We start from the raw sequence: 288,358 nt of genomic DNA on the forward strand, positions 1-288,358 counted from the left end.
TACCCTCTGCTCTTCCCCAGTAGCATATTGGACACCTTCCGACCTGAGGGGCTCATCTTCCGGCGTCATCTCTTTTAGCCTTGTGATACGTTCCATGGGGTTTTCTTGGCAAGAATACTGGAGTGGGTTGCCATTTCCTTCTCCAGCGGACCACATTTTGTCAGAACTCTCTGCCGTGACCTGTCCGTCTTGGGTGGCCCTGTACGGCATAGCTTATGGCTTCACTGAGTTACGCAAGCCCCTTCGCCACAACAAGGCAGTGATCCATGAAGGGGTAATAGAATCTGCCCACCCGCTACTCGACAACCGGTGGACACGTCAGCCCGTCCTGTTCGCTTCCAAAACGCCCGCAGAAGGACACTGCATGCGTCCCTATGGCCATTCGGAAGGGGCGAACGCACTCCAATGGTGGTCCTCGGACACTAGATTTTGTACTTCAGTGCCAGTTTTTAGCCAACTTACCTGGGGAATTAAAACGGGCTGATTGACTGCCGTGCAATTTATTTGTAGTCCGAGCCTATGCATGCTTACTCGGAAGTAAGTCCTACTGAGTCCAATGGGACTTACTCTCAAGTACCTGCTCCTACCCATGTGAAGCCCCACCGAGTTCAATGGGTTTACTCCAAAGCAAATGTAAGATTTCAGCTTTAGGACTGCAACCTTATGCTTCCCTCCTGTACCACTTACCTACAATTAAGTCCTATTAAACTCAATGGGACTTACATCTGAATATAGCATCCCACCGTTAATGGCGCGTAAACACACTATCCATTACGTATCATGTTCATTCAGAAATTAGGTCCCACTGAGTACAATGTGTTTAGGAACGCTGCCTTAAAAAGGGGGAGAGGGAAGGGCATACTTTTAAAATAAACGCGTTATTTCTGTCAATACTATTTTAGTTTCAGTTGAAGGCTACACCGCACAAACCCACTATTTTCTCTTCACAAGCACCCGTTTCCTTCCTTCTGTCACACCGTGGATTAGTTTTCCTATATTAATCTGTGATGGAGCATTTTGGACTAAATCCCATTTTGTTCATTTCGCACAGATGTAGGATTCTAGCAGCCCAGTCCTAGCCATGTTTACTCAGAAGTAACATCTACTGATTTCATTGCACGTAGGTAGAATCGTAACGGAGCCACTACGGGTGCAATCCTATACATGTTTAGACAGAAGAAAGGTCCTACAACTCCCAGCATTCCCCAGCCAGCACTGCTGACTGAGGAAAGGTGGGAGTTGTTTAGACAGAAAAAAAAATCCTGCTTGCGTAGGACTGCGTCTTTGCTCTCTTCCCTCCGGAAGGGCTCCTGTGTCGTTAACTGCTGAGTGGAGGGCAGAATTTCAGCCCATGAAGGCTGTACTAATGCTAGCTGAATTTCTGCTTGTCATGCACTTATCTATTAAAGACACCGACAGATGAGGGGGAGGGACCTTCAACTGTAGCAATGTAGCATTATTAATTGCTCAGTATTTTATCCTAGAGATGCTATATAGCAATAACTGTATGCTAATTTTTTACTTTCATAAAAATAAGAAAACTACTGTATGTTGAAGAAATCCTGAAAGATGATGATCATTAAACGCACATTTATACATGCAGTCATCTTTAAAAAACAAAAAAAAAACATCAATGTATCTCAGTGCCAATTTCCCGCAATTGTACAGTTTGATCCAGTTTGATGCATTTTACTGGCAAGTAAGCCGCCCTTTGTTCCGCGAGCCGTTATTCCAGATAATTGCGCGAAAGATCCCTTAAAGATGCTCTGTGGAAAACCCGAGGAGGGAAAAGGGATGGGCGAGTACGGACGTTAATATGCATTACGAAGCCTCAGCAGTAGCAGTCCGTGATCTTGAGGGTTTTCCGAGCCACGTTGACTTAAGCAAAGAAGCCAGACTGCGTTCAACGCGCTTTACTGCCCCGGAAGGGCCCGCGCAGCGATTGCGATCTTGCGGCTCTTTCTGTCGGCACGGGAACGTCTTGCTCAGAGAGGGAAGGGTTAAAAAAGAGAGTCTCCCCTGACAGGGTTTGTCCGCTACAGGCCGCCGTAGCAGCTGCAGCAGCGCTGACAGCGTGTGATCATGGCTGCTGCTCGAGCAGGCGAACTGGAGGCGACCGGAGGCGACGTGGGGCAGGAGGAAGAAGAGGAGAACATTCTCTATGATTTGCTGATCAACACCGAGTGGCCGCCGGAGACCGAGGTTCAGGTGGGTCGCTTCCCCCCCGAGCCATCTGTGGAGCTCTGCGGGTCCTCGCTTGGGGAGCAGACCCGGCCGCGTCGAGAGCGATCAGGTCGTGGGAAACGAGAGCGTGTCATTCGCTCCCTTAGGGCCGCGCTTCGCACGCATGCCCAAACCCCTTAGCAAAGCCGTCCCATGAATGCTGGCTCATAAGGAACGCCCGTTGTGCTCAGTGGGGCTTAGTAAGCAAGTTTTAGGACTTATTTACAACACTCATATCTTGCTTTTCTTCCCTGGTGGGCTGCCCAGACGGTTTCCCATGCAGAAGCTGACTACACCCAAACTTGCTCAGTTTCAGCATTGTGTACCTTCAGACCATGCCCTGGGATTGCAGTCTAAAACAGGCAAGGGGCTTCCATTGTAGCAATCGTTGAGACTCCTGGGCGCTCTTGCAAACGGGTGTGGTGGCTGAGCCTCAAGTGGGCATGAGCATGACATACAAGACATGGGCTCCACCTTTTTTTCTCATGTCTTGGTCTTCAAGGGAGATAACGAGTTATAGTGTGTATTAGCTTTTCCTGGCTACCTGGGTGTACAGGTCATGTTAGATTTGGATCTTTGAGTGTAGACTTGTGCCCTAAGTTTGTGTACCAAACTTCATTCTGATGTTTTGACATACAGTGCCATTATGTTGAAAACAAACGTGGATTATTTAAACATATTCTGTCTTTCCATACAAAGGTGACCAAGGCTGCCAACAATGAATAAGATAAAACACAACATCAAACAATCCTGTAAAACTGAAAACACTATATAAAACAAGCAGACAAAAAACAGGTCTGTAAACAGCTAGTTAAAAACATATGAACACGTGGGTTACCGAATGGGTGAGTTAAATAAGAATTCTCACTCAGCAAAATAGCATTGTGTGGTTTTCCTCTAAACGGACAACTCAGGTAACCTCCTGTCCGTTGTGTATACCTGCTGGGAAACTGAGACTGGTCCATACATTCTGTGTCCTATGCACATAACCCCTTTATGAATGATCCATACATGGCGAGTATGAATTGTGCGTATACTCTTGCAAATGGGGGAATTGAAAGTGTGGATATTGTACCCACTGGCCCTGCCACCAATCTGATCTCACCTGTATGCAGTCAGTCGTACATGTAATTGATCGCCTGTACAGGATGTATGTCTGCATCACATATGCATGCATGTTTTTCTTACAGGAGCCCTATTCTCTATTGTATTTAGTCACTCTAGTTTGATTGAACACCGTGGGATTTACTTCTGACATCTTGTCTAAGAATGCATTGTTTGGTGGTTTCCTGGCTTTTGCGTGCAGTTTTTCCTCCATTCTTAAAGGTTGAAATGACTCTTGTAAGGCTTAATTACTGGCAGTTAAGAGCTTTAAGATAGAATGTACTGGTATTTTTTTCTATTTTTGGCTCTGCGCACCACTGGAGTGCAGACCCTGAGAGTTTCTCTAAAACTGAATTGAGCTCTAGAGCTGAAAGAGGTTCCCCACCCCTGATATAGGATTACAGCCTTGCAGCACAATTCTATGCATCTTTACAGAGAAGTAAGCCCAGGTGTGTTCATTGGAGTTTACTCCTAGGTAAGTGAGTATTGAACCTTAGGGTGCAATCCTATGAGTTGTGACCTGGGTACTTGTAAACCCCCAAACCCGGAGGCTTACCACTATCCTGTGCAAAGAGGGAGGCGCCCTGTGCCTCTTTTGCTGCATTTTAGCTAGATGGGCAATTTTGCCTGTCTAGTGGAAGCTTTGGGGAAGGGGAAGGAAGGAAGGAAGGCTGGAGTGGTGATAGGAAAAGGCGTAAGCTAATCATCCCAGTCTCCCCCATTCCCTGCCTCTAGGAACACCTCCCCACCCCCAGGTCTCCATGTTTTGTTTACCGAGCGTGGTAACTGGCATGATTCTCTCTGTGCTGGATAGAAGGGGTAGGGGGTAGGGGCAGGGAGTATGGTTTCCGGGCTCAGGGTTCAGAGCCCTGTCTTTGAGCCCAGGGGACATAGGATTGCTCCCTTAGTCACTTCCATACATCCCTCTGCTGTTCGATCAACAAATGCTAAATTACACTATATGTTGTTTTACATAAGCTTTCTAATGATTGAGCTCCATTTATATATATAGTATAATGTTAGTGTGATATACCAAACCGGGTGGGGTCAAGATTCAGCTCTAAAAGTTAAATAAACTTAGGATGCAATCCTATGCATGTTTAGACAAAACAACTCATAGTATTCCCTAGCCAGCCATGCTAGGAGTTGTAAGTCTTTTTTTTCTTTTCTTTTCTGTCTAAACCTGCATAGAACTGCACCCTTAGTGGGGAGTTGTAAGTTGTCTTGAGTCTTTAAGGCTGTAAATATGAATAGTAACCTTGTTATTAGATTCTCCATGGCTATTAGAAAAGGGATGTTTTTGCAAAAATGTCTAATTGCAAAAGTGTTTACTGTTAGCTTAGAAGTGTGTAAATACCATGTGTGGGAGGGAGGAGTGACTGTTTTGCCCAGTGGCAAGAGCAGTGGATCTTTAGGGCACAATCCTATGCATGTTTAGATGAAAAAAGCCCTACGGCTTCCAGCATTCCTCAGCCAGCATGTAGGATTCTAGCAACCCAGCCCTAGCCATGTTTACTCAAAGGTAATGGCCATTGCTTTCATTGCAGAGTCACTACCTGTGTAGTTCTATGCATGTTTAGACAGTAAAAAAAGTCCTTCAACTCCCAGCACTGCTGACTGGAGAATGCTGGGAGTTGTAGGACTTTTTTCCGTCTAAACGTGCATAGGATTGTGCCCTTAATCACCTTTGTAACCATGCTTTTTTAGTGTCTGTAACAGATTCCATTGGCTGCTTGGCTAGCATAATCAGTACACCAGTATGATGGCTCTTTGCTAAATTGAAGCCAAACCAAATCAATGTTCTTTTTCATGTACATTTTTCATCATGCTGGAGGTTTCATTTTTGGCTTCTGCCATTGGGGTTGCATTGAGATTCTACCTTCCACCGGTGACTGTAGCACTCAGTTGGGTTATTTGTGGGAGTATCCCAAGAAAGAGGTGCTAACTATGTGTGTGTGCATTATCTTATGTGTGGACTTCACCACATGTATTGAACTAGCTACTTGTTTTGGATCTGTAGCTGTTCTTGCAGGGATTGGTACAGTCCTCACATGGCTTGTGAGCATTGAGTGCACCCAATCACTCACTTTCTGAAAGGGCCCTTGGAGCTGAAATTGGAATAGAGTTTTTAAAATAGTTGCTTAGCCCAATGGGTAAATAAACTATATTCACTTGGAAGGCTGGTGAATAAAGAGTTCCGTGGCTGCAAACTAACTCACTTCTTGTAATTGCAGCCAAGAGGCAACCAGAAACAAGGGGCATCATTTATCATCACTAGAGCAATTACAGGTAAATATGCATGGCTTGCTCTGATGGATTGTTCAGTGGATTTTATTTGGCTGAAATGAATGGGGTGTGAATTCATTGAATATGTTATTATGGTTTGTTATCTGATATTGTCATATACTTATTGTATTGCGGGCACAAGTACAACAGGTATTGCATAGTAATTATTGGGAAACACATTCTTCCTTTTAATGTTCCTTGGAGAGCAATCCTCGGTGAGAGTCCCAGGGACCATAGGATGGTTTGGAAAACCCCTTCTGAGGTCAGAGACAGTGCTTCCGCCTTAGAAGGAGGAGTCAGAAATCAGACCCCTGCACCCTCGCAACCTCACAAAGAGAACCAGCGGCCTCTCTGAAGTCGGAAAATCAACCTCAGAGAGGTGGGGAAAGGGGATGTTCCTGCGTGTGGGGAGGGGATGAGACTTACAGTTATACAGTTTATCCTCCCGCCTCCTCCAGCCTCTTTCCCTCCCCCTCCGAAGCTGAAAAGCTTCGCTATTGAGAGCTTCAGCTATTGGGCGGTATAGAAATGAAATGAATGAATGAATGAATGAATGAATGAATAAATAAATAAATAAATAAAAGCTGACTTCAGTTTGGCAGGGCATAGGAATCTTGGAAGCCTCTGAGTCTGGGGCTTCTGAGCAGTGAGGGCTCGTTCCATCGGATTGCGCATTTCGTTTCCTTTCTGTCTCCCGGCATCTTCCCCTGGCCCCACCATAATCTCTGACAAGATTGTGTTCCATTGGCATTGATATATAAACAACATCCAGGTCTTTTGATATGTTCTTTACACGCTCGCCGGGTTCACGCGACACGACAACCCCAAGCGGGGATTGCATATTCAAAATGGTGGCTGCATGCACCACAGCCTCACTGTAGGTTAAATAACCCATGGTGGGCTGTTGTGTCATGCAAACAGCACCAGTGTCTAATGTGTGTTATACGTTTGTTCTGGGAAAAGGTTCATGAACAAGGAAGCCATGGCACCTAGCAGCAAAAGGGTCCTGATGGTAGTATGTTGGGCTGCCCACCTTTATAGCAATGGAAGTTCATGACCTGGATTCCTCTACCTTAACTGAGTTAAGAGGAGCTGCAGTATGGGAACTCCAGATACAACCCTCGCATAACCCATGGTCTGTTTTAGAGTTATGCAAGGGTTGTTTAGCTGTCACACAACCTATGCTCATTGGGTTCGGTTGACACAACAACCCCCCAAGTGGCAGTTGCATATGCAAAACGCAGGCACCATGGCTCATCATGGGTTAAATAACCCACAATGAACCGCGATCTGTTGTCCGCAACTGGTCAATGTGCAAGGCTGATTTACTGGAAGGTATTTATTTTTTAATTACAACGTTTATATACCACTCTGCATCTAAACAGATGAATGAATGATGCCAATAAAAACAGAAAATAGATGGCTGAACTTCTTAATAACTGAGCTAAGGAAAGTACTGTTAAGATGTAAGATTGGTGGGGTAAGAGAATTAAGAAGGTGAGTTTTGGCAAGGAGAGGAAGAAGGTAAATGGCCTTCCCTCTTCCAAAATTGAAGGAGATCGAAAATAGCAAGCTATTTTCCCATTGAATGTCTTGGTGCTAGGTGTGTGTATTTTCTCTGAAAAACAAATCCAGAGAAGATATGCAAACCATCTGCAGAAAAATAGCTTTTTCTACTAATTATGCTTTCTTTCAGAGATTTGAGCAGGCCTTTTTTGTTATCTAAATATTTTTCTTATTTCATAGGCCCTGCCTTATTTTTGCTCCACTATTTGTGGTACAGGTAAGTTATTTTATATACAAGCTATCCAAAGCCTTGTCTTAAGTTAATTTGTAAGAGCATGTGGGATTTGCAAGGTGTTGTGTTACCCAGTGTTTGGCTGCTATAGCAAACCTCTGTTCTGAAGCATTCATCTTTGAAAATAACTTTTGCTAAATAAAAAGGGTACCAATCTTTTTTGTGCATGTATCCCAGTACTGATACTGAATCAATGCCAGTCTATAATAATTTGCATGTATTTTTTAAATAACTCTTTGGGAGCATAGGTCTGATTCGAGAAGTTGTACAGGGCTGACAAAATTGCCATTGTACAGATATTTATTAATTTTATTATCGTCACCTGTATCCTGCCTTTCAGAATAAAAATCTTTCTAATAAAACAATAGTAAAACAGTATCTGATGGAATGCCTCTCCCAGCATGAACCTACCCATACACTTCGCTCATGATCTAAGGCTCCCTTCCAGGTGCCTCCTCACAGGGTGGCTTGGAAGGTGGCAACAGGGGAGAGGGCCTTCTCGGTGGCAGCCCCCCAATTATGGAATGAACTCCCCAGTGAGGCCTACCTGGTGCCAGTATCGTTATCTTTTTGGAACCAGATTAAGACCTTCCTGTAGTCCCAGGTATTCGGCAGCATATGATAGGTTTTTAATCAGGTTGTGGGATATTGTTTGGATATGTGTTCATGTATGTGTGTTTGTCTGTTTATATGTTTGTAGCTAAACTGTTTTTATATTATGCACAATATTGTATTTTTAACATTTTAAAATCTTTTAAAATTGCCCAGAGAGCTGTGGCTATTGGGCAGTACAGAAATGTATTAAATGAAATGAAATCAAGTTGAGAAATATTTTAAAAATGGCAGGATAAAACATGCCTATTCTAAAATTCAGATATATGAGCTTTTCACACTCCAACAGAAACTTGTTTGTACTTCCAGTCCTGCAAAATCTTCCCTCCCTATTGGACTCGTCCGCCTGGTCAGTAAGCAGATCAACTGGCATTTGGTGCTTGCACGGTAGGTCACTTTTCTGTTCCTTTGAAAGTCCGAGTCATTTGGTATTGGTGGTGGAAGATTGCTCCCAGACATCAGTGAGAGAGGAATTGCTTTCTACTAGTAGAATGTGTGTGTGTGTGTGTGTGTGTGTTTTGGTTAAGAGTTCAAACTAAAAGTTACTTTTAATACAGCACATGCTGCTATGTCTGTTTTTTCTTACTCAAAAGTAAGTGTGGTGGAGCTGATCTGGATTGGGACCTTAGCATGGGGGGTGGGGGGGATTTAACACTTAGTCCTCCCTGCCGTGGCCCCAGTTCAGATTGGGTCCCTTCAGGCCAGTAATTTGCAATGAAAATGCGTTCTAGGTCTTATTCCTAGTCAAATTAAGCCAAAAAAACAGAATTGGCCAGCTATGAGATTACTCCTCTTATCTGTGTGCTTAGGTCTTCACTCATCTGATCTGGTGCCTACATTTACAAAAGTTCTCTGTTTTATCATATAGTTGACACACACTGGGTTGGATCCCAACTTAGTCATATTTAAAGTAGAACTAAGTCTGGATTCAGACTGATTTTGATACTGTGTGTCTTGTATAGAATTATGTTTCTTCAGGCTCCTCTTTGCTTATGGTACTCTGTAAGGCACCGTATACACAGATGTCACTGTATACGTCAAATAAACAGCCCACAATTCTATATCCTTGGGTTTGTATTTAATAGTTTCAGAGTTGGTGTATGCATCTTGGCAAAGGAATAAGAGGTTTTCTCCTAAACAATAATCTTTTTTTTGTGGGGAGGGGAGCAAATTAAAAGTGCTTCACAGAAGCAGGAAGCAAGATCTGTCATTCAAGTCAAGTTACAATGAAATGACTTATGGTGGGAATGTCCTCTGAGGTAACTGGTTGGGGAGTATGAATTGGTTTAGAGGTTTCCTTCACTAAACCTCTGCGCCTGCGTGTATGTTGGAGGATTTTATTTCCCATAGGCTTTGAATTCAAAATGAGTAATGGCAGTTAGTGTTGACAGGGCTATAGGGAAGAACATTCTGGATAACTTGTCAAAAATTGTTTCATGAAAGATCTCAGACATATACAGGAGGCTGTTTCTCCTCATGTTTCCTTTCCTGTTGAGCAATAATCCACATCCAGAAGGGACTTAGTATGTTGCATTCATTTTCATTTTAAAGACAAATCCTGGGATGCAAAGGGCATTCTATGAAAGCACTGGGGCTTTTTCCAGAACACCCCTCCCCTTTCCCGCTTCACTCTAGTTTGGAGGAATGAAGGTGCAGCAGTGACTGTTATTAGGGTAGCAAGGATTTCATCCATACTATATAGGACCTTAACATAGTATGGCTAAAAGCTGGGGTTCAAATGAGATAGTGGGAAATATTGGGGTGGGGCAGCACCTACTGTCCCTCACTACCCTCTGGAGTCGACCCCTGTGGTTGTAGCTCCTTGTGTTCCTGGAAAGATTCTCCCAAGGGTTGGGAGACCTTCCAGAACTACGTACAATGCGAATTTTGGGAGGAATAAACAAAATATTAATGTGAAATAAAAACACACACAGATATACAACACTTTGCTTACAATGAATTAATATTCACTTTTATGTTTTCAAATGAAATAACTGGATGGACCTTTGCAGCTTTTAACAAAATGCTTATGACCCCAAAAAGCTGTAACATGAGCTCCAGGCACCTAATGGGCTCTTTGTATCACTATCTGTGACTTTGATCCCTGTTTGGATGATGTTTAGTACTCTCTCATGCACTCTGGCCTGTGAGTCATGGTGACTGTTGGTTCTAATATTGTATATGAAATAATTCATGTTCCAGTAGCTTACTTATGCTAACTCATGTTCACTTTAGATTTATGACCTTGAGTTTATAAAATTATCCCTGAGAATAATTTCTTTTGGAAGCAGTAATTATTATGTTGGGATTTTCATTCAAGCCTTTTCTCTTTTAGCAATGGAAAACTGTTAGCAGCTGTTCAAGACCAGTGTATAGAGATAAGGTATGATAAATAACAGTGCAATCCTGTGCATGTTTACTCAGAAATAAGCCCCATTGGGCTAAATGGGGTTTATTCCCAGCCAAACGTGTGTAGGATTTCAGTCAAAAATTGTAACTGAATGTGTGTCCCTCATTTATTTTTGTTTTAACAATTAGAATTTGCAAGGTCATATAATAGCTGTCAGAATTTGCAATGTCATTTGAGTTTTAGTAGCCAATTTTGCTCTAGGTATTGAGATAAATTCTGAATAAGTGGATGGTGAAAAATTTGGTACGACTCTTGTCTCTATTTTTCATATTTAATCTGAAGAACTTTAATATTTTATAAACACTTGCTGAATTGAAGGACTGTTTGATAATTGCTGTACAAGAAATAATCTATTAAAATCTAAGGACTTCATCATAGATGCAATTTATTCAAATCAGATTCACTGTATAGTTTCTCTTTAGAATTTATATGTTAAATCTGTAAAGTTCAAAGTCACCTGATAGGTTTGTTTGAGGCTATGCAGCCATTCAGGAGAGGGAATACTTTTTTGTAGTAGCATGTAGAACACAGTGCTTAAGTGGCTATATATCCAGTGTTGCTTAGTGGACATCAGCTTCTAAAAATTAGCCATTCTTTAAGCATATGAACCCCAGAGCTTCCTGCACAGATGGCTCTGTATTTCAGCAGTGTAGGAATTCATCTTCATAAGAAAAAAGGGCAGTGCTGTGTTACATGGTGTTTTGAACAATATTCTCTTTACTGACCTGGCGACTGCATTTTCCCCTAGGCTACTTGATAGATTAAAGGGCATTTGCACAGTTGCTGTATGGCATGCTAGAAGTGCTAGATCCGAACATGACTGCAGAAATCCCACTACGCAGATGTCCTCGCTACTCTTATTTCTCTGCTAAATGTTGTTCAAACATCTCTTCGTTCTCCTTACTCTTTCCACTGTGCTCTCCGTGCAGGGGTGGGCAACTTGTGGCCCTCCAGATGCTTTGGCCTACAACTCCCATGATCCCACACCATTGGCTATGCTGGCTGGGGCAGATGGGAGTTGTAGGCCAAAACATCTGGAGAGCCACAAGTTGCCCACCCCTGCATTGCTTAATTGTTATGTCACAGCATGTGAGGAACTGATAATGCATGTTCACTTGCATAAAAAAAAAATCTGCTTGAACAGTTTAGTATGCTGTTAATGTGCAAAAGCTGTGTGCGTTTCTTTCTTTTAAACAAACAACAAACAATATGGCCCTGAATTAGGACAAGCATGAATTGCATATGAGGTTTTATATGTGGAAATCAAATGTTGCAGGTCTGCAAAGGATGAGTTCGGGTCTGTCATTGGGAAATGTCAAGGTATGTAACTTCCATATCCAAGTATATTACAATTGAAGAACAAAAAATAGTAACTAACAAGCAGGGCCCACAACAAAATGTTGCAGTCAGGAATGTTCCCTGTTCAGGATTCCAGTTCCTCCAGGTTTCTATCCTTCCCTTGACAGTCTATTCTGTGCCCACTGAGCATGCCCCGTCCTTATTGGGCTGTTTTGAGGGTGTTTACATGTGACAAACAGCCTCCATATGAAGACCTTCATAATGTAAACTTCTTCTTCATCAGCTATCAAGTTGTCTTGTGGTGCTCAATTTCATCCCAGATTTGGAAGCATACTAAAAGAAATAAAAGGGAAGGGGATCATGTGAGCCCATGGAATACTTTAGCTCAGGTGGGGCAACACAGGGAAGCCAAATCCCTAACATTGATATTTGTCTCAATATTTCCAAGCAAGTTTACAAACGGCAGGGGGTGTATAAGGGTTAAACAGCCCTATAACAGACCATGGGTTATTTGAGGGTTGTTTAACCTGCAAACAACCTCTGCTGCCTGGGTTCAGATGACGCAACAAGCTGCGCCTTGAATAGGCAAGTTGGCGCTCATGGGCATTGCAGCTCTTTGTAGCTTAAATAAGCCATGATGGGCTGTGGTGATCATGCGAACCAGGTCACTACCTTCTATGAAATGTGTAAACATGGTGTCCCCCACCACCCCTGGCCCCATAAGTTTCCCTTTCCATAGCTTTCACCATTGTTGTTGTTTAAGAATTGGGCGTGTTGACACTATGGATGGCAATCACTCCCACTCACTTCAGCATTAGAGATTAGCAGCATGCAGAACAGCTGTATGTCAGACTAGAATTAAACAGGAATGCATAACTTTGGCATGGATATGCAAAAGGAAAAGCTGCACTGATTTAAATGAATATGTGTTATTCAAGAGATGGAGCCCTCTGTCTGGAAAACATGAAAATGCTAATCATGTATAACTTTAGCACTAGCTTTATTAACATACCTTCTCTCCCCCTCTTCCTTCCCACCCCCATGTAGTCCCAAAGGATCCCAACCCACAATGGAGACGTGTGGCATGGAGTCATGATTGCACTTTGCTTGCCTATGGTGAAAGCACAGGAACTGTGAGAGTATTCGATTTGGTCGGCAGTGAACTCTTGGTCATTTTACCGGTATTTACTTTTCTTTTCCAGATCTTACAAGTCCAATTTGTATGCAAATGGAAGCTTCTGAGCCATTACGCTTTTAATATTATGCACTTGCATTGAGAGCTTGCATTATGAACCCTTTATTGTTCATTTTGTTGAATAGTTGTTTTGCATGTTTATTGGTAAATTTGCATTCAGTGTTTGCATGATGGTTAAACAATCCACATTAATTTTATTTGTGCCAACAATGCCGCTGATATATTGACTGGAACAGCAGTTTTTGCAACCCTCCAAAAATAGCATTTCCAGACACAATGTGGTTTAGCACCTGAACTAGTAAAAATTGACTGCTTCCTATGGGTCAGAAATCTTGCTTAATGCAGCAGCTTAATCATTTTATTTTATTGCACCATAAATATACTAATCAGGCTGTCTGGTGTGCAGTTTATCACACAGTTGTAACTTCTTGGAAGCGCAAGATGAGGCAGCTTCTAAAAGAACCTCTATAATTATTGGAAAGAGCTTCATGCTGCTAACCTGCTGCTTAAGCATCATTAATACATCACTGAACAATATCTGTACAGTGATTGTTTGGTTTTATTGTCCAGATTGTAATGTATCAAAGCCTCTTTTTATATCAGCAGTACTCAAGAATATGCATTCTCTGTTGAATATTGGTATGACCAACCAAATCAGTCGCTGTTTGGAGCGAATATCCTATTTGAGCAATTTCCTAGTTCCTGAAGTAACTTTGCTGAATATATTTTTGATATATTTTTAATGTTTATTTTGTGATAGGGTGCTAGCTTCCCAGGAGACCTAACCTACGCTATTGCAGGATTGATCTTTCTGGAATACAAAGCAAGTGCCCAGTGGTCAGCTGAACTGCTAGTCATCAATTACCGTGGTGAACTAAAAAGTTACCTTGTGAGGTAAATATAACTTCCTGTACCCACCAATATTTAATTGGTAATCCAGTTTTAGTAAAATAAACTATGTACTTTTTCTTCGTCTAGTGTCGGAACTAATCAGCGCTTCCAAGAGAGCCACAGTTTCAGCTTCAGCAGCCATTACGTCCATGGAATAACAGCAGTAATTTATCATCCTGCACACCGGTAAGTTTGTTTAGTTGAAAGATTTTTTTAAAAATTAAGTAGTGATGTGCTTTATGCAGTTTGGCTGCATTTTGTAACAAGTCATCAGTCCCATTCTCTTCTGAATTGCAGTGAGATGATTGATGGAAGGTATCATTCAATGGCATTTACAGAAACTGGTGTGATTCTGTTTCCTTTTGAGTTTGGATGGCTGGAAAATTGTCACAAACACAGTTTTGGTTCTAGTACTCCGTCACTTGTAATGCTTAGCAGATTGATCCTCTGGAAATTGTGGTGCCCGCGCAAAAGTGCTAGGTGAAGGTTCTTATATGTTGCATGACTCCTGCTCATTGTACTGCTGCAGCCCTCAGGCTTCTTTTGATTGGTTTCCACTTCTAACAGCTATTCTAGAATCAAGAAGAAATGCAGCCTAGGCTGCACTCCTATGCATTTTACCTGGGAGATAGCCACATCAAACACAGTGGGGCTTGCTTCTCAGCAAAAATGCGTAGGTTTGTAGAACTCATCCTACAAGTCTGATTGTTGTTCTGAGCTTACAGAGTCTGAAATAGGTGCAGAACCTCAGGCCTGGGGGCCAAATCCAGCCTTCTGGGGGTCCCAATCTGGCCCTCTGTGTTTTCCCAGAATGCCATATCCCATTGCCTGGCCCCACCCCCTTTCCTCCAACCGCCAATTGTTTGGTGGTTTCCCAGGTTTTGTTCAGTTTTCCCCCAATCTAAAAGGCTGAATTGCCTCTCCTAAGGTTTAAATACTGGCAGCAAGAGCTTTAAACTAAAATAGGCTGGTAGTTTTGGTTTTTTGGGCCCACCCACCCCAGAAAGCATCTCCACACTTGAATTAGGCCGTTGGGATGAAAGAGGTTCTGCACCTATGGTCTAGAAGCTAGAGCACTTCAGAGAGGCCTAGTTCAAGGCTTTCCAAGAAGGAGGCTCCACAGTTTCTAAAGACAATTTGTTCCATTTGAGGATGGATATCTTCTCAGTTTTTAAACGCATTGTTTTGCACCCGATCTTCAGTAGATATGGTAAACAAAGCTTCTCAGGGCAGTTCAAATGAAAGAATAGATTAAACAGGCTTAAAACAACGAACGTAATAAAAAATTAAAACCTTGCGAAATAAGGACATAGTCTGAAGGCACACTTGGCAGCCACCTTGCTGAAGCTAAGCAGGTTTGGGTCTGGTCAGTGCTTGGAGGGGAGACCACCTGGGAACCACATGTAGCCACCTTGAGTTCCATGATGAAAGAAAGGTGGGATATAAATAAAATTGCAATAATAAAAATCTAAAATGCCTTGGAAAAGAGAAATGTCTTGTCTGGTGCTGAAAAGGTAACTCTGGGCACCAGGCGAGTCTCCTTCGGAAGGGTGGTATTCTATAAGCATGGCACTACAACTGAGAAGACCTCTCTCTCTTGTAGCTACCTACTTCACTTCATTTGGTGGGGCACCCAGAGCCTCAAAAGATGACCTAATGGCCCAGGCAGGTGCCTATGGGAGGAGATGTTCCCATAGATACTCTGGTCCAAAGCCATTCAGGGCTTCAAAGGTTGGCACAAACACCAATATTCTTAAGGGAGAACTTGTTGATGGCTTTAAATGTTGTTCGTTAAGCTAAACAAAAACTTGTAGCCAATTCTGTCATTTCATTTAAACTCCAATCACACACTTCCAATCAGTGATGACCCCCTCTGTCTCCCTGTTTATTTTTAAACTTAGGCCCTTTTCTCTGCCTGTAAGTGTCTGGAACAAACTTGCAACACGATAATGGAACAATAACATCAAACCATATTAAAAGTTGAACATCGGAATACAGTACTGATGTTTAAAAAACAGCGGAATGTTTCAAATGTAGTAGTCTCTGAGGCCACAGAAAAGCTGGCGAGAAAGAAGTGTTTTTACTGGATGTGTAAAAATGCCAATTTTTATAAGAACTGCTTCCAGTAATCTTCCTTGTTCTCCCTGCAGCCCCCTATGTCCCCTGAAAATCTGCTTTACAGGGTTGGAGGATCCTCCAGAACAGTGGGGGAGGTGGTGCTGGGTGTTGCAGAGGGAGGGGAGTGTGAGTGAAAATTGCCTCCCCTTCCTTTTCCGCCAGTGGAGTGTTTTGAGAGGGACTCTGTTTAGGGATGCTCCAACCAGTGGAATGAAAACCCTGTGTGACCTTGAAATAAGCATATGAACTGTGTTTCGTCTAGTTCACAGTATTCTCATATAGCCCTCTGTGTTGAATGAGTTGCGTCCCTTGTGTTAAACCGACTTGCTGGGTATAATCACTGAAGGTGGAATAGAAGGTTTGTAGCAATGGTGATAGCTCCCAAATGAATTTGTTCTTATGTGTTATGTTCCCCCTTTCTTTTCTTTTTAAATGATCATCCAGAAATGTTAGTATTTCTTTCTAGCAAGATAAAGTTGTGTTGCCAAAATGACCAAATATTTTGGAATGTCACAAGTATTGCTGGCAGAAATCCTCCCCTCACACTTCTGCAATTTTGTTCCAGCACAGAATAAACCAAATAGAGCATGGTGTGTGCGTTGGCCTTTAAAGCTTTTGCAAATACATTGATAATATTCAGATTCTTTAATGTGTTTCTGTCATATTTGAAATAGATTTATTTTTAAGCCAGCTTGGTTGTGGATTTTGGAGTTTTGCCCATTGCTCAAACAGAACCGCCAAACTTTAATAACTAAAGCTTTCTGTTCTCCTTTTATAATATGTTGGGCTAAGATAGTGAGTATGAAAGATATGCTAAGAAACCACTTTGTGACTATACCGCTTAGGGGTGGGACATGCGTTGTGTTTCTCGGTAGTCCATTGTTTCCCTTCTTGTTTTGAATATTTTGAACTCTGCTGAAAATATTCTATTCGTGTTCAATTCCTTCTTAACAAGGCTGTTATTCCCCATAGATTTCTTAGAGAGCTTAATCACTTTTCTGAGGGAGTAAGGACTATTTCTTGCTGTAGAATTGGTAGTGCTGATTATTGTGTGTGGTAGGGTGTGTTGCTATCATTTTTACAGCCTCCAGAGACAACACCAGCCCTCCCAGTGCAAATGTTAAAATACAACATAATCAACAAAACAACATTGCTCTAAAAAAAACCCCTAACCCAAATGCCTGCCTGAACAGCCAGGTTTCAAAGCCCGGCAGAAGCTCATCAAAGAGGGGGCATGGCGGAAGTCACTAGGGAGGGAATTCCACAAAGTGGGGGCCACCACAGAAAAGGCCCTCTAGTCCTCACCAGCCTAGCTGTCCTGGCTGATGGGATAGACAGAAGGCCTTCTAAGGCCAATCTTGTTGAGCGACGTCCCTGGTGTTGCTGGAGGCGCTCCTTAAGATAGACTGGACCAGAACCGTATAGGACTTTAAAGGTCAATACCAACACCTTGAATTGGGCCCAGAAAACAACTGTCACCCAGTACAACTCCTTCAGCACTGGAGTGATGTGATCTTGCTGATGGCTGCCTTTAATCAGGCGGGCTGCTGCGTTCTGCACCAGCTGCAACTTCTGAACCATCTTCAAGGGTAACCCCGCATAGAGCACATTACAGTAGTCTAGGCAAGAGGAGACCCGGGCATGAACTACTGATGGGAGCATATGGTTAGGGAGGTAGGGGTGCAGCTGCCGTATCAGATGGAGTTGGTACAGTGCTGCCCAGCTCATGGCCAACACCTGACCCTCATGGACAGCTGGGAGTCTAAAACGATCCCCAGGCTGCGAACCTGGTCCTTCAAGGGCAGACGCACCCCATTCCACACCAGGTCAACCTCCCTTTGCATTGAGTTCTGTGGGGAAAAGGTAATGGGCCGATGGGGCAAAGATATTTTGCAGGGGGCAAAACCTGCTCCTCATCCATGTCATGTAGTCACCTTGGGGAGGAGGCAGGTTTAGCCTCCGTCCCAATGATGTCTTATAATGAATCCCTTTCATATGTAACGACGGTTGTCTTTCACTCATATTGCATGAGTAAAGCATTGCATTTGGAGCAAATATTGCAGCATAGGCAAAACCTGCCCACTGCCTCTGATTATGGATGACTCGACCTTCACCGCTAGTTTGCACAACATGGCAGTGCATTTTCTAACCCATTGTTTAACCCATGGGTTTAAGTGCATGAGCGGGAGAGAGCGGGCATGTTGTGTGCAGCACATCCACTACTTCCACTGTTCCCTAGCAACCCATGATTGGCTGTGTCATAGGTTGCTTAGCATATCATCTGAACCCGGAGGGCTGGGTTGTTTAGGGGCTAACTAACCCAGTGCTTAACCCAACAACCTATGGGTCGTGTAAACCAAGTCACTGACTGGGATTTTGTGTGCAGCTGGTATCTTTGTGCTGAATTCACACAGATGCATTCCTGCCCCCCCACCCCCAGTGTTCCTTGCAATGTACAGGCCCTCCCACAATGTACCTGTCAAAATGAAGGACAATTCACTAGTTGTAAATAAGGAACTACCCCTAAGCTGAAGTTTCTGTGCTAGGCCATTTCTCATTGCTGCAGCTGCAGCATCTTGGTAAACTGTTGGTGTCATCTTTTCTTGACATTCTTGACATCACAGATCTGACAAAAGGGGTTGTGGCAGTATAGTTTTGGAAGGTGAGGGTTAAGATAAGGTTTTCCATGGAGACCTTGTGTGCTGTGGGGCAAAATGTAAGATAGGGGCTCTGGGCTGAGTTCCTGATCTAAGAAAGCAGTTGTTTGCTCTTCAGAGCAGGGGGCAAGTTGGGTTTGGAATACATCCAAATGCAGCACTTGCTTTAATCTGGAGCAGTTTGTTGTAACACCCCATTCCTGGTTCATTGCTTTAGGGTTCAGTTTCCAGTGACTGAAAGCATCCCAAAGAACTGACCTCATTCTTTCCTTCCTTTCTCCCTTTCCTACAGTGAATTCCTATAAAGATCCACAATAACATTTTTGGAAAGCCATCCTTTGCAAACCTGTTCCAGCGTATAATGGATTTTACAGTATCATATATTTACACTTTGGTGCATGCAACAGTGTCATCAAATGTTTAAAATGGAACACTATATAGGTGCGAAAGTAATGTGGTTGTCATCACCACATTATTTCTTAATAAAGCTATTAATTCCTCTAGAAGTTGTGGATCATACTCTACAGGTGGATAATAAAAAGTCAGGCTAATAGAAAAAGTCACTTGGACAAGAAAGGGTGAGGGCGGGAAATTACTGGAAATAAGTTGTTTCTTGACTAAAATAGATTGTTTTGTTTCTGCCTTTCTGCAATAGCTTTTCCTGTCTTTGGTAAATGGTTTTTATTTGATAGATGTTAGTAGATTACGTCAGCAGAGGCTTGGTTTAGATGTAATGTCAAACCGTGGTTTTGTACTGCAAGACTGAGCTAGGTTAGTCTAACACTAGATACAACCCTCTGACTGCAAATCAAGCTTTGATCTTGGCTTGTGATCTTGGCTTGCAGGGAAAGCTGGCAAAATTTGAGAATGTGTTTCCTCAATTTTTAAATTCCAATACAAAATAAGTGGTTGCTACCTTTCTTTAAGTGAGTTTACAGCCCTTCCACTTCCTCTCTGTAAATGTACTAGAGCAGCCATCTTGAATGCTAACATGATATTACCAGGTTTTTAAGTTATTTTCTTATAAGTGTCTTTCTATTATTTCTCTATTTTCACACAATAACCATTTTAGCTATTGCTAACGTAGCACTGGCTCTCTCTCTCTGTCTCTTATTTGCACATTTTTTGATATCGTTTAACAGAACAACATGGATTAAATAGTCTGTTTCCTATTATATTGCAAATAGTTTTGAATACTTCCCTCTCAGTGCCACTTTATCTGTACAAAATTTTTCATTAAACACTTCCAGCATTATCTTGTGGTATTGATACACATCTCTTTAAAATGAAAGGTTGTGTCTTTTTCCAGGCTTATAATTTGATAGGAATAAAAATGTAATAAAAAGAGAATTGTTTTTATTACAACATAGGGTGTCATCAGATGCAGTGACAAACCACGAAAATGAGCTGTGGTAAGCCCTGGATTCGTGTGTGCCCTCCTCCTTTCCTCTCCTCCTTTGCATCTGACTTGAAATGGCAGCTTCTAATTTCCTCCCCTCACATGTGAAAGAGAGAGGATAGGGAGAAGGGAGCAGAGCCCCTGGCTCCATGCAGTTGGTTCTCATAATGACAAACAATGGTTTATCGTTCCATCTGAATTGAGACGTGGAGATACCATTTGCCTTCTCCGACAAATAGCTTTCCATTTCAGTACTGATATAATTTTGCCATTTTCTTTGTCAACTTTCCTTGGATTTACTATATTGAGCTTTCATTTTTCATTCATTCATTCATTCATTCATATATATATATATATATATATATATATTTAAAAGGAAGGCCCTCTACAAGATTTCAAGGCTAAAAACATACAGGTGTTCTATATTCCTGCTTAAATTACTATCGCCTTTCTTCCACCACTGACACATCGCTACCCAAATTGCACTATTTTCTTAAATTCCAATTGCAAATCTACCTTCCAAAATGTGTTATTGACTGGGTTCACATGATCATGGAGGGGGGAAAAAGCCACCATGGCTTATTTTCCCTCCCTGCGCATGCTGGTAGCGAGCCGCCGAATTAGCATAATTATCCATGGGTTGTCATGACGTCCGAACCTGGTGAGAGTGGGTGGCTGGGGTGGTTTACAAACTACCCAGAAGCCCTAGGTCAAGGGTATTTATTTACAACATTTATATACCACAGCACATCTAAACAGATTCTGGAGTGGTGAACAAGAGATAAAATGAATAAAAGATTTCAGAGCAGTGAGCAAGAGATAAAATGAACAAAGGATAGGAATGAAACATGCTAATTAGATGGCTTGCAATTGGCACAGGAGGGAAAATAAGACACTGTGGCTTATGTTTCTTCCGTGATTGTGCAAACCACCGCTGTTGTGTTGTTGACACCTTGATTCTAGGTGTTTTGTTGTTCCACATAGGAATGGGGCAATAAAGACTGCATCAAATTTAAGGTCTTTCTGAAGATTTCTTATCACTAATGCCAAGAACGTGCCCCCCCCCCCCATTTTAGTAACATCTTTGTTCTTACTGTGACAATCTCCTGAAGGCTGAGCCCCAACACACTAAATGGCTCCTTTGAACCCTCCGTTTTCAGCACCAGCAGAAACCTCTTTCTCAGCAGTCCCAGCTGCCAATAAGAAAACATGTTGATTCATTACTGTTTTTAAAGTGGGAGGGGGTAGGGCACCTTGGTGGGTGCCAAGAATGGTATCTGGAGGCATATTGGTGTCCAACGGCACCATATTGCCCACCCCTGTGTTAAGTGAATATAGCCCAGTTAGGACAAACATGACTTCATAAGCTAAGATATGCACAAGCCTTGTGACAAAATCTTCTCTCCTGTGCCATTATTAACCCAGTTTCCCAGTACATCCAAACTGGGAAAAGATGGTTACCCAGGTTGGAACAAGCCAGGATCTTAAGCCACAATTAGGAGTTGGTTTAAGATCCTGGCTTGTGCCTGGACACAAAGCTCATGCCTCTCTTAGCTTATCCAACTGATATATTTATGTCTCAACTGGGCCTGTATCAGCATTAGGTCTAATACATAGAATGGGTTTTATTTATATTGTGCTTATCTCTTAGCACTTCAGTAGGGACAGTACAGTTTGAATAGCATTTCCAGTGAAAATCTTGATTCCTTGTTCTCTGCAAAAGAAATGGAGAAGAAATATATGTGTTGCACTGTATTATTCCTCCCCTCCTGCTTCCAACTGGCCAAACTATAGCTCACCCATGATATAGAAAACTAAGCATATCTAACTCAAAATATCTGGATTGTTGGTAGCCTCAGGTTATCTGTCAACTTCTGTTTTATTATTGAGTCTCTTGACCAGTCCTAAAAAAGTTAATAATATTTAAGTGAGTACAGACCTTTATCTGTGGCTTTCATAAGGTTCTTTCATCTCTTGTCATCTTAATATAGCTCCTTCTACTATGTGGTGCGTTCTACCAGCTCTGTGAAAGGCTGTTTTAAAATTTTAAGTATGTGCTGCAACCATACGTTTGCCGCCTTTAGTTCTGTAGACTGGTTTTTGTCTAACTTGATATGGCAGCTTTATTTTACCTGTCATTTGTTGTTGTTGTTGTTCAGTTGTTAAGTCGTGTCCGACTCTTTGTGACCCCATGGACCATAGCACACCAGGCCTTCCTGTCCTCCGCTCTCTCCCGGAGTGTGCTCAAGTTCATATTCATTGCATCGGTGATGCTATCTAGCCATTTCATCCTCTGCCATCCCCTTCTCCTTTTGCCTTCAATCTTTCCCAGCATCAGGGTCTTTTCCAGTGACTTTTCTCTTCGCATTAGGTGGCCAAAATATTTGAGCTTCAGCTTCAGTATCTGTCCTTCCAATGAGCAGTCAGGGTTGATTTCCTTTAGGATTGACTGATTTGACTTCTTTGCAGTCCAGGGGACTCATAAGAGTCTTCTCCAGCACCACAGTTCGAAAGCATCCATTCTTCGGCGCTTAGCCTTCCTTATAGTCCAGCTCTCACAGCCATACATTACTACTGGGAAAACCATAGCTTTGATTATACGAACCTTTGTCGGCAAGGTGATGTCTCTGCTTCTTACTATGGTGTCTAGGTGTGCCATAGCTTTTCTCTCAAGGAGCAAGCATCTTTTAATTTCATGGCTACAGTCACCGTCTGCGGTGATCTTGGAGCCCAAGAAAATAAAATCTGTCACTGCTTCCATTTCTTCCCCTTCCATATGCCAGGAAGTGATGGGGCCAGATGCCATGATCTTAGTTTTTTTAATGTTGAGTTTCAAACCACCTTTTGCACTCTCCTCTTTCACCCTCAACAAGAGGCTCTTGAGATCCTCTTCGCTTTCTGCCATTAGGGTGGTATCGTCTGCGTATCTGAGGTTGTTGATAATTCTCCCAGCAATCTTAATTCTGACCTGTGATTCATCCAACCCGGTGTTTCTCATGATGTACTCTGCATATAAGTTAAAAAAAGCAGGGCGACAATATGCAGCCTTGTCGTACTCCTTTCCCAATTTTGAACCAATCGGTTGTTCCATGTCCGGTTCTGACTGTTGCTTCTTGACCCTCGTACAGGTTTCTCAGGAGACAGGTAACGTGGTCTGGTACTCCCCGCTCTTTAAGAATTTGCCGGAGTTTGTTGTGATCCACACAATCAAAGGCTTTAGCGTAGTCAATGAAGCAGAAATAGATGTTTTTCTGGAATTCTCTTGCTTTCTCCATGATCTAGCGAATGCTGGCGATTTGATCTCTACTTCCTCTGCCTCTTCGAACCCAGCTTGTACTTCCAGTAGTTCTCGGTTCACATACTGCTGAAGCCTAGCTTGTAGGATTTTGAGCATCACCTTGCTGGCCTGTGAAATGAGCGCAATTGTGCAGTAGTTTGAACACTCTTTGGCGTTGCCCTTCTTTGGAATTGTAAAGTAAACTGACCTTTTCCAGTCTTGCGGCCACTGTTGAGTGCTCCAAATGTGTTGGCATATTGAGTGCAGCACTTTAACGGCATCATCTTTTAGGATCTTAAATAGCTCAGCTGGAAGACTGTCATCTCCGCTAGCTTTGTTGTTAGTTATGCTTCCTAAGGCCCCCTTGACTTCACTCTCTAGGATGTCTGGCTCAAGTTCAGTGACCGCACTATCATGGCTATCAGGGACATTCAGATCTTTCCTGTACAGTTCTTCTGTGTATTCTTTCCACCTCTTCTTAATCTCATCTGCTTCTGTTAGGTCCCTGCCTTCTTTGTCCTTTATCATGCCCATCTTTGCACAAAACGTTCCCTTGAGATCTCCGATTTTCTTGACAAGATCTCTAGTCTTTTTCATTCTATTGTTTTCTTTGATTTCTTTGCATTGTTCATTTAAGAAGGCCTTCTTGTCTCTCCTTGTTATTCTCTGGAACTCTGCATTCCGTTGCATATATCTTCCCCCTTCTCCCTTGCTTTTTGCTTCCCTTCTTTCCTCAGCTACTTGTAAAGCCTCCTCAGACAGCCACTTTGCTTTCTTTCATTTCTTTTTCTTTGGGATAGATTGAGTTGCTGCCTCCTGAACAATATTATCGATGTCCGTCCATAGTTCCTCAGGCACTCTATCAGGTCTAATCCCTGAAATCTATTCCTCACCTCCACTGTGTATTCATAAGGGATATGATTTAGGTCATACCTGAATGGTTTAGTGGTTTTCCCTACGTTCTTCAATTTAAGCTGAAATTTTGCATTAAGCAGCTCATGATCTGAGCCACAGTCAGCTCCAGGTCTTGTTTTTACTGACTGTATGGAGCTTCTCCATCTTTGGCTGCAAAGGACATAATCAATCTGATTTCGATATTGACCATCTGGTGATGTCCATGTGTAGAGTCACCTCTTGTGCTGTTGGAAAATAGTGTTTGCTATGATCAGCGTGTTCCCTTGGCAAACCTCTATTAGCCTTTGTCCTACTTCATTTTGTACACCAAGGCCATGCTTGCCTGTTATCCTGGTGATTTCTTGACTTCCTACTTTAGCATTCCAATCCCCTATGATGAAGTGGACATCTTTTTTTGGTGTTAGTTCTAGAAGGTGTTGTAGGTCTTCATAGAACTGATCAACCTCAGCTTCTTCGGCCTCAGTGGTTGGGGCATAGACTTGAATTACTGTGATGTTGAATGGTTTGCCTTGGATTCGTACTGCGATCATTCTGTCATTTTTGAGATTGTACCCCAGTACTGCTTTTCCCACCCTTTTGTTGACTATGAGTGCTACTCCATTTCTTCTAAGGGATTCTTGCCCACAATAGTAGATATAATGGTCACCTGAATTAAATTCACCCATGCCTGTCCATTTTAGTTCGCTGATTCCCAAGATGTCGATGTTCAATCTTGCCATCTCATGTTTGACCACCTCCAGCTTACCTTGATTCATTGATCTTACTTTCCAGGTTCCTAAACAATATTGTGCTTTACAGCATCGGACTTCCTTTTCACTACCAGACACATCCACAGCTGAGTGTCCTTTCAGCTTTGCCTCAGCCGCTTCACTCTTTCTGGCGCTACTTGGAAATACCCTCTGCTCTTCCCCAGTAGCATATTGGACACCTTCCGACCTGAGGGGCTCATCTTCCAGCGTCATCTCTTTTAGCCTTGTGATATGTTCCATGGGGTTTTCTTGGCAAGAATACTGGAGTGGGTTGCCATTTCCTTCTCCAGTGGACCACATTTTGTCAGAACTCTCCGCCATGACCTATCCGTCTTGGGTGGTCCTGCATGGCATAGCTTATGGCTTCACTGAGTTATGCAAGCCCCTTCGCCACAACAAGGCAGTGATCCATGAAGAGGTTAGCTGTCATTACATTTCACATATCCTGAGAAGATTTCTTTAAATTATGAATAATGTTGTGATATATGGCAGTGTTTTGAACTCAATTGTTTTGAATGTGGGCCTCTTTTTTTTTTAAACTTGCTCTACCCACCTGAGTTCCCAAACCCACTGGCTGGCATCTCTGTGGCAGGCAAATGCACAAAATCCTCTTGCATGGCTGCTGTGTGTGGACTGGGTAACTAGACCAGCACTGGGATTTGAAGAGATCAAAAAGTTAGCATCTCAGACTCCCTCCTGAAGCTAGACATCCTGGGAAAAAGGCAGAAGAAACTGCTAGAAAATTCCACATGTTACTTGCCCGAACAAATTTCTTCTTGGGCATTAAGGCTTATGCCATCTTTAAGTATGTTATATATCCGGGGCTGGGTGGTGGTGGTACTGTGTCTTAGTTATTGTTTTGAACCTTGGCAGCTCCTGTAGAGTTGGGAGTAGCAGCAGTGGGTGAAGCTTCTGCTAAGTTGTCACTTCTGTGTGTGATAAATAAAGAACAGTTGTGTTTGAGGCCTGCTGATTCCTGCAGTCTACCTATACAACAAAGTGGCTGCCATCAGATGTAATACTTGCTTAGCGGAATGAACTCTATGAATGAACTACAGCACAGGCCTCATTTTTCAGGTTAGAGAGAACAACAATATGGCAAGACACAAGGCCAAGCACTAAGAATTTGAACCAGCGCTACTGATTGGGTGGAGGTGCTGCTTATACTTCCCTGCCCTGATAGAGCTTCCTGACACTAAGGGCTTCTCTACACGAGGTATTTATGATGCACTTGTCATTCCCTATTCATGGTTGTTTACAGGGTTTTTAGACACCTATGGGACCCTCCAGTTTCGTTTCTATGTCTAACCAGCGCTTTTGGCAAGTTTTTTTTAGAGCAGGGAAAATGCGGCATTTGATTGTGAATACAAAAGAAAGCATGATTTCCTGTTGTGTATTTGTGCTATTCCGCTATACCGCAGTGCCACCTAGAGATTATGTAGTGGAAAAGCAGGAAAGGAAGCGCTCCTTGTGTAGTGCTCAGATCTCAATTCTATGACGAAACCAAAAGTAGATACAGTGGCTTAACAGCCTCATGTAGAAAAACTCTGTTACTGGATGGAGGGTGCCTCTTTCCACACCAGATTTCAAACGTTTATGTATACCACAATGAAATCCTTTTTTGGGGGAGGAAGGGACAGTCTATACAATCTTTAAATAAATAAATATTGCAGCACCTCGCCCGGAAAGTGTCTTGTGCTCCCTGCCTTCAGTGGGGCTGTCTCACAGTCTGAGAACCTCTGGCACAAAGGATGGAGCTTCCAAAATGTCTAGGAAAAGATCTGTGGTGATCGTGATTTTTCAGAGAGGCAGTACTTGTCAGAGATGGAGGGTCTGGCCCATTATTATTGCAGACCAGTATGTTCACCCTAGCTATCTATTGCTAGATATTCACCCACTTGCTGGTGTGTTCACTCTTGACCATTGACGGTTTGCTTAAGTTATTGTTTGAAAACACAGTAATTGACTGCAGTTGCTTTGAGGCAGAGCTTGTGTGGATAATTCTAGAGGAGATTAGAACTACTGTTGTAAGCAGAGGGAGTGCCTTTTCCCAAAGATTCACTCCGAAAAAGTTATTTAAATTTGTACTCCTTTTACTGAACCAATAGAAGATAAGCACAATGGCTTGGATCCTGAATTGTCTTCCGTGAACATAAGGGGTACCTCTAGTGGATACTCCTGTTGGATGAGAGATGATGCCATTTTCACCAGTTCCCCTGCAGCTCCCTCTTATCCTATCCCCACATTATTCCAGAGTGTCCCTCACCCTTCAGAGCAGACTTGGGGCATGGGTACAGTGGCTTGCAGGGAGAAGGGGGACTGGAGAAAACAGTCTCCTCAATCTGCCAGCAGGAGCATCCTGTGAGCAGAGTTCTACTCACAGGATCTCAGCATTCAAGTCAATATAAATAAATTAGAGATTGTTTCCCTGAACTGATACTGATATATTCAGTTACTGTACTTCGTAAGAAGAGTAAAACCATAAACCCGTATAAATGTAGAAAACGATGCTCAGATTACATTCACCTTTTCTCTTTATTGGTTTATCTACCAATTTTCATTTAGAGACCATATTCTTCTTACTATTCCCATTAAGTGAAATACTGTTTTTGTGAACCTGTTATGACTCTGCTATTCAATATCATAAGAGAAACATGAATGGGTCTAACAGTAGAATATAACCACCTGTATGCTGCTTGTCTGACTTCTTCCCAATAAGATATACATAATATTTAATCCTTCAGCAAAGGAGATCGTTACCTTGTCGTGGTGCTGGAGCTTGAGCACCTCAATGACATCATGAGCTAAACCGTGTGGGACACCCAGGATGGGAAGGTCATGGCAGAGAGGTCAGACTAAATACGATCCCTGGGGAAGGAAATGGCAACCCACCCCGGTATTCTTGCCATGAAAACTAAATGGATCGGTACAACCAGAGATATGTCAGTATACCATTGGAAGATGGGACTCCCAGGTCGGAAGATGGTCAAAATGCTACTGGGGAGGAACAGAGGATACGTTCAACTAGCCCCAGATGTGATGACGCAGCTAGCTCAAAGCTGAAAGGATGGCTAGCAGCCGATGGTGCTGGTGGTGAATGACGAATCCAATGTTTTAAAAATCAACACACCATAGGAACCTGGAATGTAAGATCTATGAGCCAGGGCAAATTGGATGTGGTTATTGGGGAGATGTCAAGATTAAATATAGACATTTTGGGTGTCAGTGAACTGAAATGGACTGGAATGGGCCACTTCACATCAAATGACCACCAGAAATACTACTGTGGACAAGAGGACCACAGAAGAAATGGAGTAGCCTTCATAATAATAAAGTGGCTAAAGCAGTGCTTGGATACAATCCAAAAAATGACAGAATGATCTCAATTCGAATTCAGGGTAAGCCATTTAACATCACAGTGATCTGAATATACGCCCCAACCACAGATGCTGAAGAAGCAGAAGTAGATCAATTCTATGAGGATCTGCAGCAGCTACTGGATAGTACGCCAAACAAAGATGTTATTTTCATTACAGGAGACTGGAATGCTAAGGTGGGTAGTCAAACAACACCTGGAATTACAGGCAAGCATGGTCTGGGAGAACAAAATGAAGCAGGACATAGGCTGATAGAATTTTGCCAAGACAACTCACTGCGCATAACAAACACTCTCTTCCAACAACCTAAGAGACGACTTTATACATGGACTTCACCAGACGGTCGACACCGAAATCAGATTGACTACATCCTTTGTAGCCAAAGGTGGCGGACATCTATGCAGTCGGTAAAAACAGGACATGGAGTTGTTTGTAGTTCAGATCACGAACTTCTTATTGCACAATTTAGAATCAGACTAAAGACAATAGGGAAGACCCACAGATCAGTTAGATATGAGCTCACTAATCTTCCTCATGAATATGCAGTGGAGGTGAAGAATAGATTTAAGGGACTAGATTTAGTAGATAGGGTCCCGAAAGAACTATGGACAGAAGTTTGCAACATTGTTCAGGAGGCGGCAACAAAAAACGTCCCAAAGAAAAAGAAAACCAAGAAGGCAAGATGGCTGTCTGCTGAGACACTGGAAGTAGCCCAAGAAAAGAAGGAAAGCAAAGGCAGCAGTGATAGGGGGAGATATGCACAATTAAATGCAAAATTCCAGAGGTTAGCCAGAAGAGATAAGGAATTATTTTTAAACAAGCAATGCGCGGAAGTGGAAGAAGATAATAGAATAGGAAGGACAAGAGACCTCTTCCAGAAAATTAGAAGCATGGGAGGTAAATTCCAGGCAAACATGGGTATGATCAAAAACAAAGATGGCAAAGACCTAACAGAAGCAGAAGAGATTAAGAAAAGGTGGCAAGAATATACGGAAGATCTGTATAGGAAGGATAATAATATCGAGGATAGATTTGGTGGTGTGGTCAGTGAGCTAGAGCCAGACATCCTGAAGAGTGAAGTTGAATGGGCCTTAAGAAGCACTGCTAATAACAAGGCAGCAGGAGATGATGGTATCCCAGCTGAACTGTTTAAAATCTTGCAAGATGATGCTGTCAAGGTGATGCATGCCATATGCCAGCAAATTTGGAAAACACAAGAATGGCCAACAGATTGGAAAAAATCAACCTACATCCCCATACCAAAAAAGGGAAGCACCAAAGAATGTTCAAGCTATCGAACAGTGGCACTTACTTCACATGCCAGTAAGGTAATGCTCAAGATCTTGCAAGGTAGACTCCAGCAATTCATGGAACGAGAATTGCCAGATGTACAAGCTGGGTTTAGAAAAGGCAGAAGAACTAGATTCCAAACTGCCAATATCCGCTGGATAATGGAGAAAGCCAGGGAGTTTCAGAAAAACATCTATTTCTGTTTTATTGACTATTCTAAAGCCTTTGACTGTGTGGATCATAACAAATTGTGGCAAGATCTTGGTGGTATGGGGATACCAAGTCATCTTGTCTGCCTCCTGAGGAATCTGTATAACGACCAAGTAGCAACAGTAAGAACAGACCACGGAACAACGGACTGGTTTAAGATTGGGAAAGGAGTACGGCAGGGTTGTATACTCTCACCCTACCTATTCAACCTGTACGCAGAACACATCATGCGAAGTGCTGGGCTTGATGAAGCCAAAGCTGGAGTTAAAATTGCTGGAAGAAACATTAACAATCTCCGATATTGTCAGTGTGGACACTGAGCCCATAGAATCCCAGAGTAGTTCTGATTCTGAGGAAGAGGAGTCGCTCCTGGGAGAGGAGCGCGCTCCTCTTTCCCAGGGCCAAAAGCTGACGGAGATTCCTCCCACCAGCATTCCTAGCTTAGATAGCAGTCCAGGGAGTGACAGAGCGCGGGAAGCAGACTGCGTGACGCCGACGCAGAGAGTGGCACCAAATGGAGGGCACAGAAAGGAGGCGTAGTGCCCGGTTGGCATGCAAACAACGGCTGCGCCCAGAGGATCCAAGGGAAAAGGGGAGGGACTCTCCCTAGTCTTTACGTTCAGGGGTCTGCCAATAATTCCCTTTCAAATGGGGACCAACTGTTCCAACGTAGGGCATAGGTACTCTGATGCTCATATCTAGTTGCTAACAGTAGAGTTGTTAAGTTGTAAAAGAGGAATAAAGCTTTGAAAAGAATCCATTTGTCTGTGTCTGGACTTGGCTACTGGATTAGACTGAGAGAGGCCCCCAAGGAGCCCTTGACAGATATGCAGATGATACCACTTTGATGGCTGAAAGTGAGGAGGAGCTGAGGAACCTCATGACGAAGGTGAAAGAAGAAAGTGCAAAAGCTGGGTTGCAGTTAAACCTAAAAAAAACCCAAGATTATGGCAACCAGCTTGATTGATCACTGGCAAATAGAGGGAGAAAACGTGGAGGCAGTGACAGACTTTGTCTTTCTAGGCGCAAAGATTACTGCAGACGCTGACTGCAGCCAGGAAATCAGAAGACGTTTACTTCTTGGGAGGACAGCAATGACAAATCTTGATAAAATAGTGAAGAGCAGAGACATCACACTGACAACAAGGTCCACATAGTTAAAGCAATGGTATTCCCGGTAGTAACCTATGACTGCGAGAGCTGGACCATAAGGAAGGCTGAGCGAAGGAAGATAGATGCTTTTGAACTGTGGTGCTGGAGGAAAATTCTGAGAGTGCCTTGGACTGCAAGAAGATCAAACCAGTCCATCCTCCAGGAAATAAAGCCAGACTGCTCACTTGAGGAAGGATATTAAGGCAAAACTGAAGTACTTTGGCCACACAATGAGAAGACAGGACACCTTGGAGAAGATGCTGATGCTAGGGAAAGTGGAAGGCAAAAGGAAGAGTGGTCGACCAAGGGCAAGATGGATAGATGATATTCTGGAGGTGACGGACTCGACCTTGGGGGAGCTGGGGGTGGCGACGGCTGACAGGAAGCTATGGCGTGGGCTGGTCCATGAAGTCACGAAGAGTCGGAAGCGACTGACTGAATAAACAACAACAACAACAACAACAAATATTTAATCTTGGGACATGTGTTTGTCCACACATAATATGGTTTTCCTTAAGACAGCGCAAACCAATTGCATACCTGATTCAATAGAAGGGCGAGTTTTGATGTGGTTTAGACCATAGTTTAGCTTTATGTATATGACTTGTGGTAATCCTTGGACTTATCTGCTCTCCTCTCCTCCTCCTCTTCTTCTGATGCACACCAGAAAAAGAGATTAGAAATTTTCTGATTTCAATTTTAAACTAACCAGAGTTCCCCATACAAACTCAGGGGATTCTGGTTACTTTAAAATATGGTTAGGCCAAAGAAGCCAGCATCAAACCATGGTTTATGACCATCGCTTGTTCACTAGCCAGAGTTCAAACTAACCAGAGTTCCCCATTATATCCAAAATTAAAGAGCTCCAGTTAGTTTAGAACTGGGCGTGGATGCTTCCAGTCTTCTCCTTCTGTCATCTGCCAAGAAAGCTGAGGAGACTGTGGAAGCCTGAGGTTCACTGTCACTTATGTGCATAATGCTAAACCAGGGTGAACTGGCTGAACTGGCTCCCTGTGTCCCTTGTAAAAGTTCATGCCCAACTAAATTGTTCTATCAGCCTTTTTTTTAAAAAGTATAACATGCCATATAATATGTCGTTATTCTTTGGTTACATTTAATCTACTGAAAGCAGTGGGTTTAAGCATGTGTTGGATTGTAGCTTGTTCTCTGACTTAATAACTTTTCAGTGTCTATTAACTAATTAATTCAGTTAGTTTGATTTGAAACCAAAGAGTTTATTACTTATTATTCAATTAATTTTGGAAAGATTTCTTCATAATTCCTTATTGTTTTTGATCTTTTCTGAAGTACAGTCCTACAAAAACAATTCCTTTCATGTGTGCGTGCGTGTGTGTGTGTGTGTGTGTGTGTGTGAGAGAGAGAGACTGATTTATTTATTTTTTAAATTCCAGTTACCTAAATGGTAGAAAGAGGATCTCAAGGCAAAGTGTGGCAAAAACTCTTGGCAGTTCCAAAATTTCTGCAGAGCTGGAACTGAAAGAAGGATTCTCTTCTAGGACCAAGATTTGGCCATGGGTCAGGCCCCATTCACACTTATTTCTGCATCACTTGATTTCTCTGCAGTTGATGACTGGAAGCTGAATGTGTGAACTGACTTGTTCAACAAGGCTTGCACTTGAGGGGATGTGTGGTGATACGAAAATTCTCTCTATAGTGTTAGATCTGTGGTAGCCTATTCTCACATGCAAGTCCATTACTTTATTTTACAGTTGATAAGTGATGAACGTGCATGTGTGAATAAGGCTTCAGTTTTACCTTCCATTCAAGGCACGGAATAGACGGTATGTTTACTCCATGATCATGTATCCTGGACTTGATTGTTGTTGTTTTTTTTAGAAATTACAGGCACAGGGGATGTGTGATATAGATTGGGACCATGGTGTGTAGGGAGTGGGGCAGGACATGTCTGACCCTGTTTATCTGCCATTTCCCCAAAACTACTATCTGGTTCCAAAGGGTGCCATTTCAGCAAACGTCCAGGGCAAATAGCAAGTTCAGGAGCTGATTTTCAGTAGAAAATGAGTGTGTGTGGGAAAGGAAACCCCACTTCCTATTTGCCATGGTCTCAGTCTCTTCCCCCCCCCCATGACTGAAATTTCCACACAACCCCCCCCCCCCACCGCAAAACAAGTCCGGTATGGATCATCACATTGTAAACATCTTGTCTGTTCTTGGCATTAGTTCTGTTTTTGCACACTGGAGTGTATATCACCAGTCTTTAAAAGAAGTGAGGGAGAAGAACTGCCTGATCCCACACTCTTGTCTTAGACTGAAAAATGTTATCTGTAGAAGGCCTAAGAGTTTGTGAGGCTTTAGAACAGCTTTCCCCAACCTTGTGCCCTCTATATGTGTTGGACTACAACTTCCATCATCCCCAAGCCAGCATGGCCAGTAGCTGTAGACCAACACCCATGGAGGAGGTCATCAGAGTGGTGAAGGCTGATTTAGATCTTACTTGCTCCTTTCCCCCCCATGATTTCACGGCTTCAGATGTTTCTGTAGTCATGATGGTCAGGAAACGGCAAAAACGAAACCCCAACTTCTAAAACTTTTTGAAGGTGCTGTTAGGTGACACACTAACAGCACAATCCTATACACGTTTTCTCAGAAATAAGTTCCACTGGGTTCAGTGGAACCTACTCCCAAAGAAGTGTTAATAGGACTGCAACCTTAATCCTTCAAGACCAGCTTTCTACCCTAAATAACTACTTTAACCTGAAGTTCTGTTGTTGTCGTTCAGTCGTTCAGTCGTGTCCGACTCTTCGTGACCCCATGGACCATAGCACGCCAGGCCTTCCTGTCCTGCGCTCTCTCCCGGAGCGTGCTCAAGTTCATATTCATTGCATCCGTGATGCTATCTAGCCATCTCATCCTCTGCCGTCCCCTTCTCCTTTTGCCTTCAGTCTTTCCCAGCATCAGGGTCTTTTCCAGGGAGTTTTCTCTTCACATTAGGTGGCCAAAATATTGGAGCTTCAGCTTCATTATCTGTCCTTCCAATGAGCACTCAGGGTTGATTTCCTTCACTGCCTTGTTGTGGCGAAGGGGCTTGCGTAACTCAGTGAAGCCATAAGCTATGCCGTGCAGGGCCACCCAAGACGGAAAGGTCATGGCAGAGAGTTCTGACAAAATGTGGTCCACTGGAGAAGGAAATGGCAACCCACTCCAGTATTCTTGCCAAGAAAACCCCATGGAACGTATCACAAGGCTAAAAGAGATGACGCCGGAAGATGAGCCCCTCAGGTCGGAAGGTGTCCAATATGCTACTGGGGAAGAGCAGAGGGTATTTCCAAGTAGCGCCAGAAAGAGTGAAGTGGCTGGGCCAAAGCCGAAAGGACACTCAGCTGTGGATGTGTCTGGTGGTGAAAAGAAAATCCGACGCTGTAAAGAACAATATTGTTTAGGAACCTGGAATGTCAGATCAATGAATCAAGGTAAGCTGGAGGTGGTCAAACATGAGATGGCAAGATTGAACATCGACATCTTGGGAATCAGCGAACTCAAATGGACAGGCATGGGCGAATTTAATTCAGGTGACCATCATATCTACTATTGTGGGCAAGAATCCCTTAGAAGAAATGGAGTAGCACTCATAGTCAACAAAAGGGTGGGAAAAGCAGTACTGGGGTACAATCTTAAAAATGATAGAATGATCTCAGTACGAATCCAAGGCAAACCATTCAACATCACAGTAATTCAAGTCTATGCCCCAACCACTGAGGCCGAAGAAGCTGAGGTTGATCGGTTCTATGAAGACCTACAACACCTTCTAGAACTAACACCAACAAAAGATGTCCTCTTCATCATAGGGGATTGGAATGCTAAAGTAGGAAGTCAAGAAATCACCGGGATAACAGGCAGGCATGGCCTTGGTGTACAAAATGAAGCAGGACAAAAGCTAATAGAGTTTTGCCAAGAGAACATGCTGATCATAGCAAACACTCTTTTCCAACAGCACAAGAGGCGACTCTACACATGGACATCACCAGATGGTCAATATCGAAATCAGATTGATTATGTCCTTTGCAGCCAAAGATGGAGAAGCTCCATACAGTCAGTAAAAACAAGACCTGGAGCTGACTGTGGCTCAGATCATGAGCTGCTTCTTGCAAAATTTCGGCTTAAATTGAAGAACGTTGGGAAAACCACTAAACCGTTCAGGTATGACCTAAATCATATCCCTGATGAATATACAGTGGAGGTGAGGAATAGATTTCAGGGATTAGACCTGATAGACAGAGTGCCTGAGGAACTATGGACGGAGGTCCGTAACATTGTTCAGGAGGCAGGAAGTCAATCCATCCCAAAGAAAAAGAAATGCAAGAAAGCCAAGTGGCTGTCTGATGAGGCTTTACAAGTAGCTCACGAAAGAAGGGAAGCGAAAAGCAAGGGAGAAAGGGGAAGATCTACCCAACTGAATGCAGAGTTCCAGAGAATAGCAAGGAGAGACAAGAAGGCCTTCTTAAATGAACAATGCAAAGAAATCGAGGAAAACAACAGAATGGGAAAGACTAGAGATCTCTTCAAGAAAATTGGAGATCTCAAGGGAACGTTTTGTGCAAAGACGGGCATGATAAAGGACAAAGAAGGCAGGGACCTAACAGAAGCAGATGAGATTAAGAAGAGGTGGCAAGAATCCACAGAAGAACTATACAGGAAAGATCTGAATGTCCCTGATAGCCATAATAGTGCGGTCACTGAACTTGAGCCGGACATCCTAGAGAGTGAAGTCAAGTGGGCCTTAGGAAGCATTAGTAACAACAAAGCTAGCGGAGATGACAGTATTCCAGCCGAGCTATTTAAAATCCTAAAAGATGATGCTGTTAAAGTGCTGCTTTCAATATGCCAACAAATCTGGAACACTCAACAGTGGCCACAAGACTGGAAAAGGTCAGTTTACATTCCAATTCCAAAGAAGGGCAACGCCAAAGAGTGTTCAAACTACCGCACAATTGCGCTCATTTCACATGCCAGCAAGGTGATGCTCAAAATCCTACAAGCTAGGCTTCAGCAGTATGCGAACCGAGAACTACCGGAAGTACAAGCTGGGTTTAGAAGAGGCAGAGGAACTAGAGATCAAATCGCCAACATTCGCTGCATCATGGAGAAAGCAGGAGAATTCCAGAAAAACGTCTATTTCTGCTTCATTGACTACGCTAAAGCCTTTGATTGTGTGGATCACAACAAACTGTGGCAAATTTTTAAAGTGATGGGAGTACCAGACCACCTTACCTGTCTCCTGAGAAACCTGTACGAGGGTCAAGAAGCAACAGTCAGAACCAGACATGGAACAACCGATTGGTTGAAAATTGGGAAAGGAGTACGACAAGGCTGCATATTGTCACCCTGCTTATTTAACTTATATGCAGAGTACATCATGAGAAATGCCGGGTTGGATGAATCAGAGGTCGGAATTAAGATTGCTGGGAGAATTATCAACAACCTCCGATATGCAGACGATACCACCCTAATGGCAGAAAGCGAAGAGGATCTCAAGAGCCTCTTGTTGAGGGTGAAAGAGGAGAGTGCAAAAGCTGGTTTGAAACTCAACATTAAAAAAACTAAGATCATGTCATCTGGCCCCATCACTTCCTGGCATATAGAAGGGGAAGAAATGGAAGCAGTGACAGATTTTACTTTCTTGGGCTCCAAGATCACCGCAGACGGTGACTGTAGCTATGAAATTAAAAGACGCTTGCTCCTTGGGAGGAAAGCTATGGCCAACCTAGACAGCATAGTAAGAAGCAGAGACATCACCTTGCCGACAAAGGTCCGTCTAATCAAAGCTATGGTTTTCCCAGTAGTAATGTATGGCTGTGAGAGCTGGACTATAAGGAAGGCTGAGCGCCGAAGAATTGATGCTTTTGAACTGTGGTGCTGGAGAAGACTCTTACGAGTCCCCTGGACTGCAAGGAGGTCAAATCAGTCCATCCTAAAGGAAATCAACCCTGAGTGCTCATTGGAAGGACAGTGATTTGTTCTTCAATTGAATGTAGTTCCTTTTATGATAGCTTCCAATATGGTAACTAGGGCTTTTAAGGAAAGGATGACATTCGGCATTTGTTGGACCCATTTTTTTTTGTTATTGTTATTGTTGCTTTTCTTTTTCTTTTTAGTAATTCTCGGGAAACATTTTATCATTTAAAGAACTATAAACTCTCTCTCTCTCTTATTTATTAACCACTAGATGGTGATATTTTTCCAACTGGAAACAACAATGAGAAATCTAGCCTTTTCTTTCATGCTTATATTCAGACAGAATAATGCCGTACTTCCTCCCTATATATTCCTTTTAATTGAGGATGAGTTCTGAAAAAAGAAATGCTGTAGTAGGTAATTACAACAGCAACATTACATATATTATGGTATTCATGGTTTTAAGCTTTGTCTTGTAAGCCACCTGGAGAGTGTCATCTAATGGGCGGTATAGAAATGCAATAAATAAATTACTTTGAAAAACAGCCTGCTAGGTGAAGTACAATCCTATACCTGTGTACTTAGAAGCAAGTCCCATTGAATTCAGTGGGGTTTACTCCTGGGAAAGTGGGTAGGAGATTCTAGCATATGAATATGCAATTCTGTGCATTTCTACTTGGCATTATGTCCCAGTGGGCCTGTTCACACAATTGTGGAGGGGGAAATATGCCATGGTGGCTTGTTTTCCCTGCTGTGTGTGCCAGAGGGATTGGGATGATCACCCTTGCTGGTGCAGCTTGTTGTGCTGTGTAAACCCAGTGAGAGTGGCTCATTGCTGCAGTTAAGTTGCCCCTAAACCCTACAACAGCCCATGGGTTCTTGGTGGCTTGTTAACCACAGCAACAAGCCACCCTTGCTGGGTTCCCATGACACAACAAGCTGCTCCAGGGAGGGTAAGTATGTAAATTATCCCAGCCTGTGTGTGTGTAGGGATGTAAGCCACTATGGTTTATTTCCCCCTCCATGAGTGAAATGGGTCTTATTCCCAGATAAGTGGATAAAGGACTGCAGCCATAGATGCTTACAAATAGTAATCATGATTTGTTCCCTCTGCTCTGAGTAAATATGAAATGTGAAATGGGATTTGTTATTTCCAAGTGACAGAGTTATTAAATATAATATAAACCATTCTGTCGTTGTCAAATTATCATGGATGGGAAGTGTTGCAATGTTTTTAAAAGGAGAATTTCTTACTGCCACAAAGCAGACTTTGAGAACTGGAGAATATCAAACTAAATTTTGTGTAATCTTCTTGCAATAGGCTTTTGATTATAGGTGGCTGTGAAATGGATGATGATGGAGCCAGAGTTTCTAAAGCAAGTAGTTGTGGCCTGTCAGCATGGAGAGTCCTTTCAGGAGTGCCCTATTACAAGCAGGTTACAAGTTATGAAGATGATACTGGGACAGTAAGTAACACTTGAGTGTACGTAGAGACATTATAGCATAATTAAGCATTATGCTATATTATGCTTAATTATTATATAGCGCTCTCTCTCTCTAATTATTTATATATATATATATATATACACACACACACACACACACACACACACGTACAGTGCTGTACAGTTGATGTTCATTCTCTTTGTATTCTCAAAAGTTCTACGCAGACCGTATTTCATTTATCCCATATGGCAGGGATGGGCAACTTGTGACCCTCCAGATGTTGTTGGACTGCATCAGCCATCAGCCTTCACCATTGGCTATGCTGGCTAGCGCTGATGGGAGTTGCAGTCTAGCAATATCTGGAGAGCCACAAGTTGCCCATCCCCTGCTCTACAGTCCTATTGTAAGGGCAGATCAAGTTATCTTTCTCCCCTGACCCAGCCCAATGCGTGGAATGGAGGGATTGCTCACCACTCCGACTCCCCCACCTGGCATACCTCCACATCGCTGTCACACCTGCTTGTGAACGTGGGGGTGGATCCTCCAAAAGCCACCTATGTGCTTACGGATTGTGTGGTTGTTCTTCCAATTTAATTAGGTGGTAGTTTTATGATCTGTGTAGGTGGCACTTGTACAATCCATTCCTGCATGGGCAGGCAGGGGTGGTACAGGGGAGAGTGGTATGCCAGGTGGGCAGAGAGGAGCTGCGTGCTCTTGTGCCCTTCCACATGCTGGATTGGATGATCCTTCTCCCCTAATTTGGCATATAAGAGGCATCTGGTGACTGCAAGAAGCAACCTGTAATACTTGTGTCAGGATTCCTTTAGCCCCCACTTTATTTCAATGCCAAAAACAAACACAGACGAGAGGCTTCAGTCTACAGCTTTTAATCCATTACTTCACAGGGTCATACAGATGCAAATTCTCAGTGACTCTTAGTCTACAAAGGAATGCTTTCAGGAGAATTCAAAAGGAAGTTACGAGAGTTGCCTGCTGTTTGAAGAGGAAGGTGGTCTCACTAGCCTAATGTAAGCGCGGGAGGTCCCTCTCTCTCGTGAGGCTTTTGAGCACAGCTTCTCATGCAAGGCCAATCGGGTAGACTTTCTAAGTTCCGCCCCTGCCTTCTCTCTCTTTGCTCTGTGCCTGAGTCTGGCATCTATTAGATCAGACTCCCCAAACCCCTGTCTCTCACAGGGGTGTGTGAAGAGGGACCCTCAGCCAGCTGGGCATTTGTAACCTGAGAAGCTGGCCCAGTCATGTCTGGACTAGCCTGGGAAAACACCTCCCCCATGTCTGGCGGTCCTCCTTCAGAATCTGAACTGCTATCCCACTCCCTGCACTCAGAAACCCCTGACAACTTCTAGTATTCTAGAAGTGTTTTATATTTCAAAACCAGCACAAGAGCCAGTGCAATGTAGGAGTTAGAGTGTTGACTGGGACTTGGGAGATCCAGGTTCTAGTCCCCACTCAGGCCATGAAGCTCACTTGGTGACTTTGGGCCAGTCACTGAGACCTGGTTTGCACGGCGTGGCAGGTTATCATGGGTTAAATAACTCATGATTAACTGCAGTGCGTGGGGGCATGTGCTGCCACCATTTTGAATATGCAGCCTCCAATTGTGGGGATTGGGATTGTGGCATATCGTGAGAACCTGGCCATCATGGATTAATTGAGGGTTAAACAACCCACACTTAACCCAACTACTAATTGGGGGTGCAGTAATTAAAATGCAGTATGGAACCTGCACAGTTGCTAAAGAATTAGCATTATGTGCTCTATTCCCTCTCCAATTTTGCCTGGTGCATATGCCCTCTTCCCTTAGCCCAGAGAAAGCAGAGAAGTCCATCCAGATACTAGGTTGGATCCAGACTTAAATTAATAAGATGTGATTTAATGAAGTTTAAGCATATCATGACTCACTCATTCTAATGGGTCTACTCTAAGTATGACTCAGTGTGACTCCAGCCCTTTGTCCTAGGTCCAAGGAGTCCAGAGTGATCTAGGAAGTTTCACAGAAACAATACTCAGAGCCACATACATTCTAGCATGTATGTCTTGAAGTCTTCACATTTATTTTAGAAAAAATGTTACTGTCTTATTTGTTACTTCCATGGTTTGTTTTAGCTTCTGATAAAGGGGAAAAATGTGATAAGTGAATTTGATATGGTTTTCTTTTTAACAGGTTAAGAGAAGGTCATTGTTCAAGATTCTGAATCGCAAATTTTACAGCAGGCAAGGAAGGGAACAGGTAATGGTTGCTGTGAACCATATGCTTCTTTGCAGCACATGTCAAGGGCAGCTCCTGTATAAAGCAGCCTTCCCCAACCTGGTGCCCTCCAGATGTTTTGGACTTCGACTCCCATCAGCCCTAGCCAGCATGGCCAATGGTCAGGAATGCCGAGAGTTGTAGTCCAAAACATCTGGAGGGCACCAGGTTGGGGAAGGCTGGTATAGAGCATTGTGTGATAGCCTGTGGTTGAGATTTCAAGAGTGTGGATGATTACTGAGCTCAGGCGCCTCTAGGAAAGCCACCTCACCAGGTAATGAGGCATTCTTGGTTATGGCTGTCACCTGGCAGTTCAACAACAAATGCATGTGCCAAAAGAGCCCCCTTAGGCTATATACCTCCTCAACTAAAGGATGGTGGATTTCATCCACGTTGGGCCCTTTGGAATTGAAGGGTCTCCAACCACCACCACTTCTACCTTGTCAAAATTCAGTTAAACCTGTTCAGCCCCAGCCAACCTATTTTCCACCTGTAAAGACACTGCTTCAGGGATGAAGGTGCTGCTCTTGGATCTGCTGAAAAATACAAGCAGAGCTGCGTATCATCAGCATAATGACACCTCACAGGTTTTCAATTATCTTTCCCAGCAGCTCCTTCGTATAGAGTAAAGTTGGCAGGGTGGAACCGTGTGGGATTCCACAAGTCGGCTCCAGTGCGGCAAATATTAAATGGCTCCTGTCCACCTTCTGTTAATGGTCCAACAGAAAAAGAGCAGCTGGGCCTTTGAATGAAAGCAAGAGCTGTGAAACACAATTGCTCTTTATTTTTGAAAGTCAAAATTACACCCAGGTTCATGACGCTTTCCAGCAACAATGATCCAGATTGTGTAATAATAACAAAATGAGGGTGAACTGACACAGACCTCCTGACTTTATACCCTCCCGCAGTCTTTCTGTTAGCGCAAGTCTATCCTATCCTAGCTGATTGACGATGGGATTTAGTGAATTCCAATAAATCTGATTTAGGAGTGAAGTGCCACTTTGTCATCCACTCACTCCAGAATGGTCTTAAAGAAGTTCACAGGGCCTCTCACAACTCTCCAGTAGCTGTGTTTTCAAAGTCCTTCCATAGAGTCCAGCAGCCATGGTGCCAACTTCTGAAGGAGAGCTGTCCCTGCTTTTCTCTCGTGTGGTGTGATCGTGTGTCTGGCTCCCTCTAATGAAGGGGTGTTGAACCTAAGGCCTGTGGGCCAAATCCAGCCTGCCTGATCCCAGTCTGGCTCTTCAGGGTTCCTCAGATGGCCACATTCCTTTCCCCTGGCCTCACTCCCTTTTCCCCAACCGTTTATCATTCAGTGGGTTCTTGGTTTTGCCTAGTTTTTTCCCCCATTCTAAGCAGTTGAAATACCTCTCCCAAGGCTTAGTTACTTTCAATAAGAGCTTCAAGCTAAAATATGCTGCTATTTTGGCTCCTCCCTCACTGGAATGTGGCCCCCGTGAGCTTCTCCAAAATTGGATTCGGCCCTTGGGCTGAAAGAAGTCCGACGCCCCAGCTTTAACGTTTGGTCTGGCATGTTTTCTCACTCTGATCCAAGTCCCCTAGTCAGAAGAAGGAGGAGCACATGATCAGATGTTGGAGCCAGCCGTAGGGGCAGGGCTGGTTTGCATTGATCTTACAGCTAATGCTCTAACATATGAGATGGCATGGATAGAGAAGGGAAGACACAGTAGAATTGCTGACCTAGCGCTTGGGATCTTGCCTGTGCAGGAATCGGGGTGGGGGCGCTGCTGCTGCTTGGAATGGGAGACAAAAGAGGTGTCATTTGCCTCCCAGGAGGTGCGACATGTTCTCTGCTCATGCCTGAGGACTTGGCAGGTGGGTCTTCTTTCATTTCCAGGCAAGGGGGCTTTTGCTGAAGGCAGAAGCAGTGCAAGTTATCTTTGCTACTTGTCTCTTAAGCAAAGCCAGTGCAAAGGGATATTTCCCACCCCCCATGTTTCTTGCTCAGGGCAGTGGTTGTTGAGTGGGCAAGAGGATTTGCAGACCCCTGATTGTCAGAAGCTGGACTAAGGTTGGAATGTTTGTGTCTTCTCAGCAATATGATTCTGTTGCATCTAGGGATGTATGGATTGTGTGAAATCCATTACATCTGTGTTTCACAGATTGTCAGGTGCCTTTTGTTCCATCATCCGCCCATTGATGGAATCAGATTTTTTTGTTTTTGAATTTGCGGAAATGTGTATTTGCGGAAATGTGCACTTGCACAGATTCCCCCCAAATGCACATTTCTGCTTTTTAGCCTATGGGGGGAAATGTGCATTTTTGGCCATTAAAAAAAAAAAAATCGCATATTCTTCTATGACGAAATTTGCGCAAAATTCAGGAAAGTGTGAATAACAGTCCGCAAGTCTGCGAAATCTGCCTGACAGAGGGAAAGCCAGTCAGATTCAAGAATATCCAAACTAATTTGGTTTAATTGCAGATTTTTCTGACATCCCTAGTTGCTTCTAAGTTGTACAGTTGTCTTCCATAACAAGTGGAGGTAAACAATAGTATGATGTTGGAGAGATTGCCTGCCTGCATTCAGAAAGGGTCGTTCGCGCCCCGCTAATGGCTATTGCCTGCCTTATGATGGCTATTTTCCTTCTCTGAACAACTGGGCCAGTTTCTCAAAGCTGGCCTTTGCCAGCATGGAGGAACATGGGGAATAGAAGGGCTAGGAACAATTCTGGAAGTTTGATGGAACTATAGAGTTGGGAGTGTTGATTGTGTTTCTAGGAGGTTCCAGCCATATGAAGATCACAGTCTTCATCTCTAAGGCTGCAGTCGTGTATACACTTATCTGGAAGTAAGGCCCATTTAACTCAGTGGGTCTTACTTCTGAGTAGACATGTTTAGGATTGCACGGTTAATCTTGGAAACTGTGGATATTACTGATGTGCGTATATATCTGCTTGTACAAATGTGAAGGATCATCTCAGATTTTATAATATGTGGAAGATCTGTAAAAGGAAATCACGCAGTGGATGCGTGTATTGACGGTGCAAGGAAATGTGGGTTATGACCGATGAGGTTAATACTACTTCTAAACTCCTTTGTTTTCATTTTCAAAAATATTGGGTAGGATGGTGTGTTCAAGATGAGCCTCTCTCCAGATGGCACTCGGCTAGCAGCTATTCACTTATCTGGAAAGTTGACAATCTGGGGAATTCCCTCTCTCAAACAACAAGGAGAATGGGAACAAAGTGACCAGGTATGCGGCTATTAATATTTTGTGAAGTTATAGAATGACATGGAACTTGCATAGGACTTCCTGGCAACACACACACATGTGTGTGTGTGCAATGACCACAAAAACTGTATGACTTCTATTTGTGCAATATGTTTGTGCATCATTGAGAAACAAGTGTGCTTTATATCCATCAAAACTTTTATCTATACACAAAAGTGGGCAGATTTAATCAATTAATTGATTGTGCAATCCTATGCTTGTCTGCTCAGAAGTAATTCAGTGGGACTTACTTGCAGTAAGTGTGTATTGGATTGCAGCACAAAACTCATGTGATTAATCAATTGCCTATACACACTTCCCTGGGAGTAAATCTCATTGAACTCAATGGGGCTTACTTCTGAGTAGGTATGCACAGGCTTGTAAAATTTCTTTTAGTTGGTTGACAGCCCTAAACACTGTTGTTTGGTATATGCAGTTGTCTACACTTAATAGCTGCAGTTAAAAGATTAGTATCTGAGCAGTGTGCTACAATTTGCATAGATTAAAAACCAGAGATTAATAGAGATTTAGCCAAGCTCAGCCAGCCATGTTACATCTTGACATAGCAACATTAATATTTAGATGACTGTATAAAATATATATATATTGTTGTATATTTAGAAAGACAATAGAGAGAGAGACACATATTCTCTCACCTTCCTGTTTTGTTTTGTTGTTTAGGGAAAGGAGATTAAAAAAAACATACACACACACACACACACACTTAGTATCTTTAATCCCTGTTATTTATTTAAATGGTTCAAATTTGAAGAAACACATCTTCTTTGTTTCATTTCTGGTAGACTTCCTACTCCTTGGAGGAAAGGTCAGGCATCTGGTTCAACCATAAAGAAATTGAGGGTATGGGCTGAATTAGCCCTAGCAGCCTGTAATCATTTTTAGTTAAGCCACAGCCTTTGCTGTTCATCTGCGCTGGCTTAAGGTTAAATAGCCTACAGCAGTCAAGTATTCTAATCGCAACTTGTAGATAGACCACAGACTCGAAGTTATATATGTAATCGCCACTTCCCAGAATGATAAAATAACCTTGTAGTACCAGAAGATGTGTGTGCGGTGTTCCTTTCTTTTCTTTCTCGTTGATAGCTCAGCTTCTGGGAAGCAATTCTCAGTGGTGTTCAATATGTTTTATGCAAAACTTTAAGATTAAATAATTCTAATCTGATATGTAATTCTAATATTAATTGATGTTCCCGCCTCCTGCTTGGGGGAAATAACTTCTGCCACGCTTCCCTCTTTGTTTTATGTGTAGTGAGGGTTTTTTATTTGTTTATTTTTTAAAAACCCTTTCTGTCCCTCAGTGTCTATCTTACCTTCTATAGTCTTTGTAGTGGGAGGCTTAGAAACCTGTTCCTAATAATACAAGAGCTCATTGACAGCTGAATGCATTTTGCTAATAAATGATAATTAGGTGGCATGTTCTCCTGAAATAACTGAAGGAGGAAAAAAAACCTAGCTGCAGGACAATGACAATGCTACTTAATGTCTAGGATGGTTGTAACACTGAGTTCAAAATCGAAATTTGAGGATTATATAGGCCTCCTCTTAATGTATTGGAGCAGTGTTTTGTTTGAAATGGGCATTCAAGAGTAGTTTGGGGCAATCCAGGACTGACTATTGAAAATAATTTTCAATGTTTGTGAACTGCCCAGAGAGCTTCAGGTATTGGGCGATATAGAAATTAAATGAAATAAATAAATAATAAATAATAGGAATCCAAGCTTTTAAGTTCCCTAAAATTGAATCCAATTCCTATGTTACATTTGGATCAATTTCCTGACACTTTAAATTGCTTAGGATTGGCTTAGTTTCCACTATTATGCTTGCAAACGGTTGTGGATTTTTAACAGTGCAGGAAGTGTAAAAGCAATCTTTGCTTATTGTAATGCTGGCTTGTGCCGTCCCCTTCTATGCTACCCAGTGGCTGCCTACCTGCCTTCCATAGCACCTTTTCATGTTGTTTCCAGTAGAAGGAAACCTTCCCAAAGGGAAGGCTCTACTACAGCCTTCCCCAATATGGTGCCCTCCAGCTGCTTTGGACTGCAATTCCCACCATCCCCAGCCAGCATGGCCAATGGTCAGGAATGCTGGGAGTTGTAGTCTTAAACATCTATTGGGTACCAGGATGGAGGAAGGCTGCTCTACTAGTTCAGAAGTCAGTCAGCACTGCTGGTGGTTTGTTGGGAGTTGTACTACTGCCGCTGTGGAATTCTAGAACACCTGTTGGCAGTTTCAGCAGCATAACTGGAGCACCAGTGTGGTGTAGTGGTTAGAGTATTGGACTGGGACTTGGGAGATCTGTGTTCTAATCTCCACTTGGCCATGAAGCTTACTGGGTGACATTGGGCCAATCACTGATTCTTGGCCTAACCTACCTCACAGGTTCACTGTGAGGATAAAATGGAGAGGAGGACAACTATGTAAGCTATCTTGGGTTCCTTGCAAGAGGGAAAAACAGGATATAAATTAATTAAATAGATAAACAAACAAACAAACAAACTCCAGAGCAGAGTGCTAGTTTTGGAGGGGTAACCTGGAGTACAGTCAATCCTGCATTGAGGCAGAATCTTCAGTTGTGCAAAGTCTAACTTGTGGACATTGCTACTGAAGACTAAACAACTGAGAATCAGCAGTAAGGAAGACATCAGAGGTGTCTGTAAGATAAGGTAAAGGTTTTAAGGGTGCAATCCTATGCATGTATAAACAGAAAAATATACTATAACTTCCAGGATTCCCCAGCCAGCCATGCTGGCTGGGGAATGCTGGGAGTTACAGGACTTTTTTTGTCTGAACATGCATAGGGTTGAGCCCTAAGTAAATCAAATTAAGGTACCTGTCTTAAGCTATCAGTATGCTACAGTATAAGATGTGGGAAAGTGAAGAAAGAACATGAAAGCTGTCGGCCAGTCTAATCTGTAGGGACTCAATTCTTCTATGTTCTTTCACAGGAATGAAGGACACTGTAGTCATTTTCTTTGTAGATGGAGATTTAAAGACCAAAGTTCTTGTTGTTACACTTAGAAGCATGAATGTACAGGGGGGAAGTGGTTAAATGGAAATAGGGTGGGAGTTGACAGCAAAGAGATAGTGTTGGTGCAAAGAAGTAAGTGTGAACTGAACACAGTACTTGTGTAAAAAACAACAACCAAGCAAAACATTCCCAGCTCCTTGTATTTTTATCATTCTTATCAGAGTTTAAGGCACAATCTTATGGATGTTTAGACAGAAAAAAGTCCTACAACACCCAGCATTCCCCAGCCAGCTGGGAGTTGTAGAACTTATTTCTTTTTGAACATGCATAGGATTGTGCCCTTAATGTCATAAACTAATAATTGTCGTGAGAAAGCATGCTTATATTCCCCCACTCCCCCGAATTTCTTAGAGAATAAAGTTGCCCCAGGGAATGAGTTACTCTATTGGAAATGTTTCTTTCACTTGAGGTAAAAGTTAGGGTTAAATGGTTTGTCTTGTACAGCTGATACATGGCTGAGTTTGGATGCAGCCAAAGAAGAGGAGGAGGTGCGGGAGCAAAAAGCCAACAAACCATCAGTCAGTGAAACAAACCATCAGTCAGTGAGATCCAGGCTTCTTCAACATACCATGGTTAAAGCAAACTGCAGCTTAAGCATTATGTTCGAATGAGGCCATAATAGAGGCTCTAACATCTCATTCTTTTGGTTTTTCCATTCGTTCACTTCATCACACAAGAGTGACATGGCAAATTTTTAAAAAAAACTTTCTTTTTTTCTCTTAAGAAATAAACTGGCATAAGAAGGAAAGACATGTATTATATTTGAAGGAATTTCTATGTCTTAGGTACTTGACGGGCATTGTTATTTTTATTTTAGTCAGGTTATGATGAAATCAAGCCAGAATGGAGACTCTCTCTTGAAAAGCGAAAGAAAATTAAAGGTTGGTGCCATAGCACAGTTAGAGTGTGAGTGTGTGTGTGTGTGTGTGTGTGTGAGAGAGAGAGAGAAGGACTTTTTTTAACCCAGCACCTTCAGTAGATGTATTAAGGTAATAGAAGGGCTAACATTTTATTTACTTACTTAAAGTATTTGTATCCCTCAGCTAAAAAGGCCCCCAAAGCAGCTTACAAATAATCAGTAAAAGAAGATAATCCCTGCCTGCAGGCTTACAGTCTAACATTAAAATTCTGCCCTCTCTAATTGCTAGAATAGAAAATTTGGGGGCTGCTTTGTACATGCTAGAGGAGATGTGAGTGATTCTCCCATCCTCTTTCCATCTCTGAGTATCAGTGGAAAATGGGAACACACTCTTCTTCATCCATTCTGGGTTAGGTGAGCAGTGTCCCATTTGTGAGTCAAATGCCTATCTTGGTGAACTTCAGTTTGCACTTCTTATGCATAGCAAAACTGAGTTGTGATAGCTATATATGACCTCCAGGTTCAGAGACGGTATGAGTACCTGTTTCTGCGGAGGGCCAATGTGAGAGGGCTATTATCTTCAAGCCCTACTTGTGGGCTTCCTGGAGGCATCTGGTTGGACGCACTGGAAGACAGGATGTTGGAGTAGATGGACCTTTGGTCTGATCCAGTGGGCTTCTTCTTACGTTCTTATCCATTCCCATGTTGCATTTCCAGACACACATGTCCAGATTTGTGTACACAGAAGAATGCATTTTTGTTACCTAGGAATGACTGTGCCAGTATTCCACCTCCTGGCACACGCGCGCGTATACATCCCCCCCCCCCCAACACAACATACCTACTGATATTTCCCATTTAAATAGTACTTTTGATTTATTCTTCCAAACTTGATTATCTCTATCTTTACAATCCCCCTGTGAGATAGGCTGCTTTTGTTGCTACTTTACAGCTAGAATAGGTGGGACCGGCAATAAAAAGTTGCACTGTTACCCCCACCCCCTAATGGAAGTATTCCTATGCATGGATCTAGTCAGGCTGGAACAGAAGGCTTTTGTTTCTTTAGTCCAGCCTTCCCCAATCTGGACTAGTCCAACACATCTGGAGGGCACCAGGAAGGGGAAGTCTGCTTTAGACCCTTTTTGGCTGCCCTCTCTTCATAGGCTCAACTGCCATCAACATTCTGTAAGCACTCATGTAGTTTTGGTGTGTGTGTTTAATTTTCTTTTAATTCACAAACATTCATACTTCTATCTGCATAGGGATATCCCAAGTTTGCAGAAGATACTACCTTATGCTTGGATGCCTGTACTGCTTTCTCAGTTTGCTTTTAGAGAGATTGTTATTGAATTTGAGACATGGTCAGTTGTCCAAGGCCACATAGAGTCCTGGTTCACACATAATGACAACCTGTGGGTTGCTGAGGCCTCATGGGAGTGAGGGCACAAGCGGCTGCCCGCTCGCTTGCTGCCTCTGCTTTGTTTAGAAAACAAACCAGGAATGCCCTGTTCCTGGGTTGTTCGGTGTGATGTGCAAGCCTGAAACTCTAGGTTGTTGAGGGGGAAACCACCTAGAGTTTTAGCCTATGGTTGTTGTTGGGTTAAAACTCTGGGTTATTTCCCCCCAGTAGCAAAGAGTTCCAAGTTTACGGGTGGGAGGCAGCACGGTTGCTCACTCCCGCATGGCCCCAGCCAACCATGGGTTAATTAATGCATGATTGGTTGTTATGTGCAAACCAGGTAAGTGAGTCTGTGGAAAAGGTGGTGCTTAAAAGGTCTCTAGGACCGAGTCTAACTCTGGACTATATTTGCTCCCAACATGTGTTTCTGAACAAAAATATACATTGGTTCCTACACAAAACACTAATCTGCACTAAATACTACGTTTAAGCAAGTCTTTATGACACAAAAGTAGGCAATTCTTCACTTCACCAAATATTTTCCAAGCAACATAATTCTACAAAATAACTAAGTAGCAAACAATATAATTAAGTAGAAATCACTTTTAACTCTACGCCTTTATGGACATTTTATTCCTCTTGGGAGAAGACATATAGCTCCTTCTCCCTCCTGATTGTGATACCTTTCTCAGCTGGTTGGCTCTGGTTATAGCTTCATCTGGATTCCATGAATAATGTTCTGAGCATTTGCCTAAGAGATTGTCTTACAGCTGGCTTGAGGAGCGATAAAACCGTATCGCCTATCAATTTTTAAAATTCCACCCCGTCTTGTGTGAATAGATCTACCCAATATGCTTATCTGCATTATTTTAAAAATATTGCGTATGAACTCTGTCAGAATCTTTAATTATTCAGTTTTGCTTTAGTTAACCCAGAGATGACTTTAATTAAAATACTACCATTAAAATGTAGTGAAGCAAGACTCCATGCAATGTTGATATATTGTCATTAAAGCTAGACTCTCAAATGATTTTTTATTAAATAATTGAAGCTGTTCTAGTTCTTGTTCTAATGCTCAAAATGCTTCCTCCTTCTCCAGACAAGGAATCTTATTACCCACTGATAGATGTAAACTGGTGGGCAGAGAATGCTGTCATTTTGGCTCGCTGTTCAGGTGCTTTGACAGTGTCCTCGGTGAAAACCTTGAAAAACCTGTTAGGGAAATCCTGTGAATGGTTTGAAAGTTCCCCGCAGGTCACTTCTGCTCATGATGGAGGATTTCTAAGTTTGGAGGTAGGAAGCACTTGCAAAACCTAAGAAATGTCTCATTCGTATGTTTGTGAAATGTTACATTCTTAATGTGTAAATGTTTAACCCTCCTACAATTTAAAAATGCATCTCAGACTCTAATTATCAGTATAAAACAGTAACATGCATTTGACAGTGGGCCAGTTCTGATGTCACAATAAACTATAGCTTATCATGATGGAAAAGCATTGCGGCGAGCCTTGGGATAGCATGCTGTGCTTTTCTGCCATGGCTGCAGCAGGAGATCAGAAATTTTCACTTCTGTTTCTGATTAACCACAGTTCACGGCTGCATCTGGACCCTAAACTGTGCTTACTGTTAACTATGGGTTGTTTACTATAAAGCATAGTTTACATTAACAACAGTTTCTTGGGTTTGGATGAAGTGACAAGATGCAGCTTGAGTTTGAACCCATGGTTTCTTATTAGGCTAAAACTCTGGGTGGTCTACCCCACAACAACCCAGAATTCTGGGTTTGCACATCACAACAAACAACCAAGGAATGGGGCATTCCTGGGTTGATTACAAAAGTGGGAATGAAGCAGAAGCAGCCAGCAGGCTGAAGTCAGCTTGCTCACTCCTGCATGTCCTTGACGAACTATGGGTTGTTTAACCTGTAGTTGGCAATACCATGCAAACCGGGTCTATAAGTCTCCCTCTGAACAACAGTTAAAAGCACAATTAAAATGATTGCAGTACCTTTAATTGTTGTTCAGTGGGAGATGATCCTGATGATGATGATGATGCAACAATATGCTGTTTAATGATAGATATTTTCCCCTCATAATCCTCTGTTTAGAACCAGTATTTAATTTTATAGCCATAGTCATGTGCTCATATATGGCAATGTAAGTTGAGACCATACTAATTCTTAAGAAATGTACTTATTAAGTATGTTTCGGTGGTTTATGAATGTACCAAGCACCTATAATGGGGTTGTGCTAATGGCCCATCTGCTGTAATAACCTGGCTGTTGGAAGCTTGAGAGGAAATTCATTTTCTGGTTCTGGTTTTTCGCTCTCAGCAGCTTTGAGAATTGTGGTGGCTTATTGCCTCTTTGTGTCCTGAAGCCTGACAGACTTAAGTGTGATACATTGTGCCATTTAGTAAGAATTGCTTTCCTTGTAGTGTGAGGTGAAGTTGGCTCCAAAGAGATTGCGTTTGGATAGCAGACCTGGTGATGAAGACGAAGGAGAAGATGACTCTGATTCGGATGATGAAACTTCTGCCAAGGCGCGGTATTTTGGCTATCTTAAGCAAGGCCTGTATTTTGTGACTGAAATGGAACGGTTTGCTCCTCCTAGGAAACGCCCGCGCACTATCATAAAGAATTATCGCCTTGTGAACCTGAGGTCCACAACACCTGAGGAGCTGTACCAAAGAAAGGTGAGAGTGAAACATGCTTCCCTTCCCCCACATGCTTTTCTAAGTCAGGTTTAATTACAAGGTATTAATTTCTTGCAGTAGCACCCCTAGGCCGACCCTTTCTTTGGATGTAAACTTATTTCCGTGTTTCAGATTGTTGGGTTTGGGTTGTGTTGATTTAAAGAGAACTGCCCTTCATATATGTGTAGGCTACGATTGTTGGAAGTAGATGTGAGTTTATTGGTGTGCCTTCACGCTCAATGATACACCCATATTTATAAGGGAATTGGAAATTCTAAATAATGTACCATGAATATCAGTAGGAAGTATCTTGAAGTCATCACGCTGAAAGAGCAAAGACACTCTTTCAATTGAAAAAGCCTGGTCAATCAATAATGTGCAGGTGTTTGTTGCAAATGCCTTTCCTCAAGATAAAACTTCTGCTGCTTTTTCCCTGAGTCCCCAGAACACATTATATTGTATGCGGGGCGAGGTGGGTGGGAAATCTGCCACTTAAGCACCCATTGCCATGTGATTGCTCTGTAAAATGCAGAGTCATGGGCACCTATTATTATATACTGTTTGCAATGTATCCCGTTGCCCGTTATATATGGACTGTCAATTGCGTTTTGACTTGGGGAGCTATCTCACAAAGGAATAGATGTGGTTGGAACATGCTTTTACTGATTCTTCAAATAAACCTAAATTTCTTGTCTCAAATTGAAAAAGTATAGATTTTTCTGATAGTATATTCACTCTCTTGTAATGGATCCACGTGGATTGCTTTAATTTTTATGTGCTTTGTTTTTAGATTGACAATGAAGAATATGGAGAAGCTTTGTCGCTAGCTCAAACATATGACCTTGATTCTGACCTTGTTTATCAGAGGCAGTGGAGGAAATCTGCTGTTAGCATTGCTTCTATTCAGGATTATCTGGTATGTTCTCGTATGGGAAGGTAGCATTTATAGGTTGGATTGAGAGATAGACAAGTGGAACTCTGCTTGGGCAGCGTGGCTTTCCTGGCTCCTCCCTCTACTGCTTCCCCCTGTGCCGCCCCACAAAGCTGTTCCCAAGGGTTCAGGGACCCTCTGGAATGGTGTATGATGGGCATGAGTGGATGTAGTGGGATGGGGAAATTGGGATAATTTAGAGGGACTTGTGTAACCCACTCATATATTTTTCTTTAAGAATTTTGAGTGGGAATATTCCTGCACATGCTCAGTAAAGGATAGAGATAGGGAGTGGCCACCATTTTAGGCAGTTACCAAAAATGCAGCTTGGAAGAACCTTGCTTTCTCTTCCCTGTAAGACCCTGAACCCTTGAGACAGGGCTGTTTGCAAAGTTTGCTCGTGTGTTATTGGACTCATCCACCTTGAGAAGATTGCTGCGGAGCTGGAGTGAATTGAGCAGAGACTTTTCCTTCTTTGGCCATCAGAAAAATCAAGCTTCAAAGAGAAGTTTTATTTATATTTTTGTTGTTGTGGACTCAAGCTAAAAGACAGAACTTTGGGAGGGTTGTGCTCTGCTTTATTGTTTTGGTGATAAGTGTATTGTTGTGCATGTAAAATTATTACATGTGCATTATTATTGTTTTTTAATTAAGAAATTAAAATGATATATGTTAATTGTCTTTGTACAAGGCCTTTGCTGTGAGTCCCTTTAGAGACCCTGAAGAAAATTGTTACACTTGCATAAACAGAAGTGCTTTTCTGTTTTTCTGAGTCAAGCCTGTGAAACCAGCTTTATTACGTGTCTTAATTGTTGCTTTAGAAAATGACCCTTTACCACCAGGGGTGCAGAATCCCTTCGAGCCTGAGGGCTGAATTCCATTTCTGAGAAGCCCTTGGGGGCCACAGTCAGTGGTGGGCAGAGCCCATGACAAAGTGAGTGTGGCCAAAGGCAAAAGGGGGCAGGGCCAAAATACCAGCATATTTTAGCTTAAAGCTCTTCCTTCAGGTAACTAAGCCTTAGGAGAGGCATTTCAAACTTCTTAGAAGGGGGCAGGGTGTGTGCAAAAGCCAGGAAACTGCCAAAATATCAATGGTTGGGGGAAAAGAGGGCATGGCTGTCTGGGGAACCCTGGAGGGCCAGATTTGTTCCCCTGCTTTTGCCACTTGAAGAACATAAGAACATAAGAACTGTGCTGGATCAGACCAAGGGTCCATCTAGTCCAGCATTCTGTTCACACAGTGGCCAACCAGCTGTCAACTGGGAACCACCATCCTGCCCATGTTCCCCAGCAACTGGTGTACATAGGCTCATTGCCTCTGCTGCTGGAGGTAGCATAGAGCCATCAGGACTAGTAGCCATTGATAGCCTTCTCCTCCAGGAATTTGTCCAACCCCCCTTTTTAAAGCCATCCAAACTGGTGGCCATCACTACATCCTGTGGTAGCCAGTTCCATAGTTTAACTATGCACTGTGTGAAGAAGTACTTCAATGCAGAATGATCTGTGTAAAATACTTTATTTAAAAGCCTGCTGATTCTATACAGTTCGGTAGATTTTGATCTCCAAGTCATAGCTAGAGATGGGTGGGAAAAGGATAATTCTAAATGCAATGTTTCTGGGAAGGGATGTAGCTTAGTGGGAAAGCAGAAGGTCCCAGGCTTAATCCCTGGTGTGTAGGGCTGAGTAAGGCTCCTGCCTGAAATCCTTGAGAGCCACTGCCAGTCAGTGTAGACAAGACAGAGCTAAATGGACAAGTGGCCTGACTCTGTGTAACGCAGTTTTGTATGTTTACTAGCCTGACCTCATGAATATAATTGCACTTCCTTGCTTGGTCACTGACAAGCTCCAATGAATTATATCCTTCTCCTGGTTTTTGTTTGGGACAGAGCAAAATTAATAAGCGTTCTTGGGTTCTTCATGAGTGCCTGGAAAGAGTTCCTGAGAATGTGGACGCTGCTAAAGAGTTGCTGCAATATGGCTTAAAAGGAACAGACCTAGAGGCTCTCGTGGCCATAGGGAAAGGAGAAGATGGCGGCAGGTTTGTAGGAGTGGATTGTCAGTTCTGCTCACTTACGTTGCGAACTATTGTTGTTGTTGCTCAGTCGTTAAGTCGTGTCCGACTCTTCGTGACCCCATGGACCATAGCACGCCAGGCCTTCCTGTCCTCCGCTGTCTCCCGGAGTGTGCTCAAGTTCATTTGCTAACTATAGTAAGCAAATATTGTAAAAAAAATCCGTGGTTAAATAATATATTGTGATGGATTAATATAAAGCAAGTATATGCGGATCTTTCCCATGTTGCGTATGCATGCCATGCTCCTATGTGAAAAGGAAGTTGATATGTAATGGGCTCTATTACAAACCTGTACACTATCAGAGCAAAGGGCTGGATGTGCCCGATCTTGTCTATCTTGGAAGCTAAGCAGGGTCAGCCCCAATTAGTACTTGGATGGGAGACCGCCTGGGAATCAGGCTTCCTGCACTGAGCAGGGGGTTGGACTCGATGGTCTTGTAGGCCCTTCCAACCCTATGATTCTATGAAAAGATTGAATTTATAGGTTGGTGGAAGAGGAGGACGCATGCAAAATCTCTTTCCAAAATGACCATTCCAAGTGTGAAAAATGGAGTGGGAGCAGTGTGTTTGAAACCTGAAGGAACATTGTAGGATTTAATGGAAATTTTAAACTAGTCGCGTCCGTGCTTAACAAATGTGTCACAAGTCAAATCCTAAATTGCTGAAGGAGTTGCACTGGTTACCAGTTGTTTTCCAGGCCAAATTCAAGGTGTTCGTTTTGACCTTTAAAACCCTATACGGTTCTAGCCCAGCCTATCTCAAGGAGTGCCTCCAGCAACACCAGACAGGGTGTTCAACAAGATCAGCCTCGGATGGCCTTCTCTCTGTCCCATCAGCCAGGACAGCTAGGCTGGTGAAGACGAGGGAGAGGGCCTTCTCTGTGGTAACCCCCACTCTGTGGAACTCCCTCCCTAGGGAATTCTGCCATGCCCTCTCTTTAATGAGCTTCCACCATGCATTGAAAACGTGGTTGTTCAGGCAGGCATTTGGGGTGGGTTAGGGTATTTTTAGAAATACGATGTTTTAATGTGGAATTTTATTGTTTTAAACTGTTGTATTATTGTACATCACCCAGAGTGGCCGGGTGACTGGCCAGATGGGTGATAAAGAAATTTAAGAAACAAACAAACAAATGTAGTGCAGCCTGCACTAGAGTCCCTCTGTCTCTCATTCATATATATTTATTTATTTATTTATTTATTTATGAGAGAAAGGGACTCGTGTGTGTGTGTGTGTGTGTGTGTATATATATATATATATATATATATGAGAGAGGGACTGTAGTGCAGGCTACACTACGTATGTAGCTCCCCACCCAGTGCTGTGATGTGGTTTGGACTCGAATCTACTAAGGGAGGGAGCGGCCAGGAAGCAGTGTAGGTATGATTCTGTCATGATTCTGCTCCTGCCCGAGAGGGCCACAACCCCCTGTGTCCTTTTCCACTTGTGGCAGCACCACAGCTTGGTGCTCATTTTGCTATAAATGATAGTCACATCACTTTTGTTCTATACTATCTGTTAGGCATCTGTTGACACCAAATCTGTCAAAAGGCAGGCTAGAAATAGGGGATTGTCAAACTGGAGGGGTCACTCCTTGTTTTTAGCAAAACAGTGGTAAAAAATCCTATCTGCTAAACCTGTTATTTATGACCGATTAACATTCAGTTTAAAATTCTACGTTCAGATTGGCAAATGGTTTCTTTGTACTTAACGCTGTGTGTGGGTGAAAAATGTAGAGTTGCAACCTGATTAAACAAAATTTAATCAGTTATTCATATGGATATTTTTAAAAAATACTCTAAGGAGGTAGATGCTTGTCTTGCCCCCCCCCCCCCCCGACACTTACTTTATCTTTACAACAATGTGAGGTAGGATTAGGCTGAGAAACAGTGACTGGCTCATGGACCTAGCTATGGCATGGGGGTTAGACCTATGCACCTACCTGCTCCTTACCTCAGTAGATCAGAGACTGGCCAACGGTTTTTACCAATTAATCTAGCAATTAAATTTGCATACATTTTGCATATGGGTGAAAGTACTTCTGAAGCAAGAAGCATAAGTTCTTTATTTTTAGATGATGCATGCATGTGTCATCGTAGGCACTGTCTTAAGAAAAGGCATTTCTACCCTCTGTGAGAGAAGGGTATCTCTTTTTTTAAGATGCCATTTTGCCATCTATAACTTCTATAAGGACTTGTATTAAAAATAATGGGTTGCATTCAGCTGTCTGTCCAGCAGAACTGACACTGCTGTCGGACCGGATTCCCTCTTTCCTCTTCTTCTATTGCCGCTACAGCCACTATCTGTTCTGGAGCGTTGGGAGACACCTCCCCCCCCCCCCCGAGCAGACTGGGGAGGGCATGGAAGGTTGCTAAGGAGAGACGAGGAAGGGGAAGTCCCGTTACTCTACTCACGCAATATTGGATGTCACCCAATTTTTATTTTTAAAAATCTGCTTTCTGATTAATTGAGGGCACCTAGTATTTAGTCAATTATAGTATTTATAGTATTTAGTCAATTTAGTCAGTTAAACTGATTAATAGAGTTTAATGTTACAGCCCTAGTAAAATATATTTGAAAGCTTGTTCTGTGAAATGCAAAATACAAGTGACAGTGCTTTGCTAAAAAGGTGTTCACAGATTGCTTCTTAGATTTTCTGTGTAAATCTGTCTGTAACGCTATTTGTGCAACCTATTTGTAAAAGATGTTTTATGTTGCTTTAGTAGTTGCTAAGTTTTAACTAATGAAAATTGTTGCATATATTTCAAGAGGGAAAAATGAAGAATAACGTTTACCTGCCGAAAATGGCGCAAAGACTTATGAAAGCCTAAGACCTTTGCTTTTGCTGGGTACTATTTCCCTTTCCTTTTTAAAAAAGAATCTGTTGTAATTTAAAATGTAGTTCTAAAACCCCCTGTTTTTGACCAAATAACCAGCTCTCCGTTCACTGATTGCATTCTTCTCCCAGATTTATCTTGCCAGGTGATGTGGACATTGATGAACTACTTTATGAAGAGTTTTTAACTCCTGAGGAAGAAGCAGAGAGTAGGAAGGAGTGGGAAGCCATGAAACGTCAAGAACTTCTTCAATCAGTAAACTTCTCCAAGTAAATGAAATGTCAGGCTCAATGTCATCTTGTTATATTACTAGGCTTATACACACAGTACCCAAAAGGAAGGATATTTTTAATACATTTTGCTTCTAATTGGATCAAGGTATACTTTTTTAACTGTCAGTGGACTTTGAAAGTGGTCTAGCTTATTGAATTTCCCATTGGGATTTTAAATGTGGAGACAGGCTCCCCAATCCAACTCTAATTGCGTTCAGAAAAGTTCCCTGATTCAGCCCTAATAGCAACTGGATGCTCTGAAAGAGGGGTAGGCAACCTGGCACCCTCCAGATGTTTTGGACTTCAACTCCCATCAGCCTCAGCCAACATTGCCAGTGGTCAGGAATCCTGAGAGTTGTGGTCCAAAACATCTGGTGGGCATCAGGTTGGGGAAAGCTGCTCTAGAATGTTCATTCAGATGAGCCTCTGAGTGCATTTCATTGAAAGTCATACAATGTAGGTGGATGACATCCACATAGAGATGCACATCTTGAGGTACATCCCAAAGCCAGGCACCAGGTGAACCTATGGGAGGGTATTCCATAACTTGGGGGGCTTCTGCTGAAAAGGCCTGCTCCTGAGTAGTTGTCATGGGCCCAATCCTTCAGGCACACACTATGGCATTCTGACACAGGACACCCCAAATCAGTGAGACTCTTTTCTTGTAGCAAATCCCACAGTAAATCTGAATGGTTTCATTCTTCAGAAATCATATTGTTGTTGTTCAGTCGTTCAGTCGTGTCCGACTCTTCGTGACCCCATGGACCATAGCACGCCAGGCCTTCCTGTCCTGCGCTCTCTCCTGGAGCGTGCTCAAGTTCATATTCATTGCATCAGTGATGCTATCTAGCCATCTCATCCTCTGCCGTCCCCTTCTCCTTTTGCCTTCAGTCTTTCCCAGCATCAGGGTCTTTTCCAGAGAGTTTTCTCTTTGCATTAGGTGGCCAAAATATTAGAGCTTCAGCTTCAGTATCTGTCCTTCCAATGAGCAGTCAGGGTTGATTTCCTTTAGGATTGAATGATTTGACCTCCTTGCAGTCCAGGGGACTCGTAAGAGTCTTCTCCAGCACCACAGTTCGAAGGCATCAGTTCTTCAGCACTCTGCCTTCCTTATAGTCCAGCTCTCACAGCCATACGTTACTACTGGGAAAACCATAGCTTTGATTAGACGGACCTTTGTCGGCAAGGTGATGTCTCTGCTTCTTACTATGCTGTCTAGGTTTGCCATAGCTTTCCTCCCAAGGAGCAAGCGTCTTTTAATTTCATGGCTACAGTCACTGTCTGTGGTGATCTTGGAGCCCAAGAAAATAAAATCTGTCACTGCTTCCATTTCTTCCCCTTCTATATGCCAGGAAGTGATGGGGCCAGATGCCATGATCTTAGTTTTTTTAATGTTGAGTTTCAAACCAGCTTTTGCACTCTCCTCTTTCACCCTCAACAAGAGGCTCTTTAGATCCTCTTCACTTTCTGCCATTAGGGTGGCATCGTCTGCGTATCTGAGGTTGTTGATAATTCTCCCAGCAATCTTAATTCCGACCTGTGATTCATCCAACCCGGCGTTTCTCATGATGTACTCTGCATATAAGTTAAAAAAGCAGGGCGACAATATGCAGCCTTGTCGTACTCTTTTCCCAATTTTGAACCACTCGGTTGTTCCATGTCTGGTTCTTACTGTTGCTTCTTGACCCTCATACAGGTTTCTCAGGAAACAGGTAAGGTGGTCTGGTACCCCCATCTCTTTCAGAATTTGCCACAGTTTGTTGTGATCCACACAATCAAAAGCTTTAGCGTAGTCAATGAAGCAGAAATAGACGTTTTTCTGGAATTCTCTTGCTTTCTCCATGATCCAGCGAATGTTGGCGAATTGACCTCTAGTTCCTCTGCCTCTTCGTAACCCAGCTTGTACTTCCGGTAGTTCTCGGTTCACATATTGCTGAAGCTGGTAACAATTAGCTATAGGCTCCATAAGGAATTCCAAAACAATCCAAGTGTAATAACTTGGTTTCCCTGTGGCACTCTCTACAGCTCAGAATACAGGGTAAAGGCCTTGAAAAATTCCTGGCGTAATTCATCCCAAGCAATCCATGACAAGGATTTCCAAGTACAGGGCAAAGAGCTTGAATAATTCCTGGTGTGAGCCATCCCAGGCAATCCAAGACAAGGGTTCTAGAAAAAGACCTAAACAAATCCACAAGAAGAGAGGTTTAGTCCAACCTTGAAATCTTTGTTAGAACCTCCGTGCTACATTGGCCAAGGCCTATCAAGTCCAAGAGAGGTTCAAGAGTATGGCCAGAGTCCACACAAGCACAGGTTTCAACAACCATAGCTTCCACTTTTGTATCTCCATGCTACATAGGTCCACATCCATAGCAAACAAGAATTCAAGGTCTATGAAAAGTGTAGCAGTACTTTCCATGGCAGGTTCTTAACAATACAAAGTTCAAAGAGACCAGAGTCCAAATTGGAAGGAGAGTCCATGTGAAGTGTGCCTCAAGAGGCTCAGACAATAGTAAGTCCAAACAGAGAAGATTTTGGGCAGTAAAGATGAGAACGTTCCTAGCCAAGGCTCCAAGCCTGGGCATCTGCTTAAAGGCGAAGGTGTGGCTGCGATAGCCCTCCTCTTGAAATAACTATCTGACCAGGGCTTTTAGCCCATCGATGAGGGCCCTGCTCAAACAGGGCATCTCTGTTCTGCCCTTCAGGGGTGATACTTCCACCTGTGACACCTCTGAACCCCCCCCCCCCCCGCCTTCTGCTAGGTTCTCACAGAGAGGCTGCCAGCATTCTTCTCTGTCAACACCAAAGCTAGCAGCTGGATGGGAATAACTTAACCTGCCTGCTTTCCTCTGAGATCACTGACAGAGATAAGCTCACACTGATTCTGACATTCTACAGGCTGAATAGGCCCAAACCCTTCCAGGCCACTTCTGATTCGAGTCTAGCTGCAAACTATAAGGCCCACTGCAGTGCTAGAGCTGGGCCACAACAATAGCCTCCCGCCATACCTCAGCATGAGAGAGCAGATGGAGCAGGGACTCCGCTGACTTCCTCAGGGTCAGGCAGGACTATATGGGAAGAGGCGCGTCTTCAGATACTGAGGCCCCAAACTGTGAAGAGCTTTATAGGGTAACACCAGCACTTTGAATTGGGCTTGGAGACTAATTGGGAGCCAGTGATAATTTTATGCTGGCATAAAATGATCATATTATGATCATAAAATGATCATAATACCCAGTTCCAGTCAGTACCATAGCTGCCAAATTTTGTACTGAAACTGAAGATTCTGGACCATCTTCAGTGGCAGCTGTACTTACAATAAGAACATAAGAAGAGCCCTGCTGGATCAAACCAAGGTCCATCTAGTTCAGCATTCTGTTCACACAGTGGCCAACCAGCTGTCGACTGGGAACCCACAAGCAGGGCACGAGCGCAACAGCATCCTCCACCCATGTTCCCCAGCAACTGGTGTACATAGGCATATGGCCTCTGATACTGGAGGTAACACATAACCATCAGGACTAGTAGCCATAATGTATTGCAGTCGTCTAAACGAGGAGTTACCCTAGCATGGATCACTGAAGTCAGGTTGTCTCTGTTCAGGTAGGGTTGTAGCTGGCATACCAGCCTCCGTGCTCCGAAGGTGCTCCGTGCCACAGAAGACACTTGTGGTTCTTTATGCACTGCATGACTTCCAGTTGGATGCACATCTCAATGTCCATCTAAATGGTGTGTTCTGTCACAATTGGTCTTGTGTTGCATAGATAGAGTTGAACTGGAATTATATATTTGCAATAAGTATAAAATTATTAAAATTGTTGCCCCAACTGCTGCGGGTTTCGCAGTAATTTATTTGTTTAGTCACCTTTAAAAACATGAACATTCCCTTTTTGCCTTGTTAAAAACAGGTTAACTTTGGAACAGAAAGAACTTTGCCGTAGCAGGTTGAAACTACTAACATATTTGGATCGGCTAGCGACATATGAGGTATGGAAGATGGTTCTTCAACCAAGTATTTCATTTGTTGGCTTATGGCTTACTATATAGTTACTTCAAGACCTTTTAGTCTGATAGTTTTGTTTTCATGTTTTCAGTGTTGTTAGCTCTTCAGTTATTATACACAATTATGCAGGCAACATCATGGTTGTGCACCAGAAAATTGCTGTTGTTTGTGCAGCTGTGTGTATTCTCTCTTTTTTTTCTCCCACCTGACCTTCCTCCTCCCAACAAATCATATGTTAAATCCTCTGGTACTTAAAACATGTTTATGCTCTGTGTGTGTGTGTGTGTGTGTGTGTGTTAGAGAGAGAGAGAGAGAGAGAGAGAGAGAGAGATGGAGTGAAAATATACAAAAACGTCTGCCTGTCTGTGAAGTGTCCACTTGCTTAGAGCACTGAGCCACATGGCTTAAGAGTACGATATGGTAGCCAACCGTTGGGCTGTTAAATTTGCAGATAGCCTCTGGAAGGCAGTGGCACGTGTATTGAGAGACTGGACTTTGCCACCAGTTCAGGCACAGTGTTGCTTTCCATTTACAGTTGATCTATCTCCCATTGCACAGGGCAAATGCCAGCAAAGTCATGGTTGCTTTGTGGTATTGCTTCAGGATGTTGTCCGTGTCATGTGTTGAGGACCTCTGAGAAACGGATAACCATTGTGAAATACTTTGTAATGGTTTTTCTTCAGGAGATCCTCGGAGGGCCACATGATGCTGAGCAGAGATACGATGCAGAGTTCTTCAAGAAGTTCCGAAATCAAAATATTGTTCTTTCTGCAAGGACATATGCACGGGTATAACTTCTTTTGAAACTTACTAGCAAAGGATTTCGCATTTTTTAGGGTTTTTTCAATCAATATTTACAATTGCCATCTTATGAATTACATTCAATTTATACAATTATAGCACAATCCTATATTTCTCTATTCAGAAGTAAGTCTTACTGTGTTTAATTGGGTTTACTCCCAGGTAAGTGGGTATAGTATTTTAGCTTTATTTTATTTCATTTTACATGTACAGTGACTTTCCACCAAGAAAATGACACTCAAGGTGGTTTAAGGAACAATTCTATGCATGTTTAGACAGAAAAGAGTCCTACAACTCCCAGCATTCCCCAGCCAGCATGGCTGGCTGGGAAATGCTGGAAGTTGTAGGACCTTTTTCTGTCTAAACATGCATAGGATTGTGCACTTGGTGTCTGGCAGAAAAATGGGTTTCATAGACAGTGTGGCCAGTTGCACAGGCCCCTCCAATCCAATCACAGTTTGTCCCCTAAGGAATCTTCTGGTGGGAGATTCAGGACAGATAACAGGAAGCACTTCTTCACACAGCATATAGTTAAACTGTGGAATTCTCTACCACAAGATGTACTGATGGCCACCAATTTGGATGGCTTTAAAACAGGATTAAACAAATTCATGGAGGATAAAGCTATCACTGGCTACTACTTATGATGGCTATGTAATACCTCCAGTGGCAGAGGCAGTATGTTTCTCACTATCAGTTGCTGGGGAACATGATCTGGAGGGGTCTATTGCACTCATGTCCTTCTTGTGGGCTTCCAGTTGGCATCTGGGTGACCACTGTATGAACAGAATGCTGGACTAGATAAGCCTTTGGTCTGATCCAGCATGGCTGTTCTTAGGTTCTGAACACACGAGGTTCCTTTTTTAGCTAATGCTAGGTTTCTTTCCCTCTTTTCTTTCAAAACATTCATGGAAGACCCCTAGCTTTTGAACAGAAGAAGAATGACATGAGTTTGCTGGATTGGTAGTCATAAATAAAGGGAGTGTATAGTATAAATAATGACTTGTATTTTTAAGGACAAAAAGGGATTATGCAACCTTCCATAATTTTGGGATACGGTTACTTATGAAATAGAAAGGTCCATAAGCTGTTTCCTGAATGTTAAAATTGAACTATTTGTGCAGGAAAGCAACGTAAGAGCCCTGGATATTTTGTTCACATACCATGGATCAGACTTGCTTCCACATCAGTTGGCAATTCTCTCAAATTTTCCAGAGACCACCTCTCCACACGAATATTCCTTTTTGCTCCCTGAAGCTTGGTAAGTGCATACTTGCAAAGCAGTGCAAAATGGCATTTTTTTCCTTTGAAAACATTAGTATTTTAGTTTTAAAAAACAATTAGTACTTCTGATTAAAATGTCAAGTTCAAATATACAGAGACAGAAAGAGATCAAGTTCGAATAAAATAATAAAATAAAAAGCTCTGGAGAGAGACATCCCATAAATACATTTCCAGCCAGACTTTGTTCTGTTAGTTGCTATTGTCTGGAATCCAACAGGGTTAGGCAGAAGGAAGATTGGAAGATGGTAGATCTGTGACTGATTTGCAATTGATTATGCAAGGCTTTCTCCCATGGCTGGCCTTGTGCTAATAGTTATCTCGCAGTGTTCCTCATCCATCAGTATGAGTATTAATTGATTGCCTTTGACCAGGTCTTTGTGGCACTCTGCTAGCCACTTTGAGAATTTTGTGTTAGGATCCCTGATTTATAGTATCTCAAATGTAGATCTGTATTTGCATATATGGTGTATGGTTCATGAGGTGCACTGGGTAAATATAACAAGCACAGCACAAAGGGTACAAGTACAGTAATGGGTCCAGGAGGTAGAAAAAAGTAGGATTATACTGGACTAGCAATGAAATGATGTGAGGATAGAACATCCAACCAGAACGATTCGTGAAATTTGGCAACAGGTCAGCAAGTTGCATATGTGTTGGCATAAGCTGTGAATGGATACCAGTTCTCAATTAAACTGTTTGTATTTGCTCAAAGGAGACATGCATTTGTTTTGTAAACTTGCCTGTTTGAACTAATTCGTGGAGTCTTTGATACCATCGGTTAATTTAGGGGTGCAGAACCAGATTTGGGTGGGGGGCCAGATGACTCTGCGGGCCATAAGATGACAGGTGGGCATGGCTACGCTCGCCTGACATTATTTGCTCCTTGGCCCAAGCTTGGCTGCGGGCAGGCTTTCCTAGTTAGGGAAACCACATGTGCAGTGAAGCCAAGCTGCTTCTCCTTTGGCTGCCCCACTTCCTTCCCTCATTGCAGGAAGGAGGTGGGGTGGTTGAAGGGGTAGCAGCTGACTTCCTTTTGCTTCTCCAACTGAGGAGCGAAGAGTACTCAGCCAACTTCAGCCTCCCTGCCTCCTTCCTGTAACGGGGGAGGGAGGTGAGACAGCTGAAGCAGAGAGAGGCCACCCCACACCCCCGTCCCCAATCTTGCCTCTCATCTCAGATCAGAAATTACAGCAGGAACGGGTGGATGCCAGGTGATGGGACCTGGCCCATGCTGAGGGTGCAGGCAGTTCTCGCTGCCCTGCTCTTATCTCTGATTTCAGACCAGAGTTAATAGCGGGGGTTCTACTGCTGGCACATACCAGCAGGGGAACTCCCACTGTTATCTCCAGGCTGAGACTGGAGCTAACAGTGGGGGATGTCCTCTGAGGGGGTTCCTCTCGGGGTGGGACTTTGAGATGAAGTTTTGTCCCCTGGAGGAACCCCCAAAGGTTCCATGGGCTGGATTGAGGTGCCTGGCAGGCCAAGTCCTGTCCATGGGCTGGAGGTTCTGCATCCCTGGGTTAATGTTTGGCATGTGGTGACTCTTCCAATGCGAGGGTATTTCCAGTCTTGTGGCTAGCATGGCCAAGCCCTAAGGTTTCCAGGTCAAATTTCCCCAACCTGGTGCCCTCCAGATGTTTTCAATTTCATCTAACAACCCAGCCAGCACAGCTAATAGTTAGGAATGCTCGGAGTTTTAGTATAAAATATCTGGAGGGCACCTGTTTGGGGAAGACTACTGTAGGGAATGCAATTTAGGTTGTCCTCAAGTTAAGTAAAGTGAGTTCTGGATTAGGTGAAACAGGACTATTTAAGATGGCACTAAGTTCTTCAAAGAAAATTGGAGAAAGAAATGGCAACCCACTCCAGTATTCTTGCCAAGAAAACCCCATGGAACGTATCACAAGGCTAAAAGATATGACGCCGGAAGATGAGCCCCTCAGGTCGGAAGGTGTCCAATATACTACTGGGGAAGAGCAGAGGGTATTTCCAAGTAGCTCCAGAAAGAGTGAAGCGGCTGGGCCAAAGCCGAAAGGACACTCAGCTGTGGATGTGTCTGGTGGTGAAAAGAAAATCCGATGCTGTAAAGAACAATATTGTTTAGGAACCTGGAATGTCAGATCAATGAATCAAGGTAAGCTGGAGGTGGTCAAACATGAGATGGCAAGATTGACCATCGACATCTTGGGAATCAGCGAACTAAAATGGACAGGCATGGGCAAATTTAATTCAGGTGACCATCATATCTACTACTGTGGGTAAGAATCCCTTAGAAGAAATGGAGTAGCACTCATAGTCAACAAAAGGGTGGGAAAAGCAGTACTGGGGTACAATCTCAAAAATGATAGAATGATCTCAGTACGAATCCAAGGCAAACCATTCAACATCACAGTAATTCAAGTCTATGCCCCAACCACTGATGCCGAAGAAGCTGAGGTTGATCAGTTCTATGAAGACCTACAACACCTTCTAGAACTAACACCAACAAAAGATGTCCTCTTCATCATAGGGGATTGGAATGCTAAAGTAGGAAGTCAAGAAATCACCAGGATAACAGGCAAGCATGGCCTTGGTGTACAAAATGAAGCAGGACAAAGGCTAATAGAGTTTTGCCAAGGGAACACGCTGATCATAGCAAACACTCTTTTCCAACAGCACAAGAGGCGACTCTACACATGGACATCACCAGATGGTCAATATCGAAATCAGATTGATTATGTCCTTTGCAGCCAAAGATGGAGAAGCTCTATACAGTCAGTAGAAACAAGACCTGGAGCTGACTGTGGCTCAGATCATGAGCTTCTTATTGCAAAATTTCGGCTTAAATTGAAGAACATAGGGAAAAACACTAAACCATTCAGGTATGACCTAAATCATGTCCCTTATGAATATACAGTGGAGGTGAGGAATAGATTTCAGGGATTAGACCTGATAGACAGAGTGCCTGAGGAACTATGGACAGAAGTCCGTAACATTGTTCAGGAGGCAGGAAGTCAATCCATCCCAAAGAAAAAGAAATGCAAGAAAGCAAAGTGGCTGTCTGATGAGGCTTTACAAGTAGCTGAGGAAAGAAGGGAAGCGAAAAGGAAGGGAGAAGGGGGAAGATATATCCAACTGAATGAGAGTTCCAGAGAATAGCAAGGAGAGACAAGAAGGCCTTCTTAAATGAACAATGCAAAGAAATCGAGGAAAACAATAGAATGGGAAAGACTAGAGATCTCTTCAAGAAAATTGGAGATCTCAAGGGAACATTTTGTGCAAAGACGGGCATGATAAAGGACCAAGAAGGCAGGAACCTAACAGAAGCAGATGAGATTAAGAAGAGGTGGAAAGAATACACAGAAGAACTGTACAGGAAAGATCTGAATGTCCCTGATAGCCATGATAGTGCGGTCACTGAACTTGAGCTGGAAATCCTCGAGAGTGAAGTCAAGTGGGCCTTAGGAAGCATTAGTAACAACAAAGGTAGCGGAGATGACAGTCTTCCAGCTGAGATATTTAAAATCCTAAAAGATGATGCTGTTAAAGTGCTGCACTCAATATGCCAACAAATTTGGAACACTCAACAGTGGCCACAAGACTGGAAAAGGTCAGTTTACATTCCAATTCCAAAGAAGGGCAATGCCAAAGATTGTTCAAACTACCGCACAATTGCGCTCATTTCACATGCCAGCAAGGTGATGCTCAAAATCCTACAAGCTAGGGTTCAGCAGTATGCGAACTGAGAACTACCAGAAGTACAAACTGGGTTTCGAAGAGGCAGAGGAACTAGAGATCAAATCGCCAACTTTCACTGGATCATGGAGAAAGCAAGAGAATTCCAGAAAAACATCTATTTCTGCTTCATTGACTATGCTAAAGCCTTTGATTGTGTGGATCACAACAAACTGTGGCAAATTCTTAAAGAGATGGGGGTACCAGACCACGTTACCTGTCTCCTGAGAAACCTGTACGAGGGTCAAGAAGCAACAGTAAGAACCGGACATGGAACAACCGATTGGTTCAAAATTGGGAAAGGAGTACGACAAGGCTGTATATTGTCGCCCTGCTTATTTAATTTATATGCAGCGTACATCATGAGAAACGCCGGGTTGGATGAATCACAGGTCGGAATTAAGATTGCCGGGAGAATTATCAACAACCTCAGATATGCAGACGATACCACCCTAATGGCAGAAAGCGAAGAGGATCTAAAGAGCCTCTTGTTGAGGGTGAAAGAGGAGAGTGCAAAAGCTGGTTTGAAACTCAACATTAAAAAAACTAAGATCATGGCATCTGGCCCCATCACTTCCTGGCATATAGAAGGGGAAGAAATAGAAGCAGTGACAGATTTTACTTTCTTGGGCTCCAAGATCACCGCAGATGGTGACTGTAGCCATGAAATTAAAAGATGCTTGCTCCTTGGGAGGAAAGCTATGGCACCCCTAGACAGCATAGTAAGAAGCAGAGACATCACCTTGCCGACAAAGGTCCACATAATCAAAGCTGTGGTTTTCCCCGTAGCAACGTATGGCTGTGAGAGGTGGACCGTAAGGAAGGCTGAGTGCCGAAGAATTGATGCTTTTGAACTGTGGTGCTGGAGAAGACTCTTACGAGTCCCCTGGACTGCAAGGAGGTCAAATCAGTCCATCCTAAAGGAAATCAACCCTGACTGCTCATTGGAAGGACAGATACTGAATTTGAAGCTCAAATACTTGGGCCATCTAATGCGAAGAGAAAACTCCCTGGAAAAGACCCTGATGCTGAGAAAGAGTGAAGGCAAAAGGAGAAGGGGACGGCAGAGGATGAGATGGCTAGATAGCATCACTGATGCAATGAACATGGACTTGAGCATGCTCCGGGAGAGAGCGGAGGACAGGAAGGCCTGGCGTGCTATGGTCTATGGGCTCACGAAGAGTCGGACATGACTTAAGACTGAACAACAACAACAAGTTCTTCAAAAACTATTTTCCAGTAGTTTTCAACCATCTTGCAAGTCCACCACATATATAGTAACGTACCAACCTCATTGCAACCTCTCCAGCACTTAGCTGTTAAAGAGTTTGTTAATCCTTTCTGGCTTTAATGGGTACAAATACCATTCTCACATGTATAGCCTGAAGTAGATTGAAATGGTACTTTGTTCCATCTCTCTCTTCCAACTTTCCTCAGAAATTGTACATTTTAGATCTGTGTGTATCTTTGAAGTACATAGGTTTAGATCTCACTTTGTCTCCAGGCACTTGCCACTATCATGTGCCAAAACTGGGTACCTTAAAATAAATAAAAAATGAAGCTTTTCGTAAATCTACCTTTTGAACTTCAGGCAGACTGAAATATTTTACTGCAAAAGGTAAATGTACAGCATAATCCTGTGCATATGTGCTTGAAACCCCCTGTAAGTTCAGTGGGACTTACTCCCAAGCAAATTGGTATGGATTGCAGCCTTACGCACTTGTGCAAAACATCCTTCCATGAAAGTAGTACACTAATTAAAAACTCTTTTATTTGAAGCTGTTTCATGTTCCCATATTAGTTACTGAAGTAGAATTGAAGCACCTTACTAGAAGCATATAAATCAAACTGGCTAAAGCTCTCTGCATTATCACAAAATGTTAAATTCTTATCTTTAAATGATGGTTTTGAGGGAAACATGGAGTCCTCTTGTATTTCATAACATTATCATTTCGCAGGAAGCTCCCCCACAACTTTGTCCAGTGGCTGATTTTGCCACTGAAGAAGATGACTGAATAAATGTTGCATTTGGATAATCATATCTCGCCTTAAGAAGCTGAGATATGAATGAGCCTTTTGCCCAAACATGCAGCCCTTTGTGGCACATGCCATAGGACAGTATCTAATGTTAGTCCTACTTAAAGTAAACCCACTGAAATGAATGGGACTTAAGTTAAATCTGAGCCAAGAAACTATGGTTACCATCTTTGGAACAAGCCAGGGTATTAAACCATGGCTTAAAGCTGGTTTAATATCTGCTGACTTATTCTGAAGGTAGTAAACATTGTTTCATAGATCGAACAAAATGGGAAGCTATGGCTAATTAGAGCTTCCTGGCTGAAGCGAAGGGAGGAGTGTGCAGGACAGAGGCTTGTTCATATCTTGTCTTACTAAGTTGAGAGATGATTGTCTGAATGGATTCTAATTTCTCCTTTATGACCTTTATTCCATCTGTGTAGTTCCTTTGCCAGGAATGGGCTGTAAGTAGGCAAATGCTCAGAAGTTGGTGTGAGTCCTGGCAGGATTGGGAATGGAATGGGATACTGGAGCAGATCCACGGCAGGGTCACTATAGAGGTTAAGTTGGTAATGAGCCAGAGAGTGAACCAAACAATCTGTCTGGAGGGGAATTGGATCAAGAAACAGGCAAATAACATGGCAAGCAAGTGGACAGGGAAGTTAATAGACTGGGGGAGGAATTGGTAGCAACCAGTGGAAGAACAAATAAGCTGGCCTGAGTATAACTCTGGAGCCACACAAGAGTAGAGGTTATGTGTTGCAGATACTCAGGCCTGACCTGTGGAAGTATTTATGGCCAGGCCATATTGAGAGGAACCAGTGGCCTGCTTAAGGGATGGAGTGCCATGCTGAAACCTTGAAGAACAATACTGCCCCTTTCTTTCTCACTCTGCATCCTCAAGAGGCTCACCTGTTAGGGCATCTGTTACTCTTGACATGCTTGTCTGATATGACAAGGGATGAACATAGTAAGATATTCATTTTAGGTTGAAATAGGTTTTTAGCTGGAAAGAATTTTTCTTTGGAATGCACCCAAAACGTATTCTGTTTTCCTGAAAAAACAAAACAGAATCAGATGCTTGTCAGCTGGGTGACGGAGGATGAAGTTGAATTAGGATTGCCAGCTGCACAGGAAAAAAAGCCCTCTCTTATATAGAAATGATTAGGTGAGAGTTTTCATAGCATTTAGCTAAATGTGACCACATGCTAGTTGCGACAGATCAAATTGATGTTAAGAGACCTAGATGTTAAAAGGGATAGCTACAGTGGCTGACTCATATATTGGCAACCCTCAGATGGATTAAAAGCACCTGCTCTCTGCCAGTCAAGGGATGACTGTGACGTTTTTGGAAATACTCCTCTTTCGGAGATCAGCTTATTTTCCGAAGAGTCTGCCTAGTTTGATGGAAGATTAAAAACAATTAGAACTCTTTGATGCTTCATGGGGTTACTGTAAAGGATTAAAACATCTGAACAGGTGAGGACCGTTTTGGCTGAAGGCCTAGAAATCCAAGCATGTGAGTAACCTAGATCTCTGAAGTTTCTGCTGCAGCCACTCTTGCAGCTGAACAGGAAAGCAGATTTTTAAATGGAGAAGTGCCTTCCCTGCTCAGCCATGTTGGGTTGCTGCAGCAGAACCCTCGAAGACCCTTCCAGCTGTGCATGTGGTTCTGACGAGAATCAGACCAAAGGCCTCCCTACTTTAGCAGCGTCTTTCCTGCAGGTCCTGCCTCTGGCAACCAAACGCCTCTGGGAAGCCCACAAGCAGGACATGAGTACAATCGCTGTCTCCTATTGTTGCTCCCCAGCAATGGATAATTGGAGGCATCCTGTCTCTGAACCTGAGTGTTCCATGAATGACCTGTGCAAGGTAGTGGCCATCACCACATTTTGTGGCAGCAAATTTGGTCAATTGCGTGTGCTGTGTGAAAGAGTTCTTGTCCTTTCCACATGTTCACACTGGCTTCCTTCAGACACTTCCCCGGGGAGTGGCAGTCTTTACATAGCAGGAGAGCAGGCATGTTGTCCTCCCTTCATTATGCAGACATGTGACACTGTCGCTTCATCTGTGGGCCTGATTTACTGTTCACCTGTCTCTTCCTTTCTTGAGGGGAGGAGGCATGCCCTATCCTTCACCATGTGAATTCTGCAGCTACCCAGTTAAGTGTCTGAATCAGGCAATAAGAAGGTAGGAAACTGCCTTATATCAGGTCAGACCATTGGTCCATCTAGATCAGCGTTGTCTATGTTGATCGGCAGCGGCTCTCCAGGGTTTCAGGCAGGGGTCTTTCTGAGCCTTAACTGGAGATGGCAGGGATTGAACCTGGGCCCTCCTGCTCGCAAAGCAGGTGCTCTCTTCCACTGAGTCACAGCTCTTCCGCTATAGATTTCTAAGGTTGCAGTTCTCTGTCTGATTTCAGTTTTCTTTTGGTGGAATAATGGACTGATCAGCCTTACTGTGCTAATGTTGCAATTTGGTCTTCATCACGATCAGGAGGTGCAATCCTAATGTGATTCTTGCAGCTTCCTTGAAATGACTCCTTTCCCTAAAAAGGATGGCTGCCCTAGCACAGTTTGGTTGAAAGAAAGCTGGCTCTTGTCCAGACCATTCCTAATGAGATTAGTGTTAAGAACTAATACACTTGCAGTGTCAGTCGTGAAAACCTATTGCAGTCTCAGACTACACAACTGTAGTTATAGGAGACAGCAGTAATGAGGGAGGTCACTTCTGAATACGACCTGGCTCAATGGTCTTACGTTTGACACCTGGTGGTTCTTAATTACTTTATTCATACAATGTGTTCCACTTGAAACTACTGATGCATTGGGTAGATACATTTCCTGAAACCTCAGCTAAAAGTCATGCGATGTGGCTCAAAGCTCCATACGGCTGTTATGTGTGCACAGGGTTTGGTGCAAGCAGGGGCCGTTCCATTCTCTTTGGTACTGGAGAGTGCTTTGCACATCCTGTGCATCTTCAGTTGTCTTATACCAGGTGTGCTGTCTCCATGCCTATGTGCCCTGCGTATAGACACTTTTCAGCCAGTTTAACTCAAGCCTCTCTTTAAATCCAACAAATACTTCTTTATTGATCAGTCTCTTTCAGTGGAACAACAAAGAAATAATAACTCACAGTCCACAGGAAATAAGGCTGTCACAAATGAGGGTTGGGTCCAGTGGGAAATTATTGGTGGATGCTGGATAAAATGGGGTGAGGCCTGGTAAAAACAGAGTCTTCTCTCCCAGGTCTTCTGTGCCTCATGCCTCTTTGCTGGCTGGGCCAAAAGTAAAGAAAGACTCCCGCCCAAAGGAAAGTCTCTGCTAGTCCATCTCAGACTGCTAGGATCCAGCTACAGCAGGCCTGGCTAGCAGATCCTTGATCTCTCCACCCACAGTATAAACATACACATTTCTTATACTTTAATACAATACAGAGCTGGGGGCAGCACACCGGGGTAGGTAACTTGATGCCCTCCAGATGTTTTGTACTGCAACTTCCATAATCCCTGACTATTGGGCATGCTGGCTGGAGCTGATGGGAGTTGTAATAATTAAAAAAACCCACATAATTATGATGGCACCAGGTTACCTACCCCTACCTTATACTGAGTCAGACTCTTGGTCCATCTACGTCGATTGTCTACACTGACTGGCAGTGGTTCTCCAGGTTTTCAAACAGGGGGCCGTCCCAGCTCTACTTGAAGATGCCAGGAGTTGAGTCTGAGAGCTTTTGCATGCAAAGCATGTGCTCTACCACCGAACCGTGTGCCGTCAATGTGCATGGGAGTTTACAAAGAACTGTAAAAGCAAAACATCCTACCACTGAAGAGGAAGGCAAAACTGTTGCACCTGATAGCTGCTCAGAATTGAAGTCCGATTTGTCTGGTACCTTTTGTACCAGACTACTGCTTTTTTCTTCCCTCTTTCCTCCCAAAGAATTAATGTTTGCAGCAGACCAGTGTTGGTAAAAGACCCCAGCTGAACCAAGGTGGGAGTTCCACTACAGTCTTCTTGCTGTAACGTGAACAACAGTTTTAGGAAAAAGTAAGGAAGGATTGGGGAAAGGAGGGCTGTCTGAGTGGTATTGCACAGGAAAAAGGCAACTGGTATGACAGTTATGCTAGGCAGTGATCTGGCTGCGAGAATGGGGTTGAGTAAATAGGTACGAGGAGGCTGGGATAGGTGGATTTCTCTCCTTTCCTTCCTGGTTCAGGGCTGATGGAAATGGGATCCTATTGGTAGGAAGTGAAAGTGGGCAGGCTGGAGAAGTGATAGTAAGGCATTATGCATAGTTGCTTGGATATTTATTTTATTTATTCTTTAATCCCTTTTTCTAGTAAAGTTCCATAAAAAGGTATAGGGACCAAAATCTGTTTAGTAACTGATTCTCTTATGCCATTTCAAGGGGCTGTTCACTGACAGTTTTTCTTTTACGTTCAGTACAGTGAACGTATAGAAAACATCCTATGTGTAACATGGACAGCTACTACAAGTCACGAGGCGAGGGGTGAAATGATATTCTGTAGACTGAATTGATACCTGCACTAGCGTAATTCAGTAGGCTTTGCCCCTGTGAGGTTTGCAATAACTTGACTGCAAGGCTGGCCAATGGCACTGCAGCAAAGGCCAGCTGTGGTGAGAGTGCCTGGGAGCAGCGCTATCGAAGGGCATTCTGTTGAGGAACTGCTGCTCCCTTAATAGTCCACAAAAGACCTGAGCCAAAATGACTTTCAAAGTTTAATTTGTGTTCTTTGCCAGGTGGGGTTTGCGGTTTGCTTTTGTTTGTTTGTTTTTTTGCAATTCCCCAGTCCACCCTCAGAAACTTTTGCTACTTTTTTTCCTGGAGCCACAGAGTCCCTGAATGCGCTGCTACAGACATGCATGAGATGCTCCACAATCTCAAACATTCATTGGTTACATTGGTTGCCTGCTTTTTCTTTTTTTAACTGAAAGGGCAACTTACGATATATAAAAATAAACAGAGAAATTGAAATGTTACCTTTAGTTCAGACATGGTCTTAAACAGCCTGTCTCCCATAAATCAGAACAATGCATTCATTCTACTACACCTGGTATAGGTGCAGTATGTGGTAATTTTTAGTCCATACAATGGCTCAGAATGAAATTCTTATTTCCAAACCCTTATTTCCTATTCAGTTCCCCCCAAAGAGTGCAAAGCCTTTAAAAGATAACATGCTTTAAAGGATTATTAACCTTCTGGAGAGTTGCAGTTGCTAGCCTAAATTATAGGATTTTTATTAGATTTTATATTACCTAATTCAGGCCACGATAGCTTTTGGCTCCTTATTGTGTTGGAGTCTTTTAAAGTAAGTTTATGGGACTTTTTAAAAAGAGCATATTTTTAGATCTTGGAAGTTAGTATTGTTATATATGAGAGCGCTTGTGTGCTATGTAGTGGATAGAGAAATAAGATTACAGCAGTACATCCAGCTTTGTCATTCTTGAGAAAAGCATAGGGTGATTTCCTTTTTCCTATAAAAGTGAAAAGCCGATTAGACGACCTAATCAAAATCTTAACTTATAGATGTGTGGTTCATTCCTTGGCAGGTTTTAAAGTGATATTGCATGTAAAATACGCTTGGCTTTGTATTTTTGAGACGGTGTTGTTATTTTTCTCTCCTTACCACCGTCTGCTACTAATGAAGGTAGCAATTTGAAAGTGCTCCTGCTGGCTGCGTAAAATATAATATAGGGTTGGATTCTAAGGTCCCATGAGTGGAGTTCCCCTCACAGAACAAGGCACTCTTGGCCTTAATGGAAAGAGGTCAGAGGCTGTTTTCACCAATTCCTTCTTTTCCTTGTAGTTCTGTACCCCCACCCCAAATATCTGTTTCAGAGTGTTGGGGGATCCTGCAGGTAGGAAGTGGTGTGGAAGTGGGTGGGAGGTGTGGGGGACTGCAGGAAGGGGAATAGGCAAAAATTGCCTCTTCTTCCTTCTGTTAGTGGGAGCCCGCACTGGATCAAAGGCTCTTCTGTGAAAAGGAATTCTCCTTCCATTCATGGAAGAGTACCTTGGGAACCAGCCTATACTCTTTTGTAAAAAGTTGCACCAAATATTCATAAAGATTGGTTTTTGGCTTGAAAATCAAGGTTTTGACAGTGTTTCAAACATCTGCCAAAACACAGATGGCTCCCCTCCCCTAATTATTTTCCATTTCAAAATTTGTGACTGGTGCTTGACACAGCAATTTCCTATCATGTTCTCTGTCGCACAAGGGAAACACAGAGGAAAAAAATGCAATCGTGGCTGTAGGCTCTGGCCTGCTGGTGTGTTGCCCCTTAGCATCAGAAAATGTGAGTGTACATCCCCACCGCTCTTCCTAGAATCCCCCACTGCATCGTGGGATGCTTTTTGCATCGCTTGAAAGCCTGTAAGCTGTGCAGTAAGGAACCTGATCCCACACATGTGTCAGTTACCACATGAATATATACAGGGGAGCTGTGACTGGCTGTGATGTACAAGTACATGTACACTGCATATCCACAGCAATTTACTCACATGTGGGAAAGAAGGAAGAAAGATTTGATACTGTGATCTACTTATGTATAAAATATAAGTGTTTTCCATATAGGAATACTAGAAAGTGTGGAGAATGCCCAGCACAGTTTTAAAAATAAGCAGTTCTTCCCTTTCATCTGTAGAACTCATTAGGTTGTGGAGGTATCTTCTATGTGTATATGTAGTTTTATTCTGTGTGGGTTTTTTTTGTTATTTATTACACACACACACACACACACACACACACTGCACTTTGCATCCCATTGTGACCTTCAGAGCACTAACAATTGAATATCAAAAACAATTAGAATAATGAACCATTCAAATGATCTAAATGGCCTCAAAACAGTACTAAAACAGCAGCATAATTTGGAGCCAGAGGACAAAGCAAAACAAAGAGACTCAAATGAAAAAGGCAATTAAACAAAAGTGCCTTAACCTGATATCTAAATGCACCCAAGGTGGACCTAACCAAATCTCATGAGGTAAGGAATTCCACAGCCTGGTTGCCCCTGAGGAGAAACGCCTGTCGCATGTCCCTATCCTACAAATGAGGGATGGAGCATATTAACCAGAGTGTTCCCTAATGGTTGCAGCATGCAGGCAGGGTCATGTGAGAGTAGATGGCCCTTCAGATATCACAGTCCTAAACCACTTAGGGTTTTAAAGATAAAAAACAGCACCTTGAGTCCAGAAACAAATGGAGAGGCAGTGACATGGTCAAATAATATATATGGGCCAATAAATGGGCTTCCATCAGTAGCCTAGCTGCTGCATTTTGCACCAACTGAGTTTTCTGGACACTCTCTTCAAGGGCATCCCTAGAGAACACTGTCCAGAGCCTATTCTTGCTATGGGATGTTTGCTTTACAGAATATACAGGAGGTGTCACTTGGGTTTCTCAAAGGTTCCTAGAATGAATCATGATAATCATGATGCATAACGTAAGGGGAGGAAGATGGCTTTATTTCTGGTTTCTTCTTTGATTATAGAGTTTGGCAAACTCAGTGTACCTGTGGCTTTTTATGTGAACCGGGAGGGAAGTGATTTTCGATGATTTCTAATGTACACTCCTAAGGTCATTGGAATGCAAGCTGTGAAAAGGAAGTTGGGTGTGAGTTTCAAGAAGACATAGTTGGAGCTTGGTAGGTAGTGGAGAAGAGCGAGGAAGATGGTTGAAGGAGTAGCGGAGAAGGCCAAGGAGGGAAGAGCAGCTGAGGAGAAAGACGAGAAGGCAGCGGAGTGAAGCAGAGTTGCTGAGGAGAAAGATAAGGGAAAGCAACAGACTGGTGAAGACAAAGGGCCTTTTTGCACACTCAAACAGCTCACCAAGGTGGGCTGCGGCACATGCTGATGGCCATTTTGAATATTCAGGCTGTGACCGTGGCTGCTTGCATCATCCGAACCTGGACTGTGTAATGGTTAAGCAACCCTCACAGAACCCACGGCCTGTTTTAGGTTTATGTGAGGGTTATTTAATCCTTGTGCAACCAACCCATGCTGGGTTTGGACAACGTGACAAGCCACAGTTGTGCCTTGAATTTTCAGGATGGTACCCCTGGGTACTGTGACTGTATATTTGCTTTTGTATAAATCTTTCTCTGAGAGTAGAGTTGCTTTCAAAGGGCCTGCTGTGAAAGTTTGCACAGCAGGAATCATGCGAACCCAGTCAAAGAGAAAGAGGCAGACAGAGCAGCCAGCAGCCGGTGAGGAATGGTGAAACTCAGCAGCAGAGGCCAGCAACAGCAGTTGAAGAAATTATGGAAACTGTCCTTATAACTGGACCACTGCATTTGTAATTAACAGTGGCTTATGGCAAATGTTATTTGCATTTGGTCTGTATAGTTGCTTTTGTTCAGTTAATAATACTACTCATTGAAAATCTAAGTAAAATTTTTAATATATATTTATTTGACTCCTGAGTGATTTCTGATCCTCCTCATTCTGATTATGGAACCCTGACGTATTACTGATTCTATCCTTCCCCCTGCAGATCCCCACCGCCATCTGCTTAGATGGTCAGGGGACCTTCGGAACAGCATGGGAGGTGGCATGGCGGGGGCGGGGCAGGGTTCGCAGGGAGAAATGGCTTCCCTCCCCATTCCACTTTCAGAAGCCTATGCTGGATCAAAGCACATTTTATCAGTGGATGGACACCAATTGGATAGAACCTATATATATGGATCAGCATTGCAGGATCCATAAAGGTGAGAGTGGGAGGACAGAAGAAAAGGACTGGCAGTAGAAGTGCTAATCCTTCGTGGGGGGAAATGTATTTGCCTCTTAATATGAGTTCAAGGTCAGTATATATTTCCAGCAAGCTCTTATCCAGCCACATCCTTTGGCTGTCAGCCTGTTGTCACCTTCTGTATTCTTCTCTCCCTCTTAGCGTTCATCTTGATAATAGTCATATTTCTGAGCTACTTGGCATCACCAGAAGGCAGCATTTGTTATCTAGATAAATTGTGATATTCCCCCTCTCCTTAGAATCTCTTCCTATTTTAAGGAGGGGAGGCACTGGCAAAAGGGTGTATAATGTTTAGATCCATGAAAAAGAGGGACATTCTTTTTTATTTTCCTTTATAATGGAGACAATTGGAACTCTTGGTTTATTGTGAGAGTTACTGTCACTTGAATTTAAGAGGTAATATCTGTGGAAAATAATGTCCTTCACCAGCATTAGAAATGCACATAGCCCAAGCCTTGTAATTTCCTGCTTTTGTTTTTAATTCATTAAACTACAATATTGCTGTCTTATAGCCAACATATTAGTCTCACAAAAGTCAGGAAATCTAAGTGAATGACTCCCTAAACAGCTGTAACTTTGCTGAAGAGCACATTATGGCTGCAGTAAAAGTGGGGGAGGAATCGCATTTTAAGGCAACAATTCATGCATAAGTTCCCTTGTCTTCACTAAAAGATTCTCAAATTTTCCTCTTAGGCTGTATCTTTTCATGCTTGGCCTCATCCTGATAGTGAGTCCCTTATTGTGAAGTCTGTATTAAATCCATTCCGCTAATTAACGAATGAAGACAGAAAACTAGCAGTGACCACACAGCTGGTGCATCGGGCATGCATTTGAGGTTGCTGAAGCCTGTTCGAAATGGGAGTCACGCTCTCCTGACGTTTTCTTCCCCTCAGCTTTGTGCTCGGTCGACTTCGGGTCTCTGGATAGAGGAGTGATCTTACAGAGTGTGGGCGGAGCCACCAGCAGCAATTCCTTGCACAGCTGTTGTGGCATTGCTTGTCCCTTTCTCTTCTCAAGTTGTGCTGCTCATTGAAATGAACTGGCTGTTTGTGCCCCTCTGTGTACATTCTTCCCAGCTGCCAGGCTTCTAGAGAGACAAGAAAAAAGGCTCTTGTCATTCCATATACGGTTAGAGGAAAGGTTCAGAGTTTTTGGTTGCTAGGATTTCAATGTCTATTCATTGTTTGCACTGCCAATGTTAGCACACTTAGGTAATCAGGCTACCGGCTGGCTGCCTTTGTTAATTGTAAGGCACTTTTAAACAAAACTCTAAAGCTCAAGATTCTAAAACTCAGTTCATTTCCAATGAAAATGGATATGATAAGCCACATCTTTCAAAATTTCATATAACCTAATCTATACAATATAGAATTCTTCTGTTTAATTTTGCATGCAAACGAAACAAAATTCTGAAGCTTGTGGCCAAGATCTCATCCTATTCAATTGATTGCAACTTGTATGGGTTTTTTGTTTTTTTTAATCCATCAGGTACATTCCTGTTTGCATAGAAAGACCTCCTTTTTCATTCTTCTCCTCTTTGAAATGTTGGTGATGTTCTAAAGTATTCAGTCCCTAAGCCCTATAAATAAAGATGCCTTTCTTCTTAAATGCCATATTTGACTGTATATTTGCTTTTGTATACATCTTTCCCAGAGAGCAGTGTTGCTTTCAAAGGGCCTGTCGTGAAAGTTTGCACAGCAGGGATTTTTGGAAGCAGCAGCCAAGGCTGACAGCTGTTGAGTGTCTGAGCTTCTGCTTAAAATAAAACTAAAAATGGATAATTTTATGTTTACTTGAGTCAAAATAATGTGTTTGTCTTAAGAAAGGGTGGTTTTAAGAAAAGGGCAGAAACCACACTTTATGGAATGGCAGGCTACTTGATCTCTTTCTCTCAGAAAATGACCCAAGCATTTTGGAATGCTTTCCCAGAAACTTCCCATTCCCTAACAAATTTCCTGAATAAGGAAATTCAGTAGGATGGATGTCTCTCAACCTGAGTTTGCTAAATCTTTGGTTGGGTTTCTTTTAACAGAAACTTGAGGGAGGAAGGAAGTCTTTTAAAGATAGGTGAAGTCCTGTTTGTACAAAACTAGGCAGTGTATCTAGAAGAAATGAGGATAAACTACTCAAGATTGAAGTAGCCACTCAATGCTATGTTGAAGCATCTTTCTTTTAGTGCACTTACATAGCTGCTAGCATCTTCCAGTTCTAATTTTGGAGCTGATCAATAGTCACAGCTATCGAAAGCACACTTACTTGGAAGTAAACCTCCTTGAAATCAGCTGGGTTTACGTCTGAGTAAATATGGTTGGGATTGAGTGGGAAGTCCAGGTAGCTCATCAGCGTTATTTCTTAACCATGATTTGTTATTTGTAATATTACCAGTATACTGGGCATCGGACAAAAACCAAACAAACATGCGGGCTTATAAACTCATAATATACAAAGATAGGGACTTGGGAATGAATGGACATAATGTACCAGAAGCTGATCAAGGAGACAGAACTGGAATATTCATGAAGGAAAAGCAAGATGAGGACATTACTGATTTTCAACAAATTTGTTTGACAGTAAAGAGGAGATGTTGATGCTGCTGATGATAATAGAGTGTTCCAGGGATGCAGCACAGCAAAGTAAAAATGATGAAGCCTAGAGAGAAGAGATAGGATTTGGAAGAAAGAGACCAAGAATTAGAATAGAGCAAAAGTAACTGTTACAGAGTATATACCACAATTACTGTTCGGGTTCTGTCAAAGACTCAACCCTGTCTGTCCTGTATGATCAGAAGAAAACTGAGTAGCAAAATAAACATTAACCTTAAAAAGTGACTTAGGGCCCAATCCTATGCATGTTTAGTCAGAAAAAAGTTCTACAACTCCCAGCATTCCTCAGCCAGTAAGGCTTTTGCCTTTGGGAAAATGCATTCCTGGTTTAAGCCTAGCGTTTGAGGCCTGTAGAAAATAGCTAATTCCTATTTATTGTAGAAGATATTTATTATCAAAGCTAAGATGTGGGAGACCCCGTGATCTGTGGGAAGAGAGTGTTGCTGAAAATAGTTCTACACCTTTTGGAAAAAGATCCAACTGGTGAGAGTCTTTTCAGCCAACTCATTTCAGTTTCAGCTAACTAAAATTGGACTCAGTTCAAAGGAACAGCTAGTTCCTTGAACAGCAAACTATAAATCAGAAAGAATGAGCATGAAAATAGATAGTTGGAGCAGGTTTGTCAGCAGTAAGTATATAGAGCTGAATCAAGCTTTAGACACGTGCAGCAGGGCTGGTGGGAGTAGACTTCCCATTACCTCCTTCAGCCCCTTCCGCAAATGCTACCCTGGTGAATGATGTAGGTTGTGATGTGGAAGACTGAGGCGGAAGTTTTATGATCAGGCCTAGTTGGAGGTGAGTTTCTTTGAAGACAAGGAAGTCCAGGTCCGTTTTGATTTAAAGTGTTTAAGGGCGCAATCCTATCTAGATAGGCAGCTGCCTCCGAACTCGGAGGCGACTGCCTGTGCAAAGCAAGGCAGGAAAGCATGAGGGGTGCGTGTGTTTTCTCCGCTCCTCTCCTGCCCTGCTTTTTCCTCAAAAGCAGCCGATTTCGGCTATCTAGCCGGGGGGGGGGGGTCGAGCGGGAGAGGAGGCTGCTGTACAACAAATAGGATGTGTTGTACATGCAGATCCGCTCTCCCTGCCCTGGAACGCCCACAGCCACGCCCCTTTTTGGCCACTCCGTGCTCCTCTTGTGAGCGCAGAGCATGGGGCTTCTCTGCACTGTCTCCGAGGCAGCATGGAAGTTGGGGGAGGTCGGTTTTCTGGGAACCGACCTCTGAGCACGGGCTCTGAGGTTGGTTCTCGGGAAACAGCATACCCTATGGCCATCTAGCCACTTTCTAGAGGCCCTAGGATTGCTCCCTAAGTGTTGCAGTACCACCGCTTGAATTCCTGTGATTATTTCTGTCTGTACCTTAAGGCCACTCTCTACATTATACGGAAGAAATGTACATGTGGTGGGGAATTGTCAATTCCAGCTCTCTGGCACATTATAATACCATATGTGTATGTTAGGGGTGTGTGTGTATGTGTACATCATTTTAGATATAGATGTAAAATATTGCATTTAAAAATTCTGATTTTGGTGTGGGGTTTTAAATATATATGCAGAACCTTTTTTTACCATAATAAGATTGCCTTGCATAGTGTGCTAATAGCTGAAAAACGATTGCACATTCCTGCTTCTAGCATTTCATTTTAAAGCCTGGACAGGGGTGAAACAACTTCCAAGTTTTCGAGCCCGGTGATGAAATTTTTTTTTTTTAAAACTTGCAAAGGATCTAGAGGAAACAATAAATAAATAGTCACGATGAAGGATGTTTGGTGTTTGAGATACTTTTCTAGCTTGGAAGGGCCCAAGGTGCATTTAATCTACTCTTTGATGGGCTCCTTTGTTGGCACTTGGGAATATTGTGCTTAATTTTAGGCAGCATAATTTTCTGTCTTTCTGCTACTGATGTGAATTCCTTGGCTATTTGAAGCTTCAAACCCCTCAAAGGCAGGCTATAAAATTACCTTTTTACAGGGATGAGGAAAAATGGTTCATTTTAAAGAACTCGAGTTACTTATGGGGAGGCAAGAGCCTGGCCTCTGTTGGCTTATAAACGTGATATGCAGTAATGTTGTGGGTTTAGTTTTGTCTTGGTGGCTCCTTGCTTTCATTAAAAGATAAGAGAAATCTCTTAATGGCTTCATTCCAGATACTATAGAAAGGGCAACTAACAGCATTAGCACTCAGTGGGATAATGCACACTTCAAGTGGACTAAAAAAAAAAGCTCTTTTACTTCCTGGTTTCCTACTTTCCTTAGACAAAATATTCAGAAGTTTTGAGATTATATGTTGGCAATAGATCAGCCACCCCTTTGCAATCAACACCAAAGAGAGTCAAATCTTCAGGCTATTACGATTTTATTTTGCTAAAGACTAACCTTTCTACAAATGTGGTTTCAAGGAAGCTCTCAGACTGCCCCAGGCCCTATTTATTTTATTTATTTTTATTTATTAAATTTATTAATCGCCCATCTGGCTGGTCACCCAGCCACTCTGGGCGATGTACAAGCATATAATAAAAAAGTTTAAAACAATAAAGTTCTACAATAAAAACATTTTCTAAAATACCCTAACCCACCCCAAATGCCTGCCTGAACAACCACGTTCTTAATGCATGGTGGAAGCTCATTAAAGAGGGGGCATGGCGGAGTTCCCCCGGGAGGGAGTTCCACAGAGTGGGGGCCACCACAGAAAAGGCCCTCTCCCTTGTCCCTACCAGTCTAGCTGTCCTGGCTGATGGGACAGAGAGAAGGCCATCCGAGGTTGATTTTGTTAAGCGGCCTGTCTGGTGTCGCTGGAGGCACTCCTTGAGATAGACTGGGCCGGAACCATATAGGGTTTTAAAGGTCAAAACCAACACCTTGAATTTGGCTCGGAAAACAACTGGTAACCAGTGCAACTCCTTCAGCACTGGAGTGATGTGATCTTGCCGGCGGCTGCCTTTAATCAGGTGAGATGCCGCATTCTGTACCAGCTGCAGCTTCTGAACCATCTTCAAGGGTAACCCCACGTAGAGCGCATTACAGTAGTCTAAACGAGAGGAGACCAGGGCATGTACTACCGATGGAAGGAAGGGACGCAGCCACCGTATCAGATGGAGTTGATACAGCGCTGTCTGGCTCACAGCTGACACCTGAGCCTCCATGGACAGCTGGCAATCCAAAATGACCCCCAGGCTGCGGACCTGGTCTTTCAAGGGTAGCTGTACCCCATTCAACATCAGGTCAGCATCCTCCAGCCTCCTCTTGTCTCCCACCAAAAGTACCTCAGTCTTGTCAGGGTTCAGCTTCAGCTTATTCCTCCCCATCCAACCACTCACCGTCTGCAGATATTTGGACAGGGATTCTACGGCCAACCTTGGTTAAGATTTGAACGAGAGGTATAGCTGTGTGTCATCCACATATTGATGACACTGCACCCCAAACCTCCTGATGATAGCCCCCAGCAACTTCACATAGATGTTAAATAGCATCGGGGAGAGGATGGAACCCTGTGGCACCCCACAAGTGAGTGGCCACGGGTCCGACACCTCCTCTCTCAGTGCTACCCTCTGGTACCAGCCGGAAAGGAAGGACCAGAACCTCTGCAATACAGTGTCTCCAATGCCCAACCCCTCCAGGCGGTCCAGGAGGATACCGTGGTCAATGGTTTCAAAAGCCGCTGAGAGGTCAAGAAGAACAAGGGAGGAGCATTCACCCCTGTCCAGAGCCCTCCTCATATCATCCACCAAGGCAACCAAGGCCGTTTCTGTCCCATGCCCAAGCCTGAAGCCCGACTGAAATGGGTCTAGATAATCAGTTTCTTCCAAGTGTGCCTTCAACTGCATCGCCACCACCCGCTCAATCACCTTGCCCCAAAATGACAGATTCGAGACTGGGCGAAAGTTGTTCAGAACTTGGGGATCCAAGGAGGGCTTCTTTAAGAGCAGTCTTATCACTGCCTCCTTGAGGGCTGATGGTATCACTCCCTCCTCAAGGGAGGTGTTCACCACCGCCCTGATCCCCTCACCCAGTCTCTCTCTGCAGCCCATAATGAGCCAAGATGGGCAAGGATCAAGTAAGCAGGTGTTGGCCTTACAGATGAAAGCACCTTGTCCACTTCATCAGAAGGAAGAAGCTGGAACCGATCCCACAAAACCGGTTTGCCACAGGCCGCCTCTTGCTCACTAACCGTATCCACAGCGCACGGAGTAACACTCCTAATCTGATCAATTTTATCTGCAAAGTGCCTTGCCAAAGCCTCACAGGAGGCCTTAGAATGCTCCAGAGGTTCCAGAGCCCTAAACAACTAATTAGCCCTAAACAACTAATCTGCGATCTCTAATCAGAAAAGATGAACTGGAGGGTAATGAAGTTGCCAACAGTTTGCCCGTGAACCTCATGGCCAAACTTGCTTCACTGTGATGCCCCTCCCTTAGGGCGGCTCCCTCCTATGTTGGTTTCTAAGAACGGCTATCCTGGCAGAGTGTCTGAACCCTGTCCCTAACTTTTCCCACTTTGCTTTGCGATGCGCCCTAATGTCTCTCAAGTCATGCCTCTCTTTTTCCTCCTCGGAAACTTGAGTTCTCAAGTGGAGGGAGGAGGCAACCACTCAGCCTGGGCCATCTGTTTGTCACGGCCTTTGGAGGAATCTCTCCCAGTGTCTTGGGGCTCTAGGGAAAGTTCCTCCCCCGAGCTGTGATCTAGCTGTTCCAACTCTGATTCATAATTGGAGCTGTCAGACATCTCAAGGGCCTTGGACTCATCCCTGATATCATAATTGTAAAAGCTACTGACTTATGCAACATGAGATCAGGTGTTCAAAAATCAGGAAAGCATGTAAGCTACCTATTTCTCATTACTGCTTTAATTTATCCTTGAATTTTGGTTTTTGCTCAGGTTTATTTTCCAAAAATACAGATTTTGTTAGGACAGGTGTGGCATTAGTACAGACATGTGAGACCTGGACAGTCTTGCGTCCTGCCCCCTCGCCCCGATGATCAGACAGAATTTTGTTCCCACTGACCCTGCTCAGTCAACATTGGGCTGTTTTGGATTCCCGCCCCCCCGCCCCCGGTGTGTTTATTTTCTTAAAGGTTTTTTTTACTTCTGCAAACCTGCGGGTTTCCCTGAGCCGATTGATACCTCCTCTTTGTGCATGGATGGTGCCATTTTGGCTACATAAGGACCAGCACTTGGAGATTTTGTGTTTGCCATAATACATGCTTTAGTGAGATGATTCCTATCCCTTAATCACCTTTTGAGCATGGGAAAATTAACAGTCTGGATACCAAGTTGCTCCTCTGTTCACTCAGAGTTGTTGAGCCTCTTGCAGCCCCAGGGCTAAATTCCTTTAAGGAGACGCTCTTGGGGGCCACATTCCAAAGACAGCTGGAAAAGTACTGGTGTAATGTGATCTCGTTGGCCAGTCCCTATTAACAATCTTGCTGCCTTATTTTACAAGACCTTAAAGCAATAGGAGAGGCATTCCAACGCTTTAGAATGGGGGGAAAACGCGCAAATGCCAAGGAACCAATGCATGTTCAGCGGTCATTCAGAACAGCCAGAGGAAAGGGAGCTCCGCTATCTGGCTCCCACCAGAGGGCTGGATTTGGCTGGTAGACCTGATTTAACTTACAGGCCTGAAGTTCTGAACTTCTAACCTAGGGAGTGGGATGATTTCTGCCAAGCCTTCCTACATCTGCAGCAGTTTACATCATACCCCATACCGTTCACAAGGTCCCCCCAACCCCCAGGAGCAGAATTTCAGGCACGCAGGTGACCGCAAGCGGGAAGCGAGAAGATGCGTTCTGTGGAAGTGAGCTCTGTTCCATTCACAGAAGGAAAATTAGGATCCCAGCTAATGTCTCCGTGAGAAAATGTCACACCTTTCTCCTAAAACACTCAAGGCGGCTTGACAACAAAACTGTAAAAATACAACAAATAAAACTAACAATGAGAGCAAAATTAATCTAAAGGGGAGCATAATGATCACTCTGAAAGCATCTCAAGGGCCTCACATTTTCAGCATAAGAAGCAACAAAAGCTTGCCAGCATAGAAAATACATTTGCAGCCTGTTGAAAGGCTAACAGTGACAGAGATGTTAATGAGTGATGGAGGCAGCAATGCAATATCAACAAGGACTCATTTTGCTAAATCTTGGAGGATCCCAGCCTATGATGCAGAAAAAGGAGACATGGTATTCCACGTAACTTCCAGGGTGGCATCTACAACGGGTCTCAGTGCTGAAACCATAATTTCTAGCTTGCTTTTCCCTACAATGGCCCCGTTTGCATGTAACGACAACCCATGGGTTGTCAGGGCCAAGTGCAAGCGTGTGAGCCCGCTGCCTTCTGCGCCCTCACTGGTTCCACTTTCCATCAGCTTTACTAAACAACCTAGGAATGCCCCATTCCTGGATTGTTAGTAGTGATGTCCACCCCAGCTGCCTGGGTTGTTAAGAGTTAAACAACCCAGAGTTTGAACCCATTGTGTGTTATTAGGTTAAAATTCTGGGTTGCTTCCCCCTCAACAACTGAGAGTTCTGGGTTTGCATGTTATGAGGAACAACCCAGGAATGTGGTGTTCCTGGGTTGCTTACCAAAGCAGAAATGAAGTGGAAGCATCTGGCAGGCTGGAGCCAGCTTGCTCGCTCCTGCACGGCCCAAACTAATTATGGGTTGTTTAACCCATACTTGGTCATGGCGTGCGAACCAAGTCTGTAAGTGTTCCTCTGAACAGTAACAGTTAAAAGCACAGTTAAAATGTTTGTAGTACTTGTCGTCGTTGTTCAGTGGGAGATATGAGGTTGAGGAAGATGCAACATTATGCTGTTTAACGATAGATATTTTCCCCTCCTAATCCCCTTTTTAGAACCAGTATTCAATTTTATAGCAAAAGTTACATATGGCCATGTAAGTTAAGACCATACCAATTCTCTAGCAACGCAGTAAGGCTCAGACGCTCCATAAGGCAATACAAGGCCAGGACAATTTGGGGCATCTTTGCTGGTCCCAGGCACTCCATGCTCCCCATCTGGATTTGGGCCTGAAAGACCAAGGAGAAGTGTGGGTCAGTTGTCAGCAAGCACCATTTGTGACATTTCACAACATCATCACTGATCATAGGGCGCGTCTGTTAAGGCATCAACCTTAGCTTCTCATTTCCTGGCATTTTGGAGTTTGAGCTAACATGAGATAGCCTTAACTCTGTTTTTTTAAACCAGCAGGTTTTTCTTATCATTGAATATATGTTTCCTGCGGAAAAATGGGCAGGCATTCTAATCACAGTTATGAGATAACATTAACCAAACAATCTTCTTGCATCTGCCTCCTCCCCCTTGCCTAGTCAGTTTGGACTCAGGAATAGGACCATGTTTTGTTGCCAGTGGTGATGCTTTTGGGGTTGCTAAGCAGGCTCTGTCAGTTAACTCCAGTGCTGCTTTACTTCCTCCCTTGAGATCATGTCACTGTCATATTATTTTTCCCTGGTACACCTTTTGGGAATCACTCTTGCAAAGTATAAAATGATCCATTACACACATGCACACACACATGGACTTGGATCTTGAGGTTCATTATGCAAGCAGAAAGGCACTTCTCCTTGCACAAGGAGTGCATGGGCAATTTCTGCCAATCCCCCTCCATCAACAGCCCACTGTGCCATGAAGCACATTACCCCCAAATACCTCCTTGGCATTTGTCCACGATGTGTTTACAACCATGCATTAGCCAGTTTTATTTTCAGCTTTTAATTGCAGCATATGTTGTGTTCCTTGGATATGTGCCCTGTCAACCATTTGCCATCTTTTAACTTTTAAGATGATAGCAGTACACACACAAGAGGGCAGTATCCAATGCTCCTGCTTCACTTACTCTGTTGACGTAGCACTAGCGTAAATGACCTCTAGTGCAACAGCAATAGTGTATGCTGAAATAGCTACTGCCTTTGTGTTAGGGGTTGCTTACGCTAGCGTTACATCAATGCCATGAGCAGAATGGCAGTATTGGGTACTGCTCCAAAAGTTTTTTTACTTTAGTTTTTCTTGTTTAAAAATAAAGGCAGAAAACATTCTGATGTGGTATCCAATGCAAGGTGATACTATTAACTTCTTTCATGTTTTACTGTATTAAAGTAGCATACAGGATTGTGTCTTTCCATATGTTTGCATTGTCTTCCATAGCCTTATCAAACTTCCCACAGATTTATTCATTTAATATTTGTACAATATTTATATACCACTCCACATCAGAAGATTTCGGAGCGGTGAACAACAAAGGTAAAAGAATAAAACACCAGGTTAAAATGGTTAAAACATTTTTTAAAAGACAAATTCCAATAAGGTCGAATTTAATAAATCATGGATGGTCACGCAAGGAAGGCTTCTCGAAATAACAATGTCTTCAGGAGGCACCAGAAAGAACACAACATTGGCGCTTGCCTGACCTCCAAAGGCAGGGAGTTCCACAGGAAAGGGGCCACTACACTGAAGCTCTTTTCCTGGTGGACTCCAACCAGGCCATGAGTCCATGTGGAACCACCAGGAACATGCACTCCGACGACCTCAGTAACTGGGCGGGTTGGTAAGGGAGAAGGTGCTCTCTCAGGTATCCTGGTCCCAAGTTGTTTAGGGCTTATTACACTAGTACTAGAACCTTAAACCTGGCCCGGTAGTGAATAGGTAGCCATTGCAGATTCCTCAGCAAAGGAGTTGCATGCTGAAAAGGGGCAGCTCCCGACAACAGCCGAGCTGCTGCATTCTGTACCAGCTCCAGCTTCTGGACCAGCCTTAAGGGCAGCCCCACGTAGAGTGCATTGCAGTAATCCAGTCTTGAGGTTACTAGTTTTAGAAGAAAGAAACTTTGCCAATAAGTATATATTGACATTTAAAATGGTAATGCAACATACTTCTACAAGATTTATTTCTGTTATTCCATACTGTGAAGTCTTGATGTGTTGAGAAACAGCCTCGGGTCTGTTCAGTTGTTTGTATATAAAGAGTAAGAGAAGATATGCCAACTTAAATTTATAAACCCAAAGTGGATTTGTTAAGCTTCACCAATTCTATAATAATGTCGGACAAGCACTTAACAGTATTTTTTCAGCTGGTACATGTTAAGAGTTCTGCCAGCTGCTATCTCTTATATTCAGGCAGTACTGTGTAAAGCACAAGTTGTCCAAACCTAAGTGCAAAACAACATATTTGCAGAATGGATTAAACTGTTCCTAGAACTGTATGGGTAGGATTAACTTGGCAGACAATATTACATATTTATGTTGGGATGCATCAGTTGCAGAAATGAGTCCAGTTGGCAACATGAAATGTATATAGTGTGCTAAAATTGCTATGCCATTAAGCAAAAGTCATTGATGTATCATTGGATCTACATGACTTAGAAGTTTGTCCCTCTCTTCCCCCAAATAGGATAATATTTGTGCTATTTTCACGGTTCTTGAATTATTATATTCATATTTCAAATATACAAATGAGACTTATACAAAAACACACATATTATAAACACGTAAGCCCAGGGGTAGGCAATATGGTGCCTACTCCAGTGCACCCCCAGACACCTTCTTGGAACCCACCAAGATGCCCAACCCCTTCCACTAAAAAAAAAAAGAAAAAGATCGGGGATGAGCCCGTGTGTCCCAAATTCTCCATCATGTCTTGGTCATCGGCTTCATCATCTTCCACATCTTGGAAAGTGGGGTGCGTTCTCTAGACATGGAGGGTTTTCATGCAGTTTAGAATTCTGAAAGATCAAGATCACGCTGGAAGCCTCCTCAAGTAAAAAAGGCTCTGCACTAGAAAGGTACACCTTCGCGACACAGGGAGGGCGGCAAGGGCACACACGATAATGTGACAGAGGGACAGAGCTAGTGTCTTCATCCTGGCTCTCACCTCATTGTGTGAGGGGCATAATGCCTGAATATTAGATATTGGAGAAGAAATGCTTACAAACATTAATTTAACACCTATCCTTAGTCTAAGAATTACATTAAATACCAAGCAGCATCCTCCATTAAATCATCGATACAACAGCATGAATATTTGTGTTTTTAATAGTTTTGTTTTCAAGTACTGTCAACTGTGGCTTTGGCAAGAGTAGTTTAAAGGGGCCACTATAAATAATTCAGAGCAGACTAAAACTCTGCAAGCATCTTGTCCATAATAAGTGCAGAAGGATTCCAAAGCCCCAACAATAAAGTGTATAAACTTTATTGAGTAGATTTAGCTCCCTTTTGATTGTAATGTGTCTAGACATGGGTAACTAAGTATTAAACTGCAGAAAAAGTTAGATGCATTTAAATGTAAGATGTATGCATTGAGTTAAAATGTGGAATAAATGTGGTGGATTCTGCATGAGGTAGTGCCAAAGAGCTGGTCTCTCTGGAAACTGTGCTGCTCACTAGTCTGAAAGCCCTTCTTCTTGGGGCCAAACTACATGTGGCATTAAATGGATCTTTGTATCTAACTATGGGGATTTTAAAATCCAAATTGCATCTGCTGGAGGGGCGGGGCTGATAATTATAATCGGCTTAAAGCAGGCGTGGATTGGGTGGCCACTGATGAATTGCCAAAAAAGATGAAATGCATCACTAAAAAAGAGGACACTGATTTGCATACCATTTGCTTATGGTAAGGGGTATGTAGAGATGCAAATTTAGAAATTATTATAATTTAAATAGAGATACAACACATCTCACCATATACCGCGACCAGGTGACCTGTGTGCCGGCCTATTCAATCTGCTGTTCAGGTGTTGACAGGCAATGCTTCGTATGGTTATTTGGGCAGGACAGCTCTTCAAGTAAAGGACCTTCAAATAGAGGAGTGTCTCTGTAAAGGGGGACACCTGGGTAACCTAGGCTGCATGGAGGGATAATTTGCCAATGTGGGATTTTCCCTCAAAACAAATAAGCCCCTGAGGGATTTTCCTCAGTACCATGGTAGGAAAGAAAGGGTTAAATTACCCCTCCACACTTGCTCCAATTCCATTTATTATCACACAACTGATGCAGTTTGCATTTCTGAATTCCCTTAAGTTAGATGCAAAGATCTATGTAATGCCATGTGTAGGTGTGGCCTTTATTCGCAGATGGCATTGGACATAGTTATTCACTGCTGAGATAAAAGCATCCTGCATGTTCAGAGACCTTCTCTTCACTATTCATCTGTTCCAGGACTGAGCTCTGGATTGGAAATACGATTTTAGCGTAAGCTCTGATGTCTGATGGACTTGGCTTAGGCCAGGATATATCATGCAGTTATTGTGACTAAACTAGACTGGCATTAATTTCTCCCTTGGTTTTTGCCTTCCAGAATATGTGTTAGAATCAGTGCTGTCACACTGTTATTAAGCTGATAAGAAAGAGAATGGCATTGCTCAAATGTTGAAATGGCACGCTTTTGTCTGTTTTGCTTCTAGTAAATCTTGGCTGTCAACGAGCTTTTATGGCTTTTGAAAATCCTACAGATGGCATGGCAAAGATGCTTTAAAAACCATAACTAATCAGTCTTGTAATAACTCTTGTTACGATTAATCTGTATGTTAGTTGGAAAGCACACATTCCTGTTATAGAAGATTTTTATTTCCACAGGAAATACTTCATCCTGGATGCCTTGTAACTAGAAAGGCACATCTAACTTAATTTAGAAAATCAATACAGGCGGGATATCTTGACACAGTAGAATTTGTTCAGAAGTTCATACAAAATCCTATTACTTCAAAGAAACTGCAGCTGTTTTCCCTTTTGCCATAAATTTCAAGGATTGGCTGTGGTGCTGTTTGAAATCTTGCTCTGGAAGCAAGAGAATACGATAGGGGAATATCGAATTGTGCCCCAGTGCTAAGGATGGTGCGCTAGTGTAAACCAAAGCTTGCGCAACACAACTAGTGCTTGCTAGGGCAGTGGGAAAAAGTGGTGACTTGCCGCCAAAATGTGGTGGTGATACTAACATTTGGCAGCAAATCACCTAGCAAATGCTAGTCATGCTACACAAGTGTTGCTTTATGCTAGTGTAATGTCATTAGTGCTAGCTCTAGGGCACATTTGGATACTGCCCATACATTCTTAAGTGAAGAGGTTATATATATGTACAAAATAACTGACGTAACTGACGTTAAAATAGGTCTGGTACGGCCATGCAATTTGTTGTTCACTTGTGGCAAGCAGCAGTTACTGGCCACCTGCCACTGCCTCCTTGCCTGTGCACCCTCCCCCCCATCTGCCTGCAGTGGTAAAATCTGAAGCACGGCAGCTTGTCATGACAAGGTGTAAACTCCCTGCCACCATTAACATAATACCCAATTTCTGAGGATCAACATGACTGAAATCCCGCACATAGCTCCCTGGGCATGAGCTCCATTGAACTCGGCGGTGTTTTCTTTTGACTGCATGGGTTCAACTTGAAAAACACATTGAGCTTTGACAAAAAGCTGAAAGATAGCTGAAATGTAACCTTCTGCTTCGTTTGTTTATTTAAAATTGTTTTAATCGTATACAATAATTAGAAATATCAACGATCTTGTCAAGAAATGTTACCGTTTAAACTGCTGATTTGAAGAAGGAACCTGTGAAAGAAAAGGAAAGAAAACAATCTACTTGATTGTTTTCCTCATTTTCTGACTTCTTCTGGGACAGCCAAACTAGGATGGGTAACTCTAGGAGCCCAAATTGGCAGCAAGTATCATTATATAAATTAGTGAGAAATATAACTCCTCAGTCGGCTAACAACCCTGTGCAGCAGGTTGTATTGCATTGCTCGCATCTTAGGCACTGCCCTACACCTATAGGTGCTGGTGAAATTAAGGTCTACATCACAGAGGAAGAAGCAGACCTGGTGAAGCACTTCCAGGGTTTGACTACCCCTGAACAAGGGGAGCTACTGTTTCACTTGTGCTCTCTTCAGGAATTACTGAATTACCATCAGACTAGAGGGGATAAATCACAGGATGAAGTGAATGCTAGTTCAAGTTGCATTTGCATGAAGGATTAGCTACCTTGGAAAAACTACCACCCCCAGATGAAGCTGCTTTGTTAGCATGGTTTAAGCTTCTGCCACCCAAGGCACAGGAATTATCCATTAGGGGTCTACTTTTTCTGCAAGATTCTTTGTCCTCCCTCATGAGAGATGAGAGGGGTGTTCTCACTTCACCACTGGCGCACTCGTATTCAGGGATAACTCCTCCTTTGGACATTTGCTCTACCTCTTGATCCCCCCCCCCCCAGTCTCTTTAAACTGTTGACTAAGCAGCAGACAGGTTGAAAAAACATATTTAGATTTAAAGATTCTGTCTTGGAATATTTCCGGATGGCATGGCCAGATAGTGGATAAAGAGGACATTACATACCTACAACAGATTCAGATAATTTTCTTACAAGAAACTTGGGTGGAGGACGTTTCCTGTCTACAACTGCAGGGTTACAGGACATTCTCTAAAGCCACTGTCAGACGTCATAAAAGGGGCCGCTGCTGTGGTGGGCTGGCAGTGTTTGTTTCGGTAGAACTAGATGGTAGCTGCCAAATGATAGAACCCCAGTTGCATAATAACATCCTGATGTTACAGGTTATCACTAATGGTACCTCCCTTTTCTGTATTAATGCTTATGTTCCACCAGAAAACTCATCACCGTCACCCCAAGATACGTGGTTATCTTTGGAATCTGGTCTGGGAAATTACGAGTGCCAGTCTGACAATTCCCACGTTATTTTGGGAGGTGACCTAAATGCTCGGATAGGACTGTCAAGGGCTCCTTGGCGGCCTCTTTCAGTCTAATCCAGTAGCCAAGTCCAGACACAGACAAAGGGATTTTTTTCAAAGCTTTATTCCTTTTTTACAACCTAACAACTCTACTATTAGCAACTAGCTATGAGCAGCAGAGTACCTATGCCCTCAGTTGGAACAGTTGGTCCCCGTTTGAAGGAGAATCACTGGCAGACCCTGAATTTATGGGCTAGGGAGAGTCCCTTCCCTTTTTCCTTGGATCCTCTGGGCGCAACCGTTGCTTGCGCGCCAACCAGGCACTACGCCTCCTTTCTGTGCCCTCCCTTTGGCGCCGCTCCCTGCGTCGGCGTTGCGCATCCAGCAAGCCCTCTTCCCGCGCTCTCTCACTCCTGGGACCGCTGTCTATGTCAGGAATGCCAGTGGGAGGAATCTCTGCCAGCTGTTGGCCCTGGGAAGGATGAGTGCGCTCCTCTCCCAGGAGCAGCTGCTCCACCTCAGAATCAGAACTACTCTGGGATTCTATGGGTTCAGTGTCCACCCTGACAAGGACAGACTAATTCAGAGCTGTTTAAACATTTTGGTCTTTGCCTGAATGACCTATTCTGTCTGGACAGGCATTCTCAAGGCAGGAAGTTTAACAGGAATGGTCATAGCCTTATTATGCTGTGTTACAAGTGTTTCCTATTAATTTTGAATGGTAGTTCGAAAGATATATCTTCCGGGCATTACACATTGCTTTCTTCTAGGGACCAGTGTAGTACATTATTTTTTGATTTCTCCAAATCTAATCCCGGATGTAAAAAGTTTCTCAGTTGAAGATCGGCCAGAGAGCGACTATGTTCCTGTTAAGCTTGTAATTCAATTGCCAGTTAAGCCAACTCAGGAACAAAGCACATATTCTTTTGAAATGGTCACTGCTGGCCATAGATGGCTCAAATGGTCTGAGTCCACAAGTTCAGTGATAACTGACTTGTTATATAGCCCGACTTTACTGGGACTGAGAAATCAAATTCTAGTGGGTCATTTGGAGGTCTTGGAGGGTTATCAGCAAATTGCCAAGTACTTAAAACCTTTTCTGGTGCAATCTGGTCCCATGCCTGCCCCCCCACCCAGGTAGAACCAGCTGGTATGATAAGGAATGCAGGAACATGAAAAAAGAATTAGTAAGGATTACCCATAGCTTTAAGCGCTTCAGATCAGAGGAGTGTTATAAGACTTTAATTACAACCCGTTCATCTTATAGTTTCTAATGAAAAAGAAGAAGGCGGAGTCTATTAGACAAAGATGGATGGAGTTGGGATTGGCAGCAAGACAAAAAGATGTCAAATTTTGGAATTTGATAAATTCAGAGCTATACTTTTTCATGCTCAGATTAGAATCCCAAATCCCTGGTTCATTATCAACATTTTGAAAACATTTTCCAGGGACCCGCCCCTATAGAGGTTAATCCTGCTTGTATGGATCTCCCTGACTGACCACTGGTCTCAGTCTCGGAGATCAAACATTTACTCCATAACCTGGTATCTGGCAAAGCACTGGTGAAGATATGCTCCCCCCAGAATTATTTAAATGCAATCTTGCCTGGTGGGCCCCAGTGCTGGTGAAGTTGTTTTTTCACATATTAAACTAACTGGAATCCTCTCTGCCGGGTGGGGGTCCAGCATTATAGTTCCGCTGTATAAAAAGGGCGAAAGATCAGACCCTAAGAATTACAGGCCAATGAGCCTTTTGGAAGTAGTTTCTAAAGTGTACGGAAGATTCCTGTTGAATAAATTGGAAGCGTGGGCAGAAGAAAACAACATTTTTGTAGATGAACAAGCAGGTTTTTGGTAGGGGAGGAGCACAATTGACCAATGTTTTGTGCTGTTCCATCTGATTTGTAAAAGTCTGAATAGGCCTGGAGGCAGATTGTATGTAGCCTTTGTGGACTTTACTTCTGCATTTGATCTAATAGATAGAAATGGTTTATGGGAAAAATTGTCATATACAAACATTAATAAGCGGTTGCTGGTTTTGGTGCAGAAAATCCACTCTCATACAGATCTGAAAGTTCGTAATGGTCTGTCAGGAGCACTCTCCAGAAAAGTCAACACCAGAAGAGGTGTCAGTCAGGGCTGTATACTGGCCCCCTTTTTGTTCAATTTTTATGTGAACAGTTTAGTGGCAGATTTAAATTCCCTGGATCACTTCCCCCCATCTTTGGGACCCCGAAAGCACAAGTGTTACTTTTTGCAGATGATATGGCCCTTCTCTCAACCACTCTAGTTGGTCTAAGGAGACTTTTAAATAAACTTAGTTTGGTCTGGAGAAGTTGGTTATAAATTATTCCAAAACCAAGGTTATGGTTTTTTCTAAAAGGAAACGACTACATAAATGGTGCCTGGATGAGTGCATAATCAAACAATGTCCTAGCTTCAAATATTTGGGGGTACAATTCTCCTCAAATGGCAATTGGAAACCCCATATAGAGGCAGTAAAGCTTGCCACCTGGATGACTGCTAAAGCAACCCTATCTTTCGGGTGGTGCAATGGTAGTTCTCTGGTTGGCCCAACCTTGGAAATATAGCTAAAGTGCTTCCCCAGCTTCTGTATGGTGTAGAGATATGGCGTCAGGGTCATGCCCCAGCAGTTGAGACCATTCAAAATAAATTTTTGAGAGAGCTGCTGGCACTTCCACCGGGAGTCCCTTCTTCCCTGCTAAGATTGGAAGCTGGAATTATGTCTATCAAAGCAAGAACAGACAAAGCTCTCATCCTTTATGGGAAAAGACTACTGAGCACCACTGATGGAAACCTGGCAAAACAAAGCTTTCTTGAGCAAACTGATAAGGGTGGTTGGGCCCAGCATTGGCTAGTGCTGTCTCAGGCCTATTTTGAGGATCCCCGCGATTCCCTAACTCTCTTGGATAAGTGGAGTATCAGAGACAGAATCTCCAAAGCAGATTGCCATGAAAGTATTCTGGCTAGCCAATGCCAGGCCTTCTCACCATGGTTTTATCTTTTCAAAAGAGGACAATATTTACAACAGTGTTTCCAGGATTTAACTTTTGTGGCTCCCAGGAAGGCTTTTACAGCTCTTCGTTTTCAAACCATGCCAACTGCTTACTTGGATGGGAAGTACAATGGGATCCCTCTGGCTCAGCGGACCTGTATTTGTGGAAGTTGAGGATATAGTACATTATCTTCTGCATTTCCCCTTGTATGAGGAACCTAGGACCCACCTTTTGGGGGGTCTCCTGAAAAGTAGAGCTGGCAGATCTCCTGTGGAAATGATCTGTGATCTATTGGAAGACTATAACAAATGTATTACAATGAGGGTAGCATCTTTTGCAGTAGCAGCTCAAAAAATCCGCCGTTACTTTTTAATGACATCTGCTGTGAATTGCCAAGGAGATAATTTATCGTAACATAAACCAGTATGAGCTTGGCCAGTTTGTTCGTTTGGTATATTTTCGTTATATAAACTGTTTTTATTCTTAGCATCAGTTTTTAATGAACTTTTTTTAATGCTTGTATGTTTATTTTGTTTTACTGTGGCCTGTTCTTAGCATTTTTTTAAAAAAAATATTTCTTATTTTCTATTTCTATTTTTTGTATAGCCCCCTGGATTCTGTTTTTAGGTATTCATTATCTGATGTTTTGGCTTTGGGCTTATATTATATATAACTGTATTGTAACATATTTGTAAAGGCCTTTGTGCTATGGACAAATAATAATAAACAACTTCTTATATGCGCCTTCTTCTAGGCAACTTCCTCTATAGCGTGGCTGGTACTCCAGATGTTTTGGCCTATAATTCACATCTGCCCTAGTCAGCATAGCCAATAGTGATGGATGATGGGAGTTGTAGTCCAAGACATCTGGAGGCCCACAAGATGTCCACCTCTGTTCTATGCTTATCTGTCAGAAGCAACAGTAAAACCAGAATGCCTCATTTTCACACCATTCACTTGCCAGAGTAGTTAATCTGGTACCCTGGCAGATAATATCATCCCTTCTGCTCTGAGTAATGTCTCCTGCATTCCCCCTCTCCTCCACAACACCCCTGCCTGCCTGTTTGCACAGTCAGAGCTATCGCCATTGCCCCTCCTGGCCATTTAAAGCTAGGATTGGTGGTATAAATTGCCCATACTTGAGTTTCAAACTGAAAGTACAGATAAGCGCTGATTTTGTGTATTATGAGCGTTTTCATTTGTACAGTATGTATTTTAATTGTTTTTGTATTTTCCTTTTATTTATACTGGAAAGTTATGTTGAAGGGCAGTATAGAAACTTGCATAATAAATAATAAATCCTGGCTGTTGGTATGGTCCAGCCTCTTTGGCCAAACACTCATTATGGCAAGAATATAGAAGAAACTGCATGTGTAGCTTCTGTTTCTATGTGCTTCATTTATGCATTACCAGCTCAGTTAAGGGTGCAATCCTATGCATGTTTAGACAGAAAAAGGTCCTACAGCTCCCATCATTCCTCAGCTAGCTTAGCTGGCTGGGGAATGTTGGGAGGTGTAGTACTCTTTGCTGTCTAAACATGATAGGATTGTGCTCTTCATATGTGAACAGTGTCCTTGCTTTCTTTCTTTTCTCCCCTCCCTCTGCCTTTAAGAGTCAGGGAGATAAGAGAGACATAGCTACCATGGGATGCATTTGACTTGAGGGCTCATACATTGTGCAGGTCTGTACTAGGTGATACCTTTATGCCCCAAGTACTGCATGAAAAGATAATAGAATGCACAATAGTATATATCACTTATGTAGGTGGCCTGGGACAAGTTCAAGATATAAAGAAAAGTTCAGATAGATAGGAACGATGTCCAATAGATAGGAGTCCTCTTAAAGCTCTGAATTTCTGGTAACAGAATTGTAGGCAGGTTACCTCAGAAGTAAATCCCTCTTAACTTAATGAGACTTACTCTCTAGATAGTATTTTAGGATTGCAGTGTCTGTTACTTTTGATTCATAAAAAATGTTGGCTATCAGAAGGACTATAGTGGAAACTGCTATTGCTGCCTAACACTGTATTTATTCCAAAGAGCTGCACTGTGCGTTTAATTAATAGACTGGTTTTCAATATGTTGGGGTTTCTATTTGCAACAGCTGCAGAGAAGGTGCACTGAAGATTCTTCCATGGAATGAGCAGAAGCATAGGGAAGAAGACTGGTGTGAAAGACCAGCATGCAGGTAGGTATATGTGATTTGCATATGTGCACATACAGATGAATCTATATGGATATTTGCATTGGTGAATTGTGATTCACCATCTGTGTTCTGACCCTGTAGGCCCAAGGTATCTATTGGGATCCCTGCATATGCAGGAGTTTCCCCATTCTCTTGTGGGAGGGGAAACCCATAGAATGTATGGAGCATTTTTCTTTTTTCTGGAGAATGCACAGAGCTCTGGGTTGTAGCCATGAGGCTACAGAGCTCTGGGTTGTAGCCATGAGCCATTTCCAAAGCTTTGAGCATATACAGAAGAAGAAACATGTATGAATGCCAAAGGAATCATTACATATGAGCTGTTGCAGAGTAATGCAGACTACCCAATGTGGGCTTTGCAATAATTTTGAAGTATTCTTTACTTAGTAAGTCTTTTCACTTGGGCCACAGGATTTTAAGCTGTGATCCATGGTGAGATTAGAAGCAAGCTTCCAGTACATGGGATCTTTCTGCTACTCTCATCACTGTGAGTGGAAATTCACAGTGAGTGCTGAACTGCACTGCTCCTGTTCTTGGGTTGTATCCAGTGTTAACCTTAACTAGAGTAGACCCATTGAAATGAATGAGACTAAAGTTAGGCTACAATTGGATACAACTCCTTGCTTGGGTAAATCCTGGCAGCCAAGTAATAACTGTGTGTTGGCGGAGCCTTTTCTGCATGTGGAAGCAGGTGTTTATGCCCACAGAGTTTTTTCTACCTATGGGACTTTTCTCCTTATATAGATAGAGTTCTTTGTTCACTTAAAGCACTGGTTAAAAACATGTATATATGTAAACTGGAGTTGATGCAGGGATACGGTTAATTACTCAGGAATAGATGGAAATTCAGTAGGTATAATTAACTTCTCTGTGTGTGCAATTTTAAATCATGTTAAAATGCCTTGTTGTGCTAGAAATACCCTGTGAACTTCAAATTGTGCTCTCCCTGCAGATTTTTTAAAGGTACCAGATCCTCAGAATAGAACTATTTAACATTTAATGTGATTTTTAAAAGATGATGAACCTGAATGAGTCTGGCTAGGATATTGGTCTGCTTTGGATCTACACAACCTATTATCAGAAAGTCCCTTTTTCTTTTTGAAAAATAGTTTTTGAACCCACCTACTTGACTTATATCCATTTGCACTTTTTCACTGATACTAAGTGTACTAAAGCCTATATATACCTTTTTATCATAAACGTTGGCATTTCTTAATGTCGTTTCAAAGTAACGAGTTCTGCATGTAGCAACTGTTTATTTGTGATACTCAGGCTGATGGTTGAACCAGCTCTTCAAGACGAAGGTGAATTTCTATATGACTCCCAACCAGAATTGTTGGAGTACAGGACCAATGAGCTTTCAATAAGCATGGTCACGGACTGGTACTGGAAAAGAGCAGAGGAGATAGAAAACTACTCTATGCAGGTAAATGTAAGATTATAGATATACTTTTTTGCCATGGCTTCAAATGTCAGTTTTCCTATGTTTAAAGCATGCATTCTGGGAGTCTGAATGCATATAATCTTTTCTGCTATAGCTCTCTCTTGTATATTATATATAACAGGCATGTAATATGTAAAGGGAATGCATTTATATGTAATGCTTTGTCTGAGTTAATGTGTTCTATGACTGAAGCCCTTGCTGCCAACTTTATTAGGTGTCTGGATTGTTCAGTGGGTGTTGGAATGAGATTAGTTTGGCCAGCAAAATACCTGACTACTGTCCAGAGGCATACAAAATAAATTGTAAGTTTAAATTAAGGTTTCTCTTAAAAAAATACTCAAAGCGTACAGACAGTAGAGAGAAATTGTTGCTGATGACTACCTTTTCCTAGAGATTCACTTCCAAAGAATGTATAAGAGCTGAATGCCTTTAAAGTAAGGGAGATTTTAGAAAAGCTAACATGGCTTCAGTCCACTGTCTTCTAAAGAGAGGATTATTGTGTTGAGGAATGTGTACATGTAATATAGAAATGTACTCAAACATATCCATATGGATGAGAAAAGGGAATGCTATTGTAAACTGAAACCTCCGGAAGGAGCAAAACCTATGAACGCTGATCCATATCCATCCCTCTCTCTCCTCTCTCCTTTCCTCCCCCCTCTTTTTGTTCTACTTTAGTTTTCCTTTTTATCATGGCTGTGTTTGTTGTGTTGATACAAGCTAAAAAGCGGTCCTCTGTTAAAATATTAATAAAAGAAAGAAAGGAAAGGGAATGCCAGAGATGGCATACAAAACAAAAAAAGGAAAGCAAAATTGTTTATGAATGAAGTATGAATTAAAATATAGGGAGATGGAAAAAAAGAGCAAAGGGTGATGGTATCTTATTATGGGAGGGAAAATGGGAAGGCTGAAGGGAGAAGTGAATTGCTTAATTGTTTATAGGAGGAACATAAGGGTATATCATGGGATGTGAGTGGTGAATGGAAGAACAAACTCTTCAACAGTGACTTCACAGCAAATTGAAACATATATGTAAAGTTTTCCCAGCTATCAGCACACAAAGGTCAGAATATGTAGTTGGGAAATTACTGGATCTCTGTTGTTTCCCATTCGGCCAGAAATTTAACAACCATGTTTCATAAAGCTACCTGGGACTTACTTTATAGGTGCTGAACATGGAAGTTGAATTCAGCTGCTGTGGTTAGTACTGTCTTCTATGAATTTGTCTAATCTCCTTCTAAAGCTGTTTAAGCTGGTGACTTAGCACCGACCTTGTGGCATGCATTCTACATTACCTATGTGCTGCACAAAGAATTTACTGTATGGAATTCATGGCCATAGTTTAGATGGCTTTGAAATTAGATCTGACCAAACTTATGCAGTGCCTATTAGCCATAATACCTATGTGGAACACACAAGTCCAGATGGACTTTACCTCTGAATACCAGCTTTGAGGGGACAAACTCGAAAAGGCTAGGGCCTTTATGCCAGCGGTGTTGAATTTCTTTCAGTCTGAGGGCTGAATTCCATGTTGGAGAAACTCTTGGGGGCTGGATTCCATTCATGGGTGGGTCCAAAGACAGAAGGGGGCAGGACCAAGAATACCAGCTTATTTAAGTTTGGGCATAGTCTGAAGGCACATGAGGTAGCCACCTTGCTGAAGCTAAGCAGGTTTGGGTCTGGCCAATGGCTGGAGGGGAGACTACCTGGGAACCACATGTAGCCACCTTGAATTCCATGATGAAAAAAATGGTGGGATATAAATGTAATAATAATAATAAAAAGTTTGAAGCTATTACTTCCAGTAGCTAAGAGTTAGGAGAAGCATCTCAACCTTTTAGAATAAGGGCAGGGGAACACCACATAAAAGCTGGGAAACTACCAAAAGGTTAGAGGGGGAAGGAAGCATGTCCATCTGGTGAACCCCAGAGGGCCAAATTGGGGATTCAAAATGGGCTGGATTTGGTCTGAACCCCAGATGTTCAATAATGGTGCTTTATGCCCAGTAATGGTGCTTTATGCCCTCTTTGTGGGCTATGCTAATGGGCCCTCTGTTTGATCTGAATGGTCTCTTGTTACGTTCTTATAAGCCAATTGATTTATTGGGCCTTTGTTAGGCTTCTATATTGTTCGGGGTATCATCTTAGGGAAGTGGGGGGATGTTTTTACAAAGAACATCTGGAGATAGGCAGGTCTAAACCTCTTACAAATTAGCAGTGCAAATTCTTTTTTTATATATTGGGACTGGCATTTGGTATTCTTAAGTGTGTAGAGGAGATATTTTTAATAATATATTTTCATGTTTTCCCCACCGAAGGTTCTTTGGGCCAGGATGTGATCTACATTAAAATAAATTAAAAATACAATACAAAATATGTATGACAACATTTAAAACACCCAGTAAGATCAAAAGCAAATTGAAGAAAATGGAGAGCAAAGAATAAAAATTAACAGAACTAAAATGACATTAAAAGCTACAATGGGATTTAAAAGACATGGGGAAATAAAACATCTAAACATAAAACAAATTGGGACTGGGCTTTTCAAAGATATTATGCTACTACTCTTTCATCACTGGCTCCTGGTCTGTTTCTCAGCTCAATTCAGATTGCTGTTTTTGACCTTTAAGGCCTTTCATAGTTTCAGACTTCAGCACCTGAAGGATCACCACTTTCCACTTCTACCTTCCTGGACCCTGTGATCTTCCTGTTTTTGGCTCTTCTTTGATTGCCCTTGCCAAGTAAGATACGGCAGTTGGCTGTAAGGGCCTTTTTCAGTGGTATGCTCCCCTAGAGAGGTCTGCCTGGCACCTACTTTAATGTCATCTTGGTGCCAGGCAAAGACCTTTTTCTTTTCCCAATCACGTTGTAGCTTCGAATGTTTTAGTTCTGTTGATTTTTATTCTTTGCTCCCTATTTTATTTGATCTGTTTTTTGTTCTTATTGGGTGTTTATAATGCTGCGTTCTGTTTTATTACATGTGTTGTAGTATGTCTGACGAATTGGTTACAGTGGGCCACCAAGCAGTCCTCCTTTCTTCCCCAAGGGCTCAGATGTAGAAATCCTCTGACTATTTGGAAAGCTCTGCCAGATGACTCTGAGCAGATGCAATGATGATGGAAAAGTAGCCTTTTTAAAAAAAATGTTTTTGCTGTCATCACAAAGTAGGTTCTAAAATGGGCTCACAGAGTAGGCTCTAAAATGGGACCACAGAGTAGGCTCACAGAGTAGGCTCTAAAATGGGACCACAGAGTAGACTTTAATATGGGCTCCAGCCACTGTTTGATCGGATTCATCAGGAGTCTTCTTCCACCATCATCCTAGTCATTGTCCTTGCTGCTTCATTGCTCCCGACTTCTGAGACCACCATGTAGCTAGCTTTGCTCTCCATGCAGGGGGACATTCAGAAGCAATCTTATAAACTCTCTGGGTCATTTTACCATCCCAGAGGTCAACCAGGGCTTTAACAGCATTGCTAACAGGAGAAATTATTCATTGATCCCTAAATGTTTCTGAGCCTGGTAAAACCAAGAGGCTAGTTTTGAAATGTGTCCATCTGGTTTTCCTATAGTATTCTTGTATATTAACTAGTTTATTGAAAGAAATCAAATTTCCTTTTAAGTAGACCAACAAAAAGGGGAGGACCCATATCATGGTGGTACTGTGCATGAGTTGTATGAATGAGATACCAGATTCAATCGCCAACATCTGCCTTTAAATATGGACCTTGGATCAGGGCAACTAAAGGCCTCTACTGGAGGTCTTGAATAACTGATGTTGCAGTGGCACAGGAGCTGATACAATCCTTCTGAAGGATTCATTGATGGGAAAGCCCATGCAGGAAGACCTGGGTTTGGTCCCTAGAGTCTCCAGTTAGAAAGATGTCTGCCTGAGATTTTGCCATCAGTCACAGCAGGCATTTGTGAGCTAGATGGACCAGATCTAACTCTGTATAAACCCACTTTGTGTACTCATATGGGTATCTTTACTGGTATTAAGAGAGCTCAGTTTTTGTTAAAATAAAACAAAAATCTTTCAATATATAAGTTTCATTGTAAACTTATACCAAAATTTCATCTTATTCTTTTGCTGTTTCTACATTGTGTTTTAGTCTGAATGTAATTAAAGGACCAAATTATTATTATTATTTTACTAGTGGCATGTCACCTTCATTTCTACTGCCATTAAGAGACATACCACTAAATTCTTCAAATACAGTTGGGAGCAAATCCTGTCAGTTAATAGAATGATAGAGATTTTCCAAATAATTGTTTACTAGGACTTGCCTAGTCCAACTACTTAACTACTTCTTTCCAACTACTACATTTTCCCACATTCTACTTTCCAACTAGAGCCAGTGTGGTGTAGTGGTGAGAGTGTTGGACTAGGAGCCGGGAGATCCAGGTTCTAGTCCTCACTCGGCCAAGGAAGCTCACTGGGTGACTCTCAGCTCACCCCATCTCACAGGGTTGATGTTGTGAGAATAAAATGGAGAAGAGGAGGATAATGTAAGCCGCCTTGGGTTCCTTGCAAGGGGAAAAAAGATAGGGTATAAATGCAATAAATAAATAAATATAACATGTAAAACATTTTTAATTACTGGGCAAGTTGATCATAAATAAAAAAAATAGTTGTCCTGCTTACTGAAGTGTTTCCATCATTGTAAACTTAATTTACAGGCTATTTTTATTGCGTAGTTAATTTGTAGAGGTACATTAACTGGAAGTAAGCTTCTTTGAAGTGTACACAAGCAGAGTGCATGTTGGATTGTGATTGGATTCCACTTTTGTTGCTTAATAATCCCATTAATTCAGACAGGAAAGCCTGGCATCATATAGCAATATATTCAAATCCTGTGAAATCCAGTGGTTGGTTTTTAAATAAAAGTTCTAATCCTCATAATTGTGAGTGTAGTGGTTAGAGTGTTGGACTGGAACTCAGGAGATCCTGGTTCTAGTCTTCACTTGGCCATGAAGATCACTGGGTGACTTTAGGTCAGTCACTGACTCTCAGCCTAACCTACTTCTCAGGGTTGTTGCGAGGATAAAATGGAGACAAGGAGGATCATGTAGGGATGGGCAAAGGAGTGATGTTTGAGATCACTAGGATTCTCCGAACATTGTCTCACCTCTCATTCCCAGTTCCTGCTTGCGTTGGCTGTCGCAGCTCGCTTTGTCCAAATGGGAACGTTGCACAAATCGAGCAGCGATCGCACAGGAGATTTTCGCAAATTCCCCAAATTTCCTCCACTAAAGCAGGGCTGATTCAGTCTACTGAGGAAAGGTGTGCAAATTAGGAAAGTTGTGCAAATCAAACTTGGAAACAGGAACAAGAGGAATGCAAAAACATATTAGATAATTTGCAAATATTTGGGGTGCTCACATGCTCAGATCTTCGAATCTGCATGCTTGCATGTTTTACGACCAAAACTGAAGTTCTTATACATGCCTAGGATCATGTATGCCACCTTGGGTTCCTTGGAAGAAAGGCAGGATATAAATGTAACAAATAAATCCATATTTGTAGAGAACATCTAAGGGATTGGGAACAAGGTGGCAATGAATAGCCCAAATAATTACTGTCCAACTCGTAAACGTTTGAAGCCTTATTACCATGTTTTTTAGGTATGAATTGAAATGTAAAAGCAATGTACAGTGTGTAACTGTCTTTCACTTGGTTTACTGTGTCATATGTCTGTACATATGTGTTTTCATATTATCACTGAAAACTGCCAGTGGATAAATGGTATTAGAGGTGTCCTGTGTTAACATCTAAATCAAATAGCCTGAAAAGATTTAAACACTTGAGGCTAGCCTTCCCAATGTGATGCCCTCCATATGGGTCAGACTGTATCTCCCATTATGCACCACCAGCATGATGGCTGTGGATGGGAGGAGTTGTAATCCAGCATATATGGAGGGCACCAGGTTGGGGAAATGGCTTTAGATTTCCTTATAGGAAGGCGCTCTAACCTTTTACTTATTTTAGGCTGCATACTTTGAAGTTAGACCCATTGAACAAATGGGCCTTCTGTCTGAGCAAACATGCCTAGGATCTGTCTGCAAGCTGCCATTCTTGTCTGAGCTCTGTTCTTTGGGATGGGGGTACCAGGACTGCAAAGAGTATTCTAAATGGGGTTGTACTAGAGAGTTAGATTATGTAACGCATTTATGCCTCCTGTTCTTCACTGTGTTGATGAAAACAATGTAGAAATACCTCAAATGAACTAAAATTATGTTCCTGCCATGCTAGCTCATGAAGGAAGGGTATTTGAGTATTAAAGTTAATTCTGTCCACTCAGTTGTCAAATATAACTGACAGGAGTTCTGGAGGCTGTGACATTAGTTCATGCAAGTAGCATGTTAAAAACATATAACTTCCCCCCTCAAATTTACAATCATATTCATTTTATTGGAGTTATGTTGCAATTATAAAAATTGATATTAATGGTTCTATATAAAATATATTGGAACCAATTTAAAGTTGAGAATCAGTTGTGAAACCATTCCCACCCCTGCCCCCATATTTAGTACCTGAACTATAAAGAGTTAACCTGGAGATTAAAAAAATACTACTAAATCTTGATCAGAACCCCAGATTGTTAATGGCATGACACCATGGTTTCAGTGGTTCTTTCCCTTCTAAAAAATAGGTGGATTGTGCTCTGTCTCTGGTTCGCCTTGGCATGGAGAGGAACATTCCTGGTCTTCATTCGCTCTGTGATGATCTGGTTACACTGGAGACACTAGTTTATGAGACTGGATGTGACATAACTCTGAACCTGAAAGAGCTACAGCAGATGAAAGACATCGAGAAACTAAGACTGTTAATGTTAAACGTAGGTGTCTGTGTTGGGTTGGGAAGGAGATATTTCTGTTATGAAATGAAATGTTGCCCTGTGTAGCATGAAATCCCATGATCATCCATTAGCTCAATCTTGTCTGGATTTGTATTCATCTACTCTAAAAAGGCCCCCAGGTGCTGGATCAAGACTCTACAATCCAACACTGAGTTAAGTGGCCTTAAGCTCTTAAGTGTTGTTAACTCATGTGTGGAATTGCGGCCTGACTGCTCTTTCTGGATGAGATCAAAGTGATACAGCTCAATGTTGGCAATGTTGTGATGAGTCTGCATTCCAATGGGATAGGTGATGGGATGGAGGTTTATAGAGGCCCAGAGGAAAGGTGCTGGGCAGGAGAATTCCATCATCACCATCTTCAGTCAATGTGCTGATTTGTATGTTCACTGGGCAGTGTGCGGGGCCTGTTTTCTGTACTGCTCTAGCAACATCGGTAGGGAAAATATTCCTATGGGTCAGGTGACTGATGTGAATACTGCTCACACCAGTGTTGCCTTGCCATGTCTCTGTTATAAAGCAAACAGACCATATTGTGCATATGACCCTGCTTGGAGTTCTTCTCTGGAATGGAAATAATCACCTAAGGCTTAATACTAATTTTTTTATAGAGAAATTTGCATTGGCACAGTTTGCAGCCTCTTGCGCACTCCCACGGTAGCAACTTCTTAAAAAGTAATTGGGGATCAAGGGAAAAGGTTGCCATTTTAGTCATTTTCTAACTTTAGTTTAATTTGGCCCTGCTCTTAATGTGTGTTCATCTTTCTTTAATTTAAAACTATTGACATTCCAGTCATCAGAAGACAGATACGTGAAAAATGCCTACCAATGGATGGTCCCATTTCTACACCGCTGTGAAAACGAGTCTCCTGGCATTGCAAATGAGCTTTTAAAAGAGTATCTGGTCACACTGGCTAAAGAAGACTTAACATTTCCTCTGAAAATCTTTGAACATTCAAAGCCAGCAGTAAGTACAGATTATTCGTTATAAATGTGTGTACCTGAAAGCTTGTCTACCCCAACCCACTCCTCTTCCTCCTGAATTGCATTTGCAATTACATTTATTTAATAGTGTAATTTATTTTACTGAACAGTTTTGAAGATGGCTGTCATTGTACAGCTTTCTTGAAACTAAACATTTGTCTTGTCAATACGAACATTTGTTCTCTAAACAAGGTTCTAATACATGGTTAATCTGTATCAGTATGTCAGAATGTACCTTTCATGATTAATCACTTCTACAGTTACCCAGCAGACTGCATATGTTTAATATGAGGGGCTCTCTGCTAAATGTCAGTTCGATACTTTTCTTCTGTGCTGTGAATTTGTTTTTATTTTTCCAGAAAAGCTCTTGCTCAGACCGTAGCCATGCCAAACAACAGCACAGTTCTTGTGTTTTCGTCTACACTGTATCCTGTGATATGTCACTGCTAAGCTTCTGCATATGCTTCTCCCTCCCTTGGGGTGAAAAAACCGCATGAAATTTATCGGGGTGTATATGGGTTCGGTGGTACAGATTTATGAAAAATCCAAGCCTAGGAGGAACAGTGTTTATATGGGGCATGTGCCAAAAATTGGTACCAGGGCAATAAGACAAAACTGAACTGAAATGTAGCAAAGTGTGTTGGTGTGGACACAGCAGTTTTACTGCACCTCCTCGGGATACTAAGATTGCCTTGTAACAGCCAGCAAGTTGCCTTGTTTCCCTTTGCACATTTGAAGTAGCCTTAGGCTTGGTGTACATATCCAGGAGAATGAGGCAGCAGAATCCTGGAATGGTGGAGTGGAGTATACTACACTGCAGGTGAGGGATGCTATGATCTCTTGCATGTAAAAACAAACAAAAAATCCTAACACCTGAGGGGGAGAGTTTCAGGGCCTAGCTTGTTCTCTGCTGGGTTAGTTTTCTACCTGCATTGATGTTTTGGTTCTTTTATGCAAGGGAACATTCAGAAATTTTATTTGTTACATGTAGCCTGAAGTAGTATAATTCATTCCGTCACTTTATTCCCACTTTGTTCTGCTACATATGTAGACGAGGCCTCAGAAGGGAGGTTTTCAGTAGCAGCCAGGAGTGTAGAATTGTTGCAAGCTACACAAATGTGGGATTTCTCCAGTCTGAGAGCTTTCACTATGTGTGAAGGTGAGAAGGAGCATCAAATACTGTCAGCCATCAAAAGATTGCTCAAATACAAGAGACTTAAATATTTTCAAAATATTCTCAGGCATTAGGCTTTGGTGGGTATCCAAGAGGTCAAAGTTCCATTGTGTAGTGTCTGATTGGTGTCCCTGCAAGGGGAGAAGGGGAATAATCAAAAATTACCCCCCTCCCTGATCTGCAAACATATGTCTGCAGGGGGAAACCAGTTGGATACCACCCAAATGTCTGGAGTAGCACCAAGAATTCAGTTCTTTATACTTATGCATGCCCTTGAAATGTAGGGCACAGCATTTGGTATTAACTTGGTATTTGGTTGACCTTAAAGAGCACAATGGAACCCAGAGAGAGAGTCAGGCTTGCAATCCGGTAGCCACTTCCCTGGGAATAAGCCATGTTGCACTCAATGGGACTTCTGGGTATAGGAGTATGTATAGGATTGCGTTGTCAGTGTTGGTTATTTTACACAAGCCCCTTGCTCAGGATGTACTCACTGAAATGTGAAATGCAGAAATGGATGAGAGTAAGGAGCTTTCTAAGAGATTAATGTGGTCTTTACATAAATTTGTTGTAACTTTCATCTTCTTGCGGCATTGGTTTATGGCTACAGATCCAGACTAAAGTCACATGCCTGCATCTTAAGTGGCATCTTGCTAGGATGTTCATTAATTTTTTACTATTTTTTGCCGTACTGCATACAGAAGTAGATTGACTGTAAACAACAAGTCAAGGGAAACTAGCATTCCAGTGCATACTGAAGCTATTTATGTGCAAATGAAGGATATAACATAATGTAGCTAAGCTAAAAGCTTCAAAATTCCACATATTTTCATTTTAATAATTTATCTGATAAAAATATTGTTGTTGGTTTGTTTTTGGATGAAACTGGAAATACCTTGCTGTTCCAAACAGCTGCTGTGCTCACCGGTTACAAATGAGCTTCCACTGCAGGTTCCGTAATTATAAAAGATATTCAATTGAGAGTTATTAAAGATCTAGGAAAGCCTCTGTAATTAACAAAAATCACTAAATTGGCTTTATGGTTGTACTTGTGTTATTTGAGTCAGTTGACAGTCGTACAGAGATACTGGAGAAATGAACTGCAAATTGAGAAAATGTTCTGGTACGAAGCAATGAATACAGCCTTTTCTTTCTCTCCTAGTGTCAGCAAAAAATAATTTCAGATCAAGACCTGTTGATGATGATTGCATTAGAATGTATCTATAGCTGCAAACGTGATGACCAATTGTCTCTGTGCTATGATATCTTGGAATGTCTCCCCCAGAGAGGTTATGGGTAAATATTGCCATGTACCAAGATTTGGGACATTCTGGAATGATTTTTTTAAAAGCAGAACTAATTTTTAAAAAAATCCTTTACAAAAAGGATCCTTTATAAAAAAATCCTTTATGAAATCCTTTACATTAAAAAAATCCCTTTTTAAAATGATTGATGACTAAGGCTTCATTTATACAGTCATCAGAATCTAGTGGTAAAACCTTTTCCTAGACTGCAACACTTTGGTCTACAGGTGGCATGCTGCATATTTAAATGCTGTCAGCGTGTAGAAAACTAACATGAGAATTCATTTGTAGAACAGTAAAGATAATGGTGTGCCATATATCTAAAACACAGTTCGACACCTGCTGAACTTCTCATCTGTGCACATGCTGACCGGAAAACCAAGTGCTGCCAGGGAATAGGAGAATTTATTACCACTCCTAATAGCTCCCTGAGCTGGTCTCATCTTGTGGAGAGAGTGCTGTGGGGGACCGGATGTAGCTCATTCTTTACATGTAGAAGGTCCCATGTTCAATCCCTGCTATTCTCCAGGTAGGGCTGGGAAAGATCCCTGTCTGAAACCCAGGAGAGCCACTGCCAGTCGGTGGCCTAGTTTGCACTGTTGTTGGGTTTTTTGAGGGTTGTTCCCCCCTCAAACAAGCCATGCTGCCTGGGTTCAGACATCACAACAAGCCGCTCATGGGCAGGTAATTAGGCAAATGGCTCTCAGCAGAAGCCACAGCTTAAACAAGCCACCGTGGCTTTCTGAAGTCATGGTGGTCATGCGAGCCGGGTCAGTGTAGACAATACCGAGACAGATTGACCAATGATCTGACTCAGTATAAGTCAGCTTCCTATTTCTTAACTGTTGCTTTTTCTTAATACATACTCTATTCTATTGTTTATATCCTTTCCAGCCCCGAAACAGACATTACTCATAATCTTCATGATAAAGTTGATGAATTGGAACAAATTCTTAGGTAAGAAGCTCCTTTCTTCATCTCTCCTAATACATTAACTTTATTAACCCAGCATTATACCTTACAGTTCAAAATGCTAGGATTATTACACAAGAGGGCTCAGAGGTCAAGTATTACTGCAGGCTTATTGGAAATTACTTTCTCGACCTTGGCCTTCCCATAAAGAGGTGTTTATGGCCTAAGGGCTTTTTTTCCTACCTGGAACTGTGAAAGGAAATGTAGCATTGTGATAATATAGTGTAAAGTAGGGATGTACGAAAGGGACTTACCTTGTCCCGCAGCTTTTTTCGCGGTGGGGGGGAGGCGCTTCGCTTCTCCCCCCGAAGTTCATGCGAGGGGGGGGTGTCTTCCCACCTCGCCCGGCCGAAATTCAGGCCGGCGGGGAGGCTTCCCGCCTCGCCCGGCCGAAATTCAGGCCGGGGAGAAGCGCCCCGTCTCCCTGGCCGCGAACTTCAAAAGAAAAGTAAAAAAAAAAAAGAAAAAAGCCCCGTGATAGGCTACGTAACGATTTACGTAGCCTATCACGGCTAGATCTGCAAAGTCAGCCGTGATAGGCTACATTAATTGTCACGTAGCCTATCACGGGTGACTTTGAAAAAAAAAAAAAGTGCGTACGCAAATGGCGGCCCTCAGTGAACTTAAATGTTGGTGAAAGCTGACCAAATGTGTCCATACATAGCTGTCACAGTAAGCTGTCAGTTCACAGAGTGCCAGGGAAGTCACTGTAGGCCCTCAGTCCATTGATGTATTGATGGCTCTTTCCAGTGTTGTAAAATGAGCTATGTGGCCACTAGAAGGGCTTGGAGCATCCATCTGATAGCTGCAAATTTTGGGTATTTTAGAGAACACTGCTCATTTTCAAAATAGCAGCATTCAGCATTTTATGTATGTATGTTCAGACAAAATAAGTGGTGTATGTCTTTTTTGTATGGCCCAGCACTAGCATTTGGTCATGTCATTTCTGCCTGTGCAACAGTTATTCACCAACATGTACAATAGATTTCTTAACTACTTACTTTTAGTGCAAACATAAGCTTATTTTTTTCCTTTAAAATAGAAAGAAAAAAATATGGGATGGGGTGAAGGGCACAATGCTTCTTCTATAATTTTTTGCTCTGGTGTACATTTAAATTTATTTTAACCTGCATAGACCCTCCTGGCTTTCATAAATTAAATCCTGAATGTGACTTGCCTTTTGAGAGAAATGTCTTTTTGCTGTATGTTCTGTTTTGTATCCTACGAATGTGAGATCTGCTCTGAGCCTTGTGGTGGTGAGAACAGGCGAGATTTAGAACTCGGCTGAATGGCCAATGATGCTTGTGATTATTATTGCAGTGTATCAGAACTTTTGGAGAAGCATGGACTCCAGAAACCGGTATCCTTTGTAAAAGACACACAAAACAGCCCAGAAGAAGCACGGAAGCTGATGATTAGGTTGACTAGGCACACAGGCCGCAAGTGAGTAACTAATGGTGGCTGTTCCTAGCAAATATGAATCAGCAGTATTGCTTTCGTTGTTTCTACCCATGTGTTTGAAACAGTATTTATTTCCAAGCATTTATCACAAGGAAAGTTTGAAAAGATCGGTTTCTGTGAGTTAGATATCAACAAGGGTTGCTACAAAAGTCTGGTCTTAATGCTTACATATTCTTTAACATGTTGGAAGATTAAATGTTGCATGTAGCTTTTAATGGCGTCAGAATTTGAGCAATTGGGGCTGCAGTCCTAAGCCCAGTTACGTAGATGTAAGACAAAGAGAACTCTTGAGGGACTGATGTCTGAGTAAATATGACTGCACTGTGAGGCTTCTTTAGTGCACAGCTGCTCAGCAGCCAGCTTATTTGTTCACCGCACAAGTAGAACAGCTATAGTGCCTGGGAGGGACTCTGTAATCCCCCCTTAAGAAGCAAGGTCAGCGTTACACAACATGGTGTCCTCCAGATGTTTTGGATTTCAACTCCCATCAGACCCAGCCAACATGGCCAGTCGTCAAAAACATCTGGCCCCCATCCTCATGGAGAGTCTTTCCAGTGTGATTCTGTTTAAAACTATGTTTTCATGAAATCGGATTTGCTCCTCCCATGGCACATGCAGCCAATTAAAGTAGGATATCCCCCCCCCCCCGAACTGCTTTTGTGTGGCAAACTGTGGGTGGAGTTTTGCAGCATCAACAAGCTTCCTAAAGAACAAACGATCCATAGGCTCCCCCCCCCCAGCTTCTCTCAGCCCCACTCTTAAGTGCAGTGGAAGTCAATGCCCAGATCGAGGGAGAGGGGTGTGTGTGTGTGTGTGTGTGTGTGTGTGTTTGCCTGTGTGCACCTTTCTCTCTCCTGGCAGCCCTGAGCAGCGTGCTCAGCAGGAGCAACTGATGCCATGGGGGCTGAGCAGGCAGCGCGGCGGAGAATCTGCAGTGCTCCTCTCCCCTTGTGGTGGTGCCCCTAAGCCCCAGGCAGCAACTGGAACAGTGGGCTGTTCTCAGGACAGATGTGGGTAGAGTCTTGCGGCATCAACAAACTTCCTAAAAACAAAAAATGGAAGTCATGTAAAGGTACGCCCCCCCCTCCCAGTTCTTCTTGCACATAAAAGGCAGTGGGCACAGGGTTCCTTTAGGGAAAACAAAGCATGATCATTCGCAGGTGCACACCTCCGGAAAAGGGAGTTTTAGTAGTATGGGCTTCCCATCCCTTCTCTCTGCTTCTTGTTCTTAAGTGCAGTGGAATTTAATGGGAGTTACAGTGGAGGAGACAAGTTTAGCAGGCTGTTAAGGCTCATTTAGAGAAAACAAAGCATGATCGTTTGCTCATGCACACTTCCGAAAAAGCGCTTATGATGCAACTTTCCCTTCCTCCTATCAGCACTGCTCCTCCCAGCTGGCCAAAGGCAGTATCACTAGTTGAGGTCATACAGACTCCCAAACTGCACTGAAGCTGGTGTGATTAGAAACTCTGTCACAAAACAACTTTGTGAAAGTGCGAGTTTTCCAGCATGAAAACCCACAGCTGCTGCAGAGAGGAGGGAATTTCATCTCCCATGAATGCCTGGGAGGCACAGTCAAACTGGAGTAAATCCCTCATGCAGATGGTGCCCTGGAGGGCACCAGCTTGACAAAGCAGATCTAGGGCTTGGGAGCAGTGGACTGCAGGATTAGGACGTGGCATTTCCAATATATGGGTGAAGCCACAAAGGAAAAAAGCCAGGAAAAAAATGGTGTGGCAGAGGGGAAGGAGCAGAACACAAGTAATGGGAAGCCAATGGGAGCATTGTGGGTGGTGATGATACATCAGGGATTTTGTGGTTAAAGGGCATTTAGTACACAGCAAGCACTGGGGAAGTCCCAGAGCAAGGTATGCTCCTCATTGTACCTGACATTATTGCTCACATATTATGACCAAAAGGGGGAACTGAAGCACAGGTCTTGGCTCCACAGTGCATAAGAGCATGGACCAGTTGGCCATGAGGCGAGGACCAGAATTGCAGGTAGACTCTTGACAGAGAGTACAGCTTAGAAATTTAAGCCATCCTGAATGTGAATTATAGATTCAAGTCATGATCTGCTCTGTGTAGCTTGGGAATTTGTCTGAAAGCTTTAGAATGGTTTTTATACAGCCAGAATACTGGGTAAGATAGTAAGTTGCAAGCCATTAAGACCCTGGATGAAATTTTCCCTTGGCCATGAATTCACTGAGCAAGCCATTCTGTCAAACTCAGCTTCCCATCTGTCATATTTGCATAATAAAAACTTGTCTACCTTACAGGATTGCTGAAATACTGTATGTGAAGCTCTAAATGCTAAGCATTTTTGCAAAAGCCTTCTTTCCCAACACATTAGTGCGTTCCTACCATGGGGTGACATTTGTGTGGCTTTTAAAATAGAAGTATTTTATTTCAGTGTTCCCAAATTCATTATGAACTGTTTGCTCATAAATGTTGACTTTTTTGTCTCCTAAAAGACAGCCTCCTGTTAATGAGACACACTGGATGGGATTGTTGCAAGATATGCTGGTTATTCAGCGGAACGTCTACACTTGCTTAGAAATGGATACTTGCTATGAGGTGATTCTTTCTGTTTTTCTGCATGGGAAAGAACATAGTTTATGCCACTGTTGATTCTGAACTTGTAACAATGGATACATAATCCCATTGTAGGACTTAAATAGAGACTCAGTGTGTATTTGTCAGAATTCAAATCATATTGCTACCCTGCTTTCTTGATAATCATGGCAATAAGGAACCATTTCAAGAGACTAAATTCTCAGTATTTTGTATAACTAAGATTTAAGGAAATAGCTCTCATGAGGATGTTCTCTATCCTTTGGGGTTGCTCTTCCCATCTAAGATACGGTTGGGGTCAGTTTTCTAATTGACTCCTCTAGGGAAGAAGGATGCTTGCCTACCAGGTTACCCTGTGATAAGCTGCAACCAAATAAATAGGCAGTCCATGTTACTCCCAGTGTAGGGAGTGGAGACCATAATCTTAAGAAGGTGGTTGTTCAAATGTTCCTAGTAGGATTGGGCACAGAACGCTTAGGTAAACTGCTCTTGCCTCTCACCATAGCCAAGTCCAGGGTGTCCTTGTTTTTGCAGGAGACTGAGGAGGATGGATTGTTAAAGGGAGGAAATGGACAACTCTGATTCTTGTTTGGGTCAAGTGTTCCCAGTGGAAACGTTTTGAAAAAGACCTGCTAGCTACGGTCATTCAGATTTTATAGCCCACTGAAGGCAAAGACCAGGGAGAGGGAACATTGTTTTCTCTGCTTATGACAACAAAAGCAGTTTTACTCGAGAGCAGTCCAAGCCTCTTAAGTTGCTTTTCCTGAATCCTTTGAGGGCATTCTCAAGGCACAATGAGCCTTCCCAACCAGAACCAAGTTGGTTAATAAGCTGTGCATTCTGCATGAGAACATCATGGATCTGCTCAAGCATCCAGTCTTATATGCGTCAGTGGCCACCTTATCATTCTGAGAGAGAGAGGGGGGGAGAGAGAGAGAGAGAGAGAGGGAGAGAGAGTGAGCAACATTATAGATTTCTTTGAGTGTGTAGAATCTGAGGAAATGTTTTGGGAGATCTTTGTGCACATAAGTTACCATATCCAACTTTGCAAAGGCAGCCTTTCTGTGGGCGGAAGAACTCACTTCTTCAGACCCAAAACTTAGTCTCAAGTGACCTTAACAGTGACTGTCTACCCTAGACACAGTTCAGCTCTATTCCAGGGCTATAGCTTCCAGTGTCAAACTGAGAAGAAATGTCTGGCTGCAGAATTGGGACATGGGTCTGTCTCACACTCTTCTCTCTCTGCCTCTGTATTTCATGGACAGATCTCTGTGTAGGTACAAAATCCCTGTGGTTATTTTAGTCCCTTTAGAAACATTACTTAAGGAAGAGGTTATTAACCAATCCCCACAGCTTGTTTTGTGATTTTAAAGATTAGAAATTTATCTTTTTTAAAAGAAGGAAGCTCAGAGTTTCTTGCAGTCATACAAAGTAATGACAGACTTAACTGCAGAATTATAAAAAACATGAAATATATAGATGGGAAAGTTCTTAATATACAGAAACTCTAAAATAAAATTTCTAACTAAACAATAGAAAGATAAATGGCCTGCTGTATCACTGTTATGTTTATTAAATGGTTTGCCGAGAAGAAAGTTCATTTTTAATATTGTCACTCAGGATGCATATAGAATTTTGATAGGTGTTTTCCTGTTTGCATTTAAAGTGGAATGCAAAATTCAGTTTCTACAGAAAATGTGTGTGCGTGTGTACACACACACACACACACACTCAAGACAAACTTGTTATTAAGGGAATAGTTAATATGTTAATTTTAACTATTAGTTAATTTAATAGTTAATTTAAGATAGGCCCAGCTTATCTTAAGGAGCGCCTCCAGCAGCACCAGACAGGCCGCTTAACAAGATCAGCCTCGGATGGCCTTCTCTCTGTCCCATCAGCCAGGACAGCTAGACTGGTGGGGACAAGGGAGAGGTCCTTTTCTGTGGTGGCCCCCACTCTGTGGAACTCCCTCCCTAGGGAACTCCGTCATGCCCCCTCTTTAATGAGCTTCCGTCGTGCATTAAAAACGTTGTTGTTCAGGCAGGCATTTGGAGTAGGTTAGGGTATTTTAGAAAATGTTTTTATTGTAGAATTTTATTGTTTTAAACTGTTTTTATTGTATGTCGTACATCGCCCAGAGTGGTTGGGTGACCAGCCAGGTGGGTGATTAATAAATTTAATAATAAATAAATAAAATAATTTGGGAATTACATTGAAGCATCACTTTTGTGAATATGTGCTGTGTATTTAAGTACTTGAGTGAGCCGTTTGTGTTGTCAAATTTTTGAAGGTAAATTATAATCTTTTTAAACATTTTCATATTATTGTCAGCCTTGCTATTGTAGCTTATATATTTTATTGCTTATAGCTGATAATTTTTATGACTCTTGAGGGATTTTGAGAGCAAATTAGTATACTTCTGAAGAAATTACAAGAGGAAAATGGCATCTGGGATTTAAATTGAACATTTAAACTTGTTACTTTTGGGGACAAGTGGGAATAACGCTAAATAATACATACATCATGTCTTGAAAAAATACTACAATTATAGCTCCATTAAAGTTCTATTTTGAGTAGACTTTAATATTAACATCCTGTGAGAATGCCTTGGCAATGCATTAATGTATCTTTTAAAGAGGTACAATCAGTTTGACTTGCATACTTTCTTTCTCTGCTAGAGCTGCTTCTTGGCTTGTCCAAAACAATTTTTAACTTAAGATACTTTTGTTCCTCTGCTTGATTAGTGGCTTTCAAACTGTACTTAAGTACCATAAGTTTCTCATTAGTCAAGAGTTCCTTAATGAGAAGTTTTGTAATGGCAGATGAATTTCGGTTACCAATTTTCTTCCACAAGAAAACTGTGCCCCAAGGGAGTGTTGGCTGTCTTTTAGACTATACTCGTAGCACAACCACATGGCCTAACCAGCCCGCATGATACCCAGCCCAAATAGAGTGTGTACCTCCAAATATGTCTGACAGTTCTCTGCGACATGCAGGAATTTTGCAGTCACCATATAGTGCTTCCTTGCATACACATTCATGGAAAGGATTTCCAGAGGGCAGCAAATTAGATTGTGTTTCCATTTCAGCAGATGATTTGCTAAAATCTAATTATATTGATCTGTAGCTGAAAGCTGTCGCAAGTATTTTTTTTTCAAACTTATACCCAAGGATTTATGAAATGTACAATTTGCTTATATGACATTTTACTGTCTTTTATTGTGTAGATTTTTACAGAAAGTCTTCTGTGTTCAAGCCGACTGGAGAACATCCATTTAGCTGGGCAAATGATGCATTGCAGTGTTTGGTCAATAGATCCCCCAGTTAGTGTTGCTTCAAAAGGAAAACCTCAGTACAGAGTCTGCTATGAGAAAAGCATTGAATTGGTTTTGGCTGCTAGCAGAGAGTACTTTAATTCTTCAACCAGTCTCATGGATACTTGCATGGATTTGGCCAGGTAATCACGCTACACTGAACTTATTTTTTCCCATCTCTTAGGCTGTGGTACTTCCTGTCTTACCCATGTAAGCATTTTCACTTGGTACTTGAGCATTTCTAAGGCTGGTGGTGTGTGTATATGTGTGTGTGTGAACACATGAGAACTAAATAACCCGTGATGAAACTGGAATATGGTAACATGGCCATATCTTTTGTGTAAATTATGCTTAGTCTATCAGGGCATATAGGCACCAACAGTAAATCAGTAAACACCGGCTGATGATTTTGGACATGGGAATTATTATTGTAACTGTGTAAACTGTACAGCTGTAAAATAGCAATGCATTTGCTGTTTGTGGAGTGTCTTGTTGTGCCCACCTACAGATTTTAAAAATGTAAGGCTCACATAAGTTCAACAGATGAAAACGATTTTTTTAAAGCAGATTCAACAGCCTTGAGCATACGCTGCTAAGGAAGTACTTGTAATGTATTTATCCACTGCCATAGGGCTATGTAGTGCTTTATAGAACAAATAAAGAGACATCGTTTTTGGCCAGTTTTGGAGAACGTGATGTGAGAAAGGAATGATTTTTTAAAAGAGAGTTTAGTTAGTATCGTGTAATTAAATTCTGGTATTACGTTAGGATCTAAGATACACACACATACACATATGCACATATTTATATTTATTTGGCTTGGTGATGCTCTACAGTTTCTGCTTAGAAGGCTCAAATGATCTTCCTTTAATAATAAAAAAGTGGGATATTGAGATAAAATTAGGAGGGTGATGTCAAGAAATGTGCTTTCAACTGTGGGAAATGTTTTATATGTGGCACATTTCCTGCAGAGAGATGCCTTCCATGTAGAAAGTGTGTATATGTCCTATGCATTTGCACATACACAAACTTAAACTTTCTGTTGTGTGGGATTGCTACATTTATTCTACAGTCTACAATCCATGTAATATTTAGACATGCCTAAATGTCCTGCTTTGAAGACAAACATATAGATGAAGTAATACACAAATGACCTGTAGAGATATGTATTATCAGTTGTTATCAGTATCTCTCTGGAAGAAGGAACAAACTGCTTACCCTTTGGACATATATCCTCTCCCAATTCTTATGTCTCTCACAGTAACTAGTATGCATTTGCTGCAAGATACCAAGAACATTTAGAAACCCACAATGTTGGCCTCCTGAATTGCAGCTACAGCTCCCACCCACCCCAGTATGTCTCCATGTGAAAAAACAGAGTGCTCCTCTCCTCTCCTTTCCTTTGCTGGGTACCCTTCTCATCCTTCTCTGGTAGGAAGGAAGCCCGGCAGCACTGACGCACTCCTCTCTCACATTCCATAGCCCTTAGAGCACCAGTGGAGCTAAAAGCAGAGGGAGGCTTAGCTCCACTGCTTCCCTTTGGGAAATGGCCCCAGAGGCCCCTGTGATTATATGATGGCCTTTTTTTCTATGGAAGGTGCCTGGAAGCAGTGGAACGTCACTCTTTTACAGACCTTTTCGCAATGCTGGGTTTTTGGACCATAAGACAATTGGGCTTCTCCAACTGGGGAATGGGAAATTGTCCTAGAGACCCATATGTCATTGCAAGGGACTCTGGGACAAACTCTCATTTTCTGGTGGGAGTGACACCTGGCTGAGGCAAGGAGACCTGTAAGAGATAGAAATCGAAAGGTGGATAACTGAAGGGAGGGGGAAATGTGAGATTAATCAGTCCCCATACTTAGGGATTTACAAACCACCCAGCACCCGCCCTGAGTGCTGCTCGCCAGACCGCTGCCACTTACCTGCCCCTGTTCATAAAAATGGCGGCTCGTTGAGAGGTCAGGCAGCTGCTCTCTGGGCACCAGCAGACCACCCGGCAGCTTGTCCAGGGAGCACAACAGGATTAGGTAAGTGGCAGTGGTCTGCGGACTGGAGTCCAGGAGTCCAAGCAGGGGGAGGGGGAGTCCGGCAGACTCCACCCCTTCTCGGACTCCCACAACATCCCTTCCCATACTTATCCTCAACAGATTCAGTCGATTAATTGGATTGATTGATATGCCAGCATTATTTTCTCTCTACATTGGTAACAGTTCAGTATAATGTAGGTATCATTTATATCAGAGGAAGTTCTACCACAATATACTTAGTGGCGACTGCTTAGCTGATTTTTAAAACGTCATCTTTTCACCTACCGCTGGAGTCTTCACTTCTAAATGTGTCCCCTTTCTGACACCATTGGGACTTTTGAATTAATTAGGTGTAATTGTGTTGTTTCCTGTGTAATACAGGTAATCATAAAGGTTTGTTTAGTTGTAATTTTCAGTGCATATTGAAAGACTTGGATGGAAGCTGCTAGCAATATTTATCTGTGTTTATTTTCAGTATAGACCCTCCTCCCACTTCAATCTCTCTTTCCTTCTGTTTCCACATAATTCCATGTGAAATGTTCTGTATCTCTCTCCTTTTATATCTGCTTTTGGCAGGGTGGGGGTGGGGCTATGATTTAAATATTACAGAAAGATACATCACCTTCCTCTTTATTTCTGTGTAATGCCAACTTCTGTTTCTGTACTGTGCAGTATTAAAATACTCAAAATAGGATGACTTTGCAAAGAACATGCAGACAAGAAAGAACTTGCCATTTTCTACCTAGAAAATGAATTCCTTCCCCACCACCAACAACATTAACTTCACATGAAATGTCTGCTTCATTATCTAGCGTTAGCAATTTCCTAGTCTAGTGATACTGTCTTCTAAGTGGAAATTATTTCTGAATAATTTCTTCCTTTAGATAAGATGAAAGCACAATAAAAATGATTGTTTAATTGTAACACAATAAAATTTTGGAGAAAGAATAAAATTATAGGAGTAATATTTTAAAAGTTAGCATGTTTCTCCTCCCATTCCCTGTGCACATACACCGAGTGTTTATGTTAGCCAACATAATAATCATTTGCACTCATCAGTTTTGGCAGATGTCTCCAAATAATAATTTTAATTGAATAATTCAGGTGCTGCAGTTGAAATGTTAATAACTGAATTCTCTTTCTTAATATGACTAACTTTCCCACTTCTATGATATCGTTGAACTGTGTTGAGTGGTTAGTCATGCATTTCCACTAGGGTTTAAAGGGACTTTCTCCACATTCATAAAAAGTTGGTGACTAGCATGGAGAAAAATGGATAAATCTATGCCAAATGCAGTGGATTTTGCTTGCTACCCCATCCACATACAAAACGATTGCTTACTAACAGAAACTTTCTCCCTTTTGACATGTAATCTTTTAGTAAATCGTTTAGCTATGGCAATTGGCAAATGGACATTGTTTTTTAAAAAATTGCATCCCCGAGGAAATGCAACATTTTACTAAGAGGTAATTTTTTTTTTCTTTTAAGCCATTGGAAGGGACCCATATAGTTGGGGCAGGACAACCTCACAATATGGGAGCATCCCATTACTTTACTATCACCAAAGTGTATGCTTGACCTGAAGACATATGTGAGATAGAACTGCCTTTTGACATATTGACCACAACCCATAGATACGTTTATTGTGCTTCTGATATATTTTAATACAAGATGTTGCAGTATGGAGTGATTCTGCACAGGATTCCAACCGTTCCATTCCATCCGCCCTCCCTGATCCTCTCCAAGAATCAGCATTCCATGCCCATTACGCATGTGCATTGGGCTGTTTGGAGTGGGGGGGCAGTGGACACACATGTGTCCAATCACAACTACACTAAAATCTTGGATTTCTCTATTGATTTCTATGGGCCGCTCTCACTTTCACCCAAGGGGACATTTAAAAATAGCTGCCCGGTGTGAACCATGAAATGACCTATCCAGACAATGAGAGAATTCAATGACCCCATTTTATATTTGTGTGTCCCCTCCTCCTTTTCCAGCCACTCCATTCTATTCGCCCTCCCTCCCGGTTTATGGTGTTTTTCATCTCAGTCAATGTTTTGTTGCCAGTGAGTTTTCACTGGGCTGTTTTGTGGGGTCCCCTCACTTAATGCTTTTTTCTTAAGGTTTTTTGTGCTACTGCAAACTTCAGGGTTATTCAGTCTGATGATACTTCCCTCTTGTGTGGGGGTGGTGTGGTTTTTGCAGTATTCTTCCCAAACATGCAAAGACTTGAATTAGAAATAGAGTGAATGATAGACCAAATTTGTGAAACAGCAGCTGGGCTTTGTATCTATAGCTCTGTATTTATTTATTTGTATCCAGTACTTTTACCACGGGGCTCACTGAGATTATATCACTTGATTCTCACAACAACCCTGTGAGCTAGGTTAGATTAAGAGTCATCATATCATGACTGCTGAAGGTCATTATAAACTGCGGCTGTTAACCCACTTCCCCCTGGTCCAAGGCCAACATTGGTCACAATGGCTGTGTTCACACATAACATTACGTAAATGAGCCTTAGGCTCATGAGCTCTCCCCTCCCCATTCCTTCTCTGAAGAGGCCCTGAAGAGGAGATTGGAAGTTTTGCCTCCTATTTTCAAGTAACTATGGTTTGTCTATGCTTTAGGAAACAAGCCAACTTCAGTCCATGGTTTCTGATCCTGGCTTTTCCCCCTAAACCAGCCTTCCCCAACCTGGTGCCCTCCAGAAGATTTGGACTACAATTCCCAGCATTCCTGATAATTGGCCATGCCAGCTGGGGCTGATGAGAGCTGAAATCCAAAACATCTGCAGGGCACCAGAGTGGGGAAGGCTGCCCTAAACCATAGTTGAGATAAGCCACAGTTCTAGGACCTAATCACAAAGAACACTTTATTGGAAGAATTTGCTTCTGTTTCCAGTCTCCTCACAGCTGCACCTGGGGGCAGAGGAGAGCACGAGCCTGAGCCTTCTGCATGTAACACTAAATCATAGTTTTGTGTTGCATCCAAACTCAGTCTATATCACACCGGCTTTATATATTGAAAATCCTTTCCTTTAACTTCGAAAAACTATTTGAAATCCTTAAACCTTTTTTTCCTCTCTTTTAAGATCTTGCTTACAGCTTATTACAGACTGCCCACCTGTTGTTCAAGAGGAGTTGGATCTCATTCGTGCTCTTAGCTATCTTGAAGAATTTGGTGTGAAAATCTTACCGTTACAAGGTATGACGTGCTAGTTGTGTGAGATAGCTTTCGGTTGCATTCCTGTCTGTAATGTCAGTTGAGTCGTTTCATATATTCACAAACAGTAAGTGAGGTCATCCTATCATGTGCCGTTAGCACTGCTAAATGTAACAGTGGCAGGAGGCAGAAGGGACCATAAGGATGGAAGCCATTTTGGACAGTAAAATCCTCCAATACCCACTCTTAGCTTTCCCAGAAAATCATATTGATATTCCCACCCTAAGGTAAAATGTTGGACTCAATGGATTCTTTAACAGAAAGCACAGGTGAGAAACCTCAGGCCCAGGACCAAATCTGGCCCTCTTGGGGTTCCAGTCTGGCCCCCTGGAATTCCCCAGAAGGCCACACCCCTTTCTCCCAACCACCAATTGTTTGGTGGTTTGGGCTTTTGAATAGTTTTCCCCCATTCCAAGAGGTTGAAATGCCTCTCCTAAGGCTTAGTTGATGAATCCAAGGCTGGAATTAAAATTGCTGGAAGAAACATTAACGATCTCAGATATGCAGATGATACCACTTTGATGTCTGAACGTGAGGAGGAGCTGAGGAACCTTATGACGAAGGTGAAAGAAGAGATTGCAAAAGCTGGGTTGCAGTTAAACGTCAAAAAAACCAAAGTTATGGCAACCAGCTTGATTGATAACTGGCAAATAGAGGGAGAAAACATAGAGGCAGTGACAGACTTTGTATTTCTAGGCGCAAAGATTACTGCAGATGCTGACTGCAGCTGGGAAATCAGAAGACGTTTACTTGTTGGGAGGAGAGCAATGACAAATCTTTTTTTTTTTTTTTTGGAATATATTTTTATGAAATATACAATACCAAACATACCAACAACCTGATCAATACTAGAATTTCCCAACAAGACAATATTCTGATGAGGACACCATAATAACAAAAAGAGAAGGAGAAAGAAAGAAAGAAAGAGGAAAAAAGGCAAAGGGAGGAGGAAAGGAGGTGAAGAAAAAGGAAGAAGATTCTTTCCCCTTCCCCTCCCTCCCTCTCCCTCCCCCTTAAAGAATTAAATTTAAACTCCAATACCCCCCAGCCTCTGATGCCATTCTGTTTTACAAACTATATCTATAACCTTAACAATCCTTAAGTCCATTATTTTGTGTCCTACAGTTTTGGATGATACAGAATAAGTTGCAGCCCTCTTCTGTGTGGCAACCCTTTAGGTTCTTTAAAAGCTCTGTCATATCCCCACTCAGTCTTCTCTTCTCAAGGCTTAACATACCCAGTTCCTTCAATCTTTCCTCATGGGATTTAGTTTCTAGTCCCCTGAACACCTTGTTGCCCCCCTCTGAACTCGTTCCAATTTATTTGAATACTTCTTAAAGTGTGATGTCCAGAACCGGACACAGTATTCAAAGTGAGGTCTGACCCATGCAGAGTAGAGCGGAACTATTACTTCCTGTGTTTTTGAAACCACACTTCTGTTGATGCAGCCTAAAACTGAATGTGCCTTTTTTGCAGTTACATCACATTGCTGGCCCATATTCAGCTTGTGATCGACTGGAACTCCAAGATCCTTTTCACACATGCTATCACTAAGCTAGCGATCCCCCATGTCATATCCGTGCTTTTGATTTCTCTTTCCTAAATGAAGAACTTTCCATTTGTCTCTGTTAAATTGTATTCTGTTATTTTCTGCCCAGTCTTCTAACCTAACAAGAAATATATCCCAACCCCAAACCAAAAAGAAATAACCCAATTGGGATAAGCAAACTGGTGAAGATAAATAATATCCCAAAAGTCTGATAATGTTGTTTTATCTATACAGGCTACACACATTCAGTCATTGGGCAACAGAAAAGAGTAAAATCAAGTTGTGCAATAATATCCTTCAATACCAGAAATAACCATTGCCAGAAATGACCAAATGTGTTTCGATCTTAGATCTTCTTCAATGGTCGAGTATATAAAAAGTAATATGAAAATATTTGTTTAAAAAACTTGCATGCACACACACATTTCCAATCAAATTTTTCACATTTATTGACAATATAGAACACTGCAGTGTCTCCACCTGCAATTATAAAACAAAAATTTATTTTTAAAAAACCTGCTTCCTAAATATAGTCAAACATACTGATAAATTCTATGTAAAAAAAAACAAAAAACCTCACCAATTCAGACACAAATTCATGGACCTTGCTAAACCAAAAATAATATATGCATATGCCAGAACATATGCATATCTGAATACTGTAAAACTGAAAGGGGCCTTAGGCTCCACTGTAAATATATAATTCTGGAAAGAGCAAAGAACTGCTGGGTTGGGACGTCACGCTAAGCCACCCTGTACCACCCATGGCGGCAACTCACTGTGGCTTAGTGTGATGTGCAAACCAGGTCCTTGTCTCTTCCACCTGTAGACGTCCGCTGCCAAACTCCTGTTAATTCTTCCTGTTCACACGTTCAGTGAGTGCATATGAACTCACAATCTTCCATTTTCCCTTTGCCATATCTCATCAGTAAACTGTTAATATTGTAGTGTAGTTACTGCTTTCTAGACAGTCTGTTTTTACTGTAATATTAAAACCCAGTCTTGGATATTTTGTAATCCTTCTGTCATCTGAAAGTGACTAATGTTACCATTTCTCACCCCCTGCCCCCAAGTACCCTTTATGTTATTCATGAGCACACAAGCACATAACTGTAGCAGCACCTGAAATGGATGCAAAAAAGGATTCTAATTCACAAATATTTTTGTGCCATTTTAAAACAAGATATCATACAAAAGTTAAAAGGAGACAAACCATGTCTGCAGGCTCATAATGTAATGTAAACATGGAATAAGAAAGGAGAATGCTCCAAGCCAAAATACCTTATATTGGAAAGTCATTTTTAACTGTTATGAAATTCCACTGCATAAAAGTTCATGAAATAAATTCTTCTCACCCCCATTTGAATTTTGTGATTACCTCCCTTTAGTTCAGAGAAGTAAAATTTAAAGGAATTACTTCTTGCTTTGCCAGAAACAGAGGTAGTGAGCTTGTGCCTGGGTTGTACTACCTCAGACTGTGAAAGTTCACATGATTGAAATTTCTCTACATTTAAAAGAAATAATAATGTCTGTATATCAGTGGTGACGTTCCCTCCCTAACTGGTAAATATCCATCCATAAGTTTACTTATGACATCTACATCATAAGAAACAAAGTGCTTGAGATATGTTTAAAAATTGATAGCACTTTTTCTGGTGCTATCAGCTGTGCTCTATTGAGATGGACTGGTAAACCCAGTTACACCACCCCTACCTGCAAAAGGATCTATAACATCTGCATATGTAACTTGTCTGTGCAGTTAACTAATACCTGCCTTAATCAAAAATATATTGTCTTTTATGGCATTATTATTTAACGTAATGTATTTTCTCACCAGTGCGTCTGTGTTCTGATCGACTCCGCCTTATCAAGGAATGTCTCTTGCAACTACCAACAAACTACAAGCAATCTGCCAAGCTCTTGGGACTTGCAAATTTGCTGAAGGTTGCAGGTAAAAAAAAAAAATGTGATGGAAGATACCCATGTTTTATGTTGAGCGTGTTCAGCTTTATAGGGGATTTATTCAAGGACTTATTCAAAGACCCTAAGTTTTCTTCAGGGAAGCTTGATACTTAATTACATGTTGCACTATTGCAACTTTCTCTTCTACATAAAATACAAATGAATTGCTTTTAATTTGGGTTTCACACACAGTCCCTCTGTCACCAGTAGAATATACTTTAGGTAAAGTACATTTACTCCCTTCGATTAGTTGTTAGTATTAAGCACCACTAAGACTGTATGCAGATGTTTTCGGCGGCAATTTGTGGTTGAATTAACCCAGAAATTGCACGGATGCACACTGCACATGAGCTGCATCTCGTTTCCATTATAACCCTCGAATGTTTCAGGGTGGAAACTGAGCCCAGAGAGCCCCAGAGCAGTTCTGATTCTGAGGAGGTACAGCAATCCGTGGGAGTGGAACCAGCTCATCCCTCACAGGCTCAGCACCTGGCAGAGATTCCTCTTTCCGGTATTCCAGAGATAGTTAGTGACCTGGGTAGTGAAGGAGTGTGGGAAGGGGGCTTCTTAAATGCTTGATGCAGACGCAAAGAGCGACGAGCGATGGAGGGTGCAGAAAGGAGGCGTAGCGCCTGTTTGGCGCGCTAGCAACAGCCGCCTCCCATGGACCCAAGGGAAAGAGGGAGGATCTCTCCCTAGCCCATACGTTCTGGGTCTTCAAGTGACTCTCTTTCAAATGGGGATCAACTGCCTGCCTGAAGCTTAGGCCACGCTGCTGTACCTTGCTTTAGCCGCTGGTGATTAGCATCTGAAAGAGTCATTAAGTTGTAACAGGATTAAAGCTTTGAAAAGAATTCCCTTTCGTCTGTGTCTTGAGTTGGCTATTGGAATCTACTGAGAGAGGCTGCCAAGGCATTCCTGACAGCACGCTGCATTCAGGGGTCATTTCCATGATGACTGAACCCACGCACTTGGGGGTTTTCAAGGGTTAAACAACCCCAAGTTAACTCATGGCTTGTTTGGGGTTAACTTGGGGTTGTTTAACCCATTAAAAACCACAAGTGCTTGGGTTCAGATATCACAGAAACAACCTTGAAATGCAGTATTCGGGGGTTGTTAATGGGGACAGGAAGCGGTTCTCATGTGGCTCACGTTCCTGCAATTCATGGGTTACTTAACAGGCACAAAATATTTAGGGGCTGTTCGGATGTCACATGAGCTTTCGGCAGCAATTCAAAACTCAAAAAATGATAACTTGTATATAATGTGCAGCTCCCTGTAAGGCACCAAAAATGGAGGTGATGGAGCTCACAGGTTGTGCTGCATTATGTATGGGACTCAACTTTGGGTTCAATGGGTACTTTACCAAGGGATAACACTTTCTATCTGGGATGTACAAGGTAAACAGATCTCTCTAGGTAAATGAGGCAACAAAGCGATTCAAGAAAAGAACAGGGGATTCTGTCCCTGGAAATGGATGGGTGGCAAAGTGGAGTGGGGAATTGTGCCAAGAAAGGATTATGAGGAACACGCCAACTGATGAATACCCAAGCAAAAATCTTAGAGCTGATGAATACCCAAGCAAAAAGAAGGAACTGGTGCCCAAACTCAAGGGCAGTTATTGGTCAAAATGAAGGGTACAAAGGACTTGATGGCTCACAAGCTGGACTAAATGTGGGTCAGAACAAAGGGAGTTTGATGCTGTGGAATGAAAAGAAAGCTCACAGAGGCTCCTTGCTATTTAATTGATTTAAAACTTGTTGGCTGTACACGGCAAGAGCTGTATGTAAAAGATAATTAGCTTCCAGTATACAAAAGTTATCATGAGGGTTGCCCAGCTGGTATTTAAACCTCTTGACCTGTCTTGTGGGTGGGAATGCTTCAAGACTGGGCCATGTTTACTACCAAGGTTCTGGATTTGCCAGTGTAACCCTCGTAGGTTAGCTGTCTGGGTGGTGAGTTGGCAGTGAGATAGACATTTGTGTGTTTCCCTAGTTACATGGAAGCAGCTCCCTTTAATCCGATCAGTGGAGGAAGCATGTATAAAATTAGGCCCTGCTGCAACCATCCAAGCATTGCTTCCATTCTTGGCAGCTTTCCATGCTTGTGGCTCTGTTGTGTCTTCCTAAACAAAATGGATACTTAAGCCAAGGACTCAGGGTAATATGAATACAAATAGCAAACAGAAGTATATGTGTATAGAGTGCCAGCATGTCTGAGCTCCTCTGCAACATACCAGAACCCCTGTGAACTGAAATGTCATAATTCATGCCCCTGCCTTGAAGAGTGTACACCCAAAGTGGTCCTATTCCAATATTTGTAAATAATTCCCAGTCCTTATAGGGGACTACTTCTACTTATAAAAATATGTGACTTTACACCTGTAGGTTTTAATGCAAGAAAATGAGACAGCTTTGAACAGTAAAAAGCGAAGGAATGCAGTGAATGTTTTAGCAAAAAACAGCATGCATATGTGAAAATCAATACTTGCTTGGATCTGGAGATGAGACGTTTTGTTCTAAAAGTGACAGTAGCCAGATTAATAGGTTTGATATTCTATGAGAAATGTTTGCATCTCAAGACACAAGCTTCTTACTGTAGGAAGCTAATAAAACAGGGCTAGGCAATCTGGTGCCTTCTAAATGTTTTGGACTACGATTCCCAACATCCCTGACCATTGGCCATGTTGGCTGTTGCTGATGGGAATTGTTGTCCAAAAACTCTGGAGGGCACGCCTATAGTAAATCTGTAGTAGTCCTGAATAAATAATTTCAATAGGGGATGTACAAATACCCCCATGTTCTATTCAAAAATTAGGCTTTTTGCAAGCATTTTGTTTGGTTACTCACAGAAACTCTGAGGAGGAGAAAAAGAGATGTTGTGATTGACATATAGGGCCAGGATCCAAAGAACTGGGCAACTAGTCCTGCATACCCAAGGGGGATTCAGGCTTGTGTTCCTTCAAAATAGCCTTTTATGTCACATGTCAACAGCTTATCAAAATTAGGATACTTGTCAAAGCACTTTGTGAATTGGCATGGGAATTGTGATCTGCTGTTCAAAGGAAATAAGCAGGGGTCCAGGCATTATTATTGGTCTTTCCAAACTCCCTAGCATCAGTCCTCTGGTTTTAGAGACAGTTCGGGAGCAGGGGCTTCTCTCATTTGTGTGAGAAGGTAAGAAACAGTGGAAGTGTTGCCCCTGCTGCTCAGAAGAGATTCATGCTGTTTCTTACATTCTCAAAACTCCAGTGAATACCTCTAGAGTAGGGTTCTGTGGTGGGTTTGGGGGTGCTTGGAAAAACTGTGTTTGAAGAATTGTGTGGAGCATGCTCAAGCCATGAATGAGGGGTGGTTATTGTTTTTGGATCCTGGCTGAATTCTGTGGTAAAATAGCAATAATTTCAGACAGTGACTTCAATGATGGTTATTCTAGTCATTGTGTATTTGTCTTTAACCCTATATTGTTACAGAGTTGTTATTCATCGGTCCTGCTGATTTCATTATATAAATAGGAATAATCACATTTTTGTCATTAATGTTTATCACAGTGGTGAATTAATCTGTTCACTTCTGGCATGAGGAGAAATTACAATACAGTGGGCCTCCATTCTTAGAATCCCTGTTTCTCTGTCTTACCCAAATTCGTCTTATCCGATTCTACATCTCCCTGACAGGAAACTGTAAGAATATTAGGTCTATTTATTTAGCTATTATTTTGTATACCTTCCTACCTCCCACACAAAATATATGAGGTTGCACTATATTGTTAATTCCAAGTACCATGCCTTAGGGTAACTATAAAAGTCTATAATGATTCTCCTGCTCTTAAAAGTAGAGGGCACTGAATATGCCCAACCCTTAAAATTAGAGAACAGCTCGTGAAAATTTAGGTGTTTCTTACATTCTGCCCTTAGTGGCTTGTTAGAACACTTGCTTATTTAAATTATAGCCTGCCTCCATCCTGAAATTAATAATAGCTTCTTCCTTTTTAATTTTTTTTAAAGAAGAAAATGTAAATACATCCTATTAAAATTCAGTGAAGAACATTTTAAATTTTAAAGGGAGCAAATTGAGCAAATCACAAAAGCATTCTTCAACCCTCCCCTGCTCTGGCTCATGATTACTACTGCTAGAGAACTACTTTAAAGGAGGGTATATGTAGCTGTGACAGAGACTTCCTGTGTCTTCTTTTATTTGCCTTGGAGGCACTCCTCCGAACAGCCCAGTGGCCAAGTCTTTCCCATAGTGTTCCTCCTGAATAACACTATGTTGTGATGTGGTGTCATGATGTCATCCAGGTGTAATGTTGGTAGGGGGAAGCATACCTTCCAAGGAGGTCACCATTCTCTGGAACGACACCGTCATGGCATAGCTCCATTCAGAGGGAGAGGGTTTGCTTTGGAGTAGACATGTATAGGATTGTGGTGTAAGAGTTATTATAGATCGAAAGCTGTGCCTTGGATTATGGCCAAAAGGTGATGGAGTTTAGCAGGTGTTCTCACTTTTGTAACATGCCCCCTAGAGGCCACTACCTCTCTTTCGCAAGCAGGAAAAAGACAGCTACATGCAAATCCTGTCCCGCTGTGTTCAGCGCTACTCCTGACTTCTTCACACAGCGCATAGTTAAACTATGGAATTCGTTACCACAGGATGTAGTGATGGCGACCAATTTGGACGGCTTTAAAAGGGGGTTAGACAAATTCTTGGAGGAAAAGGCTAGCAATGGCTAGTAGTCTTGATGGCTAAGTGCTACCTCCAGTACCAGAGGCAGTGAGTTTATGTATACCAGTTGCTGGGGAACATGGGCGGGAGGGTGCTGTTGCACTCATGCGCTGCTTGTGGGTTCCTGGTCAACAACTGGTTGGCCACTGTGTGAACAGAATACTGGACTAGATGGACCCTTGGTCTGATCCAGCAGGGCTCTTCTTATGTTCTTGTGACTTATGTACCTGGGCACATTTTCACCAGAGTTCAAAGCCTTAAAAAAAGCAGATTGTCAAAATGAGTATTTTTCCCCCTAGAGTGTTTGTTTTAATCAGGGTTATTAACAAGTAACACCAGAGAGAAATGTGGAACTCTTAAATCTTAGTTCCTTATACGTGCAGATGTGTTCTGTGTTTTTAATCTAACAGCATTTAGTCATGTGAACTCCTGCCTACAGTCTGAAGTGACTGAGTCCAGGTAGGAGAACAACCTGGTGAGAGCCAAGCCTAAGAACATCCTAATGTACTGTCTATATCATGAAGTTCTTTCCTTTCTCTGCAGCTGTAAGAGAAAGGAACGATATTTTCCTTAAAACTTATTTTGATGGTTTGGTTCTGTAACAGATAGGAAATTGTGGTTTTTTTTGTGGCAGTCTGAAAGAAGCATTGAATTTAGCACAACTTATGTATGTTTGTGCCTTTTTGACTAAGTAATCTTCAGTATTGACTCTTAATTACTGTTGCTTTATTGCCTCATAACACTGAGAAGACCTGGCACGAATGTAATTCAGGGCTGCCGCAAGCTGCAAGAATTGCTGTTTGAGTCATTAATTTTAGACATCTTTTCTGGTTAATTTGTACTTCAAAATGACAGTGACATTCATGGGAATAAAATTAGTTTAGAAATTCAGCCATCTCTGGAATTAGTGATTAAAAGTGATTTTCTTCCCAGAATGTGAAGATAATCTTTTACGTTCTGAGTAAGAAGTAAAGACACAAGCCTTATTATTCAGGAAGATCTGTCTGTCTGGGGTTTTTATAGATGATGGCTGGTTTTTTGTTTTGGTACAATAATCATACATTCAAGTTTTTCTTTTCCAACAAAGCACTTCTGTTGTGTGGATGCTGCCTTTTCCTAGCACTCAAATGGCAATATTTTGTTGCTCAGGATTCCCCCTACCCCTCTTCTAGCTTACAGTAGATTTGGAGAAATATGGTTGCAGTCACATACTGAACAGTGCCTGTGTGATAAGTGGCACAGTTATTCTCCTGTTGTTCTCTAGGGGTTCTATTGTGGAATAATCTTGACTGATGAGCTAGCCCCTTGGCTTGGCCAGCTAGTAGGGGCCATATTGCAGACAACAACAAGGAGAGGGGCTTTCTTTCAACTCCTTTAGCTTCTCCATCTCCAGAATGAAGGATTCTCGACAGTAAGTCTAGAATTCCTTTAGACGGTCCTGGTTCAGTGATCTCTACCTCAAACATTGTTCAGTATCTCAGGGACTGTAGACATAGGTCCTATCTGAGGGAAATGTTCTACCAGGTGGCATTGCAGGCTGTGTTATTCCAGTGCCTACAAGAGTTGTCCATCAAATGAAGGCATCTGTAACACTGCTACATGGAAATTTGCTTGTACCTTAAGCACTATTGTGTTGACATGTTCTCATTTGTTGATGGACAAGTTTTCCAGAAGGTAGTATCAGTGTAGTTTAGCACAAATCTTATCCTAGGGATGCAACTGCTTTTCCTCATCCCATCAGTCAGGATTGCTTGGGGAATAGGAAACTTGGGTCTATCTTGTGAATTCCCATTGACAATAGTCTGTTTGTTCCACCCAGTCAATAATTTGGGTTATACATTACTGGTGAACCTACACATGCCAGTTGTGAACTTAGTTCATAGTGGGAACCTTTTTTTCCCTTTGGAGGGCTGTTGATCCACAGAATAAGTCAGTTGGGGCCCAGGGCCAATATTGGGCAGGGCCACTCCTCCCCGCCCTTTCTTTCTGTTTCTCTTTCTGACACAGTTTTTTGCTCTGGCCTCATGTTTCATCTTTGAAAAACAGCAAGAAGTCATGGTCAAAAGGAAGCAGTTCCACCATGGTTTCATTTTCAGTGCCTGCTGAAAACATTTTTTACTTAAACAGGCCTTCTCTGACTAACCAGCCATGATTTTATTGATGCAATCTGATTTTAAAGGTTTTAAAGGTTTGAATTCTATATTTCATTATCATTATTATTTAATACTTTTGTCGTTGTTGTTATTGTTATTATTTTCCCTTTTTATTGTTCACTGCTCAGATATTTATTGGATATAGAGCAGTATATAAATCTTGTAAATAAATGAGTAAATAGATTCCCTTCCAGCAAGAGAGGGCAGTGGAGGCTTGCTGCCTTTCTCTGCCTCTGTGCCTGCCAGATTATTGGTGCTCCAGTCGCCTGGCAGGTACAGAGATAAGCTTCCACCATCCTCCTCTAGCACAGAGTTAGAGACGTAAAATTTCCAGGAATTTTAAAACTATGAGACAAGCTCTTTTTTTCCCCCAGGGAATGGGAGTTCAGGAAAAAATCTAAGATTTTGTGAAGAACTGAAATATACACACTACTTACTTTCCTGTCAGCCCTAAACCTTTACTGTGTCAACAACATAAAATGCATGATTTATAATTTAGAATATAAAAGTATGCTTGGCATATTTATGAAATTCACAGAAAAATCCTATACATGTTAAGATCTGCTCCTTTTCTTGGAGCTGCCTCTCAGCTAAGCATGTACTAAAGATTACAGTCTTAGTTTTGTACAAACAGAGGACAGCAGATGGATGATACTTGCTTCTGGTATCTCCAGACTGGAACAAAGTTCACCAGAAGAAGGCAAGCAGCCATTCACAAGAAAACAAAGGCTGGGTGTGCTCTTCTCATGAAGATGGTAGAACCTTTGAGGTGCAGAAATGCATCTTGGGTTTGTGTATATGTCTACAGTATACATATTTTCAAATACTGTAGATTGTCTGGCTTAAACATTTTTATACTACACATTTTGTAGTATGAAACATGGAAGCTTTCTATTAAATTTTCCCTCCCTCCCTCTCTATCTAATAGGAGATTTTTTTCAATGTTCCCCCAAATTTCCAGTTTTTTCTGTTGAGACAATTGAAAAACTAAAAACTTCATCTGGAGGGGGGAAATAAGGAATTTTTAGGGGGACTTTTTTTCAAATTTCCCCCGGGTTCCCCCCCCCCAGGTCTTCACATCTCTGTTGGAGGGCATAGTGGAGGCTTGTCTCTGTGCCTGATATGTGGTTGGGCATCAAGCTTTGCATTCCAGGGCATAAAAATATAGTGTGTGTCTGCCTCGTACAACTCAGCTTCATTTTTCCTGCCAGTTATGTGCTGCTGCAGGAACAGCACACCTGGAGGAGGAAGAATTCCTATGTGATGTGGCTGATGGCTGCCGCCGCTACTGAGTAAGGAAGCCAGACTGCCAGCCCAGCTGGAGGATTGGGAGGCTGGTGGTTGCTCCAGTGCCGATGGGCCCTCCTGAGGGCTCAGGCTATCAACATCTACCCAGTGGTGCCGACCCATGACGCTGGGCCTCACCAAACAAAAATGGGGTGCTAGCCCTAATATTCACAGGTTATGTGAATTTCTTCAGGCTTAGAATGTTCCTACCTTGCAACATTCACATTTTTAGTGGTTTCAACTGCCTGCCATGGTGCAGGAGCAGTTTATGAATGTGTTTGTGACCGATTATTGAATCCCTTTTGCCATGGATGCATACAGTGTTCTTTGAACAGTAGACCAGACAGAGTTTGCAGTTCTGAACATTACTGTATGCCTTTGACACCGCGGTTGATCTGTGTTTAGATAGTAATAGCAGTGAAGGAGAAGGAAATCGTTATATTATTAAGGCACACATTTCATTATGCCCTTTTTATCTGGCAGCTTAACTTCTTAAATTCTATCTGTCAGGCACTGGAAGCATAAAATTATCATTAGGAATCATTTTCACTTTCATAATCTTTAACTTTTTACTTCCCAAGTCGGGAGCTGTGCGACTGTCAGCAAGTTGTTTGACTGGAAGAATAAAAGGTGGTGCTCGAAATCTACAGGGGTAGGACTTGAAGTATCTCCATTGTTAGACCTACAGAAGCTCAGTAAAAGAAACATGTTCAGGCTGTGACTTGTAGGAGCTCAAATAGTCATGCTGGAGTTGACAGCTACCCTTTAGTGTAGCTAAAGCATCCTCAGTGAGCATCCATATAACAAGAGCTAAAATGAGAGGAGAATGCAGGGAAGATGTAAACTGTGACAGAATAATTCTAGCATTTTTGATACTTGAGTTCTTGTAAAACATGCAGAGAGAGAAAGAGAGAGCTCCCACTGTTCCAACACAGATTTTTTCATGCTAAGTTATCTTGAGTAGCTGCTCAAGCTCAATTAAGAAAAAACAATTTATCCCACATGTGAGTATGCCCACATTCCTTTCGAACATAAATGGTGTCCTCTGCCTTAGCAGATACCTGAAGAACAATGGAACAAAATAGATTAAGCACTGTGATTGTGTTATGGTTCCTTCAGCTCTCTTACTGCAGTGGAGAGATTCGTCTCTCAGCTTGGGTGTTTAAATCTGTCAGGAACAGTGTAGGTCCTCTTTACTTGTTAAGTGCATATGTTTCACTTCAAGCATATCAGCTTGGAATGCCCTGAAAAGTAGCTAGGCTTGCCAGATTTCCCTAATTTTAAAGTTATCCCTTATTCTAGAACGTAAATGTTCCTTAGCCACTTCTTAAACATTCTGTTGAAGAGGCAAACAGTTCAGTTTGCCTCTTCAAAGTTGAACCAAAGTTGAACCATAGGCAGATCCAACCATGGTGACATGTGCCTTAGTTACATCAAGATATCAGGGTGGACTACTGTAGCACACTATTGTATCTTCTTTAATGTTATTTGTTAGATGTTGGCAGTAACCTTTAATGCTCTTCTTGGAGCAGCAAAGTGGGGTAACATCCTACAAATAAATAAAAAAAGCCCATGTCTCTTCAGCAGCATGAATGGCTGTGATGGAAACTTTGAAGAAACCTTTGGCTGTGCAAATGATCTCTAATATACATGCATATAGCTGGCTTGGATTCTGGCTAAAAGGTTTAGGAAACATATAGTCCAGCCTCCTTCAATCTGGAGCCTTCCAGATGTTGTGGACTTAACTCCCATAAGCCCCAGCCAGCATGACCAATGGTCAGGAACGCCGAGAGTTGTTGTCCAAAACATCTGGAGGGCATCATGTTAGGGAAGGCTGCTGTAGTCTATTAGAGCACAATCCTATGGGGATGGCTGTCAGCCTCCAAACCCGGAGGCTGGTGGGCATCCAGTGCAGAGAGGGAGGAGCGTGGAAGTGAGGGCTCTGCGGTGGCGGGGGGGGGAGCCTCCTGGGAAGGGCTGGGGATATAGTGGGGATATTGCTCATATCCCCACTTCCTCAGTCCCTTCCCCTCCTGGCCCACAGAAACGCCCCTTTTGCGACCTCAGAGAGGTAGCCAGCGCAGTTCTTCTCATGCTGGCTGGGAGGGGAGGGAAGCTCAGACTCCTGGGAATCTGAACTATCCTATGGCCCCTTGGATGCTGTCTAGGGGCCATAGGATTGCCCTCCTTGTCACTTATGCTGAAGTACCATGTTTTGTGAGGACATGGTATTCATGCACTTGGGCAATGCAGGAGCCAAATAGGCTTGGCCATTTGAAAACGTTTGGTAGATCTGTGCCAAAAGTAAGAGTTGAGGGCAGACTCCAACCCACTAGCTGCAAAAGTCCCAGAGTATCCCACTTTGGCAAATAACTGCTACAAATGTGGCTTCAGTGTAGTCTACATGAAATGATTAAGTATGCAGGCTAAGCATGTCAACTTGAAGTAAACTGGAGAGCATGCATGTAGAGAGAGGCGTACATTCCTCTTTTTATATATATATTTTTAAGAAGCCTGGTTTAATTGTGTGGCTACCTGCTGCATTCTTTGGTACTTATCTAACTGTATTGATGTTGATGTTCTAATAATTTAAGTATATCTCTTATTTTATAGTTGATGACCAGACAGAGAGAAAAGGACAAGTTTTGATTCTTTTAGTGGAACAAGCTCTCAAGTTTGAGGATTACAAAGCAGCAAATATGCATTGCCAGGAACTTATGGCTTCAGGTAGAGTACATTCCCCATCCCATCCATGTAGAACAACAAATGATCTCATGAATTTTCATGCATAGCATGAAGTGGCAAACATATCATCCTGTCTTTTTCTCTTGAATGTTGGTCCATAGCAAATAGAACCTACAGATGCTAGATGGCTTTCCTCTCATGTGGCAAATTGTGCCTCTCCACTACAGCAGCTCTAAAGCTGAGGTGTTTGGGGTTTTTTTTAAGAACTGCAAAACATGTTTGACCAAAGATCAGAGTTGGACAGCAAAAAGATGAGCATGTGTCCTGTAGGATGAGGAGGATATAGAGGTTATAGAGTGATGATTATAATGATGAGTAGTTGGTATATGATGGATGAATATCAGATAGAAATAGTAAATAGAGGGCAGGATGGTGCCTGTGTGTAATTAATACATACATTTGATCAGAATTTGGAGGTTTTTTAAATACATTCTCAGGGTACAGATGTGCTGTAGCTGTTACAAAAGGGAACAAGCTTTTGAGAACCATAACTTTACATTCCACTGAAAGCTGAAGATGAGTACCTCTCAAATTTGAAGTGTTTACCTTGATATAATTTCATATTTGGAGTATCCATTCTTAATTTTAGTTTTCTTAAGTTTAATTTTGTAATCATTCTTCTAACATCCATGTCAGGCTATTCTAAAAGCTGGGACGTTTGCAGCCAGTTAGGACAATCTGAAGGTTACCAGGACACGGCTGTTCGGCAGGAGCTCATAGCCTATGCTTTGACACACTGTCCCCCAAGTGCCATACAGCCTCTACTGGCAGCAAGCAGTGCTCTACAAACTGAGGTAAGTCTCGAATTGATAAACATTTTTTTCAAAAAATAAAACTTGTATTTTTAAAAACAAATCCCTGACTGTTCTGTGGCCACATCCTTACACTACTGGAATATTGGACTGAAATGTTGTTTTTAATAAAATACTTGAATAATAAGGCTGAGCAAAAGTGACATATGTAGTTTTGTTTTTCTTCTTGAACAAAGTTCCGTTTTTAAAAATTAAGATCAACATAATGCCAGTTCACTACGTTGTACGGTATATACAGAATCCACGTTTTATTCCAATGAATCCCTCAAAAATAGTTTCAGTAAAATACAAAGATTAAGATGAAATTTAAAAATAAAAAGTCCAGTACCTTATGCTGTTAACATATACCTTTCTGCAAGACTCCTAAAGAAAAGTAATAGTTGATATTAAGATACAGTAAGTGCTTTTCGCAATGATCAATTACATGTTTCCACTTTTCTTTAAAGGTATTCCATCTCTCTATTCTATGTTGTTCTAATATAATGAGTTAATTTAGCCATCACTGCTAGGTCCCACATTTTCTCATAACAGCCTTTCGAACAAGAAGGCTTTTGAGATCTCCAGTTCTTAGCATGCAGTATCCTAGCAACAGCAGATATACAGTCAGGGCCAGAATTATTGGAACAAGGATAACTGTTTTGACAGTTGGTCTCTGCAGACCACCACATTGAAGTTGAAAGGAAACACACCCAGATGGGAGCGAAGTCAGGACTTTCAGCTGTAATTCAAGGGGTTTGACAAAAGTGGGGCACTAACCATTCAGGAAGGACAGCCAGTGGCATATACACACGCCCATCGTTGGTGGCTCCTAAGTAATGGAACAAACCAACGGCATTTCAAACTTAAGGATCGCCTTTAATATCTGGATGAAAATCCTTTGCAGTCAATGACTGTGTGAAATCTGGAACCCATGGACATGACCAAATGCTGAGTTTCCTCCCTCGAGATGCTTTGCCAGGTCTTTACTGCAGCTGCCTTCAGCTGCTGCTTGTTTGTGGGTTTTTCTGCCTTCAGTCTTGTCTTCAGTAAGTGAAAAGCATGCTCTATTGGGTTGAGATCAGGTGACTGACTTGGCCATTGAAGTACATCCCACTTCTTTGCCTAGAGAAACTCTTGGGTAGCTTTTGCTGTATGTTTTGCATCATTATCCATCTGCAATATGAAGCGGCGTCCTATCAGTTTGGCAGCATTCGACTGAATCTGAGCAGAAAGTATAGCCCTATACACTTCAGAATTCGTCCTGCTGCTTTTATCAGCAGTCAGTTCATCAATAAACACCAGTGACCCAGTTCCATTGGCAGCCATACATGCCCATGCCATAACACTGCCTCCACTATGTTTGACAGATGATGTGGTATGCGTTGGATCATGAGCTGTTCCTTTCCTTCTCCATACTTTTCTCTTCCCATCATTCTGGTACAAGTTAATCTTGGTTTCATCGGTCCAAAGAATCTTATTCCAGAATTGCACAGGCTTCTTTGGGTGTTTACTGGCCAAGGCTAAGCTGGCCTTTCTGTTCTTGAGCGTTACCAGTGGTTTGCCTTGTTGTGAATCCTCTGTATTTACATTCATAAAGCCGTCTCTTGACTGTAGATGTTGACAATGACATGCCTACCTCCTCAAGAGTGTTCTTGACCTGGCAAGATGTTGTGAAAGGGTTCCTCTTCACCATGAACAGAAGAATTCTGCAGTCATCCACATTAGTTGTCTTCCATGGTCTGCCAGGCCTTTTGCTGTTGCTGAGCTTGCCAGTTAATTCCTTCTTTTTCAGGATGTTCCAAACTGTTGTGTTGACCACTCCCACTGTTTTTGCTATCTCTCTGATGGGTTTATTTTGTTTCCTTAACCTAATGATGGCCTCCTTCACTTGCATGGACACCTCTTTGGACCTCATGTTGGGGATTCCAGTGAACAGCTAGCAAATGCAAATGTAACACTCAGAACCACCTCCAGACCTTTTATCTGCTATTCTGCTTGATTGGTCATGGGGTACCCAGGAAACAGGCCACACCTGGCCATGCAGCTGCTTGCCAGCCATGTGTTCCATTACTTATGAGCCACCAACGATGGGTGTGTGTGTATGCCACTGGCTGTACTTCCTGAATGGTTAGTGCCCCACTTTTGTCACACCCCTTGAATTACAGCTGAAAGTCCTGACTTCGCTCCCATCTGGGTGTGTTTCCTTTCAACTTCAATGTGGTGGTATACAGAGGCCAACTGCCAAAACAGTTATCCTTGTTCCAATATTTCTGGCCCTGACTGCATAAACATAAACATTCCTTATACCTTTTAGCTACAGTCCTACTAATAGAAATCAAAAGGAAGATTACTGGATCCAGAGAAATTCCATTTATTAACATCTATATTTTTTTCCCTTTTAGTATTTTTTTAACTAAAGAACACTTCTACCTTGAATGAAAATAACCTCCTGTTCTCTCCTTATACTTCCAAAAAAGGGAGCTAACTTTTAGCAATTTTACTTATTAAGTCTTGTGTTAAAATACCATCTTGTCATTTTATAAAACATGTCTCTCAATGTTATGTTTAAGAAGAAATTACCAATTATCCTCCAAATATTTCCCCAAATTTCCTTTGGGATATTTTAACCTATATTTTGAGCCCACTTGATCATCTAGTCTTTTACCTGTTCAAGTTCAGCATCATATTTCAGAAATGACTCATAACATTTTGATAAATATTTATGATTATTTTTGATCATTCTGTTAAATCTTGTAGGGCTCAATCCTATGCATCTTTAGACAGAAGAAAGTCCTATACCTCCCAGCATTTCCCAGCAATCCATGCTAGCTGGGAAATGCTGGGAGTCGTAGGACTTTTTTTCTGTCTAAACATGCATATGATTGCACCCCTAAGACCTGATTTTTAGAAAGTCCCAGTTTTAAATGTTTTTGACAGCTCTCACAATATATAAAAATAATTTCATCTGAGCCCTAGAAACACAACACTGCTCCAAATGAGCTGTGTGAGAGCCCCAAAGGTTCACTGAGAAATGAGTTCCAAACTCAGCATATTTAAGTCTTGGCAGAAGGCCATTACTAAATTAGCCTTATAACTTTGCTCTGGGTAGCAAGTGTCAGAGCATGGTTCAGCTTCACAGGTATTTCTTTCTAATTACACCAAATAGTGACCCCCATTCCTGGGAGGGCTGTATTTGTTGACGGGAACCACCCAACCAGGGGACAAACAGTTGGGATGGGGGCAGCAGTTTAAAGAGGCAATTCTGAGTGGTAAAACATCTAGCAGGGAGAGGGTTATGCCCCAGTCCCACCTGCCCTCCTTTCCTACTCCTGATAGTAGCCTCCTGTCAAATGATCGGAATGCAGTTTTGAGTGCTGGCCAAATGCAAAGTTACCCAAAACAAATATTCACTGTCTAACAAAGAGGCAGGGACAGTTTGTCTGGATAGGCCTTAGCATGAATGCAGTTTTATTTCTGTTTAGTCTAGTACAGATTCCATACCTGTCTATGTTTCTGAAACGGAGGTGCTTGCTATCAATGGTAGTGAAGCTCATCCATCTGTGTAATCCATCATAATCCTTCCTGGTGTTTGACTAGGTCTTTTCTTACCTTCTATAAGGATTTCATACTTTGCCTCTATCCTCATGAAACGCATAGAATGAATTTCACAGGGTCGCGTCCATCCTGTCCCCACCCCCCAGCCAGCTTCTTTGAAATTATTTATTTTTTGTAAGGTCTCTGACCATGTAAGGTTTTGCATGGTCTCTGACCTACTATCTGTTTGGCATAGTTAATGCTACATGTCTCTTTATACCCACATAAATGGGTAGATGAGGCTTTGCTTTTTTCTGGAATGGAAAGTTAAGTCCTTTTGGTTTTGTTTGAAATGCAAAACTGTAAAAAACAAAAACCTACCTATCTAATCCACCCTCTCTACTTGAGATTGGGCTAGCTGACTATAAATAATCACTATACAGAAGGGGAGTGGCTCACACATTTTATAGATTGAATAGAATGAATAATTTAACAGATATATTATTACTGCTTCCTTAGATTCTTTATCAAGCAGTCAACTACCAAATACGGCCTTCAGAAAAGGGGGAGAACATAAATACCTCCAGATCACCAATTGGAATCAAAACAGAGTCTCCTCTAGAGGTAAGCGTCTATGTGTATGTGTGGGGGTGGGGAAGGGGAAGGGGTTAGGACACTGAACTGTTTCTGACTGCATTCAGTTTTCATCATTAGGCTGCTCACTGGTACAGAGATGGAAATAAAGTGAGCTAGAAGTTCCTAATTATTCAGTGTTTTCCTTCCCTCTGCCCTTTTCACCAGGCATGTCTCTTTTCCCATTTTCTTCTTTCTCTGCTTGTTACCAACTTTACATTCTTCTTTCAGCCACCTTGCTTCTGGTTCCTCTCTTCACTATTCCTGTCTTCAGAGTCCCTTTTCCCAAAGTCCTCCGTGCTTTACAACACATGCTGTCCTAAGCTGTATTGTTAGCAATATGCGATTGCAAGTAGATGGAGCTGAACAGTAGGGCTATTATTACAGCCCAGCTGAGTGTGCACGGGCTCCGCCTGTGGCTGGAGCCCAGCTGAGTGTGCACGGGCTCCGCCTGTGGCTGGAGCCCGGCTCAGTGTGCACGGGCTCCACCTCTGGTTCGAACCCTGTGCTCCCAAGATTCTACATCACGGGGAGAGTGTAAGCAGGCTCCCCTCGTCAGACCTTCCCCTCAACATGTGGATGGATTTGGTTGGGGCCAAAGGGGATTCAGCATTGGGGGCAGGGCCCACTCTTCCTTTCCATGCCATTTATATTGTGAATGTATATGTTGAAAAGCTATCCTGGGAGGGTTTGACCCTAAACAGTGGCCTCTAAAGGTTTTAAAGGAAGAAAGAAAGAATAGAACCATCCTAATGCTCAAATAGGGTTCTAGAGCCCAGTGTATGGTTGTTCCCAGACAAAACCAACCTTGTTTGCTTTACAGGGTTAGGGTGTTCCCCCAAATTATGTTGTTTGTCAGTTTGCCGACCACAGCAGTTAGAATGTTTCTGAATGTGTTCGGTGACTTCACGGTTATCAGTTAAGTGCCTTCTTAGATTTTCTCAGACAGATTACAGATGTGAGGAACTGCCAAAGAAAGCTTTGCAGGAGGCAAGGGTCAAAGGGATGGCACTTGGGTACGTTCAGGGTTAGATTGCAAATCCCACCATGCCTGTTGTAGTGTACTTATCTTACAGTAATTATAACTGCTTTATCAGTACAGGACAGTCATCAGCATTTGCTATGCATATTGAATATATATTACGCCCATTTAATTGATTATAACAATAGTCATACAGTGCACAGAACACCATGTCCCAATGGGTTACCAACAAATAAGCGATCAGGTCAGCTGTCTTAGGTTTGAGCCAACTTGGAATCCCTCTTTATACCTTTATTTTGGAAGGAGAGGAGGAGCGGCATCACAAGGCTCTATGCCACCCAACCTGACTTAATCTACTGGAATAGGCCTTTACCCAAACATTTGATGGGGTTTGAGATTGAAGGGGCTGAACCATCCATTTGTTTAAACTGAGTTTATAAAACCATGGGAAACAAATTGTCTGTTGACCATACATAACTGGCAAAAGGGGGTTATGCTGTGTTTGCTGTGTGGTCTGCCAGGTATTGAAGGCTTCCTTTTGAAGAGCTCTTTGAAAGGATGCACAGAAACAAGGCAGAATGCCTCTTTAATTGCCTCTTTACCTGTCTTTAATCTCGGCTGCTGTTATACATAGAACTCATTCCTGAATCTAATTTAGAGATACTTGGACAAAGCCAAAAATAAGGCTCTTTATAAGCAGTTAAACCCTTGATTATTCAGAAGTATTTAGAATATTATAGCCAACATTATGAGATTAAAACATAGCGCTTAGCCATAAGATGGCATGTTGTTATTCGTTAATGGTAAAAGTAATAACTACAGTAAATCATGACACATAAATGGGGACTGACTTTATGCTTAATCTGCTTAATACTTGTGTATCATTTTGTAAAAACAAGGGTTTTATTTATATCATATGCTAATATGAAAATGTAATTACTGTGCATGGTCTCATTAACACAGGAAGTCACTCACAAGTGGCGGAATACAGCCACTGCCCCTAAGTACACGTTTTATTTTGTTTTTTTACAAATGCTTGCTTGCAAATACTTTACTCATACAAATTACAACTGGTTTTCTTTATAATGTAATGAATATAATGGAGCAGTAAATGAGATTCTTCACATAAGCTGATGAAGGAGTATGTAGGGCAGCAGTGGGGGAATAAACTTGTGGCGTTTGTGTTGTCTTGGTAAATTGTCTCATGGGATTACTGTGGTTGGTGTGTATCTTATAAGGATAACTGTTAATGGTCCTTAAAATAGGAGACTATCTAGAACAGTGATCTATGCTATTTTTCAAGTGTCGGGAGCCACTTTGGCAAAAAACAAAACCCCCAAACCCTTCAATGTGAGAGCTTCATTAACTACTAAGTAACTAAATTGACACTGAATAATTCAGAACTTGCTTTAAGTGGGCGTGCAAAAATGTTCGTGTTGCTTCTTGCTTCATTCTTGCAGCATTTGTACTCTGTTATTGCAGTTCTGTTGTTTATCTTTGGTTATGTATGGTTCTGTGATTTCTTCTCACCCACCTCCGCCAATAGCAGCTGCTGTACAAAATTTACATCCTAGTGCACTTCACGGTCTCCCCCACCCCAGTGGGGTCTGGACCGTCTGGTGCCACAAATAAGAAAGCCAGCCAACAGCCCTACCCTGGCCCTGCAGCATTTTGAATGACCAAAAGAGAGCCAAAAAACTAAACAAAAGCTTCACAGCTGCAGCGCACAGCACCCAGAATCCTAGAATTTGACAGCCATCTCTCAGGGATGCTCTGACTTGGATTCCTGCATTGAGCAAGGAGTTGGACTCGATGGCCTTGTAGGCCCCTTCCAACCCTACTATTCTATGATTCTATGAGGTCATTGCTGGTCTTCATTTTACCTCTTTCAGACAATTGGCCTGGCACACTGCCTTTCCTCTCTTGTCTCTCTCATTTCCACTCTTAGCTCCCCTTGACTCCTATCCTCACTTGCTTCCCCCCTGTATCTTGTGAGCACATGGCACCCGCGTATGACATCAGAAGCAGGGGCTGGCTCACATAGCCAGTACAGGGGATGGAAAGCTGTCATAGCCACTCAACAACAGCCAGCTGGCAGTGGTGGAAAGCTCTCATGGGAAGGACAGAGAGATAGAGGTGGAGACAGCAGCACTGGGAATGGGGCTGACCATGTGGCAATGCCCAGCTGCTCACTGACCAGGACAGCTGCACTTGGGGTGACTGGGAGCCACTGCAGGTCCCCAGGCCTTGCTATGAAGAACCCTGACTGAGGATGAAAAATGTGGTTTTGGTAAATAATTGCACCATTGCCTGCCCTAATGACATTACAGACTCAACCCTGAACACTCCTCGGAAGATCAATGTTCCTTTTGTGTATAAATGAAAACGTTGCCATCGTTGCCTCATTTTCTTTCTGTAGAGGGATAGGGCAAATGGAAGGAAGTGGGTGGGGATGAATGTTGTGGAAGAGACCAAGAACAATTCAAGGAATGTGGCTTAAAGGCAGGACAGTAGTGACTGGAGGTAGCCAGGGAAAGGGGGCTTGCCAATGACCTCCTTACAGTGGATCTTGCCAGCATTGCTCAGTGGTCAATGAGCAAGATTTGATTAAAAATATTACCAAAAAATCCTTTGAGCTAAGCTTGTTCTTTTAAGGCAAGGGTGGGCAACTTTTTTGGGGGAGGGGAGAGGGACTTTTGACTCCCCCCCCATACACCTCCATGGGCCACATCCCTGCTGCTGCCACACTGCCAAATTCGGTGGTAGCAAAAAAAAAAAAAAAAGCGAACATTGCAGCAAACTCCTACACAGGGTTAAATTTGTAATTTTTAGATTTTTTTGCCACCCCCATGAATTGCAACAGAGCAGCAGAGGACCGGGGGGGGGGCATACAGCCTGTACGCCACATGTAGCCAATCCCTGTTTAAGGGGTCATTTCCCCCACCCATGTACAGACGTATCCTTCCCTGATTTCTTAACCATGGTTCACATAACCTCTCTTATTCCCTCCTACATCTTCTTCCCTTCCATGCAAATTTCCCCACCCCATCTCTTTTTCAGTGTTAACCATGGTTTGTGTTATGTGAAAGCGTAATGCTAAGAATTGCTACTTCTAACCTGGACTTAAAATCCTATTTATGAGCCTTTGTTTAAAGCTAACCATGGCTGGTGTTGGTGTAGAAGTAATGTGATGCCAGGGAAAATGCTGAACCAGGGAAAAGGAAATCTGGGGTGGTGGGGGAGGAAGCAGGGAAAAGTTGTGTGCCAGACTATGAATCTCTCCTGATCTTGTAACCATGGTTAAGAGAAAATGTTGTTGTTTGTTTTTATATCCTGCTTTTCTCCATCAAAGATGAACTCAAACTAGGTTACAAAAAATAAAATCGGATAAAACCCGCGGGGCACAAAATGAAAGGCGTGTTACATCTGCACTGGACCTGTTAATACGATCTCAGCTTGCTGCTGTTTTATCCTAGCCAGTGAAAATAACGATGCTTTGATATTGCCAATTTGAAAGATTAAATTCCAGAAATGTATGGGCTGAGATTAAGATCTGCAAGCCTAAAGTGATACGTACTGGGCTTCGTCTTCAAGCAGTGTCTTGTCAAATCCCCCAATAGATTCATGAGCCACATGGATGATATAACAATTTAACCATAGGTTTAAGCTTGTAAGTAGTCAGCAAAATGTATGGCCTAACAGCATGATCCTATGCATGTCTACTGAGTTCAGTGTGGCTTACAGGTAAGTAAATTTAGGGCTGCTGCCTTAATCATACAGACATCTGACTACATTTTCTCAAGTATCTATTGATTTGATCTACTCAACATCTGTTGGCAGTGTGCCTTTGAAGTACACTGAAAAATGTCATTTTCTTTTGCACAGATACAATATTCCATGCAAAAAGTATGCAAATGCAAATCCCTGTCTAAGTTTAGACATTTGATTCCTCTAGAATTTGAACGCTTTCTTATAGAACAGAATTCTTGAACAACAGGGTCAGTCTGGAAAAAAAACAGGAGGACCAAAAATTGTGGTAGCACCCTAGAAACTGATATGATGTAACCATTTATAAGAAGCACACAGCTACATGTAATCTGTATTTTAAAAAAGAATTTATCACACAACTTGCAGACATGATTTTGCAACCCACCTCTCTTCCTAAGGCTGCCACTGATCTTTCCCTGCTTCCCACAAAATCCAAAGGAAGGGTAAAAAAACCCACCCCATCTGCTTTTAAGGCTGAGCCAACAGTTCTTTAAATTATATTTTAAAGAAAGTTAGCTAAAGAAATCAAAAGTTCAGGTAAAGAGGATGTTTTGACTCACCATTACATTTTTGTACTACAGGCCAAGCCATCTAAAGGCCACCAAGGCAAGTCAACCTAAGACTTCATTTTCAGCAACCTTTCCTTTTAAAAAATGTATAAAATGGTCTCCAAGTGCTGGCTTCTTTTTTCTTTCTTTCTTTAAATACAGCTCACTCCATCTTTTTTGCCATTTATTTTCTAAGTAGACTGGAAATTCTGCCATATTTTGCTCAGCATGCCGTCCCTTCGGTTAGGGAAGCAAGAACTAACATTTCCAAATGATTATTCAGTGGTTGGCAGGAGGTCCTCTCTTTATATCTTTTTCTACTATTAATAACAGAAAGCTTCACACTTAGGCATTCTGTTGCATGCAGAAATGGTGTTTTTTCTATATACATATATATATATATATATGTACATTTTTAGTTAATGTCTTTCTACCCTATAATTTCAGAACTCCAAACCATCATAATCACTTATTATTTCTTTAACACTTAACATGTAACTTCCCCATCCAAAATAGTGAAATAAGAGAGGAAGAGAATATTAGCTGAAATGTGATATCACCCTCATGCATTTGCTTTTCAAAAGCAGCCTTTCAATATATAGTTATCTGGTGGCAACAGGTATATTTCTGTGCTTTCCAGAGGAACCCCTCCCTCTTTTCACATTATGGTCCAGTTGATATTTGATAATCTTAGGGTCAAATTAGATGATATTTCACCCCAGTCTGGCACATCACACTTCTGTGTGGGTATCTGGGGATGTAGGAGACAATGCTTGCATACCAGTAGTTTGGACAGGTCCGGTGCACGCTTGCTCCCTTTTGCACACAAGGGCTTGATTGGGATGACTTGTTGGGTGATCTGGCGTTTTACCTGCTCTTCCGTTCCATGAGGGTAAAAACATATGAGTCATGCTAAATCAGATCAAAGGGCTATGTAGTCCAGGATTCTGTTCCTACAGTGGCCAACTTTATGCCCCAATCGGAAGCCCACAAGCAGGACATGAATGCAATAGCATCCTCCTGCTTGCAATTGGTATTGAGAGGCATACCACCTCTGACACTGGAGGTAATATACACCCATCATGCCTAGGAGCCCTTGATAGCCTTATCTTCCACGATAGCCTTATCCTCCATCAGGATATGCTGATACGAGGCAGTATCCAATGCTGGCAGTTTGCCAGCTCTAAACATGTTGCTGGGAACTACTACTGGGAACGTTCACGGGAAAGTAGTGCTTGCTAGCACAACCCAATAAACTACATGGAACTACCACTTCAGGAATGACACAAACCAGCGGAGCTCCCTTCTGTGACCTCCTCTGACTTGTCCCATTCTAGAAGCGGTCGTTTCCAGTTATGCTAGTGGTTGTTCCTGCTGTGCTAGCACAGCAGCAGTTTTGAATGTAGTGCCCATGATGTACTTTTTGGGTAAAATCCCCCCAAAAGTCCTACTTAGGGTAGATCCATTGAAATGAATGGGAATTAAATTAGTCATGATTAACCTAAGTCCCCTTCATTTCAATGAGTCTAAGTAGGACTTAGGTTGGATTTTACCTTTGGGTGCTGTTTGATTGCTGCTATTGGAAATACACACACACACACACACACACACACACACATACATATATACACATATATATATATATATATATATATATATATATATATATATATATATGGAGATGGGGCTAAAAAGGACTCTTCAAAGAAATGACATACTTTATGGACATCTATGAATGCTGTTGTTTATTGTCAGCCCCCTTCCTTAGAATCAGTGATTCTGAGGTAGCCAATAACCCTTACTAATCAAACTGCTCTGGTATGCAGCAGAACTACTCAGCTGCTTTGGAATAGCATCCAGCCTGTCATAGAGAATGCAACAAAACAACTGAGAAACAAAGTGACTGCAACGCGTAGTTTCTTTGTCTAGACAACTATGCAGTTGTTACAAACCTCTGAATAAAAACTTAGGTAAAATTGATGATTGCCCTACCTACTTTGATGATTGCCATACCTATTTGGGGTTCTAATGCCAGTGCTAATGGCCTCAAGGAGTTGGGAATGAAACATTTCTGCTTTCAGCAATTTCCAGCTTTATGTTCTTACTCTTCCTCCCAATCATTAGGAATGAAGCAAAGCTCCAATAACTTGATCAGTTGTTAAGATTTGTTAGCTGATCTCTAATCAGGAGCTTGCTGTCTTAAACTTCTAGTTCTAATGCATAAATTGAATTATTACAACATTGTAAAATATAAATGGCTACCAACTGCAATTTTTTAAATTCAAGTGAGAAAATGCAGTGTAAAAAAATATTTGTAGTATTAAATTCAGTTTCTGTGCATTGTGTGCTTTTGTGTTCCAAAATGTGGACTTGCAAGGAGTGTGGTGGCTGAGATAGGCCCTGCTGTTACAATGCTTTGGACGCCTGTTCATGCATGTGTTGCACCATTAAAAAGCACTGGGTCTGGCTGCTTGTTTTTAATGCTAATGGGTTGTGTGTTACATAAACTCACAGGCAGACAACAGCATTTCCTCTAGTCAATCTGCTGACCTGCTGCAGTGGACCACAGCTAAAACCATGAAGGTTCTTTCCAATACAACCCTGACCACAAAAGCTATGCTGCATGCTGTCAGTGATCGACAGTGGTGGAAGAAGTCACTGACTTATCTTCGGCCGTTACATGTAAGAAGTAACCATACCTTAGCCTTTCAGCTGTTCATCCTTAGTAATTTAGGGTGCAATCCTACTGAGATAGATGGCCACCTCCAACCTCCTCTGAAGTCAGAGGAGACCGCCTATCCAGTGCAGGGCGGCTGAAGCACAGAGGAGAGGATACCCTCCGTACTCCGGCTGCCCTGCAGTTTTACTTAGATGCCTGATTTGGGGTGTCTAAGTGCCATTTCGGGGAGGGGGCGGGAACGGGGCTGGAGACCGCATAGGAAGCTGTCCAAAACAGCTTCCATAGTCTCTTCCTCGCCCCCGGGAACACCCCCTTTTTGCCCTGTCCATGCTCTGTGTTACGAGCATGGAGGGGCAGCCACCACGGTAGTCTCCACCCTGGCTACGAGGGGGCGGGGGCAGGGAGCGCGGTTTTCCGCCTCCGAGCTTGTAGCGTTGTCTATGAGCTCAGAGCTGGGAAACTGAAAAATCCTATCTCCCCCAGACATAGTCTAGGGGACATAGGATTGCTCTTCCCGGGTGCAATCCTATGCATGTTTGGACTGAAAAAAGTCCTACAACTCCCAGCATTCCCAGCTATGCTGGCTGGGGAATGCTGGGAATTGTAGGACTTTTTTCAGTCCAAACATGCATAGGATTGCACCCGGGAAGAGCAATCCTATGTCCCCTAGACTATGTCTGGGGGAGATAGGATTTTTCAGTTTCCCAGCTCTGAGCTCGTAGACAGCGCTACAGGCTCGGACAAACATGCATAGGATTGCACGCTTCAGTAAACTGTTCTCCACAGGGGCTTTCTATGGGAGACGTATGTAGGTGAATGGAAAATATATAGGAATATGATGTACATGGACCCGAAACATGCACTTTGTCTCCAGTGTTGTAGCTCAGATTCTCCTTTAGCATCACTGCTGGAGTGAAACGTGGGGGTAGACACATGTACTGAACTATGATGATACTATCTCTTTTAGTATCTGATGAAATGTGAAAGGTGGCATAATTTTAATGTGTGTGTTTTGTTCCTCAAAGGGTCAGGAGTTTGGAGATGTATTAAAAGGGACCACTGGAGCAAATGCAGCAATAGAAAAACAAGGCTGTCATCCATTTTATGAATCTCTGATACAGAATCCATACCTTGCAGATGTAAGTTTAGAGATGTGTTTAATACTTTCAAAATTCCTAACCAAAACATTTTAAGGCAATAAACAGTTGATGCTAAAAGTTCAGATTGAGTACTACAGTTAAATAAGAATGCTAACTACATAGTCACTGAATCAGCTTTGATTAGCAACAGGTTGAGAGGTTAGTGGGTGTTAAGGCAGCTCTAACAGCTCTAACTGTAATTAAGGAAAAGAATAGGAAAATCACACATACAGCAAATACTATTTATAGCTAGTCATGTTGCTTAAATTCTCTGTTCTGCAGAATGAAGTTACTTATACCACATACCAACACAATCCTTTGGAAAGCTTTGCAGAAGTATTGCTGAGAACAGGAAAACTTGCAGAGACTAAAAGTGAAGGGCAGGATCAGTTTCCTGTCACAGAAGGTAAATTGTGTCCATTTTTGTTTGTACTTGTATGGAAGGGTGATATCCATTTCATCACAGGGTAGTGCTCTAAGTAAGTTGAAGTTGGTTTCAGATCCTGGTTTGTTCCAGACCTGATAACTGTAGTTTCCTGGTTCGGATGTAATAGGAAACAAGATAATTCACCCAGGCAGTCTTCAGTCATGGTGTGCTGAGAAGAGAGGAGGCAAGAGGCAGCATGGGGACAGAACATGTGGGCTACAAGGCTTGTGGAGGTTTCAGCTTGAGATGCTTCCAAATCAAGCTGTAGTGTAATAATATTTGCCATGGGAAGTTCTGCCATGAAAAATGGTGGCACTTATAATATGATAAATGAACCCCACCACCACCACCACCACTCCCTCCTGCCAAAAACCCCTAGATGTTTAACATTGCATAGCAGTCTGAAGTCTATCTAGGCATCTATACATCTGAGGAGAAATATAGCAGGAAAGCACTGAGTTTAGGATTTATTTATTGAAGCCCCTAATAAATAATACATTTATAAATGTGGAAATGTGATGACTTTGAAAAAAAAAGACTCCAAAATGTATTGTTGATCAGTTTTTAGAAAGGTGTTTATTTAGACATGGTTGGTAAAAGAGAAAAATCACACTAATTAATTCTGTTTACACAATTGTACCAATATGGACATTCATCCAAGCCCACTCGTTTATAACTGACTCCATCTCATGTAGATAAATGTTACTTGCTGTGTTTAAGAACATTGGCTCTCTAGGAAGATCAATCACCATTGACTAAGCACATGAGGAAACTGCTGTATTTATGTATGCAGGACGCCACTGTGTGACCCTGCATCTGTAATAATTCACAAAAAAGGACCCAGTCCAGGAATTAATTATGCACTAGACAGAAGAAGAAACATGAGGGGTACTTTTAAGATAAGTTCTGCAGATAAAATATTGCAACGGCCTTACCACAGAGAAATGGCATTGCGCATTGTTCTGTTATCAATAGAGCCCATATAACAGGAGGACTTATGGCCCTCCCGATCTTTTGGCCTACAACTCCCATCAGCTTTAGCCAGCATAGCTAATGGTGAAGGATGATGGGAATTGTAGGCCAAAACATCTGGAAAGCAACAAGTTTCCCCTCCTTGCTGTATAAGCTTCACTACACAAACTCAACAGAATACTTCGAACAATGAACTTCTGTGCTGTGCTAGCTGTACAAAGAGACATATATCCAAGATCTGATCTGGAAACAAGTAGCATTATTTTTAATAAGGAAAAAAGGCTAAGTGTGTGTCCACAAGCATGTAAAAGGAAATGGAGGGAATGCAATCTCATTGACTCACTGCACACTGGAAAACTGGAAGGGGCGGTGGGAGCTGACAAAAAACTAGTTTTTTTAATTATTGTTCAATATATACAGCTTTCCTATATTGTATTGCTTGAAGGACGCAGACCTCTGTTGTATATGATGGTTTTCTTTGAGGATTCCACATCACTCTGAAAGTCAAGTAGGAGAGGGCAGTGGAAGGCTTGTGACCTATATCTGCCTCACTACAACATACCAGCCCTGAGCTTCATGGGAGCCTAAGCACATCACTAAGCTGTCACAGTGGCAGGCAAAATCAGTGACAGTGACACCTTAATTCCTGCTTATTCTTGTATCTAGGTGTGAATGGATGCATTCATTGGGTTCAGTAAAGCCTGTCCCCACCCCCAATGGATGCATGTCACCTACCCATGTCATAATGATGGGCATTTAATAAATAAATACATACATACATACATACATTTTGCTAGCAGAATAATAATAGCAGAGTCTAAGTCAAATGGTCAATTAAAAGTTATAGCAAATACGTTCAGACAAATAACCACCTGCCTTTATGAAAGATGTCAAAATCAATGATTATAGCAAATGCTTGCTGGAATAGCATGACAATTTGGTCAGTGTCATCTAAGTTTCATGACACATTTGAAAATTATTGAACAAACTGTTCTTTATGACTTTCCTGTCAACAGATCACAGAAAGGCGAACTATGCAACAGTATGTTTCCCAGCTTAAGAATTTTTGAAACATTTTAAGGAGGGAGAAGTAGGAACTTAATTGCTGAAATAAGAAGAAAAACAATCTTGACAGTTCTGTTGATGCAGTTAAAGAATTGATAGCCGTCATTTCTTTATCTGTCTTCTGCGGATGCTGATATAAAGATCAATAATATGGACTTCTTTCCCATTCTGAGCATAGCTTTGAAATTTAAATTATTTTTTTAATACCAGTTTCCCAGCAACATTCTACCACACATTGGGTGAGATCCAATGTTGTCAGTCTGCCAGTGGAATGGATACCACTGGCATAATGGGACTTCCCCATCCTCTGCCCAGCAGCCCCCTGTGTGTGCCCCGGATCTACTCCAGCAGTTCCCTCAGCCCTCCAGAGCCAAGTTGGAGGGCATGTGGGAAACTGGAGGGGGCAAGAGAAGACAATGTGTGGTAGCTGCTCCAGCTGGTCCAGGGACTACAGAAGCAGGCAAGCTCCCAGAGAGCGAGCGAACAGAGCGAGCGAACAGGGGGAGCAAACAGGAGTTGGCCAGGGGAGTTGCAGTGGTTGAAGAGACAAAGGAGACAAAGGAGACAGAGGCTAAGAGGTAAGTGGGTTGCAGGAAGCCCAGGGCGCTGCCCTTTATCCTTCTGACTGGCTGTGAGCTCACCAGGAGCTTCTGAGAGCTCCAACTGAATTGGAGGGGTGTGGCCTGAGTACTCCCAGCAGCTGACTGGGCGGGAAGCTTCAGTCTGTTTCCCGCCTCCCAGCTGAGCAGAGCAGAGCAGAGCAGAGCAAGCTGCTCCAGCTGGTCCAGGGACTACAGAAGCAGGCAAGCTCCCAGAGAGCGAGCGAACAGGGGGAGCGAACAGGGGGAGCAAACAGGAGTTGGCCAGGGGAGTTCGGCAGGGGAGGTCAAGGGGGAGGCCCCTAACATTTTTTTTTAACTAACTTTTTCCCATTTATTTGTCTTGTAACACACACTTCCACACCAGTGGGACTCTGCTTTTAACCTCTACTGAGTAGAGGAGCAGGCACAGGCTAGTCTAGAACAATCACAAAGCTAGACACAAAAAGGGAAACGGGGCTATGGAAGGACAAGACTCTCCAGTGGTGGTGACCTGCAAGGTGTGTGCCATGTTTGTTTTCTTGCCTGAGAACAACATGGCCTACACCTGCAACAAGTGCAAGTTGATCACGCTGCTGGAGGAAAAAGTAAGTGGACTGGAGCGGCGACTGTCAACCCTCCGGGGAATAAGAGAACACGAAGAGTTCTTGGACAGAATGGGGGAACTACAGCAGCAAAGGGCAGACCAGAAGCTTGAAGAGCAACAGCAAGATGAGGCAGAAGTGGGAAATGCTGCGGAGAAGAAAAATGGAGTAGAGGATACTCCTTGGAAAACGGTGACAGTTAGGAGAAGAAGAACTAGACGCCACTCTGCACCAGTGGAAGCGGTGGAGCTGTGGAACCGATTCCAGGTACTTGCAGATGAGACTGGAGGACAGCCTGCAGAGGAAGAATCACAGGGGAACCTGCATGAGAGTGAGCAAGAGGCTAAAGGTCAGTCAAACAGAGGCGATGAAACCCAGGCCTACAAGAAGAAGAAGAGAAGAGTGGTAGTAGTGGGAGACTCCTTGCTGCGTGGGATCGAGACCCAAGTATGTCGCGAAGACCCGTGGACTCGCCAGGTATGTTGTCTCCCGGGAGGACAGATTAGAGACGTGACTGAAAGGTTGCCTGCACTCATAAAGCCCACTGACAGGTATCCCTTTCTTCTCATCCATGTGGGAACAAATGATACCGCCAAGCGGAGCTACGAAGAGATCACGTCAGACTTTGAAGCTTTGGGAAGGAAACTCAAGAACTTTGGGGCCCAGATAGTTTTCTCATCCATCCTTCCAGTAGTTAGAAGAGGGATAGAAAGGGAACGAAAAATACTCCGGGTGAATGACTGGCTACGAAGGTGGTGCCGACGAGAGAGATTTGGATTCTGGGACCACGGGCTATACTTCCTGGAAGATGGGCTGTTGGCTAGGGATGGGTTGCACCTCACAAAGGCTGGGAAGAATGTGTTTGGCCACAGCATGAAGAACTTCATCAGGAGGGCTTTAAACTGAATCCTACGGGGAAGGGAGATGTAATGTTGGGGGTAACAATGGACGTAGGCGCATGCACTGCAATGGAGAGAACAGCGCTGATAGCGCCCAATAATAGTCTTCAGACACATGTAGGAAGAAAGCCAGACTATGAAGCTCATGGTCTTCGATGTCTATATACTAATGCCCAGAGTATGGGAAACAAACAGAACGAACTTGAACTCTTAATACAGGAGGGAAATTATGACTTGATAGGTATAACTGAGACTTGGTGGGATGACTCTCATGACTGGAATACAGCAGTTGAAGGATATAACTTGTTCAAAAAGAACAGGAGGAACAGAAAGGGAGGCGGGGTTGCACTGTATGTGAAAAATACATATCTCTGCACAGAAATACAGGAGGAGGAGCTTGGTAGCCCCATCGAGAGCATCTGGGTTGAAATAAATGGAGCAAAGAATAAAAGGAACCTGGTGGTCGGAGTCTACTACCGGCCACCCAATCAAGGAGAAGCCAAGGATGAAACTTTTGAAAAGCAAATAGCCAATGTTTTAAGGAAGCATGATGTAGTAGTAATGGGGGACTTCAATTTCCCCGATATTTGTTGGGAGACAAATTCTGCAAAACATGGCCCCTCCAGGAAATTCCTGACTTGTGTGGCGGATAACTTCCTCCTACAGAAAGTAGAGGAAGGAACTAGAGGATCGGCTATCCTTGACTTGATCCTAACCAACAGAGATGACTTAGTGGATAAAGTAGCAGTTACAGGAACTCTGGGGGAAAGCGACCATGTTGCACTTGAGTTCTTGGTTCTAAGGGAAGCAAAAGCCGAGTGTACTCAAACGCGTACCCTGGATTTTAGGAAAGCTGATTTTAATAAACTCAGAACAATGATCAGTAAGGTCCCATGGCAAACAATGCTAGCGAGAAAAGGAGTCCAAGATGGGTGGGAACTTTTAAAAAAGGAAATTCTCAAGGCACAATCACAAACAATTCCAACAAGAAGAAAAGGTGGAAGACAACAGAAGAAGCCAATGTGGCTTCACAAAAAGCTTAGGGATGACCTGAAAACAAAAAAGGACACATATAGGAAGTGGAAAGAAGGCCAAGTAACAAAGGAAGAGTACAGGCAGGTAGCACAGAATTGCAGGGATGGCGTCAGGAAGGCTAAAGCGGAGAACGAGGTGAGGTTAGCGAGGGATGCTAAAAACAACAAAAAGGCTTTCTTCAGCTACGTGCATAGTAAAAGGCAGAGGAAAGAAATGGTTGTTCAGCTATTAAATAAGGATGGCAAAATGATAACAGATGACAAAGAAAAGGCAGAGGTGCTCAATTCCTACTTTGGCTCAGTCTTCTCCCAAAAGAGGGTCTATGACCCCCCTGGCAAAGGCGAAGTACAGGCTGAAGGGGCAGGATTGCAGCTTGAGATCGACAGGCATATGGTCAAGGAACACCTCATTACTTTGAATGAGTTCAAATCTCCAGGGCCAGATGAACTGCATCCTAGAGTAATAAAGGAACTGGCAGAAGAACTCTCAGAACCGCTGTCTATTCTCTTTGAGAAATCATGGAGGACCGGGGAAGTGCCAGATGACTGGAGGAGGGCTAACGTTGTCCCTATCTTCAAAAAGGGTAAAAAGGAGGAACCTGGGAACTACAGACCAGTCAGTCTGACATCAATCCCTGGGAAAATTCTGGAGCAGATCATAAAGCAATCCATCTGGAAGCACCTTGACAACAATGCCGTGATTACTCGAAGCCAACATGGATTTGTCAAAAACAAGTCCTGCCAGACAAATCTGATCTCATTTTTTGATCAAGTCACCTCCCTTGTAGACCGTGGGAATGCTGTGGACATCATATACCTCGACTTCAGCAAAGCTTTCGACAAAGTGCCCCATGATATCCTGATGAGCAAACTTGCTCAAAGTGGGCTAGATGAAACAACGATCATGTGGATCCACAGTTGGCTACAGAATCGGACTCAAAGAGTGCTTATCAATGGGACCTTCTCAAGCTGGAGAGAGGTAACGAGTGGGGTACCGCAGGGCTCAGTCCTGGGCCCAGTGCTCTTCAACATTTTTATTAATGACTTGGAGGAGGAGGTGCAGGGAATGCTGATCAAATTTGCAGATGACACAAAATTGGGAGGGATAGCTAATACTTTGGAAGACAGAAACAAAATTCAAAGTGATCTGGATAGACTGGAGCGCTGGGCAGAAAACAACAGAATGGCATTTAATAGGGACAAATGCCAAGTTCTGCACCTAGGAAAAAGAAACCAAATGCACAGTTACAAGATGGGGGATACGTGGCTCAACCACACTACGAGCGAGAAGGATCTTGGAATTGTCGTCGATCACAAGCTGAATATGAGCCAACAATGTGATGTGGCTGCAAAAAAGGCAAATGCTATTTGGGGCTGCATTAATAGAAGCATCGCTTCCAAATCCCGGGAAGTACTAGTTCCCCTCTACTCAGCACTGGTTAGGCCTCATCTGGAGTACTGTGTCCAGTTCTGGGCACCACACTTTAAGAAGGATGCAGACAAGCTGGAGAGGGTTCAAAGGAGAGCAACAAAGATGATCAGGGGACTGGAAACAAAGACCTATGAAGAGAGACTGAAAGAACTGGGCATGTTTAGCCTTGAGAAGAGAAGACTGAGGAGAGATATGATAGCACTCTTCAAGTACTTGAAAGGTTGTCACAGAGAAGAAGGCCAGGATCTCTTCTTGATCATCCCAGAGTGCAGGACACGGAATAATGGGCTCAAGTTACAGGAAGCCAGATTCCGGCTGAACATCAGGAAAAACTTCCTGAGTGTCAGAGCAATACGGCAATGGAACGAATTACCTGGGGAGGTGGTGGGCTCTCCCACACTGGAGGCCTTTAAGACGAGGCTGGACAGCCATTTGTCAGGGATGCTCTGACTTGGATTCCTGCATTGAGCAGGGGGTTGGACTCGATGGCCTTGTAGGCCCCTTCCAACCCTACTATTCTATGATTCTATGACAGGGAACTTCAGTTCCAGCAGTGGTATCTGTTCCGTTCATGGAATGACAACATTGGATCCAACCCATAAAAGCGCACTTGTTAAGTAGGACATTTAAATAATTCATCTGTGTCCATATAGTACATTAAAGTCTGAGGTCAGTGCAATTCACTTGAAGTCAATAGCAGGGCTTTCATTTGACCTTGATGGAATCATCAGGAATGTATTGTGTTTCTTATTTTTAGGCTGTCTGGAATCATACTGAGAGGTGTGTTGTTTTCAAATAATGTCAGGAATATGCTACAGATGGTCTAGTTAGGAACATAGGAAGTTGCCTTATACCAAGACAGACCATTGGTCCATCTAGCCCAGTATTGTCAACGTCGACTGGCAGTGGCTCTCCAGGATTTTAAGCAGGTTCCTTCTTAGCCATACCTGGAGGTGCCGGGGATTGAACCTGGGACCTTCTGAATGCAAAGTATGTGCTCTACATAGAGCTACAGATCCTCCCCTATGGTTCAAGTATTGTAGAAACAGACTGTAATCCTAAACACTCTACAGAAGTGAACCACATTGAAGACAGTGGGACTTCTGAGTAAACGCACCTAAGATTGCACCGTTGATTATAAACACATACCTTTGATTTAAATTTGTATTTCCAAGGTATGCTCAAATGTGAACATAGAAAATGAAGAGCCATTTGACACTTCGTGAATTTGGGTCTCAAAAGTGCTCAAGTTAAAACAGCAGTGAGTAATCATGGTACTATCAATTTGTAAACATGTGTGGCCTTTTAATAGCTGAGTTTGTCTGCAGTAAAGGCAAACATGATACCCCATTTCTTTCCTTATCTCCATTTTGACGATTAGTACTGAGAAATCAAGCCATATCCTGCTCACAACAAACAATGTTGTTGTTCAGTCGTTCAGTCGTGTCCGACTCTTCGTGACCCCATGGACCATAGCACGCCAGGCCTTCCTGTCCTGCGCTCTCTCCCGGAGCGTGCTCAAGTTCATATTCATTGCATCCGTGATGCTATCTAGCCATCTCATCCTCTGCCGTCCCCTTCTCCTTTTGCCTTCAGTCTTTCCCAGCATCAGGGTCTTTTCCAGGGAGTTTTCTCTTCGCATTAGGTGGCCAAAATATTGGAGCTTCAGCTTCAGTATCTGTCCTTCCAATGAGCACTCAGGGTTGATTTCCTTTAGGATGGACTGATTTGACCTCCTTGCAGTCCAGGGCACTCGTAAGAGTCTTCTCCAGCACCACAGTTCGAAAGCATCAATTCTTCGGCGCTCAGCCTTCCTTATAGTCCAGCTCTCACAGCCATACATTACTACTGGGAAAACCATAGCTTTGATTAGATGGACCTTTGTCGGCAAGGTGATGTCTCTGCTTCTTACTATGCTGTCTAGGTTGGCCATAGCTTTCCTCCCAAGGAGCAAGCGTCTTTTAATTTCATGGCTACAGTCACCGTCTGCGGTGATCTTGGAGCCCAAGAAAGTAAAATCTGTCACTGCTTGCATTTCTTCCCCTTCTATATGCCAGGAAGTGATGGGGCCAGATGCCATGATCTTAGTTTTTTTAATGTTGAGTTTCAAACCAGCTTTTGCACTCTCCTCTTTCACCCTCAACAAGAGGCTCTTGAGATCCTCTTCGCTTTCTGCCATTAGGGTGGTATCATCTGCATATCGGAGGTTGTTGATAATTCTCCCAGCAATCTTAATTCCGACCTCTGATTCATCCAACCCGGCATTTCTCATGATGTACTCTGCATATAAGTTAAATAAGCAGGGTGACAATATGCAGCCTTGTCGTACTCCTTTCCCAATTTTGAACCAATCGGTTGTTCCATGTCTGGTTCTTACTGTTGCTTCTTGACCCTCGTACAGGTTTCTCAGGAGACAGCTAAGGTGGTCTGGTACTCCCATCACTTTCAGAATTTGCCACAGTTTGTTGTGATGCACACAATCAAAGGCTTTAGCGTAGTCAATGAAGCAAAAATAGACGTTTTTCTGGAATTCTCTTGCTTTCTCCATGATGCAGCGAATGTTGGCGATTTGATCTCTAGTTCCTCTGCCTCTTCTAAACCCAGCTTATACTTCCGGTAGTTCTCGGTTCGCATACTGCTGAAGCCTACCTTGTAGGATTTTGAGCATCACCTTGCTGGCATGTGAAATGAGCGCAATTGTGCAGTAGTTTGAACACTCTTTGGCGTTGCCCTTCTTTGGAATTGGAATGTAAACTGACCTTTTCCAGTCTTGTGGCCACTGTTGAGTGTTCCAGATTTGTTGGCATATTGAATGCAGCACTTTAACAGCATCATCTTTTAGGATTTTAAATAGCTCGGCTGGAAGACTGTCATCTCCGCTAGCTTTGTTGTTACTAATGCTTCCTAAGGCCCACTTGACTTCACTCTCGAGGATGTCCGGCTCAAGTTCAGTGACCGCACTATCATGGCTATCAGGGACATTCAGATCTTTCCTGTATAGTTCTTCTGTGTATTCTTGCCACCTCTTCTTAATCTCATCTGCTTCTGTTAGGTCCCTGCCTTCTTTGTCCTTTATCATGCCCGTCTTTGCACAAAATGTTCCCTTGAGATCTCCAATTTTCTTGAAGAGATCTCTAGTCTTTCCCATTCTGTTGTTTTCCTCGATTTCTTTGCATTGTTCATTTAAGAAGGCCTTCTTGTCTCTCCTTGCTATTCTCTGGAACTCTGCATTCAGTTGGGTATATCTTCCCCTTTCTCCCTTGCTTTTCGCTTCCCTTCTTTCGTGAGCTACTTGTAAAGCCTCATCAGACAGCCACTTGGCTTTCTTGCATTTCTTTTGCTTTGGGATGGATTTCGTTGCTGCCTCCTGAACAATGTTACGGACCTCCGTCCATAGTTCCTCAGGCACTCTGTCTATCAGGTCTAATCCCTGAAATCTATTCCTCACCTCCACTGTATATTCATCAGGGATATGATTTAGGTCATACCTGAACGGTTTAGTGGTTTTCCCGACGTTCTTCAATTTCAGCTGAAATTTTGCAAGAAGCAGCTCATGATCTGAGCCACAGTCAGCTCCAGGTCTTGTTTTTACTGACTGTATGGAGCTTCTCCATCTTTGGTTGCAAAGGACATAATCAATCTGATTTCGATATTGACCATCTGGTGACGTCCATGTGTAGAGTCGCCTCTTGTGCTGTTGGAAAAGAGTGTTTGCTATGATCAGCATGTTCTCTTGGCAAAACTCTATTAGCTTTTGTCCTGCTTCATTTTGTACACCAAGGCCATGCCTGCCTGTTATCCCGGTGATTTCTTGACTTCCTACTTTAGCGTTCCAATCCCCTGTGATGAAGAGGACATCTTTTGTTGGTGTTAGTTCTAGAAGGTGTTGCAGGTCTTCATAGAACCGATCAACCTCAGCTTCTTCGGCCTCAGTGGTTGGGGCATAGACTTGAATTACTGTGATGTTGAATGGTTTGCCTTGGATTCGTACTGAGATCATTCTATCATTTTTAAGATTGTACCCCAGTACTGCTTTTCCCACCCTTTTGTTGACTATGAGTGCTACTCCATTTCTTCTAAGGGATTCTTGCCCACAATAGTAGATATGATGGTCACCTGAATTAAATTCGCCCATGCCTGTCCATTTGAGTTCGCTGATTCCCAAGATGTCGATGTTCAATCTTGCCATCTCATGTTTGACCACCTCCAGCTTACCTTGATTCATTGATCTGACATTCCAGGTTCCTAAACAATATTGTTCTTTACAGCATCGGATTTTCTTTTCACCACCAGACACATCCACAGCTGAGTGTCCTTTCGGCTTTGGCCCAGCCGCTTCACTCTTTCTGGCGCTACTTGGAAATACCCTCTGCTCTTCCCCAGTAGCATATTGGAAACCTTCCGACCTGAGGGGCTCATCTTCCGGCGTCATCTCTTTTAGCCTTGTGATACGTTCCATGGGGTTTTCTTGGCAAGAATACTGGAGTGGGTTGCCATTTCCTTCTCCAGTGGACCACATTTTGTCAGAACTCTCTGCCATGACGTGTCCGTCTTGGGTGGCCCTGCACGGCATAGCTTATGGCTTCACTGAGTTACGCAAGCCCCTTCGCCACAACAAGGCAGTGATCCATGAAGGGGACAACAAACAATACCATGTTTATTTATTTTCCTCTTTAAACCAGGAAGCATTTTGTATTGAATTCAAAAACTAAGCTTTAATTGACCATAAGGCTCCTGAGGTTTCAGAAACCTTTTTTTACCAACCTTTCTACAAATCTCCTTACCTACACTTCACTAAAATTGCATCCTAAAAACTCTCTGGTTGCCATTATATCCCTTATCCACTGCACTGCAGACAGGTATTTTGTGACTCAGAGATTTCCTGCTTCAATTTTATCTTTGGGAAGGGTGGGGAAGATTTCAGTATAGGTACTGAACCAAATGAACATAGCAAGCTGTTCGTGTCAGTCCATTGATCCATCTAGCTCAGTATTGTCTATGCTGACCGGCACCGGCTCTCCAGGGTTTCAGGCAGGGGTCTTTCCCAGCACCTCCTGGAGAAGCCAGGGATCAAACCTGGGGCCTTTTGCATTCAAAGCATGTCCTCTACCACCGAGCTATTGCCCTTCCCTCAAGGGAAGTGATATTCCATGCAGACAGTGTATAAGGCATTGCCTTATGCTTAGTACTGTGAACCTTTCTGACCAATAGCTGGTCACAGAGTCCAGAGCCTTCCAATATTTGCAGAATAACCATAGGCCCAAGTGAGCTATCACAGGAGTGGAACAGTGGCAAAATGATGGGGAAGGAAAGTATTAAATGTTACAGTTGCTCTCTGGGAGTTTTTTTTTCTTTGCTCACATGCCGTAATAAAACCTTTGAAGTTGTACTTTAATAGGCATTTGGTAACCATTTAATTTTCTGCACTGTGTAGCCAACCATACATAGGGGCCATAGCTTAATGGTAGAACATATGTTTTGCATGCAGCAAGTCCCATGTTCAATCCCCAGCATCTCAAGGTAAGCCAGGAACAGAGCCCTGTCAGAAACACTGGAGAGCCACTGCCAGTTAGGGTAGACAATAATAAGTTATATGAATCAGTGGTCTGAGTTGGTTTAAGGCAGCTTTCTGTGTTCAACCCTGCTTAGAAATAATTGTCATTGTTACTTAGCTCCTTTCCTCGGTCGAGGAATACTCACCATTTTAACCCACTGGGAACTATATATTTCCAGGTACTCTCATAACTCTTCCATCATAATGATAGTTTGTAAAATGGCGAAATGCTTGGTGCTTTCTTTCTCATGATAAGATTAATAATCGAGTCTCGTGTTATATAAAAAGCAGGTGATAAGAAATACAGATGTTCAGACTGTAGGAAACAACATATTTCACGCTATCCTGCTGCTTGTTTTCCTAAATGTTCATAACTTATACTGTTGCTTTGGTTGTACAGCCAGCAAGTTTAGGTGCTGTAAATCAGCACGAGGGATATTTCAACCGTTCAGTTTAACATCTGCCACTGCACTATTTCATCTTGCCTTGCTTATGCATAAAATACTTTGGCTGGAAGTTAAGCTAAAGCAGTCTTGCAGTTTAATTACACGTTATCTGTTTTTGGGATGCACTGATTAGTGCTTAATTGAATGCGTACAGGACACTTAAATCTAGAATCTAGTAAAATATGGCGAGTGAGAAAAATGCCAAATTTAATATGTGTGAAGGGCAGAGGGGTCAGTAGTTGAAGCTGGCTTTTATTTCTCTTTCTGTGTTATAGTCCTGTTACAGCTGGCCAGCGAAGCTTTACCAAATGACATGACCTTATCTCTTGCCTACCTACTTGCATTACCACAGGTATGTTTATAGCTGGGACATACTTATTCTTACTTGACTGTTATTTTTCTCTATAATGTATTTGGTGGATTTTAGTCTGAATCCAGCTCCTTTGGGGGCATGAGCTCAGGATGCTTCAACTCAACAGGAAGCTGATTTTCTGTACTGCCATATTTTGAAAAAATGTCAACAGATGTTTTAGAGAGCGATTGGCAAGGGAAGAAACAATACTTTCTGTTTGAACATAAGTTGCTCAAGCCTTTTCTGTCCACCAGTCATTCTGGTTCAGCTAACATGAACACTTAAAAGATTGGTTGGACTTTTCTGTCGGTGGTTATGGTCTCCTAAGCCATGCTACTTTTAAGACTCCAGCAAAGTATGTGCACTTAAAGCTTTGAAAAGATGCCTCAAAATTTCATGCATGCACACGTGATCTTCATGCATGCACACTTCATGCATGCACACATCAACAAATTGTCAGGCATCTTGTATACAGAGCCTTTTGCATCCCCTCTGAAATGAGTGTTGGTCTTTTTAGGTGACTGATATTATATGTGTAGATTAGAAATTAATCTAAATATCTTGAGCCAATTAATAGTACAACATAAACCAGTTAATCTTTTTCTTAAAGTCATAGCATAGCTGAATATATCAAAAATATATCTATTGCAGGGATATAAATGGGGAATGTCTTATATGGAGCCAGTCCACTAGTCTGCTAGTCCTCTAGAGCTGCCTACTCTGCCTGGGGATTATTTATTTGTTTTGTTTTGTTTGTTTGTTTGTTTGTTTGTTTGTTTCATTTCTATACCGCCCAATTGCCAAAACTCTCTGGGTGGTTCACAAAAATTAAAACCAAAGAGCACACAATAAAACAATACAAAATATATAAAACATTAATACCACAGTAAACAATACCACCAGAATAAAACCAGAATTAAACCTAGCAGCAGTGTAGGGATTTAAAATACAGATTTAAAACAGCAAAGCTAAAAGTCTAAAGAGCTAAAATGCTAAAATGCCTGGGAAAATAAAAAGGTCTTCAACTGGTGCTGGAAAGTATACAATGTAGGTGTCAGGCAAACCTCACTAGGGAGCTCATTCCACAGCTGGGGTGCCACAGCAGAAAAAGCCCTCCTCCTAGTAGCCACTTGCCTCACTTCCTTTGGCAGGGGCTCACGGAGAAGGGCTGCTGAGGATGATCTTAAGGTCCGGGCAGGCACATATGGGAGGAGGCGATCCTTCAGATAACCTGGCCCCAAGCCGTTAAGGGCTTTGAATGTTAATACCAGCACTTTGAATCAGGCCTGGAAATGGACTGGCAGCCAGTGCAGCTGGAAAAGTACTGGTGTAATATGAGCTCATTGGCCAGTCCCTGTTAACAATCTTGCTGCCCTATTTTGGACCAGCTGAAGTTTCCGGACCATTTTCAAAGGCAGCCCCACATATAACGCATTGCAGTAATCCAGATGAGAAGTTATCAGAGCATGGATAACTGCAGCTAGGCTATCTCTGTCCAGATAAGGGCGTAGTTGGTATACCAGCCTAAGCTGATAAAAAATGCTCCATGCCACTGAGTTCACCTGTGCCTCAAGTGACAGTTCTGGATCCAAGAGCACCCCCAAACTATGAACCTGATCCTTTAGGGGGAGTGCAACCCCCTCCAGAACAGGTTGAATATCACCTAGCCGGGCAGACGAACCACCCACTAACAGTACCTCCGTCTTGTCTGGATTGAGTTTCAGTTTATTAGCCCTCATCCAGTCCATTACCGTGCCCAGGCACTGGTTCAGAACAGCCACTGCCTCACCTGGTTTTGATGAGAAAGAGAGGTAGAGCTGGGTGTCATCCGCATATTGATGGCACCTCAGCCCACACCTCCAGATAACCTCCCCCAGCGGTTTCATGTAGATGTTAAACAGCATGTGGGATAAAATAGGGCCCTGTGGAACCCCATGGCACAATTGCCATGGCACAGAGCAATAATCCCCCAGCACCACCTTCAGGAGTCGGCCATCCAAGTAGGAGCGGAATCACTGCAGTGCAGTGCCCCCAACTCCCAACCCAGACAACCTATCCAGAAGGATACTATGGTCGATTTATTTATTTTTAAAATTAAATCTTGCCCTTATGGTGCAAACGCCCTACTGATAGTGGCTTACAACATTTTAAAAGGCTTTATTTACTTATTTGGGAGATCATGGTGGGATGTAGGATGGAGTCAGGTAGGCTCCTTTTATAGGACAGTGTTTTGTGCATAGGCAGGCTAGGATTAGATCATGCAACTTCTTATTTATTTACTTACTTACTTACTTACTTACTTACTTATTTCTATACAGCCTATGGAGTTGAGCACACTCTGGGAGAGAGCGCAGGACAGGAAGGCCTGGCGTGCTATGATCCATGGGGTCACGAAGAGTCAGACACGAATGAACGACTGAACAACAAAAATACCGCCTATAGCTGAAGCTCTCTGGGTGGTTCACAAAAATTAAAATTAGAAAAGCTTTAAGATGAGTGAGCCATGTGATTAGAGGATAGAATGCTAGACTACTTAGGTAGCATTCTAAGTCACCTGGATGTAAATCTCCAATCAGCCATAAAGCTGACTGGGTGACCTTCAGCCAGTTTGTGATCTAGTTCGCACATCATGGCTATCCTGGTTTGTTTAAACCCTGGATAGTTGTGAACAAATGAGGGCAAGTGAGCATGCTTGCCCCCACTTGCCTGTCCAGTCCCACTGAGCTAAACACCCCAGGGGTGTTCCATCCCTGGTTTGTTGTCTGTGATGTCCAAACCCAGAATTGTGGGTTGTTGGGGTAGAGACAACTCAGAAATAGAACCCAACAACAAACCATGGGTCCTAACTCTGGGTTGTCTCTCCCCCAACAGCCCACAATTCCAGGTTCAGACATTTCGGACAGCAACCGAGAGACAGAGCATTGTTTAGCTGCAGCAGGAGTGATCAAGCAGCAAGAGCCAGCATGCTCGTTGGCTCCTGTTTCCTTCACAACTGTGTCGTGGGAACCGGGTCACTGTATGACAGCCTAACCTTATGTCACACAGTGGATGTGAGTGTCAGATAGGAACCCCGTGGAGCTCCTTGGAGGCAAAGAAGAATATCAATATTTTTTCATCTAAGTAGATGTTGTTTTTAAATTCTGCATACCATGTCCACTACTCCTTTGAGCAGAGTATATTCTTTGGCACCATGATAGTGGTGATAGTGAATGATAGTGTCCACATATCATCATTCAAGAGCAGCTACCAAAGAGGTGGCGTGCTTGCCATTGTAATGTTATTTTAGCTAAGTTAATTCTCTCCTATTTCCTCCTAGGTCGTAGATGCCAACAAGTGCTTTGAAAAGCAATCTCCTTCTGCTTTATCTCTCCAGCTGGCAAGTTATTACTATAGCCTGCAGATCTATGCTCATTTGGCACCGTGTTTCAAGGACAAATGCCACCCCCTCTACAGGGTCAGTTTTCAGAATTTTGTTTGTCCATTAATATGCAGTATAAAAAGGTGATGCTATAAATCCAGTCCATGTTAAGCATACTTCAGGAACAGGTATAGCTTATTCCAGCCAAGTTGCATATCACCATTTTATCTAGTGTTCTATAAAAGAAACAACTGCTTAATACGATTCTGCCAAAATGGATTATGTGCTTTTAATTAATACTACCTAGCAGTTAGATTTTGTAAAAGGAGTTATTTCCATTTTAAAATGATTATCATGAGCTATGTATTATTTTATTGTGCAATGTTTAAAATCAGAGCCTACCTTTCTGAGGATTGAAAGGTGGCCAATAGAACTTCAATGTTTAAAAAGGGATCCAGTGGCAATCAATCAAGGAAATTACGGACTTTTCAGCTTAATTTCTAACCCAGGTAAATTGGTAGAAGCGTTATTAAAGCTAGAATTGTTGAATACATAGAAACACAAAGATTTGCTGACAAAAAATCAGCATTGGCTTAATGTTTTCTTTTAATATGTTTGTCCTATTGCTTTAGACAGGCATTTTTGACCCATGACAGAAACCAAAATAATACTAGCATAAATTGGCTGTTTACAAGGTGGAAGTTTTCATATGGCTTAGCTTTTAATTGTACAGCTCTTGGGAAGAGGTTTTGGGGGGAAAAGCGTGGGGAAGGGAAGGATTCAGCAATCCAACTTGCTTTATAGTGGTTCAGTAGCTAATGACCTGGGTTCTAAAATGTGGGTGTGTTGACATCACATCAATTTGACAAAGTGGCAGGATAGCAGTGTAGATGGAGGCAATCATACTCTGTTGGCCTTTGAGGCTGTCAAGGCCTACTTTAAATAGAGTATGCTAGTGGGTTTCAGCTTCCTGGAGTCCAGGTGTATCCTGTCATTTGGTGAAACAGAAGTCAGGTCATTAGCTGCTAGGATAAAAAGTATAATACGCTGCTGTGAAGGCTGTAGCCCTTAACATCATATAGCAGTAAGACAGACTTCAGTGAATCCTATATGTATGCATGTATTGCTGGCAAACAAGTGACTGTATTGGCCATACTTAAGTTAACCTTTAATCTGCGCTCTTTGGAGATGATTTTTGTCCATTAATTCTACTATAAAACTCCCAGTACTTGCCAACAGTAAAGATTCCCATATGCCAAACTACACTTCTTCTGGTATATCCCATGTAACCCATTTTTACTTCACTATGCTAATGCTAACAAAGGCCATTACCCACAAGCATACAACAATACCTCTCTCTTCTGGTTTCTTCTTGTGAATTTACCACAGCCTAGTAAACAAGGCCTCAAAAGGTTCTTGATAAGCTAATTTTGCATGAATTGCCATTTTCCTCCCCTTTTGAAAATGGACATAGGGGTGAGCAGTTTTTCTGAAGTTTGAACAGAAGATTTTACCATACCATGTTTCACTGTGATGTCTCAATCTTTAAGTCAAATATTGCCTATTTTCTTGCTTTGTGTTTTGCATGTTTCCTGTCATCCTTGAAAATGGGTGTGGAGGTTTTGCTACTGCACACTACTGTTAATGTTTTGGGAAAGGCCTTTTTAGGAGTATTAACAAGTATTAAGAAGACATAACCAAAAGAAGTTAATTGTTTGAAAGAAGTATAACTTCTTATTTAATCTGCCCTTAAATGAAAGTCACACACTTGTACTAGTTTATTACTTCTGGAGGTTTAGACTACAGTGTAAATTGTAAATAGTACACATTTTTTTTCAAAGGAACTAATTTAATACATTGCTGCCTAATTAATTTCCTTCTCCAGCTCGCCATTATATGTTTCCCTTACTTGTCCTTGCCGTTCATTTTTCTTCATTTGTCTAAAACTGATTTTTCAAAAGCAATTAAATTGTAAGTTGCCCCTGAGAAAAATAAGACACCTCCAGACATTGCTTGGAGGGGGTGGGAGGAAGCACGCGAATATTTGAGTTGCTCCTTATCTATTTAGAATATAAGGTAGGGAATACCTGATCACAAATTAGCTATTCCATTTTTAAGAGGTACCTTGGGGATCTGTTAATTTCTTTTCTTTTTATCAAAATGAGCAATGGAAAGCAAATATTGAGTTAAACTGCTTTCTCTAATAAAGAAAAAAATATCTTTCCTTTTGTTAACATTGATAAATATTTTTCAGTACACATATGTCTGGTGTTGGTGCCCTTGATTTGATTAGCCTCTCTTGTATTAACTTCTTGTTTAGCAGCACCAACTGTAATTAAATTTTTACCCTTTTAACATTCTACTGCAGTGTAGACTTACAGATAGGTGGCACATACTTTATAACATTTCGGGAGCAATCCTATCCAGATAGGCAGCCGCCTCCGAACTCGGAGGCGACCGCCTATCAAAAGCAGGGCAGGAGAAGCACGGAGGGGATCGTTCCCTCCGCGCTTTTCCTGCACTACTTTTTTTGCTGGACCACCGATTGCGGCTGTCTGGCTATGGGAGGATGAAGCGGGGAAGGAGGCTGCTGTATAACACATAGGATGTGTCATACAGGCATTTCTGCCCTTCCCGGAACGCTCTCAGCCATGCCCATTTTCGTCCGCTCTGTGCTCCTCTTGCAAGCGCGGAGGACGGGGCTGTTCCGCGCTGCCCCCGAGGCAGCACAGAAGTGCGGGGAGGTCGGTTCTCAGAAAACAGCATATCCTATGGCCGTCTAGCTGCTATCTAGCGGCCATAGGATTGCTCCTCCAAGACACACATCATATATACTCAAAAGGACCTACTTGTAGCATGTGAAAAAGCAGCTATGTAAATATGTCCTTCTAAATAAGTAAATTACTCACCTGCAAAAAATAACAATAATTAGCCGGCTTGGGGCTTGCAGAAGAGGGACGGAGACCTCTGCCCCTCCTGCAGCATCCTACTGCATTTCTATGCTGGGTGCAGAGGAGAGACTGGGTGCTCCTCCCCTGCTCCACCAGCCCTCTTACTTGGCTGTATGCAGTTTCTTCTCACTAGTACTTAAATATAAAGCTGGCGTAAATGCAAGAACTCTCTGCCCTTAAATGAGTTGTCCCGGGCAGATCTGATTTGGGAGTGACTGACAGATCCAGTCATGCTCAATGCGAGATGCAGCCAAATCATACATGTCTAGCAAAGGCTGGTTGGAAGGAGAGGCGACTAGAACAGTGAATCATGCAGAGATACAGTGAGCAACCTCCTCTGTGGAGGGGTACCTCCCTCATAGGAACCTGTATTTAAATCACTTGTTTCTCACAGTGCAGTGGTGTGCCCCACAGTTTAGAAATGACTAGTCTTCTATTTAGAGCACTTTAGTATGTTTCAGCCATGAAGTTTCTGTAAAGTTAGTAGAGAGGGTATGTGTGTGTACTTGTGGCTTCACTCGAGAATCGTGGTGGGGTAATGTGGGTGTTGGATGTTGGCTCTCCCATAATACCATAATACCCTTTTAACATTCTACTGCAGTGTAGACTTACAGATAGGTGGCACACACTTTATAACATTTAGGGAGCTGGTAGGTTTGTGCATATACAGGACAATGCAGTGGAATTCCAGTGGGGGTGGGGGCTCAAAAAACCCAGAAGGTAGTCTAGAAAAGCTGCACTGCCAGGTATACAGAGAAGGTTTTCACTCTTGTTGGAGGAGGGGAAGAGCAATATAGTGAAGAATGTATTGCTGGAAGAAGAGAGAGGAGGGAGATACCTTGAAGCCTAAGACTTGAACTAAAGCTCAGTAGTAAGCTTTTGTATTATTTTTCCAAATTGTTCTGTTAGTCCACTGAATATTCCATCAGAAGAGCCTTAAATAATGAGCTTGGCTTGACAATCGTAAATGTCAGTGTGTTTTGAATTGGTTCCGCAGGCTGACCCCAAAGAGTTAATTCAGATGGTCACAAAGCACGTCACCCAGTCCAGCTGTGCAGACTGGCCTGATGAAATAGCAACTCTGATCAAGTATCTTCAGTACTACAACGAACGACTTCTGGACTTCACTCAGGCTGAGATTCTTCAGGGTCTCGGCAAAGGGGTAGATGTCCAGAGGTTTACAGCAGATGGCCAGTACAAGAGGGAAACCATATTAGGTTTGGCAGAGTAAGTAATGCTGGCTTTTGTTTTGTTTTTTTAACTTGACACATTTAAAGTGCAAACCAGGAAAGTGAATTTTCGGTGGCACTGACCTTTAAAAAGGCTTATTAGTCCTCACTTTCTTTGCAAGGTTGTTGTTAATGGGATCTCTCTCTCTCTGTCTCTCCATGCATTCTAGTCAGATGAAGTGTTTTGTCCAGCTGAGTGGATCAATAAATACACAAGATATTATTAGTAGAGAGACTTTCATCCCATTTCTTGTGCTCTAGCAGCTAATCTTACACTTCATTGGAACTTGGGACTCCCTTGGCTTATACACATTTTGAACTATCCTTGAACAGACTTTTTTTTCTCTCTCAGATGCATATTTTTATCTGTAACATTTGTGTCGTATTAATGCAGATTCACTTATATTTCCAAAATGTGCATGTGCAGTATTGAATATTCATAGGGACTCAAGGGAATGGTGCCAGATGTTTATTGCATTAGCCAATAGATATTATTTGAACATGGCCAATATTATTAATATTAATAGTATTATCAGTTTCACCCATATTAATATTATTAATATAATACTATCTACGTAGATGGCACTTTTTAATTTCCTTGGGCCCTTTCTTTCTCTGCAATCTAAAAATAAACACAAAAGAAACAACAGGGAAATATATTGGTTATACATGTTTGTTTAGGTCTCCTCTGTGGCTTTTTGTATATTGGAAAAACTGATTAAGTTAGAGGGCAAGTGGCCTGATAAGCATATTGTACTGAGATGTCAGAGCCTTTCAAATTAATCTGGTGTTTGAGTGTCCACAAGGGAATTTAGATTAAAGCTGAGCTGTGACATTTAACTTGCGGTGAGGGTTTGCATGCAACTCGCCCTGAGAATGAATTCATCATGCATCAGATTGACTTGAACCACATAAAACTTATGTGGTTCAAGGCAGTGAACAAAAAGTGGGACTTTCTTAGGTCACAGTACCTGGGCAGCCAAATGCACGCTCAGTGCACCATCATCATGCAAGTCCCATGTAGATCTTCATTGCAGGATGGCCACCAACAGTCACATAATGAGAAAATGGAGCAGCCGTTTTCCTTCCCTCTGTTTTGCCTTGCTTAGTGTTACCTTCACTTGCTCAGTCTGATATTAGAACACTGAGTAGAGCTGATGCATGCAAGATGATGCCTCACAATTGCCTCGACCAGCTGGTTGCATTATGTGCTAAAGGCGAAATTACATGTTAATTGCCTCTACATGTCAGCCAGAAAAAATGCTTCTGGAGGGTGGCTTCTTTATTTGGGGAGAGGGGGCCATACTTCTAGCATGGTTTACCATGTGTATCCTGAAGCGGTGTATGTGTTTGACACATAACATACATACATACATTTTTATAGAGAGGTCAGGGGATGGAGATACACAGGCTGTCTGACATCCCTCAAGCTTTGGGTTCAGGACCTCCTGTGGGTGTGAATCCAGATGCATTTCTCTAACATTTGTCTCAAGGTACCATCCCAGAATTGGCAGTATCTAAAGGAGCTTTGACCTTGCCTTCGGAGGTTGCAGATTGCTTCCTCTGATGCATTCTCAGGGGCTGTGATGTGCATGCAGAGTTCTCCATTCACAAAAGGCCTTCCTTGTTTTCAGCTTTAAGCAGGGGACTATTTCTGCACTATAACTACCGGTATGGTCATGTATGGCACCTAGCGGTATCTGGTATACTCAGTAAGAATTATGGGTCGAGTACGGGGGAAGAAAATGCTTCCGTATGCCATAGGGAGGCTTTCATAATTGTTAGCTGTGCATGCTGCAGCTTGAGAGGGGTGGGTGGGTTATATCAAACTAATGAAGTTTTCATGCTTGTCTTCAAGTACATAAATAATGCTCTTTGGATTAAAACGATAGCTTTCTTTGCTCTCTGTTTCATGAAATAATGAAAATAGATAAAATCCTGTTGAACCTGCTCCATGGGATAGATTTGCCAAAAAGTGATCCATGCTCTAGCTTAAGCATTGCTCAGGTTGATTATATTCTAGAAGCCGAATCAAACTATTTTTTCACACTGTATTTTATGGTTCCTCCTTAACCAGAACACTTGAAGGAAATGTATACAGAATAGCTCTCTCCTTGGCTCAGCGTTACAGTGTCCCGCTCTGGGAAGTTCACATGACACATCTGGAATTTCTTTTCAGTGACAGTGGGTAAGTACAGCAGCTCACCCTATTTCCATTAACCATTTTGGTGAGTATTCCGCAAGGCTGAATCCAAGTGAGCATTTAAATTTTTTTCTTTTTGTCAGCTGAGACAGAATCTGAGGACACACTTGAACAACTGAGCATTGAATTCCGTTGTTGGCACTGAATACTGTCGACACTGAAACCATTGATCAAATGGAAGGTGTTATTTAGTGTCTGGTAACAACAAAGCTGCCATTCACTTAAATACATTTCAGTGTATTAGATCAATGTGAGGAATGGCTGCCAATGCACTTGCAACAAAGGGTAAATGCTGGCATTCTCCATGTTGGTTTCTCAGATACTCAAAGCTCAAAGTCAGGAATATTGGCTTGGTAGTAATCAGCAGGCCTTGATTGTAGTCAGCACTATCTGGTTTTGCTATGTGTACCTTTCTGTCCCTTACAGGGCAACTGGCAGTCTATAGCCATTATAGGGTAATAGCCAGAGTTAGTCCTAAGTAGAGTAGACCCATTAAAATTAATGAGACTTAAGCTAGTCACAACTTACTTAAGTGTCATTCATTTCAACAGGTCTACTCTATGTAGGACTAGCATTTGAATTTACCCATTGTATTCTCAGTCAAGATTAGAAGCATCTGCTGTTGGTAGTGCTTTAACCTGTTCTAATCAGTTTTAATATGCTATGTGCTTTAATTGATATTGTTTTTATACTGTTTCTCTGGATTCTGATGCGATTGTATTGGTTTTACTATTGTAAATAAGGCAACTTGAATACTTTTCTAGAAAGGCAAGGTAATTTATTTATAAAATGTTCCATGTTCATGGTTTATCAATGCCTCTTTCTGGCTGGGTACCAGTACCTCTGGAATCTATTTGCTATGCCATGTGAGTTCAAAAGAGAGGGAAGGTAGTAGGCTAGGTTTGGTCCCTCTTTGCCTTGCACCTCTCTCAAATCCACTTGAACATCTGTGCCCCTTCCAGGAACCGTAAAGCCACAGATAAATCGGCTGGGCTGTTTATATCACCAGCCAATAAATCAGTTGTATCACTATTGAATGCAATTCCAGCAGTAACTAGACAAGTCAGCTGAATCAACAAGTTGCCAAGCAACTACACTGCTTAACTTGGAGGTGGGGGAGCCAATTATGTAGCAGTAAGGGAACTATTTATCCAGTAAAATTGACATTAGGATGTATATTTAACCTTGGACTAGAACTTGTTATGCCCTAAACACAAACTGAAAACCTATTAGGCAAAGCAGCAACCTACAAAATAAAGGAGCAGGCAGTAGGGGAGGGAAGATGGAGCAGTACCAGTCTGGGGAACTACAAGAGGAGGAGGAAGCAGGTTGCAAGGAAAATGCTGGTGGTGGTGATGGCAGGGGCCTGGGCAACGGAGGCTGATAGCAGGCAACAGCAGATGGAACTGGGTGGAAGTAGAAGGCCTAAATGAGGAGAACGGGAAACACTTACAAAAGGGAGGTGGGACAATATCCCATTGCAAACCGTGAAGCATCCAAACAGTAGAGCAAACTTCTCTTAGACCAAATCCTGACTCGTTTTGAACTAAATGCTTTCTGAGGCAATAAATTATTCCCTTGAGGAAGAGGGACAGCATCCAATGCTGCCCATGCACTACTGAGACCCACCACTAGCACAACTGAAAGCTAGCAGGTCTTTAAGCAAACAGAAATGAGCGGAAATGCTAGTTTCTGGAATAGCACAGGTCAATGGAGCTCACAGAAGACAGCTCTGCTCACCTGTCCCATTCCAGAAACTAGTGTTTCTGTTCGTTTCCACAGTTGCTTCCTGTTGGGCTAGTGGTCGGCCCTGTTGGTGCAACAGAAATAGTGAGAGCACACCAGCAGTATACGATTCTGCCCAAGGGTTTTTTGTTGGAAATACATTGGGATTTATTTCTAACGTCCTGCACTATTTTGGATTTTTCTTCTGATTTTGTGCTTTTCTGCTGGTACTGCCCTCCTAAATTGGGTTGCTCTCCAATAAGAGCTATTAAAATGTATGTCTTGGAAGTCTATACAACATCAGCAAATTATAAGTTATTGGACAGCTAAAAAGCTTGATTTTTTTTTTTTATAATGTCAGGAAAAGAACTTGAATACCCAACTTGATGAGAGATTCAGTAAAATCTAATTATGAGAAGGCAGCTTAAACTCAAGCTGTTGTTAGAAAAATATCCTTTTAAGACAGAGTTTTTATAATTGTTTGTGTAAAAGTCTGTTTATGATTCTGGCTGCTTTGTAGATGATAGTTTAGGATTTTACTGACGCTGCAAAATAACTATACATGAAACCTCGGTTTTGTTCTTTGCAGTTACAAAACATGTTCCTTTTTACTATACAGTTTATCCACAGCTGCAATAGAAGATAGGGCTCAAAGTCTTGGTCTGTTTGAGACTTTGAAAGCTGTGCCTGAAGCATTTCATGAGCATATGGCAAAATATGTATACCCTACTATTGAAGGTAGAGATCACCAGCGTTTACTGTATTATTTCACACTTCTCGAGAACTGTGCCTGTCCTGAATTTGTGAAACACTCTGTCAAACCTGAAACTCACATACGTCTGCTGAAAAAATTCAAGGCAGTTTCCCCAGGTATGTGGTGTTGTCGTTTTGTCTTCTACATTTGTACCTACCAAGTTCATTCGTGTTTTTTCTCATTAGCAAAATATGATGTTAAAATAGATGTTCATTAATCTAGCATGTGCTTAACATAACAGTGTATAAGTTATAACTTACAATTTGAAAACCTAGGAGTTAAATAAAAATAACGGCAACAAAGCTATGCATTTTTCATGCCTCGTACTATTGCTCAGAGATAGACATGAGGAAAATAAGTTATTGATTTGTGAAAATTCAGCCAACAACAATGAAAAATCTATATTCCTATCTATCTGTGGACATGTTTCATATTGTGCATATGTTGGTATGAAGTTCTGGGGGAAGCGGTGGAGGAATACCTAGATTTTAAACTTAAGTAGTATCCATGACACCATTTCTAGCATCAAATTGATGGTTCCACCAGCCCACCCCCACTCCACCCCCACATACTTCCTACCATCGCACCACCCTGAACTCTGACTAAAACTAATGAAAATCACAGAGGATGCAATCTTATGCACACTTATCCAGGAGTAAACCTCAATGAATACAGTGGGACTTACATCTGATTTAACATGCATAGGAAAGTGTTGTAAACTACCTAAAATAGATTGAATACTAAGGGATCAAGACCATTCACATGATTTGGGAGGCTCCACAGTCTTGCGTGGCTCCACAACCCCCTTCACTTGTGTGGCTCCATAACCCTCTTCGCACATTCTTGCAGTTCATGGGGGGAGCATATGAGCCCCCCCAGTGTGTCTTTTGACATTCCTGCCTCCTTTTCTTTGTTTTGTTTTGTTCTTTGAGCATGTTTTGTTCTTTGAAAGGCCCTTCCATAAGCTGTGCCGGAAGCTGGGAGGAAGCGTAACATGGAGGGTGTCCAAATGCACTGATGGTTGGATTCTGGCACCCATACATAGTGGCTCTCATGTTATTACAGAGTTGCTAGCTGTGATTTCTTTTTTAAGTAATGTAACTTTGAGGCTTCTTGTTTATCTTTCTCTGTTTATTAGGCCTTAATTACAAAAAGCTAACAGAAGAAAATGTGAGTCCTCTGGAAGCTTTGGATCCTATCCTCACAAGTCAAAATATTCTATCGATCTCCAAGCTTGCCCCTAAAATTCCAGAAAAAGATGGAAGAATGCTTTCCCCGAGTTCTGTATATGCCATCTGGCTAAAAAAAATCTTCTGGAATGGGGATCCCCATCTTATTAAAAGAACTCCAGAAACCATAGCTGAATGGTTACATTCCTATGATATCTGTGCCAAGTACTTTGATAGACTTTATCCAGGAGACATTATCCATTTCATGGATGAAATTACTTTTTCCTCAGAGGCTGTCACCAAGGTAAGTACAATTTCATCATTGCATTGTATACATTCAGATATTTCATTTTAAAGTGTTCTAAACCTTTGCCTCTCACTTGAATACATATTAAGTTTGATTTTTCAGGAGACATCCAATGTCCACTTACAACTGGTGGGAATTCCGCTCTCCTCCCCCACACGCAGGGGGACGTTTTTCACACTACTTTGATATGAGATATATGTGTAAACGTTTTGGTTAAAAGTAGAAATAACTAACATCCTTGCTGGGTATAGCTAAACTAGGTATATCCTGGTCATAATCGAATTCTAGCTCATCACAAAGTAACCATTTTCTGAAGGAGGTGTGCACTTCATACTTGTTTAACTAGGCTGTTTCTACAATACAAAGTTGACTGCAGAGATGTTAATTTGTATTCACTTAGGTTGAAGATGGAGGAAGAAATCTTACGTCCTCTAGATAGTGTCTGGGGGATAGGATTTTTCTGATTCCTGGCTCCAAGCTTGGAGCCAGGAAACCACACTCCCCTCCCGCTCCTAGCTGGCACAGAGAGAACCATGCTGGCTGCCTCTCCACCCTCGGTAAGCACAGCATAGAGATGGGGGAAAGGAGGCATTCCTGGGGGCGGGGCGGGGAAGGGGTTGGGGCAACTGGTCCTATCACTGCTCCAGCCTCCTTCCCTCCCCCTCCCCGAAGCCTCCGCTAGACAGGCAAAATCACCCATTTCGATAAAACGCAGCGTGGAAGGCACGCGGCGCCTCCCATCTCTGCATAGGATACTCAGAAGCTTCAAGGTTCAGGGCTTTATGAGTACCTAGGGTGTAACCCATAGGATTGTGCCCTAAATCTACTAGCTAATGAATGGTACCGTAGTGTTATGGATTAAAGGGTCTCTTGAAAGAAGACTTCCTTAGTATTTACTGTGTGCCTGGTCTTTGGAAACAAGCACACCTTTCCATCTAACACACCTTCCTTCAGTTTGAGCAGGTTTTCATAGATTTCTCATTACAGCAACCTTTCCTGTCAAAATATTCAGTTTTGTCAATGTTTTCCAATACGTAGATTTGACAAAAATGTCTGAACCGCTATCTGCATTTCTTATTATTGATTCATTTGCACTTTAGTCTATTGTTTTATTGTTTGTGGCTCTCTCTCTCTCTCTGTGGCTAATATAAGCTACCAAAACAGTTTAGTAAAGTTAACAGGCTATTGAAATTCATTTCCCAGGCTTACCTAGGATTACTGGATGAAACCTGTATGAAACCTGATTGAGTATGCTTTATTTTACATAGAGAGCTGGTAACTTCTTTCTGATGTAAAGCATGGGAACGAATTTAATTTATAAATCTAATCTGTTGCCTTCTTCCCATATGAAATGTCTGAATTCGACCTTTCATATCCATTTAGGATAATGGGAGCAGACATCCTTTCTCCCTCCCACCCTCCAAAACACTCTGAAATAAAGAAGATTGCTTTTTTGCAAGTTTATGAAATGCAGAGAATGTTAATGCTACTTGACAACACTGTAGTTTATCGATATACAAAAATGAATGCACAATTAAAGTAGCATTGTCTTGTCCTAGTATTCTTCTTTTAAATGGTCCAATCTCTGCTTGCAAGATCATTGTGACTAGGGATATACGAAAGTGACTTACCTTTTCACGGATTCTATTCATGGTGGGAGGGGAGGCGTTCCGTCCCTCCCCCTGGAATCCTCGACGGGTGGGGGAGGCGATCCAGTCCTCCCCCCCGGAATCCTCAACGGCTGGCTCTGCTCCTCAGCGGCTCCACGGAGCAGCCGGCCAGGCCAGGGCCATCTGCAGCCGGATTTCCAGCCGCGGTGGCTGCTAGGTAAAAAAAACAAAAACGGCATACGCAAATGGCGGCGGCTACGGCCGCCGCCATTTGCGTTTCTTATTTTTCGCCGTCTTAGTCTACGTAAATATTTACGTAGACTATTACGGCGAAAATAAAGGGGAACGCAAGTGGACGTAGTGGGCGCTATTTGTGTCCCTTTTTGATTCGCCATAATAGTCTACGTAAATATTTACGTAGACTAAGACGGCGAAAAATAAGAAACGCAAATGGCGGCGGCTGTAGACGCCACCATGTGCATACGCCGTTTTTTTTTTTAACCAGGATGTGATAGGCTACGTAAGTCTTTACGTAGCCTATCAGAAAGGAAAGGTTCCTCCTGTGCAAGCACCGGGTCATTACTGACCCCTAGAGGGACGCCTGCTTACGCTGGCGTTTTCATGGCAGACTATAGCGGGGAGGTTTGCCATTTCCTTCCCCAGTTGTGTCTTTACGTAGCCTATCACATCTCCGTAAAAAAAAAACCCCAAATGGCCAGACTGCAAATGGCGGCGGCAGCAGCCGGTTGGAAGACCAGCAGCCGAAGCCACTGCCGCTGAAGCCGCCGCCGCTCGGAACATCCGCCCCAGGTAAGTCTCATCCCGGGGGGGGATCCGCGGGGGGGCGGGGGGTGGCAGGCCGTTTCGCCACAGATTTCGGGGGGCCGAATGCACTGGTATTCGGCCTCACCGAGATCTGTGGCGGAATTCTCTGACATCCCTAATTGTGACTTTACAGGATGGCAAACGCTTTTCTTTAGCATCCAACAAAACAAGCCAACTATATACATAATGCTGCCATCTGCATCACTTTGAGAATTTTAATGCACAAAATGGGTTGAGACTAGAAATAGTTTCTGCTAGCAAAGTAATGGATATGCTAATCAAGTGCTTTTGCATAATATGTAAAAAAAAGCCCTATGTCAACTTTCTTAAAATATAATAAAGAGACCAGGGCTTGGATCCAGTGTTTCTGTGAGCCATGTTCCGCTTATGGGATACTCCTGCTGAAGGAGGTTGTGGGGGAGGTGATTTTCTATGATTCTTCCAGCAGTCTCCAATGCCCCCTGTAAAGCTGTCCAGGAGGGGTAGCAGACCCTCTGGAACACTGTGAGAGGTGGCATTGGGAGGGCTTCAGGGGATCTGGATCTTAATCCTTTCTGCGAACAGAAGGGGCCCTTCTGTTTGTGGAAGGGATACTCTGGATCCAACCAGTTATCTCCGTGATTTTATCTGAGCCAAGTGAACCCCTGCAATGAAAGTTGTTTCCTGTTCCACACAGTCAGTACAAAATAGCAGACGTATAAGGTTCTTGTTAAAGGGCAATACGCAACCCAACTCCTGCTATCTGTATTGGGGGATTGATAATGGGCTAGTTCATACATGCATTTTGCAGGGTGATGACTCGCGTGTTTGAATATGCCATCACAGGAGAACTTCCATATTATCTTAAGTGCAATGCATTTCAGTGGAGTGAGTACATTTATCAAGTGATGAATATGCATGTGTGAACCAGGCCCAAGAGCACCCTCTTTATTAGTAGTATTTATTATTTATCTATTGCATTTATATCCCGCCATTTTTCCTCTTGCAAGGAACCCAAGGCGGCTTACATTCTCCTCCTCCTCCTCTCCATTTTATCCTCACAACAACAACCCCGTGAGGTAGGTTGGGCTGAGAGTCTGTGACGGGCCCAAAGTCACCCCGTGAGCTTCCATGGCCGAGTGGGGACTAGAACCCGGATCTCCCAGCTCCCAGTCCAACACTCTAGCCACTACACCACATTGGCTCTCTTTACTACACCATCTGTGTGCCTTCCCTTGAGCATATAACAGAGAGGTGTTTTCATGGCTTCTACACTTTTATGGAGCTCGTTTGAAAGCGCTGTATCCACACACAGTCCAATCCTATGTCTACTCAAAGGTAAGCCCCATTGAGTTAAATGGGACTTACTCCATGATTAATTTATATAGGACTGCAGCCTTACTCTCTCTGTTAGGGCTGGCTTTCAGTTAACCTCATTTGTGCCAATTGTTATGCCAATGTGTACGTCAACATATGAAAATGTTTTATATTTGAATTTTATTTTACAAGCATTGTTAGTTACTCTGCCTCTGCCTTTGGAGCTAGTCAGGTGTGCAAACAGGGGTTTGGGAACTAGACTTAGTCAGAGAAGACCCATTGAAATTAAAGGGACTTCAGTTAATCATGACTAACTCAAGTTCCATTCATTTCAATCTGTATCCAACCCTATACAACTAGTTAAGCTATATAAGATGGGAAGCATTTTATAGCACTTCACATGTTAAAAGTGCTAGCCTATATTAAAGATGAAGCCAGCACAAGGAAATGCATGAATTCATCATGTATTTGGGGAGTTCAGAACAATACATCTTTGCCTGAGGATAAATGGGGGAAAATAAAATAAAACTCCATTGCTGTTTCTTAGGCCAGCTGTCACAATGTTGAGGAATAAATATAATTCACCTCATAGGTGGTATAATCACAATAGCTCATTCTTTGCTCTTGAGGATAGTTCAGGAGTGAGAGTAAAGCTGAAAAAGATTTCATAGTGTGATAGTGCCTCTTAACATCTCCTTTCTCTGGCTACAATCTCTGGACTAGAGTCAGTTTGATGTAGTGCAGTGCAGTCCATCCATTTTCCCCCCCTGAGAAACAGTGTTACTGTGTGAGGTGGGGGAATCTGCAGCATCCAATCATAGAAACATAATGAGAGTCACAACATGTAGTTGTTGAAAACCACCGCTTGCTTTTGTGATGGTCTCATTAATTAAAAAAAGGAAATATACAGGCCTCCTCTTAGCTCTCTGTTTTTGAACCATAGGCTGGCAGGAATCAAAATACCTCCCAATAAAAGCGGAAAACTTCCAGCTGGTAGCTTAGAAGGAATTTGTCCAACAATTTGAAGCATAGAAAGTTGTGCTTTAAGATTACTACAGATTATGTTTTAAGTGTGTGTATATGTGTGTGCATGTGTGTGTGTGTTTAAGGAAGAATTTTAAAACTTAGATAATGGAATCAGTCAGGAAAATGTAGGCGTGAAAAAAATGAGCTAGTGTGGGATTAGAATTTGAAAAAGATGGCTTTTTTTTAAGTAACAAGACTCTCTCTTGCTTATTTTCTGTTGCATTTAACACATTCTTGTTCTCTACAAGGAAAGACAATATCTTAATCAGTATACATTTCTCAGCTACTCCTACCACTGACTCATGTACATCCAGGCACCGCTTGTATTGCAAATGCCAATGACAATTTATGATGAGATGAACATTATCTTTTCTCAGCTGTCAGTTGATTCCCGGGTAGAGATGACAAAAAAGGCTATTAAGTCAGTGAAACACATTTCTGAAAAAGCTGGAAAAAAGACTTCTGAGGAGGACAACACAGAAGGCGTGGTTAACAGGCAAATCACATACAAAGGTGCTCTGAATCATCTGCAGCAGTCTCTTGCGCATCTGGAAACACTTAACCATAGCTTTATTTCTTACCTGAAAAACAGTGACCAGGTAAATTAAAAATATATAGCCTAACCAAATGAAGATTGTGCATAATAACTCTGCAGGAGTGTCTGTGTACATTTTATACTGGTTAAATTTTTAAAAATGGAAATGAAAAACATTTATTAAATGCTTCATTTCCCCCACTGTCCCCAATAACTCTGTATTGCTCATTTTGTCTTACTGGACTTGATGCTGATCAAATTAGGATTTATTTCTTTTTTAAAAAAAATATGTAAAAATACAATGCAAGGGCTCAGGTGCTATTTTCATGCTGAAATAATTTTGTAGGAGAATCTTCGCTTTCCGTCTGTCTTGAAAATGTATATTTATATATGTGAGATACATATGGTAGGATATTGTTGGGATGATTCACTTGAACTGTAGGCTTTCTTCATGAATGTTTCTCAAAAAAGTCAGCCGGAAAGCCCCTGAAGTTTGACAGAATGTTTTCCTGGTTGGAGTTGCTTGACTATCTTCTGATCAAGTATTATACTTAATCTAACACAGTCTAATTCAGGGGATGTAGAGTTCGGTGGCCTGGATCCAGAAAAATTCCATGGATTGAAGGACTCCCGTCAGTGGGAAGCTTTTGGTCCGGCAGGGCTTTTCCATTGACTGAATGGGGAAGGAGGCAATATTCACTGATTCTCTTCTCCTGCTACAGTCTGCTATGTCCCTTGAAAATCGGCTCCAAAGGGTTGAGGGCCTCTCTAGGAAAGTGGAGGAAGTGTCATTGGGGACAGCAGAGGGAGGGAAGAATTGGCAACAGTTGCCTCCCCCGCTTCCTTTCTGCCAGAAGGAACGTTCTAAGCCAAACTCCACTCAGGGACACTCCTGCTGGTAGAATAGAAACTCTGGACCCAATCCAATGTTTACAGTGTATTATTGCTTAGGAAATCAATGCTTTTTAAACTTTTAATATATAGTCACCATGCAATACAATCCTATGCAATACAATCCTATGCAATACATGCACCTCAGCAAATCAAATTCTGTTTCAGGGTGTCAGGTTTATGGTAAAAGCTGCAGAAACCTTTTTTTTTTTTTTAAGTATACAGAAATATGGAAGCATGAATATTCCTAAAACAACATGATGGGTTTCGAGTCCTATATAATTAGTTCTTAAAATTGCTTTGTGCAGTGGTGGAAATAATAGCTTCTATTGTAATTTATTGGTCTGCAGCTTGAGAGTTTTCAGGAAGGCCCTTTCTTGTGTCTTCCTCAGTTAGCAGCAGAATCTGAGGTTTCAGTGAATGTTGACCTATTAAATATAAAACCTGTGAAGGAAAAGTGGTTTGTCCCATATGTATTTAAAATACCACTCATTACAGAATATACTACAGGAATATGGGCATCAGTATGATTTATCCCGGTCAGAAAAAGAAAAAATCAATGAGCAAGCTGTAACTATGTGTATAGATGGTCAACCCCTGGATATGATACAGAAGTTGTTGAATGTTGCTGTTGGAGATCTGGGACTCTCACCTAGAGATATAGTAGAGACAGCTGTAAACAAAGTGGTAGGTGCTTTAAGGTAAGCTAAATTATACATATTTAAACTTTAAAGAGGATATTGTTAAATGTAAGGCTGCAAGCCTATATGCACTGTCGTTGGGAGTAAGTCCTATTGTCGCACTGAACACGACAGCCCACCATGGGTTGTTTAACCCACCGTGAAGCTGCGGGGCTTGTGCAGCCCCCGTTTTATATATGCAAACCCTGCTCCAATATTGTCGTGTCCCATGAGCCCAGTGAGCGTGGGCTATGCAATAGTTGTTTAACCCTTACATAACCCACACTCGCTAGGTTTTCACGACATGACAAGCCCCAAGCAGGGGTTGGATATGCAACCTGGCACCCGTGGGTGCTATGGCTCGTTGTGAGTTAAATCATTGCCACGAGCTAGGGGGGGTGTCATTCGAACCCGGTTAATGGGACTTATTTTTGAGTAAGATTGCACTGTAAATGCCTAGGCTTGCATTTTAAGCAAGAGAGACAGCATGGTGTAGTGGTGAGAGTGTTTGACTGAGAGCCAGGTTCTAGTCCCCACTCAGCCATGGAAGCTCACTGGGTGACTTTGGGTCAGTCACAGACTCTCAGCCCAGCCTACCTCACAGGGTTGTTGTTCTGAGGATAAAATGGAGAGGAGGAGGATGTATGCTGCCTTGGGTTTCTTGGAGGAAAAATGCGGGATATAAATACAATAAATAAATAAGACGCACCTAGTCAACACTCCTTTACTGAAAAGTGTTGAAATATATTAGCTGGCTATTTATTCTGTTTAGAAACTTTAAGCCCTCCCTTCTTTATGTATTGAAATACTTTTATACTGACTTTTGGTCAACATTAAAAAAAAATACTTCTAAACAACAATCCTAAAAAGCACAGCAACAGAAACAAATCCAGCGGGGGTGGAGGGTGGGGAATCCAGAAAGTGAGACCAGCTATCAGCTCCTCATTAACAATCACTAAATGCTGAGCAAAACAAACAAGTTTTCACTGTCTTCCTAAAAGCAAGCAATGAAGGGCCAACTCTAATCTCCTAGTGGATTGCACAATTGGGGTGCTGCCACAGAAAAGGTCCTGTCCCGTCTTCCCACCAACCCGACCTCATTTGGCAGTGGGAGCAATATGATCTAGCTGCTGCTGCTTTGCCATGAACTCCAGTTCACCTCCCTGTCTTCAGCTTCTGATGATTTTGCAGCTATTTAAACAAATGTTAAGATGCAAAATGGCTTAAAACTCTAGATGCTCACACACGCACTCCTTTTTGTGAGTGGATGTACGCTCCGTTTATTTAAAATAATCATCAACAAGCCTTACTCTTGTTGTCTAACGGAATTTTTCTACATCACACAAGTATCTAGCAAAGCATGAGTGTCTGCAGGAAGGGGCAAGGAGCTCCAGATTCCCAGCTTTCATTTTTTTTAAAAAATGAAATACAAGTCTCTAGTCCTTGTGGAACTTCAGATATGAGGCAACGTGTACAGCCACTATTCCGCCCATTTGTTTTGTAAGCAAAAATGGTCTGTTCCTGCATTTCAGGGATTTTAGCCAATGAATGAAGTCATAGCAACATTCGACACATACAGTGTTTGAAGAAAAAACTTTTTGGTTCATCATGAAGCCTTTGGGAGGGGGGGTTCCCTGGTGGACGCGATTGCTGCCTCAAAAAATCAATTAAGAAATCCAAGACTTTCATGTAGCTGTGATTCTATGATAAGGACAGCGATGCCATAAAATATCCCATATGACATTCTTAAGGCTTCTCTTCTGTTTGTCCATCTTTTTTCTCTCTCTCTCTCTTGCTCTTTTTTTTAATGTACTCTTTACTCCAAATAAAGTTTAGCTGGAGTTAATGGCGTCTCTTGTATTGTGCTTGGCTAGAATACTCTTCTGCACTAGTGCTGTCAGATCCCCAGGATTTTGTGCCACTCTGTGTAGGCTTCTAAATATGACTCTAAGCAACAAAGCATGTGCATGCGCACAAGGAAAATGCACAGGTGTGTTGTAGCCACTCACGCTTGTGTGCGAATTACAATCACACACCACTGTGCAGCTTTGCCTCCCTGTCCTGGAAAAATCCCTGCAGACGCCCATGCAGGAGTTGCAAGTTACATACTGTAGGGAGGAGAAGAGGCAGGTGGTGGTGGAGGCTCCAGCAGAGCATGTTTCCATGTCAGAGACGGGGAAATGACAGGTTTATATGACTTTCACTGGGGAGAGAAGCAGGTAGCCCCAGTCCCATTCTTGGCACAGAAACCTGCTCCGCTGGGTCCTCTGGACCTCCCACTGCCATGTTCTCTGCTCCTGCCACTTGGTGTCAAAGTAAATTCTCTGGAGTGAGGCAGGGGAAGGGGAGGAAGTGGAGATGGCGGTGGGTGCTCAAGCACCAGTGAGCCTTTTGCGAGACCTCAAATCGAGCACTGAGCAAGACTTGGACTTCTGTGAATGCCTGAACCAGAAGCTCGTAAAAGCTCTACCATTTCAGGTAGAAAGTTGGGATGCTCATGCATCCTTAGTCAATTCAAACTGGATGCTTCTGAACAAATTTCAGTAAATGTGGGGTAGGAGTTTAGTTTACTTTGGGTCTGTCATTCTCCAAAAGTGAAGGTGTTGGCTTCTTACTGCTGATGAATATGACAGCTCTGACTGCAGGCAAGTACTGTAAAGTCCAGGATACGAATTATCTCAGTTTTCCCCCTTTGAGGATAATTGGGGGGTGGGGCTTACATTTTTGCTTCATACGTCCCTTTTCTACTTATTGTGGCAGTGATAAAAGGCAACGTTTCAGTAGAAAAGTGTGTGATTTGTAATGATTTACTGCTTGATAAATAGCATAAAATGATACACTCTAAGCTTTAAGCATTCTGCAACTTTTTTTTCCTATAGTGATATTTCTTCAAGTTTCTTTTTGCTCTTTTCCCATGTCAGTGAAGATGGAGTGCAATATTCTTTCAAAACAGACCCTTTCCAGATATTAGAAGGTATTGTCTCTGCTGTCCATACAAGCACTGAGAATGGGTAAGAGCTTTTGGAATATATCACAAACATGATTGCAGTTGCTAACCCTTTATAAGATGTATTTGTTCAAGATATTACAGTGAAGAAGGTGTTGTAGTGCAGGTGCTCTGTTTCACAGGTATTTGTGCAGTCCCCATTTATCTGGTCACATGCGCCAGATAAATTTATGTTTGCATAAATAATGCCTTCTTGAGGAAGGGGCATGTTCCCCCTTGCTTGAAAGAGACCGTAATAAGACCATTGTTAAAGAAACTTCCTTCGACCCCGACAGATTTGGGAAGTTATAGGCCAGGCTCAGCTGTTCCATTCTCGGCCAAAGTGATTGAGAAGGTGGTGGCCTCGCAATATCATCAATAGGATGATATTGATTATATGGACCCGTTTCAATTAGGCTTTTGGTAGGGATATGGGACTGAGATGCTTCGGTCATCTTTGTGGAAGACCTATACCTGGAACTGGAGGGGTGGAGGTGTATGGTCCTACTAGTTCCTCTGAATGTCTCAGTGGCTTTCAATACCATCAACCATGGTATCCTTCTGGACCCTACCTGGCAGGGGTAGGTCTTGAGGACAGTGTACTGCAGTGGTTCCAGTCCTTCCTGTCAATCATGTCCAGAAGATGGTGTTGGGGGACTACTATTTGGCACCACAGCTGTTGGTGTATGGTGCCCCCACACAGTTCTGTTCTGTCCCCTCTGATATTTAACATCTGTATGAAACTGCTGAGAGAAGACATCCAGATCTTTGGAGTGAAATTACATCAATAGACTGATGACCCTCTGCTCTATTGCCCTTTGTTCTCTGATTCCAAGGAAGCTGTCAACACCTCTGAATGTTGCTTAAGTTCAATAATGGGCTGGATGAGGGTAGACAAGCTGAGATGAAATCCAAAAAAGGCAAGATATGCTGTTGATCAGTAGAGCACCTGGCTTGGGGGTTAGGATTCAACCTGTTCTGGTTGGGGTTGCGCTCCCCCTGAAAGATTGGGTTCATAAGCTAGGGAGTGCTCCTGGGTCCTCCACTGTCCTTGGATTTACAGGTGGCAGTGGTGATGGGGAGTGTATTTGCACACCTGCAACTAGTGTGCCACCTGCAAACATTCCTGAGGCAGTCCAATCTCGCAAAAGTGACCCATGCTTTGGTTAAATCACAGTTGAGATTATTGCAATGCACTCTACTCGGGGCTACCCTAGGAAAAGTGTCCAGAAATTTCAGTTTGTGCCAAATGCGGCAGCTAGGCTGCTAACTGGTGCACGGTATCATGATCACATCACCCCACTACTGCAAGATCTGCCCTGGTTGTCAGTTGTTGTTTCCCAGACTCAATTCAAGGTCTTGAATTTAATCTTTAAAGATCTGAACGGCTTATGGCCCAGCTATCTGAGGGATCTCCTATCTCGGTCAGTATGAACCTGGTCAGTTGTTAAGATCAGCAGGAGAGGGCTTTCTCCCAAAGTTGCTCCCAAAGTCTGGAACACATTTCCTTTGGAGTTGTGATGGGTCCCCACTCTCTCTGCATTCAGGAAGGGGGTCAAGGCATGGGTTTTTAATGTGGCTTTTACAATTATTGTTATGGTATTTAAAGTTGTTTTTAATGTTTTGCTATGCTTTTATTTGGTTATGTTTTTATTTTCTGAAGTTTTTGTAAACTGCCTTGGTTGGCTGGAGAAAGGCAGTATAGAAATAAATAATATATCACGTGTGTGTGTATGTGTGTGTATTATATTCATACACGCACATACAAAACATATATACACACATATAACCTCTGTCTGCAATTTGGTTCCCGCTGTTACTTTCCCCCAAGTGTTGCACCAACACTTATATCACAGCAGGCATTTGACACCTTTCAGTTGTCTCCGCTAATGGTTACATGTGGGGAGGAAAACCCAACAACAGCACTATGCCAAATGGGTGAGTTCCTATTAAATGGCCTCAGTTCACTTGGGAAAAAATCCAGCTGGAATTGTAGTTTTTAGATATACTTTGAAATATCAATATGGCCATGGACAAGGCTCAAAATCTGCATTTCATGAAGTATTATTTACATCTGCATCCTAAGGTTATTGTAGGAACTAAATATAAATTGTTTCCTTCAGGAAGTTGCTGTCATCTGAAAAATGAGCTCGCCTCACTTTTGAAGCCAGGATTTCCACAGTTTCCTTTTTAATTTATCAACTTTTAATTTACATTTCGAACGCCGCTCACTCCAAAACCTCATTTCTAATTTTAGCACCATCTCTGGGAGATGGAATGTAAAAAGAATAACAGAGGCTAAATAAATTTTGAAGTTTTCACAAAATGATAACTTAAACTATCAGCTTATATTATTTCAGCACTTCCAGACAGGTTGAATTGGTGTTTTCTGACTGATATTACTTTCTCATCTGTCTTTTTAGGATGAATGTAGCAACATTAGTTACAATATAAATCACATTCTACCTGGAGCTTCTTTTTCTTTTGAAAAACTCAGTGTCATTTTGAAATATTGCCAATGAATAAGTGAATGTTATTTACACATTCATGTATAGTCATTTGGAGCTAGTAGAAGGACAGAAGGGCTTTTTTTTTTGTCTAAAATGCTGAGGCTCTTCTTGTGTATTGCAAGCACATTGAGATGGTTCCAGTGTGTGTTTTCATCAAACAGTAGATTTATACACCATTTAACATATATGGTATGCTAGATCAGGGTGGGTAGAAAGTAGATCTCCAGAGGTTTTTGGATTTCAACTCCCAGCATTCCTGACCATTGGACATGCTGGCAGGGGCTTCTGGGAGCTGAGGTCCCAAATATATTGAGATCTACCTTCTGCCCACCTCTGTGCTGGAGTAAGGAGCAGTGACTGCTCCTGCTGCAGCTGACGCGTTTGATGGAAACAAGGCATGCAGATTGCTTCTTCCTTAATCAGCTATGGAGACTAGCAATTATTTCTAAGTGACTAGCAAACTGTTGTCTTCCTCACTCATTTCCTCATGTGCTTTTAAAATTAGCAGCAAGCGTTTTTTTTTTCTCTTCAGACCTTGCTATGCTTTTCTTTGTATATGCTGTCCTCCCCAACTGCCAATAAAATTCTGTAATGTATCTGTTTCAGCAAAGTTTATGATAGAGCAGACCAGACTAATGTGAGTTGACCTGGTGATGAAGGAGAGAAAAAGTTATGCTCTCTGAGGAGATAGGAAAGGTCAAGCTAGAGAGAGTTCAACATCCAAAAAGAGATAGAAGTGGGGAAAAAGAGACACTGCTACTGAGGTATTTGGAGGAGGGTAGAAGATGTTAAAAAGAGGCAGCTTCTCTTGCCATACAGGCAAAGATTTGTAGCTGAGGATGGAGGAGATGACATTAATTTATTATGGCTTGGATCCAGACTTGGGCAATTTGAAGACAACTTGCACAATGGGCTTTCCCTCACACTCTGGCATACTGCAGGTCCCTTTGCTGCCCCTAAAACTGATCCTGAGGTTAGGGACTCCTTCTGGATTGATGTGGGCTGGACCATAGGAGCCTGCCGTGCGAGGGGGAAATCAGTAGAAACCAGGCAGAAGCACTTTATGCAAAGGGAGGAGTGGGTTTTCAGGATCTCATGGTGCTGCAGTGGAGGGGAAGAGAAGTAGAGTAGGTGGGAAAGACCCACTGCGTGAGCAGCCTTCCACTCAAAAGCCTGTATTTTTATCCAACTTTCCAGACAGCTGTTGTCTCCCAAAGTAGGGATGTCACGGAAGTCCGGGAAGGGAGTAGAGTCCGGTGGACATCCTCTCGCTTGGCCCCCCAGACACCAGTCCACAGAACCCCGTACTCACCCAACTCGGAACACGTGAGCTGCCATTTTGCGGAAAAGCTTTTTACGTAAGTGGGCATTTTGCACAAAATGGCGGCCATAAATAGCACCATTTCTGCAAATTCTGCCTGCAATTTTGTGTAAATGGTGCTATTTACAAGTGCCATTTTGCACAAAATGACCATTTTCATAAAAAGCTTATGCGGTTTTCCGCAAAATGGCGGCTCAGGGGTAAGCGGGATGCCACTCGCTGGGCACCCGCAGACCATCCAGCAGCTCACGTCGAGCAGGGTCAAGTAGCTGGTGCAGATCGAGCAAGTGGCACGCGAGGCAATGGCAGGTGAGTTTGACCATCCCTATCCCAAAGTGGTTCACAGATTTTAAAAAATCAATATAGTGCTAAATGCAAATGAGATACAGGCTTACAAATGAGATACAGGCTTACAAAAGAGAGAGAGAGTGGAGGGAAGTTTCTCCCAAGCTTCACCCCACCCCACACTTTTGCAAAAGATGAATAGCCATGCAAAAGAGAGGGGCATTTTCAGGCCAGCCTGACCTGGAAGTGGAATGCTAGAATTGTTGGGCCCGCCTTAGTGTGACCCAGGACAGCTGTATTCTTAGGCTAGAACCCTGACCTCCCCATGGTAACAACCGTAGGTTTGCAGCAGCATAATTTGAGGCAGGTCTTAGTAAGACATCTTGTGACATGGTCTCAAAACAAGAATGTAAAAGATACCCCCCCCCCCCCAATAATGAAATGGTGTGTCTGGGAAGACATCAAGTCTGTCCTTAGGCAGGAAGCTGCTCAGACTGAGTGAGCAGGTGGTCACCAGTTGGTAACAGGCAGAGTGAGTGGGTGGCTGTTTTCTGTGTCTCTTCCTCCATCCTCTTTTCCCAGCCATTCCATTTCTCCTCCCATGTGCTTTCACCCCCCCCCCCCTCAAACTAGTCAGTCAATCAGCAGTCTGTGGGCACTGAGCATACTCAGTCTTCATTATGCTTTTGGGGTGGAGGGAGTTTCCCTTCCCCTTAGGTTTTCTCCACCTAAAAAATGTACAAACAATGTGCAAGTCTGCTGATCACTCCCTCTTGTGCTTGGCTGTTGTCATTTTGGCTACGTAAGTGACAACATTCAGAGAACTAGGATGAGGAAATGCTTTCCCTCCTTCAGTTGTATAATCAGAATACCACTTCCTCTACCCATTAGTATTTAATTTTGCTGACGCTTAATAAGCATAGATTTGTGCAAAATGTGATAAGTTACCATAAAATTCCCTGCTTGTTACTAAAATTTCCTACTTGTTACTACAAACAAAAAAGATGTTCAGTGCTAATTAGTTGCAGATGGCAATTTCTCTTAGATTTCACCTGTTCTAGGGAAGTAGAGAACTGCATCAGAGAGAACCTTTTGCATCAGTTGTCTATTCTCATGCAAATAAGAAAGAAGTCAAAATCATTTGCTACCACAGAGGAATTTGTGTAAGAGCTGCCAAAGCTAACACAGAAGCAGGAATGCTTTTATGCAAATGCCTTTGGTAGTGATGAACCAAGATAAACGTTGAAACTGTTAAAAAGGGATTCATTTTTTTCTAAATATTTTGCTCCTGAGGCTTCAGTTGATTTCTAGGGAAGGAAATATTCTGTCATTGATGTCCTGATCTCTCTCAAGTTCTGGGTTTTTTCTTCATCTATTGATCTGGTAACGTGTGTGTGTGTGTGTGTGTGTGTGTGGTATTACACCCCATTTAACAAGAATTTGAAATTAAACATTAGCATCTTTGCTTACTGATCAGAGTATTTTAGATAAAATTTTTGAATGTTTGATCTTTGGGTGTTGATTTGATGCAAGTGATTTAAAAAACAACAACGGAAGTACTTTTAAAAAAAATTTGGAGAGCTGATGTAGTTCTGGAAAATGGGGTTGCAGTCTCTTTGTAGAAGCGTCCATAGATATGACTCATGTATCTTTGTTCAGTACCTGTGCACAAAAGCAAATTACTGTGAAACACATGAATGCCATGTGTACAAGTGTAGTCACTGAGGTTCATTTGAAGAGGTGAGTGTGAGGAATTAAGGTATTAGGACAGGATCCAGAGCAGTACTTTGGGCACACTCAGTGGGATTTTTTATTCTCTTTGTGTAGGGACAGGGCAGCAGATCTTTGTTAAGATCCTGGATCAAAAGTGGGTTTGGGGGGAATGTTAAAAGCCCCTCCCCAAATCTCCCTTAACTTCAGCTGTTGCTGTTGATAATTTTGAGTATTAAGACTCCCTTTATAGAGAGCTCCACTGGGATCCCTAAATACCCGTGGGGCATCCACAGTTACTGAAAGGAGAACCCTCTTACCTATTGGTCACATATTGCCAACGTGATAGCATAAGCCTAAAGAACAGATTATGATGAAAAAGTACTATTGGTTCATTAAAGTCAATCCAGGTTTACAGGCTTTTAAAAGAGTGAAGAAAATAAAAATGCAAGAGGGAGAGTTCTCTAGCTTAATAGTAATAGGATCCCTAGTGTAGCCATCCTTAACTGACCAAAAAAAAAAAAGGTTGCTGGCAAACTTCACAAACAAAGGAGAAAGGTGAGCAATCTCTACTTCCCCCCCCCCCATAGTTCCCTGGGGCAGTCTTGTTCTCACAGGAACAAAATAATTTTACTCTATGTAAGCCCATATTATGAGATCTCCCTCCAAGGGGAGAACCAACTAACTGATCAATTCCCACCACTTTTATAGCAAAGCCAGTTTTCCTAGAAAGCGGTGAGAAAATCTGAAGAGATAATAGAATAACTTTGTTGTGAAGTGTTGAAGCATCATCCTTGTGGTTACAGGAAGGCAGATACTGCACATTTTCCTCACTACTATGAAAGTACTTAACAGCACTTGTTCGACCCACAATAGGACAGAGGAAGGATCTGACAAAAGTCTGCCAGGTGACAGAATCCAAATTCACACAGGGGAGGCACATGTCTAGAGAGCGCAAGAAGCTGCCTTGGACCAGGTCAGACTGTCCATCTTGCTCAGTATTGTCTACTCCGACTGACAGCAGTGACTTCTCTAGGGATGTCAGAGAAATCCATTTGGGGGGTGAAGTTCAACAGATTTTTCTCAGCTCGGCCCCCACGGACTTTGTTTCGGTTCCTGCTGCAACGCCTGACTCGATCTACAGCGAAGCAGCCCAGTTTGTAGATTTTTGGGGAACTTGGCACATCGATTTTTGGAAGTTTCTGCCGTTTGTGTAAATTTCTGAGCAATTTGCACAAATTACAGCCATAATTTACACAGATTGCTCAGAAATTTACACCAGTGGCAGAACCTCCCCCCCCCCCAAGTGCTAAAACATCCCCCGAGTTCGGGGAACAGCCTGCAGCTTGGCTCGTAGATGCAAAATGAGTCATGCACAAAGCGGAACTCCATCGAGCCAAAAACAACCCAGAATTCCCGGCAACAAACATCCCTAGACTCCTCAAAATCTCAGGCGAAGTTCTCTCATATTGCTGCTATATCTACTTGAAACTTTCTAAACTGGCAATGCCAGGGGTTGAATCTGGGACCTTCAGTATAAAAACTGCAAAAACTGCACACACAAGTCTGAATGAGTAGCTGTTTTGAAATGAAGCTTTCAGTTTCCAAAATGCAGTATTTGGGCTAAAAATGTTGGAGATGCATGTTAGGCTTTCCATAACCTAACCCCCATACCATATCACAAATTGCTTTGGAAAATATCCTTGCTCTCCAAAGAAGTTTTGCAATGTGAGCAACCCAAAAACCCCTTTGGTGCCCAGTATTGCTTGTATAGGTTTTTTGGAACCCAGCCTCAATGTCTTATACATTTACTGTATTAAATGCTAAGCTTTTAGACTGCATAAACAGGAATTATAGTGCAGTCAGCGTACTTTTCCGTGGTTTTTTTTTTTAAACCCTACCCCCCAAAAAAACCCCCACCCCATATCACACAGATGGGTTACAGATCTGTTTCTGTATCCAGGGGGCATGTCTTTTTGTGGAGCCATTTGAACATTAAAAACAAAATTTTTATTTATTTATTTATTACATTTGTATATCGCCCAATAGCTGAAGCTGTCTGGGCAGTTCACAGCGATTAAAGTTATAGAAGATATAGATGTCAAAGATGGAGCTTTGAATATATCTGGATTAGCATTTTTAAACAGCTGTGGATGATCTTTTTAGATGTTCAGTGTGTCAGAAACATTTTCTGCTCTCTATACCTATTTCTAAGATTAACATTTGAACATAGTCATGTAGCAAGGAATTATTAACTGACCTTAAAAAAAAAAATTGCCTCCATATTAATACGTTTTGCCACCCTGATGCTGTCTACATGCTTTTGTTTTTAATGAGAAGTTACATTCATAGGCTGCTGAAGGGTTGAGAACAGCAACATAAGAAAGTTTAATTCGTATGAGTGCAAAAACTACTAGGTGCTTACATGCAGAGCACATTAAAGACTGTGATGAAATAATCGGGAGAGAGGTGTTAAGGATGGGATTAAAAAAAACATTTTTAACCGATGTGGCTGTTGATTTGATTGCAGTGAGAACCTAGTGTCTTCGGATGACCTCTTGGCTTGGCTTAGACCTTTCTGTGGAGATGATTCTTTGCCAGTGAAGCCTCGCATTACAGTGCTGCAGATTTTGGAGCAAGCTTTCCACCTCAGCGACGAGGACAGCAAGCTGCTTGTGCTCTTCAGAACTCAAGCTGTTCTCAAAGCCTGTTGGCCGCAGACTCAGGTAGGCAATATTGTGTGATGGTGCGTCCCATTTTAAGATGGTTAACTGGATTGTCTTTAAAGGGCAAACAATTTGCCTTCTATTTTTTTTTTAATTGAATTTATTAATCGCCTATCTGGCCAGTCACCCATACTAAAAATGGTAGTTGCTCAGACCTTCATTGAACTGTTTGAGAATGCTGAAGATATGAAGATTCTTTTTTCTTAAGGATTTCTCATCAAATACGTTTGCTACTGACTTTTTTGTGTTGATTTTTTCCCCTCTTTATCATTTTCTAATGAATTCATATCCTGGCTTCATACAATAAAAATACATTAAAATAATAGTTTATGAAATATAAAATAAAACTATACATGAAAAATGTGGAGCTGGGGCATGTTGCACAGAAAAATCTGCATGTGGTACAGATTATTGGTGCTGGATTCAGGATGCCCAGAAAGTAGAAAGAGTTCAGAAGAATGGTCCAGGTTGAGAGAGACTGAGGTAGAGCTTCTCCTTTTCCTGAGTTTTTGTAATGTTCAAAGCTACCTTCAGTGACCATTTTACTATGGCAGCATTCCCCAACATGTGCCCTCCAGATGTGTTGGACTACAATTCCCTTCATCCCTGATAATTGGCTATGCTGTCTGGGGTTCATGGGAGTTGCAGTCTAAAACATCTGGAGGGCACCATGTTGGGGAAAGTTGTACTGTAGGGTAGGGGTAGGGGGCTGGAAGTATTCAGGACTAATGCTTGTATTTTATATTCTAGTACTTATTCCTCCCCACCACACCCCAGCACAACCCACTGTTCAATTCTGTTTTGATCCTGATACAGCAAGGATAGACAATAGGCACCAATGCGTCCCAGGACACCTTTCTTGGTGTCCACCAAGGTGCCTTCCCACTTTAAAAAAGATATTAACACACTGTCTTACAAGCAGCTAGGATTGATACAAAATAGGTTTCTGTTAGTGCTGAAAACTGTGAGTTCAAAGAAGTTGTTTAGTGTGTTGGGGGTCAGACTCCACCTCTGCCTTGTACTGAAGTCTTTGGGGCAGGCTACTTGTCCTTTGCCACACATGGCAGCCATTTTGTGGTGGTACCCAGGACAGATTCTCAAATTGCCAAATGTGTCCACAGCCCAAAAAGGCTGCCACCTTCTGTGATACAGGGATTATGGGGTGGGTTTTGCAGGTCCTCCTTTGATGTTCTTCAACACATTACACTGCTTGTCAGTCAAACTGATATGAAGAACTCTTCTGAGATATTCAATACATTGCTAAGTCTTATGGTCATAATGAATTATTTCGAGGTTTCGGAGTAAGGTTTTACAGAGATCATTGCTTCAGAAATAAAACCTAGCATGCTTTGTTTGAAACAATGGAAAATTATAAATTAACCCAATGACCAATGCAAAGGCAAACGCGCTATTTTCAGTGAGCCCTCACATGAGAACTACATCAGAGTGAAATAAAAATAATTCTCCTTATACACAAGCCTTCTGAGATCTAATTAAAGACGTCTCTGGACTTTGGAAAAAATGCTGCTATGCCATAATAGTTAAATGGTTTATTATGATTATGATTTCAGCTTTCCAGGTTTCTTGTTACTTGAATAAGAAGGGAAGGTAATTTTTAATTGTAGCTTCACATTGGCCATTAAGCATTTTAAAAGAATATTTTTCTGCTTCTCCCATTTTCACATTCCTTTCTGACAGTATACACCCCCCCACACATCATTTCCTGCCCAGCACCTAAAGTGAGTCCAGATAATGCCAATGATGGATGTGGATTCTTATTGTGTAAAGCTAATTTTAATGATATTGCTATGTTCAATTACCGGAATGTGTGCGAAAGCCACCCTTGGTGTGTCTAAGTAATCCTCTTAGTCAGGCTTTGCATATATCAAAGTGGGACTTAATATTTAATTATGTTTTAGGTGCTATAAGTTAGTGGTCCCACAAATCAATGTACTGCTGGGAAACTGGCCAGCTTGTGCAAAATTAAAAATGTGCTTTATGGAGGCAGCCACCTATCTCACAGTTGGAAGTGTAGCAATTTCCAGTTCTCTAATGATTAGTTAACAAAATTAAAAATTCAGTTGTCCTCATTTTTCAAAGGCTTGAGAGGCCTTAATTCATATTCCAGTGGCATACCTTTGGGAAACTGGGGGGGGGGGGGCTAACGAGTGAGTCAGAAGGTGAGATGTGTTGTTTTTAATCCTCTTGATACATTTTATCTGAGCTCTTCAGGTTCTGCAATTTTCTAGTTAACCAGAGCATTAAAAATGTACCTCAAAGTACTGGCATTCTCCTTAAAACACCCAATTTGTAAGATTAATAAAAAACACATATAGCTGAGCAGTCCCTTACTCTAGTATATCTTGGTCTGGTTTGTTGTTTTCTGCTGTTATCAGAGTATTTGTGCACTTCACTTCTTCACTGATGATTTTAAGCATACCTTTGGGAATAAAGGTAGCATTCCAGGAACAGCAGCTACCACAGAGAAGTGTTGGCTTGACCTATGGGGTACATTTCACACGCATTTTTGGCAGCATTAAAAAAAACAAAAAACTCTCGAGTGATTCTGAGATTATGGTTTCTAAACAGGGCATGTGTTTACCCTGCTTTCACTCTGAATTAACTTCACTTGCCCTCAGTAATGTCATTTTGTAGCCAAAACTGATTTGACTATGTAGTTCTGTGATATCACGCCCTGTGCGTGTGCCCTGATTTATTAGGATTGCCCATGTGACATTCATGAAGAATTCCAACTAATTAGAATTTTAAAATGGCACCAAAGCAGCAGTAGATAGGGAAAACAATGGCAGTGAACAGTAACAGAAAAGGTGAATATTCTCGTAGTTATGGGGGATTGATAAATATTTAGGGGGGTTGATAAATCTGCCCCAGCACTACTTTTGACCCAAAAATCAAAAGAAGGAGAACAATCAGCACAGCCCCAAAGGAGAGTATTGCTATTTTTTTTTAGTGTATAATTGGTGCAAAGATTTTAAAATGTCTATAGAAACTACATTAATCCAAGTAAATATTCAGGGTGGAATTTTTCAATCTTAACTTTTGTCTGTGTGAATGTGTTTTCTTTCACATAGCATCAAATTGCCCCCTGGAGAGAGGTAAACAAAAATGCTTGGGGTGACTATCTTACCAAGTGGAGAGTCAATTTCCTATACAGTTTTATAGCTTTTTATGTCACCTTTTTCTTGCCCCTCATTGATACTGGAGGCTGGCAATGCAGACTGTGCTGTTAGTACTTGCCTTACTGCCTCCACAGTCACTCATGTAGACAGCTATAGGATTACAGCTAGAATATATATTATATTCCATCTGACCAGTATCCTGTATTGCTGTTGCACTCATTCCATTATGCCAGCAGCTAGCACAACAGGGGATAGTGCCTCATAAAGGAGACCGGGACATGAGCAGAAACACTTGTTTATGGATTGGGACAGGTCAGCAGAGCTCCCATCTGTGAGCTCCATGACCTGCCCTGTTCCAGAAATGAGTATTTCCACTTATTTCTGGTTCCCACTGCACTAGCTCTCTGATCTGCCCCAAAAGCTTTGTGTGGCCATGGTCTAATTTATAAAAATACAGTTGTATAATAGTTTTAGCAGTACCTTCTGAATTCTGATTCTTCTGAACCTTGTGGTAATAGTCCAAGCTCGCATGTCCTATAATCCACCTTCAAAGGGATAAATCTCTTGATTATGCCAGATCCCTCAAACTTCAAAGCCAGGCACACAATGTTATGTGGCTGATAGAGCACCTTCCAACCTGCTAAGTCATAAACTGTGCAGTCCTGTTAGGGATGGATGGATCTGTCACTCTTAGTGTCATTGAGACTGTCTGGGGGCAGGGGGGAGGTCAAGTTCATGCCATCCCATTTCTGTGAATGCTCGAGTTTTTTTGCTTTTTTTTTTAACAAACATCCATATGACAAAATGCACATTTTTAAACATACACATTTTGGAATGCATGCACCCATTACTAAAGTGTGTTTGTACACATTTTTCAAATGTGCACATGTTGTTGAACACTTTTTTTGGTGGAATGCACTCCATACTCAGAGATGTACAGCAAGGTGCAAATTGGTAAAGCCATTTTAAAAATCAATATCACAGTACAATTTCAGGGTGGGGGATCGGGGGGGAGAAACAGGCCCAATTCACATAGTTGTTGGAGTAGGAGTGAGCATTCTTGCCACTTGATGGCTCCCACTGCAGCTAGGTGGAGCTAAACAATCTAGGGATGCTCCATCCCTGGGTTGTTTATTGTGACATCCGAACCCGGAATTGTGGGTTGTTGGGGGAGAGACTACCCAGAATTAAGACCCATTGTTTGTTCTTGAGTTCTAACTCTGGGTTGTCTGTCCCCCAGCAACCCACAATTCTGGGTTCGATCATAACAATAAACAAACCAGGGATGGAGAATTCCTGGATTGTTTAGCTCAATGGGCAGGTGGCTGGAAGTCAGCACACTTGCTTGCTCCCACTTGTTCATGACTACCCAGGGTTTAAACAAACTCTGGGAGGCTGTGACATGTGAACCAGGACACAGTCTCCCAATGTCTCTCTCTGGAAATGACCCTGTGGGTAGGAGCAGAACCACTGCAATACGGTGCCCTCAACTTCCAGCCCACTGAGATGGTCCAGAAGGATGCCATGGTCAATGGCATCAAAAGCCATTGAGAGACTGAGCAAGACCAAAAGGGCCACGCTCCTCCTGTCCCTCTGTTGATAAAGGTAATCCATCCGGATGACCAAGCCTCATTCAGTCCCAAATTCAGGCAGGAACCCAGACTGAAATGGGTCTAAGATAATCAGCATCATCCAAAAGCTTCTGCTGTTGCATCGCTACACCTCTCTCGAGAACCTTTGCCAAAAAAGGTCTGTTGGCACACTATCTTAAGGTAAAGTATATATCTAATTTGGGTTGTTTTTGAGAGCCCTTCTACTGTGAATAAATCTAACTGTAGCTTATCTTTACTAGAGCTTCATTGTGACTGATAATGTATTGTAGCAATAAGGGGCTACTCTCAAATGCTTTCTTTGCAATTCTGCTGTATTAATTCAAATTTTCATGGCAGTCAAGAACCTAAGAATATTTGTGAGATACTTACTTTTTTTACATGGTACTGAATGTATTAACATGGATTTTGTTACAATGTGAATAACTCCGCCATTGTTTTGAGGCTTGGTAGACGAGCAAGGGCGGGCAGTTTTATGGGCATTTAACAAATGCACATAGTTTATCTACACTTCCGTGAATTCCACAAAAGGCAAATGCTTGATTTCCACCTGTTGTTTACTGCAGCAATATTACATCTAAGTTCTCATTTCAATCTATTCTTATGAATGCCAGTGCTTCTAATGAAAATATATCTCTTGGAAAAGGTAGGTTTCACAACATGAATTGTTGTGATCTGCCTAGTGAAGAGTGCTACTTGTTTTGTCTTGGCTACTATTGAATCATCTCCTTTATCCTGAGCTGCAGAAGAATTCATGTAGATAACTAAAAATGAAAGATAACTTCAGACTATCAGGAAAGTTAGCTCCTAATTGATTCCTCAGTCACATAATTTCCCTTGTAACCCTATACTTCAAGGAAATTGATCAGCTTTCTACCATGATCCACTGCGATTAGATCCAGAAACAAGCAGTGCTGAATGTACCCTGAGAAGGAAAATGTGCAAATTAAGAATTATATCAATAGTTCATCATTTTTTCCTGTTAAATATGTATTATATAACATTTATTCATGTATAATATTCATTTCAGTATGCTTTATACAGAATATACCCATTGTATTCATATATGCATATATTCATTTATATAAAGTCAATACTCATGAACTATCTGATAAATAAGTGTTGTTGTTATTATTCTAGTTGCAGCTCAGTTCCCATGAGCAAGTTTTTACAATGTATTGTGATGACAAAGTCGCATTAAGATTTCAGATTTTTTTTAAAAGAACTGTTGCCTTGATTTGAATTAATTACCAAGCTTTTCCCATTGGATTGCACTTGTTTTTATGTGAGCTTGTTCTCCTAGGTCCCAGGATATAATTTACATTGACATCTGCTCCTCCACTTACTTTATTTATTTATTTATTACATTGCTATATCACCCAATAGCTGAAGCTCTCTGGGTGGTTCACAGCAATTAAAAGTATAGAATACAACATGATAAAACATAATCTAAAATGTTTAAAGTTTAAAACAACCGTATAAAACAAAAATAAAAAACAGCAGCAATGCAGAGATTTAAGATACAGTAACAGATTTAAAAACAACAGAAACTTGAAAGGACAAAATGCCTGGGAAAATAAAGAAAAGGTCTTCACCTGGTGCTGAAAAGGCTACAGCGTAGGTGCCAGGCATGCCTCTCTGGGGAGGTCATTCCACAAACTTACCTTAATGACCAAGCCCTTTTGCAGTCTCCTTTGATCTATAAACCAAAAGATCTTGTTAGTTTTTCCTGGTAGAATCTTAATATTGGTAGGAAGCTTGGTTTGGGGAAATAGGTTAGCAGGCTATTGAGATTTAACTTCAGAGGGAACAAGTGGTAGCCCACAAGGAATTATGGGCGAAGGGAGTGAAGTGAGGAGGCCAAAGCCTTTTTTAAAAATGGCCTCTTTATTTTCCCACATAGTTAATAGGTATTGGGGATGGGACTGGGTTTACAAGCCACATGCCAAAGGGACATGCTGTCCCTAGCTACAGTTCTACCCTTTCCACAAAATCACTTCAGAATCAAAGCATAGGCACAGCCTCCACCTCAAAAATGGAGTTATTTTTCAAACTTTGTATATTTGGGGTGGGTTCTGTTGTGCTAGAAAGTCTAAGACTATACGTTCTTGTGACTGCGTACCAACAGTTTTTGCCCTAATAAAAGCAGAGTGCTGCAACCTGTGTAAACTATGTTCATTAAGCAATTTCAGCCATTTCTGAATAAAAAGTAGCTGAGTTGGGGAAAATGTCTGCCTAAGATCTTGAAGAGCTGTTGCCACTAAAGGTAGACTAGACTGACCAATAAGCTGATTCAGTATTACATAGCTTCATATGTTTGTTCATAAGGAATTATGCAAATATATGTTTATTTCGTTCTCCTGCTCATAGGGCACAGCAAAGACTGCACTGTTAAGGTCCAGCTCTGGCTCCTTGGTTACTTTTATTTCCAGTACCGTTATAGCTTGGGTCAAATAAAATGAAAAGGCCCATGTTTTGCCTGAAAATGCATAATACAAAGATGGCTAGGTTTTAAGACAGTTTCTTTATGGAACTGTAGCATTCAGGTATCTTTGAACTCACATTGATCTTTCAAACCTTGTTGCAGGTTAGTTTTCCCCATCTTCATGCCTATACCATTTTGTGTCCTGTCCATTGACTCATCACTGCACTGCTTTTTAAAAGAATTGCTTCTGATGTTCTCATAGCCAATTTCAGTGAAGCAGTGTTAAGTTTAGGACTGAAAAACACTTGAATTTGCTTTAAGGCGATTGAATCCCATGGTGTCATTCAGCTAACGCAAAGCATCCACTGTTTGTGGAAACCCCATTTTCATCTTTTCACGAGTGTCAAATCTAATGTGTTTATTCCACTTGTGCAAGTCATTGCACAAGGGCTTTCACAACTCACTATGACTTTATTATGCTAGGTATTACTTGTGCTAGGACAGGAAGGCCTGGCGTGCTATGGTCCATGGGGTCACGAAGAGTCGGACACGACTGAACAACAACAAATTACTTGTGCTACTTTATTCCACTAGCAGTTGTGCAACTTCTAGTGGAACATGCAGCCACAAGCAGAACAACGCCACCCCTTGTACGTTTTCCACTAGCATTACATTAGATACAACCTAGGATTTCAGAAATTTTCCTTTGGAGCAGTGTAACATTTTGGGGGGTTCCATCTAGATAGGCTATAAATACTTTGCTATCAAAGCATAGGATCTTTAAGATTTAATAAAAAAACAGTCTTGTGGCACCTTAAAGACCAACAAATTTATTCTGGCATTAGCTTTCATGGACATTATCCTCTTTGTCAGATGCCTGAAGTATTAATGTCAAATTGGCAGATTTATATACACACACATGCGGGCAGGGAGTGGGTGGGAAATGTAAATAATGTTGTCATGGGGAATTGACAATGTCCACGAAAGCTTCTGCCAGAATAACTTGTTTTTAAAGCGCCATGAGACTCTTTGGTGCTTTTGCTGCAACAGACTAAGATGGCCAGCCTTCTGGAAATTAAGATTTAATGTTACAATAAAATGTTACATGTCATATCTAGTAATCTGCACTGGTAAAGTATCATGTTTTTCATTTGTGTAGGGAATTCAAGGAAGTGGAGGGATCATTTGCACTGTTCCATTAATCTGCTTATTTGGGTTTAATGCTATTTGGGGAATATTAACTCCCACTAATTTAATATTATCTATGTGTTTCCCTGTGTTGAGCACACTTAATTGGATACGAGCCTGAATAAAATACTTCCTAAGAAGACCTTAGACTGCTTCTGTATTTTGCAATGATGGCTTTGCTTTCAGATAAGAATACATCATATTTCTTGCTGAAAAATTATACCATAGTTGGCTTCTTTAATCTAAATCCTACATTTAACATGTTGCTTTCTCCCATTTTTTTTTAGGTAGAGCTAACTGATATTGAAAATGAAGAAAAGAGGTACATTCTCTTCCTGAAACTTTTGGAAACCACTGAAGACAATGACGAATTTCAGCATTTAGTTATGCTTCTGCAAGCTTGGCCACCTATGAAAAGTCCAAATGTGTAAGTATTTGTTCACACGCTAGCAGGAGCTAAAAATGTCCCTGTGTGGTTTTTTTAAGTATGTGTTGTCCTACTTTTCTTTTTGATAGCGCTTTCCTTTTGCTAAGAGTCTAATATCCGTGGATTCACCCCCAACTTTTAAGCTGTAAAAATAGCTATCTTATATGTGTGTCCTTGTGAAACACACAAAACTTTAGAATTATGGATTTTTGATTTTTGATTTTTCGCAAACACTAGAAGCCAGCATATTTTAAGGCAATGACTTGGCAATTATACCCAGTCCAGTTTTGCTTCTTTGTACATTTAATTTTTTACAAGTTCTGGATTTACACAAAACTTTAATAATAGCTGTTTCTATTATCTGGATCCTAAGAATGCTTACTAGAAGGAAGTAAGATTGACTTCAACCTTTATAAAATACTGGTATGTGCTTACATGTGCCTTCTAGACAAAGGCAAATCCAAATTTTATAGAAATAGATCAGGACAAATGTGTTATGTAAAAGCAAGGATTCTCTTCCAGTGTGTTGGTTATTGTTCTTTTTCTTCTTTACAAGTTTCTAAATACATAGTCATAGAGGAATTTAGTTATATACTGTATTTAACATATATATTGTGCTCAAACCGGATCAGGAAACAAACACGTACAATAGTCGTAATTGTAATAGATTGCAATACAGCGTTAACGCCGTCACAGTTCGTTTAAAATGTGTCAGAACTGGAATAAGTACAGACATACCAGTAGGTCAGTTAACAATATTCAGTTCCTATAATAGCATGTACTTGCATTAAACAATTCAATAAATGGTTTGTGCTAAGAGCCCTAACAATAAGATTCCTCATCTACATCAAATTAACAGCAAAAAAGGGAAAGAAAAATTGATGTGTTTTTCAAGCAGCCCCCCCCCCCCCAAGAAAGAGACCCTCCTCTCACCAGGGTTCCATGTTCTGAGCAAAGAAAGGGCACTCTCATCCTCGTGGGCCTCCACTCCTGGCTGTCTGCTGGCAGCAGAGCACAATGAGAGGAAAGATGGAAAAATCCTCTCCCTGGACAGTTACAAACCTGTACACTATCCAGAGCAAAGGGCTGGATGTGCCCGATCTTGTCTGATCTTGGAAGCCAAGCAGGGTCAGCCCTGGTTAGTACTTGGATGGGAGACCGCCTGAGAATCAGGCTTCCTACACTGAGCAGGGGGTTGGACTCGATGGTCTTGTAGGCCCCTTCCAACCCTACGATTCTATGAAAGAGAGAAGTCTCGAAGCTGTCGTGGTGACCTTCTCTCTCTCTCAAGTAGCATCAGCTTCCTTATGAATGCTTCTAAGACTGAGGGTGTGGCAAGGCAGGTGGAAACAGCCACGCCTTGATGGCAGACAGAGTCTCTGTCCCCTCACATGGGAGAAGAGGACACTCTGCTAGTTCATAAGAACATAAGAGCCATGCTGGATCAGACCAAGGGTCCATCCAATCCAGTGTGCTGTTTACACAGTGGTCAACCAGCTGCCCACAGGAAACCCACAAGCAGGACACTAGTGCATTAGCACCCTCCTGCCCATGCTCCCCAGCAACTGGTGGTGTACATAGCCATACTGCCTCTGATATGGGAGGTAGCACAGAGCCATCAGGACTAGCAGCCATTGATAGCCTTCTCCTCCAGGAATTTGTCTAACCCCCTTTTAAAGCCATCCAAATTGGTGGCCACCACTACACTCTTTGGCACACACTACCCCATGTTTCTACTTTTCAAGAAGAAATTAGTAATTTGTGGTTTGAGGAAGAAAACTCCTTATTTTTTTCCCAGTGGCAGCCTGGCCCATATCTTCATTCCTCCGTATGTAGACTTGAAACTCAGAGCACAATCCTATACACATCTACTCAGAAGTGAGACCCACTGTTTAATGGGGCTTACTCCCAGGTAAGTGGGTACAGGATTGTAGCCTTAGAAAGTTATGTTATATGCAATACAAAGGGTATGTTATATGAAATATGGAGCTGCTTGTGCTGGATCAGGCCATTGGTCTATGTAATTTTGAGTGCTGAAGACCTCTTACATATCAGATAGGAATTGTTCACAGTGGCTTGGTTCATATGTGATGGTAAGCCTTGTGAACCAGGCTGAGATCCTTTTAGGGCACAATCCTATCAGGGTGCCCATCAGCCTCTGAACTCGGAGGCTGACGAGTATCCTATGCAGAACAGGAGGAGCGCAGAGGCGATCTTCACCTCTGCGTTCCTCCCACTCTGCCTTTTTGCTGGACAGGCGTTTTTGCTTGTCTAGCTGAGGCATCGGGAGGGGGAGGGAAGGAGGCTGGAGAGACTGGAAGATTCCTTGTAAACTGCCTTCCCAATCCCCTTCCCTCGTCGCCCACTGGCACACACCCTTTTCCTCCTGTCCGAGGTCGCTGGCACTGTTCTCTCCATGCCAGCTGTGAGGGGGAGGGGGAGGGGGCAGAGAGCTCGGACTCCTGGGTCCGAGGTTGGAGTGCTGTCTCTGACCTCAGATCCAGGAATCCGAATTATCCTGTGGCCCTCTAGTCACTATCTAGGGGCCATAGGATTGCTCTCCCCATGAGAGATGTTTTTCCACTCAATTGTGGACCCTTCCATTGCATTCATACTCTGTACACTGCAGGTCAGTTCACGTAATATGTAATATAATATGCGTACTGATGTCAGTGGATTCCGAGCTAAACACAAAGAATTATGTACCTCTCTAGCTATTCCTTCCTTTATAAGCACTACCAAACCAAATCTATACTGTTTGCTTTTCAGATTATAGTCCCAAATATGTATGTATATGGCTCATCATAGAGAAAGCCTATACATCTTGCCACTATAAAGAAAGCTGATGTGCTGTGCATGATTCAGGTTTCATATGGCTGTTAATCAGCCTTTATAAGTACTGCAGCTATTTATGTGGTACTTAAAGATTTTGCCTTTCCATGAATCTTCACTCTTTATCTACATCTGTTTTTTTAAAGTTTACTTTTGGCAAGAAGGATAGAACAAAATAGCTGCTATTCTTTTTCTTTTCATATAGCTTGCATTACGCATCCAAAGATTTCACTGGTCAATGTGAATTTATGCTGTCAGCAATTGTCCAGATTTTCAAAGGACTGTTACCTGACTAAATATATCTTAGAGGAGTAATGAGATGAGGTTTTGACAATCAAATTATGAAGTAAACCTGCATAATTTTTACATATGAATAAAAATGTTTCTGAAGGGAAAAATATTGTATTTGTTTTTTTTAGATAATGCATGCAGCATGCCATAGCAACCACCATCTTAGAAGAGACCCTCCTTGATGCAAGGAGAGAGAAGGGGGGATGCCTCTTCTAAGGTCGTGTGCCCCACTCACAGCTTTTGTAAGCTCTTTTATTAAAAAATAATGAACGATTTTTCAAAACCATCAGCCTGTATAATTAGAGAACCTTTTTGTTGATCAAAAGGGTTTTAGTTGCTTAACTAGTTAATTGACTATCTTCCACGACCTCCTTAAAAAGGAACAAAATTTAATGATAATTTAATGATAAAGGCCTAGACATCCTGCAGTCCTTCTCCCTTCCCTTCCATTCAATTAACTCTAGCTCAGAAAGGCTAGTTATAATGTGAAGTTCATTTTACATTTCAAATATTTTTGATCACCTTATGTCTGAAATTCAGAAATGCTCCCCCCCAAATAAATGGGCTTAAGTGTGTGTGTGTGTGTGTGTGTGTGAGAGAGAGAGAGAGAGAGAGAGAGAGAGAGAGATTTTACTAAGGTAAAATTTAATTGTGTAGATAATTTGTATTCTTCTATTAACTTAGTTTAGAGGGGAGCATTTTGGCAGAAACACTAACCATAGCACATTCATAATTTCTGTGTAGTCTTAAACTCTGTTCTCTCCTAACTTTTAATGAGGTTGTGTGTTTTTACTGTGTGGCATGTCAATTAAGTGGGGGTAGTTGTACCTAAATAAAACCCTGGTTAGGACACTAACATAGCCTTTTAAGAATGCCACTGCCATAAAAATAAGTGATCTGAGCATTCCAGTTTAGAAAAAAATACAGGTCTTCCATACATTTATACATTTCTAACTTTAATCAATCCATGGTAAGTATTTAGTGTGCAAGATGAAAAATGGATCAGTTATATAGTTTTTAGCTTTTAACTCTGATCTCAATCTGCTTTCCATCTGTTTCCAAATTGTGTCTGACGTTGGCTTTGTCGATATATCTAGGGTACATGTAGGCATTCCTGGCTCTCTGCCTAGCCAATCTGCCAATCAGCCTTCCATATAGGTTTTTTTTTTTTTTATCAGCTCATCCCCTTCTTGGTCACACATTGTTCTTCACTATAATAATCACACCCTCCAACCTTTTCTCACACTTCTGTCTGAAAAGCCATGTATCACATGGATAACCCAAAGCAGTACATTTGTGTTTAGATGTTAAAACATATTTTTATCTGTCTATTTCAAACCGTGTTCTGAATTTGTCTTCAGGGCCTTAGTGGTAGGGTGTACCATGGGGTCTAGCATCTGTATTCAGGTATTAAAGAGAAGTCTCTTTCTCCCTAAACAGCCAAGTGCAAACACAAGAAATACAAATGTCCACCACTCCTCTTCTGCTCCATTATTGCTGCAGCTGACTCAGGTTGCTGTCACCATTTTTTTTCCAGCCTTTGTGTTAGACTGTATGTGTGTATGATGGTGCCTATAAGGATGAAACACAGATGGAATTTGCCAGATACTCATGCACCAGTAATGAATAAGGGTGCTGCCTTCATTCAATCACAGTGCAAAACAGAATCCTGGTGTTGTCTGACATAAATATTTCTTTTTTGCACTGTGATTTAATCAGTGTACATATATGCCAGTGCACATCAGTAACCTGTAAGAAAGGAGACCAAAACTGAAAGTTGCTGCTAATTGTACTTGCACCAATGTTGAAATCTATTTTTAGAAAATCTCCATGTTTAAACCAGATGGAGTGTAATCTGCAGGTCCAACCCAATTTTGCTGCCTGAGGCGAAGGACAAAGTGATGCCACCTTCCTTTTCCATGTACAGAAGACAATTGTACTGGCACTGCACTGGCGATGGCAGTTGTCCTCCACCACACCTGAGGCAATAGGGTAGTTTAGAGGGTCCAGGACAGGTTGCGTACCGTACACAGTTCTGTCCTCCTACAGAGGGAGCAGCCAGGGAGTTCAGGAGGAGCAGCTGGGAGGCTGCCACTGCTACCCCCCAGCATCTGTTGCCTGAGGCAATTGTCTCACACTGCCTAATGGTAGAGCCGGCCCTAGGAATTTGGCACAGAGTAAACCCGTGGAAAAATAATGGAGTGGAGAAATCTACTCATTCCTACATGAGACCCAGCTGCTGGGAAGAGCCTTGCATGCCACTCCAGTAATATTTGAGCTTAGCCAATGGTTGGACATGATCCAACAATTTAAAAAAAAAAGGGAAAGGATAACATTTACTGTCAGCAGCAGCACTTATATAAAGCTGCGCCTAATAATGGTGACTGATTAAACCAATTTAATTAAGTTGTCAAGGAGGAATAAAGCTAACGATTTCATCAGTTTTCACTCAAATTGAGCTGTGTGGAATACCATCACATCTGCCTTTTCAATTGTATATAGCAAGTGGTGCTGAGGATGGCATTGGTATAAAAGAATAGGCTTCACCAGAATCACTTCAGGAGGTATGAGGACCCTTTGCTTGCTCCACCATATTTGTACCCCATACATCCCCAAGTGTCTTCTAGTGGTAGATACACAAAGGTAGACATTCAGATATACAAAGATAGTTATTCCACTAAACTTGCATCTGAAATACAGTAAGGGCCAGAAATTTTGGAACAAGGATAACTGTTTTGGCAGTTGGCCTCTGTACACCACCACACTGAAGTTGAAAGGAAACACACCCAGATGGGAGCGAAGTCAGGACTTTCCGCTGTAATTCAAGGGATTGACAAAAGTGGGGCACTAACCCTTCAGGAAGTACAGCCAGTGGCATACACACACACCCATCATTGGTGGCTCATAAGTAATGGAAAACATGGCTGACAAGCTGCTGCATGGCCAGGTGCGGCCTGTTTCCTGGGTACCCCATGACCAATCAAGCAGGTAAAAGGCCTGGAGGTGGTTCTGAATGTTACATTTGCATTTGGTAGCTGTTCACTGGAACTCTCAACATGAGGTCCAAAGAGGTGTCCATGCGAGTGAAGGAAGCCATCATTAGGCTGAGGAAACAAAATAAATCCATCAGAGAGATAGCAAAAACGGTGGTAGTGTCCAACACAACAGTTTGGCACATCCTGAAAAAGAAGGAATTAACTGGCAAGCTCAGCAACAGCAAAAGGCCTGGAAGACCACGGAAGACAACTAAAGTGGATGACCGCAGAATTCTGCTCATGGTGAAGAGGAACCTTTTCACAACATCTAGCCACGTCAAGAATGCTCTTGCGGAGGTAGGCATGTCATTGTCAACATCTACAGTCAAGAGACGGCTTTATGAATGTAAATGCAGAGGCTTCACAACAAGGTGCAAACCACTGGTAACGCTCAAGAACAGACAGGCCAGATTAGCCTTTGCCAGCAAACACCTAAAAAGCCTGCCCAGTTCTGGAATAAGATTCTTTGAACTGATGAAACCAAGATTAACTTGTACCAGAATGATGGGAAAAGTATGGAGAAAGAAAGGAACAACTCATGATCCAACGCATACCACATCATCTGTCAAACATGGTGAAGGCAGTGTTATGGCATGGGCATGTATGGCTGCCAATGGAACTGGGTCACTGGTGTTTATTGATGAACTGACTGCTGATAAAAGCAGCAGGATGAATTCTGAAGTGTATAGAGCTATACTTTCTGCTCAGATTCAGCCAAATGCTGCCAAACTGATAGGACACCACTTCATATTGCAGATGGATAATGACCCAAAACATGCAGCAAAAGCTATCCCAGAGTTTCTCAAGGCAAAGAAATGGGATGTTCTGCAATGGCCAAGTCAGTAACCTGATCTCAACCCAATAGAGCATGCTTTTCCCTTACTGAAGACAAGACTGAAGGCAGAAAGACCCACAAACAAGCAGCAGCTGAAGGCAGCTGCAGTAAAGGCCTGGCAAAGCATCTCAAGGGAGGAAACTCAGCATTTGGTCGTGTCCATGGGTTCCAGACTTCAGGCCATCATTGACTGCCAAGGATTTTCATCCAGGTATTAAAGGCGATCCTTAAGTTTGAAATGATGTTGGTTTGTTCCATTACTTAGGAGCCACCAACGATGGGTGTGTGTGTATGCCACTGGCTGTACTTCCTGAATGGTTAGTGCCCCACTTTTGTCATACCCCTTGAATTACAGCTGAAAGTCCTGACTTCGCTCCCATCTGGGTGTGTTTCCTTTCACCTTCAATGTGGTGGTGTACAGAGGCCAACTGCCAAAACAGTTATCCTTGTTCCAATATTTCTGGCCCTGACTGTAATTTAGGTTAGCTTTCAGTATTTGAATGTGGAACAAGCCTTGTATTGACCTGAAATGAACCAAGCAAATGGAGCAACTCATCACAAAGGGGCACATTTGGAAAATTTCCAGTAGGAAATCTGCCTTGGTTTGGGCATGCAGTCTTTAGCAAGTTCTGTGACTCCCAATTCTTAACCAGAAGAGGACAGCTTTCCCATGTTCTCCAGACAGATAGCTTCCAGTCAAGTTCCATTCTTGAGAGCCCCACCCACCAAAAGTCTGAAGAAAAAACCAAGGGTAGTATCCAGTAGGGGTGGTGTGTGTACAGCCAGCCTTACTGGGCTGTGGTCCACACGCAGCTGTAATATAACGCCTCCAGCGGCAAGCCCTGATGCATGTGAAAACACTGGTTTCTGGAAGGGGCGGATCGCAGGGCTGGGTGCACGCAGCCTGTGGCTGGCAGGACTGTCCATGTGCACACTGCCCGTATTGGATACCACTCCATGTCTGCATGACAATTGCTAGTTACCCAACTGGAGGTCACCTAAAGAAGTTCACAGACAAGAGCCATCACTGCCCAGTGGGTATTGCACTTGGTTTCAACAGGCAATGTACTGTGTTTTTGCCGGAGGGCATTTTTTTTGCCAAAGGGCACCCATATCCAGCAATCCTCCCAAGCATCAATGGATCTCCCAAGCCAATCCAACATCTTTTGTAAAGTGGGGCTGTCAAAGAGGTACAAGTTCTGAAAAGAGTGTGTGGGGTCCATCTTCTCCATGTTGTTTGCAGTTTTATAGTTGTGTTGGCATCATCCTAACATCTTGTCTAGTGTATCTTTTGCTCTGGGAAACGCTGCATGGGCAAGGGTCTCATGGAAACTAGGAGCAAGAGAATATTAACATTAGTATGCTAGGCTTTATTGTAATTTACTGTAAGAAAGGAACAACTCATGATCCAACGCATACCACATCATCTGTCAAACATGGTGGAGGCAGTGTTATGGCATGGGCATGTATGGCTGCCAATTTATTGTAATTGAAGTTCGTGACCTGTATGTCCTCTATTTTAATTGAATTAAAAAGGAGTTGCCCTTCTGTAGTAGGCAAAGCTCGGGGATTCTGGATAAATGCAAATGCCTGACTACCACCCTAGTCAAGCAAGTCATGTCATGATGATACGTTTAAATAGGCCAGTCTGAAGCCTTGGCAGGAAACATGGTCCAATCCTGATGTGTCCTCATCTCAAGATAGATCAGCAAGTGAAAGCACTATATGGGCACTCCTTGTGGTACCTTTCCTTCTACATACAACATACTTTGTTTTACAGTTTGCAGTTGTAAAGAAGAACAAGGAGGCTTGTGATATGTTTTCTCTGAGCTGCTGACCAGTTCCTAGTCATATGCATGTTCCATATGGAGGCTACACTCATGGAAGCACCGTTTTCATATTGCTTAGGAAGCCATGTACACAGGAATCCAAAGGCTCATTCCCCAGAGTCAAGCTGTTGGGTTCCTTTGTTTATGGCCATCCTCAGTCTGTCCAGAGTCATTGCTGTTTGTGCTCTCCCTTGAAGTTTATAACTGTCCTCGGGACCAGACACCCTGCACTCTTTTGGATAGTAGGTCCCAACATGGGCAGCCCATCTGCTGGGCAGGTGCAAGTTCCATCTGGGTTTCCCTTGGCTCAGTCCATTCCTTGTGATCCTGCCTAGTGCTCCCCCTCTCTTCCTCTGGTGCCATACCCTTGTTTCCTGGAACAGAGTTCTCCTTTTTCTTGTATCACCTTGTTGCCTTGTACACCCAGACAGAACTTCACCCCCCCTGTGAAACACCCATTACAGCTTTCCAGAGGGTTTCCATTTCAGTGGCCCAATGCAATCACACTGTGAGTTCAAAAGATCTCCCTAGGACACTCGAGGGCCTTCCTATTGCATATGCAACCATAGCCTTGGAGCTTCTGACCTTTTGTGGCTCTTTCAGAATCTCAGGCAGCTGTGCCTCACAGTGGGAAAGAAAGTGGTATCACTGTTACAAGTTGCAGACTTTAAGCACAGTGATCTACTCATCTGGTGGACAGGCTGTGAGCTTAGGACATTGTGCTGACGTATTTCAAGGTCTCAAGCCAAGCACAACCCCACCCCCCACTCTTCCTCCCTTAGATGGCTTCTCTTCTTAGCCTCCTTTCCCTAAGTTTCCTTGCCTCTTTCTGTCTTTGTTATTTTCTTGGAATAGTCAGAATCCAAGGAGAAATCGTGCACGAGGGCATTCCCTTCCAAATTCTATTTTTGAACTGTATTCTGCACCTTTCTGTTGGACTCCAAGGTCCCTAATACTGGCTCAGCCTACTGTTCGGTTTCCCCATTATCACCTTTTGTTTTGCCCAAGGGTTTACCAGAGCGGGTGGCAGCACATTGTAGTCTTCAGTTCAGAGAACAAAACCCATACCAAAGCTGGTAAAGAACAGCCCGTGCCCACAATAGGTTTCCAAGTGATCATGGCCAACCAGGAAGTGTCCTCCTTTCTCTGAAATGGTAGATATATCCATTTTGACTCTATTCCTTCCCACTACTCCTGAAATAGCTCTAAGTCTATCCATTCTGCTCCACACATGGCCCATCCTTTGCCATTGAAACTTGAAGGACCCATCTCCCCAAGCCCTGCCTTGCTTTGCCATTTCCCTGGCACCCTCCCTGCCCCTCTTTTGGCAAACCATCACTCCATCTGTGATTGCTCTGTCATAGCCTCTAGAAATAGTCTCCCGTCAAGCGTTTGGGGGTTGGTGTATTCTAATCAGTCATTTTCTTTCAAAATAAAACTTCTGTGTTTCAACTGTCAGGGTTCTTGCGCTAATTCCACTGCTTTGCCAAAGTAGTTTTAAAATCCGCCATGTGTACACTGTGTCTCTGCAAAAGATCTCTGTATTTCCAGATTTCATCAGATACATGTGTACAAATGCACGTTACTATGCACGTGTGAATGGGGGTGTTCAGTAACAACAGCTAGGCCTTCCATGCATAGTGCCACTGCATTGCACCATTCCTCCTTAGATTCATGGGGAATTAATGTGCACAAGGCTTGGTTCCTCTCTCTCTTTTTTTGCATTTCATTGTCCCCTCAGGATAGTTTCTGTTAAGAAAGGAGAGGCCCAGCAGTTATTCATCCTTTGTAAGCTCTTTAGTTAGGGTGCCTGTTCCAGCAGTTAGTTTTTCATTGTATGCACCAATAGTGCAGGAGCTTCTCAAATTCAGTGGCTGGGAAGTATGAGGAGAACCCCTCTGCTTCCACTCTGAGTCTGTCTTCCTGGCCCTGGGGGAGATGCTTCCCCCGCTGTATCTGGCCTCTTTCTTTCATGAAGGACAGAAGTTTACAGTTAACTCCAGAAAGTCATATTACTCATGGCTACAAGACAGGGGTGCTTCCTATTTTGTAAAAATCTGGATTTTTAATTCAAGTATATGTTGTCAAAATGTGCATCTCAGTTCATATGTACAAGCTGTTAGATATATATATATATATATATATGCCCAGTAGGTACTTGTTTGATTGATCAGTTTGCCTTTAATGCTTACAAGAAGCCTTTTTGTCTGCATTTTAGAGCATGCCCAAGTAGTAATCCTTGGGTTAAATTGGGAACAGTGATGCTTATGAAATGCCAACAGGAGCGTAAGAAGCACACAGGGAATGAGATTCTGAAAATCTGCCGCTCCTTATATGAGACAAAACACATGCTGTCTGCAGAGGTGAGTTTACCTGACTAAAATCCTTGTAAGAGGCGAGCCTGTTTATAGTAAACTAATCAGTGGCTATATTTTCCTTGCTCAACATAGGATATTTGTAAGGAAGCCTTGAAATATTTCTGTCTTAATTGAGAACTCCTTTATTATAGGCACAGCACTACTCCCTTTCATCATCAGGCACTGTGGCTGTGTAACCTCTATTCACTTTCACTGGGCCTTGCTCCTGCACAAGCCTCACTGAGAGCCATAAGCCCTGATCCAATTGTAGTCCTCGACAGCTTGTCACAGATGACAAATTGATGGCTCCCAGACATGCATCCAGATTCTTGCACCTAGTTCAACGGGGCTCCTATGAGCATCCATCCATTCACCAAGGCTTTAGGCAGAGTTATTTTCTAGCCCTATGACCTGAGCCCTTTTTAACTGGAGATATCAGGAACTGGAACTGGGACCATCTGTTCACAAAACCTGTGTTCTTCCACTGAGCTATGGCCCCTCCCCAAAGGCATGGGAATCTTTCATGGAGCAGCTGCACCAGTAACAGATGTCAGAAGTGTGATCTTAACTTTGTTTGTATGGGTCAATAACTAGGAGCTGCAACATGGCAGTACATCCTCACCCCCTAAGAGGTGTGCTCCTATTCAGGGTGTCAGCCTGCCAACCAGCCATGGCTACCTCCAGCATACTATAAGCCGTATGGGACTCAAGCAGGCCCTCCACTCTCCCTGTTATCACTAAGCCCCCCCCCCCCCACACACACACTCCTGAATTCTCCTGAGCATGCCGATACCTCCTTCTTGTTTCTCAGGGGGCCCATTTTGGCTCCATTTCTGTTGGCATGGGGACACTAAGATCACTGTTAGAAGAGTGGTTTTTTCTTGATATCTCTGACTGTGATGCTGAAAGTGATTGGGCAACTAGTTGCAAGTGAAACCTATGCCAATTGTAGCTGAAGAGGATAAAACTAAACTGTAATATACAGCGATTTGGCTGTTCATATACCATGAGTGTTTTATTGTTTCTTTACCAGTGAATGAGCAACATCTTTAACTGACCAGCTGTAGTCCCAAGTGCAAGCGAATACTGAAAGAATAAGTGAACAGGATTAAATGTAGTATGTATGATCTAGTAAAATTAAAAAGTATTGAGCTTTCTCAAATCTCTTGTAACTTTTTCTTTTCAGCTTTATTTCTGGTCAGCAACAACAACAAAAGCCTTATAGAATACAGAATGAAATACTGAACATTGTATATTTCTACACATTTTGTGTGTGTCTGGAAAGCCCAATTTATTGCCATGTGCACAGTGTTTGCAAAAATAAATGCTGATGACAGTTAGAATGCACAGCCTGGGTGAAGCAGCAGTTTTATAGCGCCAGTAACATTTTATATCTGCAAACCCATCAAAACCTTAAGTGAAGAAGCAGCATCATAAGAGGCTTGACAGAACTATAAAACTTCTTTCAAAAGAACCCCAAACAACATCCTTGTTCCTGGGAGAGGGGGGAAAGGAAAAGGATATATAACCAACATGCACTAGTAAACATCTAAGGGAAATATACCTAGACCTGATTCAGAGATGTGCCTAAAACAAAGGTGACTTATAGCAGACATCAGGCTGGTACAGGCATAACAGATCGTGCTTCCATCTCAGGCACTTAGCTATGGGATGTTTTCTTTCCCAGCGGGAAGAGGAGGTGGCAGTAGCAGTGACAGGGAAGGCGAGCAAGCAGGGAAACTGTACTTCTTGCGGCTGAATGCCTGAGATGGAAACAGTACAATCCCTGGTCATGGTTGTGGTGGCAGAAAAAAAATGGCCAGATGGTTGCCGTAGCATGTACTAGATCTCAAGTCACTCCAGATATACAGTATTTTATATACAGTAGATGTACGGTATTTCTAAAGCATGTGCACAGCACTGTGAGACTCTCTTTAATGTTCTTCCTTAGTGCACCCAGGGAGGAAACGTTCTTACAAGGTATGAGTAGGTTGATTTTTCTGTGTACAGATTCCATAATAGGAATTCCTAGGTGACTTCATCCACGGTGCAACAAACATCCCTTTTACTCCGTTTCTTCTTTAAACTTTTCAAACAGGCTGAATTTTCACCAGAGGGTGGGTGCTGTTGTTTTTTGCTTTAAAAGGGTTGACTTTCATTTTCCAGTCGATGCAAGGTTTTCCTGAACTTGAGTGTGAATCATGCCCCCCGCCCCAATGCCGGACTACACACACTTTTTACTTTGGTTTTCAGTGCATCAAAGAGCTATGTTTGCTGCTACTTAAACAGTCCCTTCTGCTGCCATCCCTGAAGCTGCTTGTGGAAAGCAGAGATCAAGATCTTCACTCTGTGGCATTGGAGCAGATAACAGCTATTTCTAAGGTATAAATAGATGAATTAACCATCCTTCTTCGTTACAGGTAATAAATGAGCTCTTCTATCTTCATGTAGGAAGCCAGGCCTCTTGAGTGTGTTATCATTATTATGACTTTCCAAAGCTTTTGTGTGTCTAATCTGCAGAGGCAGAGGCCTAGGCAGTTCTTTTTATATGCTCAAGGTGATTAAAACTAACGATCTTTATTATTATTTCACATTATCTGTCTAACCAGTTATTTAGTAAAAGAACAAAAGACCTTTTGTATCTAATTCATCCTTGCATTGTTCGGCTTGGCTTATGTGTTAGCTATTCATGCTATATGAACTGGAATTCAATATAATGAACTGGACCTGGGAAGTATGTACAATAGTTCTGACTGTAGGTGTTCCCTAAGTATATGACAGAAGTATTCCACTAATATAAATCGTATTAATCATGCCCCAAATTAAAGTTTTGACATTATAGAATTTGATGATCCTTTTTTTTAAAGGAAGCAAATAAGCACAAACATTAACCATCTGCTTTGTCATCACTCTAATCATTGGTGGATTTATCACCAATAACTGTTGCAAGTATCAGATTATATCTGGGACAAGAAACAATGGCTGACCCCCAATTCTGAAAACATACAGTTAGGGCCAGAAATATTGGAACAAGGATAACTGTTTTGGCAGTTGGCCTCTGTACACCACCACATTGAAGTTGAAAGGAAACACACCCAGATGGGAGCGAAGTCAGGACTTTCAGTAATTCAAGGGGTTTGACAAAAGTGGGGCACTAACCATTCAGGAAGTACAGCTAGTGGCATACACACACACCCATCGTTGTTGGCTCCTAAGTAATGGAACAAACCAGCATCACTTCAAACTGAAGGATCGCCTTTAATACCTGGATGAAAATCCTTGGCAGTCAATGACGGCCTGAAGTCTGGAACCCGCAGACATAACCAAATGCTGAGTTTCCTCCCTTGAGATGCTTTGCCAGGCCTTTACTGCAGCTGCCTTCAGCTGCTGCTTGTTTGTGGGTCTTTCGGCCTTCAGTCTTGTCTACAGTAAGGGAAAAGCATGCTCTATTGGGTTGAGATCAGGTGACTGACATGGCCATTGAAGAACAACCCACTTCTTTGCCTTGAGAAACTCTTGGGTATCTTTTGCTGCATATTTTGGGTCATTATCCATCTGCAATATGAAGCGGCGTCCTATCAGTTTGGCAGCATTTGGCTGAATCTGAGCAGAAAGTATAGCCCTATACATTTCAGAATTCATCCTGCTGCTTTTATCAGCAGTCAGGTCATCAATAAACACCAGTGACCCAGTTCCATTGGTAGCCATACATGCCCATGCCATAACACTGCCTCCACCATGTTTGACAGATGATGTGGTATGCATCATGCGTTGGATCATGAGTTGTTCCTTTCTTTCTCCATACTTTTCTCTTCCCATCATTCTGGTACAAGTTAATCTTGGTTTCATCGGTCCAAAGAATCTTATTTCAGAACTGGGCAGGCTTTTTTAGGTGTTTGCTGGCAAAGGCTAATCTGGCCTTTTGGTTCTTGAGCGTTACCAGTGGTTTGCCTTGTTGTGAATCCTCTGTATTTATATCTATAAAGCCGTTTCTTGACTGTAGCTGTTGACAATGACATGCCTACCTCTGCAAGAGCGTTCTTGACCTGGCTAGATGTTGTGAAAGGGTTCCTCTTCACCATGAACAGAATTCTGCAGTCATCCACTTTAGTTGTCTTCTTCCGTGGTCTTCTAGGCCTTTTGCTGTTGCTGAGCTTGCCAGTTAATTCCTTCTTTTTCAGGATGTGCCAAACTGTTGTATTGGTCACTCCCACTGTTTTTGCTATCTCTCTGATGGATTTATTTTGTTTCCTCAGCCTAATGATGGCTTCCTTCACTCGCATGGGCACCTCTTTGGACCTCATGTTGAGACTTCCAGTGAACAGCTACCAAATGCAAATGTAACACTCAGAGCTACCTCCAGGCCTTTTGTTTGTTTGATTGGTCATGGGGTACCCAGGAAACAGGCCAAACCTGGCCATGCAGCAGCTTGTCAGCCATGTTTTCCATTACTTATGAGCCACCAATGATGGGTGTGTGTGTATGCCACTGGCTGTACTTCCTGAAGGGTTAGTGCCCCACTTTTGTCAAACCCCTTGAATTACAGCTGAAAGTCCTGACTTCGCTCCCATCTGGGTGTGTTTCCTTTCAACTTCAGTGTGGTGGTGTACAGAGTCCAACTGCCAAAACAGTTATCCTTGTTCCAATATTTCTGGCCCGACTGTAAATGCTGGCTGTAACTCAGATCTGTCTTTTGCCTTGGGTGGAACACAAAAGGTCCTGCATAGGCAGAGAAGAGAAGTAATGAGAAAAATGGCAGTCATTCACAGAAATATTAACTGATGCTGTTAAATGGTTTGCTACTATTTCAATGAATTGTTGCTGCTTTACTATTTAGGTTTTTTATTTTATATTTAGAAAGTTGTTTGACATTTTGTCGAATTTTTTAAAATGGTAGGATAAAAATCTTCTAATAAAATAGTCTTTTGACAGCAGAAACCTTGGCCTGGGTCCACAGAGAATAATCAAGTATTACTTGTTTGAATTTGCCACAGCATTATTCAAAGTAATAGCATTAATCTTACTTGTTGGCTGCAGATGTAGCCAAGCTTTAAAAAGTAACAACAACCTTGAGACAAGCAAACCTTAAAAGCAAACATTATATCGTGCTGCCACAGACAAACCACTTAAACAGGCAACGCTAACCCTATTTTAATTATTCATGCGAAATATTCATTGTTGAAGAAGGCCCAATTATTTCTGATTGCAGGGGGGGAGATGGAATGGGCAGTTTGCGGAACTTTATGCAACACTACAAGGGGTTCTGCAATTTCAGAGAAGCTTGCAAAAGAAGCTGGGCCTTCTCTTTCAGGCAGGAAGCATCTGAATCCTTGGTATCAGCACTTCCCAACATCATCCTTTTAAATGTAAACATCCATAAAGCTGTCAGCATCATACGACAAATGGCTAGATAACACATCGGATCAGCAAGCAAGCACTGCATTTCCTCTCACACAGCCACAGTTGTGAGCTGTGCTAGCTCTGTGTCATGGAAATCAATAGGCTCTGATTTTGCTTTCCAGATGCCAGTAATGATTCTCCTGCTTAATGTAAATAGGAATTGGGAAACAAAGCAGCAATGCCTCTAAACACAAAAACAAACCAACTCAATCCCCCACCCTCCGCAACAAAAGACACCCAGTGAGAATATATTATTCAAATAGCCAGTAAGTTATGCAGATGATTAAAGCAGCATATGAAGGTTTCTATTTTCTGGCTCTGTAGGAAGCAGGGAGTATTCAGCTCGCCTTTTCAGCTGGGTTCCCATCCATCGTTGCAGTGTTTCGAAAGCCTTGCCTCTTTGTTAAGGCTTAAGAGTGAAATGAAAAGGAATGCTCACTGGATTCCTGTTCCTCCCCACAGCTATGTCTGGATGGGGAAAGAAAAGCAGCCGACCATAATATTCAGGGGCATATGGAAACAGTAGCCCATAAAAGGCAGGACAATTAGAGCCATCATACAATTACCTGCAGCAGCCTGCACTCAAAGGCTCCACAGTTGACACATAGGTGGAGATTCTCTAAGGCTTGATAAATGTGTGATAATTCAACCAGGTGGCTGCTTTAGGGATGCCTTCACAAAGGATATGTAGACACATGAATCTGCAGCAATGGACAGCAGTCTGCCCAGGAGGGACCATGCCCCTGAGCTTTGTAAGGCTTCAAGTGTTAGAAGCCTGGAGACAATCTGCTATCTAGTGTCCTTGGAGGCTCTACAGCAGGGCTAGACAGCCCAGTGCCCATCAGATTCTTGGACTACAACTCTCATAATCCGTGATCACTGGCCATGCTAGCTGGCATTGATGGAAGTTGTAGTCCAAAACCTTCGGAGAGCAACATGTTGTCTACCCTTCCTCTACATCTTCTATACTGTGGTGCACATAACTCAAATGGGCTATAGCAGATTCTGGCTCATGCAACAGTAGCTGCACATGCCTTTTGCTACTTTCCTGCACAAAATATCTACTCTACACCCCAAGGTTAAATGGTCTATCTAGGCCAGAGGCCTAGATAGACCTGACCATTTTTCATTGGGTAAAAGGTTGCAGAATCACTACTGACCTGAACCCCTATTTCCTGTGTATTGGATATGAAGACTCATGTAGAATAGAAGGCCCTGTTGCCTTAAAAATACATAGGGTTGTAGCTCCCTGTGTCTGTCCTCCAGCGGAGGGGAGGGGGGAGATGAATGGGAAGCCCCATTACATGAGTGGAAGTCCATTCATGTGATGTCGGATGGAAGCCATTAAGCTCCGATCACGTAAACCAAAATGGTGCACTCCATAAGTGCATCTGTACAGTAGCATCCTGTGCCCATCAGGCAAGGACAGAAACAGCCTACTATGCTGCATGTTTTTTGTAGTATGTGGGTCAAGTCCCAATGACAGAACAATTCCGAAACTGTATGTTACGCTGACACAGCAGTTGCTGTGCCAGGATCCAAACATTTAGTTGTTAGCTTAGTCACTTGTAGGATCAGGACCAGAGCTGGCTCCAGATTTTAGAGGGCCCTTGGGCAGGCACCCCCAATGGGCCCCATCCCTTAATGAATCTGCCTCCTCACCCCCATTGTCAGTAGCTGCTCTTGTTCCTCCTCTTTTGTATCCTTGCTACTACCTGCTTGCTTGACAGGCAAAAGAGCCAGTGAGCATCTACAGCTCTTCCTTCTTACCACCACTGAGTCTGGGCCAGAGCAAGAGGCAGGTAAACAAGCAGGTTGCAGTAGTGAAGAGGAAGGGCAACTCCTGGAGGTTCTTGTCAGTGGGCCCCTGCTGGGGTGTGGGCTCTTGGCAGGTGCCCGACCATGCCTACCTTCGACGCTGGCCCTGATCAGGGCTTTTAACATGAGAAATCCATGCGGCCAAATCTGTTTTCATTTCTTTAGCCCATTTGTTTTGTTTGGTTTTGTTTTGTTTTTAAATGAAGGAAGTGAGGGATGCTGTTAGACATACGCAACTGCCCTGTGAGTGCAGCTCTCTGCTTGCGGGAGGGCTGCTGACAGAGAGGGAATCAGCGTCGGAAAACTCCTGAGTCAGTGGACACAAAAGGGGCGAGGGATGCTGTGATGGAAGGTTAGATCCTGCCCTAACATTCCTATGAAACATTATCTCTTATGACCATCACCTTCTTTTATGCCTCCTCTAAAGTGCCATGTCTACACAAGATATCCAAAAGATTTCTTTAAGAATTAAAGATTGCTTTCATCTCAAGCTATCATAAAAAATCATTGCTGGCAACAGGCCACTTCACATAGTATTTTATATTCATTGCTCGAGTATTGAAGGTCATGTTTGACACGGTTTGTTTTCCAATCAAATTTATAAATATAAAACACTAAAGAAGAACATTTAGAAAATGAGAATGAGTACAGCTGCATGGATTTGTTATACTGATCCTATGTTAATAAGCTAAAATAACAATTACACAGTCTCCAAACTTAATTCTTTTTCTTCTACATGAATGATGCTTCCTGAGCAAACTGCTTTATCCCGTTTCTTTCTTTGGGAAACTCTGTCTGATTTATCAATGGTTCCTTTGTTCTTCAGCCTTGCCTTTTCACATCAGGAACAGATTTATCTCTGTGTGAGTCATTAACGTTAACCTGGTTAAATAAATGAATTTCAAATACAGCCCCAAATATTTCACTCCTGTTGCGGCTTGCTGGGCAGAAACTTGCCTCACTCGGTGCTGCGGTGAGCACTCTATATGCCCAGTGCTCTCGGGGCTGGATCAAGGCCGCTTGCAACAGTGCCTACCCTGTTCTTGATATGAATGTGTGCGTGTGTGCATGCCTGTACACATGCACAGAATCTTTGTACTTAGCTCTCTGTGCACCATTGGTAGGGGTGGGATTATCCCTACAGTAGATAAAGCAAATTGGTATGCATCCCCATGGATTTTGCTTCTCTTCACAGTATCAATGCAACTAATGCTTATCGCTCATCTTCCATAGTTCGTTTTTGTACCCTTATTTTTTCTATGGTTTCCCCGATGCAGAGTTAAACGCAGTGTTGCGCAAGTGGACTTCTACTCATGCAATGGGACTTCCACTTGCTTCCCTCCCCCCTGCACCTCCCCATCCCCAAATCTGCTCTGGAAGGTCCCCCAGCAGCACAGAGCAAGTTTGGGGATCATGTGGGGGGCTGCGAGGAGAAATCTGCTCCACCAGCCATTTCCGTTCCACTGTGGGACAGCCACTGTTGGATACAACCCATAGTTTCAAATCACATGGATGTAAATTTGGATGCATTTCTTAAGGGTAGTTCTCTAAAACAGGGTAAAATCTGCACATTGGATTGTGTCTTCCTGCTTCACTGTCCCATGTCTGGACTTGCTGGGCAAATGCACATGGCTCAAGCACTCCCCCTCTTCTCTCCTCTTCCAGGGCAGCTGCAACAAGGAGATTGGAAGCTTCCACTCCCATTTGAGATGCCACAGTGTAGCATGTCAGCTGAACCCTAAACTGTGGTTAATCTTGACTATGGCTTGACTACTGCTCACTTTGTCAACTGTGGTTTGAAGTTGGCTTGCTTCCACTTACCATAGTTTTTTGAGTTCAGACAACATAGCAAATGATAGTTAATGAATGTACAGTGGAAATGAAAGCTTCCAAGCTCCTCCTTGTGGCCATGCTGTGGGAGAAGAAGCACATGAGCCCGATGCTTGCTGCAGTTCATTCTTATAAAACATTCTCATAACTGTGGTTTAGTATTACATTGAAACCAGCCCCATGTGTCCTGGACTGCAGGCAGAAGCCCAGTTCAGATATTACATCCAACACATGAGTGTCCTGTGGACCCGGTGACCCCACCTGCAGTATGTAGAAGACTTTTTCCAGCTGGAGCCTCATCTGAACATCCCCTGTAGTTAATAGCCTTATTCAGCAAATATAATGCATAGGCTGCCTACAAATTTTATTTTCTGTGCCAGTCTATAAAATGGTGTTAGCCAAAAGGGTTTTTAATGCAAGGACAATCCCTTAACAATTGAATAATGGGTTGAAAAACCCATTTAAATCAATCGTCTGCCTTCATTGTTTAACTAGACTTTTAAAATATATTCAGCTCATTACAGTGAATACTGTTTGTTTTGTATAAATCTATAAAATCAAACCTAAGACGAATGTCTGTTTTCTTGCCAGGAATCTTAAAAGTTAAGTGTTAAAGTTTTTTCAAAAACATTTGCTAAAGATGTTTGTCAAAAAAAAGCGGGGGCTGGGGAAGCCTTGTGATTTTTGATGTTCTAATATCAATTGCATATTAACACTTTAATATGTTGAATGATGCATGCATCTTTTAAGCCTTATTTTGCATTCTGTTTAGCATGATCATTAATTTTTGCTGCATTCCTATGTTTCCTCTTATAGGGTGATATTTGCTTATTTCTTCTCAGAATAGGTTTATCAAATAAGAGCCAGGCTGCACATTACACTCACCACATGAGAGCAGCCTGGCTGTGTCTGCTGAGCATTCTTCAGGCTTCCCTGCCAGTAGGCAGAGAAAGCTGGAGAGGATTTCAGTCTCACAAAACAAAGGAGGAATTGCTGGCTGGGCTGTTATGACTTAGTTCTTTGCTCTGCAAATAATTTTCCCTGTTCCTCCCCGTCTCAGCTCCTAGCAGAAAATTATCTACTAAGGAGAGAGACAAGCAGAGATCAACAACAAACTGGCCAGCCACTCCAATTCCCTCAGGTTTCACCGTGAGCCTCCCCAGCTTTCTCTGTCACCAGGGGAGGCTTCACGAAGTATCAAGCAGCAGAACCAGGCAGAACCCAGGTAGAGGGTGTAACGTGAATCCAGGCTTTCAATATAGTGGCATTCATGAAGACTGACTTTCCTCTTTGTACTTCTTACCAGGATTGTGACAGCCTTTTCATCTGTAATTTGAGTTGTATTTCTTATTAAATTATGGATGCAGAGATCTAGTTGTTGTGGGTTCTTAAAACCTGGGAAACACTGTGCCCCCGACACCCCCCCCCCCAACGCATAACTTTCAGATTTTCAATGGAAGGAAAATTCGTAAATCAAAGGGTAGACTCTGTAGCAGGTTTGAATGGGAAAAAGTGGGGGGGAATGAAGGAAACAATTGTATAGGATTTATTTACATACTGAGGAAGGTATGTATTATGCATTCTACAGTATCATATTTGAAAGCAGAGTCAGCATGTGTCTTGTACACAAAGCAGTCATAATAAAATACCCATATTTACTTAGTAAAATAATCTGTGGTTTGGTTCAGATATGCGACAGAACTACAGTTTAGGAATCTGAAGCAGTCCATGGGATTGTGTGTGTCCTTTTCTTTGTCTCTCATCTATTAAAGCAAAATTTTCTCCTGTTCCCCTTTACCTGGGTTTGCAATTACACATGACTGTCACCAACTGGTGTTAACATTAAATGGATTTAATCAGGGTGCTCACAATGAGAGGAGAAACATACCTGTTTTTGTTTTAATTTGGGTTGGTGATTGTCACTTGTAACACCAAATTCCTGTAGGTAGAAGCAGTAGGAGAATGCACCCAATCCCTCAACCCAGTTCCAACCCTTATACCCTGTACTTCCATACTCCACATTGTTCTAATGATAGAGCTGGTGGATCGCTTGTCAAAAAAATTGTCCATTAGCAAGCATCAAAAGAAAATGACCCTCAACATCGTAAGAGCCTTTTAGAGCATGACACCAGCTATTAAATCTCTCTCTCTCTCTCTCTCTCTCTCTCTCACTCTCTCCCTCCCCTCTCCCACATTGATAATCTCAAAACCCATCTTTCCTGCAAGCTTTTGCCTTAACCCTTAGCCCCCCTCCTCAAATGACCCAACAGCAATTACTCACTTTGCTGCAAGGAAAATGGGGATAACATTATTTAAGGCTGCATTTGTTGTTTATGACTTCATAATAAGCTGTCTAGGTTTACCATGTGTGTTAGACACTTTTAATTGTCTGGATTACTGTGCTGTGTTACGTGTGGGGCCGCCTTTGAAAACGGTCCATAAATTTCTGCTGTTCCAAAACAGGGCAGCAAGATTGTTAACGGGGACTGGCCAATGCGATCATATTATGCCAGTACTTTTCCAGCTGCATTGGCTGCCAGGCCATTTCCGGGCCCAATTCAAAGCGCTAGTATTAACATCCAAAGCCCTAAATGGCTTGGGGTCAGGTTATCTGAAGGATTGTCTCCTCCCATATGCCTGGACCCAAAGATCATCTTTAGTGGTCCTTCTCCAGGAGGCCTTGCCAAAAGAAGTGAAGTGGGTGGCTACTTAGAAGAGGGCCTTTTGTGTTGTGGCACCCCAGTTATGGAATGAACTCCTCAGAGAGACTCCCCTGGCCCCTATGTTGTGGTCTTTTGGGCTCCAGATGAAGACTTTATTTTCCCAGGCATTTTATTTCGGTTTCTGTTGTTTTAAATCTGTTAATTGTATTTTAAATCTTTGCACTGCTGCTAGGTTTTAGTTTGGTTTTTATTTTTATTTTATACTGTAGTTTTAAACTTTCATATTATATTTTATCATGTTAGATTTTATGGTTTTAATTGTTTTGAGCCACCCAGAGAGCTTTGGCTATTGGGCAATATAGAAATAATAATTTTTAAAAACTGGGCAGCTGCTGACTGGTTGATGGAGACTTTCTGTCTGATGCTTTCTGCACCTTGTAATGGTCTGTTCTTTCGGTTTCCTTTTAAATTTTGCCCTCCATTCTCTGTATGACTTGGATGGTTGCTAAGGTTGTGGGGGATTGTACCACACCCACTCTGAGTCGCCCCGCTGCCCTCCGAAAACGACTGGCCATGCCTGCTTCCCAGGCCTCATATATGGAAGGGATGGGTTACCAGCACCTTGGATCCTCCTCCTTCCTGAGCCCTATTTCAGCCCATGGTAATGGTGCTGAACAGCCTTGACACCAGGATCACCCTTTAAAGTTGGTGTGACACATTGCGTATGTAGTTTGGGGCCTCTTGTAAGACATCTACGGCCTGGGAAGGCCATCACCCCCGACGGACAGGGTCCCACTTGCCCATCATTGCTGTGGTGACTGCAGTGGCTCACAGTCTGGGAATCGAGCCACTTTGTCATCGTTCAAGGGGGAGCTAATACTGCCTCCCCAAGTCTTCAGAGCCTGCTGTCCCTGCCAGTGGAATGTCACTCAGGAAACCAGCCCTCACACAGGAATACATTCTTCTTTATATACCATTGTTATTATCTACACAAGCCCATTATGATAGGACAGGCCGTTGTTCTAAAATACATAATTTTCACTTCAAGTTCCTCGCGTGCCATTTTTGACAACCGTGGGAGGAGGGCACAGGACACTTTGGTGCATGAATCGTTCATCCTGCTGCGGCAGGAATCCATGTTGCCACATCCTGAGGAGTAACAATATATTATCTTTTTCTTCTTCTTCAAATGCCATAAAGAGCCTAGGCAACTTGTCATTCATCTTGGTAAACATGATTGTATAATTAGCGTTTAGTCCGCTGGAGTTATACTTGTGGAAGAGTAAGGTTGTGTACAGCATTTTCAGTGTGGGTTGATTTTTATGTGTATTTTTAATGGCCTATTTATTAGTTTTTATCTGGAGGTTGAAAGCATGACGTGTTTTGCGCTATTAAAACAGCATGATATTCTGCTAAAGTGCCTTGCTACATCAGCTGGCACATAAGATATATATCGGAACACGCCCGCCTGATTTTCAGTTTACCATACCAGTAACTACTGGATAAATTCTAGCAGCAGGATAAGATCTGCAGTTTGCAGACCACTTAAGCTTGCTGTACTTGTACTTCCAGTTGCTTGTCAGGCTGAAGGCAGTTTTTATGCTGTGACTGGGGGTGAGCAGTAGGTAATGATCCAATCTTCACATAACGGTGGCAAATGATAGGTTAATTAACCTAGGATTTCCTATAGTGCATGTCACCACCATTTTATGTATGCAGCCTCTGATCAGCCTGATTGCAGGTTGCTGTGTGATGTCTGAACCAGGACACTGTGGGTTCATCATAGGTTAAAAAACCTGCAGTTAACCTACAATTTGTTGTTAGGTTAACTGTGGGTTATTTAACCCACAGCTACATGTGAATGGGCCCTGTGAGTTGCAGCTAATGACAAGGAGTTTTTGACCAGCGCAGGTAGTGCCTGAGGCAGGAGTTAATCCCTGAAATGTTGGGTGGGCTGGGACAAAATAAACAGGCAGTTTTGTGATTTTGTGTCACTTGTTTTTTGACTACTTGGTGCGTTCCTGTTTTTGGCTATGTTGCAGCCTAATGAGCCACTCTGGTAGTGCAGCAGCTCAAGAGGCTGAGCTTAAGGGTCTCATCCCAGGTACATGGGCACAAATGGTATATCTGGGCTTGTTGATCGGTAAATGTGCATGCACACCAGAAGTTATGCACAGTCACATGGTTGTGGAGCGTGTGCCCATATTTACAGTGTCAACAGAGGATTTTGCACATAATAACTTCATTAATATAATGGATGTCAGAGAATGTGAGATAGATCCAGGTTGCCTGAATAATAGTCATAAGGTTGGATCCAAACTTTGAATAAATGAAAGGCTCCTTTCGTTCACAGAAGGGACTGAGATCAAATAGAGGTTCCCAATGAAAAAACAGGGAGGTGATTTTCACCAATTCCCCTTCTCCCAACAGCTCCCCACATCACATCTCACACTGTTCCAGAAGATCCCCCAACTCTAGTCCAGGTACAGGGTCTGCAGAAGGTAGGAGGAACTGGCAAATATCACTACCCTCTTCCTCCAGGAGTGTCCGGTGCATGGAATTCGGCTCATGGAAACGCTGAATCCAGTCCTTGGCCTCCACATACGTTTCATGCATAGTCCCAAGCAAAGAAGGCATATATACTGACTGCCTAATGTGCATACTACCAACTGACATATTCTCAGTCATCACTTGAAGATGGACAGATTAACTGGGCAATGTGCAAAATCCCCCAGTTCGTGTTGTCAGTTTGTGCAGATTCTCTGTGCCTTCACATGCATGCACCCAGTCACCAGCATTTATGAACATTCCCCATTGAACTTGTGTGCTGGTCTGATTCCAGCAGTGCTTCTGTGTTAGTGCTCACCCCTTGCCCTCATCTAACTTATCATGCAAAGGTATCGTGTGGCATATTCTGGATAGAGCGGAACCCATTTTCATCCACATAGCAACTTCAGGGGAAATCTCAGTACAGAGTAACCCTTACTTGTTTTCCCTCTTTTCCCCATAGCACAGAGCTATAATAGCCCATGGGGCAAAAGTTGGATGGTTCTGCCCCCTGGCCAATGTTACGGGGTCACATACAAATTACTGTTCATGACTCATCAGCCAAAATGAATTTATTGTATCAGACTCAATCATACTTCGGACTTGAGTACTGAGTATTATGTATGATCACTAATGCATTTGACTGAAAAAAGTGGAAGTACTGCTTGACTTTTTTTAGAAGGCACATTAGTTAAAAGATTGCAGCATCATTTCTATGAAATGTATTAGGTACTAACTACTTTTTTAGTCTTATTACAAGCAAGAGAGCATCAGACCATCCCTGCTTCAAAATTAAAATTGTACTGGGCATTTTTAGTAATTTTAGCTGTGCATTTTTTTCCCCTTCTGTGTAGGTTGATGCTTCCAACTGTGACTCCGAACTTCTTTCTTTACTTCTGGATGAGAAATTAGTGGTGAAGTGCACCCCCACTGTCTTTTATGCATACCTGGTTAACCATTTGCTGGCCAAGCAAGAGGAGGGACACTGGGATGTAGCTGAAATAGCAAAACAGCTGCAAGAAGCAGGCTTCACTGCAGAGGCAGGCTCTCTCCTGATGGCCTATAAAGGAACTCATCCTGCACTCCAGACCTTTGATGCAGCCCTCAGCGCTGTAAGGCACTGGATTTAAAGGGCAGAGCATCTCAAGTTACACTTGGTGCCTGAACTATATATTGCTCCAGCTGCCCCAGTTTCAGATGGAAATCTTGCCGAAGAGACATTGTATGAAAGAATATGCTTCAAGCTTATCATTGCTGCTTAGCATTACATAAATTCCTAACAGTGTGCATATTTAAATATTTCCTTGTAGCGTCTCCCATCCTATCAGTAGCTCTTGCCATATGGGTAGGAAGCAACTCTCTTCAGGAGGATGAAGCGCATTCAGTGTAACCCATGAAGAATATTCTGGTAAAGAAACATCTTTCAGATCATGTCATAGTGAGCAGTGATCGTACTGCACACTTGCATCTCCAGTATAAAAGTTAAAATATAATTGAAAGTGGAGAAGTATAGGACTAATAATCTCCCTTCAAAGGGAAATGCCTGAGGAGGACATTTAAAGAATCTTAAAGAGTTTGTATGTCGTACTGTTTAGAAGTTACTTTAAATTAAATTCCTTTGTTTTAATTAATTAAAGGCTTTCTTTTCAACCAGTTTGCATTTCTTTTGTTATATGGCTTTGTTTCCTGAAAATACACTAACTTTTTGATAAATTGAGTCTTGTGCCAGTTTCTGTACATTCTTAGAAAGACATCACCATCCTGTATGATCAGATCTCTTGTAATGGCTGACCATATAAGTGGACCATTTCTGCTTTCTTTAGGGGGAAATATGTTGATTTGCTGTTAGAGCAGTAATAGGCCTATTTTTGTTGATAGGTGGAAGGGAACACTTAGTCTATATTTATTTCTTTTTAAAATAATTATGAACCACACCTTCAGCCATTTGTGAGTGGTTGCCATGCTTCTTTTTTTGAAAATGAAAAGAAAATTCCGCATACAGTCACAATCTGGGGAAAAAGAAGAGATTGCAATGGAATGGTAGAAACTGTTAGAACCACCTGGGAAGTTGAACAGCTTATCGCAGCCTCCACACACTTGTTTAACATGCAGGGAAGTACAAGTGTGTATCATAGCCTTTGAGCTTCTTGAACATTTGAGCCTGTTTTTGTTTTTTGTTTTTAAGCAGTCTAAGAGCATTTCTACATGAGCAATTTATTGCACACTCATGATTGGCCATACACAGACATTGGCGGGTCCTTTACATGACATCATCAACCTCCAGGATGTCTCCTGTGCTTTTCCCCTTTTATCCTGCTTTCAAAAAGATCAGAGATAAAGCAGCAAGAGACGTTGATCCGTATCGGCTGTGTCTAATGATGGCAAAGCATTATTATCACAGTGCCATCTGGTGGCTGTAAAATGAAATGTATAGAAACATATAGAGGAAGGATTTTCCTCTGATTCAAACCACATGTTCGCCCATGTAAAGGAGCCGGTCATAATCCTGCAAAGAATCTGGAAGCAGAAAGCCCTGGCAAGGATGCGGGATTTCAGCCTCGTGTGATGACCCTCTAAAAATAAATAAATTGGGAATTGAACTTGATTGTCCCAAAATGGAAGGATGCAAGGGCCAGTTTAAACATTTGGTACCAGATTTGCCAAATAGCATTCCCTCAAATATGTTCTCCATGCAGCAGGCATAATGTTTGAAAGGCTCTTCACCCAGAGTATCAGCCCCTATGTGTGCAGTAAACACACAACATGTAGTTATATCCAAGGCGAGAACATGCAGGCCACTATACAGAATGGACCAGCACACAAAAGAAGGAGATCTTTTAACACCTCCCTCTACCCACCCTGGAATGCCTATGCGCTCGGAGAGGCATTCAAACATTTTAGAATGGTGGGGAAATGGCACAAGAGCCAGAAAATCACTAAACGATCTTGGAGAAAAGGGGGTGGGGCAGGGAAAGTGGCCATGGCCTTCCAGGGGACCCCAGGGGGATGGATTTTTCCCACAGGCCTGAGATTCTGCCTCCCTGCGTTAAAACTACTTCAGAAAATAAGTAAACTAATAGCCCAAAGCCTGTCTGAATACAAATGTGTTTGCCCGCTGGCAGGCGAACAACAGAGATGGAGCTAGCCAGGTCTCCCTTAGCAGGGAGTTCCAGAGCCTGGGAGCAGTCACCGAGAGGGCCCTGGCACATTCCTGCTAAACCTGCCTCCCATGGTGGTAGGACAGAGGGAAGGGCCTCTCCCTAGGATTTTAAAACCCAGGCAATGCAGTCTTTCAGGTAGCCTGGGCCCAAGCTGTATAGGACTTTATAGGTCCTAACCAGCACTTTGAATTGTGCCTGGGAACAGACCAGTGAAGCTGTTGCAGCAGGGGATCCATATATACCCTATAACTGGCTGCAGTCAGTAGTCCTGCTGCAGTGTTCTGGATCCACTGAAGTTTCCAAACTCTTTACAGAGGCAGCTTCATGTACAGCATATTACTGTAGTCTGAACAGAATGTAACTAAGGCATGTGTCGCCATGGCTGTATGTCACATGTGCAGGAATGAGTAGAGATGCTGGAGGAATTCAAGATGGACTACGATGAGCTCAGATTTCTAAGAATCCGACCTGCAGAATCTGCTGTGGACCGACCTCCAAAGACTGTGCAGAGTCTGTGGGCTTTCAGATCTTTTTTTTTTTCAACTTTCCCAAAATCTCTGCAAATTTATTCGTAGGCAAATATGCAAGTTTCTGCTGAGACATATGCCATCCTGGAAAATATATGCAGGGAAAAGTTGAAGGAAGTGGTGCTAAATGTTATGTACTGACAAATTACGTAAATTCTTGCGAACCCTCACACAGAATTATTTGTGTAGTTTTCCACATAGCGGGGGGAAATCAAATCCATCTGTGAACAGACGCCAGAATGAACAACACCACACAATCCACAAAGCACACATGGGACAGAGTTCACAAAATCCAGACATCCCTAGGCATGGGCACAGTTGGCACACTAGCCTTAGCTATGTGAACACAGTCCTGAATCTAGGAGCGGATCCAAACTACAAACCCGAGTCTTCAAGGGTAGTGTAACCCTGTCCAATGCAGGCTAAATCCCCATTCTCTGATCTGCCTTTCAGCTAATGAGGAGCACCTCTGTCCTTATTATAAAATAATAAAATATTATTATAAAATATCAATCACCATTCTGCCTACAAGATTCTCAGAATGATCAACAATCAACTAAATGCGACCCTAATGGCATTTCAATCACCACAGAGCACTCTTAACAACAGGTGGGGAGGGTGGATATCAACAGTCCATTTCTGCATAGCTGCATTTGATACTCATAACCATCCCTGCTCATGATCCACTTGGCAGAAAAAAGCATGGGACAATTTGTTTGTTGGTTGGTTTGTTTATTTCATTTCTATACCGCCCAATAGCCGGAGCTCTCTGGGCGGTTTATTTATTTATTTGTTTATTTTTGCACTTGAGCTTTTTGGCCACACGTTGAGGGTGTCTGGAAGAGTCCTTAGCCTTGGCTTCTCTGTAAAGAGAGGACAAGAGTGGCCTCTCAAATGAGTTTTGAGGATGAATCTACAATTTCACACACAATAAGTTTGGTGTTTTTGTGCTGGACTGGATATGTAGGGCATCTCCCTTGAGGAAAAGGAAGTGCTTCCCCAGAGGTTTTGTACATCAGCAGCATCATATATTCAGCTGAGGAAAATAAATGGTCAGTGCTAATACCCTGCTTATCCCTAGATGTGGCATGGCCCGAACAGGGCAGGGATAGGGAGAGATAACCTGCACACTATGAATCCCACTTTGCTTCAGTAGGTGTTTGATGTACATACGTACATCTGTGGTACATCTGGCCCCAATCCAAACCTCTGTTTGTGTCAAGAATGAATCTGAACATGTGGAGATATGTAGCAGCTCAGATTCAGAATGGGAACAGCCAGAATGGGGAGACCCCTTCCCCAGTGAGCTCAGATATGGCAAGGCATTCTTCTCAAGACCTCGATTCACAGATGGCTGAACCTGGACGGGGGCCCCTTTTCTCCTCCGTGCAAACCCAGGTTTCGGAGGAGGAGGAGAGTGATGGATGCTAGGGTCCATCGCAGAGCGAAACGGGAAAAGTTAGAGGCGGAGCTCAGACACTCCGCTAGATTGACTATGTGTGAAAGCCTACGGAGGAGGGAGCCACCGTAAGGGAGGGGCATCACCATAAGGGAGGGGCTGAGGAGACTAGCTTTGGGCATCGCTCCAAAGCTAGTCTGACTGAGAACGAAGTTCTTGCTCAGACTGCTGCCAACTTCCCTAACTTCCACTTCAGCTCCTCTATTGATATATGTAATTGTGTGGAGTAGCTGTTTTCTTTGTAGTCTGAGAGTTTCCTAGAATTTGCAGTTGTAAGGAAGCAAGTTATTTACTAAAAAAGCAGTGAGCCTGAAGCCTGGTATCCTGGAGCGTGTTGATTGCGAAGGGGGAGGATGAAGGAACGTGACAGTTTGACTGTTCACTTAGAGGAGGGATGGGCAACTTGTGACCCTTCAAATGGTTTGGCCTACAACATCCCTCACCACTGGCTATGCTGGCTAAGCCTAACTTGTTGGCCAAAACATTTAAAGGGCCATAAGTTGTCCACCCCTGCCTAAGAATAAACCATAATAAGATATGGGCTTCAGATGCAGAAATTATTCAGAGCTGCTAGTTAAATCAATGCGATTGAAACTTAACAGCTTTCAGAATCAGAAGGACTTGGCGCTCACCATTCAAATCTCAGAGGTCACAATACGTTTCTTAAATTCATGACTGCCCCGTGTTCCACAATGTAGAAGCCACTTGGAGCCACAGAGTGTCTATCCGCTAGGTAGATAGCTAGGAGCTAAAATGGTCAAACTGCATTCTGTATGGTTCCATTGGTATAGATGTTCCTCCTTGCTCTTCCCCAGCCAACAGCCTAATTCCATATGTGGCTGTGGTGTTCTGAATACAGCCCAGAGCTGTTTACAAGGAGCAAGGAGACAATTCTATGATCCGTGGATGTTTTATCTCCCTCATGTGCATCTACATTATTTTTTGTAATTGGCAAAACAGATGTATACTGTTTAAAATGTAAAGTAATGCTGCGAAGAAATAAACATAAGTATGTCCAATAAACAAGAGACTGCAACCTGGGGGATGAAACCTGAGAGTGATTTTAACAAATACAGTTGTACCATCTGCACAGTGCCTGGCAAGAGGATATAAAGGTACGAACCTGCAAGAAACTGGAATTAGGTATAGATTCTGAACTGTATAAAAATTTGAACAGCTTCAAAAGGGCCCCAGTTGTGATCATGAAACTGGAAGGTCTGTATTTGTGCGCTTATGAACACTGTTACTATTAGCATGTTATTGTCAAGTATGACAACTGTTGGTGCATTACATTCCAAGCAAAAAAACACACACGCAATATGTATGAGGGAGGAAGAGGTTCATAGGAAGCAAAATGGATTGTTCAGAATCTCTCTTTCTCTCTCTCTCTCTCTTCCTCCCAATAACAAGTGTTCTCTGGGTGGATTACGAAAAGCAAAAAAGAATAAAACAATAAAATACAAAAAGTGGTGATGACTTAAAAACCATTATACCACCTTTTCGTCCTGACAGTGGCCCCCAAGGTGTTTTCCAACAGTAAAATCTCAATAATTTAGGACAGGGCTAGGTAACCTGGTACCCATCAAATGTTTTGGACTATATCTCCCATAAGTCCCAGCCAACATAGGCAAAGATTGGGTTGTGGGAATTGTAGTCCACAACTCAGCCTGGAGGGCATCTGGACCAGGCACCAGACTGCTTACCCCTTGTTTGTTTGTTTGTTTGTAATACTTATATACCGCTTAATATAATAAAATCTCTAATCAAGGTAATGTTGGATAATAGGAAAAACTCTAGATGCTTCCAGGCACTAGGGGGTGATAGAGAATGTCCTGTAGGCTGATCAGTTCCTATTTTCTGCTCCCTCCTTTTCCTCTTCCCTCCTCCTCCTTCGTCCTCTGCCTCTGCAATAAGTGCCATGTGGCTGCTCTAGAAAGAAAACAAGTAAACATATTTCATTCTTTCGCTCACTTAGACTCATGCACCCAGGTTTAGGGGGTGCTTCTAGTTAAACAGTGTTTTCTCTGCATAAAGCAACTCTGCTGTAAGTCACATCAGACTTTCTAATAATTAGGACATGAAGATTGGAGGTAGCCAGGTAGCAGGGGCAAGGGCTTAGCAGCAATGGAAGAGAATGAAGAAGAGTTCTTTAGGAAACTGAAAAGATCTCCCTCTGCCATCAACAGTCTCCTAATATGGTGAAAGAATATGAATCTCTCCATAAGAGATGAGGCAGGGGACAGGAGTGTAGGAAGAGGAAGAGAAAATCACTGATGCTTCCTGTCCCTTCACTTCATTGAAGCATTCAAAGAGATCCCCAATTCCATCTGTCATTGCTCAACACAAACTTGTGATATATGTCAATTGGTATGGGTCATATGTGTTAACTGGGTATTCAAGATCAGTACTAACTGAACAAATTCGAAGAATATTCCAGCAAAGTTTAGGTTTTGGGCCTTTCCAAGAGTAGCCCTGTGGATCTGAATGATCTTATGATGGCTTGGTCATCAAAGAACACAAAATGCTTAAAATACTATGTAAAGACCGATGTGGTGGAATAAGAAGGAACATACTTTCATGAACCTCATCAAAGCACATTTCAATGCCACCCCCCATGGAGTGTCCCTCCAAAGTGCGTTGCAAAATGTCAAGCGACATTTTGACTTGCGCTCTTTGTTACCCTTCATGTTTACAATATTGTTTGGTGCTCTTAAGTACTGATAATTTACTGAGCTGATTTAAATATATTTCCGCCTTCCTCTGAGTATTAATGATTTATCTAAATGCAAACCTGGTAGTTACAGATCCTATCCATCTTCATGCATGAATCTTTCAGTACAAAGAAAGGATTCAGAATATAGAGTAATTGGGCATTTTATTTATTTTACTTCTACATTTTAATTGTTATTACATGCTACCCTGCTTATATATATATTCGTGTGTGCATGCATGTGTGTGTTACACATATTCTGGTTTTCAGCCCAAAGGAGTGCCTACTTAATGTTTTTATCATAGATGTTGAACGTATTGTTGTTTTTTAGAATGCAAAGTATTTGCATCTCAGTCGATAAAATGAACTTCTCTTTAGTTGCTCCAGTTATTATACATTTAAACATTATTTTGTTTTACTGTGGGCAATTTATGTATGTATCTGCAAACTCCTGCTTCCAGGGTTACAATTTGATTCAAATTATGCACAAAAATGTAATTTTAAAACAAGATGTATTTTTCTCCCAGTTTTAAAAAGCCCAAGGCAATACAAAAGCCATGGGGTGGGCGTTATAGCAGATAGAAATATGCGCTATTTCTTGAAATACATAATGTTCCCTCTCCTCCCACTTCAGATTATATTCACTCTAATCAAAGATTCTAGTTCAACAGCTCTTCTGCAAATGTTCAGTCATTGTTCAGTCATTGCCTTCCAGTCCCCATCTCAAAGGGCAGTGATTGCACAGCAAGCACTAGGCATGCAGTCTCCCATCATCCCCATAAGAAGTAACATGGTTTGGTTTTGCTTTCTTTGCCACACCTTGACCAAACAGGCATGCCTAGAAGCCCCTCTTGTTATTCATGGACTTCTGGTTGCAGTGTTCTTATGAGAAAGGCTTTGCCGAATGCTGGCTTAATCCAGCTGTGATGTTTTAGTACATCTTGTTGTGCTGGTTTCATCTGGTATGGTTTTATGTTGCATTTATTTGTTTTAATATAAATGGAAAAGTTGATTTTTGTTCACTTCCTGTCTCCTGGAGGCTACTTGAGGTTCATTTTGTGCCCAAATGCAAGGAAAAATATAGTCATCTACATATCTGTAGCTCTGGTTTGGTATGAAAATGCCAAAATGAGAGCATGGAGAAGTGCTATCCGGACATGCTTCTCTATTAGGGAGGGGAGAATCAGTGACCCTCAAGTGCATCAAGATTCTCTGAGTTCCACTTTGAAGCTCGTTCGGTCATTCCACCTTGTTCCTGTTCCCAATTGTGATCCTCCCCACTCTTTGAACAGGGAAAACATGTGTGTGAGTATTCCTTTTGTAAGTGTGCACCCAAATGTGTACATCTCCCCCCTCAACTAAAACATGAAAATGCACCTTTTCCCAAAGTGCGCATTTTTAAAGTGCACATTTTCCAAAAGGACACATTTTGTGAATGAGCATCACAAGCTCAGGAATGCGCGAGCTTTGCCCGCAAAATGTGCTTGCATTCAGGAGTGCGAATGGGGCAAGTTCTGATTTTAAACAAACAAAACTAAGTTCTCATACATCCCTATTCTCTATCTCCCCAAAACAATCCAATTGCCATTGGCCATGTTGCCAAGTCAATGAATATGCCACCCAAATTCTTTTCCCTTAAGTAAATTAGCATTAGGCCATGATAGCTCTCTTTTACTGTAATGGAATTGCAGTGGTTTAAATGCAAGTGCATTGCCTTGAAGTGTTTATGGTCTGCAGTGAAAGTAGCTATGCGATTTACTGCTGCTGTGTGTGCGTATGTGTGTATTTGGACTCTCCTTGGAGGCACAGCTATGGGGACTGTCAAAGCTATGGAGGCACAGCTATGACCACACACACACACACACAGCGCACACGCACACACACACACACATGCTTAGATGTTGAAAAGGAAAGGTCAGAAGGTGCTTGGACACTGTTTCCTATGTTCGAAGAGATAAGAAGATCTCCTGTGACATGGGTAGGGATGTCAGAGAATTTCGCCACGAATCTCAGGCAGGCCGAATGCCAGTGCATTCGGCCCCCCGAAATCGGTGGCGAAACGGTCTGCCCCCCCGCCCCCCCCGGGATGGGACTCACCTTGTGCGAATGTCCCTGGCGGCGGCGGCGGTGCAGCGGTGGCGGCGGCCGGTCTTCTGACCGGCTGCCACTGCCGCTGCCATTTCCAGTAAAAAAAAAAAAAACAACGAAAAAAACATGATAGGCTAAGTAAACATTTACGTAGCCTATCACGGCTAGATTTTAAAAAAATACCGTGATACGCTATGTAAATGTTTACGTAGCCTATCATGGCTGAGTAAAAACAAAAAACTGTGTGTACACAAATGGTGGCGCCCATGGGCACCGCCATTTGCATTCCTTATTTTGGCACGTCTAGTCTACGTAAACATTTACGTAGACTATGGCGAAAATAAAGGGAACGCAAATAGCGTAGACGCTACGCTATTTGCGTTCCCCTTATTTTCGCCGTAGTCTACATAAATGTTTACGTAGACTAAACGTGCCAAAATAAGGAACGCAAATGGCGGCGCCCATGGGCGACGCCATTTGCGTACATGTGGTTTTTTTCTTTTTACTCAGTCGTGATAGGCTACGTAAACATTTACGTAACCTATCACGGCTGATTGCAGGGACGCAAACGGCGGCAGCTATGGCTGCCGCCATTTGCGTTCCCGGCCAGCCAGGATTCGCGACGGGAGGGACGGGGCGCCTCCCCCCCGGCCAGAATTTCGGGGGGGAGGTACGGGGCGCCTCCCCCCCGGCCAGAATTTCGGGAGGAGGGATGGAGCGCCTCCCCCCCACCGCAAATCAAATTTCGGGCAAGGTAAGTGATTTTCGTACATCCCTAGACATAGGTTAGAAAGGCAATTGTAAGCTTGAGGGCAGATATTTGTATAGTACAGTTCTGTGTTTTTAAATATGAATTTAAGGAATGTAAGAATATACATAATAATGCTATATAATATAACAATTATCAATGAGAGTTTAGATTCCTTCTAACCAAACTGTGTAAACTGCACATTTTATTGTGAGGAAGAGGATTTCCTGGAAAAGTTGATTGTTGTTCACTTCCTGTCCCCTGAAGGCTCACCCCTCTTCCTACCCTCTGCCCGCAATTTCTGGCAGCCTTTGCACCTACATCTCTTGGCCATCATCTGCATTTTGAAATATCACATTTAGGACTGTTGTTCTGCACCAGAAGTGTTTTCTGCACTCAGTCAGATTTTGTTTCACCATGTCCTCTTTAAATATGTATATGCACCGCAAACCATGCTTTATTATTCTTTGGGCCGCACACCTGCAATCGTTTCCATGGTGACAGAGTTTTGCACTCCCCATCTGCTTTGTTCTCGGTTCTTATTAAAAGATCATTAGCTGACTGTAAAAACACAATTAGCCAAGAAAGGCAACTTTTCAGGTGGCTTCGGGAGTTTTTAAGTCACTTGGCAGCTGCAAACACTGCCAGAAAAGCAAACAAGCGGTAAGAGAGAGCCAGTGTGGTGTAGCGGTGAGAGTGTTGGAATGGGACTCGGGAGATCCGGGTTCTAGTCCCTGCTTGGCCATGAAGCTCACTGGGTGACTTTGGCCCTGTCACGGACTCACAGCCTAATGTACCTCACAGGGTTGGTGTGAGGATAAAATGGAGAGGAGGAGGACCATATAAGCTGCCTTGGGTTCCTTGCAGGAAGAAAAAAGTGGGATATAAATGCAATAAATAAATAAATAAACAAACCAAAATGTAACTCGTGCAAACAGTGAGCAGTATCCTATGCTGCCTGCGAGCCAGCAGGACAGGGAGCCTGTGGTTCGCAAAGCAATTCGGAAGGAGCATCGTCATTCATTTTCGGGGTTCCTTTGTGAAGCGCTAGCTCCCCATTGCATTAGCGGTGTGTCCCGCTGGTGCAATGGAATGAACGGGAGTGCAGTGGCAGTATTGCATACTGCCCAGTGCATTCAGCTGATTGCCACAAAGGGCTCCCAACATTTAGTTTTTAAAAAGGATGATGTCTTTGGCAGAACCAGAAGGGACACAGAACTTGGTGAGTTAGGAGAGAGACCAATGGCAAAAACGAGACTTGATCAGTCTGGCTCTGAAAACGAATTGTTTTTCAGAAACTGTTACCAGAACAAGGTTGTATGCCCAGGCTGTGAAAACAATCCATCGTGCTTGAGTAGAGCTTCAGCTGTGAGCACCCCGTCTTCCTGCTATCCACTATGACTGCCGAGGCCATCAAAGGAAGAGGAAGCAGCAGCCCTTCCATATGTTGAGTTCCGACTCCATGACCTTCTGAACTTTGCAAATAAGAATCGGGTGCCCAGATTTGCTTCCCCTCCTCTCTCCCAATCTGCTTTCCTTTTGTGACTTGTTTCTTAGATTGTAAGCCTCCATAGTGTTCTGATCTTTGTAAACTACTCTGGGAGCCTTGGTTGAAGAGCAGGATAAAAATGCTTTGAATGAATGAATGAATGAAATGGTTGATCAAGAACTATTTATCATTGTTGCTGCTATTTTACATGCATATATTGTGGCAGAGGCAGACAGCAGGATGGAGAAATACAGAGAATGGAGCAGGGAAACCAGATCAAGATCTCTTAATCTTGGTGGAAGAAAGTTGAAATGCTCAGACTTGACCTCTGCGGTTCAGTCACAATCCCATGTGCCTTTTTGAATGCCCACTCACCACTCCTTTTGCTGTCAGTCCTCTACGGAATATTATGGATGGGTTAGTGTCCACATAAACGCCACCAGGCCCTTAAATCTTAGTGGATTTAGATGCTATGCTGGCTGCTTTGGATGAAAGAGAAAAAAGATAATGCCTTGCATTTCCCAATGACAGGAAAGTTAGCTATGTTGCAAATTTTCCTTTTCACACATGCTCTGTCACTCTCGCATGCATGTTTGCATGAGTGTCTGTGTGCATACTCACACACATGCACTATTCCTAATCCCCTTCCTCAAGTGCTGACTATTTGTAGCCCAGAAACCAAGATGTAAACAATGATAGGTCAGGGCAGCATTTAATAATATCACAGTACATTATGCATGAGCACTTTAGAGTGACTGATCAACCTTTATCTTGTCTTCTGGAGCTTGGTTTTATTTACTGATGACAATGATAGCTCATTCCCTGCTTGGTTTCTGTGTCGCATTAATATGAATGTGTTATTGCTCTTATAAGACAATATTGGTATCTCACTTTGTCTGTCTGCCTCTTCCCAGTCTCTTCCAATATTCACACGCTTCACAAGTCATGAACATCATGTCCTTTTAAATGGCCACAAACTGCATACCTAAGCGGAAATACAGGGTATCATGAGGCGCTTTTTAATACTTTGGGCATGTATGAGTCATGTTTTGCTTCTTGATATGTTGCTTCTGAATGGAAGGCTATGAAAGATGCAGGATTGTAAGAACATAAGAAGAGCCCTGCTGGATCAGACCAAAGGCCTATCTAGTTCAGTGTTCTGTTCCCACAGTGGCCAACAGGCTGCCTGTGGGCAACTCACACGTAGGACATGAATGCAATAGCACCCTCCTGCTTGTGTTCCCCAGCATGCTGCCTCTGGTTCTGAAGGTAGATATAGCCATCAGGACTAGTAGCCATTGACAGCCTATCCTCCATGAATTTGTCCAATCCCATTTTAAAGCTGTCCAAGTTGGTGGCCGTCACTACCTCTTCTGGTAATGAATTCTATAGTTTAACTATGCATGGAATGACGATGTACATCCTTTATCTATTCTGAACCTCCCACATTTCAGCTTCATGGGATGTTCCAGGCTCTAGTATTATGAGAGGGGGAGGAAAACATCTCCCTAGTAACTTTCTCTACAATGTGCATAATTTTAAATATCTCTATATTTCCGTCTCTTTCTCACCATTTTTCTAAGATTGTTGTTGTTCAGTCGTTCAGTCGTGTCCGACTCTTCGTGACCCCATGGACCATAGCACGCCAAGCCTTCCTGTCCTGCGCTCTCTCCCAGAGTTTTCTAAGATAGTGAGCCCCAAACATTGTAACCTTTCGTCATAGGGGAGTTGCTGCAGCCCCTTGATAATTCTGAAATGTTTCTGCACCTTTTCAAACTCTACAATACCTTTTTTCAGGTATGTACCAGTCTTGTACATAGTCTTGTAGGGGGACCGCGGTGACTTAGTGGTTAAGACGCTGAACTGCAGACTGGAAGGTTGGCAGGTCAGCAGTTCGAGACCCGAGTACTGCATGACGGAGTGAGCTCCCGTCTTCAGTCCCAGCTTCTGCCAACCTAGCAGTTCGAAAGCAAGAAATTGCAAGTAGATAAATAGGTACCGCCTCGGCGGGAAAGGTAACAGCGTTCAGTGCACCTCGGTGTTCAGTCATGCCGGCCACATGACCACGAAAGCGTCTTTGGACAGCACTGGCTCTTCGGCTTAGAAACAGGGATGAGCACCGCATCCTAGAGTCAGACACGACTGGTTGGGGACACCTTTACCTTTTTTACCAGTCTTGTACACAGTATTCCAAGTGTGGCTACAGGCATGGGCAATGTGTGGCTCTCCAGTTGTTTTGGCCTACAACTCCCATGATCCCTCACCACTGGCTGGCTAGGACTGATGGGAGTTGTTGGCCACAATAACTGTAGGGCCACAAGTTGCCCACCCCTGGGTTACATGTTGATTCTACAGCAAGACATGCCCTTCTATATGCTTAATAATGTTATCTTTGGTCATGCTTTCCATCAATTCACCCACAACAGACATGAAACTAACTGGCCTAGAATTTCCTGAATTCCCCCTTGATCCCTCTTATAAAGACTAGTGTTACATTGGGCACCTTGACTGCGGGGAGGGGGGACTTCACGACAATGGAATGAGAAGCACGTTGGAATATTACCTGGATTTTCATGGAATCAGCTTTGGTCTGTCAGGGACACACAAAGCAAGAAAAGCCAAGTGTACCATACCTTAAAAATCCAGTTTTCACAGGTCACACAGCACTTGAAAGGAACATACTTCTGGGTGGGCTGGAGGGAGTAGAGCTGAATGTCATAAACATGGCAGGGGCTGCTCAACCAATGAGAGAGGCTTCTCCCCCCCCCAGTCCAGTCCCCCCCTGCTACTATATTATTATGAATGGAGAGTAACTAGACTAGAAACACTGTTCAAAAGGCAGGCTAGGTACTCGGTCCCCATGAGAGCACCCCACCACCCCAGTTTCACCCCATTCCAGCAAACTGTCACAGAGTTATTGCTCCCATCCCTTTTCCCCATGTGCTCAGATTTCCCTGAAGAAACCAAAATCCCCAGTTCTCCAGTTCTGAAGGCTCCCCTGAGAGCATCCCAACCCCCACCCCAATTTCACCCCATTCCAGCAAACTGTTCCTTTCTCCTTCTCTAAGCACTTTCTCCCTGCTCTCAATGACAGGCTCCCATGATCCCAAGACCTCACCAGATCGCTACTGTGATAAAGCTCTTATGCATCAGAGAAGTGATTCATTTTACATAACATCGGAGAAGCGATTAAGACAACATTGGGGAACTGAAGTACTGCAAATGTCGGAGAAGTGCATAATCACTGAGGCTAATTACTCCCATTTGCAAAAAGGAAGTTCAGGGCAATTCTTAAGGTTCAAAAGACCACTCTAGGGCTTTGATGTGTTGGAAAGGTGGGCAAGTTACTTTAGTTACCTAGGTTACTGAGGGCCAGGTAAAAGACACACCCCTAGGAACACCGAGATCATACCAAATTTAAAGTGGAGGGATAGGCACACAGCAGCTGAACTGCAGGGGAGCCAAATTAAAGAAAAACAACCAAGTAAAAGTACTCTGCAGAAATGCAATTTCCTCACAGGTAAACTCCGGGGTGGCTGCGGACTGGCCATGACATCATCTGCCACAAAGGACCTCCAAACAGCTCCAATCTGCAGCAAATCACCTGTGAAGACAGGCCCCTGGTGATTTGTTTGCTTTCAATCTGCCAATAAGGTTGAGAACTTCATCTCTTGTCACCACTATTTGTTTCAGTTCCTCAGACTCCCTCCCTGAAAACATCAGTTCAGGCATAAGTACTTGTATCTGCATGATGGATGATTCTAGGGACAGGTTTCCACTAAGTGGTTAAAGTAGTGCCATTCTTTATAATGCTGTCTGTATAAACCAGTTATGTCTGTCTGTCAGAGAAATCAGAAGTTTCAGTAGTAACCAGTATCCTTTCTTCCCTCGCCTACAGCTCTGATGTACTATTTACACTTTTATCTAGGCCACTGAGGGTGCGTGGCATGACAAATGCAAAGCACACAGCTGCACAGCTGGGAAAGCGGGCCTGCTAATGGTGGGGGGCAACCAGTGATCAAATACGGCAGGAATGAAGATCAACAGTTGTCAGGGCTGAGGCATCGGGATGTTACTGGCTGTGTATCACCGCAAGTCTTTCTGCGTTGCCTTCTGTGCTCCTTTGGGGAAAAGACTGTAGATGTGCATCACTGTGGATAGATGGCTAGAGCTGAGTTCTCAATATTTATTCTTCAAAATATATTTCTCTTTCTGAAAGCAACTGTACGTGTCATGTCCCCCCCCCCCCCGTGGCGTGCTGGTGCTAATCAGCATCAAATTTCTGTCAACAAGCACTTTTGCTGCTTTTAGCATGACAGCTGTTTTCTTCATGGTTGAGGAGGGAGATCAGAGAGGCTACAGCTATTCAAGACAGACTAAAGACTGGGATCAAGTGTTTCTGGAGTCTAATCAATGGCTGGGTAAATTGTGTCAGGAGAGGCACTTTCTTTTTCGCTCTTTTCTCCCAAGCAGGGTGTTACTTCTGCTGCTGCCCATCGGTTCCTGTGGTAAGGATGTTTTTTTTATCCATTTTCTCCAGCCACCTTGAGGAGCTCTTCTCTACATCTTTCATTGAACCATTATTTATTTGATTAATTTGCTACAGTTATTTCTATGCCGCCTTTGAGGATACAAATCCTACCTCCCAGGGTGACTGACAAGTAACTTAAAAATAATTAAATATCAACAAGCAATATTAATTAGGGCTGTGCAGGGACCCCCGATCCAATTCGGAAGCTGCTTAGTGGCTTTTGAGGCAGGCCCGATTCGGCTTGGGCTGATTCTGGCTCCCCCTGACCCAACTCGGCTCCGAACCCAAAGTGGGATTTTGGATGGCCGAACCCCGCTTCGGGTCCCCACTGACGTCCCTGCACCCCCCCAGCTCCTTATCTAGCTGCTGCCTCCTTCTCCTTCTCAATCACTGCCGCCTCCTCCTCTGCTGCTGCCTTCGCCGCTGCCTCCTCCTCTGCCACCACCTTCTCCTCCCCGCCTCCGCCACCATCATCGTCGCCACCAGCTCCTGAGGCCTGGACGCATGCCGGCTCTTATTGCGGGGAGTTGCCATTTTCAAAATGGTAACTCCCTGCAAAAAGAGCCAGCGCACATCCGGGCCTCAGGAGCTGGTGGCAATGGTGACAGTGGAAGAGGCGGTGGCAGCAAAGAAGGTGGCAGTGGCAGCAACTGTGATGATGGTGGTGGAGGCGGCAGTGGCGGAGGTGGGCGGCTCAGGCCAAGGACCTGGAGTTGCTGGCGTGGCTGGGCCAGGGGTGCCAAAGCTGCAAAGTGTACCGAGCGCTTTGGAGAGCCCCCCACCCACTCCAGGTCACTTCGTTCCCCCTCTGCTTCACCTCGGAAGGGGCTCAAAGTGACCTGAAGCAGCCCGCTTCGACTCAGGCTTCAGGCCTCAGGCCAAAGCAGTGCACAACCCTAATATTAATAATTTTTAAGAAAAAATAATAATTAGGATCTTTCGACAGGAGGAGGATGGTCCTGTGAGTAGGTGGAGTCCAGCTGGAAGAGGAACAGGTGTCTGGTGTCATCCTTATCTCCCTCCCTCTCTCTCCCGGAGTTCTTCCCAGAGGGCAGTTGATGGTAGATGGCTCTATAGTGGGGGAGGAGGGAAAATCTAGCTAGAACAGGCCTTGAGGTGGCCTTCACCTGCCCCTCTCCCTCTCTCTCCTGGAATCCTTCCTGCATGGCAGTTGATGGCAGATGGCCCTGTGGAAATGGGGAGCCCAACAGGAGCAGGCCCCATTAGCACAGTGTCTCTCTAGTGGCTTTTCATGACAGTCAAAATAATGACAGCTGCTGGCAGTAGCCTGAACTTGGAGCCATTGCTAATGTTTGGACTGCTATCATTAACCATTCAGCTTCTGAACAACACATTGCAACAGAATCAGTCCATATAGTCCTGCAACAAGAAACAACCATAATAGAGAGTGTCGATTGTGTTGTGGACAGTAATGATTTAGACCTGATTTTCAGGGACTGCAGGGAAAGCCCTTACTTGTGTAAACTTTCCAAGAGCACCCAGTCACATCTAAATGGACTTACCGCATGTGCAGACCCCTTTGCATGTTAATATTGGGATGACAGTGATTGATGGCCTGGGCAGGTTCAGTGCTTGCACGCCCATGCTTCCTGTGAATGGATGGCACATGAGGTCATGTACATTTATATGTGACTCTCTTGTAAAGCTTACACGGGAAAGCTTACATGTCCCACCCCCAAAAACAGTGAAAGTCCCCAGAGAAAAACAAAAAGCCCCCCCCCACATTTTCCCATCTTTTTGAATTGTGGGGTGGGGGGAAATAGATTTTTAAAAAATTCTCAATTTTTCAGTTTTCTTCCTAATTGATACACAGGGGCAAAACAACAACACTGGAAAACATCCAAAATGATCCAATGGAATAAAGAGATGAAGTCTCAGCTACTTCTTGGAATAAAACTACATATATTTTTTCAACATCCTTTTTATTCCATTTAAACACAGAGGCAACTAGATCACTTAGGAATGGCCTGTAAAATGATCTGAAACTGGCCTCAGCAGAGAAGGTAGTTTCTGAGAAGGGAAGAGTAAAAATGTAAATGAAACCTTTACTTTTTGCAGATGTTGGGCTGCTTAGACCTTTCTCTCTCTTTTGCATCAAATCAGTGGCATGCAACAGCAAGTATAACTTGGTTCCAGTTTACTACATAGAAAAACATAAATGGCCAACTTCTTATCATCTCCGAAGATTTTATAAGGCATGGCCAACTTACTCTCAAGCCTTTCTGTGGAATCTTATGGACTAGACCCTTGATGTTTTTTGTCTGTGTTTTTTTTTACTTAAAAGTTGAAACGCAGAGATTTCTGCGCCTGGTGCCATTTTCTTTATTCAAGTGGTGTTCCTGTGGGAAATGCATACATTATGGTGACCACTTCTGTATCGCCAACAAAGAGGACAAAAGAGGACATCAGTTTGCATACAGTTTTCATATGCTAATTTATATGTATAAGTTGCAAATTCAGAAATAATTATCATAATTTAGATAGTCAGTCTGCTTGCTCAGTCTGCTGTCCAGGTGCTGTTGATGGGCAACTTTAAGGCCCCGCTCTTCCTTTTGAGGGGACTCTGTCTTTATACAGGACTTGGATTACTGTAATCCAAGGGAAAGGGACTAGTGCTTTTTTTTTTTTTTTTTTAGGGTTCTTTCCCCCCACAAAGTGCTCTCTGAAAGCTTCAATTTTTAAATGAATACAGCTATGATCTGCCTACTGTTGCCGTAATTGCTAATCTGCTTTTTAGAAGTTTAGAATGGTCCCTGCATGCCCCTCCTAAGCATGTATATAGAGCTGAAACAACAGTCTTCGAAATGCTGATGCGACAGGAAAAAAATGTCCCTTTTTATTTCCTGCCAAATGCCTTGGAATTCAGTAGGAACCTTCATTGTGAAAAAAGATAAAATAAAAGAGGGCTTTATTATCCAAAATGCAGCAATTTACCTTTTGGCAGGGCTGTAAAAACCTTCTGTATTTTTTGGCACCATAAGTTGTAGTAGTTGTTGTGAAGTTTTGTGTGTGTGTGTTGTTTATACCATCTGGTCAATGAAAATTAGATCTATGGCAAGATTTACGGAGGAAAAAATGGGCCAGGAAAAGGAGTGAAATCTCCTGAACAGTTAGTTTTAATGCACTGGAACGCAATTGTGTTCATTGTTGGAAGGAGCTGAAGGCACCACTAAAGCAGTGTTAAGAACAGCGACGCAAAATCAGATGCCTTATGGAAACGTAATGTAAACTGCATACTTAAGAGTTCATCCTGAAGCACATATTGTCTGAATTAAAAAGGTAATATTAATTCCAGAGTCATAGGATTGGTCAGGATAGGACCAGATAGCAGCTGCCTATAGGTTAACACATGCAATTCCTAGCTTTGAGACCCTTTGAACAATTATACGATCCCAAGGTCTACCCAGGGGTGGGCAACTTGTGGCCTTCCAAATGTTTTGGCCTACACAACTCCCACGTTCCCTCACCATTGGCTATACCAGGGCTGATGCGAGTTGTGGGACAAAACTTCTGGGGAGTGGCACAGTTGCCCACCCCTGGTCTAGGCAGAATGGTTCTGAAGAAAAAAATAATGTATGAACCATATAGGGTCCCCCCAACCCTCAAGTAAAAGTAGTCTCTTTGGGAAACTGTAAGCTCAGTGTACAGAGGCTTTTACTAAATACTAGCTGATGCCCATCAAGACTTGACATGCATATCCCCCCCGCTCCGCACACATGCTTTCTTGCCCATTCACTTTGCCATTGCTGCCAGCCAACCTCCATATGGGGCTGGATGTGGGGATAGGGAGGGAAGAGAGTGCCTATGGATGTCAGAGCTCCCACCAAGTGGAGAGCCAAGGAGCTTGATTGTTCCCAACAAAAGCTGGTCTTTGAATGGAGGCTGCAGGCCCTGCGCTCCACCCCACATGAATAGGGCCCAGGCATGGGGAGGGAAAGGGCACTCTTCCCTGGGATCCAGACATCCAGGAAGGCCTGTCCCAGGCTGCAGCCACATTACCGCACGGGGGGGGGGGGGGCGGGGAATGAGGCTAAATTGTAGATCATGCTTGGGAATGTTTATGGCAACACTTTCCCTGTATTTACGTACCTCTTCTCCACATCTGGAGAGATCTGCTGGAGCCAATCAGCTGCAGTGTTAGAGCAGAACAAGCAACCTTTTGAACTTGAGTTGCTGGCCCAGCGCCTTCTCCAAACTGGCGGAGTGGGCTTGGGTAGTTAAGCTAGGACTTGAGCTGGAGAGACAGGGTGGTTTTGCTTCCCTATCCGTGACATGCTCTCTCAGGACTTATTAAAACAGAAACTTTTCATCCATTATTAATTAGATTGTATGTATGTATGTGATGGGATCTTGGTATGTGTGTAAGAAGGAGCCTGTGTTACAATCCTAGAGTTTCTTGTGTATAGGCAGGACAGTTTGTATGACACACCAGGCTCACCATGGGTTATTTAACTGAGGATCATGCAACGGTTGTTTAACCCTCAAATAACCCATGGTGGCCCAGTTCAGATGACACGCTGCAACATATGAATTGCATATTCATAATGGCGGCTGCACATGCCTGGCACGTGGTGAGACTCATCAGGGGTTAAATAACCCACAGTGAGCCTGGCGTGTTGTGCAAACCAGATCAATCACACACAGGCCTGGTTTGCATGTAATGACAAACCTGAGTACGGGTTGTCATTGAATTGTGGATTATCGTTACTAGGGATGGCATGGGTGCCCAATTCAATCCGGGAATCTGGCGGACCTGCTCCTGCCCGCACCTCCAAGCTCCGCTCACTGGGTCCCTGCCCCTGCTCTCCCCTGGAGAATGGCCTGCACTCACCCCGGCAGCCTCGTCGAGCTTTGTGGTTGCCATTTTTTGAGAAAGAAAATGGCGATCACAAAAATGCATAAATTTGTGCACATGTGAAAATGTGCATTTTTGTGAATGTGCATATTCATGTATACGCAAAAATGTGCATTTTATGAAAAATGCACATTTTCGTACACACACTAATGTGTGCCTTCGCAAAAATGTGCATTTCACACATGTGAATAAGTGCATTTGGAAAATGCACATTTTCGCTCACACAAAAACCTGCGCATTTTGTGATAGCCTTTTTTTTTTTTTTAGAAATGGCAACTGCGGAGCTCAACGAGGCTGCTGGGGTGAGTGTGGGCTGCTCACCGAGTGTGGGAGAGGTTCGAGCGCAGTCCGAGGACCAGAGAGCAGGGGCAGGGGCTGGGCAGGAGTCCAGAGAACCCGGAAGTGAGCAAGTTCGTGCATTCCTAATCATTACATGTGAACCCTGCACTGTGGTTTAAATATGGGTCATTAACCACGAACAACCCAGAGTTCACAACCCAACAAACAAGAGGTTCTCCTCCTGGGTTGTTCCTGATTAACAACTAAGGTTGTCAGACCCCCAGGCCCCACACAGAGTCTCTGGGCCCCCCTTCAGGTGGGAGGGGATGGGGGGAATCTCCTGCCAGGCAAGAGCAATCGCTAATCAACACCAACATGTAAATACACCAACTGTACTGCCAGCCCCCATAGTTCAGGAGCTGGGAAAGCATAAAGAGGCAAACAGAAGGAGAAGCTTTCGTTTTCTGGGCTACATTTTCTGCCTCAACAGAGGCTCTGTTGCTCTGCTTAACAGACACAGCTCCACCAGCAATGTAACTCCCACAAGCACCCAGTGAGTGGCACTATGGCCTGGTGAGGATAAAGGCACAATGAGGGGAAAGGACAGGCTACAGCGACTATGGTGGGACAGTGAGCCAAGGAGCCAACAAATTATATCGCATGTCTCTTGGAATGGGCTGGCACAGATCTCACTCTCTCATCCAGGTACGTGGTGGGACTGGATCTTCTGAGGGAGAAAGAAAGGCAGGCAGGCAGGCAGGCAGGCAGGGAGGGAGGGAGGGAGGCAGCCTCTGACAGGGCGCCAAAGGAGGCAGCCTTCTCCCTGCCACTGCTGCTTGAGGGAAGGAACTCAGGGGCCACTAGAGGCAGACTTGCTCCAAACTGGGCTCAGGGAGGTTCCCTACAAATGTTTTGGATGACAACCCCCAGCATTCGTGACCACCCATGCTGGCTGGGGCTGATGGGAGTTGAAGTCCAAAACCTCTGGAGGACACCAGGTTGGGGAAGCTTGGGGTAAAATGTAAGGGGCTGGAATAGCAGCGCCTATAGCTGTCTATTCAGAAGTAAACCCCATGGTGTTGAATGGGACTTCGGCTGCAATCCTATACCAACTTACTTGGGAGTAAGCCCCAGTGAACTCTGTGCTACTTACTACTGAGTAGATATATTGCACAGTCAATGTACTTAATTTCTGTAGAGGCTTCCACCAGGAATTCCTGTCCTCTCATTTCCAAATTTGTGGGTGCAGATTGTGCTTAGGGATGGGTGCTCTATATATGCTCAGAGGCACTCTCTTCCTTATAATTATGTGACATGTATCAGGGTTGAGCCTTGGTAGTAGAACAAGTTCTGGACCTCCACCATGGTGAAGTGCTGGGTCAGATTGGAACAGTGGCCAGTCTGGAATTAGGTAACATGGAGTTCCCGTAGTGAGGTATATTCTGGGGCTCGCACTATCTTTCTGACATACTTTACTCTGCCTCTTTTTACATACAACATATGCTTAAGTGATTGACAGAATACAGATGTGTTTGTTTCTCATTGAACAAAGGGCTTAGTTGCATACAGTCAAATGTCCCTCTGTGATTCAAAGACATGTTACAAAATACCAATTTCTAACTATGTTTTCCTTCAATTTAGAAAACATATTTTGGCATATGTCACATAGGGTGTCTGTATGTTTTTGCTATTTGGAGCGAACAGTAGCAGGTGTGTGTGTGTGTGTGTGTGTGTGTGATTCAGATCTGGAAAACAATGCAGGGGGGAGGATTTAACCACCTCTCCACCAGTTCTGCAACTCCAATCTGGATCAGAGCCCCCCACCTTTATCATTTTTATTGCACTTAAACCCTTCTTGCCAGAAACGAATAGGCTAGATTAAATGTTCCCTACCCAGGCTTTGTAAACAGGTGAGAAGGAATGATCACCTCACTTCAGCTGGACCTGGGAACACCTCCTTTTAGCTAAGATTTCTATCTTAATTTCCAACCAGAGAAATATTGTTAGACTTTATGTTTTTTATTTGAATTACATTCTCTGAGTAACTGTGATTGATGCTTAACATATCATGCTTAATGATATCACCGCGTCATGTGACAACACCAGGGGCCATCCCTAGGTCTCAGGTTTGGGCTCTGAAAACCCAGAGCCTTGGATGATCGGGACCCATAGTTGTTAGTGACTTGGCCACAGTGACACACGCCTTAGTTACATCCCGTTTGGATTACTGCAACACACTCTACGTGGGGCTGCCTCAGAAGAGTGTTCAGAAACTTCAGCTGGTTCAAACAGCTGCTGCCAGACTGCTGACTGGGGCTGGCTACAGGGGGCATACAACTCCCCTGCTAAAACAGCTTCACTGGCTCGCAGTCTGTTTCCGGGCACAATTCAAAGTGCTGGTCATGTCCTATAAAGCCCTATATGGCTCAGGTCCAGATTATCTGAAAGACCGTATTCTCCCCTATGGTGCCCTGAGATCTTCAGGGGAGGCCCTTCTCGTGGTCCTGCCACCATCACAGGCTTGTCTGGTGGGAACATGGGGAGGGCCTTCTCGGTAGCTGCCCCAAGGCTCTGGAACTCCCTTCCCAGGGAGGTGAGAGTGGCACCCTCCTTGGTATGCTTTCGCGGGCTGGTAAAAACTTTTTTGTTCTGGCAGGCCTTTGGGGATAGCTAATCTGGACCTGTGAGTGATGGATGGATCCATATGATGGATGGATACTATGGCTTATATTTCTTGTTGTCTTTTAACATTTTGATATTTTATATAGTTTTAATATTATTGATGATTTAATTATATTTTTAACTTTTGTATATTTCTATTTATAGATTTTAACTGTATAAATTTTTAATGTTGTAAAGCCGCCTTGAGTCCCATTATTGGGGAAAAGGTGGGATATAAATAAATATAATAAGAATAAGAATAAGAATAAGAATAGTTAAATCAAAGTACAGGGTTTGCACATAATGACAACCCATGATTCAACAACAACCCATACTCACTCAGCTCGGATTCTGGGTTGTCTTTACATGCGAACCAGGTCACTCACTCACACTATACTGCCATGTCTGACTATAAATATAAATCAGGCAGCCAGAAACCTAGGGAGGTTAAACAAAGGGAACTAAATGAAGCAAAAGGACACCAATCAATCCTCCAGTTTTTAAAAAACAAAAACGGCCTTTCTTCAGCGTATTGCCTCAGGCCATACACTAACTAGGGAAGTAGATCAACAGAAACAAGATGAAAATGATTTCAGTATAGAGACTATGTCTGTGGCAATTGATGATGAAAAGCACGTATTCAAAGGAAGCAATCATATTTGTTTTACATTTGATTCATTCCTAAAATATATGAGACAAAAGCCTGAGGAACTGGAAGAAGCTTCTAAATATCTATTTCACAAGTATCCTACAGATCATTCTGAGATCATTCTTTGCGAAATGCTACATCTGAAAAACAACAACAACAACCCTTTGTCTTCATTTGGACAAAGTATGAACCTACCCCCAGTTACCTTTATTAAATGAGATTTACAAAAAACACCTGCAACTAATTTTCAGTGAAGTGTGCATAGCCCTATGGATATTTTGCACATTGCCAGTGACTGACAGAAATTGAAACGAGTATTAGCAAGATAGCACTCATCAAAAACTGCAGCCACTCTACTGTGAAGCAAGAACAGTTAAGGGTTCAATCCTATCTGGATAGTCACCACCAGCCTCTGAAATGGGAGGCTGCTGACTCTCCTATGAAGGGTGGCTGGAGGGGGGGGATCCTCTCCTCCATGCTCCAGCCATGCCCTGCATTTGGTTAGTTGTGTGATTTTGCCCATCTAGCTGCAGCTTTGGTGGGGGGAGGAGCCTGTTGACCCTGTAGGAAGCTCCATAAAGTTGGGCTGTGCACTGCCTTGTTCCGAAGCCCGAATAACGAGGCGAAGCAGGCTGTTTTGGAGCAAATGCCCCGTGATATGAGGTGGATCAGAGCAGTACCGAGGCGCACTGGGGCGAAGCGCCTCCCCCCCACGAAGCGCCTCCTCCACCTCGGCTATTCAGAACTCTACTGAATGCCTCAGCAGTCCAGACAGGCTGTCTCCAAAATGTATCTTCTCTCAACGGCAGAAGAGGGAGGTGGCACAAGAGGGAGGGAGGGGGAAGGTGAGCGGACGTGGGAAGGCGGGGGGAGGCAGGGAGGCGAGCACAGGAGGATGAGGGAGTGTGCTTTGGTGAATAGGAACCCTCAGCCAGAACTGACAGTAGACGTCTCCAATCAGAGAGAGTGGTGGATGAAGGGGTATATATACGTTGGTGAAAAGCTGCGTTTGGTCATTGTGCTAGCTGTGTCCTTGGGAGAGGGCTGGTCTATGGCTAGATGATTGTGTGCGTGTGTTTGTGCATGCATGCATTGCTTGGAGTTGTTCCTTCTATTTCTCCGTGTTTGATCTCCATTAGGCTTTCCTCAGAATGTAAAGTTATAGGAAACTGCTTGGTTGTAGTGAGAGCGTTCCCTTCCCTTGCTCTTTGATCGTCCGTCCCCATTGGAATGGTGTGTTTTGCATAGGGATGTTAGAGAATTCCGCCATGGATCCCAGGGGGGCTGAATTCCAGTGAATTTGGCCCCCTGGAACCCATGGCCTAATGGAGCCCTCTGCAGTCGCCCCACCACTCCGTGAAACCCCCACGAAACAGAGCCTACCTGGCTGCAGCTCTGGCTGCACTGGAGGCAGCGGCGGCAGTGGTGGCGGCTCTGGCCGCTGCCAGGCTGCTGCGGCCGCAAATGGCGGCCGTTGTAGCAGCCGCCATTTGCGTCCCTATGCCGGCCCGTGATAGGCTATGTATATATTTACGTAGCCTATCACGGCTAAAGCAGGGACGCAAATGGCATCCCCTACGCCATTTGTGTCCCTGCTTTAGCCGTGATAGGCTACGTAACTATTTACGTAGCCTATCACGGGCTTGCGTAGGGACACAAATGGTGTCCCCTACGCAAGACGCCATTTGCGTCTGCAGCAGCCCGGCAGCGTCTGGAGGCCCCGCTGAGGGTTGGCCTGGCCAGTGGCTCCGCGGCCTGGCTGCAGAGTGGAGCTGGCCGCACAGGATTATGGGGGGGAGGAACGGATCGCCTCCCCCCCCGGTCGAGGATTCCGGGGGAAGGAACGGATCGCCTCCCCCCACCTGCGGAACCCAGCAGAGCCAGGTAAGGAAGGTTTCGTACACCCCTAAAACGTACCTCTTCCAGCCGCTTTCTCCTATACTTCCAACTCATTTGTTATTATTAGATTAGATTCATCTCCCCTTTCCATTTCTGTTCAAACTACCATCGCTTTTCCTTGCAAGTAGCTACAACACTCCCCCTCCCCCAGCAGTCATGTGTTTGTTTGTTTATCTCAGTTGTGGACTCCGTAAATGGGAGCATTTGTTGTGTAACATCAACCCTTACTTCTGCTTTCTCTATTCTATTTTGTTGTTGTTTTTGTCTGTCCATTCTGTCTCTTTTACATTTTTACAAACCCAGTCTTATTTAGAATTTTAAAAACAAACACTGACTTCTGGGCATGCCCCCCCCCCCACCTTTTAAGTCATATTCAAGCATTTAGTTTTTTCTTTCTTTCTAAATCCTTAAAGAAAGACATATGATAGCAGCCTATGTGTGTAGTATTTGTCCCCCACCCCACATGCTGAAGTGAACCGTCTGTGTCTTCTGTGTTGATCCTCCCCAAACAGAAATTAAAGAAGGTTTAAAAAAAGAAAGAAAAGGGTTTGATCTAGCTGTTATCTAATCGCTTGTGCTATCACCCTGTATTTCTTTAAGTTATCCTGCCTTCTATAAAAGAACATAGAATCCTAGAATAGTAGGGTTGGAAGGGGCCTACGAGGCCATCGAGTCCAACCCCCTGCTCAATGCAGGAATCCAAGTCAGAGCATCCCTGACCGATGGCTGTCCATGAAACATAAAACAATAAAGACACCTGTCATTTGCTTAGGTAGTTCTGCTTTTCTTTAGCTCTTGTGTGTCTGTGTCCGTGTATGTGTGCATGCTAGGTTGTAGTTCCACCAACACTATACACCCAAATTTCAAGGCAGTGTTGAAAAAGCACGAGACACATAGTATTTATATTAATTACCTTCTTATTCCAAGAACAATCTGCTGTGTGGCAAAGCATCTCAGTGCTATATGAGGCATCTTTGGGGTGTTGGCAGGGGCAGAGGTGGGGAGAAGTTACAGCCCTTGGCTTTGGGAGTTGTCCTGGAAACAAAATCAAATTATACCTGCGCCTTGCACACAAGCCAGTGGGCCAAAGTGCCTGGAATTTGGCAAGTAGGATGCCCTCTAGGGGGGCTGGGAGGGGCCCAGCTGTCATGTGCATGCATGGAAACAGGGAGAACTTACAGCTCTTGGCTTTGGGGGTTTTCCTGGAAAAACTCAAATTTCACCTGCGCCTAGCACACAAGCCAATGGGCCAAACTGCCTGGGCTTTGGGGGGTGCAATGCCCTCGAGGGGGGCTGGGAGAGACCAAGGTGTCGCATGCATGTGTGGAATCAGGGAGAAGTTACAGCTCTTTGCTTGGAGAGTTTCTTTGGAAAACCTCAAATTTCACCAGCACTTTGCATAAAAGCCAATGGGCCAAAGTACCTGAACTCTGGTGGGTGCAATGTTCTGGAAGGGGTCTGGGAGATGTGTCACACACATCTGAGGAAACAGAGAGAAGTTACAGCATTTTACTTGGAGAGTTTCTTTGGAAAACCTCAGATTTTAACTCTACCTAGCACAAAAACCACTGGGCCAAACTGTCTGAACTTTTGCAGATGGCCTCCTCTCCAGGTGAGTGCAGAGTTCTCCAAATTTCATGCCTGTATCTTAAAAACTGGAAAAGTTATAGCTGTTTGTGTTTTCCTATGCAAGTCAATAGGAAAACGCCAAAACCGCGCAATCTGGATATCCGAATCTTGCTTCAGATTTGGATCTGAGTTGGATTGGAAAGGGTCTGAATTGGTCCGAGGCAGATCGGGGTCACTTCAGATGATCCGAAACTGCATCCGAAGCAGATCAGGGGGTCCGTGCACAGCCCTAGCATAAAGCAGCTTCCGCGGTCTCCTCCCCACCCCCAGGACTGCCCCCTTTCCCCCATCTCCTCACTCCGTTTCTGAGCGCGGAGACGTAGCTGGAAGGGGAGACCTCTGTTCCCAGAAACTGAACAATCCTATGGCCTTTTAGACAGTGTCTTAGTGACGTAGGATTGCTCCCTAAGCTACCTAGTTATTTTAGACCAATTTGCACATACCAGCAACCCACATTTGGGGGATAATGTGAATGAGCCCATTAGCTCCCACTGCAAGCAGGAGGGGCAAAACAACCCACAGACCTTCCATTCATGATTATGAACTAAAAAAAGGCCAGAAAAATAAAGCTTTAAAGCTTTCCTTATAGAATGTTTGCAACCACATTGATCCACTAGAATTAAAAAATCAAAACACTGACAGGGTAATATTTTTATTAGGAGTTAGGGCCAACCAAAAAGTCACAAAAGAGTCAGCAAGCTTTGTAGGACACTTTGTCATGCTGTACATTAGGTGAAATAAAAATAACAAAAAAGGGAGCATGGTAGAAAAGCCCCCGTGTAATTTCAGAAACATAAAAAAAAAAGTAATTTCAGAATGATAACAGATTTTTTTTCTTTCAGGACTCATGGGACTGTAGGCATAGGATAGGATCCTGGAATATGTACTGGGGGGGGCGTCTATGTTTCAAGTCTGTACTGAGCCCAAACCAATAATGCTTGGGTCCTGGGCACATATCAGCATGTAGCAGTCGCCTTCAGCCTGCTCTACCTCTATGAAAACAATTTCTTCAGGGGCTTGAATTTAGCATCAAGGGGGCAAACAGGTATGCCCCGAAGAAAGGAAAAAAATATTTTCATCAATCTTAGTAAAACAACTTAGAAGCACTGATGACAGACATCCCACTATTGTGGCCCCTGTTACTCAACCCCACATCTTAGCTAGCCATTGTTTATATATGTAGTTCTATTGTCCCACAAAGCAAGAGAAAACTGAGTCTCGTCTTAAACTTAGTCTTAATTTAAATACACCTTCCCAGTTCCCTTCTTTCCCACCCCAAATGCACACATTCAGCTATGTAGTCGAGGCCGAACATTAGCAATTTATTATAATCCAAGATGAACAGAAGATAAATGTTAAGCTATATTTATTATTGAACAGCAATGTTTTGATAACGCTTCTCATTTGAAAAAAATCCCGAAGCAGTTTACAAAAGAATAAAAACAAACAAAACGAGCAAACCAGAAAGACCACACACGCACACGTATCATAAAGCATCCCTTATCTCTTATTTCAATCATACACACAACACAGACTTTATTCTAACTTCTTTTCCATCTAATTGTCATCAATTTGTTTACTGAAATAAAATTCATTATGCTCTTATACTGATAGTGCTGGTACTTGTGCAATTTAGCTGCATATTTGTTTCTGATTTGTTTGTTTTAATGTTTCATTACTCTCTATTACCAGGGCTGCATGATTCCACTTCTATATGCAGAAGTTGAACAGAATTCAAGATTTACCTGGTGACATGACAGATGAGGATTAGAGCTAAACTTAGCACCCTAATGCTATCCACCCCCAATCCTCCTTACTGTCGCTATTAGACATTGTGCAACATGTAGCAATCAGTATGCAAGCTGCTTAGATCCTAAGCTTTTCTACAAAAGCTTTTAATCCGTTGTATCTACTTTCAGTTTTGTCACAGAATTTAAATCTGAGCTCTACACAAACAGCTTTTCCTTTCCTGCTTTTCCCCTACATAGTGGCGCTGTGCTATAGTGGAATAATGCAATTACACAAGTAGGAAAATATGTTGTCTTTCACTTTCACAGATAAGAGCTTTTCTGCACAAGCCATTTATTGTGCATTCATCATTCACTATCCACAGTTGTTTATAGGTTCTTTAGATGATGTTGTGACTCTCCAGTTTAACTTCTGTTTTAAACAGCACTGCTGGCAAGTATTTTTTTTTAGAGTAGGGAAAATGTCGCATTGTTTGTGAAAGTGAAAAAAAACACTTTTTCCATTTGTATAATGGCATTATTCTGCTATAACACAGTACCACCTGGACGTTATATAGAAGAACAGCAGGAAAGGAAACACTTTTCATGTAGTGTTTGGATCTCAGTTCTGTGACGAAACCGAAACTAGATACAGCAGATTAACATTCTCATGTAGAAAAGCTCAATATTCCATTTTCCCCACTCTAAAAAAAAGAAGAAGCAAAAGTGCTCTTAAAAAACAGAAGTGAAACTGGACGGTCACAACATCATCAAAAGAACCCATGAACAACTGTGAGTAAGGAATCATGAATTCACAATAAATGCCTCATGTAAGAAAGCTCTAGATGCTTAAGGTGTCATGTTGGGGTTGTGTATGGATTCCTGAAAATTGCTGGAATCCCAAATGCCTGGAATCTTGAAAAATGCTAGTTTCATTTATCATAAAGCAAGTTCCTAGCCCCTATGGTGAAATGTATGTTTTTAAATTTTGAAGGAAAAAGAAGATACTACCAGATTGTATCAAAGAAACAAAATGGTAGTTGGTAGTGGCTAAGAGGATGAGGTGTAAGCCAGGATGCGCCAAATTCAAATGTCACCTCTGCTGTGAACTCCCTGGACGGCCTCAGGCAAAATCACACTGGACCTATTCTCACCACCAGTGTTTCATACGTAGTCTCCAATGTGTGGAGGGGAGCAGAATCACATCCTCTGACTGCCACATGGCCACTGGCTCTGCCCCCCATCACCTTCCGCAAAATGCACAGAGTTTGCCAGGTGGGGCTGCTGAATGCAATTCTGCTACCCCCTCCAGGAATTCAGTCTCTGCATCTGCAAAATGGGGATAAAAACATTGGCTGTATTACAGGGCTGTTGTAAGGATTGTATGTATGTGAAACACTTTAGCTTTTTGAAATGAGTTATATATGCTAAGATAAAAGAAGCCAAAGTGCATGGCATTTGTTAGATATTATTTTTCTACACATCAAGATTTTAAAGGCTGATTTCTCCCCCACCCGTGGCAAATATTTGAAGGTAAGGTTTGCCAAACATGAATATTGAGTGCAATATGACTACTGCCTCTTAAAATAGGTACTTGCTTTTGTTCAAGAAAATTATATGCACCATTCATGTTAACTATATGCTCTGTAAATTCACAGCAGTTCAAGTTTTCCAGTTTTTGATAGCTATCTCATGCTATCCATAGTGCCGGAGCCAATTTCCCACGATCATAACCGGTCAGCTGCTTTGCAGTTAATAAAAGGGCACCTCTTAATGCACTATTTCACAAAGAAGATGCAGCGTACAACTTTCTCGACTTGCTGTGAGGTGAAAATAATAATGGCTGAACCAGAATTGGTGGACGACGTGAGCTGGCTGTGAGGGCTCCGAGCACTTTTTGCATTGTGGGAACCACTGATTTGCAGTTAAGGTCATGCCATTCCTGAAGTTCTGCTGTTTTATTAATTCAATCTCATGGCAGGCAACATATCAGTAATAGATGATGATTACTCAAGCTGAATTGTATAAAGTTAGTTTTAAAAGGTCTAAGCTGTTTTCAAGAACTATTAAGGAAAAGAAAAAGCCCATTAAGATGGTGGGTTCTATAATAGTTTAATGTCTGGCTGTAGGGGTAGTGCGTATACATCGGGTGTGCTTAATTAAGTGAAATGTCTGTCAGAACCTGCCGCTAATTAAGCAAAAGGCCTATTTTCTGTTTCAGAGCGGCATTCATAAAGGAATGTCAGAAGCTGTTCATCCATTTTGTTTCACAACCTACTAATGTTTTTACAAAATGAATTCATCAGGTTATCAATGCTTTTTTATTTTCTTGTTTCAGTTTTTAAGTTTTTAAGGTTTTTCTACAGTAATCATACAAAAGAAGACAGAGGACTGGATCCAGAGGTAGTGTGAGCACAACTCTGCTTACAAGACACTCCTGCTGGAGAAAGGGGGGATTTCATCAATTTCTCCTTCACCCTGAGGCCTCCTGTACCTCCCGAAAAACTGCTCTAGAGGGATGGGGGACCTCTGCAACAGTATGGCAGTGGTTCCAGGGGGAAGGAGAAAATGGCAAAAAATTGCTACCCCCACCTTCATTTATCCAGTAGGAGCCTCCACTGGATTTCAGTCACTTCCACAAATGAAAGAAGCCCTGGATGTTTGGATCCAACCCAGTTTTGTTTTGTTTTTTCCAAATTCCCTTGTTTTGCCTGCTCCCATCCCTTCCCAGTACATTCATTCTCCTGGGCCATTCTGTATCAAAAGTGTTGACATTTCCACACAAGTAGATAGAGCATGTATCATTGCTTAAAAGACAGTATGCTTTTGCTTTAATTCTTTACTTACGGTTAGTTTTATAAAGTACGTGGTAAAGATGGCACCCCTGCTGTGTTGTAAAGCCATACTGGTTAGAGAATCCAAAGGGGCATTTCAGATCCTGAATTCCCACTGCATCCTTTGTGCTCCAAGGGCTTCTTCACACAGAGCTTTTATCCTGCTACTGAGATTGCTCATTCATGGAAGTTTGCAGGTCCTTTATATGACGTCGTCAACCTCCAAGGCGTCTCATGCACTAAAGGCCATTTATTCCATTGTTACAAATATCGGAGATAATGAGCTGTCAAATCACCATGCTTGAGTTCCGCTGGAGTTCCCTTGTGAAAAGAGGAAAACCTGCAATAAGAGGAGCTGGACCAATGAAACATATGGGAAACTCAGATAAGGGGGAAAAGGTATGTGTGTGTGTGTGTGTGTGTGTGTGTGTAAGGAAGCATGTGTAAAGGGAGTCCGTCATGATCCTGCATTTAAAACGAAAGCAGAAAGCCCATTTTAAATGTGGGATTTTAGGCTGGTGTAGAGATGCTCCAAGAAAACCACTCCAGAAAGTCGCAGAACTCTCCAGAGAATTATTTGATATGGCATGAACTGCTGAAGCTGGAAGTGGAAACCAGCAAACCTTTCCATGAGTATGTCGAAGTGGCAACCAGAGGCCTACCTCCCTGCTCCCACTTTGTAATGTCTGGTAGGTGACTCTTCCTGTGTCCTGATGTCATGACAATCAGCTGCTGTATGGTCATTAGTAGGGATGTTAGAGAATTCTGCCACGGACTCCAATGAGGCTGGATTCTTTAGAATTCTCTGGGGTCCGTGGCAGAATGGAGCAATCCCCCCCGCCACCCTGCGAAACTTCCCAGGGATGGATCCTACCTGTTGTTGGCCATCCGGTCTGTCCGCTGTCCTGGTCTGCGGCTGCGAATGGCTGCCCTGGTCTGCAGCCGCCATTTGCCACCCTACTTTAACCATGATAGGCTATGTAAGTATTTATGTAGCCTATCATGGCAAAGAGCAGGGACATAAATAGCGTCTGCTACGCCATTTGTGTCCCTGCGTTAGTTGTGATAGGCTACATAAATATATACATAGCCTATCACGACTAATGCAGGGACGCAAATGGCGGCTGCTATGGCAGAAGTCCAGCTGTGGATGGGCATGGACGGCGACTCTGCGGGCTGGCCGTGGAGTGGAGCTGGCCGGGAGGATTCCGGGGGGGGGGGAGGGACGGATTGCCTCCCCCCCCAGCAGACAGCCCTACCCGGATGAGTAATCCGTACACCCCTAGTCATTAGCCGCTGGGAAAATCAGGGAAATGTGGGGTGTTTTCATGTCACATTGTACTAGACCAGCCCTTCCAGGCCTATCACCCTCCAGATATTTTGGACTACTCCTACCATCCCTGACAATTGGCCATCAGGGCTGGGGCTGATGGGAGTTGTATTCTAAAACATCTGGAGGGCACCAGGTTGGGGAAGACTGTTCTAGACTTTACAGAAGAGGCGAAAGCTGGCCACTAGGTTGCTGTCTTTGGTAGCAGCCATGTGATGTGCGGACTTCTCTCAGTAAACATACTGAACCATAAAAGATAGCACCTACCTGGATGGGAGTGTAATGGGTCTGTGGAGCCTTAAAATGACATTTCCCAACAGCCCCTGCTGTGACCTGTGTCTCTGGGGGTTGCTTGATGATGAGGGAGGAGGGACAGGACTGGGAGAGAGAGACTCAGAGAGAAAAAGAACTGCAGGTCTGTGAGGCCTGGTGAAGCACCAGCGGGGGCTTGTGTTGAGAAGATCTTTTTTTAGCACACTACATTAGGAAGGCCTAATGTACTGTTAAGCTGTGCAGGCGTACAGTTTAACTGACAAACGGTTATATTTTAAATCCAGTCCTGCTGTGTGACACTCTCATAGCGGTAGAAAACATTCCTTGTTTTCCTACCCCATAAAATCACCTGTTGGTTGTAACTATGTGTCAGTGTGATTGCTGGAACCCACCGGGGTTAGTACAGAGGTTATGAACACTGAAGTGGGTTCAGCACTTATTCAGGTATGCTACTGATTTATAACTTCATTCCAGAAGCTTCCTTGGGCATTTTCCAGAAGACAAAAGTTGTTCCTCTGCTCTCCTTGCTTCCTGAACTAGTCATCAAGAGGAGATACAACCTATGCGCTGCCAAGCCAAGCACAGCTCATCAGCCATGGATGACAACCCAGGGTGCTTCCAGATGGAGGGCTCCTTGTGCAAACAAAAGGCATTGTGCAGCTATTCAGTTTTTTCTTCCTTAATGGATTTTATTTTTTTCCGGTAAGAAGAAAGATGGAAACAGCATCGGGAAAACATGGGAGGGTTACAAGTGGATGGCAATGTAAAAGTCCATGTTTGAGGCAGGGCGACTACACAATAAAAGCCTTATCTGGAAGCTGCCTGATTTTGTGGCTGCTTGCCCATGCTGCAAAAACGGGAGGTTTGGCAAGTGCTGGCAGGCCACAATATATGGTGGTATTGGGACTGGTGGGCCCCTAGTCGTGCTGGCTTGATAGAGGAGCCCTTTGGATGCATGCTGGGTGTGCTAGAATGAAGCATCAGGAACTTTATGTCCATCACTCCTGCCCCTCAAGGGTTTTGGGGTGAGTAGTTAAGTGCTTGGCAGTAACTAGTACTTGCATTTTTCACCACCCCGGGGGTTTCTCCACAGCAACAGAAGCGAATGGAGGATTATCTGGATTTTCTTAGGAATCAGCTTTGGTCTGCACAAGTCTCCACGTGTGAGTCCACCACACTAGCATAAGTTGCTTCACAGAACATACTTCTGGATTGTGGGAGGACATTGGAGTGAATGTCATCTGACTGGCAGGGGCTGCTCAACCAATACGAGAGCCCCCCCCATCTAGGCTCCCCCCTTTCACCTTCCATAAAATCCTGAAGGTTTCCTCCTGTGTCTGCCCAAAAGTAGTCTCCTTTTCTCCAGCCCCCGCCCTGTTAATTACTTCCTTACAAGCATGAAACATTACAGAAACACAGCTGTAGATCCTTCTCCCTCCGTTAAAGCTTGGGATGCTGCGATCCAGCAAGGCTCCACTTTAATTTAGAGCTGGGGAAGCACTTCACAGCCTTTAGGAGACTTAACCCTGTGAACGCTTGAAGCACCCGGCTCCAACCAGCCCTTTTTCTAATCCCCTTTCTCCTGAAGCTCCCGATGGTGCAAAGGAGCGAAGCTGCGAATTAATTAATTCCAAAAAGAAAGGAAGTAAACATCAAAGACAAGCGTCATTGAACACAATGGGAGTTACTTCTGAGTACACACACATCAGTTTGTGGTGGGAAAGACAGGGATGGGAAAGACAGGGACAGCAAAGCAGCCCCCTTTCTAACCTGATGCTGCGCACGATTAAAGGTGCAAATTAGTTACTTCCGAATGGCAATAAACCAAACAACAGAGAATTGCAGCTTCGAGATGGTACTTTACAGCCTTTAGGGTATTTGTGCTTTAAAATGTGCTATTTCAACTGAGGGGGATCTCTGTAAATTCTGAAGTGCATATTCAGGGAATAAGCCGCATTGAGCACAATGGGAGTTACTTCTGAGTAGACTCTAATTGGTTTGTGCTGGAAAACACGGGACAGGAAACACCCCTTGACCAAGATCATGGTGAAAGGCACACCCCTGGGCAGGGCTAGCATACCTGAGATAAATGCAAGGGTTGGGGCACAGAACAACCATACCACAGGGAACCTGACTTAGGGAAAACAATTGGACTTAACGTAGTCTCAGGAAATCCGGTTTTTCCACGGAAAGCTCCTGGGTGGCTGAGGGATGGCCACGACATGTGCCCTGAATGACTTTGAAACAGAGCCAGCTCACAGCAGATCGACCACGGAGACACCCCCTCTGACAATGTTATCATGCATCTTTTATAGCAGGACAAATCCGAACCCCTGAGGAGGACCGCTTGCCCAACCAAAAGGCAAGAGCAGTGTATTGAAATGTGTGGTGGCTGTGACAACAGGATGTGCTGGCAGTCCACTTTGTAAGATGGGGGTGAGGGGTTGGGGAAGGCTGGTCATTACTCCTCAGACAGGCCTTTTTATAAAACTAGTTGCTGACCAGGGTTTTAGAGTCCCTTACTTCGTGATAAGAAATGGGTTGTTTTCTCCCTTTTCTAACACTCTCTGGCTGTGATAACAAAGCTACAAATCCATAGCCTGAAACCAGTCGATAAACACTTAGCTTTGTTATATGGGAGACTTGCCAACACAAACGTGAAGGATTAGCAGATCAGTTCTCAAAGAGAGAAGTGGCTGATGGTTCACTGAGAAGAATGCTTCACTCTGCTTTACGGGGAGGGATCATTCTTCAGAGCTGAGGTAAGAGCTCTTGCTGTGTGACTTTGCAAGCTATTATATTTAGGTGAACTTCGAGCGCTTCCCTTTTTGTCTTTCATAACAAACACATGTGCATAGTGCACTTTCTCTTAATAATTCATTTTGTGTCCACCACACTGCTTTCTCTTTCCCTCTGATGTCTAAGAATGGTGATCAAGTGGGGAGCACTAAGCTAGGAATGGAAGCTTCCAATTTTTTTCATGCTATTCTTGCTTTCCTTCTCTTTTCTGTTGCTACACACACACACACACACACACACACACACACTCCAGTCATATGTACTAATAGAGATGGCAACTGCCTGAGTTCCATTCCTTGTGTATCCAAAATGGTACCATCCATGCAACAATATTTTGGACACACACACCCCACCCCCGCCAGTAAGGACTGAGAAAGCCCAGTGAACATGGAAAACTGGCTAACTGTTGGAGGGCTCAAAAAAAGGAAAAATAAAAAAAAAATAGAATACAATGAAGTATACCGGAAAAGGCCAGCACAGTTCTAGCCAGCCAGCCACAAGCAGGAATGGGGATGTCGGAGAAATCTTGGACAGAACCAAATACGTTGGGATTTTCATGAATCTGACCCCTGGATTCTGCAGTGGACCGTCTTTTCCCCTTTCAGGTGGATTCCATGGACTTACAGACCAGCTTTCTAACCTTCCCAATTTTTGCACAGATTTCCTAGTAGAAAAAGACACACACACACACACAAAAACCCAACCAAAAATGCACATTTCCCCCCTTGATTATTTTATTTGCCCTTTTCTGCCCTTTTTTTCCCCCCCCCAGTTCTACAATATCCTTTTTTAAGCATGGTGACCAGAACTGTACAAAGGTAAGTGCTCTGATTTGTCTTTTATTTAGAGTCCAGCTGAGAACTGTATTACTCTTTAATATGGGTTTTTCCTATAAGAAATGTAGTTATTTGGAATATATGTTTATTCTCTGCCCCATTATTATTCTACAGGTTGTAATTATACTAGTGCCCTGGATATCTCTTGGTATTTTTTTAAAAAATTGCTGCTTTATGAGAGATAAGGAAATACTTGAACTACCAAGAACAAATGTTTTTCTTCCTTTGCAGAAGCGACAATGTTTCCCTTTTGACTCGAGGAAGATCTGATATTAAATGCCCAAAGCAGTAATATGAGATGACAGAAAACTCCAAGAACCAGGTATTCTGCAATTTGGCAGTGAATCCTTGTTTTAAGCAAAAGATAGATATGGAGTTGTATCCAGTGGTGTCTGATCTCTTGATGGAGGGACACTGCTGGCAGAATGGATTTCTCCTCCTCCCTCCAGCCCATCACCCCCCCCACACACACACACGCCCTGATCTGTTCTGGCAGGTTTGGGCCAACCCTCTGGAGCAGATTTGGAAAGGGATGGGGGAGAAGATGGCGGGGAAGTCCTGTTGTGTGCGTCGACGTCTACTCGCAAGACCCAGGTTAGAGCCCATAGATTATATAGATACAGTTACAGCACAAGAATACGGAATGATTCTGAATGGAAACCGCAGCAAAAATGTAGCAGTGCGTTGAACAAAATCTTTCTATGTTTTGCTAAGGCAGACAGACTTTTCAAATAAAAAGTACAGCATGAGACTTCGTTTTTTTTAAAAAAGCAACTGATGTTTGCATCTTGAAACAGAATGAGGAAAGGTGACACTTTAGCCACGCCTGACATTGTTTTTCTCCTTCATTCAACAAATGTACCTTGAAATATTTTCTCTATAATAAAGCAGTCTTTTAAAATGTATTGTTTTTGTTATTTTTGACAGCATGCTGCATACAGATTCTACCTTGCTTCACTTTTATTGCAGAAAGTTGTTTATATGTAAAGAAATTATGAACTCGTAGTTTATACTTTCAAAGTAATAATTCACAGTTTCTCTGCAGATATATTGCAATCATGTCTTGGAATTGTTTGTTTGTTTGTTTCTGTATTATTTTAGCTGAAGCAGTTTTTGTATTAGAACTCTTTGAACAATGCAAATAAAGTAACATTAAAAGGTAAAAATAAAAAGCAGGAGTTAAGACAAGGAAGAGCAATGTGGGTTAAGGTGTTTTGATTTTAGAAAATTGAAAATCCCACTATTCATACAAAATGTTGCAACACTTTACAGATTAAATTAGCAATAAAATAATACAATACAGAAAATAATACCACAAATGAAATAGGACCCTGTGGGTTGTCTCTAGTGGTGTCTTTCTGCCATCAGCTACCACTGTCAGATCAAATTTTCCCTCCCCTCTGCAGTCTTCCATGCGTGAAGGGAAGGGATGTGTGTGCGTGTGTGTGCACATGTGTGTGTGTGCGCATGCACACATAGACGGACACACACACCAGCAAACCAATACAGAGCAAAGGACATAGTGATAATGAATTCTCAAATGCTTTCTGAAATGCAGAGGGTTGGATCCAGATGTTGCTCCCACCAAAGGAGGGCAGGGAGTTGACTTCTGCTGATTTTGCCCTTGTGCCCTCTGAAAATCTGCTCTAGAGGACTGGGAGTTGCAGGGGAAGGGAGAATCAGCAAAAATTTCCTCCTCCCCTGTTCTGCCAGGGGGATCCTCTGCTTGATCAAAAGCCTGCTGTGGACAGAAGGAGCCCTTCCCTTAGCAGATGTCTACCTTAAGATCCAGCCCAAAGGCTTTATGCACTTTCAGAAAGACAGGTTATAATTCCTGGTGGGATCGTCTGGTATCAAGGATAAGGATTTTAAATGAGGGGCACACCAACTTAATTGCACGAGTGCTGACACAGGAGACCAATTTAAGGGGGTGGGGGCAGGAAGAACTGTGGGAAAGACCTGCATTCTGTATATCCTCTGATGTGTGCACAAAAAGCTGTTGGATATGTGGGCTGCTCCATTCACTTCAATGGGATATGTGCATAGGGATGCCCGTCCCATTGAAATGACTGGAATGCAGCCATGGAGTTCAATATATATGCCTCAGAACCCAGTCCCCATCTCAACAGCAAATCACAAGTATGCACTGATGTTCAGATTTCCTACTCTTAATTAACAGTCAAAATATGTGGTTCTCACAACAATTCACAGCAGAAAATCCCGTATTAGCCCACCCTGCTGGTCTGATTGTGAAGAAAAGGCAGCAGCAGCACTGGCCAACATTAGAATTGTGTGAAAATTTCTGAAGACAAAGAATTGTATTGTTAGCATAAGCTATGGAACTTGATTACCACAAAAGTGAAAGGTATTTTGAAGCTGGACTTTGCATATCATCCATGCTGAAACACTGGTGAACCCCCACTCATCCATATAAATATGGAAGATTACCTTACCCACACTCTTTATTTCTGTTTTTCATGAGATGAAACTAAGCAATCACTGTAATTTTACTTTTAATTACATGATTTTATAACAAAAGCACATTTGTGATTACTGCTGCTGGTATGAAAGATCTATTGAGATGACGCTTTCAGAGAGGATTCTGAAAACCTTCTTAGATTTTTTACATACCACTATCTTGACATTACAGCAACCCATATTATGGAAGAACATTTTCAGGATCCTAGTTACCACCTCCACCATCATTTATTGAAGATGAAAGAATGACGAGGTGCAGGATTATTGTTGTTATTATTATTAGTAGTATTAATTACGCCACCCTTTATAAGATACCACAGTGGAATACAAAATCTAATTAAAATCCTAATGTGATATATAGTAAAACAACATCATCTACTATAGCAGTGAAAGCCTAGAAATACATACAATAGACAGCTCACATCAACCAGCTTAATAAACCAGTTCAAAACGCCTTTCTACATGAGGCTTTTGTTATGCATGTGTGATGCTCACTCACAGTAGTTTGCGGGTCCTTTACATGATGTCGTCATCTTCCAGGGCCTCTCCCGTTCATTGCAACTGTTACTGTGGGTTTTTTTTCCTAACAAGGAAAGTCTGGTATTATTTAGAAAAGGTGGAATGAGAGTCTTATGTAATTGCACAATTCCACTATACCGCAGCACCATCTAGTGGTTATATAATGAAACATATAGAAAGGCAGAGAAAGACAAACCCTGGCATGGTTAACGAGCAGTGTCAAGGGAACTATTAGAGAATAGAAAGCTTCCTTCAGAAAGTGGAAGTCTTGCCCAAGTGAGGAAAACAAAAGGGAGCACAAGCTTGCACAAGGGCAATGCAAGCAGACAATAAGAGATGCAAAAAAAGCATTTTGAAGAGCATATCGCTAACAACTAGGGATGGGGGAGAATTTCTCCCCAAAACTTCGGGGGGCCGAGTGCCAATGCATTCGCTCCTCCGAAGGTTCGGGGAGAAATTCTCCGCCGCCCCCCCGCCCCCACCCCGTGATGGGACTTACCTTTTACGAATGTCGCTCCCGGCGGCGGGTCCCGGCAGCAGTTCGGCAGGTCTTCGTCAGGGGCAGCAGCCGGTCTTTCAACCGGCTGCCGCCGCCATTACAAGAAAAGTTTAAAAAAAAACACACACACCTGTGTTAGGCTATGTAACGATTAACATAGCCTATGCATCATACAATTTTTCTTGGCATAATAGTACAACCAGAAAGTAAAATCATGTTTAAAGCATGATAAACAAAATTAGAGTTAACTGCTTGGGAATTATCTCTCACAAGCATAGATTTAATTCCTTTTCTAATTATGCCTAACATGGAGTTTGCCTTTTTTTACAGCAGCCACCCACTGGGTCAACATTTTCTTCGAACTGTCCATGACAACCCCAAGATCTTTTTCCTGGTCGGTCACCGCTAGCTCAGATCCTATCATGTTATACTTGTAGTTCGGATTTTTGGCTCAGCGTGCATCACTTTACACTTGCTTACACTGAACCGCATTTGCCATTTGGATGCCCATTCTCCCAGTTTGGAGATATGCTTTTGGAGATCTTCACAATCCCTTTCTGTTTTAACCACCCGAAATTGTTGCGGAACTCAGAGTCAGAGAGACCACGGAGTGAAGGAAAAAGAGTTTCTTTATTTAATGTGCGGGCTTAAGGCTGGAATCACTTCCAAAGATAACCAATGCCTGATTTGCTCTCATTATTGCATTTATTTTTCAGCCATAGAATATAGAGATGCCACACTTGATTTTTCCATTACTGATGCATTCCTCCACATTTTCCAAATGGAAATCTCAGTCTTCAGATGCCATGTGCACTTCTTTTAAAGGACCAAAAAAGAAAGAAAGAAAGAAGAGAAGATTATAGTGAAGAATGAAGTTTAACTCGGAAATGTCACCTTAAGGATTAGATCGCATCAGGGCTTCTTATTGTGAGATCTTTTATGATTATACTCTATGCTGACAACGGTTTTAAATTAGAGGTTGTGTTTGATTGAAATGAGCTAATTCACTTTATAAATGCAGATTGCTGAAAAGAAATGGCTTTCTTCAGGTCCAAAAATGCATTTTAGTCTACCTTAATTAGGAGAATATGTATAGTAAGCATAGAGACAATAGCTTTCAATCTGCCATAAAAAGTAACACCACTAGTTTATAGGATTACCCTTAAAAACAAGAAATGGTCCATTAAAGGCTATGATACATTATTCACTACATGAATATATTATATATGTCTAATGCAAGTCTCCTAGGAAGTCAATTTAGACTGAAGTGTTCATTTTCGAGTTAGGAGCGGTAGAAGATTAGATACTGTGTACATGACTTGGGCAAAAATGGCCCTTCTCACTGATCCAGTGTAGACAAAAAACAGATCAGACTCTGCAGACCACACTCAATATTATAGCAGCAAGGATATATATAGCAGCAATATTATATATATTATATTATTATTATATATATAGCAGCAATATTATAGCAGCAAGGATTCCGACAAATGAAAAGTTCACTCAACCTATTTATACTTTCATTGCAAACTCGGAGATAAGCTTACATCATCATTTATGTTATTTTAATTAGAAAGGTACATAAATGATTAAAATATTTAAGTATTTTCCAAACTAATATAAATAAACAAGATAAAAAACCCCAAAATCTTACAGTGCAATCCTATGTGTTTACTGCACAGGGCATTTTCAGCAGTAATATATTTTTTTCTATAGCATTATAGTATACTCAACTTATGGAACTTCCATCACAGGGACTTTCACTCAGCATCTGTCCTTGCCCCTTTTCACTGTCAGGTTCAGACCTTTAAAGAAAATTGGATGGTATTTTCAATTGGTTAATTTGTTTTAATCTCTGTCAATAGATTTTAGATTATTTTATATTGTTTTTTTGGTGCTTCTTGTATTTGTTTCAATTGTTTTTTTTTAATTGGTTTCTATTCTATGATTGCTATATGTTTTAACTGTGTACTTTTAAATTGACATTGTTTTTTTAATTTGTTTTTACAAAAATGACTCTCAAGTTTGTATATGTAAATAAACGAAAGTCCAGGCCCCTGGCCAAGCAATCTAGTCTCCATACCAGGGCTGGGCAGACTTTATGCTTGTGGATCTACGCTGGTTTTTACTAGAACTCAGACATCCGCCAACTAGAGTCTGGTACAAAAGATGTACACTTGTAATTAAAGATTCCTGAGCCCAGGAATTTATTTTTGAGTGCCAGAACTGCAGCTCATACTCTTTCCACACACAAATCCACTTCTGGTTACCCCAGGCTTTCTTCATTTCAGCAATATCATTTAGGGGGAAGGGAGTCATTCTGTTACTGCTATTTCTTTTTAAAATTATGATATAATCTACTTGCCTATCTGCTGCAAATTACTCAGAGATTTGAAGAAAAGAGCAACCAAAGTGATCAAGGGGCTGGAGCAACTCCCCCATGAAGAAAGGTCTGGGGCTTTTTGGTGTACAAAAGGGTGAGTGGGGCATGATAGAGGTGTAAAAAGTATGTGTGGTGTGGAAAAAGTGGACAGAGAGAAGTTTTCTCCCTCTCCCACAATACCAAAACCTGGGGTCATCCCATGAAGCTGAATGGTGAAGCCGAACTATGTGCTTCACACAGCATGTCGTTAACATATGGAATTATTTACCACAAGAAGTAGTGATGGCCACCAACTGGGATGACTTTAAAAGGGGATTGAATAAATTAATGGAGGAGAAGGCTATCAATGGCTACTAATCATGATGGCTAAATTTACCTCCAGTATCAGATGCAGTATGCTGGGGAACATCACTAAGATGGTGCTATTGCACTCATGTCCTACTTGTGGGTTTCCCATAGGCAGCTCTTTGGCCACTGTGTGAACAGAATGCTGGACTAGATAGATAGATAGGCCTTCAGTCCGGCCCAACACAGCTCTTATTTTCTTAGGTATACCAGTAAATCAGAGCTACCTTCTGCTCATCTGTGGTCCACACCATTCACTTCAGTTGATTAGGCAACTTTGCAAGAGGTGAACAGCCCCCTCAAGTGAAGTCCAGAGATAAAGTGAACTTGTTAAGGTGAATAAGCAAGCAGAACAGTGGCAAAGGAATATTTAATACTCAGTTCCATGTATGTTTACTCACTGGGCTAAGTGGTCTAAGTGTCCACTGGCTGCACTAGGTAAGTGTCCATAGGGGTGTAGCCTCAATCTTTCAATCTCACTTGGTCTTGAAGACATCTGCCTATATTATTAATCTGATGGCCTTCTAGGCCCCTTCCAACCCTACTATTCTATGATTCTATGATATGTGAGCACCAGGTGCCCTCAAATATAGCTGACTCAATGGTTTTACCAGACTTTGCTGGAGAATGGTGAGATGGCTTTTGAAAAGTACGCTTGATCATTATGATGAAAGATGGTGTTGGATATCTGATTTCAAATGTATATGAATATTTTATATAAAAAGCCTGCAGGAGCTCTCATCCCTCCTTAATATGCCCAGGCATGCTATATAGCTTCACCTTTCTCTAGTAGTGCTAAAAATGTTCTTAAAGAGTAAATTCATTAAAACTTCATACACATGACAGGTAAAGATTCCTACATGGTATTAGAGGGGAACATTTTCATTTGTCACTTCCAAACACCTGCTAATCAGATTGTATTCCAGAAGCTGCCCTTACCCAGGTTGCACTTCATCTCAAGGGGCTGGTTCACAAACACGTAAGTTCATCACAGGATTCAGTGCCATTTTTTCTTGTTAGAAAGGTGGGGTACAGATCAAATAAATAAATAAGGACAGCATTTTCTGGAATGTCAAGTGATACATTGCATGTTTGTGAACTGAATCATCACACATCTGGCAACCACAGCCAAGACTTCCATATTAGCCATTGTGTTGCCACAGACATAACACTCTTCAGTGGAGTCAGTTCACACACACCAAAGTAAGCTTACACACATTCCAAAGGAAGCTTACCAGTGGGTGACCTGGTAAGCAGCAGTGGGGGCAGGTGGAAGCTATTTCGGCTTCACCATTCAGCTATTTTTCAGGTAGCTGAAAAATGTTTGGTGAGGCAGCTGTCATCTTCATTTTCCCCCCAGATACTTTGCAGAATGGCACACCAGTTTTCCTCCAGGATGAGCCCTAGAACTGTATTCACACTAATTCACTTGCTGAAACCTCTGTTTGTGGGACCACACACCTACCCAGCAAGCATCTATGTAAACTTTGCCAACTTAAAAGACTGGAGCCTTTGTTTCTTTTTTCCCTCCCATCCTATCCATGCTCCCACTGTTTCCACTTTCTTAAACCTTTTGACAGGAAAAAAAGCTTTGGCGGGTGTCAAATTTGCAAATTCTGATGGGTACTGCATTCCAACCCTGCTATGAAAGAATATTAATATTCTTGCCTCATTAGACAACACTTCAAACAAACCCCTAGTGATAGACCATTCACAGCGATCAAGATGGCAAAACTCACAACAATGTGAATTGGGCCAAAGACAGCAATGTGGGTAGGAAGCTGACAGAAGCCATTTATTCTGTATGAATAAATAACCAGCTGGCTGGTTTTCCAATCCTCACATATATTTTTTTTAAGTCCTTGCCTATGCGACAAAGCTGCTGGTTGTTTTTGGGACTGTCTGTCTTTGTGGACAACTGTGTGCATTTCTAAAGCTGTTAACTCACAGGAGGGGCTTGATTACAATTGGTTTGAAGATTCTGAGCTGAGACAGAGCCAGTTTGCATGACACAAGGGTGGTTAATAAGCCACTGTGGCTTGTTAAGCACTTCTGCACATGCTGGCTGATTTCCCTAATTACCTTTGCCAAGTGTGAACTGTCATGATGTCTGAACCCAGGGAGGGTAGCTGGCTGGGGCATTAACAAACCATCCAGCAGTGAGGCACATGTAACAAGAAGCCACCAAGGGTGAATTTCCCTGTGGAGGTTTTCTTTGTGGCATCGGCTGCCATTTTGAATATTTGGGGGGCAGCAGGGTGCACCATAGCTTCTCGTTATGTGCAAACCTGGTGAGGATGAGTTTGTGGGGTGGTTAATAAGCCACATGCAACCCTAAAATAGCTCATGGGTTCTGAGTGGCTTGTCAACCACCCCAGCAACCCACCCTTGCTGGGTTTGCAGGTAACAAGAAGCTATGGTGCCCCTTGCTCAGAATATTCAAAATGGCAGCCACCACTGCCACAAAAAGCCCTGCAGGGAAATTCACCTATGGTGGCTTCTTGTTACGTGTGAACCAGGTCAGTGTCTCTGCTAATTAAAAAGTGCCAGTGCTGCATCCCTGCAAGCCATGGTTCCACCACACCGCTGGAGGGTGGGAACTCACATTTTCAATCCCCCTTTTGAATATTCACCCCTATCTCTAATCTGGAAGCAACAATTCCCCCCCCCCTTCTTTGCTTCCCAGGTCTTGAGCCAGCCTAATCAGTATGTTATCCTCACTGAGGAATTTCCTCTCACTTTGAAGTGGTTCCACTTTCAAAATAAGCTTTGTTCAGTGTTAATTAGATGACATTTCTACTTCACTAGCTTGTCACCTTTTAAAAATATAATCCAGATGAAAAGCTTGGCCTACCATCCACTATCTTGCATAGTCCAGTTTCTCCCCACCCCTCCCCACCATAGGATCTTTGAACAATGGAAATAACATTGTGTTAATATTATCTGTGCACGTGAATGTAGTGTGGCTGCTTTTATCTCCTGACTTAAAAGTTTTTACTGCTTCACTGGAGCAGAGAAAGCATAAAATGAAGATGTTAAAAAATGAAGCATGGTGATGGGAGAAATACTGTATGAAATTAAGAAATTCAAGAGGACAGAGAAGAAGTTAGATGAGATCAGACATATCTGTTTATTCAGAGAAGATAGTTAATAACTTAGTTTCAAGGATGTCTTGCATGCATTCGTTGGTTCATGTCAAACGCTTTGGAGTCAGGTGTAGTACTCAGCTGAAATTATGCCTAAACTGAAAGCATCCTTTCCTTCCAGGCCAGGCTGAATTCCTTTGAAGCAGGGATCCCCAAGCTGGGTCCCCCAGGTGTGTCAGGATGTAACTCCCATCATTCCCAGCCAGCATGATCACCAGAGAAGACCTGCAACCTCAAGGTGCTTCCAGTTAACTCACAGCTCCCCCTTCCCCCTTGATCTTTCTCTTCCAAACCATCAGGTGCTGGAAAGTCTGTCTGTCTGTCTCTCTCACACACACTTACTTTAGCTGCGTGGTCACCTCCCCAAGCTCTTGCCAGTTTTTGAGTCAAACAGAAAAGTCCCGCTGTCCCCTAACCATTAGCTCCCACTGAGAAAGTATCAACCAATCACCATGGACCCTTAACCAATGATCTGACTAATAAAGGGGATACCCTTAACCAGTAGTAGTGTCCATACCAAATTTGGTGGGAAGGGTGATTTGTTCCATGTTTTTTCCTGCCACTGTTCTACTCCTTCCTCCTTGAACTGTATGTGGTCCACAAAATTATTGCACACTTACCTGGAGGGACTCAGGCTGTCATCTTTGCTGACCTTCTGTAATGGGGCCACGGTTCTGGTTGGAGCAGATGAGAAGGGGGAGGAAGATCGTGTTCTGCCAACCTGCTGCCTGTTTCCATTTTGGATCCTTCTTGGTTAGGAGTACTGACTGTGCTACCTGGATTGAGGCAGCTTTAAAATCATTAGAACAATCGAAAAGATCCAAAGAATGGAAGGATAACATTTTGGATGACTGATTGAAGTGATTGATTGATTTTGTGTTCTGAGATCTTGTATGTGCTGCAATTTATCATTTGAAATTTTTAAGACAACAACGAGATCCTCAGGAATATCCAAAATATCCTCAAAGCAAAACGTTGCATCCTGCTTTCTCTCTCTTAAGGACAAGAAGCAATTATATGTTGTTGTTGCCTGTGTTGTTCAGTGGCAGCAGTAATTAGCTGGGAGCTTAGATCCACCTGTGAAGTGATGGTGTGATGTTTACTTTGAGGAATATAACCTCAATGGCTAGGATGCATAACGAATGCTGTAGAAAAAACAACAACCCCCAGACAACTCACCCACCCTGGAAAGTTGGTCCTTAGGAGCTGAACAGCCAGGAGAAAAACAACGGTGCAGAAGAAAATGAAAAGCAATTAATCCTTTTCCACTGAGTAAATGATGAGTGAGTAAATTCTTCTTTGAACTATACAAATGTTTCTGTCTTTGCTCAAGGTATGGCGCATTTAACATTTCTCACACCTAATTAATTTACACTGTGCAAACTCCTCTTCCTCCAGAGGCGCACAATTGATTTTGTAATGCTCAGAAATTGTATGGGCAGGGTCAAGCCAAAGCTTAAACATATTATAAATCCCATGGATTTCTTAAAAAAAAAAAAAGTTTAAGTTTTTTGTAAGCAGCATAATAAACAAGGAAAAGGAAACACATAAGATGGTACATTGTTCCCTGAACACAGAAGTCGGTTTCAGATGTGTAGGGACGTGTCCCCAGGAAGTGCGTTAACAAGAGCAAACAGCGGACTTTCACTTCTATGGGAGAAAGTAAGAGAGCATTTGCGGGGGCCCCTTGCCTTTGGTCTGGAGTAAGAAGTAGGTTTTGCTGCCTGAGATTTTGGTGACCAGGCTCCACTCTTCTCATTGGGAATGAGACTTTAATCTGCATCCATTCAGTCTCGTTTTCTTGTGTGTTGCAACATATTTTTATTTTATTGTGCACTTGTCATAACCTGGGGTCCTGGAGTATGGTGGAAGCCAAATAGTGACATTGCTGGACTGCAGCTGAAGAAAAGACCTTGGAATTCTGACTGATAGATTTTGCAGCGGGGACGGGATTGCAGTTAGAGTAAATGTAAATTTGTAACATTCAGATGACCTATATTGTGTCAATAGGCTTGGCAGATCATGCTGGGAGATGGCCTATCTCTTTTGGGGAAAAACAGGGGACAGAACTCCATACCTTTTAACATTTGCTCGCAATTCTAAAGATGGTATGCTGCTTGTAATGTATGGAGATAATTGCTCCATTATACCTCCCAGCCAAAGCATTTTAAACAGAATGTTAAAAATAAGGACACGCATATTAATGTAATAATCTTATTTTACTTCTCATCCTGCCTATTTCCATTTGCCAGGGCGTTGTGCCGTGGCCATTAATTGACAGGTGGGCTTATTTTCTGACCTATAAAAGCACAGCCTGAAAAAAGTAAAGGAACATAATGTGTCCCCCACCAATTAAGTACTTTGTCTTTAAGGCTCTTCCCAAGTTTATTTTAACAATCTCTGTAGGCCTGAAATCCTACTTTCATCATTCCCAAACAATATTTTTTCTGCATTCCCATTCTGCAAAGTTTTATACTTTGTAGAATGTATTTTAATGTTTTTTTTTTAATTTTTGTGAACCGCCCAGACAGCTTCAACTATGGGGTGGAATAGAAATATAATAAATGAAATGAAATATGTGGCTGTTCTTCTCTCCCCACCCCCTTTCAACCATTTCCTCTAGCACATCCCAAATAGACACAAGGCAATGGGTGGAAGGATTTTGCAGCCCAATCAATTTGTTGGGTAGACTCAAACTCAATTCTCTTTTTGCTTGCTAGCAGTATTTGCCACTTAGGGCTTTTCTACATGAGGCATTTATCATGGGATTGTCATTCCCTACTCACAGTTGTTTACCATTCTTTGGACCATGTTGTGAACCTCCAGTTTTGCTTCTGTGTCTAACCAGCACTTTTGACGATTTGTGTGTGTGTGTTTATTTTTTTAGAGTAGGAAAAATGCAGCATTTAATTGTGAAAGGAAGAGAAGGCACAATTTCCTCTCGTGTGGTTGTGGTATTCCGTTATACCCCACCGCCACCTAGAGGTTATTTAGTGGAAAAGCAGGAAAGTAGTGTTGAACTTTTGGTGACCAGGCTCCATTCTTCTTATGTAGTGCTTGGATCTCAATTCTGCGATGAAACTGATACGGTGGATTAACAGCCTCGTGTAGAGAAGCTCTTACACAGGTATTTTACTACCTATACATGCAAACTGTGCTAAAATGTATATTGCCAAATATTTGGGAATGCAAGGAGGATGTGTACAGTGGAGCCAGAACTGGCCTTATTTCCTTGGTGCATGTTTACTGCAAGTTTGGAGAGGAGCATCCCCAAGGAAAAACACTCCGTGAATGGGTTTACTTATGCTCACTGTTTCTAGTGTGCTATATTTGAGGTGAGAAAGGAATCTTCCTATGCCCACCACCTGGAAAGCCTCCCCCCGCGCGCGCGCACACACACACACCTCTTCCATATGGTTTAACTTGGCTCCCAGCTGGAAATATTTTAAGTTGTAGGCAGATTTCTGCTCTCTATTTAGGAACACAGGGAAACGCCTTATACCAGGTCAGACTATTTGCCCATGTAGTCCACTGTTGTCTACCCTGACTGGAAGCAGGTCTCTAGGGTTCAGGCATGGGTCTTTCCCATCAACCCCTGCCTGATCGTTTTAACTGGAGATGCCAGGGTCTGTCACCTTCTGCATGCAAGGCATTTGCTCTACCACTGAGCTATGCCCCCGCCCTACTGGTTGGTGCCCTGGAGCCTATAGGCTTATTTCTAGGCAAATGGTCCAACCTTGTGACACTTGATTGGATGGAACAGCTTTTTGGTCTCTCTTACAATAGGAATAATTCTATTTCCTTGACAAACACCCAAGGCAACAATGGAGTTTTCTTGTAGGCAACCTGGTGCCCTCCAGACACTTTAGACAACAACTCCCCAAAGCCCCAGCCAGCAGGACCAATAGTTAGGGTTTGTTGGAGTAGTAGTCCAAAACATCTGGAGGGCACTAGTTGCCTATTCCTGTTCTTGGTAATAAACTAGGTAGGAAGTCTCTACAATTTCCCAGTACTTCATTTTACATTTCCCCATTTGTAGATGACTTTATAAATGAATATGGCTTATTTTTTCTTAGTTTGGCAGCTTCCCTTGAAAGACTGTTACCTCTGGGTAGTGCATGTATATTTGTTTAAGCTCCATCTGCTGCTGTTACATTCATTTCCACCTAAAATTCCCCTTATGGGGATAAGAACAGGAGGCCTAAGCACTGCTTCCTCCCACATCCCATTGATGTGTCTTTACTTTATGTTCTCCTGTTCAAAGGACTTGCAAGCTGAAGCCCCATTTTTCTATTATGAACTTTATTTGTTTCATTTCATTTCTAATCTGCCCAAGAACTAATGTTCTCTGGGCGGGTCACAAACATTAAACTAAGGAACTTGGAACTATGTCAGTCAGTGGGACAGGCAGGGCAATCCTATGGTCCAGCTAACGCACCTACACTGCACCGGGATTTACACCAGCATCAGGACTTGGGATCCTATGCTGACCTAGTAGCAATGCCAGAAGGACAGTAAGAGCAGTAGTAGAAAAGAAGAAGAGGAGGAGGGGGAGGCAAGGTAGCGACAACGGCCACTTCCACATAGTTGCTCTTCCGTCACCAACACCCGCCAGTCACAATATCACTCCTGGGCACGCCCCCACATTAGCCATGCATGAAAGACATTGATCAGCTCATGGTAATGGAAGGAATGCCATGGTGTCGCTTACCCCAGGGCCAAAACAGACATTATTGTATCTGGCAGCTACTTTCTTTCTTTCTTTCTCTCTCTCTCTCTCTCTCTCTCTCTTTCTTTTTACTCTAGAGTAGGTGCAGGGTCCCCAATCCAGATTGGGACCCTAGCGTAGGGGGGCTTTTAATGTTTGGATTGGGCCACTTGTACCAACTCTAGAAGAAAAATGAAAAAAATGTACCTGTTCGTTACAGACTTATGTCTGTTTTGCCCTCAGTCCTATACACAAGGCAGAAGAATGCTGGCAAGAAAGCTTCCTCCTCCCATAGGCTAGTGGTTCTAAGCAGGCAGCAGCCTATGTCTGCAGGGTTTCCCTCTGGCCCAGGTTCACCTTCCCTGGTAGCCTGAATGTGGACAAAAGCAGAACAGCCCTTTTGCCAGGAAAGTAGCCAGCTCCACATAAAGAAAGAAGGACTGCTGAGGCTTCTATACTCCTGGTATTGTGCTGTGATTGGCAACTGTCAGGACATGCTGGGACTCAAACTATTAGCCTTTGGATCTGTGCACAGCTGCCCTAGATAGTGAGTAACCAAGTTGCAGGTTGTGCATCCACCTGGGCCCTGTGCTAACTCCACCCGCAGACCCAGGCTGGCCATTGGATCCTCCTGGACAGGAAGGAGTATAAGATGGTTTCCTGTTCCAAACTGGGTCTTGCCCGAGCAACACAGTTTTCCTGAGCTTTGGTGTTGTCCTATATCCTTCAGTCTTGATTTGCTTTCTGGTCTTGACTATTAGCTTCGTCCCTTGACTCTGATTCACTGGTATAATATCCGGTTCCTGGCTTATTTGTGATGGCTGCCTACAGCTCAGCCCTGACAGCATTGGCCAGACAATCCTATCCTCCATTGCAGTTGAAGGAGTAGAGAACAAGGGAGGCTGGCCTGGCATTAACCCAGGCGTTCTCTTGACTTGCACTGAAGTGTACTTATGACAGCTATTTTGTCATCGTAACTTCGCGCTGTCAGGTGAGGCAGGATTTAGCCCTTAGGCAGGACTGGAACCAAAGTAAGCTGACCACTCTTCTGATTCTTCCCCACCACACCCAGTCTACTCATTTAATCTCCCTTAAGCTTCTGTGATTACCCCTGTGTGGCAGGTGTGCAATCCTATATGTACTTACCTGGGAGTAAGTCCCATTGAACTCAGTGGGGCTTACTTCTGAGTTGACATGTATAGGATTGCACTCAGGGCTGGCCCAAGACATTTTGCTGCCTGAGTCAGAATAGCAAATGATTCCCTCTCCCCAAGTCAAGGTGTTTAATACCCAAATCTGGCCAAGTTATTTTGGCACCGGAGGCAGAAAATCCCATAAATGCCTCTCGCTGGGAGTAAAAATACAATAATAATAAATTTAACCATTAACAATTTGCTACCTTTTCATGTCACTCAAAATCTGCTGCCTGAGGCAGCTGCCTCACTCTGCCTAATGGTAGGGCCAGCCCTGATTGGACTCTTAATGCTCTGACTACCGTTTGTTTGTTCATTTATTTATTTATTTCTATACCACCCAATAGCCAAAGCTCTCTGGGCAGTTCACATAATGACTTCACTATGCTGGTTAACTCAGTTTTGCTGTCATGTAGAATTCAGGAATTCTACACTTGAAGGAATGATATTAAAGGCAAAACTGAAGTACTTAGACCACATCATGAGAAGACGGGATATCTTGGAGAAGATGCTGATGCTAGGGAGAGTGGAAAGCAAAAGGAAGAGGGGCTGACCAAGGGCAAGATGGATGGATGATATTCTGGAGGCGATGGACTTGACCTTGGGGGAGCTGGGGGTGGCGACGGCTGACAGGAAGCTCTGGTGTGGGCTGGTCCATGAAGTCACGAAGAGTCGGAGGTAAGGATGTCAGAGAATTCCACCATGGACTCCAGTGAGGCTGGATTCTAAGGAATCCGGCCCCCTAGAATCCATGGCAGAACAGCCTCCCCCCCCCCCAGAATCTCTCTGGGACGGAGCTTACCTGGCGGCGGATGCAGTGGTGGTGGTGGCGGCGGATGTGGCGGCAGCAGTTCCGGCTGGTCTCCCGGCTGCTGCCGGGTTGCTGTGGCCGCAAATGGCGGCTGCCATTTGCGTGGCTTCCTTTTGCTGTGATAGGTTATGTAAATACTTACATAGCCTATCATGGCAAAGAGCAGGATTCCAGGGGGAGGGACGGAGCGCCTCCCCCCCA

The 288,358-nt window shown here is 42.7% G+C and overlaps 1 protein-coding gene across 7 annotated transcripts; it reads left to right on the forward strand.

The window, feature by feature from the left end:
- The first annotated feature begins 1,993 nt into the window (after positions 1-1,993).
- On the forward strand, positions 1,994-235,283 carry NBAS (NBAS subunit of NRZ tethering complex). 7 transcript variants are annotated; one of them, XR_014786542.1, is made up of 53 exons: positions 1,994-2,208; positions 5,562-5,616; positions 7,360-7,396; positions 8,333-8,410; positions 10,359-10,406; positions 11,710-11,753; positions 12,780-12,913; positions 13,688-13,821; positions 13,906-14,004; positions 38,218-38,362; positions 40,525-40,590; positions 43,694-43,822; positions 47,707-47,770; positions 50,247-50,440; positions 51,584-51,841; positions 52,632-52,757; positions 54,659-54,810; positions 57,814-57,951; positions 61,860-61,938; positions 62,638-62,742; positions 63,880-64,016; positions 99,945-100,028; positions 101,316-101,469; positions 108,139-108,324; positions 109,136-109,309; positions 111,663-111,796; positions 112,699-112,761; positions 114,097-114,219; positions 116,712-116,814; positions 120,042-120,271; positions 125,257-125,369; positions 128,774-128,887; positions 139,676-139,789; positions 140,444-140,601; positions 144,652-144,756; positions 152,578-152,745; positions 153,769-153,882; positions 154,165-154,288; positions 167,170-167,246; positions 170,563-170,700; positions 174,553-174,782; positions 176,862-176,972; positions 179,332-179,582; positions 180,605-180,939; positions 186,077-186,298; positions 187,624-187,826; positions 190,727-190,816; positions 199,148-199,343; positions 207,994-208,133; positions 219,174-219,318; positions 220,346-220,429; positions 221,566-221,694; positions 234,425-235,283. XR_014786542.1 is itself a non-coding variant. In XM_084826593.1 (52 exons), exons 1-51 carry the CDS (start codon positions 2,083-2,085, stop codon positions 221,698-221,700), a joined length of 6,882 nt encoding a protein of 2,293 aa, XP_084682719.1. In that variant the 5' UTR covers positions 1,994-2,082; the 3' UTR covers positions 221,701-221,732; positions 234,425-235,283. The 7 variants fall into 7 exon arrangements, 4 of the variants coding, with proteins under 4 accessions (XP_084682719.1, XP_084682717.1, XP_084682718.1 ...); XR_014786544.1 differs by lacking the exon at positions 220,346-220,429 and having other exon boundaries at positions 190,732-190,816; positions 221,566-221,732; XR_014786543.1 differs by lacking the exon at positions 220,346-220,429 and having other exon boundaries at positions 190,732-190,816.
- Positions 235,284-288,358: the final 53,075 nt, after the last annotated feature.

Source organism: Heloderma suspectum, chromosome 1 (assembly GCF_057233095.1).
Source record: "Heloderma suspectum isolate Gila_16-S chromosome 1, 16-S_ref, whole genome shotgun sequence".
Lineage (NCBI taxonomy): Eukaryota > Metazoa > Chordata > Lepidosauria > Squamata > Helodermatidae > Heloderma > Heloderma suspectum.

Excerpts from the sequence above, each read along its gene's own strand:
- NBAS (XM_084826591.1), top strand. The coding sequence starts at position 2,083 with ATGGCTGCTGCTCGAGCAGGCGAACTGGAGGCGACCGGAGGCGACGTG. Across the intron at positions 153,883-154,164 it reads AGAATCCATACCTTGCAGAT|AATGAAGTTACTTATACCAC; the intron begins GTAAGTTTAGAG and ends TCTGTTCTGCAG. Across the intron at positions 170,701-174,552 it reads AATGCCACCCCCTCTACAGG|GCTGACCCCAAAGAGTTAAT; the intron begins GTCAGTTTTCAG and ends TTGGTTCCGCAG.